The 288,358-nt window shown below is 39.6% G+C and overlaps 6 protein-coding genes and 2 pseudogenes across 9 annotated transcripts; 2 read left to right on the top strand and 6 right to left on the bottom strand.

Moving 5' to 3' along the window:
* Positions 1–2,437: 2,437 nt before the first annotated feature.
* Positions 2,438–43,704, bottom strand: CLEC4A (C-type lectin domain family 4 member A). The gene is made up of 6 exons (XM_004438666.3): positions 43,399–43,704; positions 27,433–27,549; positions 24,306–24,416; positions 6,364–6,515; positions 5,111–5,226; positions 2,438–4,063 (listed from the first exon to the last, which is right to left on the bottom strand). The coding sequence occupies exons 1-6, from the start codon at positions 43,478–43,480 to the stop codon at positions 3,922–3,924; spliced, it is 720 nt and encodes a 239-aa protein (XP_004438723.1). The 5' UTR covers positions 43,481–43,704; the 3' UTR covers positions 2,438–3,921.
* A 32,218-nt stretch (positions 43,705–75,922) lies between these two features.
* On the bottom strand, positions 75,923–87,308 carry NECAP1 (NECAP endocytosis associated 1). Its single transcript, XM_004438665.3, has 8 exons — positions 87,177–87,308; positions 82,224–82,324; positions 81,959–82,063; positions 81,181–81,262; positions 80,240–80,348; positions 79,954–80,137; positions 78,291–78,393; positions 75,923–77,639 (listed from the first exon to the last, which is right to left on the bottom strand). The coding sequence occupies exons 1-8, from the start codon at positions 87,269–87,271 to the stop codon at positions 77,591–77,593; spliced, it is 828 nt and encodes a 275-aa protein (XP_004438722.1). The 5' UTR covers positions 87,272–87,308; the 3' UTR covers positions 75,923–77,590.
* A 23,051-nt stretch (positions 87,309–110,359) lies between these two features.
* C3AR1 (complement C3a receptor 1) lies at positions 110,360–113,678 on the top strand. Its single transcript, XM_087442797.1, has one exon. The coding sequence runs from the start codon at positions 110,452–110,454 to the stop codon at positions 111,904–111,906; it is 1,455 nt and encodes a 484-aa protein (XP_087298923.1). The 5' UTR covers positions 110,360–110,451; the 3' UTR covers positions 111,907–113,678.
* A 1,043-nt stretch (positions 113,679–114,721) lies between these two features.
* FOXJ2 (forkhead box J2) lies at positions 114,722–132,134 on the bottom strand. The gene is made up of 11 exons (XM_004438664.3): positions 131,994–132,134; positions 125,761–126,107; positions 124,435–124,509; positions 123,636–123,704; positions 123,316–123,456; positions 122,666–122,864; positions 120,398–120,799; positions 119,887–119,988; positions 119,115–119,324; positions 118,390–118,488; positions 114,722–117,465 (listed from the first exon to the last, which is right to left on the bottom strand). Exons 2-11 carry the CDS (start codon positions 126,091–126,093, stop codon positions 117,377–117,379), a joined length of 1,719 nt encoding a protein of 572 aa, XP_004438721.1. The 5' UTR covers positions 126,094–126,107; positions 131,994–132,134; the 3' UTR covers positions 114,722–117,376.
* A 13,807-nt stretch (positions 132,135–145,941) lies between these two features.
* On the top strand, positions 145,942–223,647 carry SLC2A3 (solute carrier family 2 member 3). 2 transcript variants are annotated; one of them, XM_087442796.1, is made up of 10 exons: positions 145,942–146,015; positions 211,257–211,349; positions 211,901–212,061; positions 213,897–214,137; positions 214,391–214,553; positions 215,095–215,282; positions 218,603–218,707; positions 219,088–219,189; positions 219,672–219,875; positions 221,116–223,647. In XM_087442796.1, exons 1-10 carry the CDS (start codon positions 145,995–145,997, stop codon positions 221,332–221,334), a joined length of 1,497 nt encoding a protein of 498 aa, XP_087298922.1. In that variant the 5' UTR covers positions 145,942–145,994; the 3' UTR covers positions 221,335–223,647. The 2 variants fall into 2 exon arrangements, with proteins under 2 accessions (XP_087298922.1, XP_014649442.1); XM_014793956.2 differs by lacking the exon at positions 145,942–146,015 and adding an exon at positions 209,433–209,601.
* On the bottom strand, positions 154,174–156,165 carry LOC147914825 (large ribosomal subunit protein uL23 pseudogene; annotated as a pseudogene).
* A 34,456-nt stretch (positions 223,648–258,103) lies between the features above and the next one.
* Positions 258,104–263,381, bottom strand: NANOG (Nanog homeobox). Of its 3 annotated transcripts, none has more exons than XM_087442795.1 (4): positions 263,061–263,381; positions 260,607–260,834; positions 259,241–259,327; positions 258,104–259,109 (listed from the first exon to the last, which is right to left on the bottom strand). In XM_087442795.1, the coding sequence occupies exons 1-4, from the start codon at positions 263,124–263,126 to the stop codon at positions 258,663–258,665; spliced, it is 828 nt and encodes a 275-aa protein (XP_087298921.1). In that variant the 5' UTR covers positions 263,127–263,381; the 3' UTR covers positions 258,104–258,662. The 3 variants fall into 3 exon arrangements, with proteins under 3 accessions (XP_087298921.1, XP_014649364.1, XP_004438717.1); XM_014793878.2 differs by having other exon boundaries at positions 258,104–259,106; positions 260,607–260,872; positions 263,061–263,380; XM_004438660.2 differs by having other exon boundaries at positions 260,607–260,872; positions 263,061–263,379.
* A 14,987-nt stretch (positions 263,382–278,368) lies between these two features.
* LOC101407807 (tRNA-splicing endonuclease subunit Sen15 pseudogene) lies at positions 278,369–278,959 on the bottom strand (annotated as a pseudogene).
* Between the last annotated feature and the right edge of the window lie 9,399 nt (positions 278,960–288,358).

Here is a 288,358-nt window from a genome sequence, read left to right as displayed (position 1 = left end):
GACATATAAAAAATGCTTATAGCAGCTTTGTTCATAATAGCTAAAACCTAGAAAGAACTCAAAGATTCAAACCAAAAAGAGAATGGATAACAAATTAAGATATACTTGTAAATGGAATACAATTCGACAATAAAATTGAACGTATTGCTGAAAAAATACAAAATCTTTGATGAATGTCACAAACATATTGAGCAAAGGAAGGTAGGAAAAAAGAATACATTGTTATTCCTTTTATATGAAATCTTAAAGCTGGCAAAACAAATAAATGTTGATAGAAATCAGATCACTACTTTCCTAAAGTAGGGGTACAAGGAAATGTTCTACAATGATGAAAATGTTTGTTATATTCATTGGTATTCTTGGGGAGGAAAAGGTTTTCCTCTACCCTTCTAGGTTCTTCTGGCTGGTTTAAGAATTAAATTGACATGAGACCAATTAACAGGAAAAAATCAAATTTAATTTCATACATACGAGGGCTCCATAAGAATATGAGGTCCAAAGAAGTGACCAAAGCAGGCAGCTTTTATACCTTTTAGACACAGAAACAATAAATTTGTGAAGAGTTGACAAGAAAAAGAAGTTTGTGCTTAGGTAGTAAATTAGAGGTTTGTGTAAATAAACAAGGTTTGTTTGACAGCCTTCTCAGCCCAAAATTCTGTATCTCTGGTGAGAAGGACGTTACTATTTCTCCTGGTACAGGAAGGATACCTTTTACACGGGAGATTTATTTCCTGCTTTCAGGAGGACAGAAAAGGGTCAGAGAGAACTTTTTGCATTGGCTGTTTCTCAAGTAACTTTAATTCAAAATAATCAATATGCCAAAATGGCATATTTGGGGGCAGCCTGCCCTAAGCCCCATCAGCATAGTGGTTACAGATTTGTATACATTTGTCAAATCATTTGAAAAATCATTCAACTGATCTGAAAATGTTAGCTTTTTACTGTACATAAATTAAACTTCAATAAAGTTTGGTCACTAAAAATAACATGCTTTCTTTTATCAGTCAAGATTTAATTGGACTTAAATAATTAGAAAATTTATTAGCTTTTATTATTAGAAACTCAGAGTAGAATGTGCTTCAGGAATAGTTGATTCAGTGGTTCAACAATACCCTTAAGAAACTACGGTATTTCCATTGCTCTACTCTGCTATCTACAATGTTCCTGTCATCCGAAAGCTAGTTTCCCACATGGTCACAGAATGACTATCAGTAGCAAGCAGGACTATATATTTCTCTGTATTCACTGGGAGAGGAAGATTAGCTCCTTGATTCCTCTGAAAATGAGGAGGAGCAATTCATGACGTGCAATTTGTGCCTATTGCTAAACCAACCTCTAGGGTGAATGTTTGGATTGCCTTGGATTAATCAGTATCCACCCACGGAGCAGAAGTGAGGTCAGCATCCCAAGGCACCTTGGCTGCATGAAGGAAAGTGACTCTCTAAACAACATTGAAGTTTTGTTTGTAAAGAAGAAGGGATAAGTAGACCAACAATATGCACCACAGTCCTAAATACTGGGTTTTTATTGTAAAATCCCATTTGCAACAATTTTAACTGCTGCAGAGCATTTCATTGTGTGAACAGAATATGATTAATTTAATCAAACCCTTATACCAAACATTTAATACAGCTGAATTGTCACATTATTTCTTCTATCCTTGAGTCATTGAATTCGCCTTTGACAAAGTGTGCACCATTGATGATTTCTATGTTGGCAAAGACAGAACTATTAATCCACGTTTCAGTATTAAGATCATCTTAACAAAATTAACATAAACAGGCCCTGAAGAGTTGTTAGCTGTCAAGATCTTCTCATCTTCAGCGAAATCATCCAGGTTGATCATTTTAATTCCAATGCGTAAAAATGTTTTCCACAGTACTGGACATTCCACAGAGTTCCTGCTTTCTCTTTCATTTACTAAGTGGCAGGTGGACCGAAAGAGCTTGAAGCATTGGTAGATTTATTTGTTTATATGTTTGTTTTCAATAGTAACTATAAAGATGAATATAGAGCCTAAAATTCTAAGATATATTTTATTTGTTAAATATATCTGCCAAATAAACCAACACATAAACATACTTTCTTCAAATAGTTCTGTATGTAGCCTGTGTTTTTCTTTTATTTTAAAGAGAACATTTACCTAAATTTTCATCAAGCATTTTTAGACCCATCTTCTAGAATAGTGACCTCAAAACAATTTTTGATTGCATATCCTTGATAGTAGAAAAAAAATTTAGTATACACACACTTAATATAGAATATTTATTTATTTAAAAACCACACACCTATGACATAATATAATATGCCCCCTATATAAGAATAGGAATTAAATGATATAAAAAATTAACACTTTAATTTTGCATTTTATTCACTGATGGTAAAATTAATCTACTCTCAACTTTTAAATTATTATTAACCTTTTTAGAGACAGCACTATGATTGAATATATTTTATTATTTTGCAGAAACTTGACTCAAAACTGTAATACAATTCAAAGGTGTTTCAGTTATACATTGCTGAATAATAAGCTACCTCAAAACTTAATGACTTGAAACAATTTTATTATTTTTCACAATTCTTTCTATTAATTGGATACACACAATCTTGATTTAATGGTGCTCTAGGGAAAATTAAAGAAAATAAGTTCTGAACCACGTTCATAAAATGTAAGGGAAGAGAAAAGTTCCGGCACTGACTAATATCACCATTCTCCATTTCACTCCGGTTCAAGCACACTGTCTATTCTGAAAATCAAAGGCATTTAGTGAAGTGGCTCTTTTTGCCCTTCCTTCATTCCATCCCCATATTATTGAAATAATAGTGGGAAAAGCTCATTGTAAATAAAGTTCCCCCAGAATTATTATATAAGTTGCTCTCTGGGAAGTACACTGGTAAATTCTACCTATAGTGGATAAGATCAGATCTGTATAAAAATAACTCGTCTTTAGATATAGTCAGGAAATAAGTGGCAAATATAATTACTCAGTTGCATCAAGATAATCAGGGCATAATCTCAGGTCCCATGAGATAGCCATGGAGAGAATCAGCTTTATAATAATCAACTATAATTCCCATACTAAGGCAATGAATTACAGGCTTTATTGTAAATATGACATATTTTATATTGTAGTAGAAAGAAAATGATCTGTAAGAACTTTAGTAAAAACGGAAATGCAAATAAACCAGGGGCCATTTGAGTGGCAGCCTAGACATAGAAACTATAAAACTAAAGCAAAGAAAAAAATTACCAGAATACTTGATGAATATAAATCTATGTCAACTGACCAGTAATAATTTCTAATTCTAATTCTCTAATTCTAAACTTCTAATGCTCAATCTCTGATTTCCCTTTGCCTTGTACCCTGATGTTAAATGACAGCCCAGGAATGAACAGAGAATGTTACGAAGCCCAAACAATCTACTGGGCCAAAGCTGGAACTTCTCTTCCATTGATGTGTATTATATTCCAACTGCTACACTATATGCTTTCAATTAAAGGTAATTAATCTGCCTGAGAGGAATGTAAAGTAATGGTTGGGACTGTTTTGCTTTTGATCAATCCATAAAAGAAAAATTCAGACAGATGGAGGAACCACATCATATAATTATATCCATATCTAACCCCTTAGCAATCAGACAAAAATTAGGAGATGAGGCTCATGTTCCCTTCATTTAGTCTCCAACACGGCTCTCCAGTATACTCTCTGCACATGGAAAATGCTCAATATATGTTCATTTCATGAAAGAATAAATGATTGAATGTGTGCAATGATTCTATAAGTAGAATAGGTGACAGCCTACTGAAAAATTCTATGGAGTTCCCTTTTACAAGACTTACACATGAATAGAAAAAGCACATTAGCTATCTCTATAATGGTGGCTACCAATTGAACCACATGTTCGTGAAGAATGTTCCATTCATATGTAGATCTTCATTGTCTTGCAAATTGCGAACTGAGCTTGATCACAATAGATGTTATTCCAGCCCCAGCGTTTGGATAAATGACTTAGCATAGCACAACGCTCACTAGGATTATTGGGTTCACCTGGGTGCCAGAATCTGAAAGGGAGAAAAAGATGAGGATGTTTCTTCAAACAGTGCTTTGAAAAGGGTTAGACAGAGAGGGAGGGGGCTGGGGTTGAACTGTATGGAAGTCAGAGTCAGACATACCCAAATCATTCTTTCTCCACTTCCCATGAAGTTTTTCCTCCATCTGTATCTCTGCCATCTCCCTTGAAAACTGTGCTTATATCACCCAGTATTGTGACATCTTACTGCATTAAACATTCTCCCAGCAGATATCCCAGAGGCTCTCTTCTATCTGTGCATATTTATGTCCTGTTCCCAGGGGACTGTCAGTCCACAGGCTCCCTTAAATGATGTAAAAATTTCACTCTCATCTCAACTATCAATGTAGTTTGTTTCCTTTTTTATGCACTGCTTTTGGAGTCTGAAGAACTAGTTAAAATCTCTGAATCTGCTACTATCACTGTTATCTTGGGCAAGTAATTTAATTTCCCTGATTCTCATTTTCCACAACTAAAAAATAGAGACAGGAGTAATATCCCCATAAATTTCACACAGTTGATATAAGGATCAAAGATAGTAATGTACTAAAATGTACTAATGTACTTAACAGTTTTAAAAAATCTACATAAATATGATAATATAAGTATCACAATTTACATAAATATAAGTATCAGAATTTAGCTTATTTGCTTTATGAGATATTAAATCTTAATAATCAGTTATTATCTTAACTGATATGAATTTTTCTTATATTTAGAGACAGAAAGGTAGTGGTTAAAAGCACAGACTTTGGTGTCAGATAGACCTGGGTCTGAGGACCACTGTTGCCACTAGATAACATTTGCTGAGTTATCAAACTCTCTAAATTGAATTTCTTCATCTCTACAGTGGAAAAAACAATAATGTGTGCCTCATAGAGTTCTTGTGATGATTCAGTGAGATAATAAGTGAAATTATTTAACCTAGTACCCAAGAGTTAAAAGAAGAGTGAGTTATTTTAATAGCTGATAGTTGGAACACCCTAAAATCCCCGCATGAACCAGGACTGAGGATCCCTTTATCTAACTCTATACTCACGCGAGACTTTCGTTGTATGGAGTCTGATCAACCCACTGCCAATGTTTCTTCCCCTCTGGGTCTGACAGCCCTATATAATAACTATTTTTCCTATCCAGCTTCTGGGTGACAAAATCCTGTGGGGAGAAAAGAAAGGAGTTATAGCCTTTAGAGTATTCAGGTAGAATTGAGTTCGTCATGGCCTTAGGGAGAAGAAAAGGAGAGGATCCAAGAAGAGTCAATGGGGGCCCTGCCCAGAAGCCTAGGTCTTTTCTGGCTGAGCAATTCAGGATCAAAGGCATCACCTGTGAGCATGATGTTTGTCTCAGTCTGTTAGGTTGCTATAACAAAATGCCACAGACCTGGTAGCTTATAAACAACAGAAATTTATTTCTCACAGTTCTTGAGGATATACTGAGTAGTACCTACTGAGTAGATCAGGGTACTAGCATGGTCAGGTGAAGGCTCTCCTCCTGGTTCATAGACAGTGCCTTCTTGATGTGTCCTCGCATGGTAGCAGGGCAAGGCAGCTGTGTGGGGTCTTTTTTGTAGGAATACTAATCCCCGTCATGAGGGCTCCACCCTCATGACCTAAGCACCTCCCAAAGGCCCTACTTCCTAATACCATCACCTTTGGGGGTTACGATTTCAATAGATGAATTTGGAGGGGACAGAAACATTCAGTATATGGCAATGTTCTATACATATGGAGGTCATTTCTCCCTATGAGTATAACGAATTGTCATCTCAGACTCACTTCCTCTCTTATCTTCAAGAGATGGTATTCTTCAAAGCTATGCATAAGAAAATTTTTGCAGATTAAATCATTTTCCTTTCATAACTTTGAAGATTCTTTAACTGCATTTCTGATTGTTGATTATGACTCTTCATGATTGAACCTTATGTCCCTATTTGATTTAATACCCATTCTTTGCTAAATAGTTAATAATTTATAACACATTCACATTTAAAAATAATTTATAATAATTTGAAAAATAGTAAACTGATATTTCCGATTGAAATATTTTCATCCTTCCACTCAAACCTCACATAATATATTTTAAATGCCCCAATTTATTTGGGGGGAGGTTAGTTTTACGGAAGCAGGAAGAAGCTATGGAATGTACAGACTTAAGTAGCCTTGCCTCTCTGTTTTATTGAAATCCTTCTGCCATAGCACCAATACCCCAAAACAATGAAAACTTCCTCCTTAGACAAGAGAGGTGCCCAAAGACCAGGCAGGAATCCTGACTCCATCATTGATTAGAAAGTACCTTGTCATCCTTGGTGTTCATCACCAGCAGGTGAGCATGCATTTCTGAGCAGTGCTTCTCACTCTCATTCCAATTTCTGGCTTTAGAAGGAACAATATAGCAGTAGGATCCAAATGATGTCCAATCCTTTGGGCAGCAGCTCCAGACTTGCGCTGCATTGATAGAAGGCCATATAGAAAAGTAATTTTTAAAGTGTGTGTATTACTAAAATTAAAGACCAAGGGAGATCACATGGAAACCAGAACTTCCATCTTCACCCAGAGGTAACAAGGAGCCCCTGCCAACCAGGTGTCAAGGAGGTCAAGTCTACATATGTCAGGCAGTAACAAGACACAGCCTCCTTTTTCTTGCCAGAATGGTGTTAGGAAAAGCCAACTGAAACAGAAGGTTTATATAGGATCCAGATCTTAGAATGTAATACAGAAATGTCCAGGTTTCAATGGAAAATCACTGACCATACCAAAAAAAATAAAGTTATCAAAATTAATTAAAAATAAATAAATACAGGGGCCAGCCTAGTGGCATAGCAGTTAAGTTTGCACATTCCACTATAGTGGCCTGGGGTTCACCAGTTCAGATTCTTGGTGCAGACCTACTCACTGCTCATCAAGCCATGCTGAGGTCACATCCCACATAGAAGAACTAGAAGGACCTACAACTATGTACTGGAGCTTTAGGGAGAAAAAAGAAAAAGAGGAAGATTGGCAACAGATGTTAGCTCAGGGCCAATATTCCTCAGAAAATAAATAAATAAATACATGCCAATACTAAGATAAAAGAAATATTAGAATTATCTCACAGAGATATTTTTTAAAAAACATGAGAAAGATGCTTCAACAAGAAAGTACAAACATGTTTGAATCAAATGAAAAAATAGAAAGCCTCAGCAAGGAAATAGAAAATCTCAGCAAACAAGATATAAAAAAGAACCAAATGGAATTTTATAATTGAAATACACAAAAACCAAAATAAAAAGCTCAGTGGATGGGCTCAACAGCAGAATTGAGAAGACAGAGAAATCAGTGTTTTAAATGCCAGAAAGTTATTTTGTGAATATCAGCAAACTGAGTCTAAAGTTTATACAGAAAGGCAAAAGATCTAGAATAGCCAAAACAATATTGAAGAAGAAGAACAAAGTTGGAGAGCTGACACTACCTGACTTTAAGACTTACTATAAAGCTACAATAATCAAGAGAGCATGGTATGGGCAAAAGAACAGAAAAATCGATCAAAGGAATGGAATAGAGATTCCAGAGATAGAATGGCATAAATGTAGCCAACTGACCTTTAATAAAGGAACAAAGGCAATACAATGGAAAAAAGATAGTCTTTCAAAAAATATTGCTGGAACAACAGGACATTCACTTACAAAAAAAAAAAGAAAGAATCTGGACACAGATCACACACGCTTCACAAAAACTAACTCAAAGTGGATCATTGACCTAAATTTAAAATGTTAAACTAAAAACCCCTAGAAGATGACATAGGGGAAAATCGAGTCGAGCTTGGGTTTGGTGATGACTTCTTAGATATAACACCAAAGACATGATCTATAAAAGGAAGAACTGATAACACGGACTTCATTAAAATTAAAAAGTTTTGCTTTGTGAGAGACATGGTCAAAACCATGAAATGACAAGCCACAGGCTAGGAGAAAATGTTTGCAAAAGACACATCTGAATGAGGACTATTATTCAAAATACACAAAGAACTCTTAAAACTCAACAAGAAGAAAACAACAACCTGATTTAAAATGGGCCAAAGACCTTAACAGATACCTCATCAAAGAAGACCTACAGTTACATTTCCATGTTATCAGGGAAATGTAAATTAAAACGATAATAAAATACCACTGCACACCTATTAGGATGGACAAAAGTCTGGAACACTGACAACACCAAATGCTGGCAAGGATGTAGAGCAATAGAAACTCTCATTCATTGCTGGTGGGAATGCAAAATAGTAAAGGCACTTTGGAAGGCAGTGTTGTAGTTTCTTACAAGACTAAAATATTCTTACCACATAATCCAATATTCACACTCCTTGGTATTTACCCAAAGGAGTTGAAAACTTATGTCCACACAAGAACCTGAACAGGGATGTTTACAGCAGCTTTATTCATAATTCACAAAACTTGGAAGCAGCCAAGATGTCCTTTAGTAGGTGAATGGATAAACTGTGGTACATCCAGACAATGGAATATTATTCAGCACTAAAAAGAAATGAGCTATCAAGCCACAAAAAGACACAGAGGAAACTTAAATGTATATTACTAAATGAAAGAAGCCAAATTGAAAAGCCTACATACAGTATGAGCCAAATTAAATGACATTCTGGAAAAGGCAAAACTATAGAGACAATAAAAATCTTGTAACAGTACAGGCCATCATATAAGAAAATCCACTTAGTGCAGAAAACTGGTGATTCAAGTACTTTAAATCTGCTCATTTCCAAGCCAACATTCCACTCTGCCCTCAGAAGCCCACAGCCTGTTATCAGCAATCTTCATCTCTTTGCTCTAAGTGAAAGTTGTTTTACTCACCCTCTCCAGTTATTCTCCTTCTGCCATCTATTAAGCCCTCTCTAGTCAGGCTTTCAAACCCTTAACCCCACCTCTAGTCAAAGTCACTGAAGACATCCTCGTTGCCAAATCCTTTTTCAATTCTCTTCCACATCCAGTTTGATCTCATTATTGAGATCAATTGACACAGAAGATGACTTAATTCTTCTTGAAACATTTTCTTCTCTTGGCCTTCAGTATATCATTCTCTTTTACTTCAAGTTCTATGTGTATGACTCTTACCCCTTAATATCCTTTATAAGTTCCTCCTTATCTCCATGAACTCAAATAGTGGACTTTTCACTGTCTACTTTCACTGTCACTCTTCAAGTGATCTAATCTAATCTTCAGCTTTACATACTCTAATCTTCAGATTCTTATGCCCAATAACTTCTCAACATTCCCACTTAAACATAGTAAGCAGCTCCAATTTTATATTTTCCAAAAAGAACATCTGATGCCTCACAAAATAAAAAACTTTTGCCCTTTCCATCGTCTTCCTTATCTTAACAGTTAGCAATTCATTTTTCTAGTTTCTCAGGCCAAGGAATCTTTCTTGTACACCTCATATCCAAACTATCAACAACTTTTTTATTGGCTCTACCTAAAAATTATATACAGAATCCCACCATATCATCCACCATTGTCCAATTTCTAGCCATCACATTTCTCATTATGTTATTGCAATAGCTTTCTTGTCTCCCAGTTTCTAACTTTGCTGTGCTAAGGTCTATTCTTCACTCATCCAGCAAGAATGAGCCCTCAAAAATGAAAATGAAATTATGCCACTCACATGTTCAAATGCACTCAATGTAAGCCAAAATTCCTACCATGGCACAAGTGATCTCTGCTAACTTTCTGACTTCATCTGCTCTTATTCACACCATCCCTGGCTGACTGGCCAACTTGTTTCATAAGCATTCTATATATATTCCTGTCAGAAGACCTTGACACTACCTCCTTCCCTTGCTTGAGATGCTGATTTCCTAAGATATTCATGGCTTGCTTCCTCACTTCCTTCATATCTCTGCTCAGTGTCTCCTTTTCTTAGAATCTTCCCTAATCATTCTACATAGAATAGTATCCCCAAGCATTTGCTGTCCCTCTTTTTTTTTTTAATATTTTGTTTATTGCAGTAACATTGGTTTATAACATTATAAAAATTTCAGGTGTACATCATTATACTTCTATTTCTGCATAGATTACATCATGTTCACCACCAAAATACTAATTACAACCCATCACCACACACATGTACCAAATTATCCCTTTCACCCTCCTCCCTCCCCCCTTCCCCTCTGGTAACCACCAATCCAATCTCTGTCCCCATGTGTTTGTTTATTGTTGTTATTAACTACTACTTAATAGTTTACTTTTAACACAGCATTTATTACCACATAAAATATATCTATTTTCTTCCCTCTCTATGAGAAAAGTTCTGTAAGGGAAAGAATCTTTTCTGTTTTGTTCAATGTTCCATTGTTCGCTCATCATCAGCACTTGTTAATATGTATTGAATGAATAAATTAAAGGATAAATGTAGAACTTTACAAAATTATTAACGTGCTAACGGACACTGGATATCCAAGGGACAAAAGGTTGTATTATTTTCCAAGCAAACTATATATATTTTTCCAACCTAAATTATTGGACTATGGTTTCAAAGGACACTCTTTGAGAAAACATGATGGCTGTCAGATAAATCTGCAGTCATAATTCTTGTCTCTAGGGAAGTACACATTCTGTCTCTGGTAAGCAACATTCTTGATCTCTTAATTTATTGATTTTATTGTGGTAAGAACACTTAACATGAGATCTATCCTCAACAAATTTTAAGTGTATGCTACATTATTGTTCACTATAGCAAAAATACTGTACAGCAGATCTCTAGAGCTTACCTATCTTACTTAACTGAAACTTTATGCCTGTTGATTATTAACTGTTAATCTCCCCCTCCCACCAGTCCCTGGTAACCACCATTCCAGTCTTTGATTCCATGAATTTGACTATTTTAGAAATGTCCATCAACAGGTGAATGGATAAAGAAAATGTGGTATATACATACAATGGAATACTATTCAGCCTTTAAAAAAAAAAGATGATAAGCAACATTCTTAATAGGTTGCTTATTTGGTCATCTTTCTCTGCATATGGCACATATCACATCATCCTCATCATGAGTTTTGGGGAATTTGGTGCAATGGGTTAGTAAACACAAAAGTGAATACAGTTTGTGATCCATATCACCTAAACTGAGTGATGCCATAAGAGCTACTTTGTTAATATAATTGTATTTGTACAGACTGAATAACTGTGAAACACAGGATCAGAATTTATAAGATACATTTATCAAAGTTCCTATTGCATTTTATGTTGTCTTACTGCAAGATAAGCAATTTGAAGAACCACATTTTATTTCCATTGAGTTATCATTATATAATTACCCTCGGGATGACACAACTCCATTACAGCAGGCTTTGTATGACTAGACCCTTCCATTAATGTAACCTCATGAATTTATAAAAATTCAAAATGAGGGCTCTTATTTTTTCAGTAGTGTTTATCAAACAATGAGTTCATATTGTTGGCTTTAAAAAGCTTGCTTTAAAGTAATTGAAAGCAGTACTTATATCACCCAAGATATAACTTGGTGCTAACTTGGTGTAACTGCTGCTTATTTATTTATTGTTTTAAAATTTACCTTCATTAGTTCAGAATGGCAGGGCCAACTGTAAAAGAAGGATCAGGATATTAGGATGTTATGACCATGTGAACTCAAATATTCAGTGGAGTGAAAATTTCAACAAACAGTACACCTACTTTAATGTGATAGAAGCAAGTGATGTAGACCTCAAACAGGAAAGAAAATCACACAACTGATTTTGATCAAATATATTTTCCAGTACCTTTAACTGAAAAAACAAAACAAAACACTGAGATTGAAAATTGATATACAGATACATGCACCATTTTATTTAAGTAGTCAATCTGAGTCATTGAGATAGAGATGTTTCATTGGTCAGAGTAACTCATACCCTTTATTCAGAGTTATTTGATATTTATCTCTATATATCTCTGGAAAAAACCTAATCAAACATCATCTATGAGTGTGTGCCTTTACCTCTGTGTATCTGTATTGTCTCTTTGGAAATTAGCATCTTGATTTCAAATTTAAGCTTCTGCAATTGTTAAATACTGATCCAACTTGAAGTGGAATAAATTCAATTGTCTCCTCAAAAAAAAGAAAAATACTCTGCTATGTGAAAAATATTGTTAAGAGAATGAAAAGACAAGCCAGAGACTGGGAGAAAATATTTGCAAAACAAATATCTGATAAAATACTCATATCTAAAATATACAAAGAACACTTAAAACTCAACAATAAGAAAACAAACAGCCCAATTAAAAATGGGCAAGAGATAGGAATAGACAACACACCAAAGGAGATGTGCAGATGGTAAACAAGCATATGGTAGGATGCTCAGCATCATATGTCATGGCAATTTATGAATTGCAAATTAAAACAACGAGATACTGCTACACATTTATTAGAATGGCTAAAAATAAATTGACAATAGGAAGTGCTAATGTTGAGCAATAGGAACTCTCATTCATTACTAGTGGGAATGCAAAATGATACAGCCACTTTGGAAAACAATTTGGTAGTTTCTTACAAAACTAAAAATAGTATTATCATATAATCTAGTAATCATGCTTGTAGGTATTGACCCAACTGCGTCAAAAACTTATGTCCACACTAAAACCTATATGCAAATGTTTACAGCAGCTTTATTTATCAGCATCAAAAACTGGAAATAATCAAGATGTCCTTCAACAGATGGACAGATAAACAAACTTTGGTACATCCATACAATGAAATAGTATTCCGTGATTTTTAAATGAGCTATCAAGTCAAAAAAAGACATGGAGAAACTTTAAATGCATATTGCTAAGTAAAATAAGCCAGTGTAAAAAGACTACAGAGAGAGAGGATCTGGAGAGTGAGGCTTAGGCAGAGGTGGCAGTGAATGCAAAGGCCTGGAGGAGGGAAGAGGTTGTGCACCTGAGGAAGAGCCTGGAGGCCGGGTGGCTGGAGGAAATCAACAATGTCTAAAATCAAGATTAAGAAATAGCGTAGCATAAGCGGTTAAGTGCGTGCACTCTGCTGCGGTGGCCCCGGGTTCGCCGGTTGGGATCCCAGGCGTGCTCCGACGCACCACTTGTCAAGCCATGCTGTGGCGGCATCCCATATAAAGTGGAGGAAGATGGGCATAGATGTTAGCTCAGGGCCAGTCTTCCTCAGCAAAAAGAGGAGGATTGGCAGATGTTAGCTCAGGGCCGATCTTCCTCACAAAAAAAAAAAAAAGAAAAGAAATAGCATAGTGATGTCAACACCATGGCGGAGTGAGCTCTCCCTTTAGACTCTACCCCCCAAGATACAACATATAGTACATTCATATACCAACAGAGGATATTCATACAACACAAAAGATGTCAGAGAGACCCCTACAACCTTACATCTGAAGGTGGAGGTGCTGGAACTCCTGAAGGAAGTGGAAGGAGGTAAGGAGAACTCCTCTCCATCCCTAACAGGAGCAACCCTGGGACCGGGACCATGCACCACTCAGAGAAGGGGGGGAGGGGTGGCCCTCCATGGGAAAACTGTCATTCTCCAAGTTCCCTCACAGCCTGTGGGAAACTCCCCACATGGAGGGGACTGAACTGTTGTTGCAGGGGTGTCTTCATCAAGCTAGCACCCCAGGAGAGCAGATAGCGAGGGAAGAGCAAGAAGCCCCCGGCATTGGGCAGGCATAAGAAAGTGCCCCTTCCCCCGACCTGGCACTTCAGCTCAGCCAGTCAGCCAGAGCACCTGTGGATTGTGGTGGGCTCAGAATACACAGCTCTTGACCACCACCCAGTGGCAGCAGATGGAAGCTGCAACTGGATATTATCAACATGAGGAAAAACAAACCCACGCCCTCAAACAGTGTACAAAAATATATTAAATCTACAGACCAGAAGGAAAATTACAAGCACCCAGAAATCAATACTGAAGGCACAGAAATTGATAACCTGAATGACAGAGAATTCAAAATAGCTATCATAAAAAAGCTCAACAAGTTACAAGAAAATACAGAGATAGACAGCTCAATGAAATCAGGAACATCTTCGCAAAAGAGATTGAAACTATAAAGAAAAACCAATCAGAAATGTTAGAGATGAAAAACACAATGGAGGAGACAAAGGAAAATCTGGAATCTTTAAAGAACAGAGCTGACAATATGGAGGAAATAATTAGCAATATAGAGGATAGGAATGTAGAAATGCTCCAGATGGAGGGGAGCAAAATAAGACATGAAAGAAATGAAGAAATTCTCTGAGAAATATCTGACTCAATTAGGAAATGCAATCTAAGGATTATAGGTCTTCCAGAGGAAGAAGAGAGGAAAAAAATAGCAGAGAGCTTGTTCAAAGAAATAACAGCTGAGTACTACCCAAACCTGGGGAAGGTGCTGGAAATACAAGTGAATGAAGTCAATAGATCTCCTAACTACACCAACAGAAAAAGACCCTTTCAAAGGCATATAGTAGTAAAGCTGGCAAAAGTCAACCACAAAGAAAAAATACTAAGGGCAGCAAGACAACAAAAATAATGCACAAAGGAATTACTATCAGGCTTTCAAAGGATTTCTCAGCAGAAATCTTACAGGCTAGGAGAGAGTGGGATGATATATTCAAAATTCTGAAAGACAAAAACTTTCAGCCAAGAATACTCTATCCAGTGAAAATATCCTTCAGATATGATGTAGAAATAAAAACTTTCCCAGATAAACAAAAGCTAAGGGAGTTCATTGCCACAAGACCCCCACTACAGGAAAGGCTCAAAAAGGCCCTCATGCCTGAAAAAGAAAGAAAAAGAGAAACAGGATACAAAGCCTTGAGCAAGGAGAAAAATAGGTAGACAAAATCAGAAAAATTGCAGCATTCTATCAGAATAGGTTAGCAAACACTTAATTGTAACATCAAAGATAAAGGGAAGGAAAACACCAAAAATAAATATAACCTCATCACTTTAACCACAAACTCACAACACAAGATGGAATTAAGTTGTGACAATAATAACTTAGAAGAGGAAGACGAAAGAGACAGAATCAACTTAGTCTAAGAAGATTTAGAGGCCATCAGAAAATGGACTATCTTGGGGCAGGCCCAGTGGCATAGCAGTTAAGTGCACATGCTCCACTGCAGCAGTCTGGGGTTCGGATCCTGGGCATGCACCAATGCACCGCTTGTCAAACCATGCTGTGGCGGCATCCCATATAAAGTGGAGGAAGATGGGCACAGATGTTAGCCCTGGGCCAGTCTTCCTCAGCAAAAAGAGAAGGATTGGCATGGATGTTAGCTCAGGGCTGATCTTTCTCACGAAAAAAGAAAAAAAAGAAAGAAAATGGGCTATCTTATCTATGAGATTTTTTATACAAACCTCATGGTAACCATGGTAAACAATCAAAACAGAGATACATATGGTAAATAAAGAGAAAACTAAGAAAACCATCATACAGAACTACCAAACTGAATTGGTAATCCAAAACACATGGGACAAGAAACAAAGGAAATGAAGAAGAACCAGAAAATGAGTGATAAAATAGCAACCTTAAGCCCTCATATATCAATAATCACTCTAAATGTAAATGGATTGAATTCTCCAATCAAAAGACACAGAGTGGTGGAATGGATTAAAATACAAGACCCAACAATATGGTGCCTCCAGGAAACACATCTCAGCTTGAAAGACAAACACAGGCTCAGAGTGAAAGGATGGAAGACAATACTCCAAGCTAATAGCAAACAAAAGAAAGCAGGTGATGCCATACTTATATCAGACAAAGTTGACTTCAAGATAAAACAGGTAATGAGAGACAAAGAGGGGCAATATATAATGATAAAAGGGACACTCCACCGAGAAGACATATCACTTATAAATATATACGCACCCAACACAGGAGCACCAAAGTACATAAAGCAACTATTAACAAACCTAAAAGGAGATATTAACAAAAACACAATAATAGTATGGGATCTTAACACCTCACTTACATCAATGGATAGATCATCCAGACAGAAAGTCAATCAAGAAATAGTGGACTTAAACAAAAAACTAGATGAGATGGACTTAACAGTTACATATAGAGCACTCCATCCAAACACAGCAGATTACACATTCTTCTCAAGACGCACAGAACATTCTCAAGGATAGACCATGTGTTGGGAAACAAGGCAAGCCTCTATAAATTTAAGAAGATTGAAATCATAACAAGCATCTTTTCTGACCATAATGCTATGAAATTAGAAATCAACTACAAGAAACAAACTGGGAAAGTGATGAAGATGTGGAGATTAAACACCACGCTACTGAATAACAAATGGATCATTGAAGAAATTAAAGGAGAAATCAAAAAATATCTGGAGATGAATGAAAATGAAAATACACCACACCAACTCATATAGGATGCAGTAAAAGCAATCTTGAGAGGGAAATTCAAAGCAATACAGGCCTACCTTAATAAACAAGAAAAATCCCAAATAAGCAATCTTAAACTGCACCTACCAGAATTAGAAAAAGAAGAACAAACAAAGCCCAAAGTCAGCAGAAGGAGGGAAAAAATAAAAATTAGAGCAGAAATAAATGAAATTGAAACCAAAAAAAAAAAAACAATAGAAAAGATCAATGAAACAAAGAATAGGTTCTTTGAGAAGATAAACAAAATGGACAAACCCTTAGCCAGACTCACCAAGAAAAAAAGAGAGAAGGTTCAAATAAATAAAATTAGAAATGAAAGAGGAGAAATTACAATGGACACCACAGAAACACAAAGGATTATAAAAGAATACTATGAAAAGCTATATGCCAACAAATTGGACAGTCTAGAAAAAATGGATAAATTCTTAGACTCATACAACCTCTCAAAACTGAATCAAGAATAAATAGAGAATCTGAACAGACCAATCACAAGTAAAGAGATTGAAACAATAATCAAAAACCTCCCAAAAAATAAAAGCCCAGGACCAGATGGCATCCCTGGAAAATTTTACCAAACATTCAAAGACAATTTAATACCTATGCTTCTCAAACTATTCCAAAAAATAGAGGAAGGTGGAACATTTCCTAACACATTCTACAAGGCCAAGATCACCCTGATACCAAAGCCAGACAAGGACAATACAAAGAAGGAAAATTACAGGCCAATATCGCTGATGAACATAGATGCAAAAATCCTCAACAAAATATTCGCAAACCAAATACAGCAATACATTAAAAAGATCATATACCATGATCAAGTGCGATTTACACCAGGGACAAAGGGATGGTTCAACATCCACAAATCAATCAATGCAATACACCACATTAACAAAAGGAGGAATAAAAACCACATGATCATCTCAATAGATGCAGAGAAAGCATTTGACAAGATCCAACATCAATTTATGGTAAAAACTCTCAACAAAATGGGTATAGAAGGAAAGTACTTCAACATAATAAAGGCCATATATTACAAATCCACAGCCAACATCATACACAATGGGGAAAAACTGAAAGCCATTCCTCTGAGAACAGGAACAAGAGAAGGGTGCCCACTCTTGCCACTCTTATTAAACATAGTACTGGAGGTTTTGGCCAGAGAAATTAGGTAATAAAAAAGAATAAAAGGAATCCAAATAGGCAATGAAGAAGTGAAACTCTCACTGTGTGCAGACGATATGATTTTATATATGGAAAACCCTAAAGAATCCATTGGAAAACTATTAGAAATAATCAACAACTACAGCAAAGTTGCAGGGTACAAAATCAACTTATAAAAATCAGTTGCATTTCTATACTCTAATAATGAACTAACAGAAAGAGAACTCAAGAATACAATCCCATTTACAATCACAACAAAAAGAATAAAATATCTAGGAATAAATTTAACCAAGGAAGTGAAAGATCTATACAATGAAAACTATAAGACATTATTGAAAGAAATCGATGATGACATAAAGAAATGGAAAGATATCCCATGCACATGGATTGGAAGAATAAGCATAGTTAAAATGTCCATACTACCTAAAGCAATCTACAGATTCAATGCAATCCCAATCAGAATCCCAATGACATTCTTCATGGAAATATAACACAGAATACTAAAATTCATATGGGGCAACAAAAGACTCTGAATAGCTAAAGGAATCCTGAGAAAAAAGAACAAAGCTGGAGGCATCACAATCCCAGACTTCAAAATATACTACAAAGCTATAATAATTAAAACAGCATGGTACTGGTACAAAAACAGACACACAGATCAATGGAACAGAATTGAAAGCTCAGAAATAAAACCACACATCTACAGACAGCTAATCTTTGACAAAGGAGCTAAGAACATACAATGGAGAAAAGAAAGTCTCTTCAATAAATGGTGCTGGGAAAACTGGACAGCCACATGCAAAAGAATGAAAGCAGACCATTATCTTTCTCCATACACAAAAATTAACTCAAAATGGATCACAGACTTGAAGGTAAGACCTGAAACTATAAAAATCCTAGAAGAAAATATAGGCAGTACACTCTTTGACATTGGTCACAGAGGGATCTTTTCGAATTCCATGTCCACTCAGACGAGGGAAACAAAAGAAAAAATAAACAAGTAGGACTTCATCAGACTAAAGAGCTTCTGCTAAGCAAAGGAAACCAGGATCAAAATGAAAAGACAACTCACCAGCTGGGAGAAAATATTTGCAAATCATATATCTGACAAGGGGTTAATCTCCATAATATATAAAGAAGTCACACAACTGAACAACCAAAAAACAAACAACCCAATCAAAAAATGGGCAGAAGATATGAACATTCTTCCAGGGAAGATATACAGATGGGCAATAGGCACTTGAAAAGAAGTTCAACATCACTAATCATCAGGGAAATGCAAATCAAAACTACACTAAGATATTACCTTCCATCAGTTAGAATGGCTATAATCACCAAGACAAAAAAATAACAAGTGTTGGAGAGATTGTGTAGAAAAGGGAACCCTCATTCATTGCTGGTGGGAATACAAACTTGTGTAGCCTCTATGGAAAAGAGTACAAGATTCCTCAAAAAATTAAAAATAGAAATACTTGATGATCCAGCTATCCCACTACTGGGTATTTATCCAAAGATCCTGAAATCAACAATCCAAAGAGGCTTATGCACCCCTATGATCATTGCAGCATTCTTCATTATAACCAAGAAGTGGAAGCAACCTAAGTGTCCCTCAACTGATGATTGGATAAAGAAGATGTGGTATATATATACAATGGAATACTACTCAGCCATAAAAAAAGATAAAATTGTCCCATTTGCAACAACATGGATGGACCTGGAGAGTAGTATGTTAAGCAAAATAAGCCAGATGAAGAAAGATAAACACCATATGATTTCACTCATATGTGGAAGATAAACTAACACACGGACAGAGAGAACAGTTTGGTGGTTACCAGGGGGAAGGGAGTTGGGTGGTGGGCACAAGGGGTGAAGGGACACATTTATACGGTGACTGACAAACAATAATGTACAACTAAAATTTCACAATGTTATAAACGATAATGACATCAATAAAAAAAATTTTTTAACAAAGACTACCAACTGTATGATTACAATGATAAGCCATTCTGGAAAAGGCAAAACTACAGAGACAGTAAAAATTTCAGTGGTTACCAAGAGTTTGGAGAGGAACGTGGAGCACAGGACATTTTTAGGGCAGTGAAACTATTCTGTATTATACTGTAATAATGGATACATGACATTACCCATTTGTCAAAATTCATAGAACATTACGGAACATTACATTTATTGTATGAATATTTTAAAAATTCATTTAGGAAATCAGGAGATCCCACGAAAGAATGAAGACTGTGACAAGAGAATCTAACTGTACTACAAATGTAGTAAACAACCACAATGAAGAGCGTGGGAGTAAGGTGATGACCCAAGTAACTTTGGAAATAGAGTCTATAAGAGTACAAAATAAAATTACAAAAGAACTTACAAAAGAAGTTACAAAAGAAAGAAAGTTACAAAAGAAATTGCACATGAGCACTGTATTCCAGTTAATAAAGTTGTTTCCCATAGTGGTATGAGTTTACAATTCTGATATTGCTCTGTTTAATTGGAATTGAATAATTAACTAAATATACTAAGCAGATGGTGTGAACAAGATTTCTCTCTGTTGGAGTGGTCATTTAAAGATATCAGGGGAAGGAGGCTAGAATGATGCATGTGGTAATGGATTACAGTTGAAGACATCAGTAAAAACTGATGTTTTACTTATTATAGATACAGACAGTTACATGTAGAAATATTTATTAATCTATGTACACACACAGATTAGTACACACATATATATTTCTTTGCTCTGTCAGCTGAGAGGGCCTAAAAGAAATGACACTCCAGTAGTAATGAGCATACCTAGTGTCCAGATCTTGGTTCCTGATACCATTCTTCAGTAACAGGAGCCAGAGCTCCACAGAGAAATAGCTGATTCTAAGACTGACACAGGAAACATACAATACAAGCCCAGATCATATTGTAGTCCCAGAAGTAGGGAAGTGCTCAAAAACAAAACAAAACAACACTTTGATGGAGGTATGTCAAAGGGGCACAGGAGCCAACAGAAAGAGCTCCCAATGGTAAAGGTAGAACAACTTGAGCAACAAAATAAATATAGTACTGGATTATAACTCAAAGTTTAAAATAAATATCCATGAGTACATACAAATATAAATAAATGATTGAAGAAATTGATAAATAGGGTAGAAGAGACAAATCTCACATGCACAAGGATTCCAAATAAATTATATAGATACTTGATATGGAATGAATTGTGTTCCCCAAAAATTCATATGTTGAAGCTATACCCTCAATATGACTATATTTGGAGGTAGAGCCTTTAAGGAGGTAATTAAGGATAAATGAGGTCATAAAGGTAGGGCCTTAATCCCATAGGAATTTTTCCTTATAAGAAAAAGAAGAGACACCAGAAATCTCTCTCTCTCCTCCCATGCACACAGAGAATAGGCTATGTGAGGATACAGTAAGAAGGTGGTTGTCTATAAGCCAGGAAGAGAGGCCTCACCAGAAAAAAACTCTTATGGTAGCTTGGACTTCTAGCCTCCATAACTATAAGAAAATAAATTTCTGTTGTTTATGCTACCCAGTCTGTGATATTTTATTATGGCAGCCCAAGCAGACAAACACAGATTTTGGTACCAAAGTAGGGTGCTACTGTAACAAGTGCAAGTGGCTTTGGAATTGGGTGATGGGGAGAGACTAGAAGAGTTTTGAGGTACATGCTAGAAAAAGGCTAAATTGCCTTGAAAGGGCTATTGGTAGAAATATGGATGTTAAAGGTGATTCTGGTGAGGACTCAGAAAGAAAAGAGAGGTGTAGATAAAGGTTCTATCATCTTAGAGGATACATATATTATAATGAATAGAATGTTGGTAGAAATACGAACATTAAGATGCTTCTGGTGAGGTCTCAGGTGGAAATGAGGAACATGCTATTGGAAATTGGAGGAAAGGCAATTCTGGCAATAAAATGGTAAAAAAAAAAAAAGTGCTGAATTGTGTTCTCTTGTTTTGTGGAAGGGAGAACTTGTAAGTGACAACCTTGGATATTTAGCAGAGGAGATTTCTAAGCAAAGTGTTAAAGCTGTGGCCTGATTTCTCCTTATTGTTTATAGTAAAATGCAAGAGAAAAGAGATAAATTGAAGCAAGTTTTAAGCAAAAAGGAACCAGAACTTGCAGATCTGGAAAATTCTCAGCCTATTCATATTGTAAAAAATAAGAAAACATATTCTGGAGAGAACACCAAGGATGTGGCTGGACGATCACTCCAGAAAGAGATTACCCATGGATTTAATCAGCCACCTCGGCTGAAGTCAGGAATTAAAATAGGATTATACCAGCAGAAATACTGTCAGCTGGGACTAAAGGAGACAGAGAAAATGGGACAGAATGAAGGAAAGTTATTGGACATTCTACAGCATGTTATTGTTATTCTACAGCATGGGACAATAGAGCTATAGGCTTCAAACATGCATTATCTTTCAAGAAAAGGAAACACTGACTTGAAGGCAATTCAGAGATCATCAGGGCTGCCACTCCCACCACAGGCAAAGGGGGTAAGGCTGTTTCCTCCTTGGTTTACAAGGGTGGGGCAACCTCCTCAGTTTCAGTGGGCAAGGATGCCACTGCCTGGTCCCACAGGGGCAAGGCTATCCCACAGAGCCATGAGATAGAGTCACTCTGTAGAACCATGAGGGTGACAATGCCACTCTAGTGGGCCCAGAGGCCAGAACATCAAGCCAAAGATTATTCTCAAACCTTAATATCCAATGAAATTTGCCTTACTAGATTTTGGACTTTCTTGGAATATATCATCCCTTTCCTCTTTCTGATTTCTCCCTTTGGGAATGGGAATGTCTATCCTTTGCCTGTCTGACCATTGCATTTTGGAAGCATATAACTCATCTGGTTCTATAGGTTCACAGATGGAGAGAAATTTTGCCTCAGGATGAATTATACTTTGAGTCTCACCCATATCTGATTTAGATGATATTCAGATGAGACTTTGATATTGGAATTGGAAGTGGAATTGATATTGGAATGGGTTAAAACTTTACGGGCTGTTGCAACAGGGTGAATGTATTTTGCATGCAAGAACAATATGAATTTTGGGGCGTCAGGGGATGGAATGTTACGGACTGAATTGTGTTCCCCCCAAATTCATATGTTGAAGCCCTAACCCCTAATGTGACTTTATTTGTAGATAGGGACTTTAAGGAGGTAATTAAGATTAAATGAGGTCATAAGGGTGGAGCCCCAATCCAATAGAACTGGTGTCCTTATAAGCAGAAGAAGAGACATCGGATTCCCCTTTCTCTCTCTATCTCTCTGCATGTGCAGAGGAAACGCCATATGAGGACACAGCAAAAATGTGGCCATCTGTAAGCCAGAGAGAGATGCCTAGATGCGTCAACAGAAATCAACCCTGCTGGCACCTTGATGTTAAACTCCCAGCCTCTATAACTGTGAGAAAATAACTGTCTGTTGTTTAAGCCACCCAGTTTGATATTTTGTTATGGCAGCCCAAGAAGACTAATACAATACTCCACCCTGAAGGAAAGGGAGCATAATTCTCCAATCCTTACTTGTGGGCTGTACAAAGCAATTTCCCTCTAAAGGTACAGTATGGAAAGGAGGAAAAAAGAATCACTTTACAGTGGAGAAATCTGACAAACACTACCTCAGCCAGGTGATCAAAGTCAGCATCAACCGTCAAATTTTATGTTGCTATGATGTGATGAAAATGGTACTTTGTCTATGATCTTCCTCTCAAAAACCAGTAACCCCAGTCTAGTCATTAGAAAAACATCAGACAAATTCCAATGGAGGAACATCCTATGATATACCTGTCCAATATTCCTCAAAACTGTCAAAGTCATCAAAAACAAGGAATATCTGAGAAACTATCACAGCCAAGGAGCCTAAAGAGACATGAAAACTAAATGTAATGCAGTATTCTGGATGGGATCCTAGAACAGAAAAATAACATTAGGTAAAAACCAAGGAAATCTGAATAAACTATGAGCTTTAATTAATTATAGTATATCAATATTGGTTTATTAGTTGTAATAAATGTATCATACTAATGTAAGATGTTAATAATTGGGGAAATTGTATGCACAGGGGAGGGAAGTGATATGGTAAATCTCTGTATTATCTGCTCAATTTTGCTGTCAATATAAAACTGCTCTTTAAAAATAGTCTATTTTTTTATTTAAATAATTCACATCTATATTAACATCATCATCATCTGCATATCATCATCTTCTTCTTCATCAAACAAGACTAAAATTTTCTTTCTCTTCCAACATCTTCAAGCCTAGTCTCCATAGCTAAAACCCTGTAAGAGTATTTTATGTATTCTCCCAGACACATTTTATGCAAACACAATATACGTTTCCTTAAAACACAAATGGATTAGATCTCTCTTGAGAGAGTGCATTTTAACTGATATGTGAGAAAAAGAGCAAGTGTGCACAGAAAGTTCAGGAAGAAGTGAAGACTAAAGAAATCCAAAAGCAACATAACCTTTTTTCACAATTAAGACTCCCCTTACACAGATAAAGATACGTATATAAGAACTTTAAGTTCTATATAGTTGTACACTTAAAGCTTAAAATGATCATGAGACTCAACTTCTTAGCATGATCTACCTGTGAATATTATTGGAAATATTGATTTGGGATCCTAACCCAGTATAGTCAACAAGTGAATTACAGGCACATTAATTTTTACCTTTTCTGGTAAAATTCTCTTTCATACATTCCAATGTTGTGTACCTGATTTCTTTTGTTGTATTCTGAGCATGTTCTTCCATAAGACTCTGAGAATATTTTTGAAAATAAACTGAAAAAGAGAATAAGACCATTCATTTTCCTGGTAGTGTTATAACTTTGCTCTTTATCATTACTCCCTTGCATTCTTTATAGGAACAAAATCTACAAATGCCCAATTACTTGAGTAGAAGGATCCTGACTGTGGAAAAACTTTCCCATCACCCCACATTTAATGTAATCCTAATCCTACTGATTTTGAAACCATAGATTTCTTCAGGAATAGCTGAAGATCAGTAGCTGAAAGAGGACATAACAGTTCCATTATAATGGGTCTAAAGGGGTTTATCTATATTCTCCTTCAATACTAAATGTATGATGCCTGCAAAAGCTAAGCCTTGGAGGAGGAGGAATGGAGAGAAAATGGTTAAACATTTCTATCTGAGGATGTACACAGCATGGATCTTTGGGGGAAAAATCAGCTAATTCTGAGGAGTTCTAAGTTACCTGTAGAGTGAGGAATCAAAAAAAAAATCCAATATTGATCAGGAGGGGAGAGAATTATTCTCTTCAACTCCTTTCCTTTATCCATCCCAACTGGCTCTTATTCCTTAGCACACCAACATGCTCAAGTCTCTCACAACTTAAAACTAACCTATCTCTCCCTCTGGAAAGTGAATTTTCTCTCTTTCTTTCTTCCTTACCTCCTTACCACATACTAGCTTCTGCTTCCACTACTCCACTAAAGCCACTCTTGCAATGGGTCATCAGTAACGTCCTAGGCCACTTCTTAGCTTTCTTCCTCCTTGACCTCCTGCAATACTTGACCCTAGTTCTCTTCCCCTTTAACTCTTGGGACACTACTCATTTCTGTTTTTGCCCCTGCCTTTCTTGCTATTGATTCTTATACTCCTTGATAAGCTGCTCTTTCTCTATCCATCTCTTTTAAAATGTAACATTCCCCATAGCTCCATCTTTATCCTTCTTTCTCACACTAAATCCTCTTCCTGAGCGATATCATATGCCCCCATGGTTTCAACTGCTACCCATATGTAAATGACTTCCAAAACTCAGACCTCTCTCCTAAGATCCAGATCAGATATGTCCATTTGAGGTTCCCAGAGTCATATACAACTCAGCATGCCCAAAACTTAAATCACCATCTTCCATTCCAAACCTGTTATTCATTCTATCTTATCTCCCTCTGATTAACTGCATGATTTCTGAGCACCAAGTCAGAATATTGGAGCCACACTTTACTTGTCTTGATCCCTTATTCCTCAGATTTAAATATTCATCAAGCCTTTATCTCCTTGATTCTACCGCCTCACTATCATTCAAAGCTACCGCCTCTTCTCTTTCTTCACTACCACTAGCCTTAGATCACGTTCTCATTATCTCCCAACTGGATAATGAACTGGCTTTCTAACTTCTCTCTTTGCTTCCAATTTTGTCCTCATATATCCATTTTACACACCTCTGCCAAAAGCATTTTTCTATTAGTCAAATTTAATTATATCACTTCCCTGCTTAAAATCCTTCCATGGCTCTCCATGACTGTGACACATCACAAAAGTGGCCACAATTTTCCACTCTCTGTGTGTCCACACCCCTTTGCAATATGACTTCTCAGCTTTTCCAATAAACTAGTGGGGTCTATTTCTCCACCACTTGAATCTGGGTGGGCTTTAAGACTTCCTTTGGTCAATAGAATATTCAGAAGCAACTCTTGTTAGTTCCAACCTAAGATTTTGAGAGGCTTCGCTCGTTTCCACTCTCACTCATGGAAGCCTACAGGTCTCCATCTAAACGAGCTCAGGCTAGCCTGATGAATTATGAAAGAAATGTGACCAAACTGCCATGTCATTCCAGCTGACATCCTCTTCCCTGGAAACTGAGCTACTGGTACCTGACTGCATATGCATGAATGATTTCAGCCAGGAGCAAGGTACCTCCCAGCTGAGCCCGGTCCAAATTGCCAAACCACAGAATCATCAGAATCATAAGCTAAATAAATAGTTGTTCTTTTAATCCAATAAGTTTTAGATTGGTTTATTAAGCAGCATAAGATATGGATACAATAACCTTCAGGGAGAAAAACCATACTCTTTAGAATTGTACACAACACTCTTTATAACCTGCGTCCTGCTTATTTCTCCCACCTACAACTTCATTTCTCACAGTTCACTTAGCACCGTATGTTCCAGTCATTTATATTTATATTTTCCCGAGTTTGTCCATGCTCTCTCACATTTCTACATCATTCTTGGTACACACAGCTATAGATGTCACCTCCTTCAGGAAGCCTATCTCAGCCTCCTGTGCTTCTTATCTACGCAACACTTACCGTAGAATATTATAACCACTGGCTCATTTGAACAGTTACTACCATTCTCTGAACTTCTTGAGACCAAGGGCTATGGTTCTGTCTAGACTCTGTCTGGCACAATGCGTGACATATAGTAGATGGCCATTATTGCTTATTAAATGACCAAATGGATGAATAAAATATCTACCCAAATATATACTCATTTTTATGCCTTTTTAAAATTTGAGAAATTCTTAAAGCCAAAGATATGCAGAAATCCACGTATTTGCCAAATTGGCTTTCAGATCTCACACAGGCTTGGGCACAACAGAAATAATTAAGGTGAAATTTCAATGGGAAACTGTTCCTGGAATATTTCTTCCCATCTCCTTGTCCACCTGCTAATCCCAAAATATGTTCCTGTGCACTCAAAAAGGCATGGCCTTATAAACACTATTAAGGAAATATAGATTTGTCCTCACTTACACAACTATCAAGTGTAGAAATGGTGCCCTATAGATTTCACTCTACAACACAAAGACATGCACACACATACGTTCCTCAATTTCTCAAAAGAGAATGGATTCCATTATTTTTATAGAAGAGTAACTAAATTCAAATAAAACAGAATTTTCAATGGATTCGCACTAATTATGTCTCCCCACAGAGAGGACTTCTTTTCCAGATTTCTAGATAAACCCACGGTTAAATGTCAGTATCTAATGGATGCCATCTCTTCATAGAAGGCAGACATTCCTTATAGATTCAGTCGGATACTTACTGGCAAAAGCGATAGAAAATGAGATTCCCAATAGCAGCAGAAATATCAGCAATGAGACAAGAAGTAGCTTGAGAAAACGGGAGTTACTTTTGTGAAAGCTGGTCTTCTCTTTAGGAGCTGAAGGAGAAATCAAATTAGTTTCATTAGTAATAAATTCTAACATTTACTTCCTCTTTCTCCTTCTCTTCCTCTTTTCCCTTTCCTTGGATCATACACTGTTACTATCATACAAATATGATATTTGAAATAATATGAAAATAGGAAGGAATAATAATGTTCATTGTAGAAACTTTGCAAAATACATAAAAGCACAAATTTCTACCATTGAGGATAACTGTTGTTAATATTTTGGTATATATCTTTCCAGTATATGTACATACATGCACATTTTCCCACATGATTGACACATTATATATACTGGTTTTTGACCTACTATTTTCTTACACATTTTTCATACCACCATGTTTTCTTCTTTAACACTCTCTATTGCAGTTGCATAGTATTTCATTATATATTTAACTAATCTTTCAGATTGTTTCCAACTTCAAAAACTTTAAATAATGCCCTAGCAGATAAATCTTTATAATCCTCCCTCATCACATCCTTAAAATAAGGTCACATCTTTTTAGTCACTATTTCATGGTTAAGAATTACTTTCTCAAGTGTCCATCAAAGGATGAATGGATAAAGAACATGTGGTATTTATATATAATAGAATATTATTTGGCCATAAAAAAGAATGCAACCTTGCCATTTGAGACAACATGGATGGACCTTGAAGGCATTATGCTAAGTGAAATAAGGCAGAGAAAGACAAATAGTGTATGATCTCACTTATTTGTGGAATCTAAAAAAGGGCGGGGAGGAGTTTGGAAGATGGCTGTGTAGGAGAATCCTGAACTCACCTCCTCCCATGGATGCAGCAAATCTACAACTACCTAGGGAACAATTTATTCTGAGAGAGATCTGGAAACTGGATAAAAAGAACCTCCACAAAAGGGACAACACTGACAGGAGTGGAAGAGGGAGAAAAACAGCGCTGCTGAGGAAAAAACCACACCCTAGCCATGGCACTTCACAGCCAGAAGGATGTCAAAGGTATGGAGATTTTCTGCAGGAGTAGGGGAGCTGAGTTCACATTAGGCACCCAGCCCTTAGATCCAGCACAAGAGACACAAGATCCCATAATACCTGGCTTTGCTGGCTTTGAGAACTAATGGGGAATATGCCCAGGAAAACTATAGAACTTCAGAGAAAGAAAAACCTGCTCTTAAAGGGCCCACACACAGACTCACCTGACCTATAAACCAGCAAAAAACACCAGATAGAAAAGTGCATAGTCTATTGGTAAAAGAACTCACTTGCTAAGCTCAGAGTGCATCTCAGAGAGGCAGGAGGTGGCTGGGCCCATCCCCCCAGGGACCAAGACACTGGTGGCAGCCATTATTTTGACCTAGTTCAGTTGTGTTGACACAGATGCTGGCAGGTGCCATTGGATTCCTTCCTCTAGCCTGTTAGCACAGGGGTCTGCCCCAAACACTAGAACACCTGAGGTAATGGAGTGCAGTCAGGCAGCAGGGATCCCACTCCAAGGACTGGCCCCGCCCACCAGCAAGCCTACAGCAAACTTGTGGGCCCACGTCGGTGGGTCATGTTGGTCCACAGCAGACTTGTGCCGCTGGCGATTGCAAACAGCCATACAGGGGATCTGTCCCACCTTCCAATGCCTGAAACAATTGTCCACTGCCATGCCTGGGGGCTGGCTCCATCCATCTGCACTCCCAAGGTAGCTGTGTACCACAGGACAGCATAGCTAGATCTGGCAAGAGGCCTGCCCTGCCCAAAAGAGAGCTGACAACAGCTGCATGCTGCGGGGAGCCTCAGCAGAGACCTGAAGCAATTGTGAGCCCTCAAGCCTAGCAACCAGCCACACTGGGGGCCTGACTCACTTAAGAGCAAAACAGCAGTAGTTGTGTGCTATTAGACCTTGCAGCCAGCAGTGCTGGGGCTTACCCCACTCACTAAAGCAACTGCAGCGGCCACATGTGGCCTAGTCTTACAACCAGCCAGCACAAGGACTAGACTGGCCTACCCATGCACCCACAGCAATAGCAACCCTGCCACAGCAGAAGGGCACATGCAGCCCACACAGGGGACACTCCTGGAGCATTTGGCATGAGTGATGAGAGAGGAGAACATTCTGGGCCCCATAAGGCATCTCTTACGTAAGGCCACATTTCCAAGATCAGGAGATGTACCTTATTTACCTAATACATAGAAATAAGCAGAGAAGTAGGCAAAATGAGGAGAAAAAGGAATATGTTCCAAATAAGGGAATAGGATAAATCCTCATAAAAAGAACTAAACAAAACAGAGATAAACAATCTATCTGACAAACTAAAAGTCATAGAGAGGTTCACTGATCTTGGGAGAAGAATAGATGAACACAGTGAGAACTCGAACAAAGAATTGGAAAATATAGAGGTGATGTTAGCATCATGGTGGAATGAGTTGTCCCCTTTGTCACTCCTCTCTAACTTATAACCAGTAGGATACCCACTGACCGAAAAAGGACTCCCTGAACAGCACACCCGAACGCCTGAGAGACTCATGCATCTATACATCTGAAGGTGGTGGACTGGACCTCCGGGAGGCAGCGGAACCACTGAAGCAGCCCCCTTCCCCTGCCCCATGGCAGTAATTCAAACCATGGGTCTTCACACTGGTGAGTTCACTGGCAACCAGAGACTGCAGGGGCAGACACACCACTCATGGCTTAGCCCTTGCCCCCTCCAAGTCGTGGCAGGTAGCACACACATCCTGAGGCTTTGGGACACAGAGCAGAGCCAGTGACCCAGCCCCCTCCCCTGGAAGTGGTGCTGGTCTTTCCAGTAGTGGGGACAGCATCTAAAACATGTATTTCCCTGGCAGTGGTGGTGGCACCCTGTCCTGAGGTTTCAAAGCATACTGGTGCATGAGCAGAGCAAAGCATACCAGAGGCAGCATGAGCAGCAATGACACTCACTCACAGCTTAGCACCTGCACCCCACACTGGTGGCAGGTGGCGCACATGTCCTGAGGTTTCAAGATACAGAGCAGAGCTGGTGACCCATCACTTCCCCCTCTCCTGGCAGTGGTATTGGTCTTTCTAGCATGACTATGGCATCTAAAACACATATTTTCCCAGCAGGGGCAGCGTGCCCTGACCTGAGGTTTCAAAGCACACCAGTGTGTGCCAGCCACTAGAAACTGTAGGACCAGCAACAACACTCACAGCTTAGCCCCTGCCTCTCCCCTAGCAATGGCAGGTGGCACCTGTGACCTGAGGCTTCAGGAACCACAGCAGAACCCATGACCCAGCCCTAGTGGCAGCAACCCTGACACTGGCTCTGCCAGCAGCAGGGGCTGCATACAAGACCCTGTACCCTGGCAGTGACAGCAACACCCATGAACCTAGTGCTCCTGGCAGTGGTGCTGCCAGCAACCCCAGATAATCTAGGAGCAGCAGCACAGGTGGTTCATGGGGCAGCAGCACCTGAGCCTCTGGAGATCCTGCAGAAAGCCTGTGGGGGAACATGAGACCCAGGTGATCCCAGAAGCAGCAAAAGTGCTCACAGCTTGGTGACACCAGTTGCGACACCTGAGACTGCAGTGACATTATAAACAGGAAGGCATCAGCAACCTCAGAGGCACAAGCAGCACTAGGAGGGCATTGATGACACCTCTAGCAGAGGCAGTGAAGGGTGGAAAGTGCAGGCTCTCAAATACAATCAGAGGAAGCTTGGAACCAAAGTGACCAAAGCCTTACCCAAATAAGAAAAGTGTTTACTACCGCAAATATACCAGCAGAGGATCAACTCATCAAGTATCATGAAGCACTACAGTAATATGGCAGAACAGAAAGAAAATGATGACTCTCCAGCAACAAATTTGAAATCACAGAAGATTACAATCTAACTGACAGAGAATTCAAAATAGCTGTCATGAAGAAACTCAACAAGTTACAAGAAAACTCAGAAAGACAGTTCAATGTGCTCAGGAATAAAATGAATAAGCAGAAGGAATACTTCATCAAAGAAATTGAAACTCTGGGGGGAAAAAGACAGAAATTCTGGAGATGAAGAACACAATTAATGAGATGAAAAGTAAAGTAGAAATCATTGACTATACAGCAGACCATATGGAAGAAAGAATTAGTGAGCTTGAAGATAGAAATCTAGAAAGGATTCAGGTGGAAAAGGAGAGAGAATTAAGATTTTTAAAAAATGAAAAAATTCTATGAGAAATATCCAACAATTAGAAAAAGCAACAAAAGGATAATAGGTATCTCAGAAGTAGAAGAGACAGAAAAGGGAGCAGAGAGCTTATTCAAAGAAATATTAGCTGAGAACTTCCCAGGAACTGAATATAAATACAGGAAGCTAATAGAACTCCTAATTTCCTTAATGCCAAAAGACTTTCTCCAAGGCATATTATATAAAAAGTGTCAAAAGACAATGAAAAAGAAAGAATATGAAGGGCAGCTAGAGAGAAGAAAATAACTTCCAAAGGAACCCTCATCAGGCTATCAGTGGATTTCTCAGCAGAAACTCACAGGCTGGGAGAGAGTAGAATATTCAGAATATTGAAAGAAAAAACTATCAGCCAAGAATACTGTATCCAGCAAAGTTATCCTTCAGATACAAAGAAGAAATAAAAGCTTCCCCAGACAAACAAAAGCTGAGGGAGTTCATCACCACTAGACCTGCCCTACAAGAAATGTTGAAAGGAGACTTTCTTCCTGAAACAAAAAAGAAAGGTTTACAAAGCTTTGAGCAAGGTGATAAATAGACAGACAGAATCAGAAAATTGCAACTCTATATCAGAATAGGTTAGTAAGCACTTAATTTTAACACAAAGGCTAGAGGGAAAGAAACTATCAGTAATAACTATAATCACTTCAATTTAGTAATAAACTCATAATACAAAAAAGGATGATTTGTGACAACAAAAACATAGAAGGGAAAGAGAAAAAGGATGGAACCTGCATAGACTAATGGAGATAAGATGCTATCAGCAGAAAAAGGACAATCTCATCTATGAGATCTCTTATACAAACGTCATGATAACCACAAAAGAACAAATCAGAGCAGAGTCACAAATCATAAAGAGGAAAGTGAGAAAAACATCACAGAAAACCACCAAACTGAAATGGCAGACAGAAATACAAGGAAAAAGAAACAATGGAAATATAAAACAACAAGTAAACAAAAGATAAAATGGCATTATTATGCCATCATATATCAATAATCACTCTAAATGTAAATGGATTGAATTCACCAATCAAAAGACAGAGTGGCTGTGAGGTTTAAAAAACAATATCCAACAATATGCTGCCTCCAGGAGACCCATCTCAGCTGTAGAGACAAACATAGGTTCAGAGTGAAGCATGAAAGATAATACTCCAAGCAAACAGCAACCAAAAGAAAGTGGGTGTAGCTATACTTACATCAGGCAAAATACACTTCAAGCCAAAAAAGACAGCAAGAGACAAAGATGGACATTATATAATGATAAAAGGAACATTCCACCAAGAAGACATAACACTTATTAATGTATATGCACCTAACATAGGAGCGCCCAACTATATAAGGCAACCATTAACAGACATAAAGGGAGAAATTGAGAGCAACACAATAATAGTAGAGGACTTTACCACCACTTACATCAATGGATAGATCATCTAGGCAGAAAGTCAATAAGGAAACAGTGGCTTTAAATGAAATACTAGACCAGATGCTCTTAATAGATATATATAGAATATTCTATCCAAAAGCAGCAGAATACACATTCATCTCAAATGCACATGAAACATTCTCAAAGATAAACCATATGTTTAGAAACAAAACAAGCCTCAAGAAATTTAAGAAGATTGAAATCATATTAAGCATCTTTTCTTACCACAATGGTGTGAAACTAGAAATCAACCACAAGAAGAAAACCAGAAAAATCACAAATATGTTGAGACTAAACGACATGCTACTGAACAACTATTGTATCAATGCAGAAATCAAAGGAGAAATCAAAAAATACTTGGACACAATTGAAAATGACAACACAACATACCAAAACTTATGGGATACAGCAAAAGTGTTACTAAGAGGGAAGTTTATAGCAAAACAGGCCTACCTTAAGAAAGAAGAAAAATCTCAAATAAACAATTTAACAGTCCACCTAAAGGAATCAGAAGAAAGAAGAACAAATGACACCCAAAATCAGTAGAAGGAAGGAAATAATAAAAATCAGAGTGGAAACAAATGAAGTAGAGAATAAAAGGCCAATACAAAGGAACAATGAAACTAAGAACTGGTTCTTTGACAAGATAAACAAAATTGACAAATCTTTAGCTAGAGTCACCAAGAAAAAGAGAGAAGTCTCAAATAAATAAAATCAGAAACGAAGACAGAGAAATTAAAATGGACACCACAGAAATACAAAGGATTATAAGAGAATACTATGAAAAACTATATGCCAACAAATTGGATAACCCAGAAGAAATGGACAAATTCTTAGAATCATACAACCTCCCAAAACTGAATCAAGAAGAAATTTGAGAATCTGAATAGACCAATCACTAGTAAAAAGATCAAAACAATAATGAAAAACCTCCTAAAAAATAAAAGTCCAGAACCAGACAGCTTCTCCGGTGAATTCAACCAACCATTCAAAGAATATTTAATTCCTTTCCTTCTCAAACTCTTCCAAAAAATTGAAGACAGGGGACACTTCCTAACTCATTCTATGGGGCCAACATTACCCTGATACCAAAACCAGACAAAGACAACACAAAAAAAGAAAAGTATAGGCCAATATTGCTGATGAACATAGACACAAAAATCCTCAACAAAATATTAGCAAGTCAAATACAACAATACATTAAAAGATCATATACCATGATCAAGTAGGGTTTATACTAGGGATGCAAGGATGTTTCAATATCCACAAATCAATCAATGTGATACACCACATTAACAAATGAAGAAGAAAAATCACATGATCATCTCAATAGATGCAGAGAAAGCATCCAACAAGATACACCATCCATTTATAAGATGGGTATAGAAGGAAAGTATCTCAACACAATAGAAGCCATATATGACAAACTCACAGATAAAATCATACTCAGTGGTGAAAAACTGAAAGCTATCCCTCTAAGAACAGGAACCAGACAAGGATGCCCACTCTCACCACTCCTATTTAGTATAGTATTGGAAGTCCTAGCCAGAGCAATCAGGCAAGAAAAAGAAACAAAAGGGATACAAATTGGAAAGGAAGAAGGAAAGTTGTCACTATTAGCGGATGACATAATTTTATATACAGAAAATCCTAAAGGATGCACCAAAAAACTATACGAAATAATAAATGAATATAGTAAAGTTGCAGGGTACAAATAAACATGCAAAAATCTGTTGTGTTTCTATACACTAACAACAAAACAGCAGAAAGAGAAATCATGAATACAATCTCATTTACAATTGCAACAAAAAGAATAAAATACCTAGGAATAAATTTACCCAAAGAGGTGAAAGACCTGTACACTGAAAACTATAAAACACTGTTGAAAGAAATCAAAGACACAAAAAAATGGAAAGATATTCCATGCTCATGGATTGGAAGAAGTAACATAGTTAAAATGTCCATACTTCCTAAAACAATCTATAGATTACTTGCAATTCCTATCAAAGTCCCAATTACATTTTTCATGGAACTAGAATAAAGATTCCTAAAATATACATGGAACAACAAAATACCCTGAATAGCCAAAGCAATCCTGAGAAAAAAAGAACAAAACTAGAAGTATCACTCTCCCTGATTTCAAAATATACTACAAAGCTATAGTAATCAAATAGCATGGTAGTGGCACAAAAACAGACACACAGATCAATGGAACAGAAGTGAAAGCCCAGAAATAAAGCCACACATCTATGGACAGGTAATTTTTGACAAGGGAGCCAAGAATATACAATGAAGAAAGGAAAGTCCCCTCAATAAATGGTGCTGGGAAAACTGGACAGCTACATGCAAAAGAATGATAGTAGACCATCATCTTACACCATACACACAAATTAACTCAAAATAGATTCAAGACTTGAATGTAAGACCTGAAACCATAAAATTCCTAGAAGAAAATACAGGCAATAAGCTCTTCAACATGGGTCTTAGCAGTATCTCTTTGAATATCAATATCTTGAATATCAAGGGAAACAAAAGAAAAATAAACAAATGGGACTACATCAACTGAAAAGCTCCTGCATGGCAAAAGAAACCATTAACAAAATGAAAAGACAAGCTAACAATTGGGAGAAGATATTTGCAAATCATATATCTAATAAGTGGTTAATATACAAAATATATGAAGAACTCATACAACTCAACAACAAAGAAACAAACAACCCCTTAAAATGAGCAAAGAATCTGACTAGGCATTTTTCCAAAGGGTATATACAGATGGCCAACAGGACATGTAAAGATGTTCAATATCACTAAGTATTAGGGAAATGCAAGTCAAAACTAAAATGAGATATACCATCACACCCAGCAGAATGACTATTACTAAAAAGACAAGAAATAACAAGTGTTGGAGAGGATATGGAGAAAAGGGAATCCTCAGGCCAGCCCCGTGGCTTAGCAGTTAAGTGCGCGTGCTCCACTACTGGCGGCCCGGGTTCGGATCCCAGGCGCACACTGACGCACCGCTTCTCTGGTCATGCTGAGGCCGTGTCCCACATACAGCAACTAGAAGAATGTGCAACTATGACATACAACTACCTACTGGGGCTTTGGGGGGAAAAAAAGGAGGAGGATTGGCAATAGATGTTAGCTCAGAGCCCGTCTTCCTCAGCAAAAAGAGGAGGATTAGCATGGATGTTAGCTCAGGGCTGATCTTCCTCACAAAAAAAAAAAAAAAGGGAATCTTCATACACTGCTGGTGGGAATGTAAACTGGTGCAGTCACTATGGAAAACAGTATGGAGATTCTTCAAAAATTAAGGATATAACTATCACATGATCCAGATATTCCATTTCTAGGTATTTATCCAAAGAACACAAAAACACTAATTTGAAAAGATATTTGCACCCTTATGTTCATTGCAGCATTATTTACAATAGCCAAGACTTGGAAACAACCTAAGTGCCCATCAACGGATGAATGGACAAAGAAGATGTGATATATATATATACACAATGGAATGCTACTCAACCATAAAAAAGATGAAATCTTGCCATTTGCAACAACATGTATGGACCTTGAGGGTATTATGCTAAGTGAAATAAGTCAGAGAAAGTCATATATTGTATGATTTCACTTACATGTGGAAGACAAAAAAACAACAACAATAATAAACAAACACATAGATACAGAGATTAGATTGGTGGTTATTAGAAGGGAAGAAGGAGGGCAGAGGGCAAAAGGACTTTGGGTGGTGAACATAATGTAGTCTATACAGAAATCAAAATATAATGATGTAAATTATGTATACCTAAAATTTATATAATGTTATAAACCAATGTTACTTCAGTAAAATAAATAAATAAACTAAAATAAAATTTAGAAAGACAGCACTCATAGATGCAGAGAACAGACTGGTGTTTGCGAGATGTGGTTTGTGGGGGGATTGGCAAAATGGATGAAGGACATCAAAGGGTACAAACTTCCGGTTATAAAATAAATAAGTCATAGTGATGTAATGTAGCATGGTGACTATAGCAACTTACAATATTATTAAATATTATTGCATACTGTATTTGAAAGTTGCTAAGAGTATATCTTAAAAGTCTTCATCAAAAGAAAAACAAACTTTGTCTATGTATGGTGACGGATGTTTACTAGACATTGTGGTGATCATTTTGCAAGATAGAGAAAAATCAAAACACTACGTTGTACACCTGAAACTAATATAATGTTATATGTCAATTACACCTCAATAAAAAAAAGAATTATTTTCTTTAAGCTATGAATAATTGCCAAGTGGGGCAAAAACCCTCAAAAATGTATAATATGATTTCATATTTAGAAAAATACATATACACAATTATGAATATTTATATCTTGAAGGATATACACTAAAATGTAAATTATAGTTATCTCTACATGGTAAGTATACATATAATTTAAATTTGTGTATACCTCGTTTTTAATTTTTTTCTATAATGAACATTTCAACACATAATAAAGTTATATACAGTTTTTTAAGGGGAAAAAACAGTTTTACTGAGCATTCTCTTTGTCTCCACAGAAGTGTTTCAGAAAAGCAATCATGACCTCCCTCTCACAGTTTCTTATAGTCTATGTCCTTTTTTTCTCTCTTTTGCTCTATCTCTATCATATATGCTAACCAAATTACCTTTTATCTACTCCCAAACTTAGTTTAATCCATCTCAGAGACGCAGTGTACAATGGATTTTCTGATTTCAGACCAATTTACCTTGAAATGTAAGGGACTTTCTTTGGAAGACTTTCTCGTCTTTCATCTGCAATGATCTTTTGTTCCACATTAGTCCAGTACTAATGAATACATCCACAACACTTCCACCCAAACTCTTCCCCTCTTACTGATTAAGAAACAAAGTCCACTAATTCATCAATAGCCCCTGCAACTGGGCCAATGGCTTCAAGACCTGTAACCAATCTCTTTTTTCTTTTTGTTTTTTTAAATTTTTTCACTTTTTTTATTTTTTTGTTTAATGCAGTAACATTGGTTTATAACAATGTATAAATTTCAGATGTACATCATTATACTTCTATTTCTGCACGGATTACATCATGTTCTCATGTTGATCACTCAAATACTAATTACAGTCCATCACCACACACATGTGCCTAATTATCCCTTTCACCCTCCTCCCTCCCCCCTTCCCCTCTGGTAACCACCAATCCAATCTCTGTCTCTATGTGTGTGTTTGTTGTTATTATCTACTACTTAATGAGTGAGATCATATGGTACTTGACCTTCCCCCTCTGACTTATTTCACTTTGCATAATACCCTCAATGTCCATCCATGTTGTCACAAATGGCTGGATTTCGTCGTTTCTTATGGCTGAGTAGTATTCCATTGTGTATATATACCACATCTTCTTTATCCATTCGTCCCTTAATGGGCACTTAGGTTGCTTCCAAGTCTTGGCTATTGTGAATAACGCTGCAATGAACACAGGGGTGCATGTATCTTTACGCATTGGTGTTTTCAAGTTCTTTGGATAAATACCCAGCAGTGGAATAGCTGGATCATATGGTAGTTCTATCCTTGATTTTTTGAGGAATCTCCACACTGTTTTCCATAGTGGCTGCACCAGTTTTCACCCCCACCATCAGTGTATGAGAGTTCCCTTCTCTCCACATCCTCTCCAACACTTGTTGTTTCCTGTCTTTAATTATAGCTTTCTGACGGGCATGAGGGATATCCCATTGTAGTTTTGATTTGCATTTCCCTGATATTTAATGATGCTGAACATCTTTTCATGTGCCTTTTGGCCATCTGTATACCTTCTTTGGAGAAATGTCTGTTCAGGTCCTTTGCCCATTTTTTAATCGGGTTGTTAGTTTTTTTCTTGTTGAGATGCATCAGTTCTTTATATATTTTGGAGATTAACCCCTTATCAGATGTATGGTTTGCAAATATCTTCTCCTAATTTTAGGTTGCCTTTTCATTCTGTTGATGGTTTCCTTTGCTGTGCAGAAGCTTTTTAGTTTGATGTAGTCCCATTTGTTTATTTTTTCTATTGTTTCTCTTGCCCTGTCAGACAAGGCGCTTGAAAATATGTTGCTAAGATCAACGTCAAAGAGTGTACTGCCTACGTTTTCTTCTAGAAGTTTCATGGTTTCAGGTCTTACATTCAAGTCTTTAATCCATTTTCAGTTAATTTTTGTGTATGGTGTAAGGTAATGGTCTACTTTCATTTTTTTGCATTTGGCTGTCCAGTTTTCCCAACACCATTTGTTGAAGAGACTTTCCTTTCTCCATTGCATGTTCTTGGCTCCTTTGTTGAAGATTAGCTGCCCATAGATGTGTGGATTTATTTCTGGGCTTTTGATTCTATTCCACTGACCTGTGTGTCTGTTTTTGTGCCAGTACCATGCTGTTTTGGTTACTATAGCTTTGTAGTATATTTTGAAATCAGGGAGTGTGATACCTCCAGCTTTGTTCTTTTTTCTCAGGATTCATTTAGCTATTCGGGGCCTTTTGTTGCTCCATATAAATTTTAGATTTCTTTCTTCTATTTCTGTGAAAAAATGTTGTTGGAACTTTGATAGGTATTGCATTGAATCTATAGATTGCTTTAGGAAGCATGGACGTCTTAACTGCTAATTCTTCCAATCCAAGAGCACGGAATATCTTTCCATTTCTTTGTGTCTTCTTTGATTTCTTTCAACAGTGTTTTACAGTTTTCAGTGTACAGGTCTTTCACCTCATTGGTTAAGTTTATTCCTAGGTATTTTATTCTTTTTGTTGCAATTGTAAATGGGATTGTATTCTTAATTTCTCTTTCTGCTACTTCGTTGTTAGTGTATAGAAATGCAACTGATTTTTGTATGTTGATTTTGTATCCTGCAACTCTACCGTATTCGTAGAAGGTTTTTGGTGGATTCTTTAGGGGTTTCTATATATAAAATCACGTCACCTGCAAACAGTGACAGTTTCACTTCTTCCTTTCCAATTTGGATCCCTTTTATTTCTTTTTCTTGTCTGATTGCTCTGGCTAGGACTTTCAATACTACACTAAATAGGAGTGGTGAGAGTGCTCATCCTTGCCTGGTTCCTGTTCTTAGAGGGATAGCTTTCAGTTTTTAACCATTGAGGATGATATTAGCTGTGGGTTTGTCATATATGGCCTTTATTATGTTGAGGTACTTTCCTTCTATACCCATTTTATTCAGAGTTTTTATCATAAATGGATGCTGTATCTCGTCAAATGCTTTCTCTGCATCTATTGAGATGATCATGTGATTTTTATTCTTCATTTTATTAATGTGGTGTATCACATTGATTGATTTGCAAATGTTGAACCATCCCTGCACCCCTGGAATAAATCCCAACTGCTCAGGGTGTATAATCTTTTTAATATATTGTTGTATGTGATTTGCTAGTATTTTGTTGAGGATTTTTGCATCGATGTTCATCAGTGATACTGGCCTGTAATTTTCTTTTCTGCTGAGAAGTCAGCTGATAGCTTTATGGGGTTTCTTTTGTATGTAACTTGTCTTTCTCTTGCAGCTTTTAGGATTCTCTCTTTATCTTTAATTCTGGACATTTTAATTATGATATGTCTTGGTGTGGGCTTCTTTGGGTTTATCTTGTTTAGCGCTATCTGTGCTTCCTGTACCAGGATGTCTGTTTCCTTACTTAGGTTAGGGAAGTTTTCAGCTATTATTTCTTGAAATAGATTCTCTGCCCCTTTGTCTCCCTCTTCTCCTTCTGGGAGACCTATAACATGGATGTTAGTGCACTTAATGTTGTCCCAGAGGTCCCTTAGACTGTCCTCATTATTTTTAATTATTTTTTCTTTTACCTGTTCAGCTTGGGTGATTTCTTCTAGTCTTTCGTCCAGGTCACAGATCCATTCTTCTGTATCCTCTACTCTGCTTTTGAGACCCTCTAGTGAATTTTTCATTTCCAGTATTGTATTCCTCGTTTCTGATTGGTTCTTTTTTATATCTTCCATTTCTTTGTTGACATTCTCACTGAGTTCATCCATTCTTCTCCCAAGATCAATGAGCATCCTTAACACACTTTGCTTGAACTCTCTGTCAGGTAGGTTGCTCATTTCTGTTTCACTTAGTTCCTTTTCTGGGGTTTTGTCCTGTTCTCTTACTGGGAATGTATTCCTTTGCCTCCTCATTTTGCCTCTTCCCCTGTGCTTGTGTCTATGTATTAGGTAGGTCAGCTACGTCTCCTGCTCTTGGAGAGGTGACCTTATATAAATGACCCCTTGTGAGGCCTGGCAGTGTGCTTCCCTTAGTTCCGAATGTTGCAGGAGTGACCCCTATGTGGGCTACATGTGTCCTTCCGTTGTGGCATGATTCCTCTTCCTGCAGGTGCCCAGGGAGGCTGAGCTATGCCCCTAGCCAGTTGTTGTAATGCTCAGCTGCTTGTAGTTGTTGCAGGCCCTTCAGTCTCTTTATCGGGTGTGGGGAGCCTCAGAACAGTTGGCTGCAAGTTCTAATAGCACATTCCTGTTGCAGTACTTCTATTAAGTGAGTAGGCTCCCAGTGTGGCAGGTTTCTGGGCTCAGGGGCTTACAATTATTATAAGCCTCCAGCCTTTATGTCTCTTGTCAGCTCTCTGAGGATTGTAGCTGGGTGGGGCTGGCCTCAGGCACAGGAGCACCCAATTGTTTCAGGCTTTGGAAGGTGGGGCCAACCCTCTATGTGCCTCTTTGAGAAGTACAAGTCTTCTGCAGCTGACAAGCCTCACCACCCACAGGTCCACACACACAATCAACACAGTCCTGCCCCATGAGCACACCCTGACCTCCTGAAGTGGACCCAGTCTCTTCAAGGCGGGAGCCCCACACACTCCACCACCACCCCACATTCTCCACCTGCTCCTTGCTCATGCCCTTCCCCACAAGGTGGGCCCACTTGCCAGGCTACAGAGAATCCAGGCAGCTCACTTAGCAGGCCCACAAGTTGCCCAAGGGCATGTTGTGGGGTGGGGCCAGTCTCTAGGGTGGGCTGCCTGCCCTGGCCAAGCTGGATTAAATCAGTGCTCTAGTGGGTGGGGCAGACCCTGGGCTAGCAGGCCCCAGGGAAAAATCCAATGGCATCTGCCAGCATCTGTGTCAGCATGCCCACACCACAACAATGGCCACTGCCAATGTCCCAGTCCCTGGAGAGGTCTCACCTCTCACCAAGATGCACTCAGAGCCCATCAGGTGAGTCTCTTTTCATCAAAAGACTGTGCACCTTTCTTTCTAGTGATTTTAAGTTGCTTTCCAAGATGGGTTAATTTGTGCATGGGCCCTTTAAGAGTCGGCTTTAGTTTCTTTGTGAGTCAGCTTTTCTGGGGGTACTCCGCAATGTTTTAATAGCAAGCAAAGTCAGATACTATGCTGCTCATCTCGATTGTGCTGGGTCCAAAAGATGCCTATAGCAGGGGTGCTCCCCGGCTCAGGTCCCCCACTCCTTCAGGGACGGCTGCATACCTTTGGGCTGCTCCTGGGCAGCCGTGAAGCGCTGCAGCTTGTGAAGGTGGCATTTTTTCTCTCCAGAAGGGAATTTCTGCCTCTTCCACCTCAATTAAGATTGCCATTTGTTGCAGGAGTTCCTCTTATCCAGTTTTCAGTTCTCTCTCTGGGGTAATTCTCCTCCGTGGGAGGAGGTAAGTTCAGAGTCTGCCTACACTGCCATCTTGACTACTCTCCTCCTTAATATCTTTTTTTTTTTCATGAGGAGATTAGCCCTGTGCTAGCATCCGCCAATCCTCCTCTTTTTTTGCTGAGGAAGACTGGCCCTTGGCTGACATCTGTGCCCATCTTCCTCCACTTTATATGGGATGCCGCCACAGCATGGCTTGACAAGCGGTTTGTCGGTGCGTGCCCAGGATCCGAACCTGCAAACCCCAGTCCGCTGCAGCAGAGCACACGCACTTAACTGCTTGCGCCACCGGGCCAGCCCCGTTCTCCCCAATCTCTTGACTGCAGTCTCATTCAGTCTCAGAAGGCATAGGAGAATAACTTTTCACCATGACTATCATTCTCCTTCACTCAGGACTGTAGTGGATTTCTCACAACTCAGTTTTGTTATAGTATAACTGTACAACCCCTTATAGCTTATTTTCAGGCAACTCAATCTTCTAAAATTCTCATTTCCCAACTGTGGCCAGTTGGAGAACTAGCAACTAACATTATCTATGCTTCATTCATAATATTCTCTCTTCATCCTTCATCTCATCATTAAAACTCTGACCACCAGAAAATGTTTCTTACCTGCAGGAGGCTCTGATTTGCTTCCTGAGGACTTGAACTCATTTTTGAACTTCACTTCAGCATAAGTGATCTCTGAAGACATATTGAGAAGAGATCTTCTGCTCTCTTCAAAAAATTCTTTTCATCTGTTCCTGAAAACATCTTAAAATAAAACCCAAATATGGTGGTAACTTGACATACTTCCTACCACGAAATTAGATGAGAACTCAGGTCCCAGATAGGCAAATAACCCTGAGAGGAATCTCATGAAAACTAAAAACCTCAGACAGGCCCAATCTCCAGGACCAGCACAGTGAGAATCACAGCGTTTAAACATATGCTAGCAAATGTAATAAAAGTATGAACTCAAAGTGTAGAGGAAAGAAATAGGAAGGAAAAGAAAACAGGAACTGAGCGATTATGGAAATATTTCCTGAGAATTGTGTGATCTGAACTCACCAGCAAGAATAAAATTCGAGTATTTGTGTGCATCCACATGCAAATATAATTATTTATAGACCAACCAACCTGGGCATATACTCATTTGTGCTGCATTTTCTTTATCATTTATGGCTGAGCAGGTAACTTTTGGGGACCACATTCTAAGAGGATCATTGACAAAAACTTACATGTCAGCCTCCCCACTTTCAAGACTCAGTGTACTAATGTAGTGGAAAAGTCAAAGTTTAGGTCGTATGCCTTCTAAAGCTGCTCCTCAGTGCTCTCCGCTTTTCCTTGTTGTTCTTAACTAACTCCATCATGAGTCTCCACTCATTTTGCTATAGTCACCTCCAGCAACTCCTGAAAGCAGCTCTCTCTACTGAATGTTAGAGGAGTAGGCTACCCTTTATTCCATCCTTCTCTATCTCTTTAAGCCCCACAACACAACAAAAGGTTATACATGTATATATGACTTGTGTGTGTGTGAGTGTGTGGAAGACTAGCTCTGAGCTAACATCGGTTGCCAATCCTCCTCTTTTTTCTGAGGAAGACTGGCCCTGGGCTAACATCCGTGCCCATCTTCCTCTACTCTATATGGGATGCTGCCACAGCATGGCTTGACAAGCAGTGCATCGGTGCACACCTGGGACAAAACCTGCGAACCCCAGGCCACCACAGTGGAGAGCGCACACAACCGCTACACCACCAGGCCAGCCCTATACGACTATTTTTTAACAAGTTAGGATAATTTAATGGAATCACAATTTAGGAGATAAACTGAGTGCTAAATATGACTTTTTCTAAAAATCAAGAGGAAAACACTCCAAAAATTACATCCTTCATGTGGAATCTTTACACAGACATGCTCCCAGCTCACACCCTAGATTCAGCTCTCCCCAGATAATCCTCCTTCTTTTAATCTCCCCCAACTAACTCCTCCTCCTTCTGCATAATACACACACACATATTTATGTCTATATTTATTTCTATATCTAAATATATTGAAAACCATGAGTTCATACTAATACCTTTAATTCCAGCCCAACACCAAAAAAGTTCATTCTAGTTTCCTCTCTTTCCACATTTCTGATGCCTTTCCATGACACTAAGAAACCTGCTTCCATTATCTTTAACTTAATTACTTATTTGGTCAATCCCTCAGAATTAACCAATCTTCTATCTTTGCTGCCACTCCCTCTCTGACTAAGATGCCCTTCTCTCCCTGATTGGGCCCAATCCAGGCCCCCATTTTTGTTGATGCCCTCTTCATTCTGCTTGGGTTTTCTCTCACAGGGCCAGCCAACCCCCATGGACACCCTCCTCACCTTGCTCAGGTGTGACACCTTATGCTAGGCCAACCTCCATAGGATAGCCCTCCTTACTCTGCTTGGACTCTGATTCCTGATGCTGGCTCCCTAACCTCCACTTGGAATCTGTCCTTACCCCACTTAGGATCTAACACCCTCCTCACCCTGCCCGGCCTCTGAGGCCCCACACTGGGCTGTCCCACCACATGGACAGCCTCCTTATCCTGCTCAGCTTCTACCCTCTGCATGGACCATTTCCTTACCCTGCTTGGGCCTTGACATCCCGTGACAGGTCCTCCACCTCTCAGCAAGGATGCCCTCTCCACCCTGCTTGAGCTCCCTGCACCTAACCACCACCACATAGAGGTCCTCTTCACCCCTCAGGCACTGGCACCCCAGACCAGACTGCTTCTGATACCCTAAACCAGGCCATTGCCATGTGTGGACACTCTGCTCAACGTGCACAGGCTCTGGTTCCCCATACTGGTTTCTTACCACTATGGGGATGTTCTTCTCACTCTTCTTGGGCCCTAACACCACTGCCAAGCCAACTCCCTGCACAGTCACCCTTTTCCCCCTGCCTGAGCCCTGACAACCTGTACCAGACCACTGTTGCTCTCCCACCACATCCTATAACAGACACGTACCTTGCTCTATCCCATCTAATGCTTTATTTAGGACTGAATCATTTAGTAAGAAAAGGAAAAGAGGTATGAAAAAAGTAAGAGAAGAGGAAGAGCTAATTCTTACCAATTTTCCAGCAAATAACTCCTGGATCTAACAAGCACTTGCATATGGACAAGTGTGAATGTACATACCTTCATCCCAATAAGAATCATTGATTATCAGGGTCTTAACAATCTAAGCTTGTAAGGAGAAAGCAAACTATATTCCTAAAGGTATCTCTGTTTCCCTGGAATGAGTTACATTATAACTGGATTTCACTGTATCACAAAACACTCCAAAATCTGAGTGGCTTACAACAACAAACATTTATTTCTCACTCACATTACATGTGGGCTTAGGGTCTGCATAAGTTTGACTGTAACTCTGCTTGGCTCTTTTCTAAGTATTGCCTCATTCTGGAACCTAGGATCACAGAGCAGTTCCTTGTAACCTAAAACATCTAGTAACATTCAAATCCTCTATTCAGATAAGGTGTACATTACAATCCACTCTGATTCCATTGGCCAATGGAAGTCACCTGGACTTGCTGTGAATGGAGTGGGGAACTACACTCTACCTATAGGGAGACACATCAAGGACAGCAAAATACCATAGACTGAGTAGTTTAAACAACAATTTATTGCTCACAGATCCTCTAGGGCACAGAAATAAGATATTGGAACTTCTATTTATATGTATTTAAAATGTTAAGGAAGAGAGTGACATCAGCATCACGGCAGAGTGAGCTTTCCCATAAACTCTCCCCCCAATAAGTTACAACAAAAAGGACATTCACATGCCAACAAAGGACACTCACACAACACAAGAGGACATCTGAGAGTCCCACACAGCTGCACATCTGAGAGTGGATGTGCTGGGGCCCCAGGAAGAAGCAGGGAGAGGTAAGGAGAAATATTCCCCCTCCCCATCAATCAGCGTCTCCGGGTCTGTGTGGCTCCCAGAGAGGACGGAGGGGTGGCCCTCAGTGGGAAAACCACTCTCCAGTTCTCTCACACCCTGTGTGAAAATCCCACATGGAGGAGTCTGAACTGTAGCAAGGGTGCTGTCAACATCTGAGCACCCCAGGAGAGCAGATAGCAAGGGAAGAATGAGAAACACCCTCAGGATGGGGCAGGCAAAAGAGAGAGCCCCTCCCTCCTGCACGCCTGGCACTCCAGCTCAGCCGGTGGGCCAGGGTGCTCCGCCTGCGGATGGCAGTGGGCTCAGAATACACAGCCCTTGACTCCCACCCAGGGGCTGCAGGTGGAAACTGCAACCAGATATTGTCAGGATGAGGAAAAACAAATAAAACTCAGCAGGCACAATGCAAAAATACATTAAATCTCTAGACCAGAAGGAGAATAACAAGCACCCAGAAATCAACCCTGTAGGCACAGAAATTTATAACCAAATGACAGAGAATTCAAAATAGCTATCATAAAAAAACTCAACGAATTACAAGAGAACACAGATAAACAATTCAACGAGATCAGGAATTTCTTCACAAAAGAGACTGAAACAATAAACAAAAACCAATTGGTATTGTTGGAGATGAAAAACACAATGGAGGAGATAAAGGAAAATCTGGAATCTTTAAAGAACAGAGCTGACAATATGGAGGAAAGAATTAACATTATTGAGGATAGGAATGCAGATATGCTCCAGATGGAGAAGAGAGAACTAAAACTAAAAAGAAAGGAAGAAATTCTCAGAGAAATATCTGACTCAATTAGGAAATGTAACATAAGGATTATAGGAATTCCCGAGGGAGAAGAGAGGGGAAAAAGGAACAGAGAGCTTATTCAAGGAAATAATAGCTGAGAACTTCCCAAATCTGGGGAAGGAGCTGGAAATATCAGTACAAGAAGCCAATAGATCGCCTAAATATATCAACAAGAAAAGTCCCTCTCCAAGGCATATAGTAGTAAAGCTGGCAAAAGTCAATGACAAAGAAACAATATTAAGGGCAGCTAGACAAAAACAAAAAATAACATACAAAGGAATTCCCATCAGGCTCTCAGCAGATTTCTCAACAGAAATGTTACAGGCTAGAAGAGACTGGAATGATATATACAAAATTCTGAAAGACAAAAACTTCCAGCCAAGAGTACTCTATCCAGTGAAAATATCATTCAAATATGATGTAGAAATAATAACTTTCCCAGATAAACTAAAACTAAGGGAGTACATGACCACAAGACCCCCGCTACAAGAAATGCTCAAGAAGGCCCTCACGCCTGAAAAAAAGAAGAGAAAGGGGATACAAAGCTTTGAGCAAGGAGAAAAATAGGTAGACAAAATCAGAAAAATAGTAGCTCTCTATCAGAATATATCAGCAAACACTTAAATACCAAAATCAAAGATTAAAGGAAGGAAAACAAAAAAATAAACATAACCTCATCACTTTAAACACACACCCACAACACAAGATGGAATAAGTTCTGACAATAACAACTTAGAAGGAGAAGAGGAGAGGGCTCAAATTGACTTAGACTAAGGAAATAAGAGGTCATCAGATAATGAACTATCTCATCCATGAGTTCTTTTATACAAACCTCAAGGTAAACACTAAACAAAATGTTAAGGAAAATAAGCTTTACTGATATTATATGGATTTAGTGTTGGTTGCATGTCATGTGTGGTATGGGATCTATCAAGAGGGAAGAGTGGAGGTTCTGCAACTCTGAGAATTTGCTGATGTACCTCCACTGTTCATTCATTCTGCATGTTGCATCATATTGTAATTTAAATATCTGTGTAATCAAGAATTTGGCTGGCCTTTGCTCCTGAGAGGTAGCATATAAATCCTCAGAATTACTGAGTAGTAGGAGTGTCTTTGTTATTTAGAGTGAGCCCTGATACTTTATGCTAATAAAGTCATTTGTAGTGGGCCCCTAGATAGTTTATGCTAATAAGATGATTCAAGATGGGGACTGGCCAAGCCAGAAAGACCAACCATGAGATTAGAGGGTTGAGGCTTTGAACCATGAGATATCAGCCCAGACAACGGAGGGATGCTAGAGACCGAGTTTGACCATGTAGCAAATGATTTAATCAAGCATGCCTATATAATGAACCCCAATAAAAACTCTGGGCACCAAAGGTCAGGTGAGCTCCCCTGGTTGGCAATACTCTGTGTCTTGTCATACATTAATGTGCCAAGAAAGTGACACATCCATAGGGACAATGAAAGCCTCACGTTTGGGACCCTCCCAGACTTCACCCTATGCATCTCTCCCTTCAGCTGGCTCTGATTTGTATCCTTTTACTATAATAAAACTGTAACCATAAGTATGGCTGGCACTTTTCTGAGTTCAGTGAGTTGTTCTAGAGATTTCTCAAATCTAAGGGAGTCATGGGAACACCCAAATTTGTAGGCAGTTGATCAGAAGTGGGGGTAGCCATGGAAACCTCCAAACGTGGCTGGTGTCTGAAATGAGGGTGATCTCACGGAGGACTATGCCCTTAACCTGTGAAATTTGGCCTAACTCCAGGTCATTGGTGTCATAAATCATTATAATACCTCAATATGGTTAATTTCATAAAAACAAGATGTTTGTTAGAATATTTATGATATTTTTTAACAAGATGGGAAGTGACCATTTTGTTCACTTTAGCAAATTACTTGAAAGAATTTGGAAGCTTAGTAAATATTGCTGTGCTTAAAAACAAAAAAAGGACAAGTGTTCCAATTTTGCTCACTCTTTCAGTGCTGTGAAATAGCTTCCAGTGGTATGCCAGTGAGCAGATATTAAAGCACATGAGCGCACACACACACACACACACACACACACAGAGTTATCCTGTGCTTTCAAGGTAAAGATGATGTTTTAACAAGAAATGAGAAGACAACTACTTACAATAAATGAGAAGACAACTAACAATAAATAAGACAACCACTTTATAAAAGAAACTTGTGTTATGGAGAGAGCATTTGGAATACTGATGCTTAGAAAAGAAATATTCCCACCACGTTGTGATTTTCTTTTGCCAGAAATTATGTAAGGATGAGGCTTATACACCTTCCTCTTCGAAATATTCAAAAAGAGAGGTTTCAGTGGCTTTTGAACTCATTTATTAACGAGTTTAAAATGAAACACCCTCGCATTAGTTTTTAAGAACAACTGGATTAATATCATGAAAGAAGGTGTTTACTAGCTAGTTTCAACAAAAAGATTTATGGAGAGAATTGAAAAATGAGAATCATAACTTATTAAGTACAGCTAATAGTATTCTTCCCATTTTGAGCCACATACTAACGTTGTGAGGTATGTTTTACAGCCAACAGCAATTAAAACCAAATATTGAAATAAACTAAACTTACAACTAGACAGATATTTTGTTCTATTAATAAGTAACATTAAATTTAAAATTATTTTAAAATATTATTTACTTTGCCTTTACCACATCCCTTTTATTTCCATTTGTGTTTATTATAATATTCATAATAGAATTACTTATGAGATTATCAGTTATCTTTTGCTATATAATCAACCATCTTAAATGTAAGTAACCTAACACAACAACCATTTATTTAGCTCAAATTCCTGTGCGCTTGGCAAACTGGGCTGGGCTCAACTGGATGCTTCCGGTTTGAGTCAGGCGTCACTGATCTCAGTTCATCCTGTTCGTGTATCTGTGGTCAGATGCCAGACTGATAGGGACTTATCTAAGATGGCCCCAACTGGGACAGCGTGTGTCTGCTCCATGTGGTCTCATCCTCCACCTGGCTAAACCAGCAGGGTTCCAAGTGCAGCAAGAAGGCAAGTCCAATGTGCACATACGTTTCAAATCTCTACTTGCATCACATTACATAGTCTTTCAGTGGCCAAAGCATTTCACGTGGTCAAGCCCAGAATCAGTATAGAAGCTACAAGACAAATACTATAAGAAGGTGTGGACAAACTAGGGTTGTTGCTGCAATCAGTCTCTTTCAGGGGGCTGAGTAAATCTGGAATGCAAGGTGAAGTACCGATTCTCATTGGGATTTCTCCTGGCTTGATGCTCACAGAAGTGCTCTGTACTGAGATGGCAATAGTGATAGGTCCTGAGACCTACACCATCCCCTCTTCTAAGAGAGCAAACTAAGAGACTTAGAAATACTCCTTGATACACAGCACTAAGGACACTGAGATGGTCAAAAAGAGGTGTCAGTGGGCTATCCTGTGAAAGACACCTCAGTTAAGAACAAAGAAATGGGCCGGCCGGGTGGCGCAAGTGGTTAAGTGCACGTACTCTGCTGCGGCGGCCCGGGGTTCACTGGTTCGGATCCCGGGTGTGCACCAACGTACCGCTTGGCAAGCCATGCTGTGGCAGCGTCCCATATAAAGTAGAGGAAGATGGGCATGGATGTTAGCCCAGGGCCAGTCTTCCTCAACAAAAAAAAGAAGAGGATTGGCAGATGTTAGCTCAGGGCCGATCTTCCTCACAAAAAAAAAACAAAAACAAAAAACAAAAATAAAACAAAGAAACATACCAAAAAAGGGTGAGATGCAATCACTGAATGAAGACTAGAAGGCCCTGTCTGAGGGGCCATCATAACTCAGAGCAGGGACAAGGACAGCACACACAGAGAGCACACAATACATATACCAAGCACAAGAAGTAGAAGCCCATCAAGTATGGCAAGTAAATGACACAGCATCAACAGCTCTACATACGACCAGCAAGTGATAGGCCCTCAGATCGACATTTTAATTACTATATTGGATAATCAATTATTGGAAAGGATTAGTGTTTATTGAAAAGAAAAATAGACTGCCATATTTTTCTGCTTCTGACTTTACCTTTAAAAGAGGGGTAAGTTGATATCAGTTATCAGAGAAATAAAACTGTTCTGTTTTTCCATTGCTGGTTTACGATGCTTCCATCAAACCCATACAAAGAAAAATAATCAAGACTCCTTGAGCTTCTAAACACAATTCCACGTGATATGATAGCCATATAACAGCCGTCCACGGACTGGTATCAGTCTATGAAAAAGTTCTTAGTACCAATCACTCTAAAGGCCATCTTCACCCTTGCCCTTCCTGGTAATGTGAGTCAATAATTCTCCTTTATTGTTATGACTCAACTTACGTTTCCTCCACTTAAAAGCAAATAGTCATCAACAGTGAAAAGGATTGCAATATATAAACAAATTTGGGTTTTGGAATTAGGCAGGGCTTGGTTAAAATTAAAAGTCTGGTTTTATTGGACATGTGACCTTGGCCAATTAGTTAAATTCTCAGACTCTCACTTTCCTTATTGGTCAAATGAGGAGTAACAATACATAGTTTTCAGGATCATTTTGAGTATTAAGTGAGATAATGAAACCAGTATATTCATTACAGTTTGCAGGACATAGTAGGCTCAAGTATGGTATTCATACAGTATTTGTCATTTTTTTCCAGATTTATTGAGATATTATTGACATATAACATATGTGAGTTTAAGGTGTACAAAGTGATGATTTGATACACATATATGTTGCAAAATGATTACTAAAGTAGGGTTAGTTAACACATTCATCCTCTCACATGATTACCGTTTGTGTGTGTGTGTGGTCATAAGATTTAAGATCTACTCTCTTAACAACTTTCAAGTATATAATACAGTATTGTTATTTGACACAAAAAGCAAAGGCCACAAAAGCAAAAATAAACAAGTGGGCCTACATCAAACTAAAAAGGTTCTGGACTGCAAAGGAAAGCACCAACGAAACGAAAAGGCAACCTGCAGACTGGGAGAAAATATTTGCAAATCATACATCTGATAAGGGGTTAATACGCAAAATATATAAAGAACTCATACAACTCAATAGCAAAAAAAACAAACAATTTGACTTAAAAATGGGCACAGGATGTGAATAGACATTTTTCCAAAGAAGACATACAGATGGCCAACAGGTACATGAAAAGGCACTCAATATCAGCAATCACCAGGGAAATGTAAATCAAAACCACAATGAGATATCACCTCACATCTGTTGGAATGGCTCTTATCAAAAAGACAAGAAATAACAAGTGTTGGCAAGGATGTAGTAAAAAGGGAACACTTGTGCACTATTGGTGGGAATGCAAACTGGTAAAGCCACTACAGAAAATGGTATGAAGTTTCTTCAAAAACTTAAAAATAGAACTACCAAATGATCCAGCAATTCCACTTCTGGGTATTTATCTGAAGAAAATGAAAACATTAACTCGAAAAGATATATGCACCCCCTGCCCCATGTTAATTGCAGCATTATTTACAATAGCCAAGACATGGAAACAACCGAAGTGTCCATCAATGGAGGAGTGGATAAAGAAAATGTGGTATAGGGGCCAGCCCCGTGGCCTGGTGGTTGAGTTTGGTGTGCTCCACTTCAGCAGCCTGAGTTCGTGGGTTCAGATCCCAGGCACGGACCTACACCACTCATCAGCCGTGCTGTGGTGGTGACCCACATACAAAATAGAGGAAGACTGGCACAGATGTTAGCTCAGGGCTAATCTTCCTCAAGCAAAAAATGGAAGATTGGCAACAGATCTTAGCTCAGGGTGAATCTTCCTCAGCAAAAAAAAAAAAAAAAAGAAAGAAAATGTGGTATATACATACATACGTGGTACATATGGAATACAATATGGAATATTATTCAGCCATAAATAAGAAGGAAATCTTGCCATTTGTGACAACATGGATGAACCTTGAGGGCATTATGCTAAATGAAATAAGTCAGACAGAGAAAGAGAAATACCATATGATCTAACTTATCTGCGAAATCTTAAAAAAAAAAAAAAACACTCATAGATATAGAGAACAGATTGGTAGTTGCCAGAGGTTGGGGGTGGGATGGGTGAAAGGGGTGAAGGTAGTCAAAAGGTACAAACTTCTAGTTATAAAATAAATAAATCCTGGTGCCAGCCCGGTGGTGCAAGCAGTTAAGTGCGTGTGCTCCGCTGCGGCGGCCCAAGGTTCACCGATTCAGACCCTGGGCGCGCACCGATGCACCGCTTGGCAAGCCATGCTGTGGCAGCATCCCACATAAAGTAGAGGAAGATGGGCATGGATGTTAGTCCAGGGCCAGTCTTCCTCAGGAAAAAAAAAGGGGGGGGAGGATTGGCAGATGTTAGCACAGGGCTGATCTTCTTCACACAAAAAAAAAAAAGAAAGAAAAAGTCCTAGGGATGTAATATACAGCATGGTGACTATAGTTCATTATAGTGTATCGTATATTTGAAAGTTGCTAAGAGAGTAGATCTTAAAAGTTCTCATCACAAGAAAAAATAATTTGTAACTGTATGTGCTGATAGATGTTAAGTAGATCAGTATGCTGTACACCTGAAACTAATATAATGTCATATGTCAATTATAACTCAACATAAAAAAAACTTACAGATCATCAAAAAAAAGAGTAAATAAGAAGCAGAATAACAGCCCTACAATGCAAGCATTCCAGAAAGACATGCCTACAGAATATGTGAAAATTATAACCTAATATTTCTTTTTTTTTTTTTTTTGTGAGGAAGATCAGCCCTGAGCTAACATCCATGCTAATCCTCCTCTTTTTGCTGAGGAAGACCGGCTCTGAGCTAACATCTATTGCCAATCCTCCTCCTTTTTTTGTCTCCCCAAAGCCCCAGTAGATAGTTGTATGTCATAGTTGCATATCCTTCTAGTTGCTGTATGTGGGACGCAGCCTCAGCACGGCCGGAGAAGCAGTGCGTCGGTGCACGCCTGGGATCCGAACCCAGGCCACCAGCAGCGGAGCACGCGCACTTAACCGCTAAGCCACGGGGGCCGGCCCCTAACCTAATATTTCTAAACAAACTGAAAGATATTAAGAAACTGATACAAGGCATGAATTTTTAAAAATGAAGAAATGCAAGAGGAAAGTATGGAGTCAAGAAAACAGTAGATTAGAAGATCAGTCAAGACAAGTGCCAGGTTAACAACCAGCCTAGACATCAACAAGTCCCCATTCAAGCAAGAACACAGGGATCTGACAGGAAAATCTCCAGGCCAAAAAATCAAAAGGAAAGAAAAATAAAAAGAGTAGGCAATCTGAGAGTGCATTTAGGAAAAAAAAAAAAGAATATAAAAATACAAAACTATGCAAGTGAAAAAATTATTATTGCTAGAAAAATTAAAATTGTACAAGCAAGCAAATGTAATCATAGTACATCATTTGGTTCTTCAGTGAACAGTTTTGACATACTTATAATGATATAAACACTGGTTATTGATTTAACTAAAAATAGTGCTACAATAAAACTGAGAAGATAGAAATAGGGAAGGTAGGAGATTGTGAAGGAGAACCAAATGTTTATCTATCATGAAATACAGTAAATAGATAATGTCTAAAGTTGACTAAAACAAGATAAGCATTATTTTAAAATATGGAGGTAGATAACAAGAAGAAAGAGTTAGAAGTGGTTGCCTCTAAGTACTAAAGCATATGGGGAGAAAGGAAGCAGGAGTTGCTATTTTCAATTATAAACCTTCAGTATTATTTGGTTTATAAATTGTTCTAGTTACTTTGATAAGCTTTAGAAAGTAATGGTTAAAAAAATATAATCTCTATAAGCAAAATATGTGGTGAAAAGGGGAAGTGTGGTGGGATCAGATACTAATAACTTCATGGGCAAATTCTATACCCCTAAAAAAAACAGATAATTCTCTTTTTTTAATTAACTCTTTAGAACACAGAAAAATGACTGAAAGCTTCTCAAGTCATTATTTAAGTTTAAGATAATTCCAATAACCAAATTAGACAACTACAAATCACAACTCTAGGCCAATATCACATACGAACATAGCTTTTTAAAAATCCTAAATAAAATAATATCAAATAAAATACAATAGCATATTAAGAGAAACATGTCACAGTATGGCAAACATAGTAAGCATCATCATTCAGTTGGGCTGTCCAGCATTTAACTCTTCTTGTGTTTGAAGAACACGTCCAATTTATGAAACAGAGCTCTTCACATACTACAAAAGCTGAAAATCCAGACATTTGTTTTCAGAAATTGGTACCATAAATACTTGAAGGCAATAGAGTTTCAGTGAAATGGAGGAAATTTGAGATTTATTACCTAATCTGGTCAAAGTTGAGAGAGGAAAAAACTCAACTAGTATTTATGGATGGGACCTGGCAGTCCTTGTCATACAATGGCAAAATAACCAAGCAAATTGCTATGGTCTGAATGTTTGTGTCCCCCCAAAATTCATAAGTTGAAATTCTAACCTCCAAAGTGATAGTATTAGGAGGCAGGGCCTTTGGGAGGTGATTAGGTCATAAGGTCGCAGCCCTCACGAATGGACTTAGTGCCTTTATAAAAGAAGCCCGAGAAAGCTCCTTTACCCTTTCCACTATGTGAGGCTATTAGAAAAAGACAGCCGTCTGTGAGGAAGTGGGCCCTCTCCAGACACAGAATCTGCCAGTGCCATGATCTTGGACTTCTCAGCATCCAGAACTGTGAGAAATAAGTGTTTGTTGTGTGAACTGTGAGAAATGTGCTGTTAATAGCAGCCTGCAGACTAAAACACCAAAACATGTTATCACCTAAAATAAGTGCCCACTGGAGACAAGACTTTAGGAGACCAAGTGACTGAAGGGAAAAGAGAAAGTAAGGACTGTAGAGTAGAATAATTGCTTCTTATGGCACTGGACAACCTAAAGAAAAAGAGTAACAAGCTCAAAGCCCTAAATTCTTGGCTTAAGGTAAAACATAAAAACCAGAGTTTCTATGACTATGTTAAAAGAATACTTTATTGCTTATAGCTGCAGGCTGAAGAAGCCAAAAACCAAACTTTACGTTTGACTCTACAGGTTAGAAAAGTACAAACTCAATTGAATTCAAGCTTTGCTAGGTCTCTTAAGTGAAAACTGGAGGCTTGATTGTGATTAATTTGTGATCTCGAGAACTGATAAAGAGATATATGAAAGACTCCCACATACCCCAAAGCATCCCAAACATCAAAGTCTGTTGAGTTTCCTTTGCCCACAAATGCAGTAGGCAGAATGAGAGCCTGAATCCACCCTGTGGTTACTGCCCAAGCTCCTGTTGTACAGGTGGAATAGATAATCTGCAACTGGCAGAATCCCAACAGTCTCTCCTTGACCTGTGAAGTAAGATCCATTATGGTGAAAAGACCAAACTGAAGCCCTGAATCTCCCCCTTCCTAACAAAATAGTAAACCCAAAACAGTAAAGTATCCATAAGAAAATCACAGAGATTAGTACTATTAGCAAAGATTTTAAAGATGAAGAGTTGATGATTCCTATTATATTCTTGATTTAACTCGCTCATCTTGCCAATGTATATAGGTCATAGAGAATGGCAGTGGTTTACCATAAATTTAGTCAGGTGGTGACTCCAATTTTAGCTGCTATTCCAGATGGGAGGTCTAGAGATTTTAAATCGATGCAGTCCTTGGTCCTTAGTATATACTACTAATATAGTAGATATCTTTTCCTCCACTTAGTAAATAAGCAAGAAAAATCAGAATCAATTTCTTTTTTCTCCTACCAGAAACAATAGCATATCTTCACCATCTTGCCTCAGATCTACATAACTCTTTCATTCTGTCCTACCATTTATGCTGCAGAGAACTTTAACACCTCACCATTTCACAGGACATCATGCTGGTTCACTCCATTAGTGATATCAAGCAGAAACTGTGAGGAGAGCAGGACAATCTGGTACCCTAGCTGCCTCGGTAAACTTCACGCCACTGAACTTCTGAGTGGTCTAGGCAGTGGTTCTTCGTGTGGTCCACAAACTAGCAACATTAGTATCACCTGGGAAGATGCTAGAAACGCAAATTCTTGGGCCTCACCCTAGACCAATTGAATTAGAAATTTGGGGGATGGGGCCGAGAAATCTGTCTTTAAATGAGCCCTCCAGGTGATTCTCATGGATATCTAGGGCATTTACATATTCCCTCCAGAATGAAAGTGATAGCACTTCTGTAACATGAGAATTGCTTGAAAGCACATATACTAAAGATGTTTATGAAAGTGGTACTTGCAGGATACACTGAGTGGAGTGTTTGTTCATGAAAGAGATAGCTCTTGAATACTGCATTTAGAGAAGTGTTTATTAAAAAAAATAAAAATAAATTTCCCCTCTAAAATAACAAGTTATCATTTAAAAAAAGATAGGATTTGTAAGCCTCTTTGGATTTTGAAGGCAACATAGTTCACATTTGGGTGTTCAAACACATTAGCCACCAGATAACTGAAAACATTCCAGGATTTAATTAGATAATGTAAAGGCTGTCCAGGTGGTCTAGGCTGCACAGTAGATAGTCTGTACTTAGCCCTAATAAACCAGTGGTGCTTAAACCCTCTTTGGCAAATCCATGCTGTTCAAGTCTAAGGTAAACCTTAGTGGGACAATGCAGAGGAGGCCTTTAGGATATTTTAGAGCAAGTCACACCCTTTCAGCAAGTAACCATTCTATTCTTGAGAAATGCTCTTAGCTTGCTATTGGATCCTCACAGAATCAGAACACATGAAATCAGAACATGGGACAAGAGGTGAAAAATGCAACCTGAGTTAACCATCATGAACTGAGAGTCATCTAATCTGAATGGAAGATCATCAGATTCAGTAATGGCTAAAGGTTTGGATTTAAATGCACACAAAAGGGATGAAACAAGGCCTTAGACATGCACTAAGCAAGGAGTTGGAACAGTGACCTCTGCATAATTCAGAATTCTTGCAAAACTATAAATTAAGTGAAAGGGAAACTAGAAAGAGATCATCCATCAGTAATATCTCTCCCCGGGCTTTAGATTTAAAAGAAAAACCAGTGGGAAAGTACAAGGTGAATCTGGAATATCTTGTTCCATCAAATATAAAGGAATCAGATAAATTATTTTTCATTACCAAAATGGCAATATAGGGGACCCCAGCCTCTGTTCCTCCAAAAAGATCAACAATTAGACAGCTATCCATGAACAAAAACAGCTCTTAAGAGAACTCTGGATTCCACTTAAGAAACTTTAGCAACATAATGGCACAAAAAAACCTGAGAATAACCACACAAGAAGAGAAGGAAGACAGCTTCATTCTGCCTGCATCATCCACCTCCCAGGCCAACACTGCTGAGCACCAAGAGGGAACTTCACAGATAGAAACAGTTCCCCTTACTCGGAAAGGAAGAGTAGGGTGAGCGATCAGCTTCCCTAGCCTTTTGGGGCACTTCAAGGAAGTCCCACTTCAGTTTCACCCCACTCAGACTGACCAAACTGAGACATAGAGACAGCTAGGAATAAGGAAGAAAAGCAGGGGCTACCAAAAGCAGCCACACAGTGGGAGAGATCACAGTTTAGTGACCTGCTCTGCAGACAAACCCAACAAATCTCACCACTGCAGAAACTAACAGCCACAGTGGACCAACTGCAGCTTTCATCAGCTTTCACTCCACAGGTATTCACATTTGCTGATGCCAACCACCTGAGTGGCTGCACAAATATAAGATGCCAGCATAGACCCCAGCAGCTGACCCCAAACACCACGTGTACACTTGAGGCTAGCTTCTTCAGTTGTGTATTTGCACACTGCCAGCCTGACACCCATCGCCAACCTCCACTGCAGTGTGCACCCCACAAGGGAGACACTATTCAACCAGAGGAGAGTACCTTGACAGCCTGGTCTCCCATACCTGCCAGTGAACCCATAGTCGGCTCTTGCCCTTGCTGCCTGCACTGGCCCCCACCATTACATGTGTGTCTGCGACTGGCCTCAGCCACTTCACAAGCACTTGCAGCTGGTCCCCACAGTCAAGTGTGTGCACACTACTGGCTCCAGCCTCCGCAAATGCCTGCCAACTCTGGTTCCTAGCTGCTGGACCTGGAGGCACTGCTGAGCGCAAAAGCCCTTACAGCCTCTGTAGACTCCCTGCAGTGCTGGCCAAGGACCACACAGTTGTCAATACCATGGACCCCAATGGCCTGAGCTGAAGATACATCATGCTCCGCCCTCCCCGGCCCCGCAGATCTGATGCAACTACACAGCCCAGCACTTGGCACCCTGCACTACTAGACCTGGAGTCACAGCATGCTCCAGCATGCCCCACCCACAAGTGAAAGTCTTCCCTTACCAAAGTTAGTCCATAAGTCTGGAAGAGGTGACTGCTTCTTCAAATACTCAGATAACTATGATAGGCTACAGGGATAATGAAGAATCAGGGAAACATGTAAAAGAATATAGTAAACTTCTAGTATCAGGCCTCAAAGAAATGGAGATCCAGGAATTACCTGACAAAGAATTCAAAATAATTGTTCTAAAGATGCTCAGAGAGCTATAAGAGAACACAGATAAACAATTTAATGATATCAGGAAAACAACATGAGAAAAAAAATGAGAAGTTCAACAAAGAGATAGAACATAAAAAGAACTAAACAGAAATTTTGGAGCTTAAGAATACAATGACTGAACTAAAGGATTTAATAGAGAGCTTCGACAGCAGACTTAACCAAGAAGAAGAAAGAATCAGTGATCCAGAAGACAGATCAATTGAAATTATCCAATTGAGGGAGCAAAAAGAAAAAAGAATGAAAAAGAATGAAAAAAGCCTACAGGACTTATGGAAAACTATTAAGACAAGCAATCAACATATCATTAGAGTCCCAGAAAGAGGAGAGAGGGAGAAAGGGACAGAAAGCTATCTTAAGAAATAATAGCTAAAAATATCCCAAACCTGGGGAGAGATTTGGACACCAAAACACCTGAGGCAAGAGGTCACCCCAAATCTTAATCCAACATGATCTTCTCCAAGACATATTACAGTAAAACTGTCTAAAATCAAAGATAAACAGTGAATTCCAAAAGTAGCAAGAGGAGAAATATTTCTCTTACCAAAGAACCCTCATAAGGCTATAGACAAATTTGTCAGCAGAGCCCTTGCAGGCCAGGAGGGAATAGGATGATATATTCAAAGTGCTGAAAGAAAGAAACAGCTAATAAAGAATACTTTACCCATCAAAGTTGTCGTTCAGAGATGAAGGCAAGTTAAAGACTTTCCCTTACACACAAATGCTGAAGGAATTCATCAATAAACTTGCCTTACATTAATGCTGAAAAGAGTTCTTCAAGCTGAAATGAAAAGATGCCAACTAGTAACATGAAAACATTCAACACACTGGTAAGGTAAGCATATAGTCAGAATCAGATATTCTATTACTTTAATATGATGGTGTGTTTAACCACTTATTCTAGAACAAAGGTTAAATACAAAAGCATTAAAATAGCTATAGCTACAATAATTTGTTAATGGATACACAATATAAAAAGAGGTAAATAGTGACATCAAAAACATAAAAGGGGGGAATAAAAGGGTAAAGTTTTTGCATGCAATTGAAATTAAATTGTAATCAGCATAAAATAGACTGTTATATATATAAGATATTTTATGTAAGCTTCAGGGTAACTAAAAATCAAAAACCTGCAGTAGAGTCACAAAAGGTAAAGAGAGAGAATTAAAGAATACTGCTACAGAAAATCATTGATTCACAAAGGAAGGCAACAAGAGAAGAAGAAAGGAACAAGAGAACTACAAAACAGAAAGAAAATAATTAAAAAGATGGCATTAGGAAATCCTTACCTACCAATAATTACTCTAAATGTAAATGGATTAAATTCTCCAGTGAAAAGACATAGAGGATGGATTGGCTGGATGGATTAAAAAACAAGGCCCAACTATATACAGTCTACAAGAGACTCACTTCAGCTTTAAGGACACACATAGGCTAAAAGTGAAGGGATAGAAAAAGATATTCCACACAAATGGAAACCAAAAAAGAGTGAGAGTAGTTATACATATATTAGACAAAATAGACTTTAAGCCAAAAATGGTAACAAGTAACAAAGATATAATTATATATGAAGATCATTATATAATGATCAAGAAGATATAAGAATCATAAATATATATGTGCCCAACATCAAAGCACCTAAGAAAATAAGCAAATACTAACAGTTCTGAAGGGAGAAATAGACAACAATACAATAATACTAGACTTTAATATCCCACTTTCAACAATGGATAGATCAACCAGACAGAAAATCAACAAGGATATGTTGGAATTCAACCATACTTTAGACCAAGTGGAACTAACAATCATATACAGAACATTCATGAAACAAAAGAGAATATACATTCTTCTCAAGCACAGACAGAATATTCTCCAGAATAGATCATATGTTAGATCAAAAACAGTTCTTAGCAAATTTAAGAAGAGTGGAATCATACCAAGTATCTTCTCCAACCAGAATAGTATGAAACTAGAAATAAATAACAGGAGGAAAGCTGGAAAATTCACAAATATATGAAAATTAAACAACACACTCCTGAACAGCCAATAGATCAGAGAAGAAGTCAAGAGAAATCAAAAAGTATCTTGAAACAGACAAAAATGGAAACATAGCATACCAAAATGTATGTGAGGTTGTAAAATAAGTTCTAAAAGAAAAGTTTACAGTGATAAGTGCCTAGATTAAGAAAAAATAAAGATCTCAAATAAACAACCTCAGTTTACACCTCAAGGAACTGGAAAAAGAAAAATAAACTAAGCCCAAAGTTAGTAGAAGGAATGAAATAACAAAGGGCAGAGTGGAAACAAATAAAATAGACACCAGAAAAACAACAAAAAGGATCAATGAACCTAAGAGCTGGTGTTTTGAAAAGATAAACAAAATTGACAAACCTTTAGCAAGACTAAGAAAAAAAACGAGAAGACTCCAATAAATAAAATCAGAAATGAAAGAGAGGATATTACAACTAGTACTACAGAAATACAAAGAATTATAAGAGACTACTATGGACAATTATATGCAAGGAATTGGATAATCTAGAAAAATGGAAAAATTCCTAGAAACATACAGTCTACCAAGACTGAATCAGGAAGGAATAGAAAATCTGAACAGACCAATAACAAGTAAGGATATTGAATCAGTAATCAAAAACCTCCCAACAAAGAAAAGCCCAGGACCAGATGGTTTCACTGGAGAATTCTACCAAACATTTTTAAAAAATTAACACCAATCCTTCTCAAGCTCTTCCAAAACATTTAAGAGGAGATAACACTCCCAAACCCACTTTATGAGACTAGCATTACTTTGACATCAAACCCAGATAAGAATACTACAAGAAAAGAAAACTACAAGCCAATATCCCTGATGAACATAGATACAAAAATTCTCCACAAAATATTAGCAAACCAAATTCAACAGCACATTAAAAAGATTATACACTGTGATCAAGTGGACTCACCCCTGGGATGCAAGGATGACTCAACATATGCAAATCATTAACTGTGTTACGCCACATTAATAAAATGAAAGACAAAAATCAAATGATCATCTCAATGGTTGCAGAAAAAGCATTTGACAAAATACAACATCCTTTCATGATAAAAACTCTCAACAAATTGGGTATAAAAGAACATACCTCACATGATAAAGGCCACGTATGACAAGTCCACAGCTAACATCATACTCAATGGTGAAAAGTTGCAAGTTTTTCCTCTAAGATCAGGAACAAGACAAGGGGGCCCACTCTCACCACTTTTATTCAACATAGTACTGGAAGTCCTAGCTAGAGCAATCAAGCAAGAAAAAGAGATAAAAGTCATCCAAATCAGAAAGGAAGAAGTAAAATTGTCTCTGTTTGCAGATGATATAATCTTATATATAGAAAATTCTAAAGACTCCACCAAAAAAACTGTTAGAACTAATAAACCAATTCAGTAAAGTTGCAGGTTACAAAATAAACACACAAAAGTCAGTTGCATTTCTATATACTAACAATAAAACAACTGAAAAAGAAATAAAGAAAAAAATCCCACATACAATAGACTCAAAAATAATAAAAATACTTAGGAATAAATTCAACCAAAAATTTGTACACTAAACACTACAACTTTATGAAAGAAACTAAAGACAAAAAAATGGAAAGATATCTTGTGTTCATGGATTGGAAGAATTAATATTGTTAAAATGTCTATACTGCCCAAGCTATCTATTGATTCAATGCAATCTATATGAAAATTCCAATGGTATTTTTCACAGAAATTGAAAAAACAATGCTAAAATTTGTATGGAACCACAAAAGACTCCTCCATATCAATAGGCAAAGTGATCATCAGAAAAAAAGAATGCAGCCAGAGGCATCACACTTCCTCCTTTCAAATTATACTACAAAGACATGCTAATTAAAACGGTATAGTACTGGCAGAAAAATAGACACATAGACCAATGGAACAGATTAGACAGCCTAGAAATAAGCCCCCACATTTACAGTCAACTAATATTTGACAAGGGAGCCAAGAAAATGAGGAAAGGATAGTCTCTTCAGCAAATAGTATTGGGAAAACTGGATAACTACATGTAGAAAAATGAAATTGGAGCCTTATCTTACCCCACTCCCAAAAATTAAGTCAAAATAGATTACTAACTTAAACATAAGACCTAATACAGTAAAACTCCTAAAAGAAAACACAGAGGAAGCTCATTAACATTGGTCTTGGCAACAATTGTTTAGATATGACACTAAAAGCCCAAGCAACAAAAGTAAAAATCAGTAAGTGGGACTACATCAAACTAAAAAGCTCCTACACAGCAAAAGAAACAATCAAAAAAATGAAAGGACAGCCTACAGAATGGGAGAAAATATTTGCAAATGATACATTTGATAAGGAGTTAATATCCAAAATAAAGAACTCATACAACTCAACAACAAAAAAACAAACAATCCAATTAAAAAATCGGCAGAGGAGCTAAACAGACATTTTTCCAAAGAAGACATGGCCACTAGGTCATTTTTTTTCATTTACCAAAAGTAGGCTATGTTTTTTTTGTGTGAGGAAGATCAGCCCAGAGCTATGCTAATCCTCCTCTTTTTGCTGAGGAAGACCGGCTCTGAGCTAACATCTATTGCAAATCCTCCTCCTTTTTTTTCCCCAAAGCCCCAGTAGATAGTTGTATGTCATAGTTGCACATCCTTCTAGTTGCTGTCTGCGGGATGCACCCTCAGCATGGCCAGAGAAGCGGTGCGTCAGTGAGCGCCCGGGATCCAAACCTGGGCCGCCAGTAGCGGAGCGCGCGCACTCAACCGCCAAGCCACGGGGCGGGTTCTTTAGAGTCGCAAGCAGTTGACTGACTCACTGTGACTCAAGACCACAAAGAAACCACTTCTACTTCACTCCATTCTGAGTCCTAGGATTGGGGCCCAGACTGGCAGAAGTGATACTTGGGGCCCATTCACATGAAAAGATGCTCAACATCAGTACTCATTAGGGAAATGCAAATCAAAAGCACAATGAGCTATCACTTCACACCTCTTAGAATGGCTATAATCAAGAAGACAGCTACAATCAATAAGTGTTGGTGAGGATATGGAGAAAAAGGAACCCTTGTACACTGTTGGTGGGAAATGCAAATTGGTGCAGCTACTATGAAAAATTGTATGGAGGCTCCCCCAAAAATTAAAAATAGAACTACCATATGATCCATCAATTCCACACTTCGTATATATACAAAGGAAATGAAAACAGGATGTCAAAGAGGTATATGCACTCCTATGTTTATTGCAGCATTATTCACAATAGCCAAGATACAGAAACAATGTAAGTGTCCATTTACGATAAATGGATAAAGAAGATGTGGTATATACATACAACAGAATATTATTCAGCCATGAGAAAGAAGGAAATCCTGCCATTTACGACAATATGGATGGACCATGAGGGCATTATGCTAAGTGAGATAAATCAGACAGAGAAAGACAAATACTATATGATATCACTGATATGTCAAATCTAAAAAAGCCAAACTCATAGAAACAGAAAGTAGATTGGTGGTTACCAGGGGCTGGGAGGTGGAAGAATTAGAGAAATTTGGTTTAAGGGTACAAACTTGCAACCAGTAGATAAATAAGTTCTGGAGATCTAGTGAACAGCATAGTCATTACAGACAACAATACTGTATTATAAACTTCAACGTTGCCAAGAAACTAGATCTTAATTGTTTCCACCATAAAAAAGAAATGATAATTATGTGACATGATAGAAGTGTTAGCTAACACTACAGTGGTAATCATATTGCAATATATAAATATACCAAATCAACATGTACATCTAAACGTATACAATGTTACATGTCAATTATATCTCAACAAAAATTCATTTTAAAAAAAAAAAAGCAAAGGAACTCCCATAATTTTGCCCTTAAAATTATGACCTTATTGCACATCCCGACAGCCAGAAGTAGAATAGCCAGTTCAGCAGCAGCAGTAGTAGTAGCACTAATATAGAGCTTACCATATGCCAGGCCCTGTTCTAAGCACTTGAAATTTTTTTTTTTTTTAAGATTCTATTCCAAGAGGAGGCTATGGGAAGATTTTGTATTATTTTCATGTTGGAATTGGAAGAATGAAAGCTTTTAGGGGAAAAGAGAATGTTTTTTTTTTCCCTCCCCAAAACCCCAGGGCCTAGTTGTATGTATGTCCTAGTTTTAAGCCCTTCTAGTTCTTCTATATGAGCTGCCACCACAGCATGGCAACTGACAGACGGGCGGTGTGGTTCCATGACCGGGAAACAAACCCGGGCCACCGAAGCAGTGAGAACGCCGAACTTTAACCACTAGGCCATCAGAGCTGGCTTGAAATTTTTAATGCTATAATAACCCTATAAAGTAGGAATTTTTATACTCATTTTTCATGTAAGGAAACTGAGGCAAAGGTTAAGTAACTTGTCCAAGGTCAAAAGACCAATAGGTAGTAGAGCAAAATTTTGTACCAAGACAACCTGTCTCCTCCCAAATCCATGTTCATAACCATTACTGTTTACTACCCATTAATCATCTATTTTGGTGTGGCTGGGTGTAGGGGGTCATTAAAATTAATAAGCGTATTCACCATTCAAATATTTACTTAAGTTTTAAAGCCTGAAAAAAGCATTATTTTGTACTTCATTTTCTGCCTACCTAAAGAGCTATTTTCCTACATTCCCAACAACCTTTCAATTGGGCACACTTTTGAACTCCATAGAAGAAATGTCCTTGACAGTCTTCATTTTTGTCTTTTTAAATGCTTCTCCCATCACCAGGAAGTCTGAGCAGTATTTCCTACAGTTGGGCTCGAGTTGCTAGAGGAAGCACAGCCTCTAGTGATCCCATGCTGATATGCAGCCAGATAAAGCATTCACAGAAAGTGTTTCGATGACATTTCTTTCCTATTATAGGTTCAGCAACAGAGCACACACAATAAGAAAAAAAAATATGAAAAAACAAACAAAAATCCATAATGGGTCTTAAGGCATTATTGTGCTTAATTGAGGGGATGACCGAATCCTTAGATTTGATAGGGCAGAACATGAGGTCACAATAGACAATTATTTTATTCCTGGCTCAGATGTAGGCAACTCAACTATATCAGAGCTTTGTTAAAAACATACTATCCTTATCTATTGATATCTTTCAAAAGGGAACTGAAAATGACAATTCTTGCAAAATTTGAAATAAATGCCAGACCATAAAATTGCTATAAAAGTAATCATAAGCATATACAAACCCCAGGCTTATGAGCTCTGCAAGTAAAGATAACTCTCTTCCTTTCTCCTTTCTTTCTCAAGAGAATATGTGATTGATTAAGAGTTCTTGAATATGAGTTCTATAGTCACAAACCAAATGTATTTTCTTCATGCATGGTTAAGAGGCAATAACAGAAATGGCTAAAAAAAAAATCTAGAAAATAACTAAAACATAACCAAAGGGCAATGTAATCTTAGCCAGTTATGATATATAAAATGAGACACTAAGCTACTGAATTTATCAGCAACTGTGCTACACCGTATCCAGTTTTCCTTTGTCCAGGCCATAGGATCTATATGTAAAAGTAAAACTGTCTTTACTACTGCTTTCTTGATCACTAATATTGACTGACTTGAGCACATAAATGAGATCCTCTGCAACTATGACAAAACATATAAGGAATACTTACGTCATGTAGGTAGGAACAACCCAAATAAGAATGAGTAGATTCAAGAGTTTGAAAGATGGCAGTGTAGAAGGATCTTGAACTCGCCCCCTCCAACAGACACAATAAACCTACAATTACCTGTGGAACAATTTCCTCTGAGAGCGATCTGGAAAATGGATAAAAAGAACCTCCACAAAAGGGACAACACTGACAGGGGTGGAAGCAGCAGAAATGCAGCCCTGCTGAGGAAAAGACCACACCCTAGCCACGGTGCTTCAGGGCCAGGAGCCACTTCAAAGGTACAGAGCTTTTCCTGAAGGAGCGGGGGTTTTGAGCTCCACATTAGGCACCCGAGCCCTTAGATCCAGCACAAGAGAGAAGAGATCCCATAATATCTGGCTTTGCTGGCTTTGAAAACCAATGGAGAATATGCCCAGGAAAACTACAGAACTTCAGAGAAAGAAAAATCTTCCCTTAAGGAGCGCATGCACAGACTCATCCGACCTAGAAACCAACACAAAAACACCAGAAAAAGTGCATAGCCCATTGGTAAAAGAGATTAACTTACTGGGCTCGAAGTGCATCTTGAAGAGGCAGGAGGCAGCTGGGCCCACACACCCAGGGACCAAGACACTGGTGGCAGTGATTATCGTGACCTAGTTCAGTCGCTATGACACAGACAGTGGCAGGCACTATATATATATTCCTCCCTCTAGCCTGTTAGCGCAGGGTTCTGCCCAGCCCACTAGAACACCTGAGGTAATGGAACACAGCCAGACGGCAGGCAGACCACCCCAGGGACTGGCCCTGCCCACCAGCAAGCCTACAGCAAACTTGTGGGCCCGCATTGTAGGGCATGTGAGCCTGTGACGGCAGGGCACATGTGGGCCTGTGGGCAACAGGGTGTCTGGACCTGCAGCAAACTTGTGCTGCTGGCCATCACAAACAACCACACAGGGGATCTGCCCTGCCTTCCAATGCCTGAAGTGCCTGGAGCCAGCTCCACCCACCTGTGTTTCTGAGGCAGCTGTGTACCACAGGAGAGCATAGCCAGATCTGGCCAGAGGCTTACCCTGCCCAAAAGAGAGCTGACAACAGCCATACACCACAAGAAGCTGCAGCAATTGTGAGTCCCTCAGCCTAGCAACCAGCCACACAGGAGGCCTCACTCACTTAACAGCAAAACAGCAGTAGTTGTATGCTGTTAGATCTCACAGCTAGCCATGCCAGGGCTTCCCTGCCCAATAAAGTAACCATAGCAGCCACATGCAGCCAAGCTTTACAACCAGCCAGCCCAGGGGCCAGCCTAGCCTACCCATGCACCCACAGCAATAGTAACCCTGCCACAGAAGAAGGGCACACACAGCCCACACAAGGGACACTCCTGAAGCATTTAGCATGGGTGATGAGAGGGGAGGATGTTGCTGGCCTCATAAGGCATCTCTTACATAAGACCACATTTCCAAGATCAGGAGACACAGCTGATCTACCTAATAGACAGATATAAGCAAAGAGAAGTAGGCAAAATGAGGAGGAAAAAGGGTATGTTCCAAATAAGAGAACAGGACAAGTCTTCAGAAAAAGAAATAAACAAAACAGAAATAAACAATCTACCTGATAAAGAGTACAAAATAAAAGTCATAAGGACGCTCACTGATCTTAGGAGAAGAAGAAATGAACACAGTGAGCACTGCAACAAACAATAGGAATATATAAAAAAGAACCAATCAGAGCTGAAGAATACAACAATGAAAATGAAAAATTCACTGGAGGGAATCAGCAGAACAGGTGACACAGAAGAATGGATCAGTGATCTGGATGAAACAGTAGAGGAAGCTGAAGCTGAACAGAAAAAAGAAAAAAAAATTAAAAAGAATGAGGACAGTCTAAGGGACCTCTGGGAGAACATCAAGCGTACTAACATCTGTATTATAGGTGTCCCAGAAGGAGAAGAGAGAGAAAGGGGCAGAGAACTTATTTGAAGAAATAATAGCTGAACTTATTTGAAGAAATAATAGCTAAAAAATCCCCTAACCTGGGGAAGGAGACAGACATCCAGGTACAGGAAACACAGGGAGCACCAAACAAGATGAACCCAAAGAGGCCCATACCAAAACACATTATAGGGCCGGCCCCGTGGCTTAGTGGTTAAGTGCTCGCACTCCGCTGCTGGTGGCCTGGGTTCGGATCCTGGGCGAGCACCGACACACCGCTTCTCCGGCCATGCTGAGGCCACGTCCCACATACAGCAACTGGAATGGATGTGCAACTACGACATACAACTATCTACTGGGGCTTTGGGGGAAAAATAAATAAATAAAATCTTTAAAAAAAAAAAAAACACATTATAATTAAAATGTCAAAAGTTAAAAATAGTGAGCCCTAAAAGTTGCAAGAGAAAAGCAACAAGTTACATACAAAGGAAACCTCATAAGGCTATTAGCTGACTTTTCAGCAGAAACCTTACAGGCTAAAAGGGAGTGGCATGATATACTCAAAGTGCTGAAAGGAAAAACCTACAACCAAGAATACTCCACCTGGCAAGGTTATCATTAGATGATATAAGGGATACAAGAGATAAAGAGCTTTCTGAATAGGCAAAAACTAAAGGAGTTCATCACCACTGAACCAGCCTTACAACAAATGTTAAAGGGACTTTCTTAAGTGGAAAAGAAAAGGCCACAAATAGGAATAAGAAAATTATCAAAGAAAAAATATCACTAGTAAAGTCAAATATACAGGTAAGGTGGTGGATCAACCACCTATAAAGCTAGTATAAAGGGCAAAAGACAAAAGTACTAAAATCATCTATATCTATGACAATAGGTTAAGGGATATGCAAAAATGTTTAGGCAACATATGATATAAAAACATAAAATGTGGGAGGAGGAGAGTAAAAGTTTAAGGCTTTTAGTAAGAAGTCAAACCTAACAGACCATCAACTTAATATATATTACTATTTACATAGATTATTATATATGAACCTCATGATAACCACAATCTAAAAACCTATAATCAAAACACAAAAAAATAAAGAGAAAGGAACTCAAACATAAAACTAAAGATAGTCGTCAAATCACAAGGAAAGAAAGCAAGAGAAGAAAGGAACAGAGAAGAACTACAAAACTATCCATTAAAAAAATAACAAAATGGCAAAAAGTGCATACTAATCAGTAGTCACCATAAATGTAAACAGAATAAATGCTCCGATCAAAAGATATAGAGTGGCTGAAAGGATAGCAAAAACAAGGCCCACATATATGCTGCCTAAAAGAGACGCACTTCAGACCTAAAGACACTCAGAAACTGAAAGTGAAGGGATGGAAAAAGATACTTCATGCAAATGGAAATGAAAAGACAGCTGAGGTAGCAATACTTATGTCAGACAAAATAGACTTTAAAAACAAAAACTATAACAAGAGACAAAAGCATTACATAATGGCAAAAGGGACAATCCAACAAGAGAATATAACACTTATAAATATCTATGTGCCCAACATAGGAGCACCTGAATACATAAAGCAAATATTAACAAACATAAAAGGAGAAATTGACAGTAACACAATAATAGGGGACTTTAACACTCTACTTACAACAACAGATAGATCATCTAGACAGAAAGTCAATAAAGAAACAGTGGCATTAAATGAAACACTAGACCAGATGGACTGAATAGATTTATAGACAACATTCCATCCAAAAGCAGCAGAATACACATTCTTCTCAAATGCACATGGAACATTCTCAAAGATAGACCATATGTTGGGAAACAAAACAGGCCTCAAGAAATTTAAGAAGATTGAAATCATATCAAGCACCTTTTCCAACCACAATGGTATGAAACTAGAAATCAATCACAAGAAGGAAACTGGAAAAGTCACAAATATGTTCAGACTAAACAACACGCTACTAAACTATTGGATCAATGAAGAAATCAAAGGAGAAATCAAATACCTGGAAACAAACGAAAATGAAAACACAACACACCAAAAAGAAAAATCTCAAATAATCTAACAATACACCTAAAGGAACTAGAAAAAGAAGAACAAATGAAGGCCAAAATCAGTAGAAAGAAAAAAATAATAAAAATCAGAATGGAAATAAATGGAGACTAGAAAGACAATAAAAAAGAACAATGAAACTAAGAACTAGTTCTTTGAAAAGATAAATAAAATTGACAAACCTTTAGCTAGATTAACCAAGAAAAAAAGAGATAAGGCTCAAATAAATAAAATCAGAAATGAAGGAGAAATTACAACAGATACCACAGAAATACAAATGATTATAAAGGAATACTATGAAAAGCTATATGCTAACAAATTGAATAATCTAGAAGAAATGGGTAAATTCTAAGAATGAAACAATCCTCCAAAACTGAATCAAGAAGAAATAGAGAATCTGAAAAGATCAATCACTAGTAAGAAGATCAAAACAGTAATCAAAAACCTCCCAAAAAACAAAAGTCCAAGACCAGATGGCTTCCTCAGTGAATTCTACCAAACATTCAAAGAAAATTTAATACCTATCCTTCTCAAACTCCTCCAAAAAAACGAAGAGGAAAGGACACTTCCTAACTTATTTTACAGGGCCAACAATACCTTGATACCAAAACCAGACAAGGACGACACAAAAAAAGAAAATTACAGGCCAATATTGCTAATGAACATCGATGCAAAAATCCTCAACAAAATATCAGAAAGTCAAATACAATAATACAGTAAAAGGATCATATACCACGATCAAGTGGAGTTTATACCAGGGATGCAAAGATGTTTCAACATCCACATATCAATCAATGTGATACACCACATTAACAAAATGAAGAAGAAAAATCACATGATCATCTCAATAGATGCAAAGAAAGCATTTGACAAGATACAACATCCATTTATGACAAAAACTTCGAATAAAATGGGTATAGATGGAAAATTCCTCAACATAGGAAAGGCCATATATGACAAACCCACAGATAAAATCATACTCAGTGGTGAAAAACTGAAAGCTATCCCTCTAAGAGCAGGAACCGACAAGGATGCCCACTTTCACCACTTTTATTTAACATCGTATTGGAAGTCCTAGCCAGAGCAATCAGGCAAGAAAAAGAAAGGGATACAAATTGGAAAAGAAGAAGTAAAGCTGTCACTATTTGCAGATGACATGATTTTATATAGAAAACCCTAAAGAATCCATAAAAAACTATTAGAAATAACAAATGAATACAGTAAAGTTGCAGGGTACAAAACAACATACAAAAATCAGTTGCATTTCTAGACACTAACAACAAAACAGAAAGAGAAATCAAGAATACAATCCTATTTACAATTGCAGCAAAAAGAATAAAATATCTAGGCATAAATTTAACCAAAGAGGTGAAAGACTTGTACAATGAAAACTATAAAACATTGTTGAAAAAATCGAAGAAGGCACAAAGAAATGGAAAGATAGTCCGAACTCATGGATTGGAAGAATTAACATAGTTAAAACATCCATACTTCTAAAGCAATCTATAGATTTCAATGCAATCCCTATCAAAGTTCCAACTACATTTTTCATGGAAACAGAACACAGAATCCTAAAATATATATGGAACAACAAAAGACCCCAAACAGCCAAAGCAATTCTGAGTTAAAAAAACAAAGCTGGAAGTATCACACTCCCGGATTTCAAAATATACTACAAAGCTATAATAATCAAAACAGCACAGTACTGGCACAAAAACACACAGAGCTATGGAACAGAATTCAGAGCCCAGAAATAAACCCACACATCTATGGATAGCTAATGTTTGACAAAAGAGCTGAGAACATACAATGGAGAAAGCAAAGTCTCTTCAATAAATGGTGCTGGGAAAACTGTACAGCCACATGCAAAAGAATGAAAGTAGACCATCATCTTACACCATACACAAAAATTAACTCAAAATGGATTCAAGACTTGAATGTAAGACCTGAAACCATAAAACTCCTAGAAGAAAACATAGGTGGTATGCTCTTAGACATGGTCTTAGCAGTATCTTCTCGAATATCATGTTTCCCCAGGCAAGGGAAATATCCAAAATATATAAAGAACTCATAAAACTCAACAACAAAAAACAAACAACCCAATTAAAAAATGGACAAAGGATCCAAACACACATTTTTCCAAAGAAGATATACAGATGGCCAAGAGGCACATGAAAAGATGTTCAACATCACTAATAATTAGGGAAATGCAATTCAAAACTAAAACGAGATGTCACCTCATGCCCATCAGAATGGTTATTATTAAAAAGATAAGAAATAATAAGTGTTGGAGAGGACGTGGAGAAAAGAGAACACTCATACACTGCTGGTGGGAACATAACTGGTGCAGCCACTAAGGAAAGCAGTATGGAGATTCCTCAAAAAATTGAAAATAGTACTGTATGATTCAGCTATTCTACTTCTGGGTATTTATCCAAAGAACACAAAAACACTAATTCAAAGATATTTGCACCCCTATGTTCATTGCAGCATTATTCACAACAGCCAAGACTTGTGAACAACCTAAGTGCCCATCAACAGATGAATGGATAAATAAGATGTGTATATACATGCAATGGAACACTACTCAGCCACAAAAAAAGATGAAATCTTGGCATTTGTGACAACATGGATGGACCCTGAGGGTAAAATGCTAAGCGAAATAAGTCAGATGGAGAAAGCCAAATACCACGATTTCACTCATATGTAGAATATAAAACAAAACAACAAACAAACACATAGATACAGAGATTAGAATGGTGGTTACCAGGAGGGAGGGGGGAGGCAGGAGAGTGAAAGGAGTAAGAGGGTACATGTGTACAGTGATGGATAATTAGACTTTGGGTGGTGAACACGATGTAGTCTACACAGAAATCAAAATATAATGATGTACACCTGAAATTATATAATGTTATAAACCAATTTTACCTCAATAAATAAATAGAACAAGTATTTAATGAGCCTCTACTACCTATAAAGGTATACGGGAAGTAGTGAGTAGATAAAAATGAAGACATGGTCCTCATATTCAAAGAGCTTAAAAAGTAATAAGGAAGAGAGTTTCAACAGCAACCCAAACAAAACAAGGGAGATCATCCTTCAGACTGAGTGAACAGGTAACATTTCATGAAGTAGTATTTGAGCTAGCTTTATAGGATGGGAAGGATTTCAATAGAAGGGAAGGTATTCTAGGCAGAAGGAATTTTAGCAAGCATTCAATGTTCATGGTGCTGATGGCATTTGAAGAATAACTAGTACCCTGGTTTGCTGGAGCACATCATGAGTGAAAGGGAAAACTGAGTGTTGAGGATTAAACATTTACTTTGGACTTTATTCTGTAAGCAAAGGAAAATCATTAAAGGTAATGAATAGGGGAGGAAAGGGCATGAGCAGGGCTTGGTTTTAGAAATATTATTCTGGTGGCAACACATAAACTGAATTGGAGCTAAGAAAGCTAGATGCAAGCCGACCACCTACAAGGTTATCAGAATGGAAAAAGTGAGGAGTAATAAAGGTTCCCATTCAACTGTGAATGCTGATCAATGTATAACTGAGGGGCTGAGCTAAAAAATGATTGTCCACATTCTTCCTCAAACAAAACTTAATGGTTTAAGATACATTTCGATAGCGCCTCACCACCTCAGTAATGTTAAAAAAGGCCACAGCTGGGGAAGAAATCTACACCCTGCCTAGGAGGGCAAACAGGGGAGGCACATCAGAATCTCTGGAGAGAGCAGTACGTGTGACTTTAAAAAAAAAAAAACAAAAAAGCAAGCTCCCACATCATTCTGATGTATCTCCTGATGACGATCACTGAAAGAGAACTCCAAGATCTTTCTGGTTTCCAAAGTCTGTGACTCTGACTTCAGTTCTCTCTCTCATACTGATTCCCTTCATTTATACTGATTATAGATCTGGGATGTGCGAGGTGGCCTAGATCATGAAGATAATTTGAAGCAAATGAAATTAACTGCACCAGCAAATAAATAATGAATATCAATGATCTCTATAAGGAGTGCTCTGTGGGTTTAGAACCATGAGCACAGAGGTCTAGCTTCAAATTCTTAAAAGCTCTATTTCTTGAAAAAGAATAATAGATATAAAATGTCCTTTTATTACCTACTAGGTTAATTAAATTTAAAAAGTAATGAAATAGGCAAATTAAAAGATAAAAGAGACACTACCTTTTTCCATATTTTTAATTACCATTATTGCACCAATACACCATACGCTTTATATACATATATCTTAAACTTCATTTTCAATTTTTCAGCAATTCAAATACATAATATATTATCATCTTGAGAATACAAAGAACACAACATGGAGGAAGATTGAGAAAATAGGTTCCCAGTAATTAGTCACTAGTGATTCTATAGACTTTCCTTTTAGTGTTTTCTATTGGAATTTTAAAATGTCCTGCCATGGCTCTGTAAGAATAGAGCTGCACAGAACAAGAGGCAATGAAAAAAAATGGACCCAAAGTTAAAAAGAGTCAAGAAGGAAATCCAGGAGAGAGAACATATTCTGAAACGAAATACAAGGATTTCCTTCAGCCAGAGTGTACACAACCAAATAGGTGCTAAGGGAAGAAACGATATCCACCCATTTCACCCTCAAAATTGCCCATTTAACAAACAAAATAGATAGTGCCCATTCATCTAAGAAAGGGAACTCTTCACAGTATTGTAAAAGGAATGGTGGGGCAAAAGGAAACGTGGTGGGAGAACAACTTGCTTTTGAGATACCCTGGGTGATGGGTATCAAAGCCGTCACTTGGGCAAAACCTATCACAGCTAAAGCTGTGACTCTCTAGCTTCCTTCATAAATGACAACACATGTAATAGCAGCTTTCTACTTAAGAGCTGGATGGATTGAAAAATATGTTTACAGAAAGGGGCCAGATACCCAGGCAGCAAGGCAATATGGGTACTGAACAAGAGTTAAATGCTTTCAACCTCTCTGCTCTACAAATCAGGTTAAAAACTCTAAATCCTTCAACTTTAGGTCAAATAATGGGGCAAATACAAAGTAATGCCGTGCTTCAAACACAGCAACTAGATGAAGCTGCAAGAAAGTAAACGCTTCTCTAGAATATAACTTGGAAAACACAGCCCCTTGAACCTCCTTCATCCAAGAGACACTCATTGATCAAAGATGTTGTACTATTCAACAAACAAAAGAATAGTGGAGGTGCCACCAACACAACTCTCTTATCATAGGAAGAGACATGTAAACACGAGGCTGCTGGAGCTACACCCAGCACTGGATGTTCACACAAAAGGATAAGACTGAAGGAAGATATGTAGCAGAGACCCAGGAAACAGGTCTTTCTTCATACCTATCCCTATCAAAATTCTGAATTTGTAAACGCTAAGGTCACTCTGTCCATTTTTAGAGTCTTGGGTTAATGGAAAAAGAAGTTCCAAGGTTTTTATCTCCCCTGAAATTGCTAAATAGGGCTTCACAAAGAGGCACACAAGGGTCATGAGATGATTCTGAAATAAGTTAAAGAATTTAAAAGCTTGAAAAAAATTTTAGAGATCATTTCCTCCTCAAAGAGACCCTGGCCTTTTGAGCCCTGCACAGTCAGCCACAAGTATGATAAGACCCACTATTCCTCTGCCTTGACAGTGAACAGGAGATAAGAAATTCTTTCTTGGCTGTACAGCACGTAACAACATAGGGGAGTGACATAAACCAGCTTGAACGCAATGGAGAAACTATGAAAAAGATTGTCCAGTAATTGTGGTTCTGGGGAGGGAAGGGGTTCCCAACTTCCCTCACAGATTGGTGCCCTCAAGGTCATTTTTATTCTTCAAGTCTGTCCTTAATGTCCTGTCAATGCTATTCAGAACTGGACCCAGTTGGATGGCTGTGGTGCCTGGTTTGGAACAGAGCTGCAAGACAGGAGAACGGAGAGAAAGTCAACAGCATAATATTAGGATAGCTACTCCCTTCTTTACTGAATAGTTTCCAAGAAATCACTGCCCAGAATTTCTGAAACTACACTTCATAGCAATTCTACTTAGCAAGGCTTGAAATATTGCACTCAAACTTCATCCTATGGCTTTCTTATCCCACCATCCCCAGCACTCCTATACTTCCTTACCTAGAATTCCTGCCAAAGACTATGTGACCTGCAAATGCCCTGTTCTCCCAGATCAAAGATCTCCTTTGACTGTACATATCATCTATACAGGCATACCTTGGAGATATTGCAGGTTCAGTTCCAGACCACCGCAATAAAGCAAATATCGCAATAAAGCAAGTCACAGGAATTGTTTCGTTTCCCAAATAAAAGTTATGTGTTTATTAAGTATGCAATAGCATTATGTCTAAAAAAAACAATGTACATATCTTAATCTAAAAATACTTTATTGTTAAAAAATGTTAACCATCATCTGAGCCTTCATCAAGTCATAATCTTTTTGCTGGTGGAGGGTCTTGTAAAAAATGCAGTATCTGTGAAGCGCAATAAAGTGAAGCACAATAACAGGAGGTGTGCCTGTAGTCTGATTGAGAATATGCTGGTTTCACTATGCTCATACCTAGATGCAGTGCTAAAGTCTCCCCACAAGTCACTGCTTGCAGAAACTGGAGCTGGTGCTGGCATTGTGACAGGAGCAGGAGAATCCAAATCTAAAAGGATATCTGAATATAAGGTATGAGAAGAAAAAAGAAAAGGGGAAACATAAGCAAAATCTTAGAAATGAAAACTTACGTTCACACAAAAATCTATACACAAATGTTCACGGCAGCTTTATTTGTAATAGCCAAAAACTGGAAACAACTCAGAAGTCTTTCCATGGGTACATCCATACCGTGGAATACTACTCAACAATAAATAGAAACAAACTACTGATGTACACAACAACTTAAATGAATCTCAGGGAATTATGCTGAGTAAAAAAAGCCAATCCCAAAAGGTTATATACTATATGATTCCATTTATATAACATTCCTGAAGTGACAAAATAATAGAGATGGAGAACAGATTAGTGATTGCCAAGAGTTAGGGACCCAGAGGGGTGAAGGAGTGGGGGGGACGGGAAGAGGCTGGGGTGGGGAGGGAGCTGTGACTATAAAAGGGTGGCACGAGAGATCCTTGTAGTGATGGAACTGTTCTGTATCCTGATCATGGTGGCAGATCCAGGAATCTACACACAAGAAACTGCACTGAACTAAATACACATATACACACAAATGAGAATATGTAAACCTGGTAAGATCGGTAGATGGTATCCATGTCCATTTGCTGGTTGTGATATTTGACTATAGTTTTGCAAAATGTTACCATTGAGGGAAACTGGACAAAGGGTACATGGGATTTCTTTGTATTATTTTTTACAACTGCATGTGAATCTATAACTATCTCAAAATAAAAAATAAATGTTAGATATTATCTCCAGTGGCTTCTGGCGACATTTACCAAAAGAAGCAGGCTTTAACCATTTTTACCTCAAAAATTCCAGCAAGTTTACTCTTAGCAATCAATTATACGAATGATCTACATCATCCAATGCACTAAGTTAAAACTCCCAGATTCCAATATCTGGTACTCTGATCTTAGGAAAGTTCCTTTCCAAGTTCTAATGTTCTCATTATTTCCATTAAATGGAAATAACTATTATCTATTCTTTTTCCCACCAGATAGTACGGAAGAACAAAAATACATTCACAAATGAGATGTTGTCTCATTTTCTCCCAATCACCCTTGTGAAGAAATGGAAAGGATTAGGAAATAACATTTACTGAATGGCTACTATTTCCCAAGTACCGTCCTTCGTGGCATAGCATCATTTAACCTTCACAATCCTGGGGTATTTTTACATCTCTATTTTGCAGATAAGGATATTGAAACTCAAAGAACTTACATAATGTTACCAAGCACATTCAGATACAATGTAACAGAGCCATGACTGAAATCTTGGTCCATCTGACTCTCAGGCATTCTAGCATCTAACCAAGGTACAATGAAGGAAATAGTCTTTTTTAATATCCACCCATCTTCTGCCAAAGAACCTACCAGATACCATGACTCTTGGTTCACTAGAAGAGCTTTGATCCTTGCTAGAGGCTGCCAGAATCACCTTGTCAGTACCAAGTCCCATTTAATAGCAAAAATATCAGGAGTCTCCTTGGCAAATAGGTGTTACCCAATTAAAACCTAAGATATGATTTCTCAAAGTTAAAAGTACTAGAGAGATTTACCTGCATCACTACCTCCATGGTTAGATTTTGGAATGGGTGGTGGAGTGACATGATTGCTGATGGCAACTGAGGAGGACGGTGGGGGAATAGTGATTTTGCCTCCAGGTGGAGGTGGGAGTAAGCTTAGGCCCCCAGCCCCTGCAGTCTTGGGCTTAGAAGCACCTCCCTTCTTGGTTGTAATGTTCTACAAAAGAAAAAAGAGAGAGTGAGAGAAAAAGAGAAGTCACAGGCTTATGGAAATACAGGGTGGGTGGAAGATGGGGTGGGGGAAGAAAACCATACTCACCCCAATACTCAACGTGATGGTCTGTCCTTCCTTGAAGCCGAGATCCAACTTGGGACGAGTATCCATTTCCTGAGATTCTTTGGAAATCTCAGATTCCTGCTTTACCCACCTTCAGTAAAAAAGTAAGTTATCTTAATTTGAGATTCCCTGAAAGCAGAATCTGACACACATATTTGAGTATAGCTAATTTATGTGAAACAGAATTCCAGAAAGCAGAGTGAGGGAACATGAAGAGTGAGAAAGAAAAGGAAGAAAAGCCAAGAAAGAGGGCAACTGGGGTTCAATACCACTGAGGAACCACACAGAATGTGTTTTAAACTTGTCCCTCCAAAAAGGGCATTTAGCTACCAACTTCCATTCCCCATGGTTGAGGGCTGCCCCTGAGGGGGGTGTTAGCTCCTCAGTCCTTTAAGGCTGCACCCCTGTGCTGAGTGGCCTTCCATAATTTTTACAGTCCTGAGGCAAAAAAGCAGAGGTATGTCTGCCCTTGAGGTAGGAAGCTGACAGTGTGCATGATGCTGTCCACCACAGCTGCGCCAAAATCAGATGGGCTGAAGAAATGTGGCAGTAAGCACAAAATATGTCAGCTACATGAAGTAAAAAAATTGGCACAAAACTCCCCACATACTTCACATACCATCCTGCTGTTACTATATGCCTCCCTCAGCCACCTAAAAGGACGAATTCCCCAGAGGCATAAACAAAAGCATCATCTCAAACCACTGCAGAAGGGATCTAAAACATATGCCAGGCTACAAGGAAAGGACAGAATAGATACAAAGATAATGTAAGGCAACAGAATGAATGGGAAGATTTATATGGATAGTAAACTAGTTCACCAAATAAAGAAAACAGGAGGTAAAAGAGAGAGTGCCCACTCAACTGAGAAGCAGCACTCCCAAAACCATGTAACCTGGTAACTAAGAACAAGCTTCACTCACTTGAAGTGATCTTGCAAGGAGACATTGAAGTCAAAGGCATCACCCCGATCTGTGAAGCCAATGCCAATGAAAGCACTACGCCCTGCGAAAAAGATAAGAATACTCAGAATAGGAAGTATCCTTTAGGAAAAATTCTACCCAATGAAAACCCAACAGGTACCCTAACTAGGTAGTGAACCATTTTCTCACAGACAAGGGGTCCGCAAACTACATACAGTTGGCCCATACGTGGGCCTAATGCTGCCATAGCTTGTTTTTGTAAATACAATTTTACTAGAACACAACCACACCAATTTGTTTACATATTATCTATGGCTGCTTTCACACTACAATAGCAGAAGTGAGTAGTTGCAATAGAGACCACTTGGCCTGCAAAACCTGAAATATTTACTATCTGTGTCTCTACAGAAAAAGTTTGCCAACCTCCAATACAGACTATGGAGAAAAGCTAGAGAATGACTGCCCTAGACATAGATGATTTAAGACAGTCCCACCAAAACCACCACAAACAATGAATAGGCAATATGTGTTAATTCTTTTGTTAGATATGCATTTTGATTTATTTATGTCTACCTATTAATCACCATGTCTTGAACTTGTGTTCGTATCTATTATAACTAACATGTTAATCCTTCTCCTTTAGCAACTATATTAACTTTTGTAAAAGGGGAGGAAAAATTTAGTAAACTAAAGTAAGATAAAGGCAACTGGGACACACTTTCATTGAAGTGCATTACCTATTTCCCTATTCTCATCCTCAAAATCCCATATCCCTTACCAGTACCATCCTGAATCCGGATTACAAAGTAGCGGCTGGAATCTGTCACTGTCTCCACAGCAATACCAGGATATTGTTCTACTGGTGCCTGAGCAAAGAGCTCCCCTGACAAGTAAAAAAAGACTTTTTGAGCAAAGGAAGCAAAAATCTAAAACTCCAATTAACAAATATTTCCATTCCAGTCACTTTAAGTACTTGAAGGTACTTAAAAAAGCACATCAAACCAATATACTTAATATGTTAGAGCGTCATGAGCACAGATTACCTGAAACTTTATCCTCGAGTTTGATATAAGCAATTTTCCCTTTTGAAGTGATTCGGAGACGACCAGTCCAATCAGGCTGATCTAATTTCCAGTCAGATGCCCTAGGATAGGAAAACGGGAAGCCTCAGGCCTCGGGTCCATGTCTTTAATATACTAAAAACCTACGCAAAATCATTTGCCATATTTCTATTTCCCTGTCCTGGATTGCTTATTCTTTCTACCTGTTAAATAATCAACAAGAATAACTCATGATCCCTTCAATATGGATGCCTCATGCTACACACAGTCCAAAGCAAACAGAAGACAATGTTACTACTTCAGGATTTTAGAGTCTAATAAGCATCAATAAAGACATGTAAAAGTACAAACAAAAGCAGTAAAAAAAATTTCTCATAATGATACTATTTCCATACTATAGATAATATTTTATATAATAGTGTTTCACTGATCAGGTAACAATAAATCTATTAAATGAAATATACTGGGTAAATGAAATATACTGGGTAACAGAAGCCTTTCCAAATCCGTAAACATATTATTATCTTTCATTGAATTCAACCAATATTTACAGAGTGTGTATGAAGTCACAGGCACTACTCTAGGTGCTTGGGATAAAACAGCGAACAAAATAAAGACTCCTGCCTTCATGAGGCTTACATTCTAAAAGAAGATAGACAATAAAAAAGAAACAATAAATAAGTAAAATAACTACTATCTCAGAAGGTGATTAAGTGCTAAGGTTAAAAGAAAAGGCAGAAGCAGAAAAGGGAGACTGGGGAGGCAGCAGGACAGTGAACAGGCTGCAGCATTCAAGAGGGTGGTCCCCTTATTAACGAGGTAAAATAAGAGCAAAAATGTCAAGGAAGTGAGAGAGTTATCCATGCAGATATCTGGGGGAAAAGCATTCCAGGCCCAGGGAACAGCCAGCAAAAAGGTGCTAAGGTAGGCAAATGCCTGGCATGTTTGCCCTCAAGAAAGGAAGCCAATAGGAAGAATAACGGAAGAGATAAGGTGGGAGAGGTAACAGAAGGTCAGATCACGTAGGGCCTTGTAGGCCATTGTAAGAATTTTGGCTTTTACTCTGAGTGAAAGAGAAGTCATTACAGGTTTTAAGCAGAGATGTGACATGATCTCCCTTTTATTTTAAAAGGATTATTTTGTCTGCTGTGTGTAGAAGAGATGTAGGGATATGAGCGCTGAAGCAGGGGGATTAGCTAAGAGACTACGGCAGTAATCTAGAAGAGTCATGATGACGACTAGGAAGAGATAGTAGCAGAAGTGGCTAGATTCTGATATTTAAAGTGAAGGCAGCAGGATTATCTAATGGACTGCATGTGAGGTGGAAGAGAAAGAAAGAAGTCAAGGATGACTTCAAGGTTTCTAGCCTGAGCAAAGGAGTCGCCAATAATTGAGATGAGGAAGGCTACAAGTAGAGAATGTCTGGGAAGAAAGGTCATGAGTTCAGTTTTGGATATGCTGAGTTTGAGATGTCTAGTAGATTTTCAAGAGAAGATATAGAGTAGATAGTTGAATATATGAGTCTAGAGGTCAGGAAAGACATGTGGGCTTGAGATACAAATGTCCATGGAAGCATTAAAAAACACTGAGTATTTATAATCTGTGTTATAAATGAATTTGAATGAAATCTAAGACATTATTTAAATATGACCAATTTTACAAAACATCACATTTGTGATTTTGTCTTGCCAGGAGTGTGGAAAACGGAGTGCAAAGTAAAAGTTATTAACAACTTATCCTTTAGGAACCTCACAACTAATTTTGCAGATTAGAAAGGTAGCAATAAAGTTTATCTGAACAAGAATGAATTTAACAAGAGGGTAAGCAAAAGGTGGAAAGGAAGAAAGTGAAAATTAAAATGAGCACAGATTTTGAACAGCATTTGTAAGATAAATCCTTGTCATGCCCTTTCTTGATGCCATGCCCTTAAAGACTCTCAAATACCTGAATCTGATCCAGATTAGAGCGTCTAGAGGTCCCCTGCCTATTAAATTTTTTAAAATGAGTCATTACTTATTCTACCATACCATCAAGAGCTAGACATAGCGTAAACGGTCATTGAAAATATTAACAACAAGCCTACGAGGTGTGTTTCTTTGGACAGGTTCTTTATCTTATTATCATGTGTGTCTAGTGGCCAATATTGAACAAATTCACAGTAAGTGAATGGATATTCATGGGCCATCAGCCTTAGTTCCTCTCCCACTCCCAAAACTTAGCCTAAAGAACTCGCGGTTTTGCTGATCTTCTGACAATACTCTAAACTGACCTCATAAATTTTCATTTACCTTAGCAATAAATCCTTACAGCAGCTATATGGAATAGACATGAAAAGCCTATCACCTCTCTCTCTCTAAATGAAGGAAAGGACAATGATATGGTAACTAATAACGCCTAACTTCAACGTCCAGCATTCTTTCCATCACATTAAAACACACTATACAGTTTAATATTAATTTAGCTGGGGAGGAGGGTAGTGATGAATAAAAAAAACAGTTTTATAGGTCGGGAAACCATTTTCTCATCATATTTAATTTTCTCATCAACCTAAATTTTCCTTCCATAAGTCTGGTCAGTGAAAGTCTACGAAGAAACAGCTTACACTAGGTGAATCACAGTCATTTATTCCCTCTGATCTTACTAGCCACTCAAAGAAAGGATTTCTCCTGCTTCCTAAAAAGCCCAGTTTTTCCTTAAATGGCAGCCTAGAGAATAAATCATGCTCATAATGTAAAATGGGTTCTGGTAAATAACAAGAAAGATTATGCAGACAAAAAGACAGAAAAGTAATATTTATCAAGCATCTATTATGTGCCAGGCATTATGCCCATTCTTGTGAAAATTAAGTGAAGGGATCTTGCAAGGTAAGTAGTAGTATACCCATTTTTATAGATGAGGAAACCTAAAGTTCAAAAGAGTTAAGTGACTTGCTAAAGGTAACCCAGCAAATAAATGAAAAGTACAATTCAAACTTAGTTCTGTTCTCTTCACTCATACCAAGAGAAGAGTGGTTGATGATAAAATGCCTCTTGGAGAATAAGAAATGTCAATAATAAGCATAGAAAACAGAAGGATAATGAGAAAAAGAATAAAAGAGGAAAATTAAGAAATTGCTTTGATGGCTCAGTGCAGTTAACTGACATAAGAATAAAAGCTGTGGATAAACTAGGAAGTGAAGGGAGAGAATGCAGATGGGTGAGAGAAGGAAGGTCTTTAAAAAAGTTTAAAGTAGAAGAAAAAGAATAGAATCCCACTTCAATGTATATCATATCCTTTAGGAAGTCTTAACTCCTAAAGTTGAAAGTCATGAGCTATTTTACCTTATTTAACAGTTTAATCAATGCTGATTTATGCGGTTAAGTGTAATCTACTTATTTCTTCTTTGAGTCAACATTTACAGAGTGCCCACTAAGTGCCAGTCACTGTGCTAGACTCTGGGAATATAAAGTTAAAAAAGAGCTCAAGTTGTTCATAGTCCAGTCTGGAGAAACAGGAGACCAAACAATCAATTACAACACAGAAGGAGAGCACTGTGATAGAGACAAGCATAGGCGCTACGAAAGCACACAGAGAGCACACCCAAGTCAGACTGGAAGGGTCAAGGAGGGCTTCCCAAAAAAGGTGATGTCTCAGATGAGTCACACACATTACTACCTGTCACTACCATCAAAAACCGTGCAGATTCCCATTCATGGTCAATTTGGGGTCTGACTGAAAGCTTGAAATTAGGACTATCTCTTTGCCAAAAGGCACAACCCACAGGGTCTAGTGCACAGGTCAGCAAGCACCAAGATACTGATTCATGATGAATGAAACTGCAGTAAGGAGGCAAAATCACCGGCATAGGGAGAGGATAACTTTTCAGCCAAGGTAATAACAAATGCCAAGAGGAAAATCATGATGGTGATGTGGGTCAGAGAGAGGAATAAGCACAGTATCATATATTTATATATTGCTTTACTGTTTCCTAAATTCTTTCACATTTATTATATGATTTCATTTAACCCTCCAAAAATAGAGCAGATTTTATTATCACTAACTTTTTTTTTCTGTTTTACAGATGAGAACACTGAGGCTTGGAGAGGTTAAGAGATGTGTCCCAAATCATACAGCTGTTAAGTTGCCAGGGCACATACTCATATTTTTCAACATGTAACCCAGTGAGTTACATGTTAACTCTTTCGACTACCTGACTTCATCACTTCCTACAGCATTCTCAGATTCTCACAGTCATTACATTACAACATGGTTTGGTAGCCCTACAGAGAAAATGCTGCATTAACTCTGTAGGGGAAAGCTATAGGGGAGGTCAAGAGAGGAGAAGGACAGAAGGAAGATAGAAAATACTATATAATCAACAAGAAAATATATAACAGACACAGACTGGACAACCATTGGAAAACTTATGATCACAACCTTTGCCCACTGGCAAAAGAGCTGAAGAGAAAACCAAAAGGTGGATGATATTTGGTGGCAAGGCTGAAAACAGCACAAAACATAAATTAGCTCATCCATAGAGTGGCCAACAACACAAGGATTACCCACAAATGTGCACGGAGTATTAGAAATGTGGAGGGGGGGGATGAGGGTGACAATCTGAAGGACGCAAGGAAGAGCAAAAGAAAGGTGACTGGCGATGGAGCAGGCACGACAGGATGTGGACGATGGGGAGCAGATGGATAACGCAGAGGGGTCCGGGGGAGGAAGTGGGGGAGGATGCAGGATGGTAATTTTTTTAAAGCAGCGGAAACAAGGCTAATGGCAGTTCAGAGTGGAGGAGGAGCAGGAGAGCAGGGCGATAACAAGCCAGGTGGGGAGGCTAGCAAGGTGACAACCCAGAAGTGACAGCGGCAGGGACGGGCAGCGTGCTACCTGAGGAAGAAACTGTCATCCCCCACCAGGTACGCGTGCGCTGCAGTGCCTCGGGCTCAGTACCTGTAACCGCGGTTGGAGGCCCGGGGCGGAATCCGGTAGACGCTGACGTCGGGCTTCACACACAGTACCGACTCATACTCCAACTCGGCCGCCATCTTGGCTCTGCTCTCCGCGCCACCGGGGGCGGGACGTAGGAACGGCGCCGGACACAGGAGTGGGGAGTTGCGATACGCGGCAACTTCCGCTTACGCTACTTCCGTGTGAGTTTAGCTTGATTCCAGAGGTTAACCTCGGATGGCGCGGATTGCGGAAGCCATGTTGAAACCTGGAAACATGAGGCTGCTCGGGTCGCCATCTTGGGTAATGGCAAAGATGCCCTCCAAGTGCTTGCTTCATGTTATGGAAATCTACATCCCCAGTGGTGATGAGGGTGTGCGTCATCTTGCTCCCGGCAGGTGCCCGTCGTTCTCTCGGAGGACGAGGACAAGGATCATTTGGTGCATTTGTTTCTTCTAGGAGTCACTTCTTAACCGTACTTTCCACGCAGAAAAGGGGTATCTGCCCGTCGGTAATCTCAAACTTGGTACCTACAGGAAATGTATGATCCAGTAGTAGACATGGTGGATTTTAACCCTCCAGAGTCTAAATTTTAATAATACCCAGCCTGAGTTAATTGCCTAACAGCACCCTTTTATCTCGGATTTTTGACAGTGGCACCTGTTGAAGTAGTCTGTCGCACTTTCAGCGTTTATTCTAGTTATGTTTTTGGAAACTTTGACCCTGTTAAACTGTTAAGTGGGATCGACTCAATTCCTGACAAATTCCGGAAACATAGTGAACTATTTAATGACTGCTGTTTGTTCCCAGTCCCATTATTATGATAAATCTTACTGAACTCTCTCCATAAATATGTTCCTTGTACACTCAAGTATAAACTTGTCACACTTAAACTATCATTTAAAAATGATTTAATTAGTACAGTTAGCAAAGGCAAAACCGAGATACGAACTCAAGTCTGTCTGACTACAATAGCAGTGGTTTTCATAACTTCATTATATTGACTGGTTGAAAACCTGTCTCTCATTTTCTTTACATTTGTGTAGCAAAGTCATGTCTTAAAATTCAAGAAGAAGTATAATATCCATCCTTGGCAAGGAGGAGCTACTCTCATACACTGTTGGCAGGAATGTAAATTAGCATTTTCTTTTTTGTGTGTGAGGAAGATTAGCCCTGAGCTAACATCTGTTGCCAATCTTCCTCTCTTTGCTGAGGAAGATTGGCCCTGGGCTAACATCCCTGCCCATCTTTCTCTGCTTTATATGTGGGATGCCTGCCACAGCATGGCTTGATAAGCAGTGTGTGGGTCTGTGCCCAGGATCTGAACCTGTGAAACCCCTGCCCTGGAGGCAGAGGGCATGAACTTAACTACTATGCCTCTGGGCTGGCCCGTAAATTAGCATTTTTGAAGGAAAATTTAGTAGAACTGATCAAAATATTGTACATGACCTTCAATTTAGCAAATACACTAGTATTTTAGAGAAATTCTTACATGCACAAAAAAAGTGTGTACAAAGATGTTTATCACAGCATTGTTTGTAATAGTGAAAAAATGGAAACAACATGAATGTCTACCAATAGAAAATGATTAATGGGGCCGGCCCTGTGGCTTAGCGGTTAAGTGCGCGCGCTCTGATGCTGGCGGCCCGGGTTCGGATCCCGGGAGCGACCCGAGGCACCACTTCTCCGTTCAATGCGAGGCCGAGTCCCGCGTACAGCAACTAGAAGGATGTGAACCTATGACGTACAACTATCTACTGGGGCTTTGGGGGGAAAAAACTGAATAAATAAAATCTTTAAAAAAAAAAAAAAAAGAAAATGATTAATGGCATCTCCATTACTACCAGATGGTTTAATATATATAAATATATATAATATATATTAAGGCCATAGAAAGAGATCCAAGATTAAAAAAAAAAAACAGCAAATTTTCACTTAAAATTTCAGTAATCTTCAACTACTTATGGTTCCCTGAATTGTCTGTGTCCTTCATATCCTTCATACCTTTACATTCATTAAACATTGTTTGTGTTATACCTTTTCATTGTACCTAATGTGTTAACTATACTCCACTATCTCCTGCTAAACCATAAGCTCCGTAAAGGCAAGAACTTTGCTTTTTCAGCAGTCAGCACAATACCCTTCACATAGTAGGCAATAACACTTGTTGAATAATACAAGATTTCTATTTAAGTCTAATCATTTAACTTAATTTGGCCATTTCCCAAAATTCCCCAATGTCAGGACTCTATATATACTTTGCAAAAAATTCAAAGAGTATAAAATGAAAAGTAAAAGTCCACAGCTCTACGTTATTAACAACTTTATGCCAACAAATTCAATAACTTAAATGGTCACTGACATATACAATTTACCAAAATAATTCGAGAAGAGATAGAAAATTTGAATAGCCCTATATCTATTAAAGAAATTGAATTCATAACTGAAAATCTTCCCACAAAGAAAGCTCCAGGCCCAGATGGCTTCATTGTTGATAAAACATTTTAGGAAGAAATAATGTAAGTCCTATACAAACTCTCTTAAAAAACAGAAGAGAAAAAAAACACATCCCAACTAGTTTTTATGAGACAATCATTACCTTGATACCAAAACCAAAGATATTATAAGAAAACTATAGAAAAACATTTCCTCATGAGCAAAAGTTCTTAATAAAATAACAATAAGTTAAATCCAATAATGTATAAAAAGGGTAATACACCATGACCAATTGAGATTTACCCCAGGAATTTAAGGTTAGTTTAACATTCAAAAATCAATAAATATAATACACCATATTAACAGTATAAAGAAAAAGCAATAATTATCCCAATAGAAGGAGAAAAAATAATATGAAAAAAATCAGTACTCACTCATGATAAAAACTCTCAGCAAACTAGGAATAAAAGGGGAATTCCTCAATTTGATAAAGGACATCTATGAAGAACCTACAGCTAGCATCAAGTTTAATGGTTAAAGATTGGATGCTTTTCTGCTAAGATCAAGAACAAGTAAAGAACAAGGGAAGTGTTACACTCTCACCACTTCTGTTAATTATCATCCTAGAAGTCCTGGCCAATACAATAGGGCAGGAAAAAGAAATAAAAAATATACAGATTGGAAAGGAAGAAAAAAAACTGCCTTGATTTCTTTACGTATGTAGAAAATCCTAAGGGATCTACAAAAAAACCCCACAGATCTGAGTTTACCAAAGTTGCAAGATACAAAGTCAGTATACTAAAATCAATTTCATTTCCATATGCTAGCAATAATCAGAAATTGAAATAAAAAAACATTTAAAACATTTACAATAGCATCAAAAACCATGACGCACTTTGAGATAAATTTAACAGTGCTGAGAGAAATTAAAGTAGACCTTAATAAAAAGAGAGATATGCCATGTTTATATGTTGAAAATTTAATATTGTTAAAATGTCAGTTCTGTGAAATTGATCCATACATCCATGCAATCTCAATCAAAATCTGAGCAGCCTTTTTTGTAGAAATCAACAGCCTGATTTATAACTGCATATGGAAATACAAAGGCCCTAGAAGAGCCAAAACAACTCTGAAAGTTAAGAACTAAGGTGGAGAATTTATACTAACATTTCAAGAATCAAGATACAAGAATCAAGACAGTGTCGTATTGGCATAAGGGTTAACATGTAGATCACGTAGATCAGTGTAACAAGATAGAGAATCCAGAATAGGCCTACATCTATATGGTCAAATGATTTTTGACAAAGATGCCAAAGTAATTCTACGGAGAAAAATAAACTTTTCAACAAATGGTGCTGGAACAACTGGAAAAAAAATGAATGTCAACCCACACCTCACACCATAAACAAAAATTAATTCAAGTAAATCATAGAGCTACACGTAAAAGCTAAAACTTCTAGAAAAAAAGAAATCTGTACAAACTTAGGGTAGGCAACGATTTTTTAGATAAAACACAAAAACAACAAACTATAAAATATTTGATAAATTGAGCTTCATCAAAATTAAAAATCCCTAATCTTCAAAAGATACCATTACCACTAAGAAAATGAAAAGGCAAGCGACAGACTGAGAGAAAATATTCACGATACATGTATATCTGACAAAGGACTTGTATTCAGAATATATCCGCAATGAGATAACACTACACACCTAATAGAATGGCTTAGAAAGAAAACTTCACAACAGCAAAGTGCTGGCAAGAACATGGAGCAACTTTCATATAGTGCAAGTGGGGAGTTAAAATGGTGCAACCATTTTGGAAAACAAAGTGTAGTATTTTCTTAAAAGTTAAACATACATTTATCATATGACCCAGCATTCCACTCCAAGGTATTTACCCAAGAGAAATTAAAACGCATGTTCACAAAAAGACACATATGCTAATGTTCATAACAGCTTTGTTTACAATAGTCAAAAACCGAAAACATAGGGGCTGGCCCAGTGGTGTAGTGGTTAAGCTCACATGCGCCACTTTGGTGGCCTGGGGTTCATGAATTCAGATCCCAGACACGAACCTATGCACCGCTTATCAAGCTATGCTGTGGCAAGCGTCCCACACATAAAGTAGAGAAAGATGGGCACAGATGTTAGCCAGGGCCAATCTTCCACAGCAAAAAGAGGAGGATTGGCTCAGAGCTAATCTTCCTCACCAAAAAAAAAAAAAAAAAGAAAACAACACAAATATCTATCAGTGGGTGGATGGATAAACAAATTGTGGTATATCCATATAATAGAATACTGTCAAATTGATATTCAATAATAATAAAATAAATAGGATAGCAATATAGAGGACCAAACTACTAATACTCAGTGGTAGCAATAAAAAGATTTGAATTACTAATACCCACAATGACATGGGTAGATCTCAAAAACATTATACTGAATGAAAGAAGCCAGGCCCAAAAGAGTACAAACTGTACAACTCCACTTATACGAAATTCTGAAAAAAGACTAGTCTATCGTAACAGAAATTAGACAACTGGTTGCCTGGTACCAAGGGTGATGGAGGATTAAATAGGAAAAGGAACAAGGCTATTTGGGGTGGCGGGGTGTGATGTAAATGTCCTATATCTTGACTGTGGTGTTGGTTACACACAGTGTATATACTAGTCAAGACTCAAGAAAGTGTATACTTAAAATGCATGCATTTTTATTGTATATAAATTATAACTAAAAATATATTTTAAAAATTTTAAAGTCCACTTCCCTGCTCCTCAGGATCCATTCTCCTTTCATTCTCCATTGAATTAACTATTGTAAACAATTTTTTGTATATTCTTTCCTGGTATTTTCTATGCATTATGCATTTACAAGTATGTGTGTGAGTATATGAATTTACACAAATGGAATCATACTACACATACTGTCCACATTTTGCTTTTTACTTAATACATCAAGACACCTTTTTATGTCAGTACATATAGGCAGAACTCAAACTTGAATGTTTCATACATTTCATTGAAAGACTATCTATAGAATCTTTTCAAACTACCTATAAATTAAATTAATAAAATTTACTTTCAAAGAATCAGCCAATCTTTAGAAGGTAGTAGAAGTATAGGAACTTTGAATTAGGAGAGATCTTTAAACATTATTTAATAGTCTTTTCCAAGCCTTTTTTTTTTCACTATGACCCACCGTAAGAATACATTTTATATTAGAACCCAATGCACCCATATATAGTAGCATATATATAACTGAAACAAAGGTTTCCAAAAATGTTACCCTTGCTAAGCATGATGGCAGTTTATAGTTTTTATTGTGTTTTATTCTATTCTGTTCTTTTTTATGTTTCTCTCCACCCACAAAATAGATTTCAATACCCACTAGGACATCTTGACCCACAGTGAAAAACTAAAGAGGGATCTAACACTGCCCACCATTTCACAGGTTAAAAAAAAATAATGAAGGAGGACCAAGAGTATTTCTAATGATTAGATCATGTACTAAGATCGTTATACACATTGTACTCTGTTTTCGGAGTCATCTTATAGACTCTCCACTTGCTGTACAATAAAGTCTAATCTCCTTAGCTAGATGATTCTTCATAATCTTGCCCCAACTTTTCCTTCCAGCCTGACCTACAGATATTTTTCTCACACCGTCTTCCTCGCTCTCACTCCCAATGTCCTCTCTAGCTTAACTGATCACATTGCTGTAATTTTCCAAACACACCATCTTCATTCATACTGAGCATATTTGCTCAGGCTGAAATGCCCTTCCCATTCGTTCCTTGGTAAAATGCATTCAGATATGATTTAAATATCAATTTCTCTGAGAATATTTCCTCAACTTCCCTAAATAGAACTAATAACTCTCTCCTCTATGCTCCCACAACATTTTTTATACTTCAGTTTTAGTTCTTATCACGTTGCATTCAACTGCTTACAGGTATGTCTATTTTCCAAGAGCAAGAAACACCTTTGTATTTTCCCAGCATCTATCACAGTTTCCAGAATATAATGAGAACTCTGTACATTTTTTTGTTGAATGAATGATCATTTCTGTCCATCTTTACAGGGATAATTTGTTCTTTCCCAATTAAGAAAATTTTAAATGTCTTGGCTGGAATTCACCTCTGCCCACCACTAGGGGGAAGTAGAAACACAATTCAAAAGTTTTAGACTGGAAAATAGATTGTCCCAGAAATTAAGCAAATTTTCACATATGTATGACTTTCCAAGTTTATGTGCTTTAACCAAAAACCACTTTTGTTGGAAATGATGGAGGCCTCATCTATCTCAAATCTTGATTACTTTTAGATATAATTTAACATGAAAGTAAAAGTCATGGTTTTCTTGACTTATCTCCACCAGTAACATATTTCTCAGCTCTTTCTTCTTTGCCACAAACAAAAAGTTATTTATCACAGATTTTTAAATTCTGATTTACCTTTGCTCAGGGTACTGTTGTCTATTATGAAATGGTTCTTGTTAAAGTATAATTTTCCTGAATCCTGGGGTTGCTACACATACAGTGATAAAAATTGTAATGAGATTTAAATCATAGTTTACAGATCTTTCTTACTTGGACTGGACCTTAGTGACCTTGTAGTTGAAATCCCACATTTTACATATGAAAGACTTGAATCCCGGACTTACTAAATCATTTGTCCAAAGACACAGTTGGTGCTGCAGTCGGAATTGAAACTTGATATCTCATGATTTACAAACACTCTCTTACCATACCACACTATCTAATACAAGAAACACCCAAGATGTTAGTTCAAAAATAGTACACTTGTGCAGTTTTGTATGCACATCTATACTTTTCAATTAATACAAACTGTAAAGATAGCTTCACAGGTACACAAAGTTATATGGGATATTTATTGCAGTGTTTTTATAATTAAAAAAATGGAAATAATCTAAATGTCCATCAATCTGAAATCGATTGATTCTGTAAATAAATAAATTATGATACTTCGATCAATAAAGTGTGTCTGTTAAAAATTGAGATTGATCTATATGTTGATATAAAAAGGTAAATTGATAAGTGAAAACTGCAAGGTACAGAAGAAAAAGTATACTAATAGGTCATCTGTATAAAAAAAGAATATAAAATATTTAGGTTTGATAGGCATAAAGTAATTATGGAACTATAGCAGAGACACTTAACAGGTGCTGTTATTTCTGGGGAATGCAAAGGGGAAAGGAAGGGAAACTTTTTCATTTTATACTCTTCTTTACGTTACTCTTATAATAGCAATAACTTGTAAAAGTAAATTAAGAACTTTTCATATAAAATTTTAAATCATGAAAATAAAACTACATATTGCTTATGGAGTCATATATATGTAAAATAAAAGCATAAAAGTATATTAAGACCTTAATAAAGCGGACTAGTTACAACTTAATAAAGCTGATGTTAATTATATTTTTTGTATACTTATTTATCTGTTTTAAATATTCCATAATAATAAAATGGAGAATGGGAGTCCAAAAAATAAAAACTAAAAATTAAATAATGAAGAAATAGCCTGATAAATTACTGAGTGGTGTAAGTTGCAGAATTATATGTATAGTTTAAAATGAGTATGTGCAATGTTCAAAAACACACAACACACACCTATGCTTACATGTACATAGCAAATTTTTGAAAAGATATACACCTACGTTTAATAGCAGTCACCTCCTGGGAAATGGACTTGGGAAGAGGAGAGGTAGAGAAAGAATTTTAATTTTTTTACTTTATACGTGTCTGCATTTGATTTTTACAATGAGCAAGTATTATTTTTGTAATTCAAAAGGTGAACATTTTTAAAAGTTAGAAACACTACACTAGTCTTAGGATAAGTTCATGATGTTTTAATTAAGTAGTAAATGAAGTCAGCCATTGACCTAAATCTAGCTCTTCCTACTCCTTGCTTCCCAATGATGTGCTGCAGCCACTGCGTCAGGTTAAACTGGCCCAGCTTGTGAATCTGACAATCTCTAAATCTGAGGGGTAATAAATTCTTACTTTGTCTGGCTGATTCACAACTGTATCCCCAACACCTAAAACAGTGCCTGACACATGGTGTGTTCAATCAATATCTGTAGTCTGAAAGATAATGACCTACAGGCCGAGAGAGAGAGGGAAAAAAAAAAAAGATTTAGAGAGTCCTAGAACTACAGAACTTAGGATCAAAGTCACCTTAGCATCTGTGGAGAACACTCTATCGGGTCCTACAACCCTGAAAAGCAAAGGGTATGTCTCACTTGGAGACACTCACTTGAAGTTCAAGATGAGAACTCTTGAGGTAGGATTCTTTTTCCTGATTTGAAAAAATACGTTTCTTCTTAGGTGTCCTAGCCTTAACAGCTACAGAACATGGATAATGATCTGGACCCAGGGATGTTTGCAGCCATAGCTCATCCTTTGAGAATCTCCACTCCATCCCAAGGACGTAAAGCATTCGCATGTGCTGGATGTAATTAGAAGGGTCAGATACTAAAGCTAAAGATGTCTGCTTTTCCTCCCAATTCTGTCATGCCCTACTACACCACCAAATGCAAATCCACAAGAAAGAATGTCTACTCCCTACTATAGTTACTAGAGTCTGCAGATAATTTATTAAGGAAATACTTGATTTCCAGAGTAATCTCGTTATTCAGAAGAGAGTCTTAGAGGACACGTCTCACACCTGAGCTTGTCAAAAAATTTTAAATTAGTCAATACCCAGTGTTGACCAGAATGTAGGGCAATGGGAACTGGCGGGAGTTTGGCAGTACCTAGGAAAGCTGAACATGCTCATACTTGATCACAGGAGTTAAGAAGAGCCACTCCTGCAAATACACTAGATACAAACATACATCCAGGGGCTGGATTTAATTAGGAAAAATGCACAAGAATTTCATTACCGCATTGTTTATCATTTATAAAAGCAAGACATTGGAAATAAATGTCCATCATTAGAGCAAATCAATTGTGGTATATTCATATAATAGGATAGTATAAACAGTGAACAGGAATGAACTACTCGCTATGTGCATCAACAGTGATAGATCACAAAAACATCATGTTGAGTGGGGGGAAAAGCAAGTTAACAAAAGAAAAAACAAAATTGTCTATTTGCACGATGTTCAAAAACAGACAAATCTAAAATTGTATAATTTGGGGAAATACACTTAGGTGGTAAAGCCATTTTTAAAATGTAAGGAAATGATAAACACAAAATTCCCAGTTGTGGATACTTGGAGGGGGAGGGTTGAGGGTGGAGAGCAGGGTGGGCACAGAGGGTGCTTGAGAACACTGGTGGCATTCTACTTCTCAAACTGAATGGTAAGCTCATGCATGGTCATTTTATTGTTATTTAAAATGTACATGCTCATTATAGACACTCTCAAATGTATTGTGTACCTCCCAATAAAATTTAAAAGGTGATACATGAAGCAACTAAGTTATCAGTTGTTGATTTCAACCATAAACATTCTGTATAACAATGATGATAATATTACCTAATATTTATACAGCACTTTTAGGATTACAAAATGCTTTCACATACACTATCTCATTTATTTCTTACCACAATCTTGCCTGGTAGGTAGCATTACCCCCATTTTCGTAAAAAAAATATGCTGAGATACAGAAAGATCACTAACTTACTCATCTAATATTTAAGTGTCAGGAAAGGAAAACCCTAAATTTCTGATATCAACACTACAGCTGCCTATACCTTATATTTAAATGTTTGCATGTATTAATAGTGTTACTGTGCCTATGGTTGAATTATAGTAATGACTAACGTTTGTTAAGTACTGAGTACTGTTCTACACGGTTATGTGCATTATATCATTAATCCCCACAAGAAATGGGTACTATTATTATCCTGCCTATTTTACAGGTGAAAAAACTGATACAGTGTGATTAAGTAATTTGTCCACTGTCACAAGTGGCAGACATAGATCTAAGTGTCTTCGAGCCCAGGTCCTTAACCAATATGCAGTTCTGCCTCAGTAATTTGTTCCTTCTCCCTCCAACTTCTTCATCTAGAAAATGGACAGAATATTCAAGAGTTTTAGCAATTACAGTAGATGCTCATTATTCGTGGATTTTATATTTGCAAATACGCCTACTCACTAAAATTTATTTGTAACCTCCAAATCAATATTCACTGAAGTTTCACAGTTATTCCTGGACATGCACAGAGTGACAAAATACTTGAGTCACTAGACATGTGCATGCACAGCAGAGGTCAAACAAGTTGGCGCTCTGCCTTCTTGTTTCAGCTCTCATACTGGAAGCAAGTGTCCTTTTCACAGTCTATTTATGTCAAGATTGTCACATTTTTATGCTTTTTGTTGGTGATTTTGCTGTTTAAAAAGGCCCCCAAGCGTAGTGCTGAAGTGCTGTGTACTGTCCTAAGTGCAAGAGGCCTATGATGTGACTTACGGAGAAAATATGTGTGTTAGATAAATCTTATTCAGGCAGGAGTTATAGTACTGTTGGTGGAGAGGTTAATGCAAATTAATCAACAATATATATTAAATAAAGTGTTTTTAAATAGAAACACACATAAAACAAGGTTATGTACTGATCAGTTGACCAAAATGCTGTGACCAGAGGCTGGCAGGAACCTATCCTTGTATTTCCCCTAGGAGCAATGGCTCCATATCTGCTAATTTAGTGTTCTTGGTGACTTTACAAGCATAACTATCACAAATATGAAGAGAATCTGTATTAGCATTCACAGGGAGCATAGTGGCTAAGAAGAACATAGGCTCTGGATGCCAACTGTCTGGTTCTAATTCTTCCATTTACATAGTGGGCTGAACTTGGATAATTCATTAGCCTCTTTGCATCTCAGTGTCCTTTTTAACAATGAGGTACTAATATTAGTGTCCCTCTCATCATTGGAGGGTTTTGAGAGTTAAATAACACACAGTCAATGAAGTACTTAGCACAGTGTCTGGTAGATAAGCCCTCAATGTGTAAGATATTACTAAAATTAATAATAATTTACTTCTGAACTAAGAAATATGTTTGTTTAGGTAAATATAAACATTGATACATTCATTTTTAATATTTCCAAAGCTATACAACAGAGAACATAATAACTGAAATGGAGTTAACATTCTAACACCATTTTCCCCTAAATGGCTGACAAATGTGACCAATGTAGTATGATTTGAAGAGATTTAAAAGGAGCATTTCATCTGAAATGGATATGTGTGAAACTGTGATTTATAATAAGAAATATATATGTTGGTCTCTGCCCCCGGTTCCTGACACAGAGCTCCTAAAACCATTGTAAATTCCTAAGTGATAAGAGACCTAGCTGCTCTTAGGAGCACTAGGAGCTCTTTTGTTCTAATATTTGGTCTTTGACCCTAGTTCCTGACACAGGGCTCCTGAAACCCTTGTAATTTCCTGGGTGATAAGGAGTGTCTTTTGTTCTAATGAGGAGACTTTGGATGGGCTCCTGGAGGGCTCCAGGATGAGGGCTAATCACTGGAAAGACCAAGCCATGATTAGAAGCTTGGAATTTCAGCTCCCAACCCCTATTCTCTTGAGAAGGGAGAATAACTGAAAATGGAGTTAACGATAGATCATGCTTTTGTGGGGAAGTCTCCATAAAAATCCCAGAAGTGTGAGGTTCAGAGAGCTTCCAGGTTGGTGAACACATCCACATATGGGACCCTCCGACACCTCACTCTGTGTATCTCTTCATCTGGCTATTCATCCGTATCCTTTATCATATCCTTTAATAAACTGGTAAACGTGTTTCCCTGTGTTCTGTGAGCCACTCTAGCAAACAATCAAATCCAAGGGGGAGGAGGTCATGGGAACCTCGGATTTGTAGCCAAGTGAGACAGAAGTTGTGGGTAAACTGGGGACATACCACTTGCGATAAGCATCTGAAATGGGTAGCAGTCTTGTGGGACTTAGCTCGCAATCTGTGGGATCTAATGCTATGTTCAGGTAGATAGTGTCAGAATTAAGTTAAATTGTAAGACACTCAACTGATGTCACAGAATTGTTTGATGTGGGGAAAAAAAACTCACGCATTTGGTAACCAGAAGTGTCAGAAGTGGTCAGCTGTGTGAAAGTAAAGGAGACACACAGGAGATGAAGAACTGTGTTTTTCCCTACACAGAGGGGAAAAGTGGGTGATTTTCCAACTCAGTATGTTTATGTCTGCACTTTCTTTTGTCTGCATTCTAGTGGAGATGAAATGGAGGAAAAAGGCAAAGGAGAAAGGAAATGGAGAAGACATTTTCTAAGTAATGCACAAATAGGATAGCTAACCTAAAAAATCCGTAAAAATTTTCTCAAAAATTTATCTAGACCTACATTAATGAGAGCCATCCACCCCTCAATAGTCCTGAATCCTGTCCCCCCAAAAAAACAGTCCTATGGCTTCTCATTATTTAGATGAACACTAAATCTTGTCCCATTGTCCACTTTCATTTTCATGAAACTAAAGTCACAAAGGGTGTTAATGAAACTTAATTTACTTCCCCTTCGGTCTCCCTTCCTTGGCTGTCCTAGATACATACTATAACAGAAAATCAATAACCAACAAATCAATAGAAGAAACAAAGTTTGCTAAATTTTCTTTAAACCACTCAGATTTGAATGATTCATCATGCCAAATTTGCCTCATTTCTTCAAGATCCAAGCATAAGTGTGTCAGACATTTGTTATTAAGGTGGGATTAAGAGTTTTTTGTTTTGGTTTATTTACTTTTCAACTGAATCACTTTACTTTCTGAGTGACTTTGTTCTTCAAGTCGTGTTCCTACTTGGTTTTACTATAACTACGTGCATAATTAGGGAGTTACGTTGTAGGGAGAAGAGAGTATGTCTAATCGACATCATTGAGGGTCATGGGTTGGGATTTGATTTGAAAAAATGGATGTGACTGAACACTAGGAAAGGAACATTCTGTAAATTATTGCCTACATCTCCAAGATGGGAGAATGGTTTTGATCTAATAGGCAACTGGAAGCCACCTTAGTTTTTTGACATAATAATTGCTGCCATTTATTGAGTGCTTATGTGCCAGCAACGTTTTAAGTGTTTTGCATGTATTAATTCATTTTTTGCTAAAAATCCTATAGAGTAGGTACAGCAAATATTCCCCAAATCAGTCATTGCCCAGACAGGAAAATAGAAACCATTGTAGGTACTTGAAACAGGATATTTAATACAAGCATTTGGTTATGAAAGTATTGGAAAGACTAGAGGAATAGATGAGGAGATGACGATATAACTGCAAGAGGCTGCTTCTCTAGAACTAGAAGAGAAAAATGGAAAAGAGTGTTAACTAGAACAGGCAAGTGTGTACTTATCTTGGAGGTTGGGGGTTCTTGCTGCTGCTTAGCAGGAATCAAGGAACTCACAGACTTGTGGCTGCTGCTGAAAGCAGTAATCCTGCTAGAGCCCATAGTCGCCAGCAGCTGCCATAGTCACACCTGCCATCTCCATTGCAGGAGCCCGCCAGAGTTGTCTGCTTCTGCAGGAGCCAGAAGCTAAGGGATTCCCCTTTCAATCTCTCTCTCTCTCTTTTATTTTAATAGTTTTAATGTTTATTCTATGTTATAGTTTTTGTTCTTTTACTTTTAAAACAGATTTGCAATCTCTGTGCACAAACTAAGTTCTAGAATCAAATGTAATGATTCCTTTTTCTCCTCACTTTCCAATAGCACATGAATATGCCCCTTTGGCAGAACCTAATCAGAACCCCAATGGAGAGAAAGTCCAGGCATTGTAGTATCCAGGCTTCCAATAGAGCGGTAATAAGGAAGAGTGGGAATGGCTTGAGTATCAATAGATAATATCTGACACAATCCCCATTTTACAGGTGAGGAAATGAAAACACGGAGTTTGACTATCTTCTGTATAGTCACACAATTATTAAGGGGCAGAGCTGGGATCCAAACTCAGACTCTCTACTTACCTTCCATTACTCCTTAGTATGTTCTTTTTACTCCAGCCAAACCAATTTACTTGTGTCATTCATTCACACGTTGGGCTCATCTCCACCTTAATACATGCTCATGCTTCCCTCCTTCCTGAAAGTCCCTTTCAGCTTCTCTCTCCCTGCCCAAATAGGAGAATTATAGATTGTGAGACATAAAAGAAACCTTAAGGATCATTCAATACAACTCTTTAATTTTACACCTAAAAAAAAAATTTCTAGGTCAAGCCTCCAGCCCAAAGTCAAGTTGTTATTACTAAAACTGGAACCCAAATTCCTAATTTAGTGCTTTTGTCATCTCAAAAATCTTCTTCCATTAAATTTTTCTAGTTAATTCTAACTACCATCAGTCTTGCCTTTTGCTGGCTAGCCATAGCATTTGTCTGTGCCATCCAGTTTTTGGCCTTTGGTTATATTTAGTGTAGAATAGTGTTGGTTACATACAGTCTATGTATGTATAACCGATCTAGTCACTTTTCATCAAAATCTTTAAGGACAGAAACTTTCTCATACATTTGCTTTTAATTCTCTCATACAAAACAGGCTAGAGATTCCATGATTCTAAAATCTTTTGTTTTGGTCAAATGAATACAGATCACCATCACTGAAAATGTAGAATTAATCAGTGACTCATAAAAGGTTTTAATATGACTGCCTTTGTAATATATATTCAAACTTTCTTTTTTTTTTTTTCCCCCCAAAGCCCCAGTAGATAGTTGTATGTCATAGCTGAACATCCTTCTAGTTGCTGTATGTGGGACTCGGCCTCAGGATGGACGGAGAAGTGGTGCCTCGATGCGCACCCGGGATCCGAACCTGGGCCACCAGCATTGCGGCGCGCACACTTAACCACCAAGCCACAGGGCCGGCCCTATATTCAAACTTTCATTCTCTCCAAAGCATCTGACCTTTGATAGAAATTTATAATTAGATATTAAAAAGGAACAAAACAGAGAGGAACCACATAAATTCCCCCAAATTTTACACATTACACCAAAAAAACAATTAGCACTTTATAAGAAAGAATAGAAGTCTTCCAGAAAAGGAGCACTATTCACAAGATGTTGTCAATAATTTCCTTCCTGATCTGAAAATCCAAGGAATGCAGCTGTAAGTTCTCCAGCTGGTTTTAATTGCTTTATAATATTTAGAGAGAGAAGAATCAGTAAAACTGAATCTACACTAGAAACAACTCTAAAGACTCAAATTAACTCTTTGAATTATATTCAAAAGTTAACATCCTTTTCAACCAAATATTCATTCATTCATTCATGCCCCAAACATGTATTATACCAGGCATGATAGGAGGCACTGGAGACAGAAACAAATTCATGGTCTAGTAGGGCAAAGAGATAGATAAATTATTATTTTACAGCACTGTTAGTGCCTGTCAAATTTCTACCCATCCTTAAAGCCCAGCTCAAGTGCTACCTCTTCCATGCATTATCCTCCTGTTTGCTTCAATGAGAATTAATCTTTCCCTCTTCCGTGTTCCCAGAGTATATTGAGCCTCCTAGCAGCCCTTACTGTGTTATAATTACATACATCTCTCATTATTCTGCATTTCCTCCAGTGCAAAGCATGGTGTCTCTAGTAGGAGCAGAGTACATGTTTATGGTATTGAACTTAATGGTAAAGATCTTACCTTTTACAAGTGGAAAAGATACTCTCACCACTGCTGGTGGGAGTGTAAATTGGTGGAGTCACTTTACTGGGAAATCCCATCTTTTGAAAATTTAAATGCACATGCTCTTACATTTAGCAATTACAATTCTAGGAACTTACTCTACAGAAATATTTATAGATGTTTAAAATACAAGAGTGCTCATTGAAGCATTGTTTATAACTGCTGCATAGGATTCCTGGACCCAACTTCTAACTTGGGTGGGGGAGAGGGGTGGTAGTGGACACCAGCAGGCTGTTTGAAAATTCAACTCATTTCTGACACTGTCTACCCAGAGATAGCATCAGATTCCACGGGTTGAGGGCTCAGTCCTACAAGAGTGTCCCCCCACCCCCCTACTTCAGATGGCAGGCACAAGCCCAGTTTGTTACCTGTACTTCTGACCAACTGGCTATAAATCAGAGGTTCTCACAGCTTCCTCCCTGCATTTGATTAATTTGCTAGAGCGGCTCGCAGAACTCAGAAAACGATTTTACTTACTAGATTACTGATTTATTATAAAATGATATAACTCAGGAACAATCAGATAGAAGAGATGCATAGGGCAAGACATGGGGAAAGAGCGCAGAGCTTCCATATCCTCTCCAGGCATGCCGCTCTCCCACATCTCCATGTGTTCACCAACTCGGAAGCTCTCCAAACCCTGTCCTTTTGGGGTTTTATGGAGGCTTGGTTACATAGGTTGATTAAATCATTGGCCACTGGTGATTGATTCAGCCTCCAGCTCCTCTCCCCTCCCTGGAGATGTTGTGGGGTGGGGACTGAAAGTTCCAACCCTCTAATCATATGGTTGGTTTTCCTGGCAACCAGCCCCCATCCTTAGGTGCTTCCAAAAGTTACCTTATTCACAAAACAAAAGACAACTTTATCACTCTCAACACTTCCGAAATTCCAAGGGTTTTGAGAGCTGTGAGCCAGGAACTGTGAATGAAGACCAAATATGTATGAAAAATATATTTTGGTCATCTGAATGATCAAATATATATTTCTTATAAATCATAATATCGCAACTCTATAAAAACTGGATTAAAAACAGACTATTCATCAACAGGGGAATAATTGATTAAATGGAATAACATGGAGCAATTAAAAAAGTGTGATGTGGGCCTGTCCTGATCTGAAAAGAAAGTGGAAAAAGCAGAATAAAACGTGTTTAATGGAATTACATTTGTATTTGTGAAAGAGACTACCTCCTGGGAGTACAACTAGGATAGCTGGATGCTCAGGAAATTTTAGTTTTTACTTTAATCGCTCTATATTTAAATCTTTTACCATGGAAATAAATTACTTTATATAAAGTGTGTGTGTGTGTAATAAAGGAAATATATATATATATATATATAAAATTGCTGGTAACACTGTCTATCTTTCGTATGCTTGATATCTCTGCTTTCTGAATACCTTCATTATTCAATGTTTCCAAATACTGGATTAAAAAAACAGAATGTAATTAATACAATTACATGCACTACATGAAAATATGTCCTGATATATTAAGTAAAATAAAGTTTAAAAATCACATGTAAATTATAATCCCATTTTTGTTTGAAACTACTTTTTTTTAAAATGTGTATTGTATTTAGAAATAGTTCACGAAGAATGAATACTAACCTACTAAAAATAGTTACATCTAGGCAGTGGAATTGGAAATGAAAACATTCATTCTTTTACCCCTTGTACTTCTGTATTCTTTTAAATTATCTTTTTTAGAAGTATGTACTACTCTTGTAATTAGATAATAACAAGGGAAATAAATAAATAAAACAATAAAACTCAACTTGGCATTTTTCTTGGGTCTTTCTGCCTCAAAAATGTTACAAGGTTATTTGACTGCAAACAAGAGGAGAAGCAGCTATTATTGTTTGGACAATAAGTTGATTAATACGGACTGAAGCCTTACCATGGGTGACAGTGTTCAAATACATTTGACCCAAATAAACTTTATTTCATATGCATAAATGTAAAAGAATAATGTGAGTGAGAATTCTTTACAATGTACACTTCAAGCAGGAATCATTGCTCAAGGTCACTCTCCGTCTTCTGCACTCCTTCCAGATGAAAGAGTCTGATTGACTAGATTTCTGCCCATACCCCAGTGCCTGACACACTCTCCCCCGACCTGCCTCTGATATGCTCCACTTACACTGTAAACAGCTTTCCACCATTTTCTTCCTGTAGAAGTCCTGTAGTTCTTTAAAGACCTGCTCAGATCTTATTTCTACATTAAGACTTTCGTAGATTGCTACAGGCTAAATATATCCGTACCTATGACATCTATTGTTACATCTATTATAGTCTGTGTTGTATTACAGTTTTTTGTATATAGGTGCATATTCTCACTAGATCATGAATCTCTAGAAACTAGAACACAGTTTAATTCATCTGATTTGGGCATGGCACATTTCTTCACACATATTAAGCATTTAAAAGAGATGTGATTTGAGATTCTATCCATGGGGTTATGCAGTCGTTCCTCCCAACTGCTCTCCATCCTCACCCTCACACTTTTTTTTCCTTTTGCATTTCTAAAACAAAAGAAGAAGCCTATAAAGTGAGAAGCTTATGCAGAGAAGTACTCTCTCTCTAACCACACGCTGTTCCCTGCAGAAAACATCTGAGAATCATGCCCTCTCACTTCTGTTTTTTGACTTTTCCTATCTAAGACATTTAGAAATGACTCATTTTGAAACTCTTCCTGTGAAGTCAGATAGTAGTCAAAAGTGTGAAGTTTATCATCGGAAATGAGAGAGAAAGGAAGAAAGACAAGCTCAGCAAATTTCCTAAACATACTTCATGACTTGACTGCAGTTAAGTGTGGGGACCAGACAGGACTTGTGGGCACTCCAGATTGGTTCTGAAGCCTTCACTTACTGTCTCAGGTTTTTGGTAAGAAAACCTAGATCCATTTGATGACTTGTGCTTTGTTTTTTTTGCTTATCATAGAAAATGGTTTGAGGGTCGTTATCTTCTATTTCCCCCTATTCCTTCCCTAACTTTTATTTCTTTTGTTTTATCCCTATGCATACCTTTCTTTTTCTAAATATTCCACATTCTATTTACTTTGCTTTTCATATTTTCATTCTTGAACTAATAGTGAATTTTTATGTCATTTTTCCCTCTCTTAAATTGGCTATGTATCTCCTTCAGACCTTTGATTGCAGCTTTCCCCTGTTAGATTTGTTTTTCAAATCACTGATTGTCTCTCTTTTCATTACATATATATTTTTCTCATTCCATTTCCCTATTTTTTTCTTTTATTCTTTTGCTCATTCCTTATTGCTAATGATTCTGTCATCTTATCATTAGTATTTGACTCTGGAATCTAAATTTATTTCCTATCATAGTTGAATTTTAGTTTCAGAATTTTATTTATCTTTTTAATTACTATCGGCTAATTCAATATAGAAAACTAAAAGAAAAGTCCTCTACTAATCTTAAAAATAGAGGTATCTTTCAGCCAAACACTTGGAGAAATGTAAAAAGTAATCTTGTTCTGAAAGACTTCTAAGACTCTAATTCATATATACTTTCATTTCAAGACAGATGATATGTGATATTTAAAATATAGATCACACCACATGACTCAATTTCTTTATACTGGAATTTTGCTCTCTTCAGTCTTTATTACTTCAATTTGTGCAGCTCTCAGTAGCTTTTCCTTTATTAGCAATACCAAAGGCTTTTCAGTTATGCAATGCTTTGTAGTAAAAAGAGTATTGGTGCCAGCCCGATGGCGTAGGGGTTAAGTTCGTGCGTTCTGCTTTGGCAGCCGAGGTTTGCCGGATCGGATCCTGGGCACGGACCTACTCACCGCTGATCAAGCCATGCTGAGGCGGCATCCCATACAGAAGAGCTATAACTCTACAACTGTGATACACCACTATTTACTGGGGCTTTGTGGAGAAAAAAGAAAAAGAGGAAGATTGGCAATAGATGTTAGCACAGAGCCAATCTTCCTCAGGAAAAAAAAAAAAGAGTATTGGTCTGACAGTCATTGGACCCAGGATCTGAGAACTCTCCGAGTTGTGAATATGTGAAAGTCACCTAATTTGCTGAGTTTCAGTGTCAAAACTGCAAAATAAAAGTAAAGACAAGGAGAGATGATTGCTAAATTTCCTTTCAGTCCTGGCATTCTAGGACTCTATTCTTCTTTCAATATTTTACAGATCTGTGCATGAGTGTGTGTGTTGGAGTAGAATGGTTGATCGTTTTAGCTGCCATGCACAACAGGGAAGGAAGGGATCCTGACAGGATTTGAATATTTGAGTAGGTATGGTTACAGAAAGGGGAATGAGAATCACTTCTTTTTTACTATTTTGTTGACTCGGTTATTTTAATGTCTGCTGATTATATAAGACTCTATGACAACATTTGGTTAACTCGGCAGAACTGCTTCCAAGTCACAAAATTATTTTGGGACTCTATAAAATGCTGTTATAGACAGGAAGAATTGGGAACTGGAAAACAAAAAGGAAGTTAGAAGAGATAGCATCCTTACTGGATTAAATGGATAAGAATAAGAATTTTAAATTTAGTTGAGAAAGGAAAAAAAAGATAAACTCCCCCAAATAAGCATGCACCCATTCAAGTAATCTTTATCTTTATGTCATACAAGGCATTGTGCTAAATTCTGTGGAACAAGAATTTAGGAACCGGACTCCTTTCACCACCATGAAATTTAAGGCCAGAATGATGGATAAGACAGCCACAACAATAATTATAATACAAGACAAAATGCATCATTGCATAGAGAATACGAAAAGAGGTTCAAACCACACACACAAAAAAAAATTAAGAGGCTGAAGAACTAATTTCTGATTGGTATTAGAAGGTTTCAAGGAAGATATAATATTTGAGCTTGATCTTGAAGAATGACTAGGATTTCAACAAGTAGAGATTAAAGATGGAGGAAAGAGGATATTAAGGTGAAGGACTTAATTCCAGATAGAAGTAAACGGTATTAGCCAAGAAATAGAAAATGGCATTAACTTGGAATAGTGAGTTGTTCAGGAAAGCTATAAAGTAAGGTAGGTTTACGGGAATGTTCAGAATCAGGGGAGGGTAATGTTACAGAGGCCAAGAGAAGACAGTGTTAAGGAGTAAATGTATAAAATGACACATTATATTGTGGAGGATGAAGACAGAAAAAGATGCTTTGATTTGTTATTTAGAGGTAATTTTAGCAGAGTGATGGGGCAGAAGACAAATTACAAAGGGTTAAGAAGTGAGTGGTGAGAACAACAGACCCCAAAACAAGCCAGCATCCTTGAAAAAGAGAAACTATGCTAAATTAAGTGACTTAAGAAACATAACATCTGATGCAAAGTGTGATCTTAGATTGGATATAATTGTGGAAAACTCAACTATAAAGGATGTTTTTGGAACAGTTGGAAAAAAATTGGATAAAGAGTATTCCGTAAGGTACAATCATACTGTATAATGTGGAGACTGCAAACTAAAAAAAGAAAGCAGTTTATAAAACAACACGCATTTATAAGCATGTTCATAGCAGCATTCTTCACAATAGCTAAAGGGTGGAAGTAAATCAAATGTCCATCAACAGGTGAATAGATAAACAAAATGTGGTAGATCCAAACAATGAAATATTATTCACCCTTAAAAAGGACGGAAATTCTGACACATGCTATGACATGCATAAACCTTGAGGACATTATGCTAAGTGAAATAAGACAGTCACAAAAAGACAAATGCTGTATGATTCCACTTCTATGAGGTATCTAGAGTAGTCAAATGCACAAGAACAGAAAGTAGAATGGTGGCTGACAGAGGCTGGAAGGAAAGGGAAATGGGCAGTTGTTCTCTAATAGATACAGAGTTTCAGTTTTACAAGATGAAAAAGTTCTGGAGATTGGTTGCACAATAATATGACTATACTTAGCACTACTGAACTGTACACTTAAAAATGATTAAGATGGTAAATTTTATATTGCATGTATTTTACCACTATTAAAAATTTTTAAAAACCTATATGCATAGTATGATCTAATTTTCTTAAATTTTGCTTAACAAAAAATATACACATATATGTATATGAGAAAAGATTCAGAAGGATGTAAATTAAGGTAATCACTAGCTGGTGGTATATGACATTTTTATTTTATTTTTGCTTGTCTATATTTTCCAATTTTCTTCATGCATGTTTCTGCTTCTGCAATAATAAAGCTATTTTTCCCAAGTTATTTTCATAAAAAACAAGTAAGTAAGAAAGAAATAGGGCCAGCCTCGTGGCTTAGCGGTTAAGTGCGTGCGCTCCACTACTGGCGGCCAGGGTTCGGATCCCGGGCGCGCACCTGAGGCACAGCTTCTCTGGCCATGCTGAGGCCGCATCCCACATACAGCAACTAGAAGGATGTGCAACTATGACATACAAATATCCACTGGGGCTTTGGGGAAAAAAAGGAGGAGGATTGGCAATAGATGTTAGCTCAGAGCCAGTCTTCCTCAGCAAAAAGAGGAGGATTAGCATGGATGTTAGCTCAGGGCTGATCTTCCCCACAAAAAAAAAAAAGAAAGAAAGAAAGAAATGATGAGTAGTGAGGAAATTAATACAAAGAGGGTAAACAACTCTTGAGAAATTTGACAGCAAAAGGAAAAGATGAGGTTGTACCTAAAAGACATAACTGGGTCTAAAGCACCTTTTTCCATAATGGTGAGTCCTTTGAAAATCTGGTGGAAGGAACGGATGGACCTTCTGCCCTCAAAGAAATAAAAACATGCAAAGTTAAAATTTTACATATTATTTGAGGTGGTGACAGAGATTCCTAAAGCCCTTTCATGGATCTCAAGTTGAGAACCTCTGATCTAGAAGTTATTATTTGCCCATTTACCCTATTTGTTTGTTTTGAATAGGGGACACTAGGTGAGGAAAGGAACCAGTGGACAACGAGAGATTAAAGGTGCAAGAAAGAGGAGAAATTCACATTGATATAGACTTCCAAATGAGGTTATTATTTTGATACACATTTAAATTTATACTGTAGATTTTAGATTGTCTATCAGAGAATGTTTTTGTGTAGTCCAATGCTAAGTCAAGAGTTATAAATTAAAACAGTCTGAGAGCCTTTTTGGTTGTACATCATTATGTGAGAAGGTTAGAATTCTAAGAATACCCATTTTTTTAAAAGACACTCTTAGTTTGAACATTTTTGTTCATCTTTTTACAGGAATTTAGCAATGGAGTCTTTCTCTGCTGAGACCAATTCAACTGACTTACTCCCACAGCTCCGGAATCAATTTCAAGTAGTTCTCTCCATGGTCATTCTCAGCGTCACTTTCTTATTGGGATTGCCAGGCAACGGGCTGGTGCTGTGGGTGGCTGGCCTAAAGATGCAGCGAACAGTGAACACAGTTTGGTTTATCCATCTCACGCTAGCAGACTTTCTCTGCTGCCTCTCCTTGCCCTTCTCCCTGGCTCACTTGGCTCTCCAAGGACACTGGCCCTATGGCTGGCTCCTATGCAAAGTCATCCCCTCCATCATTATCCTCAACATGTTTGCCAGCGTCTTCCTGCTGACTGCCATTAGCCTGGACCGCTGTCTTTTGATCCTCAAGCCAATCTGGTGCCAGAATCATCGCAATGTGAGGACAGCCTTCACTATCTGTGGATGTATCTGGGTGCTAGCTTTTGTAATGTGTATACCTGTGTTCATATACCGGGAAACGTTCAGTGTAGACAACCATAATATGTGTGGCTACAATTTTGATCCCTACAGATCATTAGATTATTCCGACTTCACCTTTGATCTACTGGAAAATGGATCTCTTGACAACTCCATTGTTCAACTGCCTGGAGAAATGAATAATAGATTAGACTCTTTCTCTTTACAAACAAATGATCATCCTTGGACAGCCACCACTGTTCTCCATTCTCAAACATTTCAAAGACCTTCTGGAGATTCATTCCCTATGGATTCTGCTAGATTATCTAATAAACATCCATATTATAATTTATTTAAACCTGCTGATGAGGTCTCACCTACAATCCCCAGCGAGTTTCCCATTGAAGATGACAGAACTAACCCACTGGATAACTCCGATGCTTCTTTCTCTACTGATTTAGAGCTTTTATCTAATGCTTATAGCAATCCATTAGACCCTGATGAGCCATCACAAGATTTCCTGGATGATAATTTAGGCCAATTTGCATATGGCAATCAAATGTCAACACCCATGGTGGCAATAACCATCACCAGGCTAGTGGTGGGTTTCCTGATGCCCTTTATTGTCATGGTGGCCTGTTATAGCCTTATTATCTTCCGAATGCGACGGGGCCGCCTTACCAAGTCTCGGAGCAAAACCTTGCAAGTGGCCATGATGGTGGTAGCTGTCTTCTTTGTCTGCTGGGCTCCATACCACATTGTTGGAGTCCTGTCATTGTTTATTGACTCAGAAACTCCCTTTGGGGAAGCTCTGCTCTCCTGGGACCACGTGTCCATTGCTCTAGCATCTGCCAATAGTTGCTTCAATCCCTTCCTCTATGCCCTCCTGGGGAAAGATTTTAGGAAGAAAGCAAGGCAGTCCATGAAGGGCATTCTGGAGGCAGCTTTCAGTGAGGAGCTCACACACTCTACCAGCTGTACCCCAAACAAAGTCTTTTTGGAAAAAAACAGTATCAGTACAGCTGTGTGAAAATACAGAGCAACTGACAGAAGCAGAGGTTCTTAGGTATTCATCCAGTGCAACATGTTTCTAAAGGGACAAGGAATATGGTGAGCAGGGGATTTCAGAAAACATCAAAGAATCCATCAGTCCAGAGGTTCTCAAAGTGTGGTCCCATACTAGTGACACCTGGAAACTTGTTAGAAATGAATTCTGGAACCCCAGCCCAGACCTGCTGAATCAGAAACTCTGGGGGTGGGGCCCAGCAAGTGTTTTAACAAGCTCTCTTGTTGCTGATGAATGCTAAATTTGAGAATCATTGTTAACATTAGTCTATTTCTATCCCAAACTAAGCCACGTGAGATGAATTGAGAATCTAGTCTGTTTTAAAATGACGTTACTATCATTAAATTTTTTCTTTAGTATTATCTAAATCCCCTCCCAGATTCCATTTAAAACCATTTCTTCTAATCCTACCTAAGTGAAAGATGATTATTTATTCTATGGCTTTGTTGTGGTGGTGGTGGTGGTGGTGGTGATGGTAGTGGTGGTGGCTTTAAATGAAAAGAAAGTGCAAACAGAAAAAGTCTTTGAAAACAAGGAGTTATAAGACTGAGTCTGAAGCAGAACACAATGCCAGATGCCCGCTACTTGGAATACGCCTGGAGAGAGGACACAGGAATTTCAAGTCTCCATTATTACAACTAAATAAGCATCTATTGTGTAAAGACAGACTACTAAAACATCTAGACTTACTCATGAAATGGTACATAAGCTGTGGTTTGCGGAGTTCTCTATTTTTCACTCTGTCTGCCTATTGATAGAGCTACCTATTTTCCATTCCTTTTCTTAAGCTCCTTAATTCCTTTATTCTTCCCATCTCTAAATCTTCTTCCACATTAGACTTTGTGCCTCTAATAAACTAATTTCATAAGATTCAAATTACTCCCCTCCTCTTGCTCCAAATTAATATTTCCCAAGAAACTCATTTTGAATGAAAAGAGAAAGAGGGTGAAGGTACAAAATGACTGAGTACCCCTGGCAATACTAGCAAACTTTTAAAAACATAACTATAGGTATGTATCTTTTATGCCAAAATTACAAAGTGTATCTTTGGGTTTTTTAAATTAATCCTTTTCTTTACCAAAGTAATACATGCACATAGTTTAAAGAGAATTAAAGGCTTATAATGAAATATAAGAAATTTCCTGCCCCACTCTGCCCAACCACTCCCTCCTCCCACGCCCATTTCCCAGAGATAACTCTTGCAACAATTTTAGATGTTTCTTCAGATACCTACCATATTTCTAAATCATATGCTTATGCTGCTAGTTTCTGTAGACATGATAAAATGACTTCTTGTTTTGAAAGATGAAGAATTTTATCCAAACACATTAGTATTTTTTTGTTTATCCAGCATCCCAATATTCATTAACCATCATACTTTAATTTGTTCATGATCACACATATCACACGTTTTCTTTTTCTTTTCTTTTTTTTTTTTTTTGGTGAGGAAGATTGGCCCTGAGCTAATATCTGTTGCCAGTCTTCCTCTATTTTTTGCCACGACAGCATGACTTCATGGGCGGTGTGTAGGTTCATCTGAACCTGCAAACTCCAGGCCGCTGAAGCAGAGTGCCCAAACTTAACCACTATGCCACCGGGCAGGCCCCCACACAGTTTCTTCTACTTTGTCTAATCATTCCAACCATCTATATAGATTTCCTCCTATCCTTCTTTCATTTTTTAAAGATATTCAACTCCCTATCACCTTCTCCTTTTTCTCTGTATATAAACTTTTATGTGTTAAATCTCTAAAATTTCAAGTTTGTTTGTACTACACATAGCTTCATCTAAGCTGAATATAATGATTTCATCTAAAAAATAGAAAATGAGATGTTTTAGACTTGCAAGGCATTATTATTTGTTCAATGGTTGAGGTGAGGGTCTAGGACTACAAATTTGTTATAAAGTACTATGCAAAACAATTTCAAATCACTAGGAATTCTTTCAGTTGTGAGGTAATAATGTCTGACAATGCAAGATTTGCAATGCTACCTTCCAATTTAATCTGCTTATATATTTGATGTGAATAAATGCTTTCTTTCTCATGGTTCCTTGCAAGGCTCAGAGATTCATGGATCTTTTTAATTGTTTGACACTCAGAATATATCATAATCTCTAAATATACAACAGTTAAATCTCATAGGCTTCCTATATTGGCAAGTAGCTAGCCTTCTGAAAATCCCAACACATCTCACAAGACCCTGAGTATAAGTTCCAGACTCCTGAGGTTAGTGTATAGGATACTAGGGTGAATGATCTTGGCATAGTTATAAAGATTCAATAGTTGGCTTTTCTGGACTCCTTTTGAGAATTCCATTTACCTTGGAAATGTATTTTGAAGAAATTCCTACAATTTGAATTTCATAATTTCTGATGAAAAACTCTGGTGAGTACCTGTAAGTACTCACAGTAAGTCCCAGATGGGGACCCAACTTCTCCACAAATTGTAATATCTTTAATCTTTAAAATTTCCCAGAATGCAAATGCAAGCAAAGTGGCCTAGTCCATACACCAAGCTGCAAGGGGTGACTGCCTCTCCCAACAATATTTCACTATATTTAATAGCATTTGAAAAAAGGAATGTTAAAGGCATGCTTTTAACTATTCTTTTCCACGAATCTTACAAAAAATTTCAGGGTCAACTAATCACACCCTGGGGTAGAAGGTGGGGGAGAGGCTAAAGGCCAACTGAAAACAAATGCTGTCACATTTCTCCCTTCCTAGCCTGGCAAGAAGAAACATTAGACCAGCACCGGTAAGACAAACCCATAAACATTCATATTTTTTTTTTTTTTTATTAAGAAAGCATGCAAAAAACAACAACTTGTGAGACCACACACCCCCTTCCCAGCCTGCACCAATGCAAAGCATTATGGGTGGTATGAAGGACTCACCAAACCAGAAACATGGGGGTTGAAGAGAGGAAGGCAGGGATGGGTGGATCTATACCAAATAATTGCTCCTTCTGTCCCTCTTCTCCACTTTCTCCCTATTTCCTCTTGTAGGCAGTGAGCTCCTGCAGTTTTGCACACATCACCCAATACAACAACAATGACTATACTTCAAGTCCAACAATGCTGGACCAACAAGAAAAAGTAGTATTCTTTCCATTTCACAGAGGGGAGGGGAAACTGAGGCCCAAAGAAAGTCAGGTTTGTGCTGTGCCATTTAGCAAGGCTGAGTTTAGTGGAGGGGAGCTAAAATCCCAGGAGGCCTGATGGACAATCTCCAGCTCTAGCCCCAAACTTCAGTTACTCTGGATCCCACCAAGGTTCTTAACGAGACTACTTTTCAGAAGACACGGATGAATTATAAAAAGGGACATTTACATGTATGATTTAGTCTACCTTTGCAAATCTTGTATGGATCTGAGTAGAAAAGGGGTTTAGAAAAGAGGAGTGATGATTCGCAACAGGGAAATCTTGGGGAGAACAGATGGGAAGTTGTGTGTAGGAGGCACCTTGATTGGAAGGAATAAGGAAGAGATGCCTAAAATCGGGACACAGGGCAAAGGCATTTTACCACCCTCTAAGAGAAATTACCCTTTCCCCAATGGGAAATATTATGTCATACTTCAACCCCACTAACTGCCCTCCAACACAATGGGGGATTCAAGCCACTCACACCCCCATTTCTTACCAAAAACTTCAAAGAAATAAAGTGCTCTTTAGTTAACCGCCCTTTCTTGCCCCTTTACTTCAGCCTTACTGGATTTCTTCAACAAACTCTCACATATAACCCCCTTACAAAGAAAGGAAGGGGTGCATGAGGGGAAAAAGCAGGAGAGCAAAAAGCTAGATCTCTTGGAAATCATGGGTAAATAAAACAGTATGAACAAAAAGCAGAAATCAGAGAGGGAGTGGCTTGTCCATTCCATACACTTTGTCCTGTAGCTTTCAGAAAGTGAACATTCAGTGAAATGAAAACAGAAGTAAAATTGTTCTTCCCTCTCATAACTAAAGGTCAACAATTAACATTAAATATACACTAAGTACTTTGCAGCAATAAATCATGGCCACTCCTTGTTAAAGGAGATAAATTATCCCTAGAGCTTTTTCTGGGGGTCTCCCTTGGCCCTCACTGAACTCTTCTCTCTAGATTATTTACTCCCCTCTACCAATTTCCTTTACCCTCAAAAGCCTAATTGCAAAAGCCTCAGCCCCAATGATCTGGATTCCAAGAGAAGCATTTGGCTACAGAATTAAATAACTGAAATATTCCCTACCCATGTCTGGGCCAGCTCCCTTTTCCTTTCCCCATCCTCCTACCACCAATGCTAGAGATTTGGTTCTGCTATGATAGGTGGGAAAGAGATTCCTATCCTGTCTTAGGGCATGATGAAACCAGGAGTGATAATGGGTCACTTTTCTTTCTTGAGAATCTCAGAAAATGGGGGAAGAAAATAAGATGGGTAGAAGAGTCGAGCAAACAACTAAAGGAGGACAAAATAATATTTGCTGAATGGGAAAAGGGGGTTGAAGGATTCGTAAATGCAAATAACAGCCACAGTTAATTTCCAGAGAAAATTATGTTTAAAAAGCCAATGGTTAAATCGGTACCATCTCCAAAAAGCTAACCCTATGCTGAATAGTTGTCCTCATCCCTACCATTGAAGCAGAGTTCTGACTAAGACCAACACTGTCTCCTATACAGAATGGGCTAGATAAGCCAAAGAAAGTTTATTTGACATACCAGTATATACCCAATTTCTGACTCTTTTATATTCCATCGCCCCTCTATAGTATTCTACTCAACCCAACCCAGGCCTAGGATTTTATTGTCACCTCCTGCACCACCACCATCACTCTTACCCTTGATGGGGAATGAGGATTGGCAGAAGTAAGGACTGAAGATATAAAAGGACAAGGAAGAGCTCAGAGGACAAAATTAGCACCATTGAGTAAAACCTGCAAATTCATGGCTGCCAAGCAGTGTTTTAGATCCCTTCTACTTGATAACGTGGCCTCTCCATTCCTGGACTGAACTGACAGGAATAGAAAAAAATTCAGGGCTGAAAGGTGGGATTAGCATTGAATTTCTCAAAGAGAAAAGTAAATCCAAGTTTGAAACCTTTCTCTGTAGCTATCACGGCCTCACCTTCCAGGCAGATGATTTTAAATTAGCAAAGGATGGACATGGTCCATGATGTAGGGACAGGAGACTGGGGACAGCATATAACCAACAATAATAATAATAATAATATAATAAGAATAATAATAAAAGAATTAGGAAAAAACAAGAAGAGGAAGAATGAGGCAGGAAAGAGGGGGTTATCTTCGGCAGCATCTTGCGGTGGCTTCTCTGACAGAGAAAGAACAAAGAGGATATATATCTATATACAGGCAAGTGGAGAAGGGACGGGCTGGGGCTGCTCTCTCCCCACTGCCAGACTTCACCACTCAGCCCTGGGCTGATGGCCACACTCTGTGAGGCACTAAGTGATCAAATCCCAGTCGAAGTCGTCAGGGATCTCCTCACTGGCACCAGGAGGTGGAACCGGCGGCCGAGGGACCATATGGTGTGCTGTCAGAAAAAGAGAAAGAGATTAAAAGGAGAGTGGATGGGAAGCTATTCTATCAATCTAGATGGGCAGTGCTCAGCCCCAAATAATACCATGAGGAAGGTCTGGTGAAACCATTGTCGTTGTCAGCCCAGAGTTTCTTTTGCTGTCAGCCACCACTTCAGTGAGGTCTCAAGAAATAAACTAGAGTAAACTAGGTCACACGGCAATATAATAGCATGCAGCCATTGAAAATTACACTTGTGAAAACTGTGTAATAATGATAAAACACACACAGAATGTACTATTATATGAAATAGCAGTACAGAAATTTGTATATATATTACATGGATAAGGAATACAGGGACAAAGAGTCAGATGTCACCCAAAAAATTGAAAACACTTGTGATTAGGCTGGATGATCATAGTGACTTATCTAAAATGTATTTAAAGGTGAAGGATCTATTAAATTTATACTACTTATGGCAACTTAGGGTCTCTACCCCCACCCCCACCATCAGAGATAGTTCAGTCCCAGACCCTGGATACTAGAGGTCAGGCAACAGGAAAGCAGACATGGGCACAAAGCAGGTATGTTTATAGAACACATTCATTTTATTTGCCTGAGTATAGCGCCCATCTAGATTCCAAAGCTAGATACGTGTTCCACATATCTATCTTTTGTTTATATTCATGCTTTTACTTCCTTTCATTATTGCAGACACAAGGTAATCTTAAAGTAAATTGGTCTTCTTTGGTCTCCCATGACATACCCCTCCCCAGCAGGTGGCCCACCCTTCAGCCTTGGGAATCATGAAGGCTCATCTCCTCCTCCCAGGTGCAGAAAAAAGGGCAGAGAATGCAGGCTCAGAGCCAGAGGAAAGAGAAACAACTCTTCAGGGTAGAGAGTGCTCAGCTGGTGGTGAAACCAGCTTCCTGGCTCTTACCTGGGCGATTGTATCCTGCTGAGTCCTGGGTGGGGATTGGGTACATCGGTGATGGGCCAGGATAGAGGTGAGGGGCTTGTGGGTGCCCATAAGAGTTCACTGCCAAAGCAAGACTAGAGTTACTTGAGTGGGATCATTATACTCAAAGAAGCAGGGTCCAATAGAGAGGGAAAAAAAGTACTCTTCCTCTCCTCATCTCTTCTCCCTGCCCTGCTCTGTTCTGTAGCCCTGCAGGCATGAAGGCTCTCTGCAGAAGCTATGAGTCCTCACCACTGAGGGTAAAATGGGACTGGATACTAGCATTATGAAATATCAAAGATATTAAAAGGATAACAAATACAGAAACATGACCATCTAATCTCTCTCATTTCACTGGTTTGAAGATCATATAACTGTAGAGAATCATGCCTCCACCTGATACGATCCAGGTAGGGGTTACTGAGACACAAATTTGGAATGGGGATTTTCTCCTCCCTTTTCTTCAGTAATTCTGATCTCCCAAATCAAGGTCTAAAAAGAAATCATATGGTCTACGTCTCTGGCATTTTTCAGTATAGGACTTTACTGACACAATAGATTGCAGTCAATGTGGCAGACAAACTAGCCCCACTGATCAGTCCGGATCAGAGCCCTTAAGATGATTTTTCTCAATTCTCTTCTGCCCTTCTCCTCCCTCTCCCTTTTCATCAGTCTCCACCCGCTTGGCAACCTGCTTTGCTTGGTACCTTGGTTCATGGCTGGCTCTTGTTTGCCACTGGTGAGGGCGCAGGAGTCAGCAATGCGGGCAGGGGCTGGTGGTCGGTGGGAGCCCCCCTGGGGGGGCACGTGACCAGTCTGAGTAAGGAAGTGGTTGAGGGAGTCACACAGATTGGCAATGTGGTGCTGGTCAAGGCTCCAGTTCTTTTGCTCTGCCTGTCGCAGGCTCTCCATCAGTTCTATAAGTAGAGAAGAAATGCCAACCTTGCACAGGCCCCAAAGCCCCTACCAGATCTATGCCATCTCACTCTTTCAACCACATCCTAAATCAACACCACTGATACGCATTACCAACAGTAATTGACATCTGTTAGAGCTTTATATTCTCAAACTTCCATTTTATTTGTTCCTTACTAAATTCTTATTATAATTTCCACCTTAGTAATGAATAAGAAAAAATTTCAAAGTGACTGAGTGAATTGGCCATGGTCACACTGTCAGTAAATGGTGACAAAACTACAAAGTAGCGGTCTAGAGTTTCTTAATTCTGGACAGCCTTCCTTCTCCCAGAGTATTAGCTAAGATAAGCCATTGTCATATGTTGAGTTCAGGCAAAACTAATTAAAATTAATTTGAAAATAATATCAATATTATCCACCTTATGAAATACGGAGGGGAAATAATGAAATCCTCAATCCTCAAACTTCACTTAAACATTCCCTTCTGGTTTAGGCTTATATTGGGTTTTTCCACTTACAATATATCCCTCTTCCCTCCAATAATCATCCTTTGATCACTAACCTGACAACTGTGACTGCTCAATGCTGGCCCAATTGAGCCGATTCACCATCTTGAAGCTTTCCTTTAAGGAGTCAATACTGGAGCACCAGTCAGGAGAAAAGGCTGTAAAGAGGAGGAGAAAGTGGGTAATAAGAGTGAGGGACGTGTAAGACAGCAGCCAACTGATAGCAGACTGACTGCACTCAAGATTCCAGGTTACCAATTTCATTACCAAGATAATTTTGGAATCTCCCTCCCTGGAGATTTAAGACTAGTAAAGCTGTCTATGCTTTAGGTATAGATAGCCCAGCTCATAAGCAGGAGAATATGTAAAAGTATCCCAATTTGTCCAAGAATTCTATACTACAAAGCTCTAAGTAGCAACTTCCGTTTGCTCAGATGAGCCCTCATGGGGGAGCAAGGCTAAAAGACCCACTATTAACTTCCTAACCAATTGCACCCCCTTGTCAGAGTCAGAACGAGGGGGTCATTCCCCCCTCCTCTAGGATCTCCCTGCACCCTTCTTACTCACCAAAGCCAGTGCTGTTGATAGGAGCCTGGCCTTGTGCCTGTTGCTGCGGTGGTGGCGGCTGCTGGGCAGGGTGGGAGTGGGGATGGTGCTGATGTGGGTGGTAGCCTCCATGCTGCAGTGGGGGTGGATGCATAGCCATCACAGGAGGAGGCCCATAGCCTTCAGCCCCAGCTTGCTTCCCCCCTGGTGGGGTACAACCATCTGGGCTTGGGGTGTGCAGTGGAGGAGCACCCCCTACAGTTGAGGGGCCCTGGGCTGATGCCTGCTGCTGCTGTGGCTGTGATTGTTGGGGCGGTGGCTGTGGTGGTGGCTGCTGCTGCTGCTGTTGAGGCGGCGGCTGCTGCTGCTGGTACATGTAGTAGTTGTTAGAGGGAGGCATGTCCCCCAGGAGAGACGAAAAGCCTGCAGGGTGGGAGGAAGTAGGCAAGTGACTTGGGCAATGCATTTCTCACTAAACAGGATTTCCACTGGGTTGAGATGGGAGGCCTCAGACAGAACCACAGACTCCAAAGTGTAAGGGTGTTCTAGAACAGCAAGGATCCCCTTGGCTTCCCCCGTCCCCTGGCAGGTATAACAGACAGAGGGAGGGCCTTGACAGTGTGGTGACCACTGAAATTTTAGCAAAAAGGTCAGCATGTACCTTTTTATGCTATTTTTCAAGGATTTTGGGGTGGGCTTGGAATCACAGTTTCAAAAGAAATCAGACATCGGGTAAAGTTTAAAAAGCAAATTATAAATAAAACAAAGCTTTTGTATAGCTATTATCTCTTCTTCTTATTCTCTCTACAATCTCCTACTGTACCTCCTTCTTGTATTCACTACCAACAAATGGGGCTTGGGTGAGAAGGGGAGTAGGATGGATGCCTTTCTCAAACAGACTGGGCAGGGAAGAACTAGAGGTTGTCTTTGCTGTCCTCGCTCAACCTAATATTTTACTTTGTTTCTAACAGTCCCTCCATGTTCCCCACTTCCAATCAACCAATCACCTGAGTTGGACTCATTTCTCAAGTAAATGCTACAGTCTTGGAACACAACTCTGGCTATGAATCCTCTGGGATATAAAAGAAGAAATTCATAACAATTAATATAGATTTTCCACAAAGTGACTTCTAACTGCTTTTTTTTTTTTTTAATAATTTTATTTATTTTATTTTTTCCCCCAAAGCCCCAGTAGATAGTTGTATGTCATAGTTGCACATCCTTCTAGTTGCTGTATGTGGGACTTGGCCTCAGCATGGCGGGAGAAGCGCTGGGTCTGTGCGCGCCCGGGATCCGAACCCGGGCCGCCAGCATCAGAGCGCACGCACTTAACCGCTAAGCCACGGGGCCGGCCCCTAACTGCTTTTTATCATTCCATTCGTCTTCTACTGCCTATATAAGGCCACTGTACAGAACAAGGTCTGATGACTCACCTGAAGTCTTGACTCACCCCTACCTCTAATTTCTTTAAAAAGAATAAAATGAAAAAAAAAGCAAAACAGGTATTGCAGAGGGCTGCACCAGACAATCTCTCAAGGAGCTTCCTAATAAGGACTTAAAATAGTTCTCACATGATAATTCAGGAAATTTGAGTATGGACAAGATATAAACCGATATTAAGGAAGCATTACTAATTATGTTAGGAGTGATAATAGCAATGGATAACTAAAAGAAAAGTCTTAATCATTAAGGATGCATAGTGAAATAGTATTTACAGGTAGAATGATATGTCTAGGAATTGCATTAAATTATTCCAATTAAAAAAAAACTTGATGGTAAATGAAACAAGCTTAACAAAATATTAGTAACTATTAAAGTTGGGCGATAGAAACATGAGGGTTTACTATGCTATTTTCTCTACTTTTGCATCTGTTTGAAATTTTTCCTAATAAAAATTAACATAAATATGCTAAAACATAAAATTAAATTGTTCTCACAATGAAACTCAGGGATTCTTAGGGAAAAGGAACTATGTACTGCTGTCCCCTAGTGGTCATCCTCTAAATGACTTGCTTGCAGCCATAAAACCATTGCCCTTAGTTCTAGAAGGGGGATTCCTCCAACTCAAATTCTCAAGCTAATAACCCAGCCCGTCTCCCAAAACAGCTGTCCTTCAGAACTAAGCCAGGAGAGCTGGACTCCAAACAGTTTTGGTTCATGACATGCTTCCTCTGAGTAGTGATCGAACTCTCCTTGTGTTAAAAATAAGAAAGAAGGGAGAGAAGAGAATGTCACCATCTGTTCAAAAATAGAAGGATGTCCATGCTTCCATCCCAACTCCAGACTCACCATGCTGAGAGGAGGAAGAGGATTTCTCCAGCATGGATTTGTAGAGGTTGCGGAAGGACCAACTTAGATCCTGAAAATTGATCTCTGAGTAGGAGAATTTGAAGTCATGGTTGGTGTTATACAGGGGAGGGGGACCCTCAGCACTTTCTCGGCCTGGAGCTCCTGGTGCCACTGCTCCGCCATCCACAGATCCTGTGCCCTGAAAAAAGAGGTAAGAAAGACTTGATCCATGTCTTAAATGAAGGACCAATACAACCCTTCAATGGTTACCCTGCTCTCCTGCCTGTCCTCTTCATCCTTTCCCAACTTTTCAATGAATGAGCATCACTTTCTCTCTTCTCATTCATTCCTGTCTTGATGTAGCCTCTTGCCCTTTTCCTATGCTACATCCATGCCCATCTTTCCTTTTTCATAAGCTTTTTGGCTCCCTTTCTTCTCTTCTCATCACTTTTTTTTTTCTGATCTTCCTCAAAGTTCTATTTTGTCTGTCTCTTTCAGCTTCCCTCTTTTGCTTTCCCCTTCTTTCTCAATGTATCCGCCTACTACATCACAGATAACCAATACATAATTTTGAACCAACAGATACATGAATCTATTCAATCACTCATCCATCCGTCCACCCCTCTGCCCCTGCTACCTCTACTTCCTACCTGGCTGTAGCTGGTGAGGGGTGTGGGGCTCTGAAGTGACATCTGAGGATTCCCCTCTGGAGGCAGTGAGGCTTCTCCACTCCCTGGAACGCCTCCCCGTGGGCTCTTGCTTGCTTCCTGTTCTGGTGAGTCTTGGGATAGCTGAGGGTTGTGAAAGAGTAGAAATCTTTAAGCAGAAGCTAAATATCTTCCCAAGACCCACGGTTTCAGCTTTGCTGGTATTCGTCCCTTGCCCCAAATATAAGAAGGGACTGATAATACAGGAAGGAATGTGGAAGGAGCAGCTGGCTCAGAAACGGCATCTCCCCACGAGGACTTACATCATCATCTGGAGGGTGTCTTCTCTTTCGGGAGATGTCAGGGCAGGTGTCGATTGTCCAATAAGAGCCCTAGAAGGAGAATCCATCGCCACAGAGAACAAAATCATTATAAATGGAAATTCCCAGCTTCGGAAAAGTAGATATTTGGGAGGATTTTCACATAAAATAACAGCTATATTAAGAAAAATGACCGGAGATTCTCAGAGAATCCTGAGGGTACCGGCTATTTTTGAGGAGTAAATTTGTCCTAAAAGCTCAGAGTATATCAGAGGTACTCCCTGTTGTCCAAACACAGGCCTGGAGGGGCAGAACAATGGTACCTAGTTCAAAGAGCTGGAAATGCCCAGACACAACCCTTCCCTTCCATGTGACGGGAGGCAAGACTCTCTTGAACTTTAGCATCCACATCTGTCAAATGAAGAGAATAACCTCTTCCTTCTCCCCTTTGAAGATAAAAATCACGGGATTTCTGTATAGAAAATTTCCCACAAAGGTTATTAAGTCCACCTTTTACATCTAGAAAGAGTGCCACACACAAAAAAAGGAGGTATCAAAGTCAACTTTATCACAGATATTTCTATTAAAAAAAAAAAGATTTCACAATCTTCCTTAGCCACTCATTCTAGTGCGGGCCCACAAGCTTGATAACCAAGCTTTTCCTATGAGAAGAAATAAAGCTGCTTCTCTAATTAACATGATTTCCTCTTCTGGGTAATTAAAACAGCCACAGGACTCTGGGCTGTCAACTATTTCTCTCTCTTTCCTGCTCCTCCCTTCAATGCTTACGGCAGTATCTCACCTTCCCAGGGTCATCCCGAGGTCTGGGCACCTTCCGGAAACACTTGTTGAGAGAAAGGTTGTGCCGAATTGAATTCTGGGGAAGCAGAGAAGCAAATTAGATTTGCGCATTGTGCAAAACAGAAAATTTTCCAATAGGACACACAGAGACATAAAAGGACATGACAAACAATAAAGTTCAAGCATCAGGGTACTTAGCACCTCTTAACTACACTGATGGAGGAAATTACCTATCAGTAGCAAGAACAATGAGATGAGAAAAATGCAGAAATTAAATTGAGAGGTACTGGCTATAAATTTGACTACCAGGTGCTTCTGGAAAGCTGATTATAGTTTTTCAATTTTTCCACCCAACTGGCAACAGGCATATAAATGCCTCAAAATCACATCTGCCCAGTTCCTTAATTCATTCTATCTGTAGTAAAAGAACAATGTTTTAAAACTGTGTACATAAATGATAACAAAATATAAATTATGAGTGAAACAAAGGCACAGTTCACCTTTGTTTTCTCAACAGCCCATAGCATGGTCACATTTGGAGAAAAGAAATATTGTTTGCACGTGTGTTAGGAGGGGCTGGGGGTTGTGGTAGCCAGGAGGGACAGATTTATAAAGGAAAAACTGAATGCTTTCAACAGTCTCCAGATCATCATCTGGTTTATAGGTCAACTGGTGATTTATAGAGTAAGAGAACTACATCAAATCCCCATTTCTGCTCAACAATTGGCAAATGAGTTGCTGCTCCAAACGACTAAGAACATCAGCCTTCCTTCTTTGCTTGGCACAGGAGTCCCCTTCTTCTTTTATCTCCAGCCAAACAACTTATCCTCTCATTACTTGCTTGGTGGATGAGCTGCTGGTGAAGGACCTAATTATATTATTTCTTTCTTGATATACAATTTTTTAAAAGATGATGACTGTGTACAGTGAGGCTTTGGAAATGTGATGAGATTCCTTCCTCTAGGTAGGAGGAAGCAATGCCATGTCTTGCACTGTGACTTGAACACAGTAGAGTGGCAATAAATATTTGTGAAATGAATGAATCTCTTTTTTGAAGAGTCAGGAGATAAGAAGGTATGATGAGCAACAGCATCCTGCCATCCCCATAAGTATAGTTACTGGCTTGGTATCACGGGAGTTTCCCTGATAAACCTTATGAAAGTTGTTCGACTCTGAAAAAAAGCAGGGGATGGGAGATGTGAGATTTTAAGTTCACACATCTCTGTAACAGGTCAGAGTGAACTGGACCAGGTTGTATAAGGAGCAAAAGTAGAGAAAAAGATTGTCGAAGGCTAAAAATAATCTCAGGTTATAGAAGCTGTCCCACCTTCCAACCAATGCCAGCATTCTTGTAATAGGGGAAGTTATCACAAATCCAGCGGTAAATCTCACTGAGGGTCATCTTCTTGGCTGGAGAGGAGTTGATGGCATAGGTGATGAGGGTGGCATAGCTGTATCGCGGTTTGCCATCCTGGTGGACTGCTGCCTCATCTTTGCTCAGGGTGGCATTAGGATCGGTGGGTGAGCCTGGCGGACACTTGCGGCTGCCCCCTGGAGGCCCAGCCTGGGAGGCACTCCCAAGCTTCTCAATGGTAGCTCGGAGGGTCAGTTGGGGGAGCCAGTCTATGGAAGTGAGGCTACTCTCTAGGTCAGAAGCCATGGTATTTCTGGGTTCTGTAGAGAAGAGGACAAAGGGGAGAGGAAAAGAGAACAGATGAGTGTTACCTCTGGTTACTGGGGGCAGGTAATACTCAATCCTAGAGCTTTAAGGGAAGTAGAGTTTCTTCCCACTATACTTCCCACAGAAGACTTCTCTCGGGGGCCAGTCCTCCACCAGGTGTTCCAGAACTGCAAATGGATATATCACCAATCATCTACCAGGTGACAGACTGGTCCTGATCCTACACCTTAATGCAGAACATGGCCAAGAGGCTTCTCCCTTCATGCAGGACTAAGAAAGATCAAACCACCCACCAAATGGAGCTATTCCTTCAAGTCTCCTTACTTATAAGCCCTATAACATAATATTTTTAAACTACATAGAAATAATTTTTCTAGAAAATATTTATATAGCAGGTAAAAATGGGCCAAGTCTATTCTCCAATTATGTGACACTTGTTATATTTACATACAACATCCACAGATAGATAGCATGAGTGAACATGGAAAGAAAAACAGTCTGAGTAAACGCAAATATATGTATACAAATGAAGCACACATCAACACTTTTCAAGATGTTTCCTATTACGTATATTTAAGCATTTGTCTTTTCATCCCACATACATGTGCACGTGAGGCATATGAGATATATCCCAAGCATAAATTACATACGACAACCAGCAAAGGACAGATGCAAGACAGACACATAAACAGTGGCCCACATACACGGAGATCACAATTAGATATACAGCATACATTACCAACAGAGCACAAAGTCACACACACAGGTAACAGATCCTGAGTACAGCTGCCCTCACACCTTTAAAGCTACCGCCTGCAAGCTCCCGCCCACAGACACCAACACCAGGAAGAAGTCATCCGCAAGGACCGCCCACCTCTCAGCCTGGCTTGGCTGAGCCAGGGAGACACCCAGCTGTGTGCACACCGGTAACAATCAGATAGCCTGGCTAAAAATAGCCACTCTGGGGCTAAGAGCTGGCTCCCCTTCTCCCGCCCTCCTCCTCTCTCCTTCCTTCCCAGCCAGGCACGCAAGCTCACTGCACCTCCATGCAAACTCCTGGTGCTGCCAAACCACCCACGCCTGCTGTTTGCACACCCTGCTGCCACCCACACAGCCTGGGCGCTCTTGCTGGTGGAGAGGAGTAGCTAGAGTGACGTCTTGGTGGGGGAAGGTGAAAAACGATGAGTGACATCTGTATTTCAGGGTCTAAAAAGGCTGGCAGGAACCACTTGGTAGCCATTTGGCACTCCACTAGAGTTGATGCCAGCAACCCCCTAAGCACTTGCTGCCTAACAGGTTTGTGCCTGCACTGCCACCAGATTCCAGCTAGTATTTCTTCCTCATACCCCTGCTGAAGGTCCCACCAGGGCACTTCTCTTGAGGAGCCAGGGCTAGCATGCCTCAGAGTTCAGAATCCTGGACAGAAGTGTATTATGTATATAATCTCTAAATCCACACCCAGATAATATGCACAAGCATACACATACAACAATACACAAGTACACACACTTTGCAGTTAAAAGCTTAATCCCAGATATGACTGCCTACCCCTTTCTCCTGACTCCAACACATCTTTCAGGCTCCCAGCTCACTCTTCCAGTTGGTGACTCTTCTCTCCTTGACACTTAGCCCTTTCTCCTAAGGGTCAGCATTCTCACTCACCTCCCTCTCCCAAGGTCCCCACCCACACAATCTTTGCATGTACACGCCAGTACCCTGCCCTGTGCTCCTCACCAGCAACACACCCACTCCACAAGGCTGAAGGGAACACCTTAGTGCCTCAGGGGCCTGGGCAGCAGGAGACCCAAGGGCAACCCAAGAATTGTTTGACAGGAGAAAGAAAAAAAAAAAAAGCCACGTGTATAAATAGCATCGATAGCATCATGAAGGGGTTTCCCCCTTTATCCTTAGCTCCTCTCCCCACCACCCTCCTTTTCATCCCACCACCACCATTTTGCTCTAAAGCCATGGAAAGTTGGAAACTAATAGGGAGTTGAATCATTCCAGGAAGCCTCAGACCACCAAGCACTTTACTAAGTCAAAACACCACGGCCTCTGCAGTAAAGCAGGGCACTTTCGGCAGTAATCCGGTCCTGTAGCTGGGTTATCCCAGCTGGACGCTGACATGACATTGAGCAGGTTCTCAATGACCAGGGGCCTCCTGGGTCCTCCCCAGAAGGGGACGTCTATATAGAAGTTTTATCCTATTCCCTACTATCTCCTGCTAAAGATCCCTAGGAAATCTCATCTTAAGAACACCGAAGCCTTCAGTGGATATCTCATTTGAGATCTGTCAACATCGGACAGGGCCATGAGAGCAGATTTAAAGTGGTTAGCAGAACCCATTTGGCCCGTGCCAATCACTGTGAATTCCGGAGAGGGAAGCACTCTCAGCCTTTTGCTAGTTGTTCTATGCCCTCTCCTATCCTTACCCCAGCACCAGGTTAGGACACGGAGGTTAAATTTAACCTTCCTCCAGCACTCTCCCAGTCAGCCCTCCAGATACTGCCCCAGCACTCAAAATATATTCCAGTCTCACCAGCTACAAGAAGCTTACAGCAAAAGATCCTTCTGATCTTTCAGCACCATTCTCCCTTAACCCATCCCACTGCCTCACCCCGCCACTTCCCCATTCTTGAAGGGGAGCCCAGTGGGTAGAACCCCAGGGACTGAGGCTCCTCGGTTCTATTCCCAACATTGACACTGACTCACTAAATGTCCTTAACCACTCCTTGCCCCCTGAAGTCTTGATGCCTCAGTTTCCCCCTTCAACAAAAGGGATGAAGTCATAAACACAGCCAAAGCTTCCTCCCTGGAGGGAAGTGAATGAAGCTTAATGAGCTCGTGGCTGCCACACATTCCACACTCCCCAAAATAATGGCACGAGGCTAATGTTCAGGGCTATTATTAGAAAGGCAAACAAGAGGTACTTCCATTTCTCAGTCCAATCAACCTAGTTACCCAGACCTCTCTCTCCAGGTGGGCCTTGTGCCACTGGGCTTGGGCAGAATCTGAGTCAGGCCACATTCTTCTCTGTGTGCTGGAAGACTGAAAGGAAATACCCACAGAAACTGGGAAAGGCAGCCAAAGGGCAGGCTCCATCACATCCACAGGACGTCTAATGAAGACTACAGTACTGGGAGAAAGGCAGAGAAAAACAGAAAGACATTCTGTTGGAGTGGAAGACTGATCCTGGATGAGACGTATAAGATGCAAAATCATAGGCACAGTTTTCTTCCCATTTTATCTGAAAGGCCAGTAATTGTTCTCTGTGTGCTGCCAATGTCAGGTATTAAGGAGTGATGACTTCCTGCTCTGGACATAATGCCTAAACTAAGAGAGCAGTGGCTAAGTTAACCACATTACCAATTACCAGTCAGGCTGCCTGGGTTTCAATGCTGGATCCACTACCTACTGGCTGTGCAACCTCAGGCAAGTTACTTAAGCTCTCTGTTATAGTTTCTTTATCTATAAAATAGAGATGATAACTGGACCTACATAGAGTTGTTGTGAGGATTACCTTGAGTTAATATCTTTAAAGCACTTAGTAAGCGTTATGTAAGTGTAGCTATTAATATTTTTGAATGGAGAAAAAGAGAATATTAGAAATTAAAAATTAGAAAACTGACAGATCATAGAGGTAAGACTGGAAGCAGCAAGCCTGCAATGGTTTACATTGCAAAGCCTGCACTGAGCTTGCAATAGTTTTCAGGATGTCAGAACCTTAAACCTCTTCTTTGGGGATAGTGTCACCCCAGTACTGACCAATGCCAGGACGGAGTAAACTCCAAGGCTGAAGGAATGGGGGAATAGCATGTCTTATTTTCCAGGGGGGCTAGGGCTATTCATAAGACATGATCTGGAAAATAGCACTCGCTAAATCACAGTTAATCCAACCCAAAAGCCATCTGCTTCTAACTGATTCCACAGAGCAGGGAGAATTAGGGCAACTCAGTCCAAGCGGGGCCAGTTAAACGTGCGGCGGTGGTACCCCTGGAGGTGCTGTGATACAGTTCCCTCTGAGCCATTCTACAAGTTGCATTCCAGCATCTGGTGAAGTACTTTGTAAGAAACAGGCTGCTGCTACACCAGAGCTGTCTCTTTCCAAAAAGTGGGGGAGGGAGTTCTAGAGTTGGGAGCCAAGGATCCTCACCCCTTTGAGACCAGAGACATCAGAAATGAAGCTCTCTTATTAGTCCTAGAAGAAGCGGTCCCAGCCTGAGACTGGCTGCCCCGCTGTGTGGGATGACTTTCATGTAGCCATTCACAAGGGCTTCCACTGGCGGGCGAAGCCAAACCTTTCCTCTCAGCTGGGCATCCTTACCAGCACCCTCTCCAGCTCCTTGCACAGGGGCACCTGCTTTTAGAGGCCTACTGGAAATATGCAATTCTAGGCAATTGAAAGCTTAGTCTGAAAAGTACACCCGTACCTGTCTCCACACACATACCCACTCGAAACACAGACAAAGACAGAGCCACAATCACCTGAATTAAGGAACATATGCACATCCTGCCAAAGCACAGCCATGCAAACCTGGATTACAGCCCTGTCTTATACACTACTAATAGGTAGCCTCCAGGACCGAGTGGAGGTACTGAGGGACGTAGGCAGCGCACTCATGAGGCAGACAGAGAAGGAGGAAACATAAAAACCCAAGTAAGATGAGCTTCTCACGGGGCCTTGCTGTGAGGTATAACACCCCCTATAGAAGATAAGGTATTTCCTTCTGGCAAGGCAGGAAGGCTGGCACCCAGCTAGTGATACCAGGTTGAAAGGCAGAGAGCTACTAAACACATAGCCCGGGCTCAGCTAGAAGGATTTTCTGGCAACTTTTTCCTGCCTTTTCTGAAGATTCTGGACTTTGATGATTCCTGCTCCTACATTACGAAGGAAAACTTAAATACAAGGTTCCAGAGACCCAGAACTGAACAAGAAACAGGAAGGGAGATGATGAGACTACTAGGTGCTTTTCTAAAAGGAAACTCCTCAGAGGTCAAGTCTCCCTGGTGGTGAAGTTATTTAGAGGGAAGACTGGAAGGAGGCTGAGCAGCAACACTCCTCTCTTCCCATCCACGATCTGCTTTTTCCTGAGGAACTGTCAGCGAAGGACAGGAGTCCTGTAGGGCACTGGGGCAGTGGTACAGGGCCAACATCAGGGAAGAACTTCAACCCAAGAGCTGGCATTCATTTATACCCTTCCTTCTTGCCTCGAAACATGTGGGATTCCCATTTTCCCTTTGGATTTTATTGGTAGAGGCATGCTTCCAGCCAGGAATGGGAATATCATAAGAGGAGGCCTTTTGGTGTCTGTGGTAGGGTGAGTGGGGACAGACTGCTTTTCTGTCAAGGGAGCAATAATCACAGGCGGTAGAGACAACAGCTCTGGTGGACATTAAGCTGACCAAGGGTTACAAATGAGAAAACATAATACTAATGGAAGCCTTAAACAAGGCCAGGCCACGAAATGCCACCATGACTTTAGTGAGGGCCCACTCTCAGGTGAAAGGGCCAAGGATGGAGGGTGGCATGGGAGTCTGATTGGGATGTGTCCATCGTTATTACACAGCACAGATGGAGTTCTGAAAAAGCAGGTGTTTTCTGATATCCTTTTGCTGTCAGCATGAAAACACACACGTTCCTAGGGACCTCAAATGAATCCCATCCCTTTATTCCCCAAACACTAAGAAACCCATTTCTCAAAGCCACTGCAGCAAGATGTGGGTTCAAATCCAGGAGCTTCCTCAGAACACATTTCCCAGAGGATTCTCTGAGTTATTACTCCACCTTCCCCAGTAATGAAACCCAAGAGCCACCATCTCAGACCCCACACCCACTAATGCCTAAAGATGACACAGAGAAGATGAAAGAAAGCACTAACCTGTCTCCAAGGTTCCCCCAGCAAAGGGAGGGAACCACCTGGTACTGGAGTTTGGGGTTGGAGGGACTCCCCTCTTCAAAGGCAGATGAACAGTCTCATCCTCAGTGGCTCTTCCTATATTTGGCTGAGCATCCCAAGCTGGGGAGGGGAACTGGGTCCCCTGAGAATGAGGAGCGGAAGGAGGAGGGGGAGGAGAAGGAGGCCCTACCTGGGGAAGGTGGCACACCCCCCACACCCTGCCTGTTACTCGGGGGAAGAGGGGAGGAGCCTCTCCCAACCAGGAGTTGTCTCCTCCCCCTTGGGGGAGTCCCCCTCCCCCCTCAACTGGATCTTTCGAGAGTGGAGGGGTCTTGCTGTGTGCCGAAGATTCGAGCGGAGGGGCTCTGCCCTGTTCCACTGTCTAGATACAAGGAAGTTGAGGGGGAAGTTCCTCCCCTCTCCTGAGAGGCTGAAAGCCGATTCCTCTTCTTGCTCTGGAGTGTCCTCCCTTCGGAACGTGAGGATTCCTCTCCCCTGTGAGTACTGGATAGGATGCAGGGTGCCTACTCCATAGGCATATCCCTCCTCCTCTCTGCCTCAAAAGTCCTGAAGTGCTGAGAGTGTGTGTCTGGAGGGTGGAGGCACGCTGGGCGGTCTCAGTCTGTCTGCTTCCTTTCGTCAGGATCACCCCTCTACTTCTGGAGGTCTATTCCCGGGCCAGGATGGGGATTTTCCTCGCCTCTAGGAAGGAGAGACTCGTCCCCTGTAGGGGTCTCTTCTTTCCCTCCCCCGGGTGGTAAGGGTCTTCTCTCCAACAGGGAGAGGCTGCTCCCGTCCCCGCTCCCGCCTCCGCTCCCGGGGTGCCCCAGAGGGTGGGGTTTTCGTACTCCCCGCTCTCCGTCAGCTGGCCTGGGCAGCAGGGTCCGGGAGGCCGCGGTTCCCGACGCCCGTCACTGGCTACTGTGGCCGCAGCGCCTCCTCTAGTCCCGTCCCGTCCGGTCCGCTCCCTTCGGCGCGTGGGGCTCCCCGCGCTGCCACCTCTCGGGCTCCGGCCAGTCCGGGCTCCCGGGGAGCCAGAAGGCGGACGGACAGTGTCAGGGCTCGGCTCGGGCTCGGGCTCGGCTCGGCTCCGCTGCAGGCCCCGGCTCCTCCCCGGCCTCCGCGCCGCGCTCCGCGCCCCTCCCCCTCCCCCGCCCGCCGGCCGCCGCCGCCGCCGCCTCCCGGCGCAGGTTAAGGAGGAGCGGGCCGCGCCGCGCCGCCAGGGTGCGCCGCGCGGGGACCGCCCGCCGCCGCCGCCACTCACCTCCAGCCGCCGGCAGGCCACTTCGCTCGGTGCAGCACGCCATCCACCGCGATGACAAGCCACTGCTCTCTATCGGGAGGCTCCCTCGTTCACACCCAACACTGTCAGTTCCAGTTGAACACTCTAATTCTGGTACACTGACCTTTTTTCATTCTGTTGTATTCTGTATAGAGATGAACATCTCCGGTTTTCTCAGGAATGTCTTTAATGGGCTTCTCTTTCTCCTGAGATAGTTTATAAAGAGTTATGGGGTTGGGGCGAAGTTAATATGTTACCGTGATATCATTCTAGAGTTCAATAAATGCTTATTGAATGAATGTATAAAGGGATAAATGATTTATAAATGCATAAAGGGATAAATGAAAGTGTAACGGAGAAAACTCTGGACCAAATATCAGAAAATCTAGATGTATAAAAACTTGTGCAAGGCCCTTGTTCAGTGGAATCTTGGTCAGCGAAGAGGGGACCTTGATATTCGCCTTGCCTACCCTATAAGGCTGTTGCAAAGATCGAATAAGGTAATGTATGCGAAAATGCTTTTTCAACTATACAGTATGCAAAGGATACGAAATATGAGTACTGTTCAGTTCATTTGACAATCCTGTAACATATCTTATCCTGGTCACAGAGATAGAATCACAGAGTATAGGTCTCATTCTCTGCCCCTTCCAGAATAATCCCCACTCAGAGACAGAAAATGCCACAAGAGCGCCCACCTCTACTTTGCCTTCTGGAGTCATATTATTCCTCTGCAAATTCTTATATATTTCAGCCTGTGGCCTATTAAACTTACCTTAATCTATCATACTTTCTATCACATAAAATAATATGAAAGCAAAAATATTATCCGTAAATATTCGAATTGCTCAAAAAAAGACTACATACTCAAGATTACAGCTTGATGACTGCATTTCACATTTAGATGATAAAGTCTTTTTTGTCTTCTGGCTGAATATATAATACTGTATTTTATTTAAATTATACATATACATATAATTACATTATATTTACAATGTACCAGGCACTGAGCTAAGCACTCTGCATGTGTTATCACATTTAATTCTTCTAGCAGTCCCATAAAGCACTATTATTATACCTATTTTACAGATGAGAAAACTATGACTTAGAGACATTGACTATGTCTGAGTTCACATGTTTAATACGTAGCAAAGTCTAGACTTTAACAGATCTAAATGACTCGGAAGACCTGGCTCTTAGCTTCTATTCTGCTGTCTGGAGCTGTCAGAATTAAAAGTTATCCTTAAACTTAAAAGAAGTGAAGCCCATGTGAGCCGTTTCTCCCTGCCCACCCTTCCCTTATCCAGATTAAAGCTGTATTGTTTTCCTGTCTTTGAAACATTAACTCATTCTCTCATACACAGATAATTTGGCATCAAATGCTTCTTGCTATGCATTAGATGTTTTGGAATGTTTCTTTTTGCAACTCTTTTTGACATGTATATGGGAATTTGGGGGGCAAGGGTAGAGAGGTAGAAGTACTAAAAATGGAAAAGCTAGGGAAGGATTAGACTCTCTTTTCCTGGAAATTTAGAAAAATAAAAATCTCAAGAAATCATTTGATATATACAAGGTATTTGTTGCAGCATTATTTATAATGGTAGAAAATTAGAAACAACTTAAATATGCATAATAGGGTAGCTGTTCCGTAAACTGTGGTACATCTACATAATAAAATACTATTTAGTTTTTAAAGGAGTAATTGTGTGTAACTCTGGAAGGTAGAATTAGTGACGTTTTATATCTTCTTTATCATTTAGATATTTTTAAATGGTCATGTATTATTTTAAAGAATCAATTTCTTTTCATATATCTGAATATATTCCAGTGAGAAATCATGTTTAAAAAGTTTGTATTGGGCCGGCCCCGTGGCTTGGCGGTTAAGTGTGTGCGCTCAGTTGCTGGCGGCCGGGGCTCGGATCCCGGGCGTGCACCGACGCACCGCTTCTCTGGCCATGCTGAGGCTGCGTCCCACATGCAGCAACTAGAAGGATGTGCAACTGTGACATACAACTGTCTACTATGGCTTTGGGGGAAAATAAATAAATAAATAAAATCTTTAAAAAAAAAAATAAATAAATAAAAAATAAAAAAAAATAAAAATAAAAAAATAAAAAGTTTGTATAATACAATCATATAGTTGCTTTTTAAAATATATATGTATGTGTATGTATATATGTATCTGTGTATATACATACACAGACACACACACGCACATAGATGGATATACACCAAAGATGTGAGCATAAAGGTTATTTTAATTTACCTCATTTTCTGCTATATCTATAATTGGTGTTTGTACGGTTTTTGCTTTGTAATTTTTAACATTATAAAAAACTGATAAGACTGATTTTGTTTTCTTTTTTCCCTAAAACCGGGGAAAGCTCTTGCTTTCATTCTCCCTCACTTTCTATAAGGAGAGTGATATGGAGCAGAGTACAAATATGGTCACTTGGACACGCGAGGAATCAAAGTGTAAGGATCCACCCTTCTCTGTACTAGAACATATTATATAATTCTTCACAAGTGTTAGTCTACCTTGAGCAAAATGCTTCTTCATAATATTGGAGATAATATGCCATGATACAGATTTTGGAAGCATTTATTAAAAACCTGTGTATTATATGAAACATAGTGGATAAGATTCATGTATTCAAATCCCAGGTTTGGTACTCAATAACTAAGAACTTAGGTCATTTAACTGCTCTATTACTTAGTTTCTTCATCAGTACAGTGGGGATAATAATAGTACCTACTTCGTGGTGTTGTGTAGGGACTGTGCGACTTCATGCAGGTACACTAATGCTTTGAGGTAAGTGCAGGAGGGAAGGGAAACCTAGAGATTGAAAGAGGCTTAACAGAAGTATTAACCAAATGCAATATATATGGATCAAGAGACATATCCATCAAATGCAATATCTGGGCCTTTCCGGGGAACCTGATTTGAACAAAGCAGCTGGAAAAAGTTTTATGAAGCATTTGGTGAAATTTCAATCCTAACTTTGGTGATATCAAGGAATTATTGTTATATTTTAGATGTGTTCATAGAATTGTTATTATTTTTTAGGGATCTTTATCTTTTAAAGATGAATACTGAAGATGTTGTCATGAAATGCCTGAAATTTGCTTCAAAATAATCAAGTGATGGGGGAGAGAGGTATAGATGATAAAAGACTGACCAAGTGTTGCTATTACAACATGGGTTGCTTTTTTCTTTTAAATACTATTCTCTCTACTTTTGTATGTGTTCGAAATTTTACAAAATAAATAGTTTTTTTAAATACTCTTTCAAAAGTACTAGACCATAGTAAGGACTATGTAAATAATTACTATTATTATATGCTTTGTATTTATATTATCTAATGTTTGTTTACACCTTTCAGATTACAGCATGTTTTCATTTACACAATGTCCTTTGGTACTCACACGAAACCTGGGAGGTAGGTATTATCATCCGCATTTTACAAATGAGAAGACTGAACCAGAGCCAGGACTGCAAGGCTGCATGCAAAACATACCACCTCCACTCTGCAGCTTCAGGGGGCCCCTGGTAAAAGGAGTAGGAGGTAACCGACTAGTGGGGAGAGAACAAACGAACACACAAATGATTCCCTTAGAAATATCTATCAGACAAAACTTGAGCTCACATTTGCACATCAGAAAAATTCTAGCTGCTATGTTAAAAGGCAATCTCAGGAGAAAAGCAGAAGAGATTAAATCATAAAGGAAAAGTTCTCTCCAAGGTTTCTATTTCCTTTGTACAACTTATTAAGTTTTATTATTTTAACTTTATATCCTCTACCTAACCTGTTTATTCTTCCTAAAAATAAGACTAGAACTAAGGCTGGAGGACAGAGATGAGAAACTGTGTGGCAAGCGAGGTTGGGAGGCAGGAGGACGTCATAACCCAGTTGTTTTGAGGCCCAGACACCCAACAGTTCTGATCCACCTTAAGAAGCTCTAGCCTCTCCTCTAGCTGAGCAGGCACTCAGCTCCTCCCACTCCCGTGTCAGCTCCGACCCGGGAACGTGGGGAAGGGAGGAGAGACGCACTGAATGGAAAGATTGGCGCCAGAGGCTGCAGGGTCTCTCCTTCCCCCTACTCTACCGGCACGGGGAGGAGCGTGTAAAGCACAGGCCATTGGGGTTTGGTTCTTTTCCGGAGGGTTCAGGATGGGGATGTGTTGTACAGAATGGGGGGGGGGGGGAGCAAATGAGGGGTGTGGCTCATCTTGGGGTGGGGTCGAAGGGAGACAAAACTGAGGCATTTGAGATATACAGTATGCGGTGATCATTAGTCGAAAATTGTAAGTTCTTGAGGTCCGGACGCACCTCTTCGAACCATTTCCAAAAGAGGGGGCAAGTTTTCCGTTCTCCGCCCTGAGTCCTCGTCTTCGTTTTAATTGACTGGGTTTAAGGGAGGCTGGGCCCGAGCTTGCTTGTTGATTGGCTACATCAGTAATCTATCAGGATGACGCAAGCAAGGGGTGGCTATTTGGGGAGGAAGTGAAGATTATTTTGGTACCTCCTACCCCAGCTACTGATTGGTTGAGATTTGCAGTGATGTAAAACAAGGCATAAAAATGTCCACTAAAGGGAAGAACCTATTGGCGGTTCTCGCAGGGACGTTGTCTAGGGCGGGACTGGGAAGAGCCAGCCGCACTCTGTTATTGTAGTGAAGGACCAAATTGATTGCAATCCGGAAATGAGTTTAGAAGGGAACTGAAGGAAAAAGGAAAATCTGCGGCACTTTCCTTGCCCTCAAGCAAGGTCATTTCCTGCACGGGATCGATAGTTTCTCGTTTACTCAACGACGTCAGCGTGTACCTTGGCTTTCTGAAATATGGATGATAATTAAATTCTTATGAGCCTTTGGTCCCAAAGCCTTTGGTCCCACCTACTTACATTAACTAAAAGAATGAATGAGACAGCGGAAAGGAAAAGCATGGGGTTTAACCCTGCCTTTAGGGAAGGATAGGGAAACTGAGGCTCTCATATGAAAAGCTAAGATCACAGTATCCAAGCAGGTAGGTTCCTAAAGAAACCACTCATATAATAATTGGAGAGGGTGGGTGGAGGAGAAGAGAACTGTGAAGATTTGTCTGAAGGGAGGGTATTAATCACACACAGAAACCATCCTGGGTAGGGAGTGTATTTTATTCATCCTTGTTTCTCTGGTGCCTGGCAGTGTCAGATACATAGCAGGTGATCTGAACCAAACCAGAATGAGAAGACTTTTATAAAGTATGCTGGACAAATTCTAAAGATGCCAGGCCTTTAGAATATGTTTTTATGATCCTGGAAAAATGTTTCACACTAACTTATCATCTGGGTTAATCCAGCCATAATTGAGAGATAGATGTGCTTCCCAGACCCACTGTGGAAACCATGGAAGCTACCTACCTGTGAAAGTGTTACTATTTTCTCCTTAACACCCAGAGGCCTTTAAAAGCCGAAGGGCAGTTGGGGGGTGGGGGGGGTTAAGGATTAAGAAAATTTTCAAGAATTGTGTCTATGAGAGAAAAATGCATTTTGTTCCTAATGTTATACGAATTATACAAAATTATTTTTAGGTTAATAATTAATACACTTACAGTATTGTCACTTTCCCTTTGATGATGTCCAATAAGCCAAGGCAGAAATTGTTTCTGAGGGGACCTGGAGCCCAGCACCAAGTCTAAGGAAAAAAAAAACTGTCATTGTTCCTAATTGCAGATCCAAGCCCTCCAGCATGTGAAGATAAACCAGTGGCATCTTGATTGGTGAGACCATGAGACATTGAGTCAGAAAGAATCTTGGGCCTTAGAAAAATCCTCAACCTCCTAGCCTAGCTGCTCCCTCCTCCTCAACACCCACCCCCACACCGGCCTTGTGAAACAGTAATCATGAGTTTCTTGCCTCTCCGGAGGCCCAAGGAACAGCTACAAGGCCTCAAAAGACCAAGGATGAAAGGACCAGGTTATACTGTATTTGACATTTATGGAAAGAAGAAAAGGGAAAGCAGGGGGATAAGGAGGGGCTGGTAGAGGCATAGAAGGGACAACGTACTTCCTGTTGTTCAGTCAGGTATTCTATCAGAGTTGGTTGCAGTAAACAGAATCCACTTTATTTCAAGCAGAAAAGGCCTTACTACAGGGACATAGTGCTTACAAAGTCATTGGAAGGACTAGAGGAGCAGGGTCTCTGCTGTATCCCAGAAATGGCTCCAAGAATGAGATTACTCAAGTCTCCCACCAGGGAAGCTTCAGACAGCTGAGGAATCAGGAGCGTATTGCTGAAACTGTTAAGTTCAGGAACACAGTGCCCTAGCTGTGATCCAGGAATCAGGAAGCTGACACTGCTTCAGCAGCCGTCAGTGGCCACGAAGCTAGTGAATGGATGCTGGAACACTGCTGCAGAAAAACCCAACACTCAATGACCATGCTGGCTAGCGGCAACAGCCACTGCAGCGAGAAGATGGCCCCTGCCTCACGGCTACTTTTCAAGGCTCTTGGGTGTGCAAATTATTGATCAAAATTTACAACTAGAATCCTAGCTGCAAGAAAATCTGGGAAATGTAGTTTTTGGTTTTCCAGCCTCATGCAGTACAGGAAGGCATATAAAAAGAAGACAGAATGTGGGTCAGTCATATCCATGACAAGTGTATATGTAACTACATTTAAAAAATGTCCTTGGTAATAAGTAGAATGAAAGGATTCAGAGCTAGAAGCAGCACAAGAATGAAGCAAAAATCTGTTTTAGACTTTTTCATGTTATAAACCAATAGGGACATAAAGGGGAGCAGAGAACTTTTTATATTGTCACATAAAGATATTACCAACTACCATCTACCATAACCATCATTTCATAAAAGAATTAACATTTTTGGGGCCGGCCCAGTGGCACAGTGGTTGAATTCGCACACTCCACTTCGGTGGCCCGGGGTTCGCAGGTTCGTATCCAAGGCACGGACCTACACACTGCTCATCAAGCCTTGCAGTGGTTGCGTCCCAGATACAAAATGGAGGAAGATGGGCACAGATTGTTAGCTCAGGGCCAATCTTCCTCACCAAAAAAAAGAGAGAGAGAATTAACATTTTTAACACCAAATAGGTGGGAGGGTTATACTCTCAGAATTTAAGAACTGGATACATTTAACTCCAAGAAAAATACTACCTTGTCCTATCCTTTCTCTGAACACTTTGTTCCGGTGTGGCGGGGCTATGAAACCACCTAAGTAGTGTAAGGTCACTGCCCCTGCAGGGAAGAAACTTGCTTCTTATCCAGCTCTGCTTAGGACTTGCTGAATAACCTTGAACAAGTCACTTTACCCCTGGGCTTTCATTTATTGCTAACTACAAATAGTATTACAGATAAATATTAACATTTAGGAGAAGAAAAGGTATGGAAGAAAGTTTCTAAAAGGAACATATAATAAGAAAAATTGTTAATTAAAAAATAAGAAAGGCCTTAGATTAGTGGACCTCTTAGTTCCTTTACAGTTCTAAAAGTCTATTATTTAACTTTTTTCTGGAATCCTAATAACCCTCTACCTGGACTTCAGCTTGAAGATTTTACTTATGCCGACTAGTCCCATTCAGCGACCCAAATTTAATAAGAAAAAGCACTGATTTTTTTTCTTGTCACTCCTTTTACCAATTGTCAATAAAATATAATCCAAACTCTTCAGCCTGGCATTTATGGCCCTCCTCAACCTGGTCCTAACCCATATTTCCCACAATTCTCTGTCCCCCAAAAAGAACTGACATCCCTGAATAGGTGCCTTTATTTCTGTTACCCTTTCCCCCCCTTTCATTTCAACAAATATTCATAGAGTTTATTGAGCATCCTCTATGTGCCAGACTTTGTGTTATATACTTCAGCAGGTTCAAAGATGAATCAGGCTCAGCCCTTACTAGAGTGACGGCCCATACCAAGTGGCCCAGGACCAAAAGTCCCTTGTCTCGGGAAACCCCTCAGTCCTAGGAAAACTGAGACAGTTGATCTCCCTAGCCCCTGCCCACAAGAAATTATGAGGATCTTAAGATCCCTTCTAACTCAGAAACTCTGCCTAGATGCATACTCTTTTCCCCAACCTTCTTCCAAAGTAATTATTTTGGACTTCCCTAACAATTAGCTTAGTATCAAAGACTATTCCCAAGCAATGACTTCTATGTGTGTACCACCTCCTAGATCATGAACTCCTGGAACGCAGAGACATCTTTCCAGGACTCCACAGTGCTTACTAGGGCCTTACATATAGTGATTATAAAAGGAACGTATGTTGAATTGATTAGAGGAGAACTTGGACAAATTAATACCCCAGATTTTGGGCCAGCCCTGTGGCTTAGCGGTTAAGTGCTCACGCTCCGCTGCTGGCGGCCCGGGTTCGGATCCCGGGTGCGCACTGGCGCACCGCTTCTCTGGCCATGCTGAGGCCGCATCCCACGTACAGCAACTAGAAGGATGTGCAGCTATGGCATACAACTATCTACTGGGGCTTTGGGGGGAAAAATAAATAAATATAAAAAAAAATACTTCAGATTTTTCTTTTTCTTAAAAACTTTTTAAAGTAATATATATATGGAAAAATATTCAGTTGGATGATTGTTTTTACAAAGTTAACAGCACCCAGACCAAGTCACAGAACACACCCCAGAAGCCCTGGTGTCCCTTCCCAGTCACAACGCCTCAAAGGGTAACTACAATCTAGATTCATGACACCATAGATTAGTTTTGTCTGGTTTTGACCTTTATATAAATGGATTCATTCCATATGTTCTCTTTTGCACCTTATTTCTCTCACCGAACTTTCTTTGTGAGATTCATCCATATAGTTGCAAGTCACTGTCATACATTCACTCTTATTGCTGTATAATATTCCATTGTGTGAATATACCACAATGTATTTATCCATCCTTCTCTTAATGGACATTTAGATTATTTCCAGTTTGGAGCTATTTTATATACTGCTGAGATAAACACTCTAGTATCTATTTTTTGACAAACACTTGTACGCATTTCTCCTGTATATACCTAGGAGTGGAATTGTTGGGTCATAGGGTATGTTCTGGTTTAATAAATATTAAGTAGCTTTCCAAAGTGATTGCACCATTTTATCAATTTATACCCCCATTAACAGTGTATGATAAGGGGCTGCCCGGTGGCATACTGGTTAAGTTTGGACGTTCTGCTTCGGAGGCCTGGGGTTCGCCAGTTCGGATCCTGGGCACAGACGTACTCATTGCTCATCAAGCCATGCTGAGGTGGCTTCCCACATAGAAGAGCTAGGACACTACAGCTATGATACACTACTATGTACTGGGGCTTTGGGGGCGGGGGGCGGGGGGCAGGTGGGGGGGACAGTATATGAGAGTTCTGGATGTTCCACATCCCATCTCACGTTTGGCATTCTCTCTTTCTTTCCTTTTCCTCCTCCTTCATTTTAACTGTTCTGGTGGGTGTGCAGTGGAATCTCATGTGGTTTTAATTTGGAGTTCCCTGATGACCACTTCAGTTGCGCACCTTTTCATGTGTTTATTGTTCACTGGGATATTCTCTTTTGAGAAGTGCAGGGTAGACCTTTTTAAAAACCTTTGTCACTATCGACTCATCCCTTTACTAAAGGCCATGCTATCACGGTGAAGCTACAAATAATTCCAAGTTAGATTCAGGGGAGAACAGTCTCTCCAAAACACTTTGGTATTCCGCGTCTTGGGGTCCCCCTCGCCTGGACAGCACCCACGAGGCAGCAGGAGACGACTTTTATTACTCCTAACCGCAAAACTCTAAATAGAGTTCTTTCCAAGAGGTGCAGGGAAAGACAGTTGGGCTTTTCATCAGAAAAGAGCTCCTAGGTCCAACAGAACTCCCAGAAATTGCCCTCCGCCTTCTCAGCCCCGACTGGGGCCCGCCCCGCCGGGGTATCTAGGGGCAGCATCTCCGGGGCGAGGAGGCGGTCAGGGGGACGGGTATCTCTTAAAGCAGAAATGTTAACACCCTCTTAACGGCGACGCTGAGGATGGTGGGGCCCGGAACTGTTTCCCCGTAAAGGGTTCCCCGCTCTCCTCGCCGGTAGGCGCCTGAGGGGGCGCCGGGTGGGACGCGAGGCGGCGGCCGGGCCGGTTAGTTTGGTGTGAAGGTGAGAAGCAGGGCTGGGGCCGCGGTGGCCGGGCCTCGCGAGCGGGACGCCTGCTCGGACCGCGGGTGGGTGCTTGCGTGTTGCTTACGGAGGGAGCCGGGTAAACCGAGTCACGTTTTCCTACCGCGTCAACGGATCTTTCAAAAAAGAATCCTTGGCATTTCGAAGCGGCGCGGGGGTCCTAACGGCTGCGCAGCGGGGCCGGCGGAAGCGCGGTGGCGCCGTCGCTGCCACTCCCGGGCGCGGACCAGCCGAGCGGCGTGGGTGGCCCTGGAGGTGGGCGGTTGAGCGGAGCCGCAGGGCCCAACCGCAGTTGCCGGGGCCGGTGGGGGGAGCGCGGCGCTGTCCCTGTGGCCGGCAGGTGGGAGGACGAGCTTCGGAGCCGGGCTGCGGTGGAGGCGGTGGTACTCAGAGCTGGGCTGGGCTAAGGGAGAAGGGTCCTGTGGCTCTGGAGAAACTAGCAAGTAGCCTCAGAGCCCTGGAGAGAATATTTGTCATTTCCTGAGCACCTGCGGTGTCCTGAGCCCTGCTCCAGGTGCTGGAGATCCCGCAGTCACCGAGGTGGACAAAGGCCCTGCCCTCCTGGAGCCTATATTCTAGGGAAGGGGCAGACGAGAAAATGCATAGATAGACAGTAAAATGCCAGACGGTGATAAACCTTATGAAGAAATTGTATACCAGGAAATGGGGAGGAGACTGGTATATTAAATTGGGGAGAGGGAAGGGGGTGGATCTGAGAAGTCCTTTCTGAGGAAGTGTCTTTTGACCAGAGACCTGAGGGAGCGGCAGAAGAACAATGCAGGCAGAGAGAACTGGACCAAGGAAGAGGGAACTGTGTTGGCCTATGAACGATGTTTACCAGGAGTTTAAGTGCTATACAGATGAGATTAGCTTTGTAGGTTTTTGCAAGATGAAAATTAGAATTTTCTTAGAAAATTAAGAATCATTCATTCTTTCGGTGCTGAATTCATTTGGCACTTTATTCCTGAAGTGTAAGAGAAAGGGAGTAAGCGCAAGTGCCCTTGGCAAAATACTGTTGTTAATTTTGTCCCAGTTTAATACGTCCACTGAATTTAGAATTTCCATTGGTTTTTCAAAGAGTTCATCTGAGTTAATTTTACAAATAACTAAGTAGCACCTCACTTTTTAAGAAAAGTGTATTTATTTGAGTTAAAAGTGTTGTGGAGTTTTTTTGGTTTTGTTTTTTCCCAAATGAGGATGACCTAGAAGATGAGAACTAGCAGCCAGAGGAAAGGAGAGAGATGAGGCTGGGGATGCGAAGGCTGAAGAGAAAAATGAAAAGGAAAAGATAGTAAACAGACTGGAGAATAGTCAAAGCAATGGCCTGTCCTAAATCTCCTTCCCCCTCCTCCTAATAAACTCAGGAAATAATCCTAGTGCTTCAATATACAGCATCTCAGCTGATCCTCAAAACTATGCATCCAAGTCAGGAGAGCTGGTAGAGGAGGAAACAGACTCACACTTGATAACTGGTTAAGCAGAATCATGATTTCTGACTCCACTACAGCTCACTGAGGCTATTTAGGCTAGGGTGAATCTACGAGGAGGTGGCTGATTTCAAATATTTTATTTTTTTTATTTATTTATTTATTTTTTTTAATTTTTTTATTTATTTTTTCCCCCAAAGCCCCAGTAGATAGTTGTATATCATAGCTGCACATCCTTCTAGTTGCTGTATGTGGGACGTGGCCTCAGCATGGCCGGAGAAGCGGTGTGTCGGTGTGCGCCTGGGATCCGAACCCTGGGCGGCCAGCAGCGGAGCGCGTGCACTTAACCGCTAAGCCACGGAGCCGGCCCCTCAAATATTTTAAATTTTATATGGCAAAATAAGCCACCTTAAATCACAGAATTTTTTTTTTTTTTTTTTTTTTTTTGGTGAGGAGGACTAGCCCTGAGCTAACATCTGATGCCAATCCTTCCCTTTTTTCTTGAGGAAGATTGGCCCTGAGCCAACATCCGTGCCCATCTTCCTCCACTCTACATGGGACGCCGCCATAGCACGGCTTAACAAGCGGTGCCTTGGTGCGCGCCTGGGATCAGAACCTGCGAACCCTGGGCCGGCCCCATAGAATTTTATTTTTTAAATTATTTTATTGAGGTCGTATTGGCTTATAACATTGTGTAAATTTCAGGTGAAACCACAGAATTTTATAACAGCAAGATCACCTACTCCAATCCCTGCTCATTTTGCTGATGGGGAAACTGGTAGTTAGTAACAGAGCAATGACTCAAAAATATAGAGGTCTGTTTTCACCATATTGAGCTCTCTTTTCTCTCCCCAGAACCCTTAACTTGATAAAATACTTCCACTGACTACTGAACAAGTGCAAGGAGCTTTGTTGAGGACCCCAGAATTGGGGCATCATTAGAATTATATGAGGTTTCACCTTCTTCCACAAGTATTTATTGGTGTGCCCATTGGCCAGGGGGGCTAAGCTACAGCCTCTTCTCTCAAGGAGCTTAAGTAGATAGAGCAAATAAATAACTAGCCAATTACAATTTACAGGAAGCAGTACCTCGAAGAGGAGTTGGAGGGAGTCAATTCTTAATATAACAGAGAGATGGAGAGCAACAAACGGGATGTGAGTATTAAGAATTTATATTAGATTGGTATCACATTGTTTTGTCATGGTTATGTTAATCACAATACCTAGCATCTTCCTAAATTTTTGTTGTCTTGATAATGTGTGACATAAGTGGTGGTGGGAGAGACTGTTGCAGCCGATGGACTTGGTACATTCCCACGTTCTTTCTGTTCACAATTAATTAGTATTTGCCATTGGTGGCATTTCGTGCTTTTAATATTATCAAGAACAATAAGAATGATAAAATATCCATGTTCAGCATTGTAATTGTGAACAGGCCTCAGTAAAATTATACATAGCTGGTTTTGAGGGAATCTCCCTGAGAAGAGCCATGGCTGTAAGGGTGTGGTGTGAAAAGTAATATATGAATGTGCATAATAATAATAACTGTTCTCATAAAGCAGACTTCAGAGTGTAACTGAGTTGTATTGCTTGCGAAGCATTGTGATGAAGATCCACAAAAAGGTATTAAGTAACGTATGAGCCTTTGGAATGACATGGGAGTAGGATAGGCATCATCTGGTGGTTAAATCAGGTGGCTGAATTTCCTGAGGTCAAGGATTCACCATATGTGATCACATCTAGAAAGACTTTAAATGAGCTTATTCTCTGGGAATTCACTGGTGTCTTGAGTGGCTGGCATCTCAGACTGCTGAATTTTTGTCCTGAACTTTTTATGGTCATGCTCAGAGGAGCAGAGGGAGCAATTGCTCTTCCTATTAGCACATTTTCCAGGACATGTGTCTTGGAAAATCTAACAAGTCAACACGTTTTTAAAGATGATATGTTTAGATGACAATTGTTAAGACTATTTTGGAAAAACATTAGAGGAAGCACTGTAAGAGCAAGATATGAGACACAGAAATTAATGAAAGCATGATCCTTTTTTTAATGTCTTGACTCCTCCACTAATCAAGAGCAAAGATGCTGTGCCCCTTGCCCACCTCAGCTCACCCCTAACCTCCCCCTGCTGCATATTTATTTAATTTAATAATTAGATTTGACTACTTAAGACTAGGAGTAACTTTGTTTTCCATTTCAAAAATCATAGGATAGGGGCTGGCCCCGTGGCGTAGCTGTTAAGTGCACGAATTCCGCTGCTGGCGGCCTGGGTTCCGATCCCGGGCGCGCACCGATGCACCGCTTGTCTAGCCATGCTGTGGTGGCGTCCCACATAAAGTGGAGGACGATCAGCACGGATGTGAGCTCAGGGCCAGTCTTCCTCAGCAAAAAGAGGAGGATTGGCATGGATGTTAGCTCAGGGCTGATCTTCCTCACACACACAAAAAAAATCATAGGATAGTCTACCTCTGTTATTTGTGGGCTCCCCAATTATGCCATCCTTATCATTATTAAGATATCATGTATCGTTGTTGTTGTTTTGTTTAAAAAGAAGTACGTGCCTGTGAAACATTCCAATAATACAGAAGTTAAAGGACAAAGTCCCCTGAATTTTGGTGGGACTTAAGGATAAGTGAAGGTTTAAGATGGTTGTTACTGGCATTAAAAACGGTGATTTTACTTTTGGCAAGGCCATTTTGACATAGCCAAATATAAATGGCTGTGAAAGTTTATTCTATTTCATACCTATTAGCCATACGCTATAGTTAGCTCTTTGAATGTCCATCTTTGCCGATTATTGTGACAATTAAGTTAGATAATATATTCTAAGCATCTAACAAAGTATTTGGCATATTGAAGATGTTAAATATTTGGGAATTTATTATTCTTTACATACATTGATTTGTGAGGCAGATATTATTATCTGAAATCAAGGTTTAAGATCTTGAGATAAGTTTTCAAGGTCACACAGTGAGTACTAGAGCTGGCCTATGACCAATGTCTTTATACCAAAACTTTCTTCCCTCTCTTCTATTCTACACTGTTCCCCTAGTAGACAGATCAAGACATTCAGAATTCAGGAGAAATCAATTATAGTGTGAAAAGGTAACCTACATTACTGTCCACCCATTGGATTTCAGTTCAGGTTCAAGAGGAGATGAGAAAGGAATACAGAGTTAGAAAATAGCTCTAAAGACTTTCAGACATCTTTGCTCTCTAGTTCTATGTAACGCCTCAGCTTGATATGTGAGGGAATACCACAGAGGTAAAGTGACACATAAACATCACTTATACAAATAGTGATGGGAATCAGACGTATTGTTCTTTTATTCAAGTATTATTACTCTAATGAAATAATTTATGGGATAATAAGTACGATTTTTTTTCTGGAAAGATGTGGTAGTTCTCAATGACTCATTTATTCATTCAAATATTTCTTGAGTGCTATTATATGACAGGCACTATTGGTGCCAGGGACTGCCCTCATGGAGCTTACATTCTAGTGAAGACAGTGATCAATTCTATGAAGAGAAATAAAGCAAGGTAAGGGTATAGATGGTGGAGTTGGGGGGAGGGTTGCATATTCTAAATAGTGTGGTCAGGGAAGGCCTCTCTGTGGTGCACTTGAGCAGAAACCAGAATGACGATAAGGAGCTAGCCATGAGAAGATCTAGGAAAGAGTACTTCAGACAGAGGGAACAGCATATGTAAAGGCCCTGGAGTATGAAGGCTTATCAGATTAGAGCAAGGGGTCAGCAAATTCTTCCTACAGAGCCACATAGTACTTATTTTAGGCTTTGTGGGCCATATGGTCTCTTACAACTATTCAATTCTGCTGTTACAAGTTAAAGCAGCCACAGACATTATGTAAACAAATGGGCATTGTTGTGTTACAATGAAACTTTATTTACAAAAGCAGGCAGAGGCTTGACATCAAAAGCACCAGCCATAAAAAGAAAAATAGATAAATTGGGCTTTACCAAAGTTAAAAGCTTTTACTCTGTGAAAGACCGTATGAAGATGGTGAAAAGACAGACTACAGAGAAAATATTTGCAAACCACATATTGACAAAAAATTTGTATCTAGAAAATAAAAAGCCCTCTCAAAACTCAACAGTAAACTGTAATCAAAACAGTGTGATAGTAGCATAAGGATGGACATATAGATCAATGGAATAGAATTGAGAGTCCTAAAATAAACCTCATGTGTCTATGTTCAACTAGTTTTCAACAAGAGTGCCATGACCATTCTATTGTGAAAGAATAGTCTTTTCAATAAGTGGTGCAGGGACAACTGCATAGCCATATGCAAAAGAGTGAAGTTAGACCTTTACCTCACACCATATACAAAAATTAACTCAAAATGGATCAAAGACCTAAGTGTAAGAGCTAAAACCACGAAACTCTTAGAAGAAAAGGTAGATGTAAACCTTTGTGATCTTGGATTAGGCAATGATTTCTTAGATATGACACCAAAAGCATGAGCAACAAATGAAAGAACAGATATATTGGATATAATCAAGATTAAAAACTTTTATGCTTCAAAGGACACCGTCAAGAAAGTGACAACCCACAGAATGGGAGATAATTTTGGCAAATCATGCATATGATAAGGGACTTGTATCTAGAATATATGAAGACTATTACAATTCAATAATAAAAGACAAGTAAACCAATTAAAAAATGGGCAAAGGATCTGTGTAGACATTTCTCAGAGGAAGACATACAAATGACCAGTAAGCACATGAAAAGATGCTCAATATCATTAGCCATTGTTCTTGCTAGTGCCGTCGAATTGATTCCAAGTCCTAGCAACCCTGTATACAGCAGAGCTGAACCCTACCTGGTCTTTGTGCCATCATCTCATCTTCCAGCACTATATCAGACAATGCTGTGCTGCTGTTCATAGAGTTTTCATGGCCAGTTTTTTCAGAAGTGCGTGGCCAGGTCCTTCTTCTTAGTCTATCTTAGGCTGGAAGTTCTGTTGAAACCTGTCCACCATGTGTGACCCTCCTGGTATTTGAAATACCACTGGCATAGCTTTCAGCATCACAACAACATGCATCCCCCACAGTATGACAACCAACAGACAGGTGGTGCATTTCTCTGACTGGGAAACGAGCCCAGGCCATGGTGGTGAGAGTCGTGAATCTTAACCACTAGACCACCAGGGCTGACTATCGTTAGCTACTAGGGAAATGCAAATCACAACCACAGTGAGATATTACTTCATACTCACTAGGTTGTCTATAAGTGAAAATACAGACATTGAAAAGTGTTGGCAAGGATGTGGAGAAACTGGAATTCTCATACACTGCTGATAGGAAGGTAAAACGATACAAGTGCTTTGCAAAATAGTCTGGCAGTTCTTCAAAGGTTAAACCTGGAATTACCATATGACCCAGCAGTTCTACTTCTAGCTGTATACCCAAGAGAAGTGAACACATATGTCCACATAAAAACTTGTACTTGAGTACTCATGGCAGCGTTATTCATAATAGTGGAAACAACCCAAATGTCCATCAACTGATGATTGGATAAATAAATAAATTGGAATATTATTTGACAATAAAAAGAAATAGAGTACTGATACATGCTACAACATGGCTGAACCTTGAAAACATTACACTGAGTGAAAGACGCCAGATACAAAAGATCACATATTATATGATTCCATTATATGAAATGTCTGGAATAGGCAAATCCATAAAGATAAAAAGTAGATTACTGGTTGCCTAGGTCTGGGAGTTTAGGGGAAATTGGAGAGTGACTGCTAATGGGTAGAGTTTCTTTTTGGGGTGATGAAAGTGTTCCAAAATTGATTGTGGTAGTGGTTGCACAACTCTGTGAATATACTAAAAACCCTCGAATTGTCTACTTTAAATGAGTGAATTGTATAGTATGTGAGTTATATCTCAATAAAACTGTTATTAATACAAACCTCAACAGTTAAAAAAAAATGGGGGGGGGTGCTGGCTGTGGTGTAGCAGTTAAGTGCGCGCGCTCTGCTGCTGGCGGCCCGGGCTCGGATCCCGGGCGTGCACCGGTGCACCACTTGTCAGGCCATGCTGTGGCGGCATCCCACATAAAGTGGAGGAAGATGGGCACGTATGTTAGCTCAGGGCCAGTCTTCCTCAGCAAAAAGAGGAGGATTGACATGGATGTTAGCTCAGGGCTGATCTTCCTCACAAAAAAAAAATGGGCAAGGGCCGGCCTAGTGACATAGCGGTTAAGTTCCTGTGCTCTGCTTCGTCGGCCTGGAGTTCGCAGGTTTGGATCCCCAGCGGGGACCTACGTACTGCTTATCAAGCCAGGCATCCCACATATAATGTAGAGGAAGATGGGCATGGGTGTTAGCCCAGGGCCAATCTTCCTCAGCAAAAAGAGGAGGATTGGCAACAGATGTTAGCCCAGGGCTAATCTTCCTCACAAAAAAAAAAAAAAAATGGCAAAAGACATGAACAGACATTTCATTGAAGAAGATTTATCCATGACAAATAAGCACATGAAAAGATGCTCAACATCATTAGCTACTAGGGTAAAACCACAATGAGATATAACTACATACCTATCAGAATGGCTAAAGTGAAAAAATAACGCTAACACCATTTGGTGGTGAGGATGGAGAGAAACTGGATTATTCATACATTAATGGTGAAAATGTAAAATGGTATAGCCACTCCAGTAAAGAATATGAATTTCTTTCAAAACTAAACATGCACTTACCATATGACCCAGCAAATGTACTCTTGGGCATTTATCCCAGAGAAATAAACACATAGTCATACAAAAACCTGTACCTGAGGGTTCGTAGCAGCTTTATTCATCATACTCAAAAACTAGACGCAACCCAGTTGTCCTTTAACAGGTGAATGGTTAAACCAACCATGGTACATTCATACCATAGACTACTACTCAGCAGTAAAAACAAAAAAAAAAAACTATTGATACATACAACAACTTGGATGGATCTCAAGTGAATTATGCTGAGTGAAAAAAGGCAATCTCAAGAGGTTACATACTATATGATCTTGTTATGGACTGAATGTTTGTGTGCTCCCAAAATTCATAGGTTGAAATCTAATCTTCAATGTGATAGTATTTGGAGATAAGGCCTTTGAGAGGTGCCCCCAAAATTCATAGGTTGAAATCTAATCTTCAACGTGATAGTATTTGGAGATAAGGCCTTTGAGAGGTAATGAGGTCAGGAGCGTGGAGCCCTCATGAATGGGATTAGTGCCTTTATAAGAAGAAGCCTGAGAGCTAGCTTGCTCTCTCTCCACCATGTTAGGGTATAATGAGAAGATGGCTGTCTGTATGCCAGGAAGAGGACCTTCACCAGAACCCAACCATGCTGGCACCCTGATCTTGGACTTCCAGCCTTAAAGACTGTGAGAAATATGGGCCGGCCCTGTGGCTTGGTGGTTAAGTGCGCGCGCTGCGATGCTGGTGGCCCGGGTTCGGATCCCGGGTGCGCATCAAGGCACCGCTTCTCCCTTCATCCTGAGGCCGAGTCCCACATACAGCAACTGGAAGGATGTGCAGCTACGACATACAACTATCCACTGGGGCTTTGGGGGGAAAAAATAAAATAAATAAAATCTTTAAAAAAAAAAAAAAAAAAAAAAAGACTGTGAGAAATAAATATTTGTTGTTTAAGTCACCCAGGCTATGGTATTCTGTTGTAGTGCCCAAACTAAGATAGGTCCCATTTATATAACATTTTTAAAATGACAAAATTATAGAGATGGAGGACATATTAATGGTTGCCACTGGTTGGAATCGGGAGAGAGATAAATGACTGTAAAAGGGAAGCACGAGGGATCTTCTTTTTTTTTCCGGAGGGATCCTTGTGATAGAACTGTTTGGTATCTTGACTGTGATGGTGGTCATATGAATCTACATATGAGATAAAATTGTGTAGAACTGAACACACACACACAAATGAGTGCATGTAAAACTGGTAACATCTGAATAAGGTGAGTGGATTTATCAGTATCAATTTCCTGGTTGTGATATTGTACTGTGTTATGCAAGATGTTGCCATTAGGGGAAACTGGGTGAAGAGTATATGGGATCTCTGTATTATTTCTTACTACTACATATGAATCTATAATTATCTCAAAAAGTTAAGAAAACAAACAAAAACAACAAAAAACAGGTGGTAGGCTACATTTGGCCCATGATCCATTCAAAGAACAGCAAAGAAGGAGTATGGTGCATCAAGGAGAAGAGTTGTAGGAAATGAGGTTAGGGAGGCAGCCCAGAGTCAGATCATGTAAGGCCGAGTAGTCCATGACGAGATGTTTAATTTTTTTTCTAAATGTGATGGTAAGCCACTGGAAGGGTTTTGACTAGGGGAGAAATAGGAACAGATTTATATTTTTAAGAGATCACTGTTCCTGTTAGTTGGAGAATGAACCGTGGGGAGTCAAAGATAGGAGCAGAGAGGTCAGTTATTGGCTTTCATATTGGTAGATATAATGATACCTTGGGCAAAGGTGGTAGTAACGGGTAGTAAAAGCAGTCAGATTCAGCAGGCAGGACTTGCTAACGAATTGGGCATGGGATGTGAAGGTAATTCAGAAATCAATACTAGTTCCTCTGTTTTTAGCTGAAGCAATTGAGGTAGGAAAATTAGAGGAAGAAGAAGTTAGTGGGGGAGTGGAGCAGGAGCTTGGTGCGCTCCTGGTTTGAGATTCCCATTAGCTCTCCATGAGGAGACATACAAGTGTGCAGCTTACAGACCAGATCCAAACTGGAGACTGAGATTTGATATAGATGGTATTTAAAGCCATGGGCTTGGAGGAGACAACCCAGGGAGTGAGTGTGTATAGAAGAATTTTAAGGATTGAACTTTGGGGACACCCTAGCATTTAGAAATGCTGAGAAAAGGCAGTAAGGTAAACTAGAAACCAGGACAGGTCGCTATATCAAAAGCCAAGGGAAGAAATGTATTTGAACAAGGAGGGAGTGATCAGTTTTGTCAGATGTTTTTTCGTGGTTGAGTAAGAAGCATAGAGAATTGGCCATTTGATTTGGTGAGATAGAGTTTGTTGATAACTTTGACAGGAGTAGTTCAAATAGAGCAAGAGGGGCAAGAGCCCAATTGGCATAGGTTTAATAGAGAATGGTTCAAGGAACTGGAGGAATTTTACTTTAAGGGGAGCACAGATATGGGGTGCTCATCTTGAGAAGGACTTAAGATCAAGAGAAGAATTATGTCTTTCATTTCTGTGAAGGAATATATTTGTTATAAGAATTTTTTCCTGGTGAAAAAATTTATATTTAGAATTAGCCAAATGGGATCAATTTAGATGATCCTAATTTTGTTGGCAATATTCAAAGCATCATAGTCAGGAGCCAGTCGAACATATGCCGCCTTCTCTCCATTAGGCCTGATCAGGATGTTGAGCTGGCCATGTCAATGTCATAGAGCTTCTTCACAGCCTATTTGATCTGGTGCTTGTTAGCCTTGACATCCAGAGTGTATTGTCTCCTGGCTTCTTCATGGCTGACTCAGTGGTCGGGGGGAACTTGATGATGGCATAGTGGTCAAGCTTGTTTTCCTGGGGGCATTCTTCCAAGGATATTTGAGCTGCCTTTGGAGCTGCAGTGCATAGACGCCTTTCATCCCTCTGTCTTGACCTCCAAAGCCTTTGCTTTGGCTTCAGCCTTGGGAAGGGCAGGGGCTTCCTTCCTTCTTTGCTTTCAGCACCATCTTCATGAAAAAGGCAAGAATTTTTTTTTACAAATAAACACCTTGATAATCACCAACCTGATTAAGAAATAGAATCTTATAGGTGTTGTAAGATTCTCCTCTAGCTTCTCAACATGCCAGAAGTATTCACTTTTCTGAATTTTATCTTTATCTAAGAGAAAGTCTTGTTAGAAGATATTATGGTATGGATTTAGTAGAAAGGGAAAAGTTGATATAAGGGAAATACATTTAAGACAAAATTTTTTAGTAAGGTGAGAAGGAAAGGGTTTCAGTTCTCTAGTGGAGGGGCTGACCTTAGGAGAGGGGAACAGGAAACTTCATCCATTTGAACAGGAGGGAAGCTGAGTGTGTGGATACTGATACAGCAAATTAGTAGATTTGGTAGTGAAGCAGGAAGATGAGGAATTTCTCTTCTTTAGTTTCTCAACGAAATAAGAAATGAAATTATCAGCTGAGAGTGAAAAAAGAAGAGGAGGTCTTAGAAATTTGAGGAGAGTGGAAAAGCTGTGAAATTGTTTTCTTAGAGAATAGGGAGTGAATTGATTTGGGAAAATAAAGCTTTACAGAGCAGTGCTGAGAGCCCACTTGAGATAATCATCCTAAATTTATTGTGGGACCAGTAGCACAGTTGTGGATTTTTCTCCAGCTATGTTTACTTAGTTTTTGAGTGCAGGGAAGCAAAGTAAATAAAGTTGGATTTAACCAAGAGTTGGAGTTTTACCAAGGGATACAACAGGAGGGGAAGAAGTGCCAGGGAGTTGCACGTTTATGCAAAGGAGTGTTTAGAGTGATGAATCAAGGGGAATGTAAGTTGGATGATGTGGAAAGTAAAAATAGGAGAAGGGTCATGGGCAGTGAAAATTGATAGGGTTAATAGCTTAGAGATCCTGCTTCTATCAAGAAATTGTTGAAGAGGAGGTGATGGTCAGTGTGAGATGCAAGATAATAGAGGTTTTGGAAGGAGTGCCTATATTATTAATGGCCAGGGCTAGACTGTCACCATGGGAATAAGTGACTGAGGTGGGCTGGAAAACAAGACGATTGAAAATGAGTGGTCAAGGAACAGAGAGGCCAGCGCATGGGGTAAGTTGTTTCCGTGCATGATGAAGTCACCAGGAATGCTGACAGTAGGAGTGGTGTAACCAAGAGAGTGAATCAGGTTTTAAAATTTCCAGAGAATGAGGGGAAGTGACCCAAGAGATCAGCAGACGATTGCAGTATCCTGATGGCACATACTTCAAAGGAGCTGAGTTTTTGAGGGACTAGAGGATGAGAAAGAGTTTGGAATGGGCAGTGAGGAGCTCATAAGAGGTATAAATGAAATGCTGACCCTACTCTGTAGGTTCTTTTAGAGGAGTGAGGTACGCTGACTTGGAAGATCAGAAAGGGGATCACGGACAAAGTGGCAATTACGCTGGACTTTGAAAGATGAAAAGAATTTTGAGAGAAACAGATTTGGAAAGATATTTCCTGCCAAAGAAAATGCTATTTACTAAGGAAGAGGGAACTGACACTGTTGGTTCCGCCCACGACTGCTGCTTTTGCAAATCCGCCTTCAGGCTTTTTGCATGTTGCTAAGAGCATCCTGGTACTGCCAGATCTCTTTAGCCATCGGCCGCTAGGTGGTGGCAGTGTATGTCTTTGAGGCAGCCTTCCTAGTACTGTGGGTTTGTGGGGACTGGAAATGAGAATCTAGCCACAGCTGTGCTGGAGTGAGGCAAGTGATGTGTACTGGTGTGTTTCATTAGGCCTGCAAGTGTTGTCATGGTCCTAGCAATGAAGTTGCAAAGCCCTGAAGAGAAGAGAATAAACTTGAGAACGTTTAGGCAAAAGATCAGGAAACAGGTAAAAAGAAAGGAAGCAGTCTCAGGATAGGGGTATGATGGGGTATAAGAAGTGAAGGCCAAAAGAAGAAACCACAGAGAAAGGAAGAGACTTGCAGACTTGCTATGTAGGGTGAGAAATGGGCACCAGACCAATATAGAAAGAAAGACAGAAGCAGTGACTTTTTTTTTTTTCTGGTTTGTTTACTCCCAAAATAATTTTGGAAAACTATGTAACCCCTTCCCACATTTTTAAGTTGACATCTAAAATACATTTTTTTTATGTTTAAATAGCTTCCAGAGGTTAATTTCTCCTGTCTAGTATATCACATACATGTTTTCAGGGCCATTGCTAGCCTTTCCAGTGCCTTTGTGCCAATTAGGAAAAGGTGTCCCTCTGGGAAAAAGCAGAGTGGACAGGTTTTCTAGGGATGGCACAAAGAAAAAGTGCCCCTTCTTCTGGCTGAAGAGCAGAGCCTGGCCAGTGGAATGAGGGCTGTATTTCAGCCTGTACTTAACCCAAGAAACTGCACTACTAGATTGCAGCCCCTACTTGCCCCCTAAACTGCACAACCATACACAAAGGCCTGGTAGACATTTGTTTTTTAACCTTTGACTACAGACATAGCTCATTCAATTTGTAGAAATGTAAATGACAAATGACAAAGCCATTTGTTCATGGGCAAACCAGTAAACTAAATCTGACTTCCTTTATTATTTCAAATAAAAAGGTTAATATATGTCTCCCTGTGCCAAACATCTTATTTCTTAATTCTAAGATATACAGATGCTATAGAACTTTGCTAGGGTTTCTTTACCAGATGATGCTTCTAAAGCTATAGCACACTTAAGAATCACTTGGAAGGCTTACAGATTTCTTGGTCCCACCCGGGGGAGATTCTGACTCAGCAAGTCTGGGGTGGAGCTGAAAATTCGCATGTCTAACAGGCTCCCAGGAGATGCTGATGTTACTCATCCTAGTACTGGATAAAATAAGGCGCTGCCCGCTTTAATATTGCCCATCAATGCCACATTGACTGTCATAGCACTCTTCCTCAGGAGCTGTGCATTCTCAAATTGTGCCTGTTGCACCATAGTAAAAATTTAAGATGGGTTGGAAATAAGCTTTTCTTTTGCAAAGTGGGAGAAAGTAATGAAAAGAAAGACGGGAAAGAAAAAGGAGCAAACCAGGCACATTCTTAAGAAAAACAATTTTAGGAAAGAAAACGTGAAAGTTGAAGATCTGGAAAATTACTTCCAAAATAAGGGTTTGGGGGATGGGGAGGGATGACCAGGCAGAGCATAGAGGATTTTTAAGGCAGTGAAACTGCCCTCTGATACTAAATATGTATATATGTATTATACTGTAATGGTAGATACGAGTCATTATGCATTTGTCCAAACACATAGAACAACACCAAGAGTATATCCTAACGTGAACTATGGACTTTGAGTGATAATGATGTGCCAATGTAGATTCATCAGCCATAACAAATGTACCACTCTGGTGGGGAATGTTGACAATGGATCTTAAAAAAAAAAAGATACCACAGTTTCAACGCTATTGGATTAAAAAAACATGTGACCAAAGTAGTCAGAATTTTACATGTCAGATTTTACACTAAAAAATGTAAAATTGTGTGCAAAATAGTATTGCTAATATAATTATTAAAAAAATTTTTTAATCTACTTCGTGTTATTAGGTTGGTGCATTAAGAAGGAGCATTTGTGGATTGGAAGGAACAATGGTAAATGTTTAGGGTAGAGAAGTCATCACAGCCTGATTAAGGAGAATATGAAGCTGTGGGTGTGTTACTTGACCTATTTAGATTTCTTCTTGTGCTCTCAACATTGCTGATATAGCCCTGTGGGGAGCAAGGGGCGCCAGTCTTCAGAAATCAAATAGGAACTGAAATTGACATAACTATCTTGAGAGGATGTAAAGATGAGTTGCCTAATGTCCAGAGTGGGAATTAAGGGGTTACCCTGGGAAGTGATGAAGTTATTTTACTAGGCAAATGACACTCACTGATTTCCCAAGCTACATATATGGAAAGAGAAACGCCTTTGAGGAAAGTCTGCCTGTGGGATGAGCTATGGCATGACGTCTGGTTCAAGGAATCCTCACTTCCTGTACTGTGTGGGACTCAGCGCAATATCAAATTAGTACTTTATAATATCCAAAGAACTTTAATGTATGTTATTTAATCTTCCCAATAAATCAATGCCTGTCACCATTCTACAGATCTAAACCTTAAAGTATAACTCAGCCGAGGTCGTACAGTTTGTAAGAGGCCTTTCACTTTATACAATAAATTCTTTCTAACATCTGAAGTTGCCCATTATAAAGCCAGTTCTTTGTGCTAATGGAAGCTATTTTATGACTAAACCACAATAATTTATGACTTTTTCAATATCCACTAACAGATTTCCTTTTCTAATTATGTTTCATCCAATATTAAGTATTTTTTCATTTCTGTAGCTAAGACAGATGGACAGCAGGGAAAATGAACCACAAGTATGCTGGGTGACTGGAATTTAACTTTTTTATGGACAATCTACACATTAATAATTGAAAATTATCAATATCATGTTCCTTAGCCTAAGAAGAAGGCAAAAATAACTTTTATTTATTTGTTTTATTTATTTATTTTTGAGGAAGATCAGCCCTGAGCTAACATCCAATGCCAATCCTCCTCTTTTTGCCAAAGAAGATTTGGCCCTGGGCTAACATCCGTGCCCATCTTCCTCTACTGTAAAGGGACACCGCCACAGCATGGCTTGACAAGCGGTGCATTGGTGCACGCCTGGGATCCGAACCTGCGAAGGCTCAGGCCACTGATGCAGAGCGCGCACACTTAACCGCTATGCCACTGGGCTGGCCCCAGTAACTTTTATTTATTGATATTGTATTAGGTACTTTCTCCACTTTATCTGATTTAATTCTCCTAAGAACCTATGAGATGGAACAGAACTTTAGCTATCTCTTTTCAAACCCTGTTGAGGGTTGTCAGATAAAATAGTTTTTTGGTATAGGTATGTCCCAAACATTGAATGGGATATATTTATACTAAAAAAAGTATTCATTTTTTTATCTGAAATTCAAATTTAATGACATTCTGTTTGTTTGTTTTTGCTAAATCTTGCAACTCTACCTATTTCTTTTATCCCTCATATTAAGAATAAATTACTTTTATTCAAAACACATTGCACATCTTAAGCAGATTCCTTAGCTAATACTCTTTTTGTGTGTGTGTGTGAGGAAGATCAGCCCTGAGCTGACATCCATGCTAATCCTCCTCTTTTTGCTGAGGAAGACCGGCTCTGAGCTAACATATTGCCAATCCTCCTCCTTTTTTTCCCCAAAGCACCAGTTGATAGTTGTATGTCATAGTTGCACATCCTTCTAGTTGCTGTATGTGGGACGCGGCCTCAGCATGGCCGGACAAGCGGTGCATCGGTGTGCGCTGGGGATCTGAACCCTGGCCGCAGGTAGCGAGCAGGCACACTTAACCGCTAAGCCACGGGGTGGCCCTAGCTAATACTCTTTTGTCTTACTAATGATGTTTGGATTGTAAGAGGAGCCAAAAGTTAGAAGCAAAAGGTTGTTAATGTTTTGGATAACTTTTACAGGAATCTACTGAAGAAACTGTAGGAAATCCCAGAAATTTAACTTGTACTATTCCCAGATTTATCTACGATTCTCAAATCCTCAGTCCTAATTTTAATTAAGAATTATTTAGTTCTCTTTACAAATCAACCTTGTGAATAGATATGTTGGTGAAATCATACAAGAACTGTAAAATTTTAAAACTGGAAGGGATATTAAAGATTATCTCTACTTCTGGGCCAGGCCCGTGGCTTAGCAGTTAAGTGTGTGCGCTCCGCTACGGGTGACCAGGGTTCGATCCCTGGCACGCACCGACGCACCGCTTCTCCAGCCATGCTGAGGCCGCGTCCCACATACAGCAACTAGAAGGGTGTGTAACTATGACATACAACTATCTACTGGGGCTTTGGGGAAAAAAAAAAGGAGGAGGATTGGCAATAGATGTTAGCTCAGAGCCAGTCTTCCTCAGCAAAAAAAAACAGGAGGATTAGCATGGATGTTAGCTCAGGGCTGATCTTCCTCACACACACACACACACACACACACACACACACACACACACACAAAAGATTATCTCTACTTTAGGGCTTCCAGCACCTAACTCAATCTTAGTGGAGAACCGATGTCTCCAGGCAATGAGAGGACTTTGTAGATGGAGATTCCTGTCCTTACTGCTAGGGGGCATCAAACTACCTCACCTTTCCCCTTTTCTTGCCTGTGCTCCCTCCCAGACACCTCTCCTTGTCTGAGTACCTAACATTCCAAATATCTTGTGTTCCTAAGTTATAGTGTTATCTATAGCTCCAAAGTGATGGTGGTAAAAGCCAAACAGGAGAGGGCAAGTGATATGGATCAATTAGAGATGAACACAAATGTGCCCCAGACATGGAAAAATCCCCTTGGTGAAAATTGTGACAGGGCTGAGGAAGAATAGTTCATTCCAAAGGGGGAGAAAGAGAGGGAAAGGTCAACCCACACAGGCTTCTTGCAGTGGATAAACGTTAAGGTTCTTCATCCAAAACTAGTAGAATCCAAGGTCAAGAATGCTGAAGAGAATACCAAGCAAGGTAGTTAGCACTTGATCTTCTAATGGATAGGTAACCTTGCCTCCGTTCTGGAGACACAAACTGAGATTGGCTGAAATATTTTCTAAAAGACTTTCTGATTCAAGGAGGGCCACCAGCCCTCGGAAAGGCTCTTCTCCATGATCAGATAGCATATATCTAGAAGCTTAGCCGTGGTTTTAAGCTATAACACTATGACCTCTCTATAAGTATACAGAGAACTGTGCCAAGAGGGCACAGTATATAGTAGTTGATCAATAAGTCTTTATTGAATGAATACCCCAATGTCAGGTTCTGTCTTATTTTTCCTGCTTTGTCACAACTATTTTTACATCTTATTTTTCCCATCTGTAGTTTAGGAAAAACAAAATCAAACAAGAAATCATAAGATCTGCCTTTCAAGGAAATTTACTTGAAAAGAAAGGTTTGCATTAGATGTACTTTTTAAGTCCTTTTGATACCTGCTATTCTGAGCCTTCTGCCAGTACTTCAGTTCAAGTCATTGTCATCTATTAGTATAGAAGCCTCCTAAATAGTTTTATGCAGTCAGTAATCTTTCTAAAATTCAAATCTGCTCATGTTATTAATATGCTTATTCCTACTAGTTCTCTGTGGTACTCAGAATAAAGTCCAAACTCCTTAATCTAGCATGTTAGGCCATTTGTGGTATGATCCCTGCTTACTTCTTGGCCTCTTCTCACCTCTTGGCCCTCTACACGTTGGCCATGCTGAAATTTTTGCAGGATCACAAGCACACCACCATACTTTGTGCTTCAAGTGCTATCTCACACTGTACCCTCAACCTAGAACACTATGTTCTCCTTTCTCCCTCCCTCGTAGTTTGTCAGGGCAACTACTACCGACCCTTCAGGTCTTTCTCAACCCACCTTCTCAAAGAGGAAGCCTTCTCGGACGCTACCACACCCCTTCCTCCTGCATGAATTTTGTATCTCTCCCCCAAGTCCCCCCATGCAAGACGGGAAGTTGTGCACTGCCAGGTTCCTGGGGAGCTCCAGTTACATCAATTCTGATGTGAATGGTAATCTGGGGTGTGCAGACACAATCTGCACAATGCTATGCGATGCCCCCATCAGAGTTTATGAGTCTCATAAGTCTCCTATGCTTCCCTCTCTCCTAAGACTAATACTCTGTAGTGACATTGCCTGTTATCATTCTCCCCCACATAACTGCAGCCTTTATAATTCTAGGCCCTGTACTGAGTGCTGGAAGAAATCAAAGGAAACTAAAGGAATTAATGTGTGCATTCAGCTATAATACATAACCAGATTATGATTAGTCCTATAATAGAATTGTAACAAAAGGTACTGTGTAAGCACTCAGGAGAGCATAATTAATTGTTTGTGAGGACGGGAAAGAACACACGTGGGGGGACATTTGAGCTGGGCCCTGAAGGGATGGCAACAGGCAGAAAAGGTAAATAACCATATTTCCAGTAGAGGAGATCACAGTAAAGAGTATAGAGGTAGTCCGTGTGACCAGATTAAAGAGGAGTGAATGAGGAGGGTGGGAATTAAGGTAAATTGTGTAAGGCCTTGAGTGCTTCATTAATCAATATGAATTTTATTCTCTAGGCAGCAAATCATTGAAGTTTTGAGCACAACAGTGATATAATCAGATCTGTGTTTAAAAATATTCTTCACTATTATTATTTTTTTGTGTGTGTGAGGAAGATCAGCCCTGAGCTAACATCCGTGCCAATCCTCCTCTTTTTGCTGAGGAAGACCGGCTCTGAGCTAATATCTATTGCCAATATTCCTCCTTTTTTCTTTTTTCCCCAAAGCCCCAGTAGATAGTTGTATGTCATAGTTGCACATCCTTCTAGTTGCTGTATGTGGGACGCGGCCTCAGCATGGCCGGAGAAGAGGTGCGTCGGTGCGCGCCTGGGATCCGAACCCGGGCCGCCAGCAGCGGAGCGCGCGCACTTAACCGCTAAGCCACAGGGCCAGCCCCGCTATTATTTTTTATTAGCAAGCAAAGCATGCTTATTCTTTTTTTTTTTAAGTTTGTTCCAGAAAGACATATATCAGATAAAGTGAAAGGTCTCTATAATCCAACTCACTAGTTAACCATTGGTATAATGCTCCATATTTTTTCTATGCACACGTGCTGGTGTGTATGTGTGTATATTTATTTATAAGAATGAGATCATTCTAACCATAGTTTAGCCACTGCCTTTTTTGAAGTAATGGTGAGTATCTTCTATGAGGAGGCAAATCATGCAAATGTTATCAACTACAACAAAACATGAGCATATGGAAGTATACTCTACTTCACTCATAATCAACACAGAAATGATATCCTATTTTACCTATGAGATCGGACAAATTAAAAAGAATTATCAATATTCAGTTTGGGTGGGGATATAACAAGAAAGGCACTCTTTACACAATTGGTAGGAATAAAAATTAGTACTTTAGGAGAGGGAAATCTAGCAATTCTTTTCAAAATTTAAAATATATGTACTTTTGAACTAGCAATTCCATATCTACAAATTTTTTCCTACAACATGCTCTTGGAAGTTCACAAGGCTAAATGCACAAAGATGTTTGTTGCAGCATTATTTGTAATAGCAAGGGAACGTAAATGGGCAATAAATTATGGTGTCCTCTATCATATTATGGACAACTGTGCAGCATATCTAAGTGCACTGATATAAGAGAATGATTTATTGTTGAGTGAAAAAATACCAAAATACTGAAATGATATATGTATTTATAATAATGCCATTTTTAAAAATTATACATATATAAAAGCAGAGAGCATGTGTATGTATTCATCTATAATGTGTGTGCATATATGTCTATTCATATACGTGTATACAGCCCCTCAAAGGTTTTAACCATGGTTAATCTTGAAATTGAATAAGAATGCAGTGAGTGTCTTTAACTTTTGACTTTTTTTTTTTTGTGGGAAAGATCAGCCCTGAGCCAACATTCGTGCCAATCCTCCTCTTTTTTTGCTGAGGAAGACTGGCCCTGGGCTAACGTCCACGCCCATCTTCCTCCACTTTATATGGGACGCCACCACAGCATGGCCTGACAAGCGGTGCGTCAGTGCACGCCCAGGATCCAAACCTGGGCTGCCAGCAGCGGAGCGCAGCACTTAATCACTACGCCATTGGGCCAGCCCCTAACTTTTTACTTTTTACATTTGTGTTTTTTTTAATTTTTTTACAATGAACATATATTATTTTTAAAATATACGGTGAAGAAATATATTCCTAGATCTGTTTTCAAGTCTATATATATAGTTATAGTTCATTTTTTTAAATAACTGCATAGTATTTCATTGTATGGTTATACCATTTATTCATTTTACAGTTATTGAGAGCTCATTCTACAGCAGGCACCAGGCTGGGCATTGAAGGAAACAACAAGCACTTAAAATAGAAATTAACAGAGAAGGACCTTCTTTAGGAAAGGTGTTAGGGAAGGTCTTTCGCAGTAGTGACATCGAAGCTGGGACCTAAAAGAATATGCTAGCCAAGGGAGGAAAGAACACTCTTGGCAGCGGGAACATATGTATAGGGCCCCACAATACAAAAGAATTTGGTGCCTGAGGAATTGAGAAAATATCAGTGTGGTTTCTGCGACTGGTAAACAAGGGGGATTAATAGCGAAAGGTGAGATTATAGACAACATTTTTTTTTTTAATTCCCTTAGACATTTATATTGTTTCCAAATTTTTCCTGTGACAAAATGCTGCAGTGATCCTCTTTGTACTTGTATCTGAATACACTGTGGCAGTATTTGTTGGATCCATGCATAGTAGAAATTATGGGTCAAAGAGTGTGAATATGTAAATTTTAATGGATATTGTCAAGCTGCCTTCAAAAGAGTTTGCAATTTTGCATTCATTCCAAGTGTCTATTTTCTAAAATGTTAGCCAGGCCTGTGTATTGTCAGTCTTCATAATTTTTACCAATCTCTGTAGGAAAAAAAAACCTTTCATTTTCATTTCTTTTATTGTTAGTAAGTTTGGATGTGTTTTCATTTTGGCCATTACTGATTCTTGCTATATGAATGCTTGTTCCTGTGCTTGGCCTATTTTTGTCTTTTATTGTTCACTTCTCTCACTCCTCTGAAAGAGCTCTTTGTATATTATGAAAATTAAGCCTTTGTCATATGAATTGCACACATTTTTGCCAGTTTTTCTTTACAAATTTTCTGATGATGTTTTATCACAAGAGAAAATTTTGATTTTATGTGGTCATATTTATAAATTTTATCTTTTATAATTCACACGTTCCATGTTTTGCTTAGAACAGATGCATAATAAGAAGGCAAATGTGGAGGTATATGATGGGGAAGTGGGGCTGGGGAAATGGAAGAAAATGAGACCAGTTAGTTATTCACTGTAAATTGAAGCGGTGGCTCTGAACATGGAGAGTAGAAGACAGATTTGAGGGACGTTTTTTTAAATATGACAGCTTTATTGAAATGTAGTTGAGGGCCAGCCCCGTGGCTTAGTGGTTAAGTGCGCTCGCTCCGCTACTGGCGGCCCGGGTTCGGATCCCGGGCGTTCACCAACGCACCGCTTCTCCAGACATGCTGAGGCCACGTCCCACATACAGCAACTAGAAGGATGTGCAACTATGACATACAACTATCTACTGGGGCTTTGCGGGGGAAAAAAAAGGTGGAGGATTGGCAATAGATGTTAGCTCAGAGCCGGTCTTCCTCAGCAAAAAGAAGAGGATTAGCATGGATGTTAGCTCAGGGCTGATCTTCTTCACAAAAAAAAAAATAATAATAAATAAATAAATAAATAAATAAATAAGAAATATAGTTGACAGACAACTCACCTACTTAAAGTGTTACAATTCAAGGATTTTTAGTATATTCACAGAGATGTACAACTATTAATCAATTTTAGAACATTTTATCACTCCAGAAAGAAGCCCAATAACCATTAGCAGTAATTCTGCATTCCTCCTTAACCACTTGCAGCCCTTGGCAAACACTAAACTACTTTCTGTCTCTATAGATTTGCCTATTCTAGACATTTCATAAATGGAATTATAAAATATGTGACCTGGGGCTGGCCCCGTGGCTTAGCGGTTAAGTGCACACACTCCACTGCTGGCGACCCGGGTTCGGATCCCGGGTGCGCACTGCCGCACCGCTTCTCCGGCCATGCTGAGGCCACGTCCCACATACAGCAACTAGAAGGATGTGCAACTATGACATGCAACTATCTACTGGGGCTTTGGGGAAAATAAAGGAGGAGGATTGGCAATAGATGTTAGCTCAGAGCCGGTCTTCCTCAGCAAAAAGAGGAGGATTAGCATGGATGTTAGCTCAGGGCTGATCTTCCTCACAACAAAAATAAAATAAAATAAAATATGTGACCTTGTTGACTGGCCTCTTTCACTCGGCATGATGTTTCAAGGTTCATCCATGTGTAGCATGTATTGGTACTTCATCCTTTTCTATGGACAAATAATACTTCATTGTATTATGATTATTCTGCGTTTGTTTATCCATTGATTAGTTGAGTTTTTCCCTTCTTGGCTGTTATGAATACTAGTGCTATGAACATTCTTGTCCAAGTTTTTGTGTGGACATAGGTTTTCAGTTCCCTTGGGTATATACATTGGAGTGAAATTGCTGGGTCATATGGTAAGTCTATGTTTAACTTATGAGGAACTGCCAAACTATTTTCCAAAGCACTGCACCATTTTACATGCAGTATATGAGGGTTCTAATTTCTCCATATCCTTGTCAACAACAATTCTTATTATGTATCTATTTTATTATAGCCATTCTAGTGGGTGTAAATTGGTATCTCATTATGGGTTTGATTTGCATTTCCTTAATGACTAAAGATATTGGGGCCGGCCCCGTGGCTTAGCAGTTAAGTGCGCGCACTCTGCTGCTGGCGGCCCCGGGTTCGGATCCCGGGCGCGCACCGATGCACCGCTTCTCTGGCCATGCTGAGGCTGCATCCCACATACAGCAACTAGAAGGATATGCAGCTATGACATACAACAATCTACTGGGGCTTTGGAGGGAAAAAATAAATAAATAAAATCTTTAAAAAAAAAAAATGACTAAAGATATTGAGCATGTTTTTTGCTTATTGTCCATTTTTATATCTTCTTTGGAGACAGGTCTAGTCTAAGTCCTTTGCCCATTTTTTAACTGAATTGTCTTTTTGTTGAATTGTAAATTCTTATATATTCTGGATATGTTCTTTATCAGATTTATGAGTTATAAATATTTTCTCACATTGTATAGGTTGTCTTGTCACTTTCTTAATGTATTCTTTGAAGTACAAAAGTTTTTATGTTGATGAAGTCCAATTTATCTAATTTTTCTTTTGTTACTTGTACTTTTTTTTTTTTTAACTTTTTATTTATTTATTTTTCCCCCCAAAGCGCCAGTAGATAGTTGTATGTCATAGCTGCACATCCTTCTATTTGCTGTATGTGGGACGCGGCCTCAGCATGGCCGGAGAAGCGGTGCGGCAGTGCGCACCCGGGATCCGAACCCTGGCCACCAGCAGCGGAGCACGTGCACTTAACCACTAAGCCACGGGACCGGCCCTGTTACTTGTACTTTTGATGTCATATCACAAAAGGCTTTGTCTAACCCAAGTCAGAAAGATTTACCTTTAGATCTGTGAGTCATTTTGAGTTAATTTTTATGTATGACGTGAAGAAGGGGTCCAACTTCATTCTTACGCTTGTGGATGTCCAGTTGTCACAGCACTATTTTTCAAAACAAGCTTTGATCTTGTCAATAACTAGTCCAGCATTCAGGGACATTTTTTGAAAGCAGATTTGAAAGGACTTGAAAGCTAGAAGGTGAAGGATATGGAAGAATCAGAAATTTTAGTTTAGGAACTAGATAAACAGTAATGCCATTAACCAAAATGGGCAAATCAATTAGAGGAGGAAGAGTGGAAGCAAATTTGGAAGATCAGTTGTGGGCATGTTAAGCTTGAGGTACTTACAGGATATCCGTGTTGAGATTCATAGCAGGCAATTGTAAGTTTGATCTGGAATTTAAAAGAATGTTTGAGGTGAAAGCCATAGATTTGCAAGTCCCCTTCTTCGGTGGGAAAAGTTGAGATCACTGAGAATCTGGTCAAAGATGAACTCAACTTTTAAGAGTCATTGAGGGGGAAGAACCAATGAAAAAGAAGTAGAATTAAGAGTTAAAGAAGTTGAAGACTACCTAGAGAATGGTGTGAAAGCAAAGAGAAATTAGGAGTCTACTAAGAATTTAAATGATGAAGAGATGTCGTACAGGATAACATGGAGGTCACTGGTTTTGCAATTAGGTCATTCATGTCTTTTGCAATTGAAGCTTCAGTAGATAGGGTGCAATGGAATGTGGGGAAGAGTGCTTGAACCTTCAAGCGAAAAACATGTTAACTTTGGAAATTGTTGCCAAAGACTATATAACTACCATCTTGGTAGCCTAAGGGAAGGAGCACAAAGAAGGCAGAATGCTTCTCTTTTTCTTTAATTCTAACTCCAATACTCCAATACTTAATACAGCTGAGATAAGCCTGGAATGTTGTAGCAAGACTTTCCAAAGACTAGGAGATAAAAGAAGAAAAAAGGAATATTATGAGAATTCTGAAGAATAGATATTTCTCTTTCAGGGAAGTGATTCACTACAGAGCTGTCTTCCTGAGAAGTTCCTGGCCTAGTTCCATTTGTCAGAGGCCAACTTTTCCTTGTACTCTTGGGAGGGCGCTCAAACACATCTAAACTCAAAGTCTAAGGAAGCAAGGTCCAGTTTTCTTATACACATGTGTAGGAGTTCTGGTTTCCTTTTTGTAGACCCATGTCTTTTCTCCAGATATAGGAATGTCCACTTTTTTCAGGGAAACCACATCTCCTCACAAGGGTGTGGCCATAGAAGGATAATCATTATTTCAATAAAATAAATAAGAATTCCAGTCATACCAAAAGTATTGTTAGTAGCAGGTATGTAATTTCATATAGAGGTCTGAACTTCTGTGCAGACCACTAAATATTCTGAAATATGTTGATGCTGAATGAGAGGGAAAGAAATAGAAACAAGGAATGTAGATCAATCCTTGAAGGAATTTGACAATGAAGGACAGAGTACCTTATGGGAAGTAGAAGTACAGGAAGAATGAGAGGACTTCAGGATAGGGATACTTTAGATTACCATTGGCAACAGGGAACGGGGAAGCAGAAAGTAAGAAATTTAAGGCAGAAATGAGAATTATGGATGGAACAGTATCCTGGTGCATAGATGGGTATATTAAGATATGGAGAGGAGGGGCCGGCCCAGTGATGTAGTGGTTAAGTTTGTGCACTCTACTTTGGTGACCCAGGGTTCACCCGTTCGGATCCTGAGCGGGGACCTACGCACCGCTCATCAAGCCATGCTGAGGCAGTGTCCCATATAGAGCAACTAGAAGGATGTAAAACTATGACATACAGCTATCTACGGGGACTTGAGGAGAAAAAGGGAGGAAGATTGGCAACAGATGTTGCCAGGGCCAATCTTCCTCAAAAAAAAAAAAAAGATACAGAGAGGAGGGTAGAAAACTTCTAAAATAGGCAGGGTTTTAGAACAGTTGGATTAAGGGTGAGGTGAGGGTAAGGAATAAAAATTAACAAAATCCATTTTCTGAAAAAGCGTTGAGCCTGGTCATCTGGGTAAATGAGGAAAACAGGAGTGGGATTGGAGCTTGAAGAGGCTGGGAAAAGGTTTGTCTCTTTAAATGCAGTATTTTCTCCATACCCTAAAATCTTGAGTAGAGCTTCTGTGGAGAGATGTCATTTCCTGTACTTAACCCTCCAAAGATAATTGCTTGGTTGAATGAGTGCCTTGCCCAGTAGTCCTCTTTCACCCACCTGAAAAATCCCCAGGATTGATTTAGCCTTCTTTGATACTACACCCAAGATGCTGAAAAAAATAAACACAACTAGGCAGAGGGTTGGTACTGTTATAAATTCATAGTTACCAATCTCATTGAGTTGTTAATAATATCAATCTGAAATCATCTAGTCCAATTTCCTACCAAATGTAGGAACAATGATCCAGTTCATCTGTATCATTATTTGGTTATTCATTTAACCAATTTAACTTAACAAATGTTAAGTGAGCATCTAGTACGTATCAGGTTCCTTCTAGATGTCAAGTATATGGGACAAATATGTTGAACAGGTCCGTATTGTAATGGGGACAGACAGTAACCAAAAAAATAATTTCAGATAGTGATAAGATCTATGAAAAAAATTAAAAATAGGGAAATGTGATAAATGGTGGGTGGGTAGAAGGGCAACATATAGATAGCCTAGTCAAGGAGGCCTCTCTGAGGAAGTGGCTTTGAGCTCAGACATGAATGACAAGAAGGAATCAGGCATTTGAAGATCTTGTGAAGACATCTCCAGGCAAGCCCTGTGGCAGAAATGAACTTGATATAATAGAGGGACAGGACAAAAAAAAACCTATATGGCCGGAGCTTAGTGAATTAAGGGAATAGTGGTAGACAACAAAGCAGGACAGAGAGATAGGGGCCAGGTACAGTTTTGATACCTCTGTGAAGAATGAATTATAGAATAAGAATGAAATCAGTAAGACTGATTAAAAGACTGTTTTAATAGATCATCTGACAAATTATGAAGGTTTTGACAAGGGTGGTGCAGTGGAAATGGGAGAGTGGAAGGAATCTGGGTATATTTTGGAGGTCAAGCTGACCGCACTTGCTGTTGGATTAGATGTGGAAGGTGTGGGAAGGAAAGAAATCCTGATTAGCTCCTGGCATTTTGGCTTTTGCAAAAGGGTGAGTAGTGATAATGTTTACTGGGATGGAGGAGACTAAGGAAGGAAAAGATTTAGGGGTTTGGAATTGGTACTTCTATTTTGACTATGCTTAGTTCGAGATGCCTTTTGGCCACCCAAGTGGAGATATCCCACAAGCTATAGATATATGACTCTGGAAATAACGCTGGTTCCCCCAGCTGCTCTTCATGACCTTGTTTCCAGATACTCCATCATTCTGGTCATATCTTCTTAAAGTAGGATGCCAAGGACTAAAGTGACCTGAATAACACACCCGAAATGTAGAACTGTTATCCCTCTGATTTGTTATTCTTTCAGAAATATGTTCACTTTTTATAATTTGTCTGTTTGCTTCCTTGCTGTCATTAGTGTGTTAGAGTCCCTACCTGTGGCGTATGACATCTCTTCTAATTTTCTTCTAATCTGTAGTTGATTTGGAAAGCAAATAACCAAATAACTTATGCTCTGTATGAGATATTAACATTTTGCTTTGTATGTTTGGAATATTTTATAATAATTTAAAAAAGAGAGAGAGCATGTGCTTTCTGAAAGGGGCCTAATGAACCCTCCCATAAGTAAAGCTTTGAGCTCTTTTTAGAACATCTTTTTTCCTTACTTTGTTTTTCTAACCTATATTCAAAATAAGTGACTTTTCCAAATAGTTGAGCTCCAGGTGGGTGAGGTATTTCAGTCATTTACACAAGGATCTCATTAGAGATGCTCTCAGTCTAAGGCAGTGGTTCTCAATCAGCAGTGACAAGGGTCCCTGGGGACCCTTGTCAATTTTGGCAGACATATTTGGTTGCTGTGACTCGTGGCAAAGAGAATGCTACTGGGATCTGTAAGTAGAGCCTGGGGATGCCGCTAAGCATTCTACAATACATAGGACAAGCCCAATAACAAAGAATTATCTGGCCCAAAATGTAAATAGTACCTAGATTTAAAAACCCTGGGCTATAGTATTTTTCTGATTTTGTTTACTAATCTTATTGAAAAAGGGTTAGTAAAACCTTATGTGAAAAAATGGACACAATTTAAACTTAAGGCATTAATTCTGCTTCCAACTAATCATTGCTCTCTCTTTTTATTGCATGTCAACCATCTGTTAATAATCTTTCTAGAATTTAATGGGAAAATAATGAAGCACCACTTTTTCCAATAAGAAAATGTTGTCGTAGCTCCAATTTTTTGTCACCTCTCTCAAACGCCATAATTTTTAGAATATTAACAATGTTGAGTGATCAAATTTGGACATTATTTTCTTTTTTTTTTATTTTTATTTTTTTATTTTTTTATTTTTTATTTTTTTTAATAATTTTATTTATTTATTTTTTCTCCCAAAGCCCCAGTAGATAGTTGTATGTCATAGCTGCACATCCTTCTAGTTGCTGTATGTGGGATGCGGCCTCAGCATGGCCAGAGAAGCGATGTGTTGGTGTGCGCCCGGGATCCGAACCCGGGACGCCAGCAGCGGAGCGCATGCACTTAACCGCTAAGCCACGGGGCCGGCCCCTGGACATTATTTTCATATGCTTTTATTTAAAGCAAAATTATACTCTCACTATTTCATTGCCTTTTCTGGCCTTTAGTTTCTCTTCCTCGTATTTTGTTCATTCTTTCTGAAAAGTTATGTTTCTTAAGAAGAGGAATAATCCTGCTTTTCTTCTGTCATCTCTTAATACTAGATAACTACAATACAACTTAAACTAGAAGCTCTGTTCTCCTTATCTTTCAGCCCCAGTGAGGCATGCAGCTATTTTGGGATGTGGTTATGCTAATTATGGTCACTAGTCTGTTATTATGAGAGAGGTGGAGGTGGAAGTTACTGTCCTGTCACTGGTTGTACTTAGAGGTAGAGGTGTGGGGGACAGAGAATGCTGGTCACTGCGCTTCCTTCATGGTGGGAACATGTGAGTCTTTTCCTGGGGCTGTTCTATTTCTTGGTAGTGACTGCAGCTGTCAAGATCAAAGAGGAGCTAATGAGACAGGAGTAAATAACTTCATTCTTAGCGTATATGGAAGGAGCAAGTTCTGACGGAGATTAAAAAGTGAAAGGGAAAAAAAAGTGAAATTCTTTCCTCAGCCATACCCAGAAACAAGTAGGTGGCTCTTTCAGATGCTTCTGATTTTTCAAATTTCATCTATGTTAACCACTCGGCATCTAGTGGCAAAAGTAATCTTTTCTCAATACCTTTATGTTCAGAGTTAAAGATTCATTCATTCATTCATATATTTGTTGAATGTGTCTATATGTATCAGGCACTGATATGACCCAGGGAAAGCTTCTAAAAATTTGGAAATTTCAAGTATGTATTTGAAAGAGAAATGATAAGTGAATACCTACTTAGTAGTCAAGATATTTATATAATTTATCACCTTTCTTCCCTGAGGGAATGATTGCTTTACACACATGAATCACTAAATATTTGTATAGGTAGAGTATTTGTGGGACCCTTGGATTGCAGAGAACAAAACAGCTAGGGTCCTTGTCTTTCAGCCTTAAGACTACCTTTTAGAATTAGAGAACTGAGACACAGGTTTAATGACCTAACTAATTATTAGCATAGTGTGTGGCACAGCAAGTGAGTACCATAGTCTGAGCTGATGCCTGGAGTTTCTAACCTTCAACCTTGTCTTTGTTCTAAAAACAGAAGTGAGAGAAGATTGTCTGCAGAAAATGCTTTCCACCATTGTACAAGCTGGTTTCTATCCAGAAAGCCTTCTGACTGAAACAATGGATAGGAGAGTGAAATGAAGCAACAGTTTGGGGTTCATGTTTGGGGTTCAGGGAAACAATGGAAAGAGAGATTAGAAAAAGCACAGAACAAGGAGAACATATTTCAGTTGGGGCAAAGCATATAAGATAAAAGTGACACTTTCGGTATCTCTGGAGTACAGGTAGTATGTTGGTGCTGTAAAAAAGAAAAAAATGCAATTAGATTTTACTTCATTCCTCACCTAAGGGCTTATACTCAAAATGGCATATCTGGTATTCAAAGACTGCTGCATCACAGCCAAACTTACTTTTCTAGCATTATCTCTTACTAGACTCCTATAAGTACCCTACTCTTCAGCTAAATTGGATGAGGCACTATTCCCCAACCCTCTGCACAAACTTCCTACCACCATATCTTTTCCCAGGCCATTCTACCTTCCTGAAATGCCCGTCTCTAATCTCTGCCTATCTTTTATCTTTTATCCTACCCATCTTTCAAGATCCATTCCAAATTCTAACTTCACGACACCTTTCTGGATTCTTCCCACACGAATAAAATCTCCTGATTCTTTGGCTTCCTTCGGCACTTTCTTTTCTTGTCCTCTCCACGACTAGATTATAATCAACTTGAGGGAAGGGACTTTGAGTCCTCTGCATTGTTCAGCAGAGTGCTATATGTCTTGTAGGCTCTCTCGATATATTTTAGTTTTTCTCAACATTGCCTTAAAAAAAAACTAATTAAAATCTTCCTGGATTTAGAAAACTGTTGTTTCTCATTATTTTTATTAGCTGTTATCTTATCCAAAGATTGAGAGGTCCAAGTAAGAATGCAGCTTATGGGCAAAAATAGAGAATGGAATTGTAAGAAGCAAAGTTTATGGCTAGGATGTGGGGACAAGGAGGGGGACAATACCTCCCTTTTAGGTAAACGGAGATATTGGGAAAGAGAATGGAATAGACAAAAGCAGCATTAAGATAGTGGCTTAGGGGGCCGACCTGGTGGCGTAGCGGTTAAGTGCACGTGCTCCACTTCGGCAGCCTGGGGTTCGCAGGTTCAGATCCTGGGCGCGAACATACGCACCGCTTATCAAGCCATGCTGTGCTGGCATCCCATATAAAGTGGAGGAAGATGGGCACAGATGTTACCCCAGGGCCAGTCTTCCTCAGCAAAAAGAGGAGGATTGGCAATGGATGTTAGCTCAGGGCTGATCTTCCTCACACACAAAAAAGATAGTGGCTTATACAAGACATGGAGGCAATGCAGGTGCCCAACAACTGATGAATGGGTAAAGAAGATGTGGTATATATATAAAATAGAATACCACTCAGCCATAAAAAAAGACAAAATCGTCCCATTTGCAACAACATGGATGGACCTTGAGGGTGATGTTGAGCAAAATAAGCCAGATAGAGAAAGACAAACACTGTATGATTTCACTCGTATGTGGAAGATAAACAAACACATGGACAGAGAGAACAGATTAGTGGTTACCAGAGGGGAAAGGGGTTGGGGGTGGGCATAAGGGGTAAAGGGGCACATACATATGGTGACTGAGAAATAATGTACAACTGAAATTTCACTGTCATAAACTATGATGGCCTCAATAAAATAAAATTAAAAATTAAAAAAATGTTAAAAACATATATTTTACAAAGAAAAAAAAAGATAGTGGCTTATAACCTGGGGAAAATGGAAAGAAAAGAAAAAGGAGCAAGACAGAGAAGGAATCGTGGAAATTGTGAGATACAAATATTGAAGAGATGGAAGGAGGACTAGTCAAGAAATTAAAAGGGTTATATCTAAGGGTTATATCCTAGCCTTTAGTTGTCTTTGAGAGGTTCCTTTCCTTGCACGTCAGAAGGCCACAGGCAAGAAAATGAAGTGGAAGACAATACAGAAGTAGGGGTGTCCTCTGTATAACCTCCCAGTGATTCCTTTGAAATAGGAATGACTCAGGGAGGCATATGAGGATAAATAAACACTCCCTTGGAACTGACTCTGTTCCTAGCACGGTTCTGTTCTGCAGCTGCTTTCTCCAGACTCTTGTATTAATCTGGTTCATCACATGACTGTGACTCGCCCTGCCTGTGTTTCTGCACGTATTTCAGGCCCCTGGGTTTGCTTATGTCTGTTGCTTTAGTACCTCTACTCTGTTCCTCTAACTGGGCAATATGACTCCATCCATTTATGTAAATAATTTGTTTATAGTTACAGTGCAGTTCCTCTTTTGATTGTCTCAAGTCTCATCTATGTCTATACCTTTTCCTTTTGTCTTAGTCTTTTATTTTTCTGCCTGTCCTCTCTCCCATTCTGCTTCTGTCACTGCTTTTCTTACCAGCTGGCTTACTATGATTCCATCCCCATGGCAACCCCTCTCTGGGGAAGAAAGAGAGAGCCTAGAATAGATGGGCAATGAAAAGCTGGATTGGAGTTGGAGGGCAACCTTTTGGATTGAGTCCTGGAACAGACTGCAGACAAACTATGTAGCTGGATGCCAACCAAGTTATACAAACCCTAAGGGAATACAAATTGGGGGCCCAAATCCGGTCCCTGCCAGCAAAACTCATTCAGCAAATCCCTTCTATTTTATGCCAATCTGTCATCTGTTTTTCCCTCTCCTGTGATCCAGATTAACTATTCTTTCTTTCTCTGTTTCATGATGGTTATATATGTACAGTTTCTAATATATTATACCTTGAAAAATGATTTTCTTAAAGATTCATGAATATTCACATTGGAACCACAAGGTCTGTCTTTTGATGTACTATAGTTTTTCCACTAGGATTCGTCGTGGACACCATAATTTAAGTGCTAATGAAGAGGGCCGGCCCTGTGGCTTAGCGGTTAAGTGCGCGCGCTCTGCTGCTGGTGGCCCGGGTTCGGAACCCCGGGCGCGCACCACTTCTCTGCCCATGCTGAGGCCACGTCCCACATACAGCAACTAGAAAGATGTGCAGCTATGACATATAACTATCTACTGGGGCTTTGGGGGGAAAAAATAAATAAATAAAATCTTTAAAAAAAATAATAAGTGCTAATGAAGAACACTTGGAATGGCCTTAGAAAAGAACAAAAAAAATCAACTATGAAATGATGTTGTACACTCTCATTTAAGACCAGAGTGTTAGATAAGAGATTTAATAAGCAAGAATGATTTTACCAATAATGGGATTTGTTTTACATAAGGAAAGTTTACTCAGTGAGGTAATGGAATCATTCTGCCCAGAGATCTTTAAAACCAGATAGGTATCCCATATCTGTAAAGGAAACTGGCTAGATCATTGCTTTTCAAACTTTTGCTACCTTTTCCCACTGCTTCCCTTGACCCCAATCTGGAGAGCTTTTTAAACAGAAATTCCTGGGCTGGCCCCATGGCTTAGCGGTTGGGTGCGTGCTCAGCTGCTGGCAGCCAGCCAGGTTAGGATCCCTAGCGCACACCGATGAGTCGCTTCTCCAGCCATGTGGGGTGGCGTCCCACGTGCAGCGGCTGGAAGGATGTGCCGCTATGACATACAACTATCTACTGGGGCTTTGGGGGAAAAAATTAATAAATAAATAAACACAAATTCCTCAGCTCCTCCCTTAGAGATTCTGATTCTGTCAGTCTGGTGTTGGGGGGCGGGGGTGGAGGGGATATGAATTTACATTTCTAACAGGCTCTCTGGAGATGCTGATGCTGCTGGCCCATGGACCACAATTTGAGTAGCACTAGTCTAGATGATTTCCAAAGTCAAGGAATACAGTTGACATACGTAGTATACAAATGTGTGGATATTGCATTGTTCTTTGATTAAAAATATCTTTTTCTTTGGGAATGAAGGAGTGTAAATGAGCTAAATCAGACAGGTTTTGTTTTTCTCTGCCTAGTGGCAAGCCATATGTATTTGACTCTTTTTTCTGTTCCATAGAGTGAGAAACCATCCCAGTTTGCCCAGGGCCTTTCAGTACTAAAACTGGACATTAGGTGACCTCTGCATTCACATGAGGCCAGTGAAATAAGAGGAATATAAAAGGAAAAATGAACTTGACTGGGAATGAGAAAATATGGTTTCTAGTCCTAATTCATGACATTAATTTTTTGACTTTAAATTGGGCATTTAAATTCTGTGTTTTAGTTTCTACACCTGTAAAGTGGAGATGGCATTACCTACTCTACTTACTTCATAAATGTTTTGAAGATCAATTGAAACAATATGTATAAAAGATTTTTATTAAAATACCATACATATATTAAGACAAAGGTGTAGCTCATTTGTTTTTACTTAGAATTTATTATTTATTGCCAAAAAAATAGCAACTCAGCAATCTCATTCCTAAGTATATACCCAAGAGAAAAGAATTCATACATGTGGCAAATGACTATAATGTTTATAATAGCTCAAAACTGGAAACAATAATGTGTACATCAAGAGGCGAATGGATAAATAAATTGTGTCATATCCGTAAGTGGAATACTACTCAGCAATAACAAGGAATGAACTACTGATACACACCACACAATACTTATAGACACTATGTTGAGTGAAAAAAAATCCTAGCACAAAAGAGTACATACTATATGAGTCCATTTATGTATGGATCAAGAACAATAAAATTAATTGATGATGATAGAAGTCAGTATAGTGGTTACCTCTGGAGAGGGAGGCTATAGACTGGAACAGACACAAAGAAACCTTCTGGGGAGCAGAAGTGTTCTAGAATCTAGATCTTGATCTGGGTAGTGGTTATCAGGTAGATACAGATGTAAATATTTACCCAGCTATACACTTAACATTAGTGCATTTTTACCTGCTTTACTGTATATATATTATTCTTCAGTAAAAAAGAAAAAAGAAAGAAAAACACATAAAAGGAAGAAAGAAGTCACCTCTCAATTCTAACACCACTAGAAGACAAATTCTTTTTCTTGAAATGTCTCAATGCTAACATTCCCAGCATTTTATTAAAGAGGCTCGATTTTGTAATTGGAACATCTAATATGTGGATCTAGAGATTATCCCCTTATTCAGAGTTGGTGGTCAGATATCTTGGTTTCTAGACTTGAGCAACATGTGACTAAAGGGAAGTGGAAACCCTGTGTCACTGGTTCAGGAAGAGGGCCAGGTTTACATCACTATTGCAACAAATCTTTTTTTTTTTTTTTTTGGTTGTTCCTTCCTTTTTTTCTTATTTTTCATCTTTGTGTCTTTATGCTTACTTAGATTGATTTTTCACCCTCTTCCCATACACCATACTCTTTGGGGGGGGGGTCTTCAAATTTTCTTCATTTCTCCTCAGTAGCCTACTTTCCCATCTTTTCTAATGTGTCTCATTAAATTCAATGGTCCTTGCTGACATTTTCCTTTATGAGTCTACTCTAGGGCTCCCATCCTATCCCCCTGCCCTAGGAGCTTCCAGTAGCCTTTACAGCTGCATTCTCAGACTGTTATTTACTTGTTTTTGAAACAGGGCCTGTAACATTCCCGTTCTCATTACGGCATGCCCCTCCCAGGCCTCCAGGGAACTCTCCCTGCTTTAGTACTTTCCCACCCTGCTTTCTACTCAGCAGCTATTCTGGTCTAGTGTGTTCTATTCCCCTTCAGCCTTCCTTATGAAAAAAGAAAACATTTATTTCTCAGGAAGAATTAGTCAGCTGACCAAGTTGTCTGAGGGACTAAAAAGGGAGGATTAGCAGAAATATATAAGTGGAGGTGATACTGAACCTCTTAATCTCAAATTCATGTGCCCGATGTGCAGTAAGGCAAACACTGAGACATCAGTGCTTGGAGATGGAGCAAGATTTATTCGCATTGGCCAAAACGAATAGGCGGGAGCCTGGGTTTGCTCAAATACACCTCCCCAAGAACAGAAAGTAGGGGGGTTTTATAGGGCTAAGGGGCTTGGCAGGAGGAGCTTCAGGGAAACAAAGGAGTCACTCCCGATAAGCCCCTGGGCAATCTGACTTCTGGGCTTCAAGGGCTGCTGAGAGCCGGCCATCCGGCAACACAGCCTTCTCTTTCTTCTGCAAAACAAGCTCACAAATCCTCTGGAAAACAACCTCACAAATCCTCTGGAACACAAGCTCACAAATTCTCTAAACCCCTGAGTCACCCCTCAAGTTAAACAGGAAAAACAGCAAATTGGTTTAATGTCTACAGTAACCCTCAGGTACCCAGCTTCAGAGGCAGAGCAGAAAGCATGAGTCCTATTGTATGCGCCTTCCCTTTTAAACTGAGTTGCTCTCGTTTATTTATTTCTGTAACATCAGTGTTTGTTTCATAGAAGGTACTTAGTAAATATTTGCCAATATATGAAAAAGGTGAATGCGTGAGAATAAAACTATAAGGTGTGATTGAAAAATGACAGTAATTGCAGCAAGAATGAGGGTGCTGAGGGAACTTTCTGAGAAGATGCATATCTATGGGGCGATGGTTGCACGGGTGTGTATGTGTCAAAAGTCATCGACCTGTACACCTAAAATGTATTAGTTTTATTGTATATATTTTATACATAAGTAAAATTGACTTTAAAAAATAGAATCGAGGTGCTGCAGGGGCATAAAAAAAGGGAGATTTTGCAAAGATCTGAAGCCGGGTGGAAGTGTGAAATGTGGAATGTACTTAGAAAAGAGAAGACGGGAGAAGAAAAGAGGGGAGGAGAGGAGAGGAGAGAAAAGACCAGGCGTGGCTGTCGGGGTAAGATGCAGGAGTAGAGGGATGCAGGCTGACACTGCTGAGTGATGCTAAAAGGGATATTTGGGGATAAGTTGCCCAGAACAAAAATATCTGCCCTTGAGGCAAAATCCTTGTATAACCTTTTGCATCTCCCTAGAGATGCCTCCGATTCCTGGAAATTGCAACTTTCTCTAGTCAGTTGGGTGCGTGCTCCTACTGGCTCTTCTCAGCATCTGGCCTCAGCGGAGGGAGGAGGCTTGAGCAACGCCTTCCCGTCACTGCTGAAGACGTGCGGGCTGGCAGGGCGCCCAGGGGCGCTAGCATCCTGTCCCCGCCCCTACCTAGGAATCCCGGCTGGGGGGCTGAGCCCAGCGGCTGAATTCTTTCAACGCCTTCCCGACCCCGCAGACTCACGTGCACACATTTTTTTCTTTCTTATCTGCCTCGGTCTCTACCTCGGGCCAGTTTTGGCTAAGGAGGGAGAGAGACAAATGAAAAGAATGGAAGTGGAAAGGGGTAGGGAGGGCTTAGAAGAAAAAGACTGAGTAGAGTGCGAGAGGGGCCAAGGAAACTGGAGAGCGGAATGTGTGTGAAAAAGAGGGAGAAAGCGCAGTTAGGGGAAGGGGTGGACAGAGCTGTATGGAGAAAAGACAGAAAAGAGATTATTTTGCACTAATTGAGACGCTGAGAAAGACGCGGCAAGATTGGGAGGGGAAGAGCAGTTAAGATTCAATGGAGGCGTCCAAGAAGAGAAGAAACTTGCATAGGGAAAAGGAGAAAAAGCAAATGGAGGCAAATGGGGAGTTGTTTGCACACTGCTTGCCGTGGCAGAAGGGGTCCCTGAGAGGAGAAACAAGAGGAAACCAGGAAAGGGAGAAAAAATCTAAGTCAAGGACTCGCCTTTTCCTGCCTCATTTTCCTTACTGTTGAGATGTAAATTAATTCCTCCGTCGGTGTTTATCTTTATTTCCCTTTTTTGTGCCATGGAGGAAAACAAGCGCCACGTTTTAAAAACCAGGTGACTTAAGTATCATGACATTATATTTGTGTATTACGTTTCAGTTATGCACTTGATAGTGGTAGTGTCAGTATAGCATCCGACGTATTGTAGAAAGTCAATCATTAGAAAATTCAGGCATGTTGTATTTTATACACATCTATTGTGCCACATTAAAATCTGAATTTGTGAAGAAATGAATTAGAGCAAAGCATTTATATTACAAAATTACGCAGGGCTTTAAAAAATTATATGTAGAGTTTGACTTTTTTTATAACTGTTTCCCATAAATGTATTTAAAAATATGACTCAACATCTAGCAGTGATAGAAATCAGTAAGTATAAAACACAAGTTCATGTTTAATAATGTATTCTGTTTATAATGTTTTATTCAGGGACCAAATTCCACTAAGGTCCTTATTCCTTTGCTGTTCTCCACATCCCATTTGTTCACCCATCACTTCATAAGTAGATAGGGGCATGGTGGTGGTAACGTTTTGGTTCCAGTTGTTCAGCATCTTGCCCCAGCGGAGAGGAGGCTTGAGTAACGCCTTCCTGTCACTGCAGAGAACGTGCGGGGTGGCACGGCGCCCTAGGCGCGCTCGCATCCTGTCCCTGCCCCCGACCTAGGAATCCCCGCTGAGGGGCTAAGCCCTGCAGCTGAATGCTCTCAACTTCTTCCCGACCCTGCAGACTCACGTGCACACGTTTTTTTGCTTCCATATCTTTTCTTTTTCCCCATCTTTTTCGACTTCCACTTCTCCAGCCAGAAAAAGGAATATTGGAAGATGGGGCAATCCCTGGCAACAGTCTGACTATCAGTGCGTTACTGTACGCTTCAGGCCGGTACCATCTTTGGCAGTTATATAAAGTGCAGTGTGTCTTTTTGAGGTCACAGAAAATGACCATGGAGCTAAGGAAGACAGGGAGACTGGACTTGAAAATTAGCCATCAGCCCATCTTTCATCAGCCCTTCTTTTATTAGCCACTTTTCTAATCCAGTCCTGAGTTTTTCTCTCTCTAATAATTTGGAGGGCAACACTGTGTTTAAGGTGCCCACTAGGGATTTAGGTGTTATAGTGTCTATACTGTGTTTCTAGATGAGTAAAAAGAACCAGATGAACCTGTCAGCCCTTGGTGAACCTAGGGAACGAGTTTGAGAGGGCACTCTCAACTTTGGTATAAGTTTTTCTCTCATTCCCTGTTACCTGGAGTGAGAGAAATTTGGGGAATAAATTCCTATTTCCTAGTCTCAGCCATTTTGCATCTCCATCTTGGTAGGCCCACTTTTTTGCTTCCCTAACAAGAAATCCTCAGAGATCTTTACTACTCAAGATGCGTGTATCCTGCCCAGATGTGTTCCATTCTTTCTCTCTTCACCCTCTACTCCTGCTACACTGCTTCATTGCATTCCTTCCCCTGATACGGGCCTAGTATAACCCTATACTATGGGTTCTCACAACTTTTAAGACCCTAATTCATTTGATTCGTCTACTGTCTAACTCACTCATTTGTCTGCAGTTGGCAAACTTTACTGTTAAGGGTCAGATACTAAATATTTTAGGCTTTTTGGGCTATACGTCGCTGACATAACTACTCAACTCTGCTATTGTAGTGCAAAAGCAGCCCTTGACAATATGTAAATGAATGAGCATGGCTGTGTGCCAATAAAACTTTACTTATGGATACTGAAATTTGAATTTCATAGATTTTCACGTCATGTAATATTATTCTTATTTTGATTTTTTTCCAACCATTTAAAAATATAAAAACTATTCTTAGTTTGTTGGTGGTACAAAAACAGATGTTGGGCTCTCCAAATCCATTATTCCTGCAGAAGACTCCTCTTTTTTCCCTTTTGGTGTTTCCTCGTTGGCAGAGTCAACACTGATAAATAGCAAGAGCTTTCCTTCCCTCATGTAGCCTCCTTCCCTGCCATCCTCATCTCTCTCCACCTAGGAGGGTCTTTCTTTCTATGGCCTGAGAATAAGGATCTTTACTGAACCAATGGGGGAGGATGGCTCCCTTTTCCCACAACTCTTTTTTTTTTTTTTTTTAAAGATTTTATTTATTTATTTTTCCCCCCCCAAAGCCCCAGTAGATAGTTGTATGTCATAGCTGCACATCCTTCTAGGTGCTGTATGTGGGACGCGGCCTCAGCATGGCCAGAGAAGCGGTGCGTTGGTGTGCGCCCGGGATCCGAACCCGGGCCGCCAGCAGCGGAGCGCACGCACTTAACCACTAAGCCACGGGGCCGGCCCCTCCCACAACTCTTAAACAGCCACTTATTGTCAGCCTCCAGATTTATTGCCCCCCAGGCATGCTTCCTGTTTATGACCAATTGCTTAAGAAGGGAGCAAGAACAGGCTTCATTTCTAGGAGGAAAGGGGTAGAGAGTAGGGATGGGAAAACACTGGCTATCGCAGATACTTGTTTCTTAACTTAAATTGGCTATATCTTTCTCCTAATCTACAAGAATATAAGTATAGTACAATCAGATAGCTAGTTCCGCCCCAAACTGTGGGTCCTTGAGCAAATTACTTATAGATTTCTCTTGGTAAATCACAATGATAATACTAAACTTAAAACTATTGTGAATTGTAAATGAGGTAACATGATGAGAACCTGGCACTTAATAAAAGCACTTTCAACTTATCATGAACCTATTATTACTACTACTACTACAGAGAAGAATATTTCTGTGATGATTTGTTTGAGCTTTTCACATGTAATTCGAGAATATTTGGAAAGTCTTTAGGTTCTTAAAAAGGATGGAGATCTAGCCTTTAATCCATGATCTGCAATGACTTCTTTATCTCTGAGCATATATATTCAACAATGAAATTAAATAGATATGTTTGTCTCTTTTTTTTTTTGAGCAAGATCAGCCCTGAGCTAACATCCATGCCAATCCTGCAATTTTTTGCTGAAGGAGACCGGGCCTGAGCTAACACCTATTGCCAATCCTCCTCCTTTTTTTTTTTTCCCACCTTTTTCTCCCCAAAGCCACAGTAGATAGTTGTATGTCATAGTTGCACAGCCTTCTAGTTGCTGTATGTGGGATGCCACCTCAGCATGGCCAGACAAGCAGTGCGTCGTTGCGTGCCCGGGATCCGAATCCTGGCCGCCAGTAGCGGAGCACACGCACTTAACCGCTAAGCCACGGGGCTGGCCCAAAATAATTTTTTTTTAAAATAGAAATAAAAAGTAAAAACGTGTACATAACCCCAACCCATTTGAATTTAAGCTCCATGCAAACAAGGAATGGAGTTCTCCTACCACCTTCACCACAGTATCCCCGGTATCTAAAACTGGGCCTGGTAACATAGAAGATCTGTATGAATGAATAAATGAATGAACCCAGACCTATATCCCTTTGTGGATTTTTTAGCCCATTTGTATTTCTTCTTCACTCTTGCTATCGGTATGTTGATCTGTTGCTGCTTGTTAATAGTATTGAGAGGGAGCAGACCAGAGAATGTCAAGCTAAGGCCCACAGCCCTTAAAGGGCTGTTTGTCAAGGGTATGAGATTTAATGGATTCTTTCCTCTTAATTTTGTAAAATCAGGTATAAATTTGTTTATTTCCAATTGGCTTAAAACAGCAATTCACATGTAATTGGATAAAAAAAGTCCACTTGGAACCTAATATTTAAAGAATTTAGATTTTGATTGTAATCAAACTAACTTCCCCACATTTGAACACTTACTTATGGGATTATAGGGTCAGGCATCAAAGTCAACGCTTGTTGCACACATTTTTTAAATAGGTACATATTCAATAAATTTGCATCCAGCCATGCAAGAAGCGTTCAGGGTTTTACACACCCATGTTATTGTGCAGATTCATGTCAAATAGGGAACGAGAACCAAAGAGGATGAGGAGAAACAGGATGATGAGGGAGATAAAGATATTGCCTGCATCCCTGGGTAGCATCAGCATGAAAATGAATTCTGTAGCAGGATGGGAGAAGCATAAAAATAAAGAAGAGACAGGAGACTTTGGTCAACTTTGAGTGATGGAACTGGTCACTTCGGAGATTTTACTGACGTTCTATAAAGCACGTCTGCACTAGTTTACGTAGCCTCTTAAAAACGCAGGCAGGCGGGGCTAACCTACAGCGTAGACAACCGACTAAAAGAGATTCTTTGGTTTCTGGGCCCGCCGTATCCAAATATTTCTGTAACTGCCAGATTCAATTTGAGACTGAAAACAAGAAGGCCAACAGCCTTGGTTATTTCTGAAAAAGTTTGTAAATTAGGGAAGCTGCTTTTTCACTACACAGAAAGATCGCATGGCGCTTGTTAATGAAGCACATATAGGAGACATAGAATAATTACAAGTACAGTGGCTAGAACACTGTATGGCACATAACAGGCACTTGATAAAATTTGTTGAATGCATGTAGTGTGGACAGTTTTGATAAGGAGAATACGTGATTCTCACTTTAGCTCAGGAGGGCTTTGCCTCCACTGCTTCACATCTCTTCCTCTTTGAGTTGCTAAAGGAAAATGCTAAAATATTACAGTGCCCACTTGGATGAGTAAAGGTGAAGATTTTTAGTCTCTTCAAACTATGCCCTGTTCTGAGGATCGGTTGTACTTGCTAAAGTACCCTAATAATAAGTGACACTGTTCCTACACTCGGAGAGGACTGCTTTCTCTTAACCTCCCTCTGCTAGGGGGAATTTAGAGCCTCTGACCTGAAAAAAGCTTGTTCTTTGTGATTCTACCCAGACCATCTCTAAGAGTGGGAGGAGAATCAATGTGAAAGCAGACAGTGCCTGCAGTTTCCACACTAGACTTCCTGTGATGACTCAGGAGAGGTCAGATTCTTCTCTTCCCCCTTCCTACCACATCCAATGTTTGGCAGCTCCTTTGGTTGTCTTCTGGGGCTTGTACTCCTCTTTGAGACTGTGATAAGAGCTTATGGTTCCCCTCCCCCTCAGAAAAGTACACTGAAATACAACATTTGCATTCACTTTCAGGGAGTTTGTGTATCTGCCTAGTCCATCTTAGAACCCATATTAACAAACACCACCCTAGAGCTTCAATAGCTTTTTCTTCCAGAGAACTTGATGGACTTTTTCTAAGTATTTGGGCTCTGCTGGGCTGCAAGGTCACCAAAGTTAGGGTGAAAGAACGTACACCTTTAATTATGAAGTATTGTATTGAAAAGTGGTTTTGCTCCTTATTTCATCTACAGATTGGCACTTGGGTATGGTTTTTTGAAAGGGTGGATATGAGTCAGTGTGAGCACTTCAGTTATCGGTATTCGGTAGCTGTCTTCCTGTAAATGAGCTAGGCAGGGGTATCCTGGTGATTGTGTCAAACTGATACCCACACAGAGAAGGAAGGACATTTATAGTTTTAGAACATTGCTGGAGTAAACTTAAGGAACTCAAAGAAAGCTCTTTGCTTGCTGCAAACAATAGTCTGTCTTCCCTATGGAGGCTTGTATAGAAGTTGACATTTAAAATTCTTGTTTATGGGCCGGCCCCGTGGCTTGGCGGTTAAGTGCGCGCGCTCCGCTGCTGGCGGCCCGGGTTCGGATCCCGGGCGCGCACCGACGAACTGCTTCTCCGGCCGTGCTGAGGCCGAGTCCCACATACAGCAACTAGAAGGCTGTGCAACTATGACATACAACTATCTACTGGGGCTTTGGGGGAAAAAATGAATAAATAAAATTAAAAAACATAAATAAATAAAATAAAATTCTTGTTTATGATGCAGCAATCACACTTCTTGACATTTACCCAGATGAGTTGAAAACCTACGTCCACACAACAACCTGTACACAAATGTTTATAGCAGCTTTATTCATAATTGCCAAAACCTGGAAGCAACCAAGATGTCCTTCAGTAGGTGAATAGATAAACTGTGGTACATCCAGACAATGGAATATTATTCAGCGCTAAACAAAGAAATGAAAAGGTGTGGAGGACCTGTAAGTGCTTATTACTAAGTGAAAGAAGCCAATCTGAAAAGCCTACATACTGTATGATTCATCCATATGACATTCTGTAAAAGGCAAAACTACGGAAATAATAAAAACACTGGTTGTCAGGGGTTGGGGATGGGGGAGGAGGGATAAATAGGCAGAGGACAGAAATTTTTTTTAGGGCAGTGAAACTATTCTATATGATACTAATGATGGATACATGTCATTATACATTTGTCCAAACTCAAAATGTACAAGACCAAGGGTGAATCCTAATGTAAAGTATGGACTTGGGGTGACTGTGATGTATCAGTGTAGGTTCATCAGTTTTAACAAATGTAGTACACTAATGGATGTTAATAATAGGGAAGTTGAAGGAGTATATGGGAGCTCTAAGTACTTTCCACTCAATTTTTCTGTGAACTTAAAACTGCTCCCCCAAAATAAAATCTGTTAATAAAAAAACAAAACAAAAAAACCACTGGCATTTATGTCTCTCTCTCCCCTTCCATGAGACTTTAAAGGCAGGAACCATATCTTTTGTATCTTTATATTCCTAGAATCTAGGGATGAAAGAGGAGAGTGTTTTGTTGTTAGTGCTTATCCTCACAATGTCTCAGACTTCACATGTCTAAAACAAAACTCTTAATTTGAACCCTCAAACCTGCTCCTCTCTCTGCTTTCCTTTTTTTTTTTTTTTTTTTGGTGAGGAAGATCAGCCCTGAGCTAACATCTGCCAACCCTCCTCTTTTTGCTGCGGAAGACTGGCCCTGGGCTAACATCCGTGCCCATCTTCCTCTACTTCATATGGGCCGCCGCCACTGCATAGCTTGACAAGCGGTGCTTCGGTGCGCAGCCAGGATCCGAACCCCAGGCCGCAGCAGTGGAGTGCACGCACTTAACCGCTACGCCACCAGGCCAGCCCCTCTGCTTTCCTGATTGAAGTAAATAACAACTCCAGTTGTCCTGATGCTCAGGCCAAAACTCTTAGGATCATTCTTGACTCCTTTTTTTTCTTTCATGCCCAACATCTAGACTATCGGTTAATTCTGTTGGTTCTCTCTTTTTTTTTTTTTTTTTTTTTTAAGATTTTATTTATTCAGTTTTTTCCCCCCAAAGCCCCAGTAGATAGTTGTATGTCATAGGTTCACATCCTTCTAGTTGCTGTACGTGGGACTCGGCCTCACGTTGGACGGAGAAGTGGTGCCTCGGGGCGCTCCCGGGATCCGAACCCGGGCCGCCAGCATCAGAGCGCGCGCACTTAACCGCTAAGCCACGGAGCCGGCCCTGTTGGTTCTCTCTTGAAAATATATTTCAAATCCAGCAGCAATTCACTGCTTCCACTACTACTACTTTGTCCAAGCCCTCATCAATTCTCACCTGGACGAGTAGCCTCCTAATTGGTCAGTGTTTCTACTCTTGCTCTCCTCCAGAATCTTCTCCATTTAACAGCAAATACTTTAAAAAAATATATAAATCAACTAGTATCACTCCTTCACCCAAAAACCTAAAATGGCTTTGCAGCTTCCTGGCTTTCTGTCACATTTAAAATATAATCCAGGATCCTCATCATTGCTTACAATGCTCTGCATGATCAGACTCCTTGTCTCTCCAACATCATTTCTCCTACCTCTCTGTTCCTGGTTCACTCCACTCCTGCAAATCAGCCTTTTAGCACCATGCCAAGCACACATCCTCCTCTTGGTGTCTTTGTATTTGAAATGCCTTCTGTTTGAAATGCTGTTCTCACAAATTCTCCCAAGGCTTGCTCCTTCGTGTCATTCAGGTTTCTGTTCAAATGTTATCTTTACCGAGATCAACCCTAATCACCCTACCTTAAATAACACCTCCCCAAATTCTTTATTACCTTACTTTGCTATATTACTCTTCAAAGCTCCCTTATCATTACTTAACATTATGTATTTATTTCTGTGTTTATTTCTGTTGTATTAGTCTGCTAGGGCTGCCATAACAAAATACCACAGACTGGGTGGGTTAAGTCACAGAAATTTACTTTCTCACAGTTCTGGAAGCTGGCAGTCCAAGATCAGGATGCCAGCAGGGTTCGTTTCTCCAGAGACCTCTTTCCTTGCAGATGGCTACCTTCTCGCTGTGTCCTCACATGGCCTTTTCTCTGTGCGCACATCCCTGGTATCTCTTTCTCTTCTTGTAAGGACACCAGTCATATGGATTGAGGCTCCATTCTTATGACTTCATTTAAACTTAATAAACTGTTCAAAGTGTCTCTCTCCAAATACAGTTACATTCTAAGGTACTGGAGGTTAGAGGTTCAACGTATGAATTTTAGAAGGACACAGTTCAGTCCATAACACCCCACCCTCTGGCCCCCCAAAATTCATGTCCTTCTCACATGCAAAATACATTCACCTCCATTCCAACAGCCCCAAAAGTCTTATCCCAGTCCAACATCAATTCCAAGTCCAAAGTTTCATCTGAACATCATCTAAATCAGGTGTGGGTGAGACTGGAGGAGTGATTCATCCTGAGACAAAATTCCTCTCCAGCTGTGAACGTGTGAAACCAGACAAGTTATGTGCTTCCAAAATACACCGGTAGGACAGGCATAGGATAGACATGTAGGTTCATCAGTTGTAACAAGTGTACCCCTCTGGCGGGAGATGTTTATAATGGAGGAGGCTATGCATGTGTGGGGGCAGCAGGTATATGGGAAATCTCTGTACCTTCCTCTTAATTTTGCTGTAAACCTAAAACTGCTCTAAAAAAAATCTTTTTTTTAAATTCCAGTATAATTGACAATAACATTATATTAGTTTCAGGTGTACAACACAGTGATTCAATATTTATATACGTTACGAAATGCTCACCACAATAAGTCTACTTTCTGTTATCATACAAAGTTATTACAATATTAACTATATTCTGTATACATTACATCCCATGACTTATTCATTTTATAACTGGAAGTTTGTACCTCTTAATTTCCTTCACCTATTTTGCCTATCCCCCCCCCAATGGTAACCACCAGTTTGTTCTCTGTATCTTTGAATCTGTTCCTGTTTTGTTTTGTTTTTAGATTCTACATATAAGTTAAATCATATGGTATTTGTCTTTCTCTGTCTGACTTATTTCATTTAGCATAATACCCTCTAAGTCCATCCATATTGTCACAAATGGCAAGATTTCATTCTTTTTATGGCCAATTAATATTCCATTGTATATATATATATATTTATACACCACATCTTCCTTATCCATTCATCTACCTTTGGACCCTTAGGTTGCTTCCATATCTTGGCTATTATAAAAAATGCTGCAATGAACATAGGGGTGCATATGTGTTTTTGAATTAGTGTTTTTGTTTTCTTTGGATAAATACCCAGAAGTGGAATTGCTGGATAGTTCTATTTTTAATTTTTTGAGGAACCTCCCTACTGTTTTCTATAGTGGTTGCACCAGTTTACATTCCCACCAACAGTGCACCAGGATTCCCTTTTCTCCGTATCCTCTCCAACACTTGTTATTTTTTTCTCTTTTATTTTTTACTTTTTTTTTTGCTAAGGAAGATTCACCCTGAGCTAACATCTGTTGCCAATCTTCCTCTTTTTGCTTGAGGAAGATTTGCCCTGAGCTAACATTTGTGCCAATCTTCCTCTATTTTGTATGTGGGTCACCACCCCAGCATGGCCGCTGACACGTGGTGTAAGTCCGCATCCAGGAACTGAACCCAGGCTGCCAAAGTGGAGCGTGGTGAACTTGACCACTAGGCCATGGGGCCAGACCCAGTTATTTTTTTGTCTTTTTGATAAATAGCCATTCACAAGCCATCACACCTTTTGGCTTTTGATAAATAGCCAAGGTGTGAGGTGATATGTCATTGTAGTTTTGATTTGCATTTCCCTGAAGATTAGTGATGTTGAGCATCTTAAAAAAATAAAATCTTAAAAAAAAAATGACCAATTCCATATACAAGCAATCTCGTCCAATCTTGAAAGCAGAGGCTGTGCTCATTTCATTTCTGTGTCTCTTCCTCCAGCATCTTTTCCATCACCCTCTCAATACTTGCCACAGTACATTATTTAGAGTAGACATTTGATAAATATTTGGGGGAAATTAAAGTTTCGTTTTGGAGGCAGACAGATCTGTATGGGAGAGAATGTATTGACTGGACATAAACTCTTCATTCTTATTGGTAAACCAGAATGCCAATTAAAAATTAATTATCTATCTCTTGTCGATTTCACTAGAACAACTCACCTTTTAAGCCCTGCCTGATCAGTCAACTAGGCTTGCTCCTTGTCACTGCTTTAATGAAATCCAATTATTAATTTCTATCAAACAATTAATCAGTTGGTAAGAACATCATATGGAAGGAGCAGTAAACTTTGCTGTTAATACCATACTCCAAAACTTCTTTGAATATAATCCCTTATTTAGTACTTATCTCCTTAGAAACCTCATTTCATGCTTTTAAGTCTGTTTGCCAATTCCAAGTAATTATTTTTTTTTTGAATCGAGTACTTTTTAATACTTGGCGGAGATTAAATGGATTCTACCATGCCATAGCATCGTGTCTGTTATACTTAATAATCAATAATAATATGTTAGAATATGCCGTAAACAATATCTAGAAAGATAAGTAGGTCATTATAGTTGACAAAGGAAGATCTGAAGAAAAAGGAAGAACCAGGTTACTAAGAGGGAGAAGTGAGTTTTTATGTCACAATTCAAACTAAAAAAACCACTATCTTATACAACAGCTGCCCACAATTCAGCCCCAAACTCTCCTCAATCCCCCTATGCCAAATTAATTTTGAAAGATAGTAGCACAGGGAAAAATCTTTGGGTTTATATTTATAGACTCTCTTCTCCAGTGTTTTCTTAACTTGTCTTCTTCCAGGATTAGAGAAAGAAGTGACACTCTCTCCTTGCAGAGCATCTCAATGCTTCCCTGAAATGATGATCCACCACTAAAGCAGAAGCTCCTTGTCTGACATCTCCCCTTACTGACCACAGCCTTGGGTGGGGCACAAATATCTTCCTCACTCACTATATACCCTTTTTAACACACAGCAGAGACTTGGCATTAGTATGTTATCTGTTTCCTCTTATTATCAACACTAGGAAGAACAGGTGGGAGAGAGAATAGTTGTAGTTAAGTGTAAATGACTAAGCAGAGGCTTGGAAGTCAAAAGAGCAGAATCTCAGTCTAGGAACATGAACTAGGATATGAACTAGAATTTAGACATTTGAACAGGTATTTAATTTCTCTCTGTCTCAATTTCAGTATTTAAATCAAAGGCCATAATAATCAGCTCATGGAATTATTGGAAAATTAAATGAGATAATGCAAGTGAAAAAAAAAACCTGATAAACTCTGAGGCCCTAGCAAATATTCATTCATTCAGTCAGTCACTTTTGCATTCCCTACGCTGACACATCATAAAAGTCCATACTTTATATTAGGGTTCACTCTTGGTTTTGTACGTTCTATGGATTTGGACAAATGTATAATGATATATGTCATTACAGCATTATATAGAATAGTTTCACTGCCCTAAAAATCCTCTGTGTTCCACCTACTGATCCCTGCCCCCCTAACCCCTGGCAACCAGTGATCTTTTTTACTGTATCCATAGTTTTGCCTTTTGCAGAATGTTGTATAGTTGGAACCATACAGTATGTAGCCTTTTCAGATTGGCTTCTTTCACTTAGTAATATGCATTTAAGGGTCCTCTATGTCTGTTCATGGCTTTATAGCTCATTTCTTTTTAGTGCTGAATAGTGGATGTACCAGTTTGTTTATACATTCACCTGTTCAAGGATCTCTTCCTTGCTTCCAAGTTTTGGCAATTTTGAACAACTTTTTTTTTTTTTTTTTTAAAGATTTTATTTATTCATTTTTTTCCCCCCAAAGCCCCAGTAGATAGTTGTATGTCATAGGTTCACATCCTGCTAGTTGCTGTACGTGGGACTCGGCCTCGGGTTGGACGGAGAAGTGGTACCTTGGGGCGTGCCTGGGATCCGAACCCGGGCCGCCAGCATCAGAGCGCGCACTTAACCGCCAAGCCACGGAGCCGGCCCGGCAATTTTGAATTAAAGCTGCTATAAATATCTGTGTACAAGTCTTTGTGTGCACATAAATTTTCAGCTCCTTTCGGTCAATACCAAGGAGCGTGATTGCTGGATCAAATAGTGACAGTATGTTTAGTTTTGTAAGAAGCGACCAAATTGTCTTCCAAAGTCCCTGTACCATTTTGCATTCCCACTAGCAATCTGTGTGAGTTCCTGTTGGACCACATCCTGTCTGCATTTGGTATTCAGTGTTCCATGTTTTGGCCATCCTAATAGGTGTATAGTTGTATCTCATTGTTGTTTTAATTTGCATTTCCCTTATGACATATGATGTGGAGCATCTTTTCATATGCTTACTTGCTGTCTGTATATCTTCTTTTTTTTTTTTTTTTGTGAGGAAGATCAGCCCTGAGCTAACATCCGTGCTAATCCTCCTCCTTTTTTTTAACCCAAAACCCTGTTAGATAGTTGTATGTCATAGTTGCACATCCTTCTAGTTGCTGTATGTGGGACGCGGCCTCAGCATGGCCAGAGAAGCGGTGTGTCGGTGCGCGCCCGGGATCCGAACCCGGGCCACCAGCAGCAGAGCGTGTGCACTCAACCACTAAGCCACGGGGCCAGCCCTGTATATCTTCTTTGGTGAGGTGTCTGTTAAGATCTTTGGCCTATTTTTTAATCAGGTTGTTTGTTTTCTTATTGTTGAACTTTGAGAGTTCTTTGTATATTTTGGATAATGGTCTTTTATCAGATGTGTCTTTTGCAAATATTTTCTCCCAGTCTGTGGCTTGTCTTCTTATTCTCTTGACAGTGTCTTTTGCAGAGCAGAAAATTTTAATAAAGTCCAACTTATTAATTATTGCTTTCATGGATTATGCCTTTAGTGTTATATCTAAAAAGTCAGTGCCATACCCATGGTCATCTAGATTTTCTCCTATGTTATCTTCTAGAAGTTTTACAGCTTTATGTTTTACATTTAGATCTATAATCCATTTGGAGTTAATTTTTGTGAGGGGTGTAAGATCTATGTCTGGATTACATATATATATATATTTTTTTTTTGCATGTGGATGTGCCATTGTTCGAGCATCGTTTGTTGAGACTATCCCTGCTCCATTGTGTTACTTTTGTTTCTTTGTCAAAAATTAGTTGACTGTATTTATATGGGTCTTTCTGGGCTTTCTATTCTGTTCCACTGATCTGTTTGTGTATTCTTTCACCAATAGGAAATCTTGATTACTGAGGCTTTACTGAGATATTACAATATCTTGATTACTGAGGCTTTATAGTAAGTCTTGAAGTCAGACAGATAGTGTCAATCTTCCAACTTTGTTCTTCTCCTTCGATATTGTGTTGGCCATTCTGGATCTTTTGCCTCCTCATGTAAACTTTAGAATGAGTTTTTCAATATCCACAAAATAGCTTGCTGGAATATTGATTGAGATTGCGTTGAATCTATAGATCAGGTTGTGAAGACCTGACATCTTGACAATTTGAGTCTTCCTATCCGTGAATGTATACTATTTCTCCATTTATTTAGTTCTTTTATGATTCATCAGAATTTTGTAGTTTGCTTCATATAGATCTTGTACACATTTTGTTAGATTTATATCTAAATATTTCCCTTTTTTGGATGCTAATACAAATGCTATTGTGTTTTCAATGTCAAATTCCACTTTTTTATTGCTAACGTATAGGAATGTGATTGACTTTTGTATATTAACCTTGTATCTTGCAATGTTGCTAGAATTGTTTATTAGTTTTAGGAATTTTTTGGTCAATTTTTGGATTTTCTACATAGACAATCATGTCATGTTCAAATAAAGACTTTTATTTCTTCATTCCTGATCTGTATACCTTTCGTTTTATTTTTTTGTCTTATTACATTAGCTAGTACTTCTACTACAATGTTGAAAAGGAGTGGTGAGAAGGGACAACCTAGCCTTGTTCCTGATCTTAATGGGAAAGCTTTGAGTTTCTCATCATTTAAGTATATTGTTAGCTGTAGGTTTTCTTGTAGATAGTCTTTATCAAGTTAAAGAAGTTCTCCTCTATTCTTAGTTTCCTGAGAGTTTTTATCATAAATAGGTGTTGAATTTTGTCAAATGCTTTTTTGCATATGTTGACATGATTAGGTGATTTTTCTTTTTAGCCTGTTGATATGATAGATTACATTAATTGATTTTGAAATATTGAACCAGCCTGGCATACCTGGAATAAATTCCACTTGATCATGGTGTATAATTCTTTTTATTCATTTTTATGTTAAATTTGCCAATATTTTGTTAAGGATTTTTTTCATCTATGTTCATGAGAGATATTGATCTGTAGTTGTCTTATCTTGTAATCTCTCTGTCTGGTTTTGGTATTAGAGTAATGCTTACTTATAGAATGAGTTACAAGGGAATTGGTCATCTTAATGGTGGGTAATAACAAATTTTAACCATCTATTTTCATCAAATAAGCATTTCTGTTTAAGAAATGCCACGGGGCCAGTCCGGTGGCTTAGCGGTTAAGTGCGCACGCTCCGCTTTGGCGGCCCGGGGTTCAGATCCCGGGCACACCCCGACTCACGGCTTGTCAAGCCATGCTGTGGCAGCATCCCATATAAAGGAGAGGAAAATGGGCACGGATGTTAGCCCAGGGCTAGTCTTCCTTAGTAAAAAGAGGAGGATTGGCAACAGATGTTAGCTCAGGGCTAATCTTCCTTACAAAAAAAAAAAAAAAAAGGAAAGAAATACAGGCCACTATTCTTTTGTTTGTTAACCCATCCTTTTTAGAGACAGTCAGGCTATAAATACAATTAAAACTGTGTTCAGTTCTATTTGAATCCTGTGAAATTAATCTCTGATCAACATTCATTTATTCATTGCTCTCAGCTGTCAACCTTCAAAAACAGAAACCAGTTTAAGAGGCAAAGCATTTATATGAGATCAAAGAATTTCAATTCGGGGAGCACAGGTTCAGGTAGAAACCCAAATAGTGTTCCAATTACTGGATGAAAGAGGAGGGTTTTTATGGGGAAAGGAAGGGGGTAATTACATGAAAAGAAGAGGAAGAGGAAAAAAAAATCTTCTATATGTATTAATAAGCTAGGTTGTTCTTTAGCTCTACATGGGTGGTTACTGATTCTGTCTTCAGAAAGAGAGTCCATAATCATCAGTCGTTGTGGTCAGGATGTCTGCTCCCCTGTTAGCTTTACAAACAGTTGTTTGGAAGACACTGTTGGTTTGGCCCAGTCCAAAGGTCTGGCCCAGTTCAAACAGTCCAAAGGTTCAAGGAGTAAGACATACAGGCAGGTCCTCTGAATTGGCTGCTCTGGCTCTATTTTATTATTTATTTATTTTTTTTGTGAGGAAGATCAGCCCTGAGCTAACATCCGTGCTAACCCTCCTTTTTTTGCTAAGGAAGATCGGCTCTGAGCTAACATCTATTGCCAATCTTCCTCCCTTTTTTTTTTTTTTTTTTCCTTCCCCAAAGCCCCAGTAGATAGTTGTATGTCATAGTTGCGTATCCTTCTAGTTGCTGTATGTGGGACACAGCCTCAGCATGGCTGGAGAAGCGGTGCATCAGTGCGCGCCCGGGATCCGAACCCGGGCCGCCAGTAGCGGAGCACACGCACTTAACCACTAAGCCACGGGGCCGGCCCAAAGCCTTTGCTTTTAAATGCATTTCTTAAATTTTCTTACCTAATTAGAACATTCCTTATAATGGCCAATGTAATTCCCCTAAGGGCTGGCAGCAGTTTGGTAGGAGCCTAGACACAAATAGAGTTCAACCTGCAATTTTGCCCAGCCATATCTGGCCACAAATTGGGTGCAACTCACATTTCTGTCCAATCATATTTTGGGCCCCCAACCTGACGGTTACCAAGCTAAGTTTTCAGGACACAAAACAAGCTTAATAAGATTTTGCTGTCCTTTGTAAGTACTTGTAGCTTCCAGGACCATAGTTTGTAAGCAGGTGTGACAGAAGGTGGTGCGCTTGACTCTTTAGAAATTAAAGATCTTTTTTCTGGTCTTAAATCTGTTGTTCTCAAGTCTAGTGTGCAAAAAGACAAGTTTTGGAAGCTCAGAAGAGCTCCAAAGTGGCGACTGTAATTTTAAGTCATCTTTAGCATTATTGGTCCACCAGGACAAAAATTTACAAGAGGAAGGATCGTAGTTCTTAAACATAAACCCAGCTGGAGTTCCCATGGGAGGAACATCTTGGGAACTTTTAAAAGATGAAATTATTATGTTAAAGCACAGCTAGACAAAAAGACAGAGAGACAAAGAGATGCCCCAGTTGCAAGCCCCAGATTGTTACCTGTACCTCTGACCCACTGGCTACTGCCGTTTGGACAAATGACACAAAAGACTCACTGAGTACTCACCAGATAGAGAATAAACCCTTCCAGACTGCAACAGCCATGAGCAGCAATGAGCTGGCTCAAACAGGGAAACCCTTCCAGACAGCAATAGCTGTGAGCCAGCTTTGAGACAGTTGTCTCCTGGTTGATCAACTCCAGATTGGGCTATTGCCCACAGAATCCCAAAGAAAGTCAATGACCTCAACCAAAAGGAAGGGAGATCAGAGAAGACTCACAGTTGGAGGAGCTGGTGGTCCATGGAAGCTGTGAGAACAAAGGACTCTCGTAGGTACTGTATCCATTTCTAGGGGATGCTGGTCCACAAAGATGAGATTGCTTCATATCCCACTTCTGACACCATATGTCAACCTTCAAAAACAGAAACCATTTTAAGAGACAAAGCATTTATTTGAGATCAAAGAATTGCAGTTCGAGGAGCACAGATTCAGGTAGAAACTCAAATAGTGTCCCAATTACAGGGTGAAAGAGGAGAGTTTTTATGGGGAAAGGTAGGGGGTAATTACATGAAAAGAAGAGGAAGAGGAAAAAAATCTTCTATAGGTGTTAATAAACTAGGTTGTTCTTTAGCTATACGTGGCTGGTTACTGATTCTGTCTTCAGAAAGAGAGTTCATAGTTATTAGTCTTTGTGGTCAGGATGTCTGCTCCCCTGTTAGCTTTACAAACAGTTGTTTGGAAGACACTGTTGGTTTGGCCCAGTCCAAAGGTCTGGCCCAGTTCAAACAGTCCAAAGGTTCAAGGAGTAAGACGTGCAGGCAGTTCCTCTGAATTAGCTGCTCTGGCTCTATTTTTAAATGCTTCACTTGGGCCAGCCCCGTGGCTTAGCGGTTAAGTGAGCGTGCTCCGCTACTGGTGGCCCGGGTTTGGATCCCGGACGCGCACCGACGCACCGCTTCTCCGGCCATGCTGAGGCCGCATCCCACATACAGTAACTAGAAGGATGTGCAGCTATGACATACAACTATCTACTGGGGCTTTGGGGGAAAATAAAATTTATAAAAATAAATAAATAAATAAAAATAAAATAAAATAAAATACTTCACTTATGTCAACTTTTCACTCAACAAACATTTATTCGTTACTTATAATGCATCAGATATTCAGAATATTGAGGCAAATAAGGTGTAGTCATTTCTGTCAGGAAGCTCACAGTTCATTTGGGGGAATAAATTTGTAAAACAGTAATAGCAAAACATTTTTAGTGATATACACAATAATACAGTGTAGTAATAGATTTGTCTATGTTAAATACACTTAGAAAGTACCCACTTTAAAATTGACAACAGACCCAAAACATATAAAATGAGATGTTCTGAGAGATAAGATATTAACCAAAAGCTCACATTTCAAGATACCTATTTAAATTAGGCATATAGCCTGTAGCATTTTAATGCTACACTAAGGATACAAGTCCTCAACCATATATGCTCACCAATTAAGTGAACAAGCCTAGGCTACTACTAAAGTTTTTTTTGAATGTCAAACAGAGAGTGTTGCTGATTGATTAGACAGAACTTCAGAGATGGGTGGTACCAACAAAACAGACAAAAGACTGATTGTATATTTTTTAAATTGACTTGAGGGCCAACCCCAGTGGCCTAGTGGTTGAGTTCAGCACACTCCGCTTTGGTGGCCTGGATTCAGTTCCTGGGCGTGGACCTACACCACTCGTCTGTCAGTGGCCATGCAGTGGCAGCGGCTCACATACAAAAAGAGGAAGATTGGCAGCAGGTGTTAGCTCAGGGCGAATCTTCCTTAGCAAAAAAATAAATAAATAAATAAATAAATTGACTTTATACTTTACCAATGAAAAATAAAGCTTCAAGGATGCTGGTATACTTGTGATCTTTAAATACGTTAAGGAATGATTCTCAGGAAATAAAAGAAAATGGACCACCTTAATTGAGTTATCAAGCCCCATCCACATATATCCCTAAAAGGATTTTCTTGTCTAAAGAACATTTTTTGAGACTTCTATGAACCACTACCTTTATCAATGAATCATTTGTATAATCATGTTATATAATTTACTAATTAGGTTATAGCTTGTTTAGATGCTCAACAGTCCTAAGGATATACTTTGGACATGTTTTATTCATCTAATTTAACAAACATTTTTTTGTTCACCTATTTGTTAGGCACTGTGGGCATAAAGATAGGTAAGATAAAGTCTCTGCCCTCAGAGTGCTCACAATTTAGAAAGGTAAGCAAATATGTAAACAAATAATCACTATGGGATTTAATAAATACTATAATGTATGTATGTTTGAGATAGATTGTGGCACAAGAAAATCATATCTTCTTAGGTTTGTCTGGGAATGTTTCACAAACGGGAAGAGATGCTGGTTATTGAAGTATGACCAGGACTTAGCCAGTTGGAAAGGAAGAGTACAAGATGGAAGAGTACAAAAGAGTGAGTCTCCAATAACATGGGGTTATGGACTGAATTGTGCCCCCCTGAAAATTCATTCTGAAGTCTTAACCCCCAGTACCTCAGAATATGATTGTATTAGGAGATACAGCTTTTAAAGGAGTGATTAAGTTAAAATGAGGCTATTAGGGTGGGCCCTGATCCAATCTGACTGATGTTCTTACAAGAAGAGGAAATTTAAACGCTCAAAGAGACACCAGGGATGCACGCGCACAGAGAAAAAGGCCACGTGAGAACACATCAAGAAGCCAGCCATCTACAAGTCAAGGAGAGAAGCCTCAGGAGGAACCAAGCCTGCCAACACCTTAATCTTGGACCTCGAGCCTCCAGAATTGTGAGAAAATAAATTTCTGTTGTTTAAGCCATCCATTCTGTGGTGTATTGTTATGGCAGGCTCCGATGTGTGTTTTTCCACACCACCAAGTAATTCTCCAATTCTCAGCCGACACTAACTGGGTGCCCTACCAATTTAACTCAATTCTGACACTATCTACTTGGGAGATAGCATCAGCTCCCACAAGTTATGGGCTCAGTCTCATAAGATTGCCCCTGCTTCAGCTGGCTATAAATCGGAAGTTCCCATGACCCCCGTTTTGGGTTTAATTAATTTGCTAGAGTGGCTCACAGAACTCAGAGAAACATTTACTTACGTTTACCAGTTTGTTATAAAGGACACAGATGAAGACGTACATAGGGCGAGGTCCAGAAGGATCCTTAGAGCAAAAGCTTCTGTCCCCATGGAACTGGGGTGCATCACCCTCCCCAAATGTGGATATGTTCAACCTGGAAGCTCATCATATCCTGTTGTTCAAGAGTTTTATATTTGCCAGCTGTGTGTGTAACACTAGCAAGTTATTTTCTCATTAATTAATGGATTGTTTGTGTCTCATCTGAGTCATTAGTAGATAATGCATATTAACTGGTATGGTCATTGTTTTCCTTAAGTGGCTCAGTTTAACATAGTGTTTAATAAATATGTATTGAATAAATTATATAATGTAGGTGGAACGATCTGAAATCTTTCTAAAAATTAGTAACCTTAAAACTTCAATTCTGACAGCCACAGGTCCATTTTTATTTTACAGTAGCCATAACTTCAAGGCCTTGAACTTGTTGAGATTCAAAGAAATATCACTTTAAAGACCCCTGGCTCTGACAGAATTTTCATTCTTTCATATTCTCAGGAATGTACAATTTCTAAGAATACTTAAAATTACATCCACTTAAATTTAGGATATTACATCTGCCTTTGACTTGAGGCCATATTCATAGAATCATTCTACCAATATTCCTCTTGAGTCAGAAAATGCCTTCTAAATGAAAATGCCTTCTACATTTACATTTACTTGTTTCTATATTGTTCATGAACAAAATAAATGAGTAAATATAATTGAATAATAAGATTTAGCAGAAATGTTTTATTCTATTCACTTTCTTTTTAGAATACTTTATGTTACCTTTTTTTCTTTTTGGTATCATTATGGATTTCTTAGATTTACAATATGTTAACCTCAGAAATATTCTTTTTTTGATGTCCAAATTATCTTAACTTGGACAGTGAGAGTCCCTGTTAAATTGGTTCTGTGTCCTTTTGACATGACCACATTACTCTTTGAAAGCTTCCTTGCGGGGGCCAGCCCCGTGGCCAAGTGGTTAAAGTTCTGCACACTCCGCTTCAGCAGCCCGGGTTCTCGGGTTCTGATCCTGGAGGCAGACTTACTCCACTCATCAGCCATGCTGTGGAGGCATCCCACATACAAAACAGAGGAAGACTGGCACAGATGTTAGCTCATGGCTAATCTTCCTCAAGCAAAAAAAAAACAAAAAAAAAGGAAGATTGGCAACGGATGTTAGCTCAGGGTGAATCCTCCTCACGAAGATAAAAAAATTAAAATAAAAAAAAAAAGAAAGCTTCCTTGCTTTCTAACACAGTAAGATGTTCCAGGCTCATCTTCTATTTCTGTTTTTTTTTTTTTTTTGTGAGGAGATCAGCCCTGTGCTAACATCTGCCAATACTCCTCTTTTTTGCTGAGAAAGACTGGCCCTGGGTTAACATCGGTGCCCATCTTCCTCCACTTTATATGGGACGCCGCCACAGCATGGCTTGCTAAGCAGTGCTTCGGTGTGCACCCGGGATCCGAACTGGCAAACCCCAGGCTCCCGCAGCAGAACACGAGCACTTAACCACCTGCACCACCTGGCCGGCCCTTCATCTTCTGTTTCTTAGCCTCAGATATGGAATCAGCTATTTCTCTAAGAAGCTTTACTTACTTTTAGTGGAGAATAGTATTAGTCACTGGTAAGTTAGCGCTTAAAAAAGAAAAAGACTCTGATTTGTAGCATTTGCCAATTTCCAGGGTGTAAATCCCCCACCATGATAGATTTCAGGTTACCCCCATGACATCACTGAACACAGAGTTGGGAACAAATGTGCACAATTGGCTCTCATGAGCTGGTTCAAGCACACCATTGCTAACCTCTTTATGAATCAGAGCTCACAGCATATCCTCGTATTAAAGACTAGTAATATTAGGCAAAATAAAAAATTTATTTAAATGAAATTTAAAGAGAATTTTGGTCAACATTAATACATCCACTGTTACAACTATAGACAATGTTTTAATACCTGTGATGACAAAGATGGCTACTATAAAATGAAAGGACCTATGGCTGGCAGATTTGAAGTCCTACTGCCACTTACTATAAAAAAGAAAAAAGGTGCATATTGTTTCTATCTGTGCTCTGTAATTAATACAACAAACATCAAAGCTTTCTGTGTGCCAACCACTTACAAACTTTAAAAGTTTAAAAATTACACAGAGAGTTGATGCGAACACTATGTTATACAAGGACCAGATGCCCCAGATTTTCCAAGGCAATCCTGATGGCAATTTTGTCCCATGTGGAATGATTTTCGCCAGACCATATGGAATAATTTTAGTATGTGAATTACAAGCATGATGAGTTCGTAGTTTGAATCTTGCGGTAGTGCTATATTATATATTCAATGATAGCTCTTCAGGCATATAGAGAAGAGTGCAAGAACCCCACATAATGGTTATAGGTTAATGTACTCACTAAGTTTACGTCTACTGACAGCCTTGTCCTGTTTGTGTGGCCAGGAAACATGACTGTATGATCTTCCTAAACTAAATGCTTTAGTGGGAACTCAAGTGTTGATGTTTTAATTTTTTCTTTTGATCATTCAGTTGTTCATTCATATGTCTAGCACTATGTGAAACACCTGAGAATGGAGATACGACAAATTCCCTGTTCTTAAGAGATTCACATGTAAATTAGGGAGACAGACAAAGAAGACAGTTAAAAGAGGAGGTAATGCTTCAGTTAAGACTTGAAGATGTTCCTACTGGTGTTCCATTGTCTGGATCCTGCATCCCTCTGAAAGGCCTTCATCAGATTTCCATCTTGCCACTTCCACGTATAACCATTATCGATTCAACTAACATGTATTAGAGCCTTATTCTGTTCTGGGCCAGACAAAAACAACCGAACCAGTTCATACTCCCATGGAGTTCCAACCTAGACATCTAAAACTCAAGATAGAATGGAGGAGCCGGCCCCGTGGCTTAGCGGTTAAGTGCACGCGCTCTGCTGCTGGCGACCCGGGTTCTGATCCTGGGCACACACCGACGCACTGCTTCTCTGGCCATGCTGAGGCCGCATCCCACGTACAGCAACTAGAAGGATATGCAGCTATGATATACAACTATCTACTGGGGCTTTGGGGAAAAATAAATAAATAAATAAAATTATTAAAAAAAAAAAAGAATGGAGTGTCATAAGTCATGTATAAGCTTCAAATGGATTTCCTTTGACTTGCAGGATTTTGCGTTTTAGTTGACCCTTGAAGGATGGGAATTATTTTTACAAGCAGGGATGAAAGAACTTTTTAAGGCAGAGACAATAGCAAAGTAAAAACTGTGAGGCAGGAAATGGGGCCTGTTTGAAAACTGACAGTTCAGTTTGGCTTGGGCAAAGGGGAGATATACTTCTGGGGTATATAGTCTATGTTCCAGATAAGACTGGAATGTTAGGTTGGGATCATGCTAAGGAGTCAAGTCTGCACTGTCCAATATGGTAGCCACATGTGGCTGTTGAGCACGTGAAATGTGGCTAACATGACTGAGGAACTTAATTGTTAATTTCATCCCATTTTAATCCACTTAAGTTTGTATTTAAAAATTGAAGCTGTGTAAAAAACAATTTGAAGCAGTGTAAAATGTTTTTGTTAAACCTTTGTTGTTTTAATAGGACTACATTTAAAAAATAAATAAATACATAAAAATAAGGGCCAGCCCCGTGGCTTAGCGGTTGGGTGCACGTACTCCCCTGCTGGCGGCCCGGGTTCGGATCCCGGTCGCGCATCGAGGCACCGTTTCTCCGACCATGCTGAGGCCGCGTCCCACATACAGCAACTAAAAGGCTGTGCAACTATGACATACAACTATCTACTGGGGCTTTGGGGAAAAATAAATAAATAAATAGGACTACATTTCACCTTGATTGTTGAAAATTTACTGTCCCAATTAGGATGTGCTGTAAGTGTAAAATACAGATTGGGTTTCGAAGATCTAGTACCAAAAAAAAAAAGAATAAAATACCTCATTAATAATGTTTATATTACTTACATGTTTAAATGAGACTATTTGGGACATACTGGGTTAAATAAAATATATTATTAAAATTAACAGCTCATTTCTTTTCATTTTTTTAAATGTGGCTACTGGAAAATTTTAAATTTCATACATGACACATTACATTTCTGTTGGACAGCACTGATATAAACTATTCAATAACTATTGCAAGTATTTGAGTAGGAGATTGATATGATTAAAATTTTCATTTGGGGTAATTCGTCTAGCGCTGGTATGTGATGAATTAATTTTTGAAGGAAATTGGAGGAGGGAAGACCCCTTAGAAAGTGATAAGGATCTAGGAGCTGGGATTTAGGATCAGTTGGAGTGATGAATGGTTGAAACCCATTTTAGACAGGAAAATCAACATTTCTCCAATTTTTTCTTTCTTCACCCTGTGGGTTTATTTTCTACAGTGTTTTCAGATTTAAAATGAACTCGGCCTATACCTAACCTAATAAAGGAAGATTGAAAAATAAGATACTGTAACAAAAGTTGTTCTTTATAAGGAATATTACAAATACAAGCAAAGAGTAGAATTAACTTTGGCAGTCTTTAGAGCAGTCACTAGCTCTTTGTGTGCCTTGAAATGCCATTTACATTGTTCTGTGAAAGAGGCAGTTTTCCCTGTCTTTACCTCGAAGTGTTTAAAGCCCTGTATTCTCTGATTTTCCGATTTTTGGTTTGTTTGTTTTCCCACTTGGTTATCACACTAGCAAACATCCTCCCATAAAGTAGCATGAAGCTAGGATTGAGATATACAGTCTGCAGATATTTGCATTTGGATCTAAGATATTTCAAACTATTATTCCATTCATTTTCTTTCTTCTAAGCAGACCTACATTAAACTATTAGATGGGAATTTCATAATATTCCTCTCCAATCTATTCTATTTTGACATGTATCCACCACATTCCCTCCTCTTTTGTTTTCAGTAAAGATGGAAGAACATCTCACAGGAATCAAGTGACAGAGGATATGTGTTTTAGGGCATTTACCTTGCTGGTCTACCTTGGCATACTCCCTCTAGATGGATCACTAGAGCTGTCTCCTGACCGAGTGGAGCTTCGAATCTAGTGGGACCTACTCCCAAAGTGCACTGAAGACCTCAGTCAACCAACCAATCTCCCCAAAACGCATCACTGCCTAACTTGGATGTCTCTGTTACTCTGGGGACAAGTCCAGTATTGAACTGGTTTCTGAGCCTCAGGAGCTTATCAGGCTCCACTTGCTGGAGAAGCATTTGTCTCAATATGTTCAGCATACCTGTAGATGCTTGAGATTCAGTTGAATTCATTATAACCTTTAAAATATATATATTTCTAGAAGTAGAACACTCTCTCCTGCTTAGCTTTTTTTTTCTTTTTTATTGAGGTAACATTGATTTATAACACTGTATAAATTTCAGGTGCATATCATTATATTTCACCTTCTGTATCTGTATATACTATGTCGTGTTCCCCACCAAAAGTCTAGTTGCCATCCGTCACTGTAGACATGGGCCCCTTGACCCCTTTCCCCTTCGCCCAACCTCCCTCTTTCCCCCTGGTAACCACCAATCTGTTCTCTGTATTTTTGTGTGTGTTTGTTCATCTTCTGCATATGAGTGAAATCATACACTATTTGTCTTTCTCTATTAGACTTATTTTGCTTAGCATAATACCCTCAAGGTCCACCCATGTTGTTGCAAATGGCACAATTTCATCTTTTTTATGGCTGAGTAGTATTCCATTATGTGGAGAGAGAGAGAGAGATATATACACACCACATCTTCTTTATCCATTCATCTGTCATTGGGCACTTAGGTTGTTTCCTAGTCTTGGCTATTGTGGATAATGCTGCAATGAACATAGGGGTACATATATCTTTTCAAATTAGTGTTTTGCGTTCTTTGGATAAATACCCAGAAATGGAACAGCTGGATTGTATGGTAGTTCTGTTTTTAGTTTTTAAAGATTTTATTTATTTTTTTTTTCCCTCCAAAGCCCCAGTAGATTGTTGTATGTCATAGCTGCACATCCTTCTAGTTCCTGTATGTGGGACGCGGCCTCAGCATGGCCGGAGAAGCGGTGCGTCCGTGCACGCCCGGGATCCGAACCCGGGCCGCCAGCAGCGGAGCCCGCGCACTTAACTGCTAAGCCACGGGGCTGGCCCCTGTTTTTAGTTTTTAAAGTTAATTTTCTCAGATTGAGTTTAGCCAGAGAAAACAAGTTTCAGATCTGTCTTCCTTTCACCCTCCCTCCTTTTTTTACCAAGAAAATATTCTACAGATTTCAAACATCTAAAACTTTACCCTCAGTATTGTCTTTCTCCATAGCTGTTTTACACAAATTATTTTGGAACAGATGTATTCCTGGGCCTTCACAATTATTTCATTTATTCTTTCAATAAATATTGGTCAGATAATTACTGGAGCAAACGCTGTGTTCTGGAAGTACATTGAAGCCTGCTCTAAGTAAATGAAGAGGTAAGACAGACCTACTTTTTACTCTCACTCATGTCATTTACTCTTGGAAAACATTAAAGAATAATTATTCTAAGGCTAGGGAGAGGGAGAAAGAAAAGACCAAGTGATTTAAAGCCAAGAATGACATTGTGAGACAAATAATAAATAAAAGTCAAAGATAAAAAACATTGGAGAAAAAAGGAGAGGAAAAGAGGACAACGTGGTCTTAATATCAGCTGCAAGGTCCAGCTGCGAGCCTGAGGAATTGAATTGTTAATTTTAATTGATTTAAAAGTGAAGCAATTGAAAATATTTTCCCATTAAACACAACTTTGTTGTTTTGATAGAATAACATATTACTTTAACTGTAGAAAACTTAGAGTCTAAAATGGAGATCTGTTGTAAATGTAAAATATACACTGGATTTTGAAGACTTAGTAGGAAAAAAAAGTAAATTATCTTATTAATAATTTTTATATTGATTACATGCTGAAATGATAGTATTTTGGATATATTGGGTCAAATAAAATAATTATTAAAATTAATTTCTCTTGTTTCTTTTTAAATTTTTAATGTGGCTACTGGAAATTTTAATATTTCTTAAGTGGCTTGAATTATATTTCTATTGGACAGCGCTGCCCTACAGGATATTCTTTGTCCTTCGCTGCTAAATTCAGTTGCTGTGGTAACTAAAGGGGCCTCTAGGCCCAGTGTTTCCTGGAAAACCAGGATGAGATGGGGGAGGGGAAGTGTGAACTCAGGGAATGTTTTCTTGGATGTCATCTTTCACTTGTCCTCAGTTCTCTTAGCTAACAGTCAGATTTAGAACATACTCTCATTTAAGGGAGGGAAACATCTGGTTTGTTTCAGGTCCAGTAGTATCGATTTGAATTGTAGGTCTTCAACCAAAACCCCACAGGAAGGCGCACTTCCTCCGCTACATACTGGAAAAATTGTATCCGTTTACCAGGCTTCTTTCACCTAACACCCTCTTCCCCCATACTGAAGGGGTTGCTAGGCTACAAATTAATGGCCATTAGGAATTTGACTTTTGATATTTCCCCTCCAGCAAAGCTTTGATATTATCTGTCACTTACCCAACTCTTTAACCACAACTAAATTGTTTTGCTTTGTTTACTCACACTGGAGCTACCTCTCTCTCTCCTTTTGTCATCCTTCATCTTCCACTGTTCACATTGTCCTTATCTGTTTTTCTTACTCATCTTGCTCAGTTTTCTTTCATAGCTTAGTAATCATATATTTATCTGACGCAAGAAATTCACAGTCTATAATTACTAGGATATTGATAATTCTCTCCATCTGTGTAAGAATCAGTTGGCCTTGCCCTTTTTTATTTTTTATGTGGAAGAAGGGAAATACTATAAATTCCTTAAGGGTCAGGATTTTTTTGTCCTTTATACTGATGAATCCGCAACTTCTTGGAGAGGACCTGATACATAGTATGTGCTCAGCAAATACCTGAATTTGATAATTGTTCCATCTCTAGATGCTGTAAACCTGAGACGAGGGGCAAAACATTGCAGAATGGCTAGAATTCAGAACGGATGGTATGGTGAATGCTGTGTTAAGGACTTTGGATTGTGTTCCACAGGCAGTTGGTTCTCTCTTTCCTGCAGCCTGGGAGAGTTGGTCTGGCTCCTGGGTATTCAGGTTTCCTTCCTCCCAGGAAAGATTATGCTAATCAGAAGACAAGTAGAGCCAAAAACTAGCCCAATTTTTCCCTCCCTTTTCTTCTCTCAGATTGTCCTTCCCTCTCCTTCAAGATTGTAGACCCAGCCTACAATCAAAAAGCGGCTGATAAATTTATAGGATTATGAATTCTTTCTGCTTACACTCCTTCAAACAACCTTAATTCTCAGATAGCAGCACCCACTCAACTTTGCCTTACATAGATAATAATTGTTCTCATCTCTTCATAGATTGATTTCATTCAGAGCAAATGTGAGAGCAGAAGATAAAACGTATTTGCCCTCCCTCCAGGCTTTTCTGGTAGCATTTTGTCTGTGAAACTAAGAGGCTGTAGCTGCTATTAAAAGAGGGAAGGAGGATGGGCTTAAAAAAACGGAGTGGGGAGGGTAAAGGATGTGGTTTTAAAAGGAGGGGAGGGAGTGACTCGTTGCCTAGGGTGGGGCCAGAATTTGAGGTCAAAAAATTCTCAGAGGTCATGAGATTACTTGGGGGCGGGTATAGGGTGGGGCTGGGGGAGGCGGGGGCTTGTCCCCTTCCAGGCTCCACCCTTTGTAGAGATTATAAATGGGTGCCTGGCGTCATCTCTGAACAGTGTGGGTGAGATATAGGAGCACATCTGAGGACTTGAAGGAAAACTTGCTGCCGAGGACATTTTGAAGGTTTTGTTGGCTGGAAGAGGTGTTTCTGGAATCCCACTCCTAGATCTTTCTTGAAGATTCGAAAAGAATTAAATTAGGGCCATGGGGACACAGAAGGTAAGAATGACACAATTACCAGTTATTTTTGCTTGTTTGGGGTACGCTCAGAAAGGCAAACCTTAATGGTGATTGCTGTGTTCTATTTTATTGTAAGTGGCCTAGCCATGTGAAGGCCTTTGCATTCTTCAGCCTGCAATGCTACAGCCTCACCAGTTCTCTTTGAATGTCATATCCTATAAAGGATTTATCCCAGCACCGTTCATCTTCTGTTGTACGGAAAGTCACCTGGTGAAGTTGTGTTTGCATCTCAGATTTTTTTTTTTTCCTTACATAATTACACGCTCCTGAGGATGTGAGGATGGGAAGATAGAGTGTTGAGGGGACCAGGGGCTGTTTGATTGTGTTGATCACAAGTGTGGGTCTCAGAGCCAGCATAAGGATTTCTCTGGAAGCATTAGACCTTGAAAGGACCTGGAATTTGTCTGGAGGCATGGGTCAGTGCCCAGCTATCTGTTCTATAACCTCTGGGATCCCCTGGATACTAAGGAGGGAGAATTCCAGTTGTCCGTCCTACTGTGGTTATGATTGTGAGTGCAGGATATATTAATGTATTATTGTGTGTCATGTGTGCAGTATTTGTAGGGAAAAAGGCATTTTCACTAAGGTAAACTTATTTGAAAATAAAGGAAGATAAGAGAAGGGATGAAAAAATGGGAAAGAAGAGGAAAAAGCCCTCAAGGATAATAAACGATAAGGAAAAAAAGAAGAGGTTTTTACTAAAAAGAAAAGGATTAAACAGAACGAACTATGCACTGGCAGGGGGCCTCAGGGGTACTTATGCCTGTATGCCTGGGAGGCAAGGTCAGCTTGGGGAACTGAAACTCCCAACCTGCCTGAGAGAGAAGGAGTTTAAGATAAGGAAGGTTTGGGGGCCATAGAGGATGGCCCCAGGCAGAAAAATTGAGCTACTATGAGGAGGAAAGCTTAGATAACACCCACTTGAATTATTCCCGACCAGGTGAGAGATGACTGGGTTGATTGATTCTGCCCTCTCCTCCCCCAAGAAATGTCTCCTCTGTGTTGGGTTGGGAGTGAGCTTGTGCTCTCCCCCTGCTGGGTGCGGGGTAGCAGTACAGTATTAAATAAATGGGAGGAATTTCAAATGGGGCCAGAATGCAGTGGGTAGATAGTGTACATTCCATGATCCAGAGAGATAAGAGACTCAAGGAGTAGCCCAGTGGTGAAGACGCACGCCGCCATCACCACTCCGGGCTTCTGTGGAATCTGGGGTACAGGTAGACTACACTGGATCTAGCTGTTTCCCAAATAATCCCTTGTTAGGAATCCTAAAGCTCTCTTTTCCTCTGCTCTCCCAGTTGTTTCTATTCTTGGGTGCAATTCTATGCTTGCTTTTACCTGGGGCAGTTTTTTGAATGCTTCTAAACTGACTAACCCAGTTCTTCCTTCCTAAATTTTTTTGCCACTTTTCCCAAGTTTACTCGACATGTCTGTCCATATAGCTCCAGATAACTTCTTCAGTATAACCTCTTCTTTTGTGTTCCCCATTCATTACCTAAATCTCATTAAATTTTTGTTCTTTTCATACTACTCATAGGCCAAGTTCTCCTAATATGTCTCCGTAATTAATAAGAGACAGTCATCAATCAAGAGCTTTAAGGACTGTTTCTCCCCTTCCTCCTCCCTCCCCTCAGGTTACCGCATCTCTGATCTTTGCCATCAGCGTTGCTACAATAGGCTCTTTCCAGTTTGGCTACAACACTGGAGTCATCAATGCTCCTGAGATGGTGAGTACCCAGCGACTAGAGTTAGAATTTTGAATAGGGAAATTATTCCTTTAAGTAGGGTTTCGAGAATTAAGAGTTTAAGACAAACTTGGTATCTAGCTTGGCTAAGACTGAAGAGGGGGAATAATATTGATAGGAAAGTCTAGTTGAATCACTAATCAAATCAAAAAGCTCAGTTGCTTCCTGTACCCTGCACTGTACTCATTCTTCCTCTCACCCTCTAATGATATACTCCCTTTATGATTCCTTAGGGGTTAGTTACAAAGAAGAACGGGGTGCTCTTAAGAGAAGGCTGGGGTAGTTACTGAACATGAGTGCTACTACCTACTGGGATTTTCAGGACAAATAAAAAATTGTTCTTTTCAGAGCGAGTAACATTAACTCCAGTATGTTATCTGTCTCTTCCATCCCCATCTATTCATTCCCTTGATTCTCTGCCTTTAAAGTAATCATGATGCTGTTCTCTTAAGGAAGAGAAAATCTGCAATATTTGTCTCTTTTCTCATCTGACTGTAACAGTCTGTCCTCCCATCGACCATTTTAACTTGCAGATCATAAAGGACTTCCTCAATTACAGTTTGGAAGAGAGGTTAGAAGACCCTCCCACTGAGATGTTACTCACGTCTCTCTGGTCCTTGTCTGTGGCCATCTTCTCCGTTGGTGGTATGATTGGCTCCTTTTCCGTTGGACTCTTCGTCAACCGCTTTGGCAGGTATTGACCAGAAACTGGGCGAGGAAGAGAGTAGTACTGGTTGCATAGAGGACAGGTATTGAGAATTAGGGCGGGGAGGTGGTAATGCATTTGAATGAGAGCACCTCAAATTCTGATTAAGGGAAACCTAGTCCAACTGGCACTGAATATGACTGCTCTTGCTTGGAGCTCTACTACCCTGCATAGCTTCCACCCAGCCATCAAGAGATGGGCCATGTGAATGATTGGCCTTTGCAGTTAGCTTAAGCTAATTCAGAGTTATTCTCTAGTAAAGCCCACTATGGAGTTTCCCAGAAACATACTTTATTTACAAAGTCAGAAGTTGTTTGTTTTTCTTAAAAATTTTTGGGTTTCATACAAGTATTTTCATTATTTTACACAGCAGGACTGGTAGGAAATATTTTATAATCCTTGATCTGTGGCAAATGTGGATAATGGCCAAATACCTGAACTGAAAATTGTTTTCCAGTAAAAAGAAAATTAAATCTTCTCACTCATGGCTGGCTTAATAAAATATCTTGGAGGGTAGAATAATAATTAGAGGTAGTTTGCTAATTAGATGTTCTGGAAATGCAAATGGAGTTCAAGTTTTAAAAAAAATTAAAACAACCTATTTTATTTAGTAATGTTTGATTTTTGTTTTGTTTTTTTGTTTTTGAGGCTACCTTTTATCTAGTAAAGTCATTAAAATTTTAATGTGGGCCTCCCATAACTAACATGGCTTTCTTTACTGTTATTTTATTAGCAAAAGAACCTAGTAGAGGAGGGGGGAAATAGGGAAAGGAATGAAGAGAAAGGTGAAAGTGTGAATGAGGGATGATATTTTTCTCTTACCAGTGGTTCTCTACCTTGGCTGCACATTTGGGATCTCCTGGGGGAGCTTATAAAAGTCCCAGTTCTGGGCCACACCCCAAGCCAATTAAATCATCATCTCTGGAGATAGGACCCATGTATCGGTATTTTTCAACGCTCCCTAAGGAACTCCAATGGGCCACACCAAATCGAGAGTCACTGTTGAAGTATTATAGTGCTGGTTCTTCCCAACATCCTTAGTAATTTTTCATTGTTAATCTTTTGCCTCTGTCTTCTCTCAGCTGTGATGGTGACTTTGTCTCCCATGGTTAGCACATAAATGCAGTAATTATTTTATACTGATTATTAATACTAATTGTTAATGGCATCGCCACAGTCTAGCCTAGAGAAGGAGAGCTAAAGCTGACTACTTTCTGCATAAAATTTTCTGTGATGTAGAAAAACTTGTCTGAAATAGTCTACCATTAGTATGTTGGTGATATCTAAGCAACTACATTATAATAAAATGCAGTAAAAAGCATAACAAGATCAGCACTGATTCAGAATTTTTTCCTGAGTGAGTTCGTGGATCTGGCTATATCAGAATTGCCTAGGGCAGTAGTTCTCAAACTTTAGCTCGCATCAAATCACCTGGAGGGCTTTTTAGAACACAGATTGCTGGGCCCCGCCCCAGAATCAGACCTACTGATTTAGTAATTCTGGGGCGGGGTGGGACAGTTTAGCAAATTTCTACCTGATGCTAGTTTGTGGACCACTTTGAGAACTACTGGCCTAAAGTGCTTGCTAGAATCCTAGGCTATAACTAAGACTTAGGATAATCTTAAACAAGTTCTCTAGGTAAGTTTTATGCATATAGAGGTGTAAGAACCATTAATCCTAGTTATCCCAACTAGAAATGTTCTGATAAGAGAAAGTGGACAAGTTAGACCATATAGGAGCTTGGAGAAGAGTAGAATGATAGGAAAGAAGGAGAGATTGGGGCCTATTTTGCTAACTTCACTTGTCTTTGTTTAACCTTTCAGGCGCAATTCAATGCTTATTGCCAACCTGTTGGCTGTCGCTGGTGGCTGCCTTATGGGGTTCTGCAAAGTAGCGGAGTCATTTGAAATGCTGATTCTGGGCCGATTGGTTATTGGCCTCTTCTGCGGCCTCTGTACAGGTTTTGTGCCCATGTACATTGGAGAGATATCTCCTACTGCCCTACGGGGGGCCTTTGGCACTCTCAACCAGCTGGGCATCGTCATCGGGATTCTGGTGGCCCAGGTACTGTGGAAGTTATACTTAAGGAATGTTAGTTTCATGGCTCATTAAATGAGTTAACATGGATAAATTACTCAAAAGAATGTCTGGCACATATTCAACTGTATATAAGTTTCAGATATTATTACTATAGCTCATAGAAAGCTAAAGAAGCAGGCACGGTAGAGAAAGGAAAGGAAACATAATTTATCTTTTTCTGTGGTGAAAGAATGGATGAGTTTCTGATACTACAGTATTATCTTTGTCTGGTTTCTAGATCTTTGGTCTGAAAGTCATCTTGGGAACTGAAAAGCTTTGGCCCCTGCTATTGGCCTTCACCATCATTCCAGCTATCCTACAAAGTGCGGCCCTTCCGTTTTGCCCCGAAAGTCCTAGATTCTTGCTCATTAACAGAAAGGAAGAGGAGGGTACTAAGAAGAGTGAGTATTTTTCACACCTTCACTATAGGAATTTTAGGGTTGTGGTTTGTTTTAAGAAGAGAGTATTGGATCTATTTTTTGTCGTCTCCTTTCCCTGGCCCCTAGAACCCAAGTGGAGAGTTTTCTGATTGCTCTTAAGTAAGAAACTTTCAACTCTTAAAGAAGGTGGTGAGGGCCGGCCCCGTGGCTTAGCGGTTAAGTGCGCACGCTCCTCCACTGCTGGTGGCCCGGGTTCGGATCCCGGTCGTGCACCGACGCACCGCTTCTCCGGCCATGCTGAGGCCGCGTCCCACATACAGCAACTAGAAGGATGTGCAGCTATGGCATACAAGTATCTACTGGGGCTTTGGGGGAAAAAAATAAATAAATAAAATCTTAAAAAAAAAAGAATGAGGTGAGAAGGCAAGTTAAGGCATGGATGCTGATTGATCAGCAATATCCAGGCCTCATCTCATGTGGTTTCTTTCCAACTGTCTTACGGGAAAAAAGAATTTAGGATAGCACCTTATATTTATCCTTTCCTCTTTGTTCTTTTCACTAGTCCTCCAGCGATTGTGGGGCACTCAGGATGTGACTCAGGACATCCAGGAGATGAAAGATGAGAGTGTTAGGATGGCACAGGAAAAGCAAGTCACTGTGCTGGAGCTCTTTAGAGCACCCAACTACCTGCAGCCCATCATCATTGCCATCATGCTCCAGCTCTCTCAGCAGCTCTCTGGAATCAATGCTGTGAGTATCTACTTGTGTCAAAGGTATCCTATAATACTTCACTTAAAACAGCTGACCAGAGGTGAAGAGCAGTAGTCGTTGCTCACCTTCTTACATAGAGAGTCCCTTACAATGCTTGCCTCATAGCAGCCACTCAGAAAATGTTGATTATCTAGGTTTTGATTTGGTTTTGTTTTTATTTCTTAAAATTATATCTGTAGTACATGGTTTCCATGTGGAAAAATGAGAAAATAAAATTTGTCACCCTTAGTCTTGGAACTTATGGTTAACATTTGTCTTCTTCCAGACTTTTCAACATATAAGGCATCACAAATTTATCTAATTTTCATTATTTCTCTTTTTTGACCACTCATTTTTTATTTCTGGTCATGTTTAACTGTGATCTATCTTACATGATGTCATCAATGTTAATATAGGCCATACAACCAAAGTAGATCCAAGAACTTAGGGGCCAGCCCAGTGGCATAGCAATTAAATTCTGCTTTGGCGGCCTGGGGTTCGCTGGTTCAGATCCTGGGCGCAGACCTGCTCACCGCTCATCAAGCCCTTCTGGAACGGCGGCCCATATAGAAGAGCTGCAACTCTACAACTACGTACTGGGACTTAGGGGAGAAAGAAACAAAAAGAGGAAGAGTGGCAACAGATGTTAACAAAGAGCCAATCTTCCTCAAAAAAAAAAAAAAAAAAGAATTTATATACCTTGGCTTTTTTCCAGGACTTTACAGTCTAAAAATCAGTGTGAAGCCCTGGGGAACAATTAAGGAAATCAATTCAAGAGGTCTGGGGGGCACACTGACAACTTCAGACTGAGCTGGGCTTACTGCTCTACATATTTTTAAACTAGAATAGTGACTATGATAGTTTAAAGTGGGAGGCAAAATGGAGGCTAGCATTTGGCAGGTAGCCCTCGTATTCTACGCAAATATCACTTTCTTGCTTTTGAATCTTGGGTGTGGGAAGAGAAGGTATTCCTATACCTTCTATCTGTTTGCAGATAAAATATTAGGATATGAAGAACACCCTTGTCTCACCTCTTTAAATACTGATTCATGCCCTGAGGGTTTCCCATCAGTCTTCGATCAATACGATTAAGTAGTTTTGTAACAAAGCATTTTGCAAAACACACTTGATACTGAAAATAGTGTTAGTCCTTGGCCTTTTCTCTTCCCTAACAGACCAGAAGGATACTTATATTTGAAATAGCAGTGCTTCTCATGAGGGCTTAGAGACTGTTGTATCAGAACCTGGGAGGAAGATAGTCTGAAAAAGCCTGTCACGTGATTTTGATGGATCCCAGTCTCAAATTTCCTCATTTGAAAAATCACTAATAAAATATACTCTCAAGACTTTTAAAAGCAGCAGGGCTGGGACTAGAATGAGGCTATAGGTGCAGGTGCATGGTCCTGAGAAGGAGCCTTCCTTAGATTATGCACCCTAGGCACCTTGCTTGCCTCACCACAGTCCGGGCCCCGAAAAACAGGATCAGAAAAAGACCGCTCTCAGAAAATGACAAATGATAGATGAGCACTCTGCAGGACAGACCCCTCCCACTTCAGGAAATGGTGTATGAAAATCACTTTTCCAACCTACATTTGAGCAAATTTCCCTTAAAAAAGGCAGAAGCGTAAGAGGTTGGATAGTGTTTACCTAGCGAAGTAAACTGCTTTTAGGTAAGATGATGTAAGGGTTAGCTTAACCTAACTTAATGGCACCAGATAGCAAGGTAATTTTACTGTGAGAAGTTTGTTTGAGATGTGTATGTATACATTCGGTTTTTGATGTGTACACTTTTATGTAAGGAAGAGAATTAGCATAACTATTCATTGCTAGTTTTAACTGTTCAAACGTCTGTCCTCACAAGCTTTATATCATTAAAGATTATTGGAAATTTTTAAGTCTTCCTTACCTCACCCTTGCTTCTCCTCTAGAGCAGCATTTTTCAGTGAGGATGACACTACTAATCTCAGTTTTAAAAAGCACAACCTTATTTTAGAAAATAAAAATATACATAGGTTTTATCTTAGGTTGTAGGCATTTGACGAGTTGTTTCCTGAAAAGGTAAATCCCAATGTGGAGGCATATATTCATCAAGAAGTCTGGCGAATACTGCTACAGAGGCAAATACTCTGGGTGGAATAACTCCTGAACCACACCTGAGGGACTGACTGAACCTGAGTGATCTAGATACTGTTCCCGTGTTACCTTGAAGTCTGAGTCCAATATTCTGACATCTTTTTAACTATAACAGTTGTAGCAACCCTACGTTTTAGCACTGTGTTTAGCAAATAATAAAAATAGTATATATTAAATAGTAGTTTAATATATTAAATTAAAGTAGTAGCTGGTGTTATTTCCTAAAACACTTAGGACCTAGGACTAGGAATTCTAGCCCAAGTTCTTCTATATAGATGAGCAGGCTGAGGTTACTCCTCAGTTTCTTCACTAGCAAATTGGGACATCAATCTGCCTATCACTGTTTTGAGAGAAGGGGAAAAGTCCATTGAAAAAGCTTATTAAGACTTAAATTGGGGCTGGCCCTGTGGCTTAGCAGTTAAGTGCGCGCGCTCCGCTACTGGCGGCCTGGGTTCGGATCCGGGTGTGCACCGACACACCGCTTCTCCGGCCATGCTGAGGCCGCGTCCCACATACAGCAACTAGAAGGATGTGCAGCTATGACATACAACTATCTACTGGGGCTTTGGGGGAAAAAAATAAATAAATGAAATCTTTAAAAAAAAAAAAAAGACTTAAATTGAAAGACTTAATTGAAAAACTTAATAAGACAAATGTTTATATAAGTTAATAAAGTGAATGTAAGGAAGAGACTAAATGGAGTGGTAGGAATAAGCATAGTTAGGAAAAAAATGGAAATGAGCAGCTAGAATTGAGAATTAAGAAGAGAATAGAGATAAGATACAGAAGGTAGGGGCCCAGCCAGGTGGTGCAAGCAGTTAAGTGCGCACGCTCCACTGCGGCAGCCCGGGATTCACAGGTTCGGATCCCGGGCGCGCACCGACGCACCGCTTGGCAAGCCATGCTGTGGCGGCGTCCCATATAAAGTAGAGGAAAATGGGCATGGATGTTAGCCCAGGGCCAGTCTTCCTCAGCAAAAAAAGAGGAGGATTGGCAGATGTTAGCTCAGGGCCGATCTTCCTCACAAAAAAAGAAGATACAGAAGGTAATTCATTTGCAGAAAAGATACTGTGATTGAACAAAAAATCCGTGGAAACTTTTGGGACTTTTGAATTTACTTTTGAGAGTTCTATTTAATTGCTGTGCACAATTGCTATTTCAAACTTGCATCTTTTGTTTCCTATTAGGTTTTCTATTACTCAACAGGAATCTTCAAAGATGCAGGTGTTCAGGAGCCAATTTATGCCACTATTGGTGCAGGAGTGGTTAATACTGTCTTCACTGTAGTTTCTGTAAGTTGAATGGTTTGATAATTTTTGGCAGGGGGGAAGAGAAATTCTTGCTACACATGGTTTAAAGATAGGTTTCATGTCCTTCCACCTCCCTACCGTCATTTAGTTAAACCTTTTTTTGTTGTTTAATTCCTCTTTAGGGAAAAAGAGATAGTGAATGATGGTGTAAGTAGTCTTCACTGTCTTCAAACAAATATGGAATGGACGGAAAGAGGGTGGTATGGAAGAGATGATTATATAGGATGCTGTAAACTTGGGACTGGAAAGGGGAAGTGTGACTGTAACAAGTATCCTGATTGATAAGGAGGTTCAGGTAGCTCATACAGTGTTTTCATGAAAGGGAAAGCAGAAGTCTCATGTTTGTATTACTCTTCTTGTAGCTATTCCTGGTGGATAGGGCAGGGAGGAGGACGCTACACATGATAGGCCTTGGAGGGATGGCTTCTTGTTCTATCGTCATGACCGTTTCACTGTTACTAAAGGTGAGTGAGCTTTGAGTGAAGGAAAGGGAGGGGAGGGGGAAAGGAGAGAGCTTACAGTTGGCTCTCTGTTGGGTGGGTAGTTGAGGTTGGAGATGGATAAAGTCAAATTTGAGAGAAGCAGCATTCCAGAGTTTTAAGAAAAATGGATCATCAGAGAGAGGTAATTAAACTGCTGGAATCCTTAAATCTATATAACATATAGCTTGTAAAATACATTATCTAATTTAATTCTTAAAGTAATCTTGAGGTAATTATTATTCCCATTTTACAGATGATGAAATGGTCTCAGTGCAAAATGACATTTGTGTGATCACACAGCTGGAATTCAAAAACCCAAGGCTTTTGACTGAGTCCAGTAACTCCATTATACCATAGGACAGAAGGAGTTTTTCATTATCAGTCAGTACATCTCTGGGAAGCTGGATTCTGCCTAGGTCATGCTGTCTTTAATATTCACTTTTATCTGTTCCTTCCTCACATAGGACGACTATCATTGGATGAGCTTTGTCTGTATTGGGGCTATCTTGATCTTCGTGGCCTTCTTTGAAATTGGCCCAGGCCCCATTCCCTGGTTTATTGTGGCCGAACTCTTCAGCCAGGGACCCCGCCCAGCTGCAGTGGCAGTGGCTGGTTGTTCCAACTGGACCTCCAACTTTCTGGTTGGACTGCTCTTCCCCTCAGCTGCGGTAAGTAAAACAAAACTCACCTAGTCCATCTTGAAACCAGCCTGCTTAACCCAACATGTTTAAGATAGACCTTAATAATGGTTACTGACATTATGAAGGATTAGATATCAAGGGCTTTAAACCAGATTTTTGCCTCATTTTCAATAACATATAGAAAAAGAAGGGATGATAGTAGCAAAGATTGAAGCAGGAGGGCAAAACTGGAAACTTTTGAAAGACCTCTAGTCTGAGATGATACAGGCCTAGTTCTGCCTGGAAACAGAATGATAGTGATAAGCCTCAAAGGATTCCAAACCAATAAAGACAGTCCCTGACTTATGGTGGTTTGACTTATAATTTTTTGACTTTACAATGGTGAGAAAGCGATACACGTTCAGTGGAAACCATACTTGGAATTTTGGATTTTGATCTTTTCCTGGGCTAGCAATATGTAGTAAGATACTCTCGTGATGCTGGGCAGCAGCTTCAAGGCCCAGCTTTCAATCAGCCACACTATCATAAAGGCAGACACCGGATACACTTAGAACCATTCTTTACGCAGGCAACCATTCTGTTTTTCACTTTTAGTATAGTAGTCAATAAATTACATGAGATATTCAACACTTCATTATAAAATAGGCTTTGTGTTAGATGAGTTTGCCCAACCGTAGGCTAGGCTAAGTTACCATGCTCGGTAGGTTAGGTGTATTAAATGTATTTTTGACTTAATGATATTTTCAGCTTACGATGAATTTATCAGGACATAACCCCATCATAAGTTGAGAAAGATCTGTACTTAAAATTCATAATTTGAAGTAGTGTTAATAATACCTTCATGATCTGAAAGGCTTGCTAAGCATAGGATGTTAATGAATCAGGTAGGTCCTATTATAAAATGACCTGGAGCTGATTTGTTAACTAAAGGAACTTGGAACGGACATCTAGAATGCATTTCCTATTTCCATGAGTCTTTCAGAAACCCAGATTTTAAAAATAATAATCAAAAGTCTTAAAATACTCATTAGGTATTTGGAAGCAGCTAACTTGAATGAATGGGAAAAGAAATGACACAAAATTGCCGAGAAATATAGTAAGTTAGCAATGGAATCATAAATGAATCTCTGAAGAAAGCTTACTGTTTTCATTAAATATGGAAGGGTTATGGCTTGAAGCATTTTGGAAATACGGATGTGAAGGAAACTAGAGTTTGTCAATGACCAGATTTTTGTATCAACGTTCCTTTTTTATTTCCTTTCACTAGTTCTATTTGGGAGCCTACGTTTTTCTTGTCTTCTCCGGCTTCCTTGTTATCTTCTTGGTCTTCACCTTCTTCAAAGTCCCTGAGACCCGTGGCAGGACTTTTGAGGAAATTACACGAGCCTTTGAAGGGCAGACCCGGGAGGCCAATAGAGCTGAGAAAGGCCCCATGGTGGAGATGAACAGCATCCAGCCTGTAAAGGAGACCACCACCAATGTCTAAGCCATGCCTGCTTCCCGCCTCCCTCCCAACATGAAAAAGCAACCTCTCCCTGAATGAGGGAGAGACCTCATCAGGTTGTAACCCAGGACTGTTTCTGAATGCTGCTACTTGATTCCTTTCTCATCCCACACACTCCATGAGCGCTCAGAGGAACCCAATGCTGAGGTTAGTTGTATATTCAATGGCTTTTTAAACATTTCATTTCTTGGACATTCTCTTCTGTTTAGGAGAGACCAAGTGAACCTACCTTCATTCCAGGAGGGATTGGCCACTTGGCATGTGACAGCTTTGCCAGCTCTTCCTCCCTTAGGTTCTAATATTGCCTCATGAGGGCACATAAGGGAGTGAGAGTGAGGGTACAATTCCTCCAACCTCAGACTTACCAGGAAGCAAATATACATGAGTGTGGAGGGCAGAGAAGGATTAAATAAGAGCACCTTCCTCCCTTCCATACAGCTCTGCAGAGCAAATTAACTTGAGTTTTATTTATTTTATCTTCTGGTTTTACTGCATAAATATTTATTTTTTTAAGTGTAAAGTAATTTTACCAAATAATGAAAACATAAGGAAATTGAGGTTAGAGGGAGGTGCTTAAAGAGAGGTTATAGGATGGAAGATTTGATACTGGAGAGGTTAAGGTGCAATTACAAGGGAAGAATTCAGGGAGAAATGTAATGCGTTATTGGAGGGTATATGATGTGGTGTGTGAGGTTTGCACTTTGCCTCTTAAGAATTTCTGTCCTTCAAATGGAAATTCTCAAGTTTAATTTCTCAGAAAAGTCATGTGCCTGTATAAAGAAGCTATTGGTTTCCTTTGGAACTTTTTTCTTTGTTTAAGATTATATGTAGTATTACTTGGAATCCAGGATTATTACTAAGATGGGCATTGTCGTTAATGGTTGATGGGTTCTAATTTTGGATACAGTCCAGAGAAAGGAAGGTTATTTCTAGAAATCTTCTCTCCCCTCACTGGACCAGACAACTTCTTTTCCTTGTAGTGGACTCAGTTTTTTTTTTAAGTACTCCTACCACCCATCTGGTGGCAAAGCCCTCCAAATGAGCAACCTAAAATATTGGTTCTTGGTAGAGGTTTGTTGTTTCTCCATTTTCTTCTTTAGGAGATTTTAGATGTTGATTTTTATTTTGTTATAAGCCATAGCTTTAAAAGAATTCAGAGGAGAATGTTCATAGCTAACTTGGAATTTGTAACCTCCGCTCTGGGGGAGGATTTTTTCTGAACGATTATTTAGTTGAAATATGTTCTTGCTTTAGGGTCATTGCATGCTTGTTTATGTCTGTTACCATGTCAAGTTAGCCTGTTACCATGTTACCATAGTATTATGTCAGGCGCTCTTAGAAGACTTGAAGCTTTCCCACACACCACGTTTGAGATGGTATTGAGTAAATGTGCAGTGTAGCCCATACTTGAGAGTATGAATGTACGTGCACTGTCACTTTGCTCAGGGTGGAAGTAGTTTATTGGTAACTTGCTTCCTCTGTTCCTACAGCCCCCCAGAAGGTGTTAAAACTCCTCCCTATGTATGTAAATAACACTGCCTCTGTGGTGGAATTTGCATCTATGGTTTTCTTCCAGACTTTAGAGTTCAGTCTCATCTGGCTACCTTTCCTTGTTGGAGAGTAGGGGGAGAACTCCCTAAATCTTGAGGTTGCCAGTGGAGGACTCAGCTTCCCACCAGACTCAGACAATGGGAGTAGGAAGGAGAGTGTGAGATCAGGACATGTGTCCTGCTGGGGGCGCTGGCGGGGAGTTGTGGGGGAAAGGGTGGCTTTCTTTGAAGGGGCTAAGAAACAAGCTGAAGACTTTTCTAACTCTGGAACGTTTCAGCAAGTTAGATGAGGTGGGGGGATTTACACTTGGTACAGGTCACCGACACCTCCACAATCATCTACTTTCCCAGTATTTTTATAAATGGAGATTGGACCCCGATCTTCCTTTCTCGTATGTTGCTTGATCTCCCATTCCCTCTTTGGTGCTTACACATTTCAGGCCCTTTAGCCAAACCCTTGCCTATGACAGTATTTTAGTTCTCAGTTCTCACCATTCCCTCTCGTCATTGAGCCTTTGGATAAAAACTCGCAGAGCTATGGAATGGGGCTTTGTTGGAACAGGTGACTTTCCTCTAACTGCAACTCTACTTCAGGCTCCTCAAAAGCGGTGGGTTGGCAGTGATGGAGTGTGGAAGTTTTCCCATTTCTCAGTGACCATATTGTGAATATTTCCAAATGGATTTTCTATTATTGATGTTACTGTGGTTCTTTGTTTTGAAATAAAAATTCTGAATGTACATATGACATCACAGGCTTGGCTTTTTTGTTTTGTTTTATTTTTGTCCTTCCTGTAACAACAAAATCAGCTTTAAATCCTGGTTTGGCCGCTCAGTACCTGTTGTAACCTTGAGTAAGTTTCTTATAAGAGAGTCTCACACATATGAAAATAGCAATACTTGTTATTATGCAGATGAAATGAAAAAGCCTTAGTACATTGCTTTGCATATTTAATAAATTATGTTGCTTTCTTTCCCCTGTGAGAATTCTTTTTTCTCTCTTAACCGTCTTTCCTACTTCCTTTCTCCTCAAGTCTTAGATCTCTAAAATTCATCCTACACTGATGTCAAGGCACCCATATGACATATTTGTCACTCTCCTACTTAAAATCCTTCAATAGCTTTCAATCAACTACAGAAAAGACTTAAGCCCCCGAGGAGATCACACAACCCCTCCAGGGCAAGGTCCCTGCTACCTTGTCAGTTAGCTCCCGTTTATATAGGAAAACACCTCACACCCACTATGGCTCTCATTAACACCTTCATGCCTTCATTTATGTAGTTCTGACACTCCCTTCCCTATGTTTCTATTCACCTACTAAAGATATTTCAATGGCTAGTTTCTATTTCTTTTCAGCCCAGGCATGAGCTCCATGGAGCCTTCCTTACTCCGAACATAATCCTTACACTGTGGTACTTTGTATGGTAGAGGGAATGAAAGAATGAAATACCCCTGACTGTCCCAAAAGAGCCTCTGAGTACACCATATTCTTCATGATTGTGGTTGTCTTAGCTCCCTTTTTGCACCTTTGCTTCCTTATAATTCATTCTCCACATAATCAGAGTGATCTTTTAAAATCAGGTCATGTCCCTCACCTGCTTAAAAAGCCTTCCAATTACATCTTGTCACCCATAAAATAGCATCCAGGCTCCTTTACCGTGGGCTATAAATTGGGTGACCGTTAAGTCTCAGCTTACTCCTGTTACCCTGGTGTGACTTTTAGTATACTGCTTTCATTCATTCTCAAAGCCGCCCTGACAATAAGTTATGATTACTTTACCTAAAAGGTTTGCTTCTTCAACTTCATCTCTGTTACTGTCTCTGCTCACTGAAGTCTAGCCCCAGTGCTCTTCCTAGTTCTCATTACATCAAGTTCATTATCATTTAGCTTCTTTACACTTGTCCCCTTGTGCTTATAATATTCTGCCTCAAATTTTGCATGGCTGAGCCTATCTTGTGACTTAGGTCTCAGTTAACAACCTCTGTGGAATATAAACTCTATAATAGCAAGTACCTTGTCTGCCTCCTTCATGCCTAGAACACTGCCTGACATGTAACTGATGTTTATTAAGTGTATCAGTCTGGTTCCTTATCAGAGGACAAATGACACATTGATTTAAATAAGAAGGTTTAGGGGCCAGCCCGGTGGCATAGCCGTTAAGTTCACACGCTCCACTTTGGCAGGCCCCGAGTTTGCAGTTTCGGATCCCAGGCGCAGACCTACACACCACTCATCAAGCCATGCTGTGGCGGCGTCCCATATACAAAATAGAGGAAGATGGGTACAGATGTTAGCTCAGAGCCAGTCTTCCTCACAAAAAAATAAGTAAACAAGAAAGTTTAATATAAAGAATATTAAGCTATAATAAGAGTAAGTAAAAAATAAAGGATCTAAGAAAACTCAATATGGTATCATAGATACCAAAGCTGAGGTTAAGATCTTAATGGAAAAGGCATAGTTGCAATCTACTGGATAGCAGATAAATTTGGTGGATTGCATGGGCCAGAGCTGGTGTGCACTCCCCAGGCAAGCAGGAGACAACTCTCCAGGTGAGCCACAGCTGGTGGCCAGGTATGTGAGCATTCAGAGGAAACTAATATGAGTGGGAGGCCCGGGGCCTTGTGGAAAGTGATCACCAGACCTGGGCTGGGGCTGTGAGGTGGCTGAGGGAACTTGAGTTCTGGGTGCATGGCTGAGGCGGGGCACCACCAAGTGTTCTCCCATCTACTCTGCTGACCTATGGTGTAGCCACCGGAACCATCAGAAACCCCCTTCCTCCTGCAGTATCCTTCCAGCACCATCTACTGAGAAAACTTCATTGGACTTAACACTCTTTAAAAAGGAAATGATTTAAAGGAATTCCATCCATTACCACAAAGCAGGTATTGAAGGATGAATTTGGAACTTCAATAAATTGATATCAATAAACTGATAACTAGCACAATAAATGTTAGACGGCTGCCTGGATGAAGTGGTCCTTGATTGACATGATCTCCTTCCACACCTCCAGAGCCACCTGGGCTTTAGATAAAATTTAAAAACGTGTCCCTTTGTTTTTTTAAGCCAAAAGTGTGTGTTGGAGAACTCTGGCCAAAGTTCCAACTGGGTGGCTCCAGCTGAGTTTGGGCTGGCCAAGTGAGACAAGGGACGGCAAAGGGAGTGCCTCTGCACCTGGAAACACAGAGCTGCGAGATGATGTTGGGGATCAGGCTGCCAGTGAGGCTGGAGCCAACTAGATCAGGCTCTACGTTCTCGGTCATCACCACCGAGAACCTCTTGGGTGTGGATTCCCAGAGTGGCACCAACAAATCATCTAGTAACAAATCTGTGTCCTTGATCTGGGCCGCGGTTGCGGTGGCACCGCTGAAACAGGGGATCCCGCCAGGCGTCCACCTTCCTCCTGTGCTCGCTGCCCTGCTCCCCCCAGTACCACAGCTCCAGACTCCACCGCGGCCGCCCGTGAGCACAGAACACGGAGCGCGCTGGGCGTCCCGGGGCGCGCAGCCCCGGCAGTGGCGGACCCCCGGCCCCGCGGGTGCCCAATCCGCAGACCCTACAAGAGGCGGGGCTTCAGCCGCGGTCGGCTCCCACGAGCAGCCCTCACTGCGCAGGCGTGGGCGGCCACGGAACCCTGTTGCTGTTATTCCGTTTTGTTCAAGATCTTTAAAACCACTTCCCCGCCGGCCCCGTGGCTTAGCGGTTAAGTGTGCGCGCTCCGCTGCTGGCGGCCAGGGTTTGGATCCCGGGGGCGCACCGCCTCTCCGGCCATGCTGAGGCTGCGTCCCACATACAGCAACTAGAAGAATGTGCAGCTATGACATACAACTATCTATTGGAGCTTTGGGGGAAAAAAATAAAAATAAATAAAAATTATAAAAAAAAATAAATAAATAAAATAAAACCACTTCTGGCTGTAACCCAGGATATAGTGGGAACCCAGCAAACTTTCAAATGCAAGTATTTCTCGCCTTCTTATTCTGAAGTGAAGTTAACTACCCTGCATGGATTGCTCTAGTCTTTGTGACTTAATTGATAGGGCTGAATCATCTGAGTTGGGATAGATTTCAGAAATTAAATTCAAATCTCATTTTTTTAAATACGGATATTGAACCCAAAGAATGAATTGGCAAAATTGAAACTGGCTCCCCTTGTCTTTTTCTTTTACTGAGGAAAATTTGCCCTGAGCTAACATCTGTTGCCAATGTTCCTCTTTTTTTTTTTTGGCTTGAGGCAGATTCTCCCTGAGCTAACATCTGTGCCAGTCTTCCTCAATTTTGTATGTGGGTCAACACCACAGCATGGCCACCGAGGAGTGGTGTAAGTCCGTGCCCTGGAACCGAACCTGGGCCACTGAAGTGGAGGGCACTGAACTTAACCACTAGGCCACGGGGCTGGCCCCCGCCTTGTCTCTTGATTAAATGTTCGAGGACTGGAGTAGTTAAGTAGCTAACAAGGTATAAGGGTGCCAGTTTCTATACACTTTTACCAAAATGTTTCATTATCAAATATTTAATCTTTATCAGTTTGAAGTGAGAAAACGATCCTGTGCTTTACGTTTGCATTTGTATTATGAGATTGAGCGTTTTTTTCTCATGGTTAGGAGCTATGGGTATTTTCTTATCTGTGAACCGTTTGTATGTATCAGAGGAGGAATAGTTTGAAAGAGATGTCTTTTGGAGAAGAAACGACAAAATAAATAAAATAGAATTTATATATTCAGTGGTTACCATATGACCCAGCAATGGGTATATTACCCAGGAAAAATGAAAACATACGTTCACACAAAAACTTGTTCACAAATGGTCATAGCGGAGTGGGGTGGGTGAAGAATTGGGGCCATACGTGTTCAACTTTCCTAGATAAGCCAAACTACTTTTTAAAGTGATGGTACAATTGTACACTCTTACTAGTAGTAAAGACAGTTTCCTTCTGCATTCAATACAGTTGATATTTACAGACATTCAAAGGTTTGCCAGTCTAGGAAGCATGAGCAAAAGTGGAGGAAGATGGGCACAGATGTTAGCTCAGGGCCAGTCTTCCTCAGCAAAAAGGGGAGGATTGGCATGGATGTTAGCTCAGGGCTGATCTTCCTCACAAAAAAAAAAAGAAAAAAAGAAGTGATATAAGAACCTAACTGTTCTGATAGGAAACTGGTAAAAATAAATTTTGAAACATCTTGTGATGGAATATTATGCAGATATTCAACATTATTTAATAGGTAGATATTTTTGTGCTGTGTATGAGGGATCCGGTTTCTCCATATCCTGAACAACACTTGTTAATATCTGACTTTTTGATTTGTGCATCTGAGTGAGTGTGAAATGGTATTTCAATGTGGTTTTGATTTGCATTTCCCTAATGACTAAAATGATGTCGAACATCTTTTCCTGTGCTTATTGGCCATTTGTCTATCTTTTTTGATGAAATATTGATTCAAGTCCTTTACTTGTGTTTTAATGGGTTATTTGAGTTTTTAGTTTTTATTTATCGTTTTATTGAGTTGCAAGAGTTCTTTATATAGTCTGGATACAAGTCTCTTATCAGATATATGATTTGCAAATCCCATTCTATAGATTGTCTTTTCACTTTCTTGATAGTGTCCTTTGAAGAGCCGAAGATTTTACTTTTGTTGGTGGGCTTATAAAATGGTGTAATCACTATGGAAAACAGTGTGGAGGTTCCTCAAAAAATTAAAAATAGAACACTATATGATCCATCAGTCCCACTCCTGGATGTATATCCAAAAGAATTGAAAGCAGGGTCTTGAAGAGAGATTTACATACACTGTTCATAGCAGTGCTATTCGCAATAGCCAAGAAGTGGAAGCAACCCAAATGTCTATCAACAGATGAATGGATAGACAGAATGTAGTATATACATCCAAGGGAATATTATTCAGACTTAAAAAGAAGGAAATTCTGTCATATCCTATAACATGGATGCATTATGCTAAGTGAAATAAGCCAGTCACAAAAAGATGAGTACTGTATGATTCTGCTTGTGTGAGGTATCTAAAGCAGTCAAATTCATAGAAACAGAAAGTAGAAGGCTAGTAAACAGGCACTGAGAGAAGGGGGCAAGGGGAGTTGTTGTTTGATGGGTAGAGAGCTTCATATTTGCAAGATGAAAAAGTTATGGATATCTGTTTCGTAACAACGTGACTACGATTAACCCTACTGAACTGTATATTTAAAAATGGTTAAGGTCTTAGTCCGTTTGGATTGCTTTAACAAAATACCACAGGGCCGGCCCTGTGGCTTGGTGGTTAAGTGCGTGCGCTGCGATGCTGGTGGCCCGGGTTCGGATCCCGGGTGCTCATCGAGGCACCACTTCTCCGTTCATCCTGAGGCCGAGTCCCACATACAGCAACTAGAAGGATGTGCAGCTACGACACACAACTATCCACTGGGGCTTTGGGGGGAAACATAAAATAAATAAAAAAAAAATCTTTAAAAAAACAAAATACCACAGACTGGGTAGCTTATAAACTACAGAAATGCATTTCTCACAATTCTGGTCTGGAGGTTGAAGTTCAAGATCAGCATGCCAGCTTGGTCAGGAGAGGGCTGGCTTCTGGGTTGCAGACTTCTAAGGTTGTTTCCTTATGTGGGGGAAGAGGCGAGCTCTCTCGGGCCTCTTTTGTAAGGGTATTAATCTCCTTCATGAGGTCTGTGCCCTCATAACCTAATCATCTCCCAAAGGCCCCCACCAACTAATGCCATCACATTGGGCACTGGGGTTTTAACATATGAATTGGGGGCACACAAACGTTCAGACAAACATTGGCAATTGAGACAGTTTTTAAAAGTTTTAAAATTTTGATTAAGTCCAGTTCATCTATCTTTTTATTTTGTTGCTCATGCTTCCTAGACTGGCAAACCTTTGAATGTCTGTAAATATCAACTGTATTGAATGCAGAAGGAAACTGTCTTTACTACTAGTAAGAGTGTACAATTGTACCATCACTTTAAAAAGTAGTTTGGCTTATCTAGGAAAGTTGAACACGTATGGCCCCAATTCTTCACCCACCCCACCCCACCCCCAATTCCATGCTCTCTACCAAGTGGTTTTTGTAGTTCTGTTATGGTCTGAATGTTTGTGTTCCCCAGAATTCATATGTTGAAATCCTGACTCCCAGGGTGGTGGTATTAAGAGGTGGGGCCTTTGGGAAGTGATTAGGTCATGAGAGTGGAGCCCTCATGAATGGGATTAGTGCCCTTATAAAAGCCCCACAAGAAACCTCCTTTGCTTCTTCCTAAACGTGAGATTACAGCAAAAAGATGGCAGTCTATGAACCAGGAAGCAGGCTCTCACCAAACACTGAACCTGCTGGTGACTTGATCTTGGACTTCCCAGCCTCAAAAGACGATGAGAAATAAATTTCTGTTATTTATAAGCCACCCAGTGTGGTATTTTTGTTTTAGCATCTAAACAGACTAAGAGAAGTTCCTTCTACTAAAAGGGAGGGGTATACTTCCCTTTAAGTTTAGGTTCAGCCATATGACTTGACTTGGCTGGTAGACGAAGGCAGAAGTAACAGTGTGTCAGTTCTGAGCCTGGGCTTTAGGAGATCATGCCTGTTACCACTTGCCCTCTAGCATTTCTGTCATTGCTGGGGAAAGAGCTTCCCTAGGGAACTGCTGCAACCTTCCCCTGGCCTCCAGAATAAACAGATGAAGATACCTTAGTCCAAACCTCAGAGAGAAGCCTAGCTCAGCTAAATCTGTAGCTTGATGGATAGCCAAGCCCAGCCTGGATCTGCTGACCCTCAGCCCATTCACAGATGTGTGAGTGGTAATAAATAATTGTTATTTTAAGCTACTGAATTTGGGGGCTGTTATCAGCGAAAGGTAACTGATAAAATTCAATTACCGGATGACCCTGTAATTCCATCCTTAGTCATGTATCCAAAAGAAATTTTGCACTGAATTTAGGTAACGTTAGATGCAGAGAGACCAGTTAGAAGCTACTGCAATTATCCAGGTAAAGGATGATTGTGGCTTGGTACCAGTAGAGCTGGAAGATGTGGTAAACAGCTATATGCTTTTAACAAGAGATGCACCTAAAGTCTAAAGATCTGGAAATTCAAAAGAAAAAAATTTAAAAGATATGCCAGGCAAACTTTAATTAAAAGAGAGTTGTTTTACCTATATTGATATCCAAAATAGACCTTAAGACCAAAATCAAAATGAGGAATAGAGGAAGATCACTTCATTAAGACAAAAGGTCCACTTCACCATGAAGATATAACAATTGTAAGTATGTATAAACCCAATAAAATGGCCTCAAAATATATAAAGCAAAAGTGATACAACTAGGGCCGGTCCCGTGGCTTAGTGGTTGGGTGCGCGCGCTCCGCTGCTGGTGGCCCGGGTTCAGATCCCGGGCGCGTACCGACACACCGCTTCTCTGGCCATGCTGAGGCCGCGTCCCACATACAGCAACTAGAAGGATGTGCAGCTATGACATACAACAATTTACTGGGGCTTTGGGGGAAAAAATAAATAAATAAAATTAAAAAAAAAAAAGTGATACAACTAGCAAATCCATCGTAATAGCTGGAGAGTTCAACACATCAATTTCAGTTAGTGATCGTTTAAGCAGATGAAAAACCTGCAATATTTAAACTCTTTACCATGGACTCTCCCTCTTCTTTGTATGTGAAAGAAATTAACTTTTTGTTTGTGATATATGTTGCAAAGGCAGATTTCTATTTTGTTTTTCCCACAGAATTTAAAAAAATAGTTATTAATCAAATTTAACAATCTCTTCCTTTACAGCCTTTGTGTATTAATTCCTTCTTAAAAAGGACTTTTTCATCCCAGTATTATAAATATCAAATATTAAAAATATTTACCAATGTTCCTTCTAGTAATTTCATAGTTTTCATTTATGCTTAAATCTTTGATTCCTCTGGAATTTATGGGTGTGGTGTGAAATAAGGATCCACCTTTGTGGTTTTTTCCTCAATAACTAGCCAATATCATTTACTGAACAATCCTTTTCTTCTCTGACTTGAAATACCAACTTTACCAAATATTAAATTTTCATATGTAATTGGGGCTATTTTGGACCACTTTCTCTCATTGATCTGTTTCTTCTGTAGGACCAGATTGGTTACATATTTTTTAAATATCTGCTGGCCTACTCCCTCCTCGTTTTCGTTTTTCAGATTTTTCCAGGATAATTTTTTTCAATTTCCAAAAAGAAATCCATCCTTCTGGTATTTTAACTGGAATAACATTAATATAAATTCATTTGAGGAGAACTAGTATCTTTACAATATTAAGTCCTCCTATCTGTATCTTCCTTAGAAGAGTTTTACAGTTTTATTCATAGAGGTTCTCAAAGAAAATAGGAGATATTTTATATCATTTTATTTTACTGATGCTTATTGTAAATGACACCCTTTCTATTGAAAGGTAGGTTTGATAGAACCTACAAAATACAACACTGGATTAAGTTTCATTACTGCAGAGTACATCAGCAATGTTTTATGTGACGACTCCTTAAAATATTGTCTTGTTCAACCCTGGCGTGTCCAATCAATATGGGCAGAAGGGTGGATTTATATGCCTTGTTTTACAAAACTAGGGAGGGGAAGCATTCCCCAGTCAGACACAATATCCATCACTATAATACATTCAGGTAAAGGAGACACAACCACTTCACATAAAGCCTCTTCAAACATACCAATTTCTGTTCAAATTTTCACCTTAGTCCCGTCAACCCCTTGCATTCTTATATTCCTCCCAACCTAACTGTAGCTCCCATTAGGACTTTGCCAGCAGGTTTTGGAACCACAGTGCATGGGGCTCTCATGTCAAGGAGTCCCAGAAACGACACTTCTGTACCCCCTGACTGTTTTACCGACTCGTGCATATGGCTTTGGGTCCCCAACTAGGGGGTCAGGCCAAAGGACCTAGGCCCTCTCATCATTTCTTATTTTGATTAAATTGCAGGAATATCACCCCAGGTAATTGGAGGTCACATTTCTTGAACTCCTCCAAACTAGGGTGAATAAAGCAGCTTTGTTTAGAGCCATTCAGTGTTGAGGGACCAGTAGGAGTCTCATCAGTCCAGCCAACTTCTGAGAGTGCTGCATTAAGAGCTCTGTTTTGACCCCATCAGTGTCTGCTTTATACATCTCATTTCTTAATAACTATTTAAGAATTTTCACCCTGATAGGACAAATCCCTTGTCTTTTCCCTTTCTCTTTCCCCTTTGTTTTGTCCATTCTCTTACAAATTATTCCAAACTTCTTTGCTATTTGTTATTTCAGCATAATTTTTCCCTCTGGAAGCAACTCTGAGGCTGGCAGCTATAGCTCAGGCTGGCTGGAATCCAAGCTCGGCCCAGTGTCAGGATCCGCCTCCAACAATTTCTTTTCTTTTCTTTTCACTTTAATGTTTACCTGTTGGTAGGGACCCTGAGGCTAGAGGCTGTAGCTCAGACTGGCTGGAATCCAAGCTTGGCCCAGCATCAGGATCCACCCTAACACTCTCTTGTACTTTGATTTTAGCTATTACAGATAACAATAACCAGGGAATTGTATATTTTGCTTGTTTCTTATTACTTTGTGTTTCCTTATACAACCTGTGAGCCCCAGGATTAGATCCATCATTTTTAAATTTCATTGGTAACTTTTTGCTTCCAGTAACTGATCACAGCATAGCTGCAGTTCCTTATCATGGGGGCCTCTGTGGCCACCCAGGAATCAAAGGTTCATCAACTCCTACTCTCTCATCCTTTCTCTTCCCAAGCCACATGTTTCAATGAGTCAGTTGAATGGAAGGAGACCACATTTTAAAAGTTAATTTGTTCTAGTTTTCAGAGGCGCTGCATCTTTTACTTATTTTGAATTCCCCTTTTTGGGCAGTCAATAAGACTTTTTTTTTTTTTTTTTTGTGAGGAAGATCAGCCCTGAGCTAACATCGTGCTAATCCTCCTCTTTTTGCTGAGGAAGATCGGCTCTGAGCTAACATCTATTGCCAATCCTCCTCCTTTTTTTTTTTTTTTACCCCCCCAAAGCCCCAGTAGATAGTGGTATGTTGTAGTTGCACATCCTTCTAGTTGCTGTATGTGGGACGCGGCCTCAGCATGGCCAGAAAAGCGGTGTGTCAGTGCGCGCCCGGAATCCGAACCTGGGCCGCCAGTAGCAGAGTGCGCGCACTTAACCGCTAAGCCACGGGGCCGGCCCTCAATAAGACTAGATTCCAGTTCTCCAGCCTCTTTTCCCTATACAGTTTTTCTTAAGCAATCCTGTTGTTAGCACTCTGGATAATATGTATAGCTGCATCCTGGAAACTATCACTTATTCACTTATTCCTGAAACTATCACTCTTCTTTTACATAAACTTTTTATTTTGGAATAATTTTTGATTTATAGAAAAGTTGCAAAGATAGTACAGTGAGTTCCTGTATACTGTTCACTCAGCTTCCTCTAATGCTAACATCTTACATTACCATGGTACATGATAAAACTAAGAAATTAACATGGGTATATTACTATTAACCAGAGACTATATTCAGATATCACCAGTTTTTCCACTAACATTCTTTTTCTCTTCCAGAAGCCAATCGAGGATAACACATTACATTTAATCATCATGTCTCCTTAATCTCCTCTGGTGTGTGACAGCTTCTCATTCTTTCCTTGTTTTTCATGAGGTTGACACGTTTGAAGAGTACTAGTCAGGTAATTTGTAGGAAGTGACTTGGCTTGGGTTTCGTCTGATATTTCCTCATGATTAGAATGGGGTTATGGATTTGAGGAAGAACACTACGGAGGTAAGATTACACTTCTCATCACTTCTCAGATGGTACATGATATCAACATGAGTAATCATTGGTGATGTAACCTTGATCACTTAGTAAGGTGATATCTGCCAAGGTTCTCCACAATAAAGTCACTGTTTTCCGCTTTCCATATTGTGTTTTTTGAAAGAGTCACGGGGCCGGCCCTGTGGCATAGCAGTTAAGTGCATGGGCTTCGCTGCTGGTGGCCTGGTTCGGATCCCACGCGCGCACCTATGCACCACTTGTCGGGCCATGCTGTGGCGGCATCCCACATAAAGTGGAGGAAGATGGGCACAGATGTTAGCTCAGGGCCAGTCTTCCTCAGTAAAAAGAAGAGGATTGGCATGGGTGTTAGCTCAGGGCTGATCTTCCTCAAAAAAAAAAAAAAAGAAAAAAGAAAGTGAGTCACAAAGTCCAGTCCACGTTTGAGGGGAAGGGAATTATGTTCTACCTCCTGGAAGAAGAATTATTTGAAATTCTTCTATAAGGAAGATTATCCCATTTCCATTTATTTATTTGTAATCATTTATTTATATCAGTGTGATTTGTAGATATGTATTTTATTCTTTGGGTTATGGTCCAATACTATTATTACTCATTTTATTGTACTGTTCAAATCATTCCAGCTTTGGCCCATTGGGATCTCTTTTAGCTTGGCTTCAGTGGCCTTTAAACATGCCCAAGCTAGAATCAGCCATTTCTCCAAGGATCCCTGGTTTCTTTTACTGAAGAATGGTATCTAGAAACCAAAATATGGGTGCTGATGTCCCTTACTTTTTAACATGTTCTCTCAGGAAGGGAAGATGCCTGAAAAGAAATAGTTTCATTTTCAAGTAAAGTCAAATCTTCCACTTGGATTTCCATCTTTTGCTAGTATCTGAAATGTAATTTAATGCAAATAATTCCTGGTCATGAGTTACTACAAATTTTAAATAGATAAAAATATTGGAGAAAAGGCAACACTTTTGCACTGTTGGTGGGAACGTAAATTGGTGCAGCCACTATGGAAAACAGTATGGGAGTTCCTCAAAGAATTAAAAATAGAACTACCATATGATACAGCAATTACACTTCTGAGTATTTATCTGAAGGAAACAAAACCATTGTCTCAAAAAGATATCTGTACCCCCGTGTTCACTGAGCAATATAGTCAAAACACAGAAACAACGTGTGTCCATTGACAAATGAATAGATAAAGAAAATGTGAGATAGATAGATATATATATAAAATGGAATATTATTCAGCCATAAGAAGAAGGAAATCCTGACATTTGTAACAACATAGGTGAACCTTGAAGGCTAAGTCAGACAGAGAAAAACAAAAAACAAATACTGCATTATTTCACTTATATGTGTAGTCTACAAACAAACAAACAAACTCATAGAAACAGAACAGATTGGTGGTTGCCAGAGGTGGCGGGTGGGAGGTGGATGATATGGATGACTGCGGTCAAAAGGTACAAACTTCCAGTTATAAAACAACTAAGTCCTGGGGATGTCATATACATTGTGGTGACTGTAGTTAACAATACCGTATTGTGTATTTGAAAGTTGCTAAGAGAGTAGATCTTAATTCTCATCACAAGAAAAAATATTTTTTGGTAACTATGTGGTGGTGATAGATGTTAACTAAACTTTTTGTGGTAATCATTTTGCAATATATAAATATATCAAATCATTATTTTGTATACCTAAAACTAATACAATGTTATACATCAATTATAGCTCAATAAAAATAAATATTAAGATTGATGGGGGCACAAAGAAATAGGTGCTTTCATATACTGTCAGCGAAAATATAATTGATGCAACTTGTCTGAAAAACAGCTGTTTATACTTAACAAAATACATAGTATTTTGTTACGGTCACATAACTTTTTGACAGAGCAATTCCACTTCTAGGAATTTATCTATTCTTAAGGATGTACAAATCATCAGATCAGTTTCTCTTACCTGGTGAAGTAGATTTTAGAAAGGTATCTGTGCAGAAAGGAGTTGACACAGTAGGCCTGGCTGCTCTCCTTTGAAAGGCCTGCTTAGGAGACTGGCCCTTGGCTGGTGCCTAGAAACTTGAATTTGGAGAGGGTTCCCATCATCCTAACTGATAAGAGCAGCTCACTATACCTAAACTGTTGATATAAACAACGTGGTTTATGTTGAATAGCTGGTTTCCTTCTGAGAGTCTTGAATTTTGATATTTGCTAGGCAGAGGGTGCCTATGTGACCAGCCCCCAAGAAAAACCTCGGTACTGAGTCTCTAATGAGCTTCCCGGGTAGATAATATTTTGCACGTGTTGTCACGACTCCTTGCTGGGAGAGTTAAGTGCACCCTGTGACTCCACTGGGAGAGGACTCTTGGAAGCTTGCACCAGGTTTCCAGACTTTGCCCCATGAACCCTTTCCCTTGGCTGATTTTGCTTTGTATCTTTTCACTAGAATAAGTCTTAGTTGTTAGACTACCATATGCTGAGTCCTGTGAGCCCTCCTAGTGAATCATTGAGCTTGGGGGTAGTCTTGGGGACTCCTGACAGAGTAACCTTAGAAGTGTATGGAGAGAGAAAGAAAAGTCCCTAGAATTTCACTTTCATAAGTTTCCTTCAGAACTAACTGGCTGTGGCCATGTGTCTCCTTCATTTCTTAATGGAAACATACTTAATTCTGCCTTTTTGAATCACTGCCCACCATGGCATTATTTATTATTATTAATAAATGACTGACATATATATGGCTGCCTCTAGTTTACAAAACAATTGCATATCTATTTTCCCAAAAACCCTGAAATGGACAGGGCAGTTATTGTTATTGTCATACTACAGATGGGGCAACTGAGGTTCAGAGGGGTTGAGGCAGCTTTATCATAAAAGGGAAGAGAGTTGCATTAGAATTTAGATCTCTCAATCTCGGTTCCCATCATCTTTCTAAACACAGCCCGTTAAAGCAGTGGCTCCCAGTCCTGGCTGATCACCAGAATCTCACAAGTTGTGATATAAGAAACAGCCAAAGTGTTTTCCAAAGTGGTTGTGCCATTTTACATTTCTCACAGTACTGTATGAGAATTCCAATTGCTCCACCTCCTTGCCAAAATTTGATATGGTCAGGCTTTTTGATTTAGCCAAAAGACATCCCTGAGATATGTAGTTAATCTCATTGTAGTTTTTTTTTTAATGTTTATTTTATTATTTATTTATTTATTTATTTATTTATTTTTTTGGTGAGGAAAATTGGCCCTGAGCTAGCATCCATTGTCAATATCCTCTTTTTGCTTGAGGAAGACTGTCCCTGAGCTAACATCTGTGCCAGTCTTCCTCTGTTTTGTATGTGGGACTCTGCCACAGCATGGCTTGATAAGCGGTATGTAGGTCTGTGCCCGGGATCCAAACCCGTGAACCCCAGGCCGCCAAAGCAGAGTGTGTGAACTTAACCACTCCGCCACCAGGCCAGCCCATCATTGTAGTTTTAATTTGCAGTTTTCTAATGATCAGTGATGTTGGTCATCTTTTCATGTGTTTTTTTTTGCCATCTGTATGTCGTCTTTGGTGAAGTTTCTGTTCAAATATTTTGCCCATTTTTAATTGGCTTATTAGTTTTCTTATTAATGAGTTTTTAAGACCAGCTTTATTGAGGTTTAATTGACATACAACAAACTGCACAAAAAGTGTACAATTCAATGATTTTTTACATATGTATACACCTGTGATGTCACCACTGCAATCATGGATGTGGGATGGAGAGGGGATGGGTCAGAAGTTGGTAACCTCTAGTTCTGAATACAGTTTATTATGTTCTGCATTAGAAATTAAACTTTTTGAGAATCTGATAAAAGTTTTGGACTCTTTACTGAGAAAAACACACATGCACAAACCCAAAATTTTGCCTGCACTTCCAGGAGGATCTGGACTCCCTGGACCCATCCATTCACCTCATATATCTGCTTCCTCTTCTGATTAGGACACTCTTTCTTGCTGAGAACTCCTGCCATTTATTAGACTGCTTTCTTGCCTTTTTCTTTTTCTCTTCATTTTTTTCCTTTCACTCTGTTTATTTTCATTCTTTTCCTTACCACAAATGTTTCGTGCATGCTTTTCTGTCAAGCACTGAGCTTAATGTAAAACCACAGGAGTTGACCGATTATCTGTGGCCATATTCCATTAGATAAGACTGATAAAAAAATAGGCTAGTGCAGCCTGTGCTCATTCTGAAAAGGAACTTAGAATAGAAGTGAGTCCTTGAAAATAAGACTAATGTCTCCTCTAGGTGTTAAAGGTGAACTGCTGGAATCTTGTAGGGTTCCATGATGATTTCCCATGGGTTGTGCCCCACAATTCATTAACCTGCAGTTTATAGCATACTCATGATAATTAGAAGGGTCTAATGACTCTTACAGCACATTTTGTTGCTAAATTACTTAATCCTTGCTTAGTGCCACAGTTTCCATTCTATCTGGTTAGAGCTCTGAGGGTGTTACAAGATAAGTGGTTGAAATTTTATTAAAGATTTACATACATGTTGGAAAATTTGTCCCATAAAATGAGAAAGTTGAACCAAGATAAATCAAGGAAAAAAACCACCAATTTTTTTCTGGTGTACCAGTTCCAAATTATGCGGAAAGGAAAACATAATAGTTTAAAAAGAACTAAGTGGGCACGGGTTCCCATCCTGGTCCTTGGAGTAAGCACGACTAATACAAAGTAGATTTATCCTAGCTCCAAAAAGAGTGGACTAAATTTTTCTGGGGTCCAAGTAAGAAGCAGTAACAAAGAAGGTAGACATACAGACAGGTAAACAGACAGACAGGGTCAGTTTATGATACCTACCTGAAAACAACAATATCTTTCTGAAAACAGCTCAAGTATGGAGTTTCCTTGACACCTGCAAGAAGTAAGACACCAAGGGGTTTTACCATATGCACACTTGGTCAAATTCTGGAACCCCACCTCCACTGGTCTTAGGGTCTGTGTTACTCCAGATCCATCCAAGAATATGCCGATTTTCTGTGGAAAAAGGCCACAGAAACAAATTAGAAATAAAACATTGTCATTTATGAGAACTACAGTATAGGAGGTAAGCAAAATGCTTATGAGAGAGGACTTAAGTACCAGCACCCCAGGCTTTTAAATTAAAATTATAGGCTCTCCGTTATATACATGAATATACCAAAGATCCACTCCAAAACTTGCCTAATGGTAAGTAGAGAAGGAAGGACTTCATTAAACCAGTATGGAAGATTAGACATCTGATGCTTAGCAGGTAAGGAAAATGTGGACCTTATCGTAAATTAGCAAATTCCAAAAAGGTTATTGGAAAGGTATACAGATAATATACATGAGAAAGAGGGTACTGATAACATATATTAGAAAAGAAGTCACATTTACATTTGAAAACAAAAGGAATAAAACTGTTTAGAAGAACAATATAATATTGAATATCTATAAAGGTATTATGATGTTTGTCCGAGGGAGTTAACCATTAAGAAAATATGAAGAAAAAGATGAAGCATCTTTTCTATTAGTTGACTTTTTATCTTAATACATGACTTAGAGTTATTTTTGTTGTGGAAATGCTAATTTCCTCCTTATAGTCTAGTAAGATAAGGACTGAGAATTACCATTGGATTTAGCAATATGGAGATCATTAGGGATCTCTGCAGGAAGAGTTTTGGTGGAGTGATGTTGAAAATTTTATTGTCATGGGTTCAAAATAGAATTGGAGGATATCAGACAGAATATACGTCAAGAAAAGGAGTATTAAAAGAGAATAATAGAATGATAAAATAATTTTTAAGAAATAACAGGGGCCAGCCCCGTGGCTTAGTGGTTAAGTGCGTGCTCCGCTGCTGGCGGCCCGGGTTCGGATCCCAGGCATGAACCAACGCACCGCTTCTCCGGCCATGCTGAGGCCGCATCCCACATACAGCAACTAGAAGGATGTGCAACTGTCATACAACTATCTACTGGGGCTTTGGGGGGGCGGGGGAGGAGGAGGATTGGCAATAGATGTTAGCTCAGAGCCGGTCTTCCTCAGCAAAAAGAGAAGGATTACCATGGATGTTAGCTCAGGGCTGATCTTCCTCACAAAAAAATAAATAAATAAATAAATAAAAACAGACTTGTAAGTAGGTAATCCATGAGTCAAAAAATAAATCACAAAGAAAATTGGAAAATATTTCTAAATTTTTTTTTCCTCCCAAAGCCCCAGTAGATAGTTGTATGTCATAGATGCACATCCTTCTAGTTGCTGTATGTGGGACGTGGCCTCAGCATGGCCGGAGAAGCAGTGCGTCGGGGCGCGCCTGGGATCCGAACCCGGGCTGCCAGCAGCAGAGCGCGCGCACTTAACCGCTAAGCCACGGGGCCGGCCCTGGAAGATATTTCTAAATGAATGATTATGAAATATAATATATCAGAATTTGTGGATTGAAGCTATATTGGTGCTTTGAGAAAAATTTATAGCTGTAAATGATTATATTAAAAGAGAAAGATTTAAAATCAGTTATATTCATTTTCTCCTTAATGAAGCTAAAAAAGAGACAAGTAAATTAATCCCAAAGTTACTAGAAGAAAGAAAATAATAAAGAAAACAGCAAAAATCAATGAAATAGAAAGCAGACAGGCTAGAGAAAAACATTAACACAGTCAAAAATTAGTTCTTTGTAAATTAATAAGATTTGATAAATCAATAAAAAGACTGACAAAGAAACAAAGGGAGAAAGTACAATTTATCAATATCAGAAATTTTTTTAAATGGAATAACCTACAGACACCAAGAAGATAATATAGAGTTATGAGTAACTTCATACCAAAATTCAACAATTTGATGAAATGGAAAAATTCCTTGAAAGGAACAAATTACCAAAATGGACATGAGATGACATAGAAAATCTGACTAGCCTTTTACCTATCAAATAAAATGAAGTTGTTATCAAAAATTCTCCCACAAAAGTCTCCAGGTCCAGATGAATTCAATACTATCAAATATTTAAGGAAGAAATAATAGCAATCTCACACAGCTGTTTCAGGAAATAAAGGAGGAAAGAACACTCTCCAACTCATTTTATGATACCAGTATAACTCTGATAACAAAACCTGACAGATTACAGGAAAAAAAATTCAACCAGTATCCCTTATGAGCATAAATGTAAAAATCTTTAACAAAATATTAACAAATAAAATATATAAAGTCTAACATTATATTTTATGTGATTGCTTTTTATGACCTAAGAAAACTTTGCCTACCCTTAAATCATGAAGATATTCTCTTCTCAAAACTTTATGATTTAGGGCCGGCCCCGTGGCTTAGCGGTTAAGTGCAAGCGCTCCACTGCTGGTGGCCCAGGTTCGGAACCCCGGGCGCGCACCGACACACTGCTTCTCCGGCCATGCTGAGGCCCCATCCCACATACAGCAACTAGAAAGATGTGCAGCTATGACATACAACTGTCTACTGGGGCTTTGGGGGAAAAAAATAAATAAAATTAAAAAAAAAAAAAAAAACTTTATGATTTAAACTTTCAGTTTAGATCTGTAATTCATCTCAAACTAATTTTTGTGCATGGTATGAGGTACTGGCCAAGGTTTATTTTTCTTCATAATGATAAATATATACATTACTGGTATGAATGTAAAATGGTAGAGCCACTCTGGAAAATAGTTTGGCAGCTTCTTTCAAAACTAAAAATGATCTTATGGGGCCAGCCCTGTGGCATAGTGGTTAGGTTTGCACACTTGGCTTCGGCAGCCTGGGGTTCATGGGTTCGGATCCTGGGCACGCACCTACACACTGCTGGTTAAATCATGCTGTGGCAGGTGTCCCACATAAAATAAAGGAAGATGGGCACAGATGTTAGCTCAGGGCCAGTCTTCCTCAGCAAAAAGAGGTGGATTGGCAACAGATGTTAGCTCAGGGCCAATCTTCCTCACCAAAAATAAATAAATAAAATTTTAATAAAATAAAAATGAACTTACTATATGACCCAGTAATTGTATCCTTGGGCATTTATCCCAGAGAAATGTTGTACACTAATGTTCATAGCAGCTTTATTTGAAATAATCCAAACCTGGAAACTACCCAAATGTCCTTAAATGGGTGAATGGTTAAACTGTGGTACAACCATACCGTGGAATACTACCTAACAATACAAAGGAAGGAACTGTTGATATGTGCAACAACTTAGATGAACCTCGAGAAAATTATGCTGAGTGAAAAAAGCCAATCTCAAAAGGATGCATATTGCATGATTTCATTTACATAACATTTGTGAAATGCATAATTATAGAGATGGAGAATAGATTAGTGGTTGCCAGGGGTTTAGAAATGGGGATGGGAGAGAAAATGGGTATGGCTATCATGGGGTGGCATGCGGGGGTTTGTGGTGATGGTACAGTTGAGTATTTGATTGTGGTGGTGATTACGCACATCAACACGTGATGCAATTGCATGGAGCTACACACACGTGCACACACACACACAAATGAGTGCATGCATAAGTGGTGAAGTCTGAGTAAGTTCTATGAATTGCACCAAGGTCAATTTTCTGGTTTTGATATTGTACTATATAGTTCTGTAAGGTGTTACTATTGGGAGAGGCTAGAGGGAGGTTGTACTGGGGACTTCCTTGTACATTTCTTTACAACCTCATGTTAATCTATTATTTCAAAATAAAAAGTTAAAATTTTGTTGTAATTGGTAAATTTTACTATATGTAAATTATGTTTCAATTAAAAAACCCATGGGTCAAGTCCATGATTGAATAAATTAATAAATAGGGGAGATAAATCTCTTGTGCAGAATTATTCCAAATAAATTATGTAGATACTCTACCCTAGAGGAGAGTGTACTAGTTTCTTAGTGCTGCCATAACAAATTGCCACAAATTGGGTGGCTTAAAACAACTGAAATTTATTTTCTTATAATTTTGGAAGCTAGAATCCAAAATCAAAGTACCTACAGGGCCATGATCTCTCCAAAAGCTCTAGGAAAGAATCCTTCCTTGCCTCTTCTAGCTTCTGGTTGTTGTTGGCAATCTTTAATATTCCCTGGCTTGTAGATTCACCATTTCAATCTCTACCTCTGTCTTCACGTGGGCTTCTCTTCTCTGTGTGTGTCTGTGTATCTGTTTTCTCTTCTTATAAGGACACTAGTCATTGGGTTGGGGCTTACACTAATCCAATATGATCTCGTCTTAACTAATTGCATCTGCAAAGACCCTATTTCCAAATAAGATCATAACCAGAGGTTCCAGGTGGACATGAATTTTTGGAGGGACAATATTCAACCCTATACAGAGAAGGAACATAACTCCCCATTTCTTAAGCAAGGGCTGCACACAGTGACTTCCTTCCCAAAAGTACAAAATGGAAAAGGGGGAAAAAGGAATGACTTTAGAGTGGAGAAATCTGACAAACCCTACCTTAGCCAGGTAGTAAAGGTCAACATCAACAGCGATAAGTAGGGCGGGCCCGTGGCTTTGCGGTTAAGTGCACTAGCTCCGCCACTGGCAGCCCCGGTTCCGATCCGGGGTGCGCACCCACGCACCGCTTCTCCAGCCATGCTGAGCCCGCGTCCCACATACAGCAACTAGAAGGATGTGCAACTATGACATACAACTATCTACTGGGGTTTTGGGGGAAAAAAAGGAGGAGGATTGGCAATAGATGTTAGCTCAGAGCCGGTCTTCTCAGCAAAAAGAGGAGGATTAGCATGGATGTTACTCAGGGCTGATCTTCCTCACAAAAGAAAAAAAAAAAGCGATAAGGATGTTGATAGTAGGTCGCTTGATATAAGGTGATGAAAATGGTGTTTTATCTCTGTGACCTTCCTCCCCAAACCCATAATCCTAGTCTAATCATGAGGAATACATCAGGCAAATTTCAGTAGAGAGGCATCCTACAAAATACGTGACCAGTACTCCTCAAAACTGTCAAGGTCATCAAAAATAAAAACGTCTGAGAAATTGTCACAGCCAAGAGAAACCTAAGGAAAACTGACAACTAAATGTAATGTAGTATCCTGGGTGGGATTCTGCAACAGAAAAAGGATATTAGGTAAAAACAAAGGACATCTGAATAACTGTAGACTTCAGTTAATAATAATGTAAAAATATTAGTTCATTAATTGCAACAAACATATTATACTAATGTGAGATGTTAATAATAGGGGAAAAATTAAACTTAAAAAATTATCGACTTGACACCAAAAGCACAGACCATAAAAGGAAAAACCGATAAGTTAGATCTCATCAGAATTAAAAACTTGCTCTGTGAAAGACTCTATTAGGGCCGTCCCGGTGGCATAGTGGTTAAGTTCACGAGTTCTGCTTCGGCGGTGCGGGGTTTGCCAGTTCGGATCCTGGGCGTGGACCTATTCACTGCTCGTCAAGCCAGTCTGAGGCGGCGGTCCCATATAGAAAGAGCTGCGACCCTACAGCTATGATATACAACTGTGTACTGGGGCTTTGGGGAGAAAAAGAAAAAAAAAAGAAAAAGAGGAAGATTGGCAACAGATGTTAGCACAGGGCCAATCTTCCTCAAAAAAAAAAAAAGATTCTATTAAAAAGTTGAAAAGATAAATTATAGACTGGGAGAAAATATTTGCAAATCACATATCTGACAAAGAACTTGTATCTAGAAAATATAACTCTCAAGACTCAAATTTTTAAAAATCCAATAAGAAAATAGGGGAATTTAAAATTAATTTTAAAAAATGGGTCAGAGAATTCACAGTAGACAATTTTTTGAATATAATGATTATGAAAATATGTCAAAACTTGTGTGATATAGCTAAAACTGTGCTTTAAGGGAAGTTGTAGCATTAAATGTATATATCAAAGAAGATGAAAGACTGAGAATCAATGATCTCAAAAAGTTAGAAGAACAGCAAACTAAGCCCAAAGAAAGTAGAAAGAAGTTAATGAGTTGACATTTGACCACCATTTTACTGCTGATAAGGGAATCACTTAATTGACCAGGAACTTAGGACAGTCCCCTACCCTTTATTCCCTAAAACAATGCAAAAAATTTTAGGTACAGTATTTACTCTAGACAAATATTTGAGCGATTTTTGTACCTGGGCAGTTTCCTTTTATGAAATATGATTACTGTGTACCAACTTGTTTAGGCCATCTTGGGACGGATGCTATGATCAATAACTGCTTTATACAATTTATAACCTTCCTTCATCTAAGAAAGCCCTCCCAATATGATTGATATGAAAAATGACAGTATCTTCTCAGTATAAAAACATTTGGGATGGGGCCGTCCCCGTGGCTTAATGGTTAAGTGCACGCGCTGTGCTACTAGCGGCCCAGGTTCGGATCCCAGGCACGCACCAACTCACCACTTGTCAGGGCATGCTGAGGCGGCATCCACATACAGCAACTAGAATGATGTGCAGCTATGACATACAACTATCTACTGGAGCTTTGAGGAGAAAAAGGGAAAAAAAGGAGGAGGATTGGCAATAGATGTTAGCTGAGGGCTGGTCTTCCTCAGCAAGAAGAGGAGGATTGGCATGGATGTTAACTGAAGGCTGATCTTCCTAAAAAAAAAAAAAAAAAAAAATTTGGGATATAATGTGTGATGTTGAATGAAAATGAGTCAAAATATTTGAAATTGTAATTTTCTTGGATGTGTTGTAAAACATAGTCACAAAGACAGAGTGAATGCTTAGAATTGCAACCGTCTCCAGGTTCTAATATTTTTCTAGGTCGTCTTTCTGCTTTTTTTTTTCACTGCTGTATCTCCAGTGCTTAGAATGTGGTCTAAGAAGAGTAGATCTTAAAAGTTCTCATCACAAGAAAAAAAAAATTTATAACTATGTATGGTGATCATTTCACAATATATACAAATATTCAATCATTATATTGTACACCTGAAACTGATTTAATGTTATGTCATTATAAATTAATAAATAAATAAAAAAGGATCTATAGCAAATAGCAAAGTTTAATAAATATTTGTTGAATAAATGAGTGAATTTACAGCATTAACTATTATGTGGGTTTGGTTATATTCTCCCTGTACATTTTGGAGTAGAACATTTGGGTTTTTGTTTTATCGCCTACTTCTTTTTTTAGCCCCCTGCTCTTTCTCCCGATACACTGAAACAAGATAAATGAAACTGGTGTACTTTCAGTTAAAATCCGTAACAACAGATCTCTTTTGTGCTTGTCCTCTGCAGTTGGTACCTGTGTCGCAACACCTAATCACACTCCACCAAGAACATTTGCATGCTTCCTTCACTACTTGGTTTAGAACCACTGTGAGTCACTTGTAAAAACAAATGCCATTTACGCTGCCAACCTTTTTCATTTGATTTTTTTCTCTCAGGGCCTCCACTTGGTTCCGTTCAGGAGACCCCCAGTTCATCAAGGGTATCTGTGTATATCTAAATTACCGTCGTACATTGACTTCCATCTTTAACCACATGTAGTTGAGGAATATGTCTGAGCATCCATTCCCTTGTCCTTGAATATGTGGTAATGAGTAGAAAACTTCCCAAACTGTCCAAAACAGGAGATTGGTGAGCCCAGGGAAACAGTGGACCACTGGGGGGAGGTGTGACCCTCCAAGTGAGCTTAATGCTGGCTTCTGTGGCTTTGCCCAAAGCAGACTGTCTAGTTTGTAGTTCAAAAGTCCGGGTTCCAGGATTCTAGCCTTCCCTAAAGGTAATAAGACAAATTGAGCTATTTTCATATTTCAAATTATTACTTTTACTGGTAACTATTCCCATAGATGCTACTCTTATTCTGCCCAAATAGAGATATTTATTATTTTTGTCTGATCATATATGCTCTAAAAAAACATTTCAGTAATAGAGAGAAAGTGAAAATTCCCTCGTAATTTTACTTCCTAGAGATAACCACTACTTTTTGGTATATATTTATCTTTCCACATTTTATTTATGTTTGTATATGATATAAATAGAATCACCTGAACTTGTAAAATAATTTGCCTTTTTACCTTAATAAATAATGGAATTTTTTCTCATGCCTCATCTTTTTTGTTTTTTATGGCTGCATAAATACTCCAGTATATGGATACATCAGGACATATGTAAGCAACGTTCTATTAATGGACATTTAGACTTAAAAATTTTTTTTAGCTATTACCAACAATGCTGCAATGAATATCTTTGTGTGGTTGTCTGAATAATGCCTTAGCGTAAATTCCTAGGAATGGATCAAAGGGTATTCAGTTTATATTTCCATGCACATGACTGACATTTATTGCATATATTCTATGAGCTAGAAAAAAACATATTAGATGATTATCTTATTAAATCCTCACAGCAACCTTTTGAAATAGCTTCAAATATTGCATACAAGGAAATTGAGATCCAAAAGATTGCAAAGTAACTTGCCCAAGGACACAAATGTGAAGCTGGGATTTTAATTTGTGAATTTTCTAAATCTAGCGAACCTGGGTTTGGTCCTTTTATCTGATTGCATTTCAGAAGGCCATAGCAAACTACTCTCCCTGCGAACTTTATATAGAGTGTTCGTTTATCCACAACTTCATCAGTCCCAAACATTTTTCAATCTTTGCTATTACTTGAGACTGAGAATATGTGCCTTCTGTATTGTGGGTTTCCTGGCTTGCATAGGACATCCAAGATTACACAAATAGTTCATTACATTCTAGTATCTTTATGATTCAATTTTTAATGTTTATATCATTAATGCATTTTATTTTTTTTATTATTATTATTTTTTTTTTGGTGAGGAAGATCAGCCCTGAGCTAACATCCATGCCAATCCTCCTCTTTTTGCTGAGGAAGACAAGCCCTGAGCTAACATCTATTGCCAATCCTCCTTTTTTTCCCTTTTTCTCCCCAAAGCCCCAGTAGATAGTTGTATGTCATAGTTGCACATCCTTCTAGTTGGTGTATGTGGGGCGCGGCCTCAGCATGGCTGGACAAGCGGTGAGTTGGTGCACGCCCGAGATCTGAACCAAGGCTGCCAGTAGTGGAGCGCGCGCACTCAACCGCCAAGCCACGGGGCCAGCCCCACAATTATTATTTCTGTTTCCTAAATTCTTCACTTATCCACTCATCTGAAATGCAAACTTTGGGTATATATTTGTAACCTACTAGAAAATTTTTTTGTATGTTTGTGGCATGTATTTTTTAATACAAATAGAATAATAAATCATAACATGATTTTGTGGCTTGCTTTTTTACTTAATGTAATAGGGTTCTAAAATAAAATAAACTCTTAATCAATTATGCAATTTCTCATATTAATAGTATTTCTGGACTCTCTACCTTGTAAAATTGATTTAGTTTACAACTGCATAGCTACAGCAGATATTCACTAATGTATATGTATATATACACTAATGACTAGGTAGGAGGAACTGTTGATTTTCCACTCATACCCAATTGGCTTAACCTCTTCTAAAGGACATTTTCTTTTTAGCAGGATGTCAGTCTTGATTGATCTAAACCAGTTATGCTTATCTCATTTGTTTGGCCAAATTGTTAGTTTAACCATGGGCTTATGTCAATTCTGGATAATACCTGAAGAGAAATCTGCTGAAAGGCTTCTGAGATTTTCTGGTTTTTCAGTTGTCTTCGTGTAAAGCCATTAATTGCAACAGCTCTCTTGGGACCCAGAGTAACCATAAGCAACACCAGTGATCAGAGTTTTGGTCTCTGAATATCATTCCTCATTAACAGTAACTAAGGCTATGGGGCCGGCCGGTGGCACAAGCGGTTAAGGGCGCACGCTTTGCTTCGGCGGCGAGGGGTTCACAGGTTTGGATCCGGACTCACACCGACGCACCACTTGGTAGGCTATACTCTGGTGGCGTCCCATATAAAGTAGAGGAAGATGGGCATGGATGTTAGCTCAGGGCCAATCTTCCTCAAGAAAAAAGGGGAGGATTGGCATTGGATGTTAGCTCAGGGCTAGTCCTCCTCACAAAAAAAAGAAGAGTAATTAAGTCTCCTTGGAGAAATGGCTAATTTTAGGGGAATGTGTAAAATGGGCCAGAACAGCCAGCTGTACCAAAAAAATGAACTATATGACCAATGTTCTACCAACAAAAGTACATAAAGCGCTAACATGCAGGAGCTTCCACCATGCTAAGATGGGACAACTTGAACACTGAAAAAAGAATGACTATAATTGATGGCCTGGTTTAGCATCTGTGGGTTTCCTGAAGGAAACATAACCATGTACTTATTGTGACCTTGATTACTCGATTATAAAAGGATACAACTCAGCCAGATGGAAGAGATACATGGGCCAAGATATGTGGGAAAGGGGTGCGGAGCTTCCATGCTCTTTCCAGGAACACCATTCTACCAGCACCTCCACATGTTCACCAGCCCGGAAGCTCCTCCAGTAGGACTTTCTGTCCTAAAAAATGAATTCAAATTTTATTCAGTAGGCCTCTGATTCTCTGACTTTACTGTGCTTAAGCATTATCTAGGGTACTTGTTAAAACTGCATATTCTAGGGCCAGGGATCCTGATTCTGTACATTTGTGATGATTCCCCAGAATCTGCATCTTTTATAAACTCCCAAGTTCATTTCGATTAGGATGGTATACTAGAGAAAAACTATAGGCTAGGCAAATGTGAGCCATTAAAAGGTTTTGATGGGCTGGCCCCGTGGCTTAGCGGTTAAGTGCGAGTGCTCCACTACTGGTGGCTGGGGTTCGGATCCCGGGCGCACACCGACGCACTGCTTCTCCAGCCATGCTGAGGCCGAGTCCCACATACAGCAACTAGAAGGATGTGCAGCTATGACGTACAACTATCTACTGGGGCTTTGGGGAAAATAAAAATAAAAAGTTTTGAGGAGTAACATGCTTAGATTTGCATTTTAGATTACTCTCCCTACATTATGGGGGAAGGAATTGCAAGGGGGCAACACCAGAAATAGATTTTAATAATTAGATCTACCAGTTGGGTCTAGATCAGGATCCATTGGAAAACAGTGTAGCACAACATCTGGGGCTTTGGAATCAGGCAATTAAGCGTTTGAATCTAGATTTTACTGGTGTGAACCAGTACCACCTTTGACTTGTCAGTTAAGCTCTTGGCTTCTTTTTCCTTATATAAAAATGGTTATGATAATATCTCCCTCATATGAATATTCAGGGAAGTATGAAGAGGCTCATTACACACTAGTTGCTCAATACCAGTAACTAATATGGGAAGCTGTTGTTGGTTTGGAATACATTAAAGAGGTAGACTTGACTTGTAAATATTTGGATATGGTAGGTGAAAGAAAGGAAATATCCTAGGATAACCACCTGGCTTCCAGCTATGATAATAGAGTGGATTATAGTGCCATGAATCAGCACAAAAATACTGAAAGAGTGGGGGAAGAAGATAATGGGTTTGATTTTGGACATTTTAGGTTTGAGATGCCGATGAAATTCCCATGAGAATTGTGGTTACCATTTACTGAGTGCCTGTCTGGAAAGTCTTTTATGTACATTGGCACCAATCCTCACAACAAAGAAAATTATTACTCATGTTTATTTACAGATGAGGAAACTGAGTCTCAGAATCAGGTTAGCATGAATGGAGATACCAAGTAGGCAGATATGTCTGGGGTCTGGGCACTGCAGACTCTTAAACTGCAGATACAGAGTGGAGAACAATTAGCCTAGAGGTATAGAGGTGCTAGTGGAAAATAAGAGCAAAGCATGAAGGCTGAGAATAGAACAGGTCTGATGACAGAGTCCTGGGGAACACCACTGTTCAGTTAGCAGGGGAAGAGAAGCCCACAAAAAGTCTGCAAGGTAAAGGTGGGAGAGGCATTCATATACCTAGAGGATAGAGGATGGTATTAAACAAGAGTGGAGTACAATTAGAAATAAATATAGGGCTGGCCCTGTGGCTTGGTGGTTAAGTGCGCGCGCTGCAATGCTGGTGGCCCGGGTTCGGATCCCGGGTGCGCATCGAGGCACCACTTCTCCGTCCATCCTGAGGCCGAGTCCCACATACAGCAACTAGAAGGATGTGCAGCTATGACATACGACTATCTACTGGGGCTTTGGGGGGAAAAATAAAATATAAAAAATCTTTAAAAAAAAAAAAAAAAAAAAAAAGAAATAAATATATACTAAAAATGGAGGTGTTGTCAACATTCTGAAATGGAGAGAAATTAGAAGTTTAGCTAAGATTATGGGTTCTGGAGTCAGCTCTTCTTAGAAGTGTGGGACGTTGAGACGCTATTACTCATGCTCTAACCCTCATCACCTATAATAGGATAATATCTCATTTTATGGAAATTAAATGAGAATGCATTTAAACTACTTTAAATCACAATACTGGGCGCATAGTTACTATAAATGTCCATTTAGAAAGAGTCAAGATAATACCTAAGGTCAAAAGATTTAACCATTCGTTATCTCCAAGAAGACAGGCACCATATCTACTTTGCTCACCTCAACACCTAGCAAAATATCTGATACCTAGTAAGTATTAACAAATATTTGTTGAATGAACTAATGAAGGATGAATTTTGAGGTGATTTTTAATTTTATTTATTTTTCCCCCCAAAGCCACAGTAGATAGTTGTATGTCATAGCTGCACATCCTTCTGGTTGCTGTATGTGGGACGCAGCTGGCCTGAGAAGCCGTGCGATGGTGCGCGCCCGGGATCCGAACCCCGGCCGCCAGCAGCGGAGCACGCGCAATCCGAACCCTGGCCGCCAGCAGCGGAGGAGGAGCACATGCACTTAACCGCTAAGCCACGGGGCCGGCCCTGAGGTGATTTTTAAATTTCAGCTTGATTTGTTACAATGGCTTAAGGACAGAAAATAGATTACAATGGATTGAAGAGGGATGGAGCAATTTGTCAATGAAGAAAGGGGTTCTAGTCAACTCAGACTGTGAAGGGAAGGCAACACAACATTGGATGTTATTCAAACTTTCAGAGCTTCAGTTTCTTTACATATAAATGGTAGTTAACCTCAGAGTATAGCTTAAAGATCACGTGAAATAAAATTTATAAATATTTTCCCATGTAAGAGTGCTCTGTAAATGTAAAGAATTTATTGGTATTTTCTCCAAGTTGAAACTCACTTTATTTTTCACTATTTTGAGAGATGCAAGTGGCATAAGGAAAGACAGTAAAGAGCCATTGATGGAGTTAAGAATAATATTTCTCTTATCCTGACAAAGACTGATGTAGCAGACACTTAAACAAGGGCTTTTTCTCCAGAGAGTCTCAATAGATAAAAGGAACCATTTTTATTGACCTGATGAGATAGGAATTGATCAGGGCACCAGCGGGAATGAACAGTTTTTAATGGTTCAGTGGAAAGCGCTGAAGGAATCTGCAAAGCCTTACACAGTTTGGGAATGTTAAGTATGATTGCAGGATTAAGTGACTGAGGAAGGATATGAGACTTAGAAATGACATCTGGGATCCAGGGGAGGCTAAGAATTAGGGAAGATTTAGAGTTGCAGAAAGGACAGGAACTGTGTGGTTAATCTGGTGTAATGTGTGTTTACTGCATTGTCTGAGAATGTTCACTTTGACTGTGGAAGAAAAAACAAATGAAAATTATGTAACACATAAGACACATTAACTGTAGACAAGTTAGTAACTGGTAAGACGTGCTAGATTTAGATAAGCAGAGTGCATGTGCACAGAACACACAAAGGGATGCAAGGAACTAGAGGCACCTAATACTCTTACTTAGTCTAACACTATGTAAATGTCCTTATGTAGCAGAGGTGCTCAACACCCGTAACTCTTAAGTTGGTCATCCATTGGTGACACCCATTCCAGCCCCACAGGTATTCTGCCCGAGAAGTGAAAATCAAGTCCACAGCTGCTCATCAAGCTGAGATCTACTTTTGTGGCTGGGAGTACTTGCCCTCGGGGTCTCTGATGGAGCAAGCCCATGCAATTGTGTCTAGGTAGTGTGATTGTGTCCAGGTACATTCCTTCTGCGGAACCCTGGCCCCAATTCAATCTCAAGTTCTTATCCTCAGTCCTTGTCCTCATTTTTGTAAGCACATCATGCATCAGAGACGGGTCATGTTAACATTGCTACCCTTTCTACGAGTATTGCACCCCATCCTAAGTGCATCAGCGTGACTCATCTCATTCCCCATTCTTTGTGCCATGTAAGTTTAATTAATGTAATATGAATCTAGCATCTTAATTTGATCTGTGAGCTTTTCTAGTTGGTAGCTTGCTTGGTAGTATACTTGGAGGTAGTGCTACCATTGCATTAATTTCCCAGGCGCTTAACCTTTTAAAACTTTCAAGGACACTTTCTTCCAGGACCACAGAGTTTACATCAACCACCCAGAAACCGGGAATGGCTCAAGGAGAGACTCGTCACCAGCTGCTGCTGCTTTTCAATCAGGTTTCACTTCAACCTCACACCAAGGAACCTATTCAAATGCCTACAGCTCGGTATCCTTAGTCGAACTAACTTCCTGTGACAGAAGCTTTTGTCTGCCCCAATTGGCTTCTTTATTTCACAAATTCCCTTTATCTCCTGCTTGAGGCAAGCTCACTTGGCCCCAGGAGGCATGCAATATTTACCAAAGGTCCTCCCCCACTTTCCTGCCTCTGTCTGGCAGTTGTCTGCCTTTACCTTTAGGTTCACAGTCGTGGCCTGTTTATTTCCCGTGTAGACCCCAAGTTTTCTGAATAGTAGGATTATTCAGAACAGAATGAAGCTTGTCCTTTACCCCCAAGAATTGGGTTCTTGAAATTCACTAAGCAAAGCCTATACTCCTCCCACTTCTGAGCGTTGAATCCAGACTGAAATTCAGAAGACCCAGGCAAAGTCAATTCAGTGTTCTTTCCTTCAGGTACAAACTGAAATGACATGCAAGCTGCAAATCAAGACAGAATTTTAAAAGCCAAAAAACAATAAAGTAACTAAAATATGATATTGGAAGAACCACCTCATTTTGGGAGAATGGAGAAAGCACGATTTTCCAAGGGAAGGGATGTCAAAAGATGGGGAGGCTGGCAGATGAATTTATAATTAATTTCCTTTTTGCCTCATCGCCTTTTATTATACTAGTTTATATTCTTGGTGATCCCGTGACCCGGGGATAAACTGAAAACCTTTACATTGCGTTTGCACCTCTCAATTCTTTTCAACAACTTTCTCCAGCTTGTATGGTGGCCTACATACACAGATAGTAAATTTGGCTCTAATATTTATTAGCTTTAATCTTTTTAGGTATTAACTGTAGGTTTTTTAAGTTTTAAAGAACATATAGACTATACCTTATGTGGTTTTTTTAAAAACACTATTTTCTAATAGAGCTTTAATAAGTTAGCTAGTGACAAGTTCTCATTTAACTGTGAAATCAGCAAGAACAAAATAGTGTGCGATTTCAAGTGTGAATTTAAATTTCAATTCTGTTCTGCTTATAAAAACATTTTTTTCATATTTAAAAAAATGTCTTAATGTTTAAATAATGACAAAGGTTAATAGCAACAATTTGTGGTGGCAAATAACCAAAACAAAAACAACTTAAATAAGTTGTAGTACATCTGTAATATGTATTATACAGTAATTAAAATGAGTCTGGTCTAAATTTACTGATGTGGAAAGATATCCGATATATTAAGTAGAAAAAGCAAGTTACAGAACAAAGTGTATAACTACATATTTGGATAGAAAAAATGTGTTATAATTCTATTTGCGTATCATGTGTACGCATAAAAACGTCTAGAAAGACATCCAAGTTAACAGCGATGTTAACATTAACTTTTACGTAATGATCTTGTTTTATTATTTTACTAATAGCTTTTTTTTTTAAGAGAATGACATTGACACTGAGATGTTAGGAAGAACCAAAAAACTTAAGCTTTCCTTTGTTCAACTACCTGAATTTCACGTTTCTTCCTATCAGAAATGTTTTGATTGAGAATATTTGAGAAAGAAACCATCTCAACCTTGGCTGATACACATTAAGGAAAATCACTGTTTTTGAATGTAGTTATCAATTTTTAATAGATATATATAATCTCTAACATTATCTCAGATATATCTCTAAATTCTGACATGCAGAGGTTGAAGATGTAATGCTAAATGAAAAAAAGCAAATGTATAGTATAATTCTGCTACATGTCCATTAAAATTCACGTATAAAACCACCCATATTATATACTAAAGTATCTGTAGGAATATGTACTAAATTGTTAATGTTTATCACTGAGTAGATGTGATTACTAGATTCACTTCATTACATATATCACTACTGCCTAAATTTTTTAATATCAAGTTTTAGTTTTGCAATCAAAAGGTCCCATCTTTAAAAAAAAAAAGAGAAAAAAAAACAAAAAACCCAAGTCTTTCCTTGGTTCCTTGATGCTTGTCGATTTTACTCTCCTCTGCCTTAGGTTTTTCACCTTTACTCTACTCCTCACCCATTGGGTATAGGAAACAATAGATGAATGGCATTTCCATAAATGACTAAATTCCAAAAGCAAATAAAATGATAATCAGAAATCAGTCTTTCTTCCTCTTTTCTTCTTTTTCAATCTTTCCTTTTTCTGCCTTCTCTTACTTGCTCTCTACCTAGCATGATGCTTTAAACATAAGAGATGCTCCTGTCCTTTCTGCCTGTAGATCCTAATTATCACCCCTCCTTGCCTATTCCCACTGTTTTATAGCTGAACTTTATCCAAAGCAAAGACAAAGGTGTGAAAAATTGTTACACGGCTTGGTTCAGTACTGGAGAGCTCAATTTGGGAGACTCCTGGGCTTTATCACTTTATAATAGCTATTTCCCAAATTTCTAGGCTCTGGTTCACCATTTAGCATTTCCACAAATTTGTTATCAATTCATTACATGTATTTGGTTAGAGCCAAGGATTTTGTGAAAATGTTAAAGTGACATATCTTTATTAAAAAAAAGTTCTACTTTTAATCTCTTGTAAGAATTTTTCCTTCTCTCATGCATTTAAAATATTAAGTGAAAAAGCGAGGTGGCAGGAACAATGAGATCCTATGTTTCTTTAAACGTCACGCTCAAATCTGTTTTAATTATGACTAAAAAGTGGTGACTTAGAGAATGAGATTTCATGTAGTTGTTTTGTTCAATCAACAGTTTCCAGGGCCGGCCCCGTGGCTTAGCGGTTGGATGCTCGCGCTCCGCTACTGGCGGCCCGGGTTCGGATCCCAGGCGCACACCTATACACCGCTTCTCCAGCCATGCTGAGGCCGCGTCCCACATACAACAACTAGAAGGATGTGCAGCTATGACATACAACAATCTGCTGGGGCTTTGGGGGGGGAAATAATAAATAAATAAAATCTTTAAAAAAAAAAACAAACAGTTTCCATTATCTACTCAGTTGAGATACTCAGTGCTTGGCTCAAAACCCAAATATCTGCCAGTTGAAAATACGGTGTTGTCCTTAGGTCTTGGCAGAAATTAATTATGCCTGACTTGCTCTTTTGTCAAATGTGTAGATAATCGGATTGGAAAATATTATAGAGCAACATTGGAAAACTGGGAGAACCGAGGGAAATGACTAGGAAAACTGCTCTGGTTGCTCCCTGCGTCTCTGCTGCTTCAGAAAGCTGGAGGTTTCTGTGGAGCAAGAAGGCAGAGTGGTGAACGAGAGGGCTCCCAATCAGATCAACTTGGGGCAAGCCAGGATGGGGAAAGGACAGTAAAAAAAAGGATTAATATAGTTCATAGATGCCTGCTTAGCTCCTTCTAAGCTGAAAGCATAGTTTGACCTGGAAAAAAAAAAAAATCTACTTAAAACCAGCCTTAGAATTTACTTATATATTGGTCTCTGAGCCAATTTTTTAACATGTTAACATTAATATGTTTACAGAGTCATACATTAAAACACATTAAATTGTACTTTGTAGTTCTACAAATTTAACACTGTCATAAAAAAGCTGGCTTTTTTTTTTTAATGTGTAAAAATAAGCTTATTTCAACATAGTTCTTCCTGGCAGGGTGTAACTGTACAGGAGGGCAGTCACAGAACCTTTCCTATGTGAGTTGCAGGGCGAGACAACTAACATTTTTTCCTCCTTTAGCTCCCTCTGCCTTCCATCATTTGCCTCCCCCACCACCCCCACGGCCGGCTGCCCTTCATTTATCCTTTTCACAAACCTAAGATCTCTGTTTATCACTTCTCTGCTCCGTATCTTCCAGAAGTGGCACTCTTCTTTAACTGCAAATAACCATAAATTTTATCGTTTCAATAATATTACACCCACAAGGAGGAAATAACTTTGTTCAGGTTGGGTTAATCAGTCACCTAGCATTGTATACTCGGTTACCTTTCCTTTACTCATTTCTAAGATAGCAATCTCCCTAATGGCTAGAAGATTTCAGTTAATTTTTCCCCCGCCTCACAAAAATGTGATTACGACCCATGTTTAGTCAAATTTTTACTCCTTGAACCACTGGGTGAAATCAAGATAGAGACAACTATAGGTAAAATGGATATTTTATTTATTTGTACTTAAACTTATAAACCAACTCGTCAAACTGGTACTGTTATTATCACGATGCAGCAAAAATACAAAACCTCTTTCTACAAGTACTAGAGTAATCACAAATTAGGAGTTGCAGTAAAACAGCAAAAGAGGCAGGGGAAATTAATGAAGCACTTAATAGCTTAACCCTTCACACCTTAACACTTGAGGGTTTTAACAAGTAAAGCCTCCCAATCCTGGAAAATATGAATAATCCTTTATCACACATCTTTGTACTTTTACTTCCTATTCTGGGGTTAGATTCTAGACCCTAAAGATATCTAAACTAGTATTCTATCTAGTTTTCTATAGCCAGAGACATCTTTTCTCATGTTGTTCACGGCAGCCAAGGATACCAAAACCTCTGGAATCCATCATACTCCCCACCACTCTCCAAATTGACACAATAGGCCTAATGAGAAGCAGAATATCAAGACAGATACAGTACGCTAAAAGAAAAATCCTAGAAGTAATACAGGCACTGCCCAAATTGAGATCAAAGAATACACCCATTTTCACACATCTTCAGGCTGTATGTTCATGGAGTAATTTGGGAATAAATCCATGATTTGCTGGGTACTAAAATACTTAGCAGTTTGCTGTGTTACAGTATGACTTTCCCCAGCAGTTTCCAAGGTGGCCTCCAAACCACTGACAAGAGAGTTTTGCTGGAACTGGATCTGAGGCTGCAGGAATTCTTCTCCGCAGCTGTGGAACTGACTGTTCCATGCCTGGTTGTTCCAAGCCTGGTTGTTCCAAGCCTGGTTGTTCCAGGCTTGGGAGCACCAGGTCTGACTGCTCCAGGAATGGTTGCTCCAAGACTGGCTGTTCCAGGTCTGGCTGCTCCAGGTTGGGTTATTCCAGGTCTGGTTGCTCCACATCGGAAGGTTTCCAGCAGTGTTCACCAGGCTTCCCTGGTGATAGGAATAGAGGCCCGGGTACTCTGTAGTTGCTGAGCCCTTCTGAAAAACAATGGTGGGTTAACTGAAAGGGTACAAGGAAAATCAGAATATCTGTGGGTTGTATTCTTCAGCAATGGGCAAAGCTAAAAAGTCATTGAAAGGAAAGAGCAGAAAAATAAGTTTCCTGTTACCTGAGTAACACTGTTGCAAGTCTTTGGCCAGTTGTTTTTCTGCCACCTCTTACATTTCATTCTCTGGTTCTGGAACCAGGTCTTAACCTGCAGGAAAAAGGTGACAGGAAAGCATAAAATACTCGTAATGCAAATGCGCCAGGGATCAAACAATATGGTTAATCTTTTTTTCCTGACAACTACCACCATCTAAAGTTCAGGAACAAAATTTGAATTTCTAGAGTCCTTTAAATCTTGAACAAATATTCCATGAATGAGTTTTCAAGCCCTGCAAGTCACTTGGCTGCTTTTTGTTTAATAAACCTAACCAGTTAAGAGATGATGCTGTGGGGCTGGCCCGGTGTGTTAAGTGCGCACGCTCCGCTGTGGCAGCCCGCGGGTTCGCCAGTTCGGATCCGGGCGCGCACTGATGCACCGCTTGTCAGGCCATGCTGTGACGGCGTCCCATATACAGTGGAGGAAGATGGGCAAGGATGTTAGCCCAGGGCCAGTCTTCCTCAGCAAAAAGAGGAGGATTGGCAGATGTTAGCTTAGGGCTGATCTTCCTCACGAAAAAAAAAAAAAGATGATGCTGCAAATCTACTAACCAGGAACTTTACATTTAAATGTCTACTCATCTCCCTTTTCATAGGGTTTAACCCATGCAATTAGTCACAGTTAATGTTTGCAATAAAAAGCCCCCCTCATATAAGCATATTTACATTTAATGTGATAATGGTGGTCTTTTAATTCAGGAATTATGAAATATACTACTAGGACAACTATTTAGAAAATAAGTTATGTTGCAGCACACAGTAAACTAAAATTTCCAGATGGTTTTTAAACTGTAGGTTAGAAAATGAGATCACAGAAGGACCAGAAGAATGTATACGTATTACAAAATCGTGGAGTAGAGGACTTTGTAAGTATGGCACTAGTGATAGAAACCCATAAAATATTTGACTGAATAAAATGGCCAATAAATATATAAAAAATTATTACCCTCATTAGTAATCAAATGCACACAGATAAAAACAAAAGATGCAATTTTTATTTTAATGAGAACCAGTGTTGGTTAGAGACTCTCCTAACCTGGAAGATGGGAGTATGTGCCTCTTTTGATTAAGGAGAAATTAGAAACATTTTTCACAATTTTGGTTTGTTTAACAGGGAAAAGTGGCTAAATAAATTATGGCATATTCACACAATAGAATATTTAATGAAAAATGGTCATGAAACACGTTACAAGAAGATTCCACTGTCATATTAAATTATTTGTAGGGGTGGTGCATAAATACCGAGTACATAGAAGATGTTAGCAATGCGCACCTGCAAATTAGCTTTATTTTTATTTCTTATTACGACGACAGCAACAAAACAACCCTACCTGTTTGTAGCTAAGGTTCAGAAGGTTGGAAAGTTCTTGCATCTGCTGGAAGCTGAGGTATTTCTGTCTCTGAAATCTGTCATTGAGGACACAGAGCTGAGTCTGTGAGAAGACAGTTCTGATCTTCTGTTTCTTGGCCTGGACCTTCTCTTCCTTCTTCACTGTGCTCTTCTCTACAGAAGTGGGCAGTAGTTTCACTCTGGGACTGGTGGAAGAATCAGGGCTGTCCTGAATAAGCAGATCCATGGAGGAAGGAAGAGGAGAGACTGTTGGGAATAAAATGACACTTTTCTCTAAAACATTTCAAATATTAAATTATATTTACACATTTATTGTTTGCAAAGCACTTTTAAAGTCCTCACAATCTTAAAGCTAGGTAGTTGGTAACAATTCTTAAGTGGCCCCGAATGCTTTGCCAATGTTTGTACAATCTAGTAAGTGTACCACCGCCACCATTTTATGTATAATGCATGTGGCTGATATCGTATATTAACCTCTTTGACAACCGCGTTTTACTGTAAACTGATGCTCAGGAGCCCACATCCTGGCTGTTCGTAAAGGTCAAAATGATCACTCGACTCCCACTTGCTGTGTCCCTTAACTTCCTTTTGTAACCTTATTCATCATTCTGCACGATTTTCAAAACTGATGATCAAGATTCTGAGGGCCCTATAAAATCAACAGTTTAGTACCCCGTTCTAAATACCAGGACTGGCAGGAATTGTGAATTTCGATAGGCTTCTGTTTCAATCCGGACTTTACCATTTTACTAACTCTGAGGGAGAAATAATTTGAGATAAGGTCACCGAGTTTCTTCATTGATTAAAATGAGGTAACAGATAAACATTGTCTACTACAGGACCTGGTGTCTATTGACTTTGTAACTGAAAATTAATTTCCTCTATTACCTAGATTTAATAGGCACTTACATTCTTATTTGCACTGAAGTATTCCCAGTGCTCAACTCCACTTCTACCCTAGTCATGGAATAAATGGACAGGCTTTAAAAGGCCCAAATTCACAATCTCATGCTTCTTGCAAGTAGATCTAAGAAGGAAAGAAAGTCCTCAACTAATGACTAGAGGTGGGGCATGTCCTAAAAATAAACTATCTATGCAAACTTGCATTTGGCTTACTAATAAGGAGGACATGCCCACTTGCTCATTCTCAAGCTATTTCGAAATTCTCATAAACCCTGCTGTATATTCAATGTTTAAGAGTATAAAAGGACATTAACACAGAGTTTAGGAAAATGGGGTACCATTAAAATATAACAGTGAAAAATACAGCAGTTATTTTACTTATCCCTTCGCTACAACTTAGCTGTACAGTTGTAACCATAATATAGATTTGACCTATTATTTTTTACTGTATATGTTAAAAATGGCATTCTGGGCCGGCCCTGTGGCTTGGTGGTTAAGTGCGCGCGCTGCGATGCTGGTGGCCCGGGTTCGGATCCCGGGTGCGCATCGAGGCACCACTTCTCCGTTCATCCTGAGGCCGAGTCCCGCATACAGCAACTAGAAGGATGTGCAGCTATGACATACAACTATCCACTGTGGCTTTGGGGGGAAAAAATAAAAAATAAATAAAATCTTAAAAAAAAAAAAAAATGGCATTCTTAGGTAAAGGTTGGTTTACCTTTTTAACGGCTACTGCCAAACTGATTTCCAAAAAAGTGGTACTACCTTTACAGTATCCTGAGCATCCCCTACTCCCGCAGTTACCGTTTAGAAGCCCAAGTATTAGAGTATAGGTTTTGAAGCCAAACTGGATTTCAAATCCAAGCTCTAGCCACTCTGTCAGCAGACTAAAGCTTCTGGAATTATCTACCATAAAATGGGGTGGACACTTCCTTTGGATTTAGGGGGCTTGAGCATAGCAGGCACTCACAAACAGAGCTGCCCAATAACACCCACACATCCAAAGGGTGGGAGAAGAGCCAACTGCTACTGTTGTAGAAAGGTAAAACATTTCAACAAGGTGATATTCATATAATTGGCCATGGGATTATACTCCTTGAATAGACAAACCAAAAAGGTGATGCTCATCTCTCCAAGTTGTGATGTTGTGACTTCTGGCTTAGCAGTAACGTTTACTGTTAACTGTGTGCCTGACACCAAGATTTATACATCAGCTTATTTATCAGACATGGGTTCCCACAGTGGCTACGTGTGTAAGCTCTCAAATATACTGTACACAGTTGAACTGAGTCCTGTGTCCCTCGCCTCGGTCCACAACTCCTAACTGACACCTGGGACATAAGTGAAAGGGCACGCGCCACCAAGATAACAGTTGAAAGAGAGGTGTCGAGAGAATTAATAGATAATGACACCTGCTTGTATTAATGGGCTATAGTTACTCGAGGGAAATGGATGACCCTTACCAACCCTCCTTCCTTCTTTCTCTTTCCCTTAAGGAAATTAGCCTTTCAAGGATTCAATTTTTTCTTACCAGTCTCCATGTGGGGTGTCTCAGCAGACGACAGTTGCAAGGATGCGTAATTTTCTTCAGGCTCATAAATCTCGGGCATTGGTGACAATTCCCCAGAATTGGATGCTTCAGGGCAAGGCAGGCTTTGGGGAAGAGCTGGATCCACACTCATGTTGTTGAGTTGAAGGTTGAGGGCAAAAAACCAAAGAGCTAGATTGTAAAAAAGGCCCAGGCTTAAGGATCTAGGTAGAGAAGCTTAGAGAAACATGCAGATCTCCAAATGGAAAAGTTATCAGAAAGACAGGATGGAATGAGTCACCTCTGCAGTAGCAGAAGCCATCCAGACCAATCTAGCTAAAGGTAAAAATTTTGGAAGCTCTAGATTTATAAGGAAGGCTCAACCATACTTAGACCCGCCCCTCCTGGCAGCCCCACGCCCACACACACCCTCGAGAATTCTTAGTTAATCCTGTCTGCCAGTCTCACCAAGGCCATTGTAATGCAAAAGGTAGCTGCAGAGTAACCCAGACTGGGTGGGGAACTAGCAAACTGGGGCTACAGAACCTGGAGACAAAATAAACCCAGCAATTCAATACTTGTAGATTCACCATGTTTCCACGTTTTAAAATCAAAGATGCACCTCCAATTCCTGAGGCTACCTCAGGTGATTGGAATTCCCACCAGGATAATTAATTTCTTGATCTGAGAGCCCATAGGGTCTCATTTGGGCTAGTTATGGCACAAACTTCCACTAGCTCCATTTTCCTCTTTGATTCACCCTAAGGTCACAATAAAACACATATTGTATGTTGATAACGCATCGGTTGACGTTAAAAACAGTCCTTGTTTTCATCTCCCACTTTAGTTCCTTCTGGTTTTTTAGCTTTCAGAAAGACAGGCAAGTTTCTCCACCAGGACTGTTATCTTGTTTTTAAAAAAAGCCAGAGGAAAGGAATTGCGACCTGTGGACCTAAGGCACTGTGGTGCCCTGTAGCAATTATGCATTATACCATTACTATGGAAGATTTTTAATTAGTTTTTTACACATTTACTGGATAGAATCTTGGCTCCACCACATTAATAAGTCTCAGTTTCTTCATCTGTAAGTAGGGATGAAAGTACCTTCTCTGTGTTATTGTAAGAATTAAAGAAAATCAAGTGCTAAGTGCTCATAATATTTGACATGTCAGTGATCTACAAACAGTAGCTGTTAGCAGAAATTCTATCAGGATCTCATGCCCAGGACCTCCAAATTTGAAATTATGTTTTTGTTGTGATTTTTATTTTAATCCAGTGAACATGGTAGAATGAAAACACCAGCGTTTTGTTTTACCAGGGACATCACTAGATGTAAAATAATGGCATTTATTGACCTGTAAATCAACCCAATTGAAAGAAGGGAGGTAAAGAAGAACATCCTCTAGGCAAATGATATTGCTGTCACAGACTTGCCAGTGTTCGTGACAGGTTCCTTTTAGAATCAGTGTTTGCTCTCTTATCCCTCCTTCCCAAGCTCTCATCATTCTCTGGCTTTTTTTTTTACCCTCTGGCTCTTTCTTTAATTAGCTTTTCCTTCTCTAGCCTGGCAGTCCTGTCATCTCCTTCAACCCCACTCCATCCCTACTCTGTCAATTTTGTTTTTTGGTATGTCTTCCAAAGGAACAGTTTTTAATGTTGGGTTCCAGCACGAAATTATTTATGGACAAAGATAACAGTTCACAGCTTTCAATTTTCCTCCTCATTCCCAAATTCAACACTCAAGAAACCTAAGGTTTTCTTCCTCTTTTCCAATCTCCCACCCCTAAAAGTAAACCCTTAACAAATTCCAAATATATATTTTTCTAAGACGCAACTCTTGACTAATCCTCGCATGCACTGTGCTCCTTGGCTCTCCACCTGGAGCTGCTGGCTTTGTTCCCATGCAAGCTGATTTTTGTTCACAATGAAGAGATGCCAACTTGTGAACATAGGAGGGTTGTTGGGTCCAAACAAGGGGATGAAATTCTATGTAACCTTCACTTTGTCTTCTCAGACCATCATTTTGGAGGGGAAAAGAGTTTGGAATAGAGATGTCAAGAGGAGGGTGGGTGGAAATACAGTCACGCGTTGCTTAAGGACAGGAGATAGCCCTGAGAAATGCGTCGTTAGGCGATTTCATCGTTGTGCGAACATCATAGCGTGTACAAACCTAGATGGTATAGCCTACTACACACCTAGGCTAGAGGGTTCTAATCTTATAGGACCACCGTCCTGTATGCGGTCAGTGGTTGTCTGAAACGTCGTTATGCGGCACGTGACTGTACATTGTGCGTTAGGCAGATAGTCTCTGTCTTATTAGAAATAAAGTACGATTTCTTTAAAAAAGAGAATATGAGCTGATGGGTGTTAACTAAACTTATTGTGGTAAGCACTTTTGCAACATAAATATATACATCAAATTATTATTTTGTACACCATGAGCTAATACAATGTTATATGTCAATTGCATCTCAATAAATCTGGGGGAAAGAATAAATAAAAAAGGGGAAAACTTGACTTCGTGGCTCAGTTTGGTAAATGAGGGCAGTCAAGGCCACCAAATACCTCACTTTGCCTGCAGCTCTCTAAACTGCAGGTAGGAGAGGCTTTGTTCTTTGCTGACGGAGGTGTTTGCATGAAAAGCTGGGACGAATTCACCCCATCCCCCACCCGTGTCCCATTGTATCTAGGGGAAGAGCCTCCGGAGTGAAAGACCAAAGGGAAGGGGGCTGGTAGCTGGAAGGCAGACTTACTACATTCTTGGCCCAGGAAAGCAATTTGAATAAGGTTGAAAATGCTTCCGAAGCTGTCGGAGACCTTGGGTTTGTGGGGGTGGGCTGTGTGGGTGGAGGAGGGGTGTGTTACGATGTGCTAGAATTCAGGGCCACAAATGCCAAAGTGATTCGGTGAAATCTTGATTTTAGATTTTGTTTTCCTAAGAGCATCATCTGAGAAGGAGAAGGGGAAAAAAAGCTGAATGTTAGAAATGAAAAATAATTTACAGATATGATTTATTCCTCATTTATAGATAAGAAATGCACTTTAGGCCACACCATCTTTTAAGAGAGCAGGCCCTGCTAACTTTCCGTCAGATTTTGCTGAACTGTCTAGGTAAGGAGGCAGTGACAGTCATCACGAGTATTGATATAGACTTCACCATCCCTCAAGTCTCAGGCATGAGGTATAAACCAAACAGGTGGAATTATCAAATTTATTACTGATTTATCATTGGTGGAATTATTGAATTTATTATTGATTTATCATTGCTTTTACTTCTCACCCCATTGTGCACTTGAGTTTACTTGAGTATATCCTAACGGATAGACGTTCACTTGTTTTCTTTTTATTCAATTCTCATCTAAGTTTCTGCTCCTGTTTCTTCTTTACATTGTTGCACTCTACCTAATAAACCCATTCTATGTGTAACTGCTTCATGTCAATATATGTGCACATATATACGTATATATATTTAGTGATTTAACAAACATTTATTGACCAGAAGATATTTATTTATTTATTGTTTATTCAACTACTGGTTAAGGAGTGTCTGTCATTTGCCTGAGAGAGAAAAATAATTAAACATCATTTCTACTTTTGAGGACCTAACAATTTAATGGAGTAGATCAAAATAGACCAAAAAGACAATGATAGTGTTGTGTGATAAGTATTGAAAACCAAGAAAAAAACCCCCGAGGTATACACTAGATGCTATGGGAGCACAGTCAAGGGTGGGGCAGGGGCTGGGAGTCAGAGAAGACTTTTTTGGAGGATGTTCAGTTGAGCTGAGATGGAAAAATGTTGAGAGAATGGGTAAGGGAATTCCAGAAAATGAACCATTCAGGCAAAGGCTTTAGAGAAAATGATGGGTCCCACTACCGTTGTTTAACACGGCTCGGAGGCAGGGTGCAGTGGAAGGGAATTGTGGGAGACAATCCCAGCAACTAATACATAGTGAGCTCTTGCTCTATGGAAGCTACTGTTTCATCCATTTTGTAACCACCTTAACTAGCATCTAGCTTGGTGTCTGCTGGGTAGTATATGTTTGGTCATTGTGATTTTAGTAAATAAATACAGATGGAGATGTCAAATAGGTCATTGGAAATTAGGGTCAAGAGACCTAAGAGGTAAAGAAGTGACCACTGGTAGTAAAAAAAAATGTTTTGAATTAAATCTCCTCCTCTCATTAGTATACACTCCCCTGTGTTTCTCCTCCTAACCTGGCGTTTCTCTCTCAGTCTCCTTTCTGGTTCTTCCTCATCCCCTGTGTATCTAAAAGTGAGAGGGTACCAAAGCTTAGTTCTCAAACCTCTTTTCTATCTGCACTCACTACCTTGGTGATCTCATGCTGTCTCATCTCATCTTATCCTGATCTCATCTATTTGCTTTTGACTCTCAAATGTATATGTTTGACCTATTCCCCAAACTCAAGTCTCATATATCCAACTGCCAACTTAACAGCTCCACTTGAATTTCTAATAGACATCACAAAATTCACATTTCCAAAACCAAACTCCCAGTATTCCTCTCTACTCAAGCTCCTCCTATAGTCTTCTCCATCTCAGTGTATGACAATTCCATCTTTCTAGTTGCTCAGGCCAAAATCTTAAAGCCATCTTTGTTGACTATGCCATCAAAATATATCTAGAATCGAATTGCTTCTTTAAAAAAATTTTTTTTTCCTCCACATGTTTCCTTTTTCCACTATTTGAATGAGTTTTTGATCATCACATGGACTAGGGCTTGGAGAACCAGCAGAATAGCAAGAAATGGTTATTTCTTTTAAAGAAGATGTATTTATTTTATTGTCGCCTGTGTTACAGGTGATCTGGGGGCTTGAAATTGCCTGCATCCTTTGGCAAAAGAGTAAGTCCCCATTGGCAAGTGTGCCAACACAAGCTGCCCTTGACCCTTTCTAGCTATCTCCAAGGCTACCACCATATCCAAATTACCATCTATCACTTCAATTATCTGATAGCCTCCCAGCTGATCTCCCTGTTTGCACCCTAGACTTCCTACAATTGAGTCTCAACCTATTGGCCAGAATGATTTTTTTTTTTAAGACAAGTTACATTAAGCTATTCCTTTGCTCAGAATCTTCCCTTGGCTTTCTCACATTCAGAGTAACAAGTCAAAATACCAAAGTACCTAAGCTTTCCTCTGGCCTTGTACTTTACCTCTGTCTTGTCTTCCTGTATTCTCCTCCACCCCCATGAAGGTAGCCTCCTTGCTGATCCTGGAACAAGCCAGGAAAGCTCCAGAATCAAGGCTTTTGCCCTTACTTTTATCTGTGATTTGTTCTCGCCCCAGAAATCTACCCAGCTTGATCTCTCCCCTCTTTTAAATCTTTAATATTGCCTTCTCAAGGATGTCTCCCCCTTCCTATTCTTCTCCACTTCATTTTTCTTCATAGCGCTTATTACCATCTTGCATAATATATATTCTGTTTCTATCTGTCTATTTATCCATCTATCTATCCATCTATCTATCTCTATCTATCATCATCTTCTATCTCCCACTACCACTAAAATATAAGATCTATGAGGGTAATTATTTTAATTTTTGTCTGTTTTGTTTTGTGTAGTGTCCCCAGCCCTATAAGCGTGTGGTCCAAAGGCTAGCATCATCAGCATCACCCGGGAGCTTGTTAGGGACACAAATGGATGGGCTTTACCACAGAATTACTGAATAGGAATTTCTGGTGGAGGTGACTAGGAATCTATGTTTAAAAAGTTCTCCGGGTGATTCTCTCACATGCTATTGTTTGAGAACTACTGTTCTAGAACGGTACCAGGCAAATTAGAGAGGCACCATCATTATTTGTTAATGAAAGGATGGGCTTAAATGAGATCTAGCCCTTTGTAAGCAAATAAAAAGTAGGAGCCATTTCCTTATGTTTAAATATTAAATTAACTTTAATGTGATATATAAAATAACCCTTAAAAAACAACAATGCTCTTTGCCTCAGGTCCCCTAAACAGAATTCGTTAAGCCTGGAGCTCTTCCAAAAGAGTCTACTTTAATTTGCAACAAATAATCAATCTTGGCTCCTCTGGGAAATAGATTACTCTCAAATTACCTGTTGTAAAGACAAACCACACAACCACCAAAACTGCTGGTTTAGAGATTAGAAATTGAATTACAAAGCATATTCTCCATTTATTTTGCCTATTACAGCTATAAGAGCACAAACACTTTTTTTCCCCTAAAAGAACTTTAAACTTACATAGTGGACAATATGATAAACCCTCATAATGTATCTATCATCCGGTTTAAGTAATGGCCAATCTCATTCCATCAATGACCTTACCATGAGCACAAATTTTGAAGTCCGATAAAACATTCACCTAACAGGAAAATATGTGAGACATCATTGATTCCTTTTTCCACCATCCAAACCTTTATATAGTCAATCAATAACTGTGTTGTGATAGTTGTATTTCCTAACACTTGTCCAGTCTGTCCCCCGGATGTTCAACACCACTCCTTTTACCCTTGTGCAGGCATCATCTCTTGCCCAGACCTCTGTAGACCTCCAGTCAACCTTCCAAAGACCAAACCAACTGTGCATGGAGTGATTGACCTTAAATTTAGCCATATTTTCCCTCTGCTCAAGTCTTCTCAAAGTAAGCACACAGTCTGCTCTCTGCCTGCCTCTCAAGCCAATTTCAAGCTTTGGCAAATTGCTCTACCCAAGCAATCCCCTCTGTCCTGAATGCTTTTCTCCTCTTTGCTTGGTTCATTTTTAGTTATCTTCAAGACAAGGATCAGGTGTCACCATCTATAGTCTCCCTTTTCCCAGTGAATTAGTTGCCCCTCTTCTGTGCCCAGCTCCTCCCACAGCAGTTGTCACTTTGCATTTTAGTTATAGTTTTTTTGTGTTTGGATTCTGGGCTGGAATAATAACTCCTTGAGGGCTGGTTTGTTACTGTAACCAAGTGCAATACTTCTCAAAGTATAGTCCCACTTTCCGGCAACATCAGCATCACCTGGGAGCTTGTTTGAAATGCAAATTCTTGGGCTGGGTGTTACCCTAGACCTGCTGAATCAGAATATCTGGGAGTGGGGTCCAGGAATCTGTCTTTTAAGAATCTGATTCTTGTGCACCCTGAGGTTTGAGATGCACGGCTCGGGAATACAGTGCTTGGCAGTAAGGAAAAATCTCAATACATGTTTATTAAATTAATGAATCAGCTCCAGTGGCTAAAACACTGATATTCAGACAACTGGAGACTTACAAGAACTCTCAAAAAAAAAAAACCCCAAACCCCACAAAAAAACAAATTTCTCCCTTGTGGTTCAGTTTTGGATTTGTCAGATCTTAACTCTAACCAAAGGCTTTTAATATTTAAGGACTGAATTATTATGTGACCAAATTCTAAGGTCTCCTAGTGGAGCGTTCAGAAGGATAAACCAACAGACTGCATTGTCAGAGTCCTGACACTGAGCAACACTGTCGATGTCAGGGCATTACTCCCTCTTCCCACCCTACCCTCAGGGGATCTTTGACCCAATGTAGAAATGGATTTCTTTTTCACCCATGTTAGGTCCAGCCCCCAGGGAGGGGAAGAACATCTAGGAATGTCTACCAAAGTTTAGCAAAACTATAAAATTGCTCTGGAACAATGTGATGTCATTGGCCCAGAAGAGAATAGCCTTCTCAGTTTCTCGGTAGGTGTCAGAGGATGAGGAAGAACTTAGAAAAGGAGGTCATCGTGGGAGGAGCTGAGTAAGGTGAAGTGATGATGCTGGTGGGGGAGAGAATAACGAGAAAAATCTAGCACCTTAGTTGCTCTAATTAGCCGGTAGTGGGATGAAATAAAGCTGTTAACCCTAATAATACTGCGTCTAAATATTGTACTTAAAATATTTCGGGATGCCAGAGTGTTCTAATATAAAGGGATTAGAGGAAGGGGGAGCACGAGGTTCCTGCCTCCCAGGAGTAAATAAGTTTAAATCACGTAAAAGAAAGAGTTCAAAGCTAAGGCAAACAGCATGATATTGAAAAAGGAATTCAAATTTAAGGAAGCATTTGTTGAAGGTATTAGAGTTAGGGCAAGAAGATGAGGAAAGATGGCAAAGCTTTCTTTAAAAACAAAATTAAAATTGAGAAATAACGTACATACAGGAAGTGAACAAATCTCAAGTTGTTCAGCTTAATGATTTTTTACTTATGTGCACAACTCAAGTAACGACCACCTAGATCAAGACAGACGGCATTCCCAGTGCCCCAGTAGGCAGCTTGCATTTCTGTGACAGGCCCAGGAATCTCCAAATCCAAATCTCTTAGACCTTTGTCAGATTCTTTTGTGTTTTACACATGGAGTCAGACAGCCTGAATCTGAATCCCCTTTCTACCCACTAGTTATGTGACAAGTAGTTTCACATTTTTATGCCTGTTTCTTTCATGTAACTAACTAGTAAATGAGGTAATACACGTGCAAACTGATCAGAAAGGTATGTGGCACATTGTAAGTGCCCAATAAATGTTAGCTATTATTTTCCCTATGTATGCTATATTTTGGAGAATCCATTAATTCGTTGACTCAACAAATATTCATAATCATCTCTGAAGGGTCAGGTGCTGGGAGAAAGAAATGAATTATGCATGCTTTCTATACCAAGGTATTTTATAGTGTAGTATGGGGAAGAAGCCGTGTAAACAAATGAGAGCATTAAAGTGTTCCTGGAACTGTGGTATAAATACGTGTGAGATACAACAGGAGTACAAAGGAGGGACTTCTTTCTTGGAGGGAAATGAGTTAGGAATATCATCATAAATAGACAGTACTTGAGTTCAGTCTTGAAAGATGAGCAGACAGTAGGAAAAAATGCAGCAAGCATGAAGAAGCCTGACATCTGCTGGGGACTGTGTATAGTTTGGTGCAGGTATGGGTAGAGATGATGCTGAAACTAGTAGATAGGACCCAGAATTTACAGGTATATGTCATGCTAAAGAGTTTGGATTTTATGCTAAAGTGAGTGGAGCCACTGAAGGGTTTTTAAGTGGGAATGATATAATCAGTCTTATGAGAACACCTAAAGAGGAACTGAGGAAGAGGATGGAGTAGGACCCATTAAAAGACAAGTGCAATAATTCAGAGCAGGAGTTGGCAAACTGTCCGGCTACCTGTTTCATATGGCCCGTGAACTAAGAATGATTTTTACATTTTCAAACGGTTGCAGACCAAAATCAAAAGATTAATATCTTGTGACTTGTGTAAGTACATGAAACTCAAATTTCAGTGTCCTTAAATAAAGTTTTGTTGGAACTGATACCGAACCAAGTGGGCTCATCTCCTGGTGTGTTAAATAAGACTCTACACCAGTGGAAGTTGTCTCACAAAGTAAAGTGTATTTGCAGCAAATAGGAGGCCACGAGGAATCATTTCCAAAGTCATGGTGTCCTGAACAAAGGAAAGCAGGAAATTTTATTTGGTTGGGAAATGAATATTCAAAAGGGGGAGGCGGGTATTCGCTTGCACAGGCTCAGTTGGAGAATATGCTTCCACACAATGAGGCCTAAGCTGCTCCTGGAGAGATCTTTGCATTAGAGATAAGGCAAAGGTCATGGGTTTAGCTGTCGAGGTGAGGCTTGGTCAGTTCCGGGATGGCTGGTGGTTACATCTCCTTAACACACAAAAGGAAAAGAAACAACGTGGAAGAACAGTTAACTGCTTCCAAACCCGCCTGTGAGTTTCTCAGGCCCCTAGTCGCCGGCAGAACCGTAGGCACACTCTTTCACGTCTGTGTTGTCTAGGGCTGCTTTCACGCCACAGCAGCAGAGTTGTAGCAGTTGTCACAGAGACCATATGGCTTGCAAATCCTAAAATATTTACTGCTTGGCCCTTTGTAGACAAAGTTTGCTGACTCTGGACATGAAGAGAAGTTATGAGAGTCTCCATGAAAGTGGGAGCTCTGCAGAGAGGAGAGGGAGTGAAGGAACATGAACTACATTAACAGATACAATTGACAGGGCTTGCCAACTAATTTGATGTATGTAGCAAGAAGAATGGGCTCTCTAGGAGACTTTTTCTGGCTAGAGTCTCTGAGTGGATAGACTCAAGTTTGAATTACAAACAGAAATAATTTTGGAGGAAAAGATAATTAAATTTCAGGTGTTTTTAGATTGATGTATCTGAGATAAACCCAGATGTTGTTGAGATAAGGGATGAAACTCTTTAGAGAGGTCTCATCTTATAGTGATTACTGTGTTCTTTGTGTATAGCTGGTGGTTGAAGCTGTGAAATCAACCAGAGTGAACTGGTAGAGCAGGGTTGCAAACTCAAACATCCTAGGGACCAGGCAGACAGGGTGTAAGAAAACATTTGGTAGAGACATGGATGTAAAAAATAACTCACTTTCCCCTTAATTTTCACATAAGGGTAAAATAAACATTTCAATAGCAAAGATATTTGGCAGGTCTCACTCAGATTGGAGGGGGCCTGGGAGTCCAGGAGACAATAGGGTGTAGTGGGGACTAAGATGATAGCGGGGGTGGAGGGTTGGCATGGGCTCAGCAACATGAACTTCCACTCACCAAGACTGACCTAGCTACAGCCACTGCTGAGTGCCCCATCTGCTAGCAGCAGACCAATGCTGCATCCCAAATATGGCACCATTATGAGCTATCTACCTAGTGGCAGGTTGATTACATTGGACCACTTCCATCTTGGAAGAGGCAGCACTTTATTCTTACTGGAATAGACACTTACTCTGGATATGGATTTGTCTTCCCTGCATGCAGTGTTTTTGCCAAAACTACCATCTGTGGATTTACAGAACGTGTTATCTGCCAGCAAATGAAGTGCTGCAATGAGCTCACACTTACGGAATTCACTGGTCTCACAATGTTTCCCATCACCCTAAAGTAGCTGGCTTGATAGAATGGTGGGATGACCTTTGGAAGACTCAGTTACAGTGCCAGCCAGGTGGCAGTCCCTTTTAGGGCTGGGGCAGTGTCCTCTAGGAGGCTGTATATGCTCTATAATTTTATTTATTTATTTATTTATTTTCCCCCAAAGCCCCAGCAGATAGTTGTATGTCATAGTTGCACATCCTTCTAGTTGCTGTATGTGGGACGCAGCCTCAGCATGGCCGGAGAAGCAGTGCGTCGGTGCGCGCCCGGAATCCGAACCCGGGCTGCCAGCAGCGGAGCGCGCGCACTTAACCACCAAGCCACCGGGCCGGCCCTATATATGCTCTAAATTGGCATCCAATACATGGTGTTGTTTTTCCTGTGGCCAGGATTTACAAGTCCAAGAATCCAGGGGGTAGAAATGGGAGTGGCATCACCTACTATTATCCCTAGTGATTCCCTAGGAAGATTTTTGCTTCCAGTTCGCATGACCTTATGCTCTGCTGGCCTAGAGGTCATGCCCTGTGATTAAGGTCAATAGAAAACTACAACAAGCCAATTTAGGTAGGATTACTAATGGTCTGGACCCTTCAGGCATGAAGGTTTGGGTCAGCCCACCAGGCAAAGAATCACTACCAGCTGAAGTGCTTGCTGAGGGTGAAGGAAATATGTTTTAGTCTCTTTGCAACTAGTCTCTCTAGTCTCTAGCCTCTTGATGGTTACAATACAATATTGTTGTCTATATTCACTATACTGTGCATTAGATCTCTAGGGCTTATTTACTGCTCTTTGCATGCAAAGGGAATATGGAATGGGTAGTGGAAGAAAGGAGGTACACATACCACTTATGACAATGTGACCAGATGCAGAAACAAAGACTATTATTGTTATGAGTGTTTCTTCCCTTTTTTATTACTGTATTAGTCTGCTCAGGCTGCCATAACAGAATACCAGAGACTTGGTGGCTTAAACAACAGAAATTCATTTACTCACAGTTCAGGAGGCTGGAAGTCCAAGCTCAAGGTGCTGATAGGGTTGGTTTCTGGTGAAACCTCTCTTCTGGGCTTGCAGATGGCGTGTGTGTCCTCACATGGCCTTTCCTCTGTGTGTGTGCACTCCTGGTGTCTCTTCCTCTTCTTCTTCTTTTTTTTTTTTTAACAGTTTTATTTATTTATTTATTTTTTGTGAGGAAGATCAGCCCTGAACTAACATCCATGCTAATCCTCCTCTTTTTGCTGAGGAAGACCGGCTCTGAGCTAACATCTATTGCCAATCCTCCTCCTTTTTTTTTTTTCCCCAAAGCCCCAGTAGATAGCTGTATGTCATAGTTGCACATCCTTCTAGTTGCCGTATGTGGGACGCAGCCTCAGCATGGCCGGAGAAGTGGTGCGTCGGTGCGCGCCTGGGATCTGAACCTGGGTCGCCAGTAGCGGAGCACGTGCACTTAACCGCTAAGCCACGGGGCTGGCCCTCTTCCTCTTCTTGTAAGGACATTAGTCCTGTTGGATTAGGGCCCCACTCTTATGACTTCTTTTACCCTTAATTACCTCTTAAAGGCTGTATCTGCAAATATAGTCACATTGGGAGTTAGAGCTTCAACATATGAATTTGAGGAGGACATAATTCAGTCCATAACAGTTACAAATATATGTGTGTAGCAAATATTTTTGTTTACATCCTTCTCTTATCCCTATATCATCTGACATAAGATGTATTAATAGTAGTTAACTTTATATCACGGTATTTAAGTTACAGGATATCAAGGAGAAGAGTGAACATCACCCAAAGACTTTGCATCATCTTATTGAGAAAGAGCATGCTTTTGGTTGTACACAGGATGGTTGTATTATGTTAGGCAGAAGAATGGCTTTGCTATTTTATTTGGAGATTACATATGGTTTAAGGAGATGCATGTGGGTGCCAAGTTGACAAGGAGTGAGCTATGATGCTTAATTTTACATGTCAACTTGGCTAATCTATAGTACTCAGTTATTCAATTAAATACTATTCTAGTGTGGCTGTGAAGGTACTTGTAGATGTACTTATCTTCCATTGGTTGACATTAAGTACAAGACATTATCCTTAATAATCTGGGTGGGCCTCATCCAATCAACTGAAAGGCCTTGAGCAAAACAGAGGTTTCCTTGAGGAAGAAGAAATTTCACTTGTGGACTGCAGCTTCAGCTCCTGCCTGAGAATTTCTAGCCAGCATGCCTGCCCTAGGGATTTTGGATTTGCCAGTTCCCCAGTTCCCATAATCACATGAGCCAATTCCTTGAAATAAATATCTATATCTACATAACCATATAGATATATATCTCATACTGGTTCTGTTGCTATGGTAGAACGCTGACTGATTCAGCTGTTTTGTATGTTACCAATGAATACTCAAGGAAAGTTAACACCAGGTGTTGAAAGTGGCATTTGATTTATTTGGTTTGTTGAGTTTGGCATTCGTTATTAACAAAATTCTTCTTTTTATTTGGCTTACATCAGTTTTTCTTGATCTTTAAAAAATACATTAAAAACTCACTCCCTTTTGATAATATTTGACCTATATTAGCAAACATATATTGAGCAAACAAATATAATAATATTCTAGGTCTATTTTATTTATTTTTTGGTAATTTTGAAAATAAACCCTTTATTTTAGAATAGTTTAAGATTTACAGAAAAATATAGTACACAGAATTCTCACATACTTCATACCTATTTCCCCTTGTTATTAACATCTTACATTAGTACAGTACAATTGTCACAATTAGTGAACCAATATTGATATATTGTCATTAACTGAAGTCCATACTTTGTTCATATTTTCTCAGTTTTTATCTATTTTCTTTTTTTGATTTTAAAACATTTTTATTATAAAAGTAACACAAATAAAGAAAAACTGAAATATTGAAGACAAAGTCATCCATTTACTGCCCTTCCGTCCTACTACAGCCACAGTTAGTAATTTATTTTGTCATCTTTTTGTTATATGCTTGGTGTGTTATTTACAGCCATGATCATAACCATTCATACACTTTGTATCTTGCTTTTTTATAACTTAATATAATATTTTCTCATGTTTTTCATTACTAATTTGAAATTTCATTACTAACTAATTACTACTCATTACTAATTTTAATGAGTACATAATGAACCATTCATTGGCTATATATATCTGTTTATCGACTATTTTCTTAGACCAGGGGCTGGCAAACAATGGCCCTGCATTTGTAAATAAAGTTTTATTGGAACACAGCCATGCCCATTTGTTTATATATTTTCTATGGTTATTTTCATGCTACAAACAGCAGATTTGAGAAATTGTGACAGAGACCATATGTCCTGCAAAGCCTAAAATATTTACTTTTTGGCCTTTTACAGCAAAAGTTTGTTGACCCCTGCCCTAAACTTTTAAGTGGTTTAAAATTTGGGCTATTCCAAGTAATGCCATTGGAACATCTTTGTGCATATAATTTTTTATACTTTAGGCAACTTATTTGGGAGGCACTGACAAAAGTGGTAGCACTTCTCTGGTCCCTAAATAGTCAAGTTTACACTCTGGAAGAGCATATTTTTTTTTTTTCCCCCAAAGCCCCAGTAGATAGTTGTATGTCATAGTTGCACATCCTTCTACTTGCTGTATGTGGGACGCAGCCTCAGCATGGCCGGAGAAGCGGTGCGTCGGTGCGAGCCCGGGATCCGAACCCGGGCTGCCAACATCGGAGTGCACGCACTTAACCGCTAAGCCACGGGGCCGGCCCTGGAAGAGCATATTTTTAGTTTTTATTTCAAGTCAACCAAAGAGAGATATAACAGTAATTTCAACATGAAAACTAATTGAAAAAAACTTTTACTTTCTACTGGAGATGAAAAAGCAGACTGAAGTAAACTCTCTAGGTGTCACAGTGTATGCAATGCCATTCCAGGCTAGCTGTAGTGACCATAATGTGCAGGGAGTGTGGAGTAAGGCAAAGAGGTGGCAGTCTCCACAACGAGCTAGCCATGGCAGCAAGGAATGATAGGCAGCTAAGAGTGGGGATTGACAGAAGAAACATCTATTCCACCCCTGCAAACACATCCTAGGCATAAACCTGTATACAACTGTAATTCAAGTGTCTCCAATGAGAGAGGTCTAGAGCAACTACTCTCTCTATTTTTGGGGGGAAAGGGTGAGGAAGATTGGCCCTAAGCCAACATCTGTTGCCAATCCTCCTCTTTTTTGCTGAGGAAGATTGGCTCTGAGCTAACATCTGTGCCAATCTTTCTCTATTTTTTTGTATGTGGGATGCTGCCACAGCATGGCTTGACGAGTGGTGCGTAGGTCCGCACCTGGGGTCTCAACCCACAAACCCTGGGCCACTGAAGCAGAGTGCATGAACCCAACCACTACTCCACCAGGCCGGGCCCCTACTCTATATTTTTGAACAAAAAAAAGTTCTTCTATCTGGGAAAGTTTTATTCTTCAGAAAGAAAACTTATGGAATGGATCAGCTAAGTCAACCCTGACTATCTCTGAGATAAAAGATGAAGCAGTCTGATGGGTCTCAAATCCCAACTTGTATGAATAAACTAAGCATCGGGAAACAGAGGTGTCATCTCCTAAGGGAAATATTCTGTTATGGCTGAGGGAAGCACTGATGTGTGTAGGCACCACGGTCTATAACCCTTCTCCTTCTTCTCAGTACCGACAAGGCAGATGAGCTGGAGTTCTGGTAAGCCCACACAGATTACTTCATGCCAGTCTTTACTCTCCAAGAGGTCCAGGTAAATCAAGAACACTATGTAAACTGGGGTGGCATCTCCTATATCTAATTCCATCATTTCAAAATACTTAGGGTGAATGCCCATCTAGGCATCCTTGGGGGCCCATGAATGGGCACCGCCACCACTGCCAAAAATGCTCCAGACCACTGCAGCCCAGGGTTGACCCGGAATCACCTTGCTCCTCCACGCCCCACTGCCATGCACTGGTGGTATGCTGCACCCCGAGCGGGAAAGCAGCAGGAGTACGCAGGCATCTGGGTTCTGCTTTCCTGCTGCCTGCTACCTCCATTGTCTCTAGGCAGGAGGGCTCAGATCTCTACAGGCACACCTTGGATATAGTGCAGGTTCAGTTCCAGACCACTACAATAAAGCGAATATTGCAGTAAGGCAAGTCACCCCAATTTTTTGGTTTCCCATTGCATGTAAAAGTTGTGTTTATACTATACTGTAGTCTATTGTTTGCAGTAGCATTATGTCTAAAAAAATGTACATATCTTAATTAAAAAATACTTTAGTGCTAAAAAATGCTAACCACCATCTGAGCCTTCAGTGAGTCTAATCTTTGTGCTGGTGGAGGGTCTTGCCTCTGTGTTGACAGCTGCTGACTGATCGGGGTGGTGGTTGCTGAAGGTTGGGGTGGCTGTGGCAATTTCTTAAAATAAGACAACAGTGAAGTTTGCCTCATTGATTGACTCTTCCTTTCATGAACGATTTCTCTGTGGCATGGGATGCTGTTTGATAGCATTTTACCCACAGTAGAACTTCTTTCAAAATGGAAGTCAGTCCTCTCCAACCCTGCCTCTGCTTTATCAACTAAGTTTATGTAATAATCTAAATCCTTTGTTGTCATTTTAACAGTCTTCACAGCACCTTCACCAGGAGTAGATTCCATCTCAAGAAACCACTTTCTTTGCTCATTCATAAGAAGCAACTCCTCATCCCTTCAAATTTTATCATGAGATTGCAGCAATTCAGTCACGTCATCAGGCTCCACTTTTAATTCTATTTCTCTTGCTGTTTCCACCACATTTGCAGTTACTTCCTCTGCTGAAGTCTTGCACCCCTCAAAGTCATCCATGAGGGCTGGAATCAACTTCTTCCAAACTTCTGTTAATGTTGATATTTTGACCTCTTCTCATGAATCACGAATGTTCTTAATGGCATCTAGAATGGTGAATCCTTTCCAGAGGTTTTCAATTTGCCCAGATCCATCAGAGGAATCACTATCGATGGCAGCTATAGCCTTGTGAAATGTATTTCTTAAATAATAAACCTTGAAAGTTGAAATTAACTCCTTCATCCATGGGCTGCAGAATGGATCTTATGTTCGCAGGCGTGAAAACAACATTAATCTCATACATCTCCATCAGAGTTCTTAGGTGACCAGATGTGTTGTCAATGAGCAGTAATATTTTGAAAGCAATCTTTTTTTTCTGAGCACTGGTCTCAACAGTGGGCTTAAAATATTCAGTAAACCATCTTATAAACAGATGTGCTGTCGTTTAGGCTTTGTTGTTCCATTTATAGAGCACAGGCAGAGTAGATTTAGCATAATTCTTAAGGGCCCCAGGATTTTTGTTATGGTAAATGAGCATTGGCTTCAACTTAAAGTCACCAGCTGCATTAGCCCCTAACAAGAGCATTAGCCTGCCCTTTGAAGCTTTGATGCCAGGCACTGACTTCTCCTCTCTAGCTGTGAAAGTCCTAGATGGCATCTTCCTCGAATATAAGGCTGTTTCATCTACACTGAAAATCTGTTGTTTAATGTAGTCACCTTCATTAATTGTCTTAGCTGGATCTTCTGGATGACTTGCTGCAGCTTCTACATCAGCACCTGCTGCTTCACCCTGCACTTTTATGTTATGGGGATGGCTTTTTTTCCTGCTATCTTCAAACTTTTCTTCTGTAACTTCCTCACCTCTCTCAGCCTTCATAGACTTGAAGAGAGTTAGAGGCTTGCTCTGGATTAGGCTTTGGCTTAAGGGAATATTGTGGCTGGTTTGATCTTCTATCCAGACCACTAAAACTTTCTCCATATCAGCAATATGGCTGTTCCACTTTCTTATTTGTGTGTTCACTGGAGTAACACTTTTAATTTCCTTCAAGAACTTTTCCTTTGCCTTCACAACTTCACTAACTCTTTGGTGCAAGAGGCCCAGCTTTTGGCTTATCTCAGCTTTCAACAACATACCTTCCTCACTAAGCTTAATAATTTCTCGCTTTTGATTTAAAGTGAGAGACGTGCGACTCTTCCTTTCACTTGAACACTTAGACATCATTGCAGGGTTATTAATTGGCCTAATTTTAATATTATTTATCTTAGAGAATAGGGAGGCCTGAGGAGAGGGAGACAGGGAATGGCTGGTCAGTGGAGCAGTCAGAACATACACATTTATTAATTAAGTTCACTTCATTAATTAAGTACACATCATTAATTAAGTTCATTATTAATTAAGTCTTACATGGGCGCAGTTCATGGCACCCCAAAAAAATGACAATAGTAATATCAAAGATCACTGATAACAAATATAATAATAATGGAAACGTTTGAAATATTGTGAGAGGGCCTGCCCCGTGGCTTGGCGGTTAAGTGCGGGCGCTCTGCTGCTGGCGGCCGGGGTTCGGATCCTGGCACGCACTGACGCACAGCTTCTCTGGCCATGCTGGGGCCGCGTCCCACATACAGTAACTAGAAGGATGTGCAGCTATGACGTACAACTATCTACTGGGGCTTTGGGGGAAAAAATAAATAAATAAATAAAATTATAAAAAATTATGAAATATTGTGAGAATTACCAAAATGTGACACAGAGACACGAAGTGAGCACATGCTGTTGGAAAAATGGCACCAATAGACTTGTTCAACGCAAGGTTGCCACAAACCCTCAATTTGTAAGAAACCTCAATATCTGTGAAACACAATAAAATGAGGTATGCCTGTGTTTTATTTTTCTGGTCCAGAATCCCCTCCAGGATTCCACATTACATTTAGTCGTTATGTCTCCTAAGGCTCCTCTTGGCTGTGACACTTGGTGTATTTTATTTTAAGGACTCCCATTTCACCCATGTCCTCATCTATTCTAGTATTCTCTCTCCATTTCCCCACCCTTTTCCTCCACTTGTATTTATTGCCTACTCCCTAAACACATAATTTGTTTCAAATTCACTGCTTTTAAAGGCGTTATTATCTTTCTTGAAGATCTTTACCCCCATTTGGATGGCGCATCTTCTCCAGAATGTCAAAGGTTGTAGCTAAAAGAGATGAAGAGCCTTTGCTCATAGTAGATATCTAAAATTTTTAAGATTCTGTTTTCCTCTTGCAAAATTCCCTCGGATTAATCCCATTCTTCCTCCCTCACTCCTACAAATCACAGGTGGTGTGGTATGGTTTGGGGGAACCTGGAAAGGCAGGTGTTAGCTCTGAGGTTAGTCGGAGAATTCCAGATCTACCATTATTCCAGCTATTTGGATCTTGAGCGAGTTAATTTAACTGGCCTGATTTTCTAGTTCCATTATCTGTAAAACAGCTGTAGGAAAGGCAAAAGTTTGCCTCTACCCTTTCAAGGTCTCTGACTGGGCCTAAGAATTAAGTTGACATAAAACGAATTAACAAGGGAAAAGCATTTTATTTTATTTAATATTTTTACACATGGGATTCTAAACAGGAAAATAAAGACCCAAAAAGCAATTAGGATATAAGTGCTTATATACAAGGTTGAAAGAGTAGTAATTTTGTAAAAGTAACTAAGATGTATGGGGAGACTTAAGAAGATAAGGGTTATTTTAACAAGGTTTACTTACACAGATTCCCCATCGCTGTGATGAGACTATTCCTTTCCTTCTGGTACAGGGAGGGCATCTTTTACATGGGAGTTTTATCTCCAACTTTCAGGAAGAAAAGGGGAGGTCACAGCACCTTTCTTGCATCTGCTGTTTTTTAAGCGCCTTTAGTTCAAAATAATCCTTATGCACAAGTAGCATCTTTTAGAGTGGCATATTCTGCTGCCCTTCACAGTGACATTACTACCCCACAGGGTTGATGATGAGATAATGTATGTAAAACTCCTAATACAGTAAGATTTATTTAGCAGGTTTAGCTTTTTTCCTCTCTTATTATTACTCAACATGTGTAGATCCCTTCTTTGAACAACTTTTGTCACTTTTCTAAATAATCTTCCTCCAGATATATTTAAAATAAAAGTTATCCATGGTGCCAAGTGAAATCCCAAATCCTCAAACATCCTGAGTTCTAATCCTTCTATATTCATAAGAAATGTTACTGAGAATTGTAAGATATTTGAGGGATTGATTTTTTTTCTGATCTAATGTCCATATTAATAAATCCATTTTACTTAGGAAAGATATTTAACTATATCTTAATTTTCTTCTGGTAAAATGTTAGCAGGAGTAAAAATACATACCCACAAAATATACTTTGCCATCTAAAAAAATCTTTAAAACATAGCGTCTATTGAATCATCATAGGAAATATATTAACCCTCCAATCATTAATCTGAGATAGGAAGAGAAAATGGAAACAAAAAAAGTGAATTGATTCAGGCTATATTAAATATGAGGAATAATCTTAGATCTCCATATTTTTTCTAGTATACATTCAAATATTTTGTGTGTGTGTGTGTGAGGAAGATCAGCCCTGAGCTAACATCCATGCCAATCCTCCTCTTTTTGCTGAGGAAGACTGGCCCTGGGCTAACATCCATGCCCATCTTCCTCCACTTTATATGGGATGCCTCCACAGCAGGGCCTGACTAGTGGTGCGTTGGTGTGCAACCGGGATCCGAACCTGGGCCGCCAGCAGCGGAGCGCGCGCACTTAATGCTGCGCCACGGGACGAGCCCAACAAATTTTAAAAATCATTTTTACTGCTTAATTTTCTGTGGTGACCACTTTTTTTTGTTCTACAATAATTTTTATTAATGTGAAAAATATTCATAATCCATTTTGAAGTTAAAAAATAAAATACAAAACAATATGTACAGTAAGAACCCATTTTTAATAAACAACACAATATAAAAGCATATATATGCATGGAAAAATGAATGAACAACATAAGCAAAGGTCATCTCTCAGCCTGGGATTATGGGTGATTTTTATTTTGACTTACATGCATGGGTAAGTTTTTATATTGGTTTTATTAAAAAAAAATACACCTAATGATTATTGTGGTAAAATTGTAATAAACATTTAAAAAGAATTTAGGTCACTGAACAGTAATTGTTTAGTGTAAGGTTTAAGGGAAGACAATTTTAAATTTCCCAATTTACTTTGAAATTTCCACACCAATATGTTTTATTTTGTAGCAACATACTTGTTGCAATGTTTCACTTTACTCATATTGCTGGGACTATGGTAATACAGCAGAGTAAAGACCATTTTCTCCTTAGTTCTCATAAAGCAATTTGGGATAGATATTTGGCTATTAAGTTTCTTCTTCTTCTTCTTCTTTTTTTTTTTTTGTGAGGAAGATCAGCCCTGAGCTCACATCCATGCCAATCCTCCTCTTTTTGCTGAGGAAGACTGGCCCTGAGCTAACATCCGTGCCCATCTTCCTCCACTTTATGTGGGACACCGCCACAGCATGGCCCGACAAGTGGTGCGTCGGTGTGCGCCTGGGATCCGAACCCGGGCCACCAGCAGTGGAGCGCGCGCACTTAACCGCTAGGCCACGGGGCTGGCCCCTATTAATTTCCTTCTAAAAGAAAACTTTTATTATGAAATAATTAAACAGGGCCGGCCCCCTGGCCTAGCGGTTAAGTGCGCGCGCTCTGCTGCTGGTGGCCTAGGTTCGGATCCCAGGCGCCCACCGAGGCACCGCTTCTCCAGCCACACTGAGGCCACGTCCCACATATACCAACTAGAAGGATGTGCAACTATGACATACAACTATGTACTGGGGCTTTGGGGAGAAAAAAGGAGGAGGATTGGCAATAGATGTTAGCTCAGAGCCAGTCTTCCTCAGCAAGAAGAGGAGGATTAGCATGGATGTTAGCTCAGGGCTGATCTTCCTCACAAAAAAAAAAAAAAAATGAATTAAACATATACAAAAGTAGAGAGAATAGTATAATGAACTCTTACATCCACCCCCATCTTACACAATTATCAGTAAATCTTATTTCCTCTATCTATTTACCCCCAACCCCATATCACTTATCTTTCAACATAGATTGCTAATATAATTATGGCATCTGATTATGACCAAAATGCAGGGGTAAATAATAATGGCCTAGAACGATTTGAAAATTAAGAAACTGGTCAAATGTTTGACATTAAATTCTCCCCCATAGACTTTTCAATCATGAAAACTTCACGATAGCAAGATTTTTGTCTACTTTGCTCATTTAGCACTTAGAATCATGCCTGTTGTGTAGGAAGATGCTTAATAAATATTTTAATAAATGATAAATTAAGAAAAATTTTTTTTTTTTTTAAAGATTTTATTTATTTTATTTTTTCCCCCCCAAAGCTCCAGTGGATAGTTGCCTGTCGTAGCTGCACATCCTTCTATTTGCTGTATGTGGGACTCGGCCTCAGGATGAACGGAGAAGTGGTGCCTCGATGCGCACCCGGGATCCGAACCCGGGCCGCCAGCATCGCAGCGCGCGCACTTAACCACCAAGCCACAGGGCCGGCCCTAGAAAAATTTTTTTAATGCAGTTTCATGATGAGGAGCCACAGACTATATAATATTGCAAACTGAAAGAAATTTTCTTATTATACTACTATAAAACCAAACTATACTATAAAGAAAATATTTTTCTGCTATAAAATGCTGTCACATCATCCAAAAGGAACTGGATATTAGATTCCACTAAATATAAAATGTTAACCTTTCATCATAACGTCTAACGTGAAGTAGAAGTTTGGCGTTAGCATTCCTTTTGCAGGCAGCACGTTCATATTCAACATGTATTGAGTGTCTAAATTTTACTGCATAGGTACTGTGCTGGGCATGTTCACATGTACTCCTTTTTATGAGGCATAGGGCATAGTGGTTAAGATAATTTTTCTCAAAATACGGTACTTGGGGCACTTACATAGAATTAACTATGATTTTGGGGCTGGCCCAGTGGCGTAGTGGTTCAGTTTGTGTGCTCCACTTCAGTGGCCCGGGGTTTGCGGGTTCGGATCCCAGGCGTGAACCTACGCATAAATCATCAAGCCATGCTGTGGCGGTGTCCCGTATACAAAGTAGAGGAAGACTGGTACAGACATTAGCTCAGGGCCACTCTTCCTCAAGCAAAAAGAAGATTGGCAACAGATGTTAGCTCAGGGCCAAAAAAAAAAAAAAAAAAAAAAACTTAACTAAGATTCTAAAAAAAGTTAAAATTTTAAATTCTAAAAAAAGTAATAGTGTAATATACCCCAAACCATCGAATTGTACACTTTATTTTTTTATTTATTTATTTTTTCCCCCAAAGCCCCAGTAGATAGTTGTATGTCGTAGCTGCACATCCTTCTAGTTGCTGTATGTGGGATGCGGCCTCAGCATGGCCAGAGAAGCGGTGCGTCGGTGCGCGCCCGGGATCCAAACCCAGGTCGCCAGCAGCAGAGCGCGCACACTTAACCACTAAGCCACAGGGCCAGCCCAGAATTGTACACTTTAAATTGGTAAATTGTATGTACATGAATTATATCTCAATAAAGCTGTTAAAAAATTAGATTTTAGATTCCATCGTCTGACTCCACACTCTGTAAATTAGAATTTTGGAGAAAGAGGAGGTGGTGATTAGAAATTTGTAAATATAACAAAAATCTCAGGTTATTTTTTTGCCCATGACATTTTGAGTTCAATTGGAAGAGTTTCTGGCTCTGGAGCTAGATAGAGAGGTGTTCAAATGCTGCTAGTTGATGTAGGGCCTCAGTTTCTTTATCTGTCAGATGTTAATAGTTGTAGTAGTTACCTCATAGGGTTCTTGTAAGAATAACAAGAGATAAAGTGTGTAAGATGGTAGCATAATGCCAGGCATGTGGGAAGTGCTCAATAATGTTAGCTATTATTTACTACTGGAGGGGAGGAAAAACAATGTTCCTTCTACCCTTATGAGCTCTTGGCAGAGACCCCTGTGATAAAAGACAGATTAAAAAAAAGAAAAGCAAACTGAAGTTTATTAACATGTATACCTCGTGTATACATTGGTGATACCCTGGGAAAAATGAGTAACTCAAAGAGGTGGTTTTAGAATCCAGGATTAAATGCCATTTTAACAGGGAAAGGGGAGGGAGGATTTAGGCCTCTTAGAGGAGAGTAAATGATTTTTAGGAAAGATGGATGGGCCCTTAGAAGAACAGATGGGAGGTATGATAGCTTGTGATCAAGTTTGTCTGGGTGTGCTGTCCACTTCTAATCTCCTCTCCTGTGATGAGAGTCAATCTTCCCTGGTTGATGAAACTCCCCAGGAAGGGGATTTATGACACTTGTGTTCCTTTGGGAGGATCTGTCTTTAGGCAGATAAAGACAGTTCAGAGAAAGTCTCTCCCACAATTGTTTTTCAAGTTCCTACAGCTCAAAATAATCAATGTATCAAAGCAGTCTTGAACTCCTACAATCATATTGTGAGGTGGTATATTCTGCTACTTTTCACTACTCATTATTATTATGATCATCATTCCTGCTCCTGACTTCTGTCTTTTTGGGGAGCCTTAATCATATGATTGGACTATTGTAACAGCCTCCTAAGTTATTTCCTGTCTTCCACTCCTCTCTCTCTCAAATTCATCCTCTATTTGGATGTTAGAGTAATAGATCTAAAACGTATGTCTAACCATATCATGCTCTGACTTAAAAATTTAAGTGTCTGCCACCCATTACGTATAGGATCAAATTTAAACACTTTAACAGGCCATAAAAGAACCTCTGAGATTTGTCCCCAGCCCACCTAAGTGTCACTGACTAAAATGTATAATTTCCATTATTGACTTCTCCTTGGAAACTATGTCCTTGATGTTTCACCCTGGGTGTGTAATAGGCACCTCTAGATGAGTAAGTCTAAAACAGACTCTTGCTTTCTGCGTGTTTCCTCTCTTCCCCCTCAAAAACCACTCTTCCATTGCCTGGTGTTCTATCTACTTACTCAAGTCTAAACCCTCACATCCAATCTTTACTTTCTCTTCTACATTCAGTCCATCATCACATTCTCTTTCATTCCTTGAACATACCAAGCTCTCTCCCACTACAGATGTTTCCTTTGTCTAGAAAGACTTGAAGTTTCCTTTGTCTAGAAATTCTTCCCCAAGATATTCAAATGCCTGTCTCCTTGTGATTCTATTCCTAGTACAAACCACCCCCTCAGGACGGCTGTATTTTGCCATACTATTTAATATTGTTCCCTCCATGTGCATCCTCCCAAAACTCTTTACCACATTCCCTGTATTATTTTTATTCATAGCACTTATTGCTAGCTGGAATTACCTTGTTCATGGTCTACTTGTTTATTATTTCTCTCACCACTATATGGAAAACTTTGTCTGTGTTTCACAACCCTGTATCCCCCGAACCTAGAATAATGCTAGGTCCATGGTAGGAGCTCAGTGAATTTTTGGTGCATGAATCTGCCTATAGATTTACAGTAATGGGAGTGCATAAAACCAACAAAGTTGTGAGCAGAGGGAGCCCAGGGAGGGGCTTTGGGTCAAGTCTTGAAAAATCCTAACATATAATTGTGGGAAG

Source organism: Ceratotherium simum, chromosome 17 (assembly GCF_057802395.1).
Source record: "Ceratotherium simum simum isolate JZ-2026a chromosome 17, ASM5780239v1, whole genome shotgun sequence".
In the NCBI taxonomy this organism is placed as follows: Eukaryota; Metazoa; Chordata; class Mammalia; order Perissodactyla; family Rhinocerotidae; genus Ceratotherium; species Ceratotherium simum.
This window is presented reverse-complemented; position numbering and strand designations above follow the sequence as displayed.

Coding starts and splice junctions, on each gene's coding strand:
- CLEC4A (XM_004438666.3), bottom strand. CDS start 43,480: ATGTCTTCAGAGATCACTTATGCTGAAGTGAAGTTCAAAAATGAGTTC. Junction 27,550..43,398: donor CAAATCAGAGCCTCCTGCAG/GTAAGAAACATT, acceptor TTTCTCCTTCAG/CTCCTAAAGAGAAGACCAGC. Junction 6,516..24,305: donor AGAGAATTTTACCAGAAAAG/GTAAAAATTAAT, acceptor CTATCAATGCAG/CGCAAGTCTGGAGCTGCTGC.
- NECAP1 (XM_004438665.3), bottom strand. CDS start 87,271: ATGGCGGCCGAGTTGGAGTATGAGTCGGTACTGTGTGTGAAGCCCGAC. Junction 80,138..80,239: donor CCATCACGTTGAGTATTGGG/GTGAGTATGGTT, acceptor TTTCTTTTGTAG/AACATTACAACCAAGAAGGG. Junction 78,394..79,953: donor CCATGGAGGTAGTGATGCAG/GTAAATCTCTCT, acceptor CCTTATATTCAG/ATATCCTTTTAGATTTGGAT.
- C3AR1 (XM_087442797.1), top strand. CDS start 110,452: ATGGAGTCTTTCTCTGCTGAGACCAATTCAACTGACTTACTCCCACAG.
- FOXJ2 (XM_004438664.3), bottom strand. CDS start 126,093: ATGGCTTCTGACCTAGAGAGTAGCCTCACTTCCATAGACTGGCTCCCC. Junction 118,489..119,114: donor AGAGCCAGCCATGAACCAAG/GTACCAAGCAAA, acceptor TTGCTTTGGCAG/TGAACTCTTATGGGCACCCA. Junction 117,466..118,389: donor AGCAGGATACAATCGCCCAG/GTAAGAGCCAGG, acceptor TTTTTCTGACAG/CACACCATATGGTCCCTCGG.
- SLC2A3 (XM_087442796.1), top strand. CDS start 145,995: ATGGAGAGCAACAAACGGGAT. Junction 214,138..214,390: donor TCGGGATTCTGGTGGCCCAG/GTACTGTGGAAG, acceptor TCTGGTTTCTAG/ATCTTTGGTCTGAAAGTCAT. Junction 214,554..215,094: donor AGAGGAGGGTACTAAGAAGA/GTGAGTATTTTT, acceptor TCTTTTCACTAG/TCCTCCAGCGATTGTGGGGC.
- NANOG (XM_004438660.2), bottom strand. CDS start 263,211: ATGAGTGTGGATCCAGCTCTTCCCCAAAGCCTGCCTTGCCCTGAAGCA. Junction 260,873..263,060: donor GACACCCCACATGGAGACTG/GTAAGAAAAAAT, acceptor TATTCCCAACAG/TCTCTCCTCTTCCTTCCTCC. Junction 259,110..259,240: donor CTTGCAACAGTGTTACTCAG/GTAACAGGAAAC, acceptor ATTGTTTTTCAG/AAGGGCTCAGCAACTACAGA.